Source organism: Ctenopharyngodon idella, chromosome 17 (assembly GCF_019924925.1).
Source record: "Ctenopharyngodon idella isolate HZGC_01 chromosome 17, HZGC01, whole genome shotgun sequence".
NCBI lineage: Eukaryota > Metazoa > Chordata > Actinopteri > Cypriniformes > Xenocyprididae > Ctenopharyngodon > Ctenopharyngodon idella.
In genome coordinates this window covers 7,549,854-7,838,211 of record NC_067236.1, presented here as the reverse complement: position 1 = coordinate 7,838,211, position 288,358 = coordinate 7,549,854, and the positions used below count along the sequence as shown (strand labels likewise).

Here is a 288,358-nt window from a genome sequence, read left to right as displayed (position 1 = left end):
TTGCAAACAGCATAAACGGTATTATCTGTCATCCTCTAAGGCTGGAGATAATAACTTCCAGTTTTTAAGTCTGCCTTTATTATTATTATTATAAAAGTAGATGCTGATGAATCATATTTTTAGTAATTCCCCTCAAAAGTTACATGGAACACTATATTCAAAAAAACAAGAAAAGTTCAGAGCAAAACTGGTTTCACTGGTTTTATTAGGAAGCTCTATCAAATCACAGCTTATAGAGTGATGATCACTTTGACAGGCAGACATGTAAAAATACAAAAATCACTGTTTGATATAAACTACAATGGGAAGGAGCGATCAGCTTCTGTTTTATCTCGCTCACTGGGATATTTCCCAACCACTCTTTGCACATTCCTGCAGCATGAGTTTATGTGCTTATAGGAACATGCAGAGCTGCCCAAGACAAAGAGCTTTTCACACAAAAAGAGGGGTGAAAGTCAAGAGCACCCACCCTTCAGCACTTTTTACCAAGTTATTAAAACTAATGAAGAACTGATGGTCTGTGATGATCGTCTCTGGTAAAATTATTAACCGTTTCATTTTCAGTTGCATGCAAACAAATGAACAATATAGGTCAGATTCCCTTCTGTACATGTGTCAAATTTTCCTTAAAATAAAATGGTAACACTGTACAAGATAAGATTCTGTATATTAACATTGGTAAATGCAATTATGGCTAACATGACATAAAACAGCATTTATTAATCTAGCTTATACAATATACATTTTTATCTTTTTAATTGTATAAATTAACCTTAGCTAATGTATTTTTTAAAGAAGCGTGAATTAAAAAAAATCAATGAAAGTAAATTTAAAAAAAGTTTTTCACTGTTACTTTGACCTAATGCATTAATAAATGTTAACCTTACTTTAAAGTGTTAGCAGTAAAATGTATATTGATATACAGACAATGGGATTTTCCATTGCATTAAAAAAATCAAAACCAAAAGCTATCAATTGTAGTCAGGACCATAGTGTGCTGTTTATTTTGTGTGTGTGTGTGTGTGTGTGTGTGTGTGTGTGTGTGTGTGTGTGTGTGTGTGTGTTGCCTTGGCAGCAGAAAATTCAAAGCAGAAACATGAGTTGTTTATCATGCCAAATCTGCAAAGAAACCCTAAATGTGTCTACTAAACAACATGAAAATATAGGTGCTTCAAGCAGAAAGATTGTTTCATGAAAACACTCAAGCTCTAAAACAATGGAAGAGATTTAATGGAAGAAGAAATATGAATAAGATGCTAAAAAAAAACATGCTAAAAACTTGTTTTGAACAAATTCATCTATGACTGTTCTGAGTGGAACAAATCCTTCTATTTTTGCTTTACAAAAGCATACAGTGTTGCACATCCAGATGTTTGCCAACCACAGTGAGTCACTGCTCATCCAGAGCTTACTAATATATGCCTGTTTTAGGACAAATCTGGCAACAGTAACAATTACTCTCTGATCGTGATCCAATCCATGCAGAATTGTCACTTAAAGCTGCAGTAAGCAATTTCTGAGAAACGCTGCTGATATTTGAAATCATCAAAACAAATACGCCCCTACCCAAAAGGATCTTGCCCCTATCTTGATAGCTCTGCCCCCAAATTCACGAACACACTATAGCTGTGTTCGACTTCTGCTGTGGCTGGATGTAACCGATCGGTGAGAGTTGCTGCTTGCAGTTGGGGAGAAACTGAAAACGAAGATGCCAAGTCGTTTTTTATCAGTTTAATTTTGATAAACATGACACAATATAACGTTGCGACTACATGAAAAGAGATTAAAATGTTTTATAAACTGGTTAGTTCCTGTCCTTGATTCTGATTGGTCAATAGCTGTGTTTTATTCACAATAAAACACGGCTATGACCGCTTCACTCAACGGTTCTGTGTATCACTACACAACACCCTTAGCAACCACTCTTAGCAACGTAAACTGTTTGTTCTCAATTGATATTGTTCATTGAAGCTTACTGTATTATGTGGAAGAGTATTGTGAGAAAGAGATCGATTGAACGATTTTATTACCTGCATTCAGATTTAGCATTTTCCTTCAGGTCAGTCCTATGTTCATAATAAAAAATCTATTTAAATATCCAAGTATTATCCTGTCCTTTTAACAGTTAAGGGATTTTCCCGTGACTGACAGCGCTAGTCAAAGCGTTTGTCAGTTGCGTCTTGTTCCGTGTTCACAACAATTCAGTCTTTTCAATGTAAGTCTTCGCTACTGACTGACACACTCATAAAGACAGTCTTTGCTGCCATCTGATGGCGTAATAATGTAACTTCTGTTGCTGTTCACGGTCAGGGACTATTTTTTTCCGGCAGAAGGAAGGCTTTAGTGAAAGTTTACTTTATGAAAGTTGCATTGATACATATTTTTGGCTTTAGTATTTGTATTGTGTGGTAACAGTTTTATAAAAGCAATAAGGTACTTGAGGCTAGTGCTGTATTGTGAATAAGTCATGGCTGAAGGGCGTTGTTAGGCATGACGCTTCGCGTGACTTATTCACGATATAGCACAGCCTCTCGTACCTTATTGCTTACATTAAAATACAGATTTGTGAACATTAGTGGAACTGAAGGTGTAATGATGAACACAAAACACACGTGATCGTTGTCATGCGGTGAATATAGCCAATCGTGAAACAGCTGCGTCGTCATCAGAGCCTGTGTAGCCGCTCTGAAGAAGCTGCGCTGGCTGAGTCAGCCGACTGCTCTCGAATCGCTCTCTCAGTACTTTGCTGCCATATGTCACAGTGACGTGACGCCAGCGCTGTCTCAAGTTGGACAAAATTTCTAATTCAAATCAGGCACCGATCTGTCTGCGCAGCGCTGCATGAAGTGGAACAAGCCTTATGCAACACAAGTTCCTTCCCCCTAATGAGTTTATACGCCCCTTACTGATGATTGGCTCTAACAGTGTTTTGGCGTTCGGTCCGATCCACTTTCAACAGCATTTCACAGAAATTGCTTACTGCACCTTTAAAACACACAGGTTTGGCTATGATTGTGAGGGTTTAATGTTTTTAGACTCACAAATATAGTCAAACATGCCGAAAACAGACTTTTAAGGATAAACAACTCATAAATCACCCAAATTACTAAACACATTTTTAATGTATTTAATTTTTTTTTATATATATATGGGCACGTTTTGTGTCTACTGATATTCAATAGGTTTGTGTGATGGTTAGGTTTGGGGTTTAGCAAACATCACCTCTGTATAAATAACATTGCATCTTAGAGTTGTCGTCAATAACACAGAAAAACCACCATGTGTGTATGTGTGTTTGTAGAAATGTGTTCAGTTAGCATGTTTATGTCATGACAACAAAGCTTCCAGCAAATATCAATCATCATTGTGAAGAGCTGGATTTCTCTCAACCCCCACCTGCCCGCAACACACACACACACACACACACACACACACACACACACAGACAGACACACACACACACACACCACACGCACACAGACATACGCCCTGCCCACAGGCAACTTTAACCAGCTCACAGCAGCTCTTTCTCATTTTCAACTGATCAGTGTTTCCACACAGTGTGGTCATAAAGAGTTTGGCCTGAGTTTTTAAAACCCTGAAAAGGCTAGTGGACCTGCTGTGAGTCACTTTACTTTCTCAAACTGTCCTCAATCTTTTCTCTGATCACACTGCTTTTCAGAGTCTTAGTGTTTAATAGATGTGTTTAGTGTTTGATAGATGAATCCCAAAAAAAGCCTGATATTTGTGTAATCTGAATTAAAGGGATAGTTCATCCAAAAATGAAAATTCTGTCGTTAATTACTCACCCTCATGTCGTTCCAAACCCGCAAGACTTTCGTTCATCTTCGGTACACAAATGAAGATCTTTTTGATGAAATCTGAGAGCTTTCTGTCCCTCCATAGACTGACTACGTAACTTTACAGCTATGACACTTTAATGATTCAAAAATTCATAAAGAGATTGTAAAACGAATCCAGATTAATTGAGAGGTTTAGTCTGAATTTTCTAAAGAGACACGATCGCTTTATATGATGAACAGATTTAATTTAGGCTTTTATTCACATATTTATCAGCTCGCACATCAGTTGTGGTAAACGGAAGCTCGATCATGTTTGCTTGACGTGCGAGAACCAATTAGGGTCATTCTTGTGTGTTATGAAGCAAGTTAATTGTTCCAGAAGAGGTTTGTTCTCAAGCGTGAAGCAGGTTCGGTTGCGCTTCTGTTTATGTTCATTGATTGATGTTTGTTTTTGTCTCATATTTCATAAAAAAACTCCATTTATGTTCTAAATATGAACGAAAGTCTTACGGGTTTGGAACGACATGAGGGTGAGTAAGTAATGACAGAATTTCCATTTTTGGGTGAACTATCCCTTTAACAATCACTAAGCAAATTAGATTATCAATCAATACAATTAGTTATAAATCTACATTAGATCTGCATATACTTATTTCAGAAGTGTCAGTTCATAAAATCTGATTAAGCCACAGCAGTATATAATTGTCTCTATAAATAGACAAAGTCTATATTTTGAAAATATTAGTTCTATAATGCTCTTTGTTCAGACGGCTGTGACTCTTGCCTACATAGCAGGAAATTCTTGCCAGTCCTCTTCATCTGTAGTCAGTGATAGCTTTACTTCCTTTAATATTTGCCTTTAACAAATTACACACATAATAATCTATAATCAAATCAAATTAGGCTGCTATTCTGTCTCTCTTGCATCATCTGTTATGAAAGTGGGACGATATATCACTTATATCAGCCTACTTATTGAAGATTAAATACAAAACAAACTTTCCTTTCTATTTTGTCCCAGGATTAAACTGGTTCTGTGACAAGTGCAACAGAAAAAAAAACGAAAAGTGTCTAGTCGTGTGATGTAAAGTCGTCTGTCTGACTGAACCCTTTTCTATTCCTGCAGTGATACTATTTTGCTTATTCATTATTCATTTTAACAGACTCATTGAACAGTGCCAGGTGTAGTGGAAAGTGGCATTAGCATGGAAAAGCATCTCATAAATACTATTAAATGTGCAGAAATTGTTCATTATTGACAATTATTTTTAGGTTATATGTTGTTATGCTTCCGTACATGTAATCAGGAAAGAACAGACCACAGAATTATACAGAATTATACATATTTTACTTACTAAAATAAAAGCACATGTGAGTCAATAAATCTAAAAAAGCACCCAACTTATACAGGAAGAAACCTGCTATTGAAATACAAGGATGTCTCATCCCAGTAAGCCAAAGGTGAGGGCCTAAACTAGTCAAGCAAAATCATTCCACTTGAAAAAACAGAAGCATGTTTGTCTATTTCAATTCAAACAAAGCTCCCCATCAAACGTGATTATGCAAGATGAAAATAAATCAACAGTGGGATAATGAACACTGCTGATTCTTGTTAGATTCTGCTTTTGAGTCCAAACCCTTGATTGTTCAACACAGACAAAGCCTTGCTAGAATTGTGGGAATAAAGAGTGTTTTGGCTCAGTGGAAGGCATCTAGTCTTTAGCAATTAGAAATATAGCAAATATTGAAATCACAGAGACACATGGGCTGATTAGCGCAATACAGATTCAACAGTGTTGTCAAACTGCTGACAGTGTTTTCTACTGTCCTTCCACTGTGTTATGTCATGATACAATCCTGAAATACATACAGGATGTCCTACTATTGTCTCCACTATACTACTGTACACACACTACATGGTACAGTACAGTCCACAACGTTGCCATTTTAACAGATAAACCTATGCGTAATTATCTGCATATAAATTAGACCAATGATACTTAAGTATATGATGTCAATATAGCGTAGCCTCAAAATCGAGAAAAAAAAAAAATATATATATATATATATATATATATATATATATATATACAGTCAAACCAAAATTTATTCAGACACCTTGAACATTTCATTCATTAATACAGTTTATTCACTATAGTTTAAAAAAAATTTCTGACACAGATAAACTGTGTCAGAAAAAAAAAAATCTTAATTATGTCAGATAACACTTAAGCAAAACATGGTCGGGTCAAAGTGTCTGAATAACTTTTGGTTCCAAATTTTTAAAAATTTTACTGGTAGTCCACTGTATGAAGATTTTTTTGGGTATAATATGTTCATCAGACCAGCAGGCCTTTAAGGTCATTGAATACTCTTGCTGTCGGTACCTAAGACATGCTTAAAACTTAAGGGGGATCGTGCATTTTCAGTGGCAGCACCCCGGTTGTGGAATAACTTGCTTTTGTGCTTAAGATCTGCCACTTCTGTACAAGCTTTTAAATCTTTGTTTAAGACATATCTTTTTAAAATGGCTTATGGGCTGGAGTAACTGCTGCATATGGTCTTATTTTGTGTGAATTTATTGTTGTCTACTTTTGTGAAATGTTTTATTCTGTTACTTGTTTTATTGCTAGTTTAACTCAACTTGTCTGTGCAGCACTTTGGTCGGCCCGTCATTATTAAATGCCCTATATAAATAAATGAAACAGATTTTTTTTTTTTTTAATTTAAAAAAATCTTCTTATATTCTCATAACAGTAATTATTTTTTACATCAACATAAATGAAGATAGTAGGTGCAGCCAGCATATAAAAATATATTTTTTGCAATTATTTTACAATTTCACAATGGGAATGAGACATTTTTCCATTATGAGGGAGGAGGTGCTTAATTGTCATGATTCAAAAAATGCTTCATTGATGAATAATTCTGCAGTAAGGCTTCATTATCTTTATGCAAATTTATATTTTATGCAAAATATAACTTATTTATTTTGAATTTCGGTTGAAATATGACTGTTCTTGACAGGTTTTGTGAGATTCACACAAATTAAGATATGAATACTTATGAATCAAAGTTGTATATGAATCATGACATTTCCAACTGTTTAAATTAACAAATTATCTGTTGACCATATTTGTTAATGACAATGATAAGAAAGTTACCCTAACGAAAAGTTTTACCAACTCACTACTAACATGAAATACCCCACTGAGGGAAAACAACAACAACAACAACAACAAAAAAACAGCCTTAGCTGGTTGAAGACCTGCCAGCCTGGCAAAGCTGGTGTTGAGCTTGTTTAGTTGGTACAGCTTGGTCTCCCAGTCTGACCAGTTGAAAACTGACCCAAAAACTTGCGCAAGGGTAAGTAATACCAGTGAACGTGGAGAGATGCATGATAGCATATGGTGCTCATTCAAAAATTCCCATGGCAGATATTTGTGAGAAAAGAGCATTAGAAATTATATGACAGATCACTCACCTGTGGTTGAACACAGAGTCCACTTCTCCGGAACTGCTGAGAAACTGTTTATCTTTATTCCTATTTTTGGACCTCCAGGTCGGAAAACGTTTCTTCTTCTTCTCGCTGGGGCTGGTGGGCAGTGAGTCCGGGAATGAGGTGGCATCTACAGGGTTCGACGGTAAAGTCATGGACGGACCTCTGAAACTCGCGCGCTCGTCTTCGGGTGAAGTCCCCCACAGACCCTCAGTTCTTTCAGCATCCCTGGATTCCTTACCTAAACTCTTTGACTTCCCAAACAGCTTCTTAATTCTAATGCTCATGATTAAGTATTTACGACATGTACAAAGATAAAAGTTCTCTTTAGTCTAATGTCAAAACTGAAAGTTTGAAATGCGCACGCTTCGTTTGGCGCGCGCTGGAGTTTTGGTGTTATTCACGCGCTCCTGAAGATCACAGGAGCGTGTTGGGCGGAGCGCGCAGTTCAGGTTTGAACTTCGTTGATAACATCTTTCTTTTAAAACAGAAGCTGGTCTGAGCTGTAAAATCTCACAAGAGTAGATTTTAAAAACAAACATACTGGAACTGGAATATATAAACATTTTCTGAATTACCTATTGTCAATTTACAGTGCTTATTTAATTAAATCCAATCTTCATATGCAGTGTGAAGCAACCACTGTCATTTTCTTTCGAATGGAAAAGGGTTATAGCGCCTTCTGGTGGTCTATATATATATTAAGTGAAATCTGAAACTCGCAACTTGTAATTAAATCATATTCTTCACATTGGTCACAATGAAGTTAATATATTGTAGATGTTTCTTTATTTTTAAAAACGTTCCTGCAATCCTTTAAATAAGGTTTCATTTGTCAACATGAACAGTACTTCTATAGCATTTATTAATCTTAATTAATGTTTATTTCAACATTCAAAAATACATTTTTCAAATCAAAATTTGTATGTTAACATTAGTTAATGCACTGTGAACTAGCATGACTAATGAACTATTTTTAACATTTACAAATGAATAAATACTCTAAAAAAAAGTAATGCTCATTGTTTGTTTATATTAGCTAATGTTAACAGAAGTTCACAAAGGAAAGAGTTTATTGTAAAGTGTTAGCAATGTTCTAAATAAAACTTGTTTTCTTGGGAATTTGTTTTATTTGTAAAACATTTTATTAGTCCTGTCTTCATTTTCACTTTCTTTTGTAATATCTTTTCAACAAAAAAAAAAAACCTGTAACTCAATTCCTCAATGAGCAATGGCTAAATTTAGTTCTATAATATCCATTCTGAAAGATTTCATATCTGTACTGCAGCCAAAATGTGTGGATATCCTTAACATTGGAGAGAAGGAATGAAACAGACATACTAGGTGGAAACAAAGGGGAAAAGAAATCTGTTGTGAAAGTGATATACTAAAATAACTCATACTCCAAATTTGTCATAGCTGCCAGCAGTTTATTTAATGAGAGTGCGATGGCATATGGCAAACATGCAATGTTTTTATAGTTAATGTAAAACCTGTTCCATGCACGCACACACACAGGCCCAATCAAATCTACTGAGAGCAACATTTTAACACTCAGAGATATGGGCTAAATAGTATGGAGGGAGCATCTCTCTCCAAAAAAAAAAAACCCACATTGCGGATTCCTTTAAATGCACAAAGCTGAAAACAGAATGTAAAAAGGTGGCCCTGATCCAACTTTCTAATAACGTGCCAACAATTTCCTGTAATGAACTCAAAGTGAAAAGATGGAAGGCTGGAAAAAGAATCCCTACATTTTCACTCAACCATCCACTCCATTAATGGACTGGCATAAGCAGAGGAGTGGAAAAAGGAAATGGAAAAAACACAACCTTCTTGTTTTTGTTCCCACAGGGCATCAACTTCTAACAACAGAGAAAAGTTTCAATTAAACCATTTACTCTTATCCTGTCTCTTCTGTATTTGAGTTAATGCAAATTTTATTTTTGTTTTTGCTACCTTGAGAAAATGTATAAAGCTAGAGGTGTCATTACAAGTCTATCATTCTGCTACATTCAGTTCATGAATGTATAAAAGTTGCATGTAAATCTCTGAAAACCAAAAACAGTATTTACAATTCTCTATGACATGAACTGGAAAAACATATGGCAACCAATTTCGTTCATATAACTTTCATTATTATCTTTCTCCAAATCAGAAACATCAAGTTTACATTCAACATTGTATCAACATAAATTGCAGTTTTTTACTCTGAGCCTTTAATCAAACTTGGTAATCTGGCAAGACTATAAAGCCATTTTTCTGTCTATTTAGTCATCCTTCATATCACCACATCTAAAAAACAATTCACCTTCTTTAAATGAGATGCCCCTTGTATACTTAAACCCAAAAAAATATTTTGCTACTATTTAAATTGTCAAGGACACTTCATGTGAAGTGCAAGTGATGTAGTTCTACCTCTAGAGCTACACAGGCATTTCCCTTCATGCGTTTCGTGCCATGGGATGCAGTTATGATGACGCAGCACTCTTAATGTTAAATAATGAGTCTATAGTGAATAAGGCAGATCTATAGAATCTCCTCATGTATCTAGAGTCTCTGTTAAAGAGGACTTTCCTTCATCAAAAGGCCACAGGTGCTGCGAATTTACTACATGGTATGTAAGGTGCCATTTCTGCAAACAACAGATGACTAATGTATATGATATGAACTTCATATATGAGTGTCGAGTTTTGATATCAACATAAATCAATATGCACTTCATTTAAACTTTAGTAAAGCGTCTTTTGAGACTTCTGTGTGTTCAGAGTGCTACACTGCTCTCTAAAACTCTCTGAAAATAAACACTGGAGCTTTCAACACTGTTCAAATGCGTTTAGATACAAACAAAACAAAAATGCTTCATAACTGTTCATGTTGCAAGCTTAGAAAAAGCATTGTTTTTCATATTTTAAATCCATAAAACAAAAGGCTGGTGAACCCACTCTGTTATTGCTACATAGAGTGGGTAAGAGGAATAGATATGTGTGAGCAACATACTCACACGCTGTTAGCCATCGATACACCGACAGTATCTGGCATTTCCTGCTTTAACACTTAAACTAGGACAAAAAAAAAAAAAAAAAGTAAAGTGTGGTAACAGCCTTTCGGACGCACCGAAAATTTATGATATGTCCTAAAGAGCTGTAACGGAGGAGCGAGAAATCATGCATTGGGTATTTACTCTAAATAAAAGAGAAGGAAAAAAGGAGTCCATAGCTTGTTATTTTTCTCTTTCTCGTGTGATGGAAAATAAACAGTCCCAGCGCAGGGAGGGGAGTGGAGGAGATTTTGAGCCATTATTTGACAAGCCGTTTTGCTACATCAGCGTAGGCGATCTCAATCTCCTTGTCGCTGGGGCATGTGTTGGTGAACTCCTCGCGCTTGTAGGCATTGTTCAGGTACCTCCAGATGCCTGTCATGTCTTTAGGGATCTCAAAGCCTCTGTACTTCTTTGCCACCACCTGCAAACCGAATGAGAGGAAATTAACTGGTAATTCTTTCTGCTTAGTTTGTCATGTATTATGTCACATAATAATCATATTAAAAGATCATTTGAAGGCCAACTATATTCTGAAATTGTGTTTAATCTGAAGCAGAGGTTGACCTGTTCGACTCGTTACCTTAACAATGTGAAGTTTGGGCAGCAGGTTGCAGTCAGCCAGAGTCATCTCTTCACCGTCTAAGAACCTGCGCACAGAGGCCTTCACCTCCTCCATGCTGTTGTGGTCGATCTCGTCCGGTAGAGGAGAGCACAGGTACTCATCCAACTTCTGCAAGGTCTTCAGCAGTCCCCTTTCCAATGCTATATGTCAGCAACAATTAAGAGTTAGTTAGGTAGAACATTTTTTTTTTTTTTTTTTTTTTAAAGAAAAAAAGAAAGAAAACATGCAGCATTTTAATGCCAAAGATACAGTTTGTTTTTTCACACTATTTTAATTTGTTTGCTGTTCATGAAATGTATGTGAACACACCAAAAGAAATCTAAAGCACACCAAACTATGACCATCTCAGGTGGTCCACAGTGCAGTTCACTTGTAACATGTTGTGGCAAGCAGGGCAGGGCCGAGAACCATGGGAACGGAGTGAGGCCGGTGGCACCAGTGTAACGAGGTTAAGGGAAGGAACCGGCGAACATTACCTTTTAATGACAAAATAAACAACCAACAAAAGTAAAGCGGCAGCCCCTCACGGATGACTGCCGCACAAACTTCCAAAAAAAACAAAAAAACAAATGTAAAGTCCAGGCCTTGTCCTTCACTGTCGTCATTCCTCCTTTTGTCATTCCGGAGCTCCTCTGTGGGACTCGCGCCACCAGCCTTGCTCTTTTCCCATGGCTTTTGGTCCCGCCCTGCTTGCCACACATGTATTGTGATTAATAAAAAATATAATTTAATCATATAATTCAAAATTGTTCCTCTGATTTTCACCTTGCAGACAGCCGGCCACATTAAAGATTTTTTTAATCATTGTCTGCTTTCCCAAATTGCAAAGATAACAAAAGACACAACAAAAATATCCTAATTCACAGTAAACAAACTAATTCACTTCATTTAATGACAGAGCATCGAACTATAAAAAATTAAAAGCAAGTTTAAGAAATAAAATAAAGAAGATGTCTATCAGATCAGCATATCAGAATTATTTCTGAAGGATCATGTGTCACTGAAGACTGGAGTAATGATGCTGAAAATTCAGCTTTGATCACAGGAATAAATTACATTTTAAAATATATTCAAATAGAAAACAGTTATTTTAATTTGTAATAATATTACTGTTTTTACTGTATTTTTGATTAAATAAATGCATCCTTGATGAGAATAAGAGACTTCTTTCAAAAACATAAAAAAAAAATGTAATGTTTACTAACTTTTGACAGATATAATAATACAGTATTTCACAAAATTAGAAAAAAAAAAAACTGATTACAACAAAAGGGAGTCCAAAAAAAGAAGAAAGAAAGAAAGAAAGAAAGAATAGTAATCTGTCCTCTAGAGGGAGAAAGTTACAAAACAGAATTGCAGTGTTTGGTTGCACTTCTGCATAGCTGCCACAAAAGGGCATAATTACACTGCAGTGAAAGCTGATCCTGACACTTCACATAATATCAGCATGCCACTGTTACAGGTTACCTGTTGAGCTCTACACTTTCAAAAGTGGCAAACAAATGCAAACTAGAATGCTATGGCATTTTCCGCTTTCCACGAGAGGTCTCCTAGCGATTTCTCCTGTAGACAGTGCTGTCTGCTCGCACTGAGACTATGTTGACAGACTTCAGCTGGAATAGAGAGGCTGTTATCACCCACAGTCAACATTTCACAAGGGTGGAAACTCTTGAAGTTAGTTTATGTTCAGTGTCATTGCCAAATTGTTATTGAGCTGCAGAGTCTTTGAGATTGTGCAGGTATTGCACCAAGGAAAATTCCTAGCGTATTTATCATCCTGACAAAAGTTCTACACCTTCTGATAAAAGAGCAGTCGCTGTTACTATGACCAAAACTCATATTTTATGTTAACAGTGTTTACTCTGGAAGTTGATCTAACTATGAAATTGTAGCCCTGCCTACAGCACTAAAGCATGTAAATGAGACACTGGATCCAAGCCCTGCATTATCTAAACTAGAGACAACACTGTTTACACACACAACCATAACCAGGTCTAATCTCTCAAACTAGAGCAGTAGAAAGTATTTGTGCAGTTAAACTGAGCTTATCAAATGTGTGTTCATTCCACTGAACAATGTACATTTGGTCATTTGTTTAGAGGTGAGAGACTGTGAAATCTTTCTGATTACCCTCGTTAGCATCAGGTTTGGAGTTCTTGATGAAGGCAGAGAACTTGGCAAATATATCCATCCCTGCAGTGTTGGATTCTGGGTGCCTGGCACCAAGTTTAGTGTACCTAAGTGCACAAACACACACATAAAAGTAATGTTTAAATAAAACCACCTGACTAGGTGTTGACAGACATCTGACACTTAATTACACAAACACACTCTTTCACCTACTTTGGAGGGCAGAGGACGTCCTCTAGGAACTCTTCGATCTTGTTGACATCTGTCCTGACCTCTCCATTAAAGGTGATGAAGGGAGGGTGGGTTCCTGGGGCCAGATTCTGCAGATCAGCTGGTTTTCTACAAAGAAAAACATAACATTAATATGACTATATTCACATTTACAAATCTCCATTAACCAACAGCAGCTTTTATATCCGGGTGGAGAGTGGAACATTTGAATCGTAGAAGCAGCTCATATCTGCGAAACTGAGTTACCGAAAGCACACATGAAAACCTCTAACACATGGCAGACACGAGTTTGTGTGGTGTAGAGCGGCTCTCTTGCACTGTATGACGTAACAGACAACTAGTTTTCCAGTCCGGTTCAGTTCAGTTCAGTATTCTGTTGTCGTGTGGCCTATGGGTTCTTGTAATGATGAAATGATTGATTTTCATGGAGACCTTTCAGCTCATCAACAAGTATGTTCAGTCTATAAACATAACTTTGCTCAAACAAATGTGATAAGAGACTACAGCCATAGAAACTGTAGAAATGTTTTATTACTGAACTACAACAGGAGGTCAGCATGGCAGAGCCCAAGGGCATTTAATGAATTGTTATTCTTAGAATACAAGGCGATAAGATGCTCTCGGGGGCCGCATACAGTTCACACAATACAGGGGTTTTCCAGAGCACTCAAAGCTCAACACAGAGACTTAGCTTTGTATAAAACCAGTAGTGGTAAATATTAACCCTATCCCTAAAAGAAATATTTTTGCATTTAAAAAACAAAATAAACAAAAAAAAAAAATTTCTACATGAATTGTTTTTCCTAAATGAGGACGTCCCTGGATATCCACAAAGGTAGACTGTGAAATATGAAAACACTTGAGGGTTCAGGAACAGGGGGGGGGGATATTTCCCATGAGGCCTTGCAGGCAGGAACACTCTGATCCTACCAACTACAACAACAGGAAATGACTTCACACCTCTGGCATGAGCACAAGGAGCACCCTATCCCCCGTGTTGGCACAAAAGAAAAGGGCAAGAGAGAGGAGAAAACAAGCAGAAAGAAAGGCAGAAAGAAAGAAAGAAAGGCAGAAAGAAAGAAAGAAAGGCAGAAAGAAAGAAAGAAAGAAAGATGACTCAATAGTCAGATTCAGTTGATTTCAGTCTAAGACAGGTCATAAAGATCATAAACTTTAATCTGAACAATGTCTCTTTTACAGCCTCATAAAACATGGACTGAAGATGATATGTAGAAAGTGGGGGAGAGAGAAATAGACTATAGGTGTGGAAGTCATCATAGATAGATGTGATTTCACTGATGTCACAGATTTCACAAACAAGATATAAAAAAAAAATAAAAAAAAGAAAGAAAGAAAGAAAGAAAGAAAGATAACCTTGCAATATTCTGACTGTAAAACTTAGTTAACAGTCTATATAACCTTATTTAAAGAAGCATTTAGGACTAACATATCTGCAGCACAGTGGATACTATATAATACTAATAGCAGGTTAAATTCACAACTAAAATTAGCTGACTTAACCTCATTTTCAGACAAGACAAATTATGAAGTTTCGAAATGTTATCACAGATCATCAGTGGCACACAGTTTTGCAAAATATAGTGTCTCTGCTGCCTCACTGTCACACTAGTGTTTTAAATTCCTCAGTGATATATTTTTTGAAATATAAAAAAAAAATATATATATTTTTACAAATATCTCATCTCAGACAACTGAATTTCTGAGGCTGTGAATGAAAATGTTAATTATCAGATCATTGAACATGTGACTCACCAATACACACACACACACACACACACACACACACACACACACACACTTTTACCTTTTTTTTAGCTAATTATTTACTTTTTTTATAAATAGTTTTTCCAAATGAAGACAACGCTGTATGTCCCAATGAAAGGTTTTAATCAGATTTAAGTAACTTTTGGGAAAATGTCTGTCTACAAACTACAAACACACACACACACACACACACACACACACACACACCTCTTAAGATCCACAGTGGTGACATTGAAGACCACACCCTTCAGCCACAGGATCATGAAGAGGCGCTGAGAAAATGGACAGTTGCCGATACTTTCTCCATCACTGCCCGCCTGAAAGAGAAAGAAAAATATGTTAGTCTGACCTCAGAAATGTATATGAAACAAATCATCAAAACTGTCATCATTCCAATGAGTTGCTGCACATCAGCTGAAATTCCAGCAGTGAACATTTTGCAATCACGGGGTCATTATCGTACAACCCTGTTTCAGATTATAGCCAGAGAAAACAAATAAACCGCAACAAGAAAGATATTTTAACTGTTTAACAATCAGCTCTATGTTACTGAGATTTATTTGACAAAAAAAAAAAAAAAAAACTCATTTTAAACAGGTTTCTAACACACAAAACCCCTGACTTAAAACATTTTGTCCATCTCCAGAATAAATAAATAAACCCAGTGTATAGCGAGAGCTACAACATTGTAAACTAACATGGTGCCCTTTTAATACTGAAGAGACCAACCTAAGACCTTAAAAGTTCTGAACATGTGCAGACAAACCTGACTATACACATCTATGAAGAATAGCTTTTGGCTGCTCATGTGATTTTATGTGAGGCTGTCCTATTATGTTTTATGCATTTCTTTAATTTTCTAATGAGGGAAATAACAGTGCCATTTTAAAAATTTAAAGCATGGTTATATGCATGTTAATGAATTCTTTAGCAATGCATTAACTGGCATTTATTTATCAGGCCAATAAATCAAAATCTCAAATTTTCAGATAGCATGTGTATGTGTGAACATTTTTTGAAAGACATGAATTCCACAGTGGAGATATCACCAGAGGAGCCAACCCTCCTCCTCCACATCTCTCGGCTGAATACCACACTACGTGTGAACTCCAACACACAACAGAACTTCATGTTTTCTTTCTCTCTCTCCATTTGTCCTCCGCCAATCTCCAGAAACAAGATGTATATGACTCAGAGAATAGAGATGTTCCAGTGTGCTTCAGCAATTCAGCTAATTATGCATTGAGCTGACAGTGAGAATGACCTGACCTCCTGAGAGAGAGAGAGACAGGTACAAAAACCACTTGAGTTGCCTCACAGGGAGCATTTTAAGGCATCAAGGGTGCTCAACAAAACATTCCAAAATAACCATTCCATAAATACTGTAAAATATTAATAAAATTTTAAACAACTGTTTTCTGTTTATATTTTAAAATGTAATTTATTCCTCTGATGGTGAAGCTGAATTTTTAGCATTCACATGATCCTTTAGAAATTATAAATATGCTGATTTGGTGCTCAAGTAAAACAGAAGAAACAGTGATTTGAAAAAAGAACAAAGTTCAAAAGAACAGTATTTCTTTGAAATGGAAATCTTTTGTAACATAAATGTTTTACTGTCACTCATGATCAATTTAATGTGTTTTTGCTGAATAAAAGTATTAATTTCTTTGTAAATACACACACACACCAAACTTTGGACATTAGTGTATATCCTTCATGGACTAGGCAGTCTTAGAATGCATTGCAATGTCTCAGTCAAAAATATAACTAGGATATAAATTATTCAATAACAAAACTAAAAAATATTTATTATAAATTTAATTATTATTTTTTAACAGGCTCTTTATCAAAAATTGTGTGCTAAATATATTTATGCTTTTCTATAATGTCTATATTAAAATCAATTGAGTCGAGTTTCCTGTGCATTTCATGTAAGGTGTTACTAATCAGTCATGTATGAGTTTATTACAGTTAGGCAGCTGCTTATTTAGGCAGTAATCACCGAACTAGATTTTGGAACAGACCTAGGGAGTAGTCTTGTCAAAAATATCGATATTTTGATATGTATTGATACTGAAATATCTGAAATGGTTCCAATACTCCTTTTCTGCAGTATCGATACACTTACATTAGCTGCGCGTTCTTGCTCTCTTCTCTCCAACAGCGAACTGACACACCTGCTTCCTCTCACTCACTCGTCTCATTCGCTCAGGTTGAATAGTGCTGATATTGCATGTAATTTTACTAATTCCTGCAGGTTTTGCACTCACACCAAAAGCACGTGAACCACTGATCTACTATATATAAGTGGCGTTCACATAAAGTCGCCACTCAAATAGCTTGGGAGTACCAAATTGACTTCTTTTTCGTGGCTTATTGCACTTAAATGGTCAAATACATACGCAATTAGGTCAAAATGCCCATCTTGCTGAGTATTCAGGTAAATACAGTGAGTTTTGGAACGTAAAAAGTTGAGAGAAAACGCATGCTGTGTAACAGTATATTGGATCTGTGCATAAGCTCTTAAAGTGACAGCAGCCTAATAAACCTGCTGCTAATCAAAAAACAAACAATCAAAAAACAAGACAAAAAGAAAATCTCTCTTCTCTTGACTGAATAACTTTAATTGCAAGCATTAATCTGAATTTAATTTTTACAATGAAGACTATCCAGCATTATTTTACATTTGATTACTTTAATTTCTGTAGTATTTCTTACCTGAATACTACTATTAGACCCACCTGAAAAACTTACCTGAAAAGCCATGTTTGTTTAATTTGTCTCTTTATTCAATTGTATTTATTTGTACTATCATTTGCAATTTGTTTATTTGTTCTTATTTTATTACTGACTACTTACTTTTTTTTTTTTTTTTTTTTTTTAATGTGAATTTAGTTCAACGGTTCAAATAAAGCCTCCCTGTTCTGTGTGTAAGCTATTGCAACAAAATTACCCAAATTATCAAAAAAATTATGAGATAATAAATTATCTGCATGGCTGTAAATATGGCAGTTTTCCCCATGGTATCAATAAATCAGTATTTTTTAAAGGTATCGTATTGAAGTTGGAAATTCCAGTATCGTGACAACACCAGTAGGGAGTAACAATTAGATGAAATCACCACCATTTACTGGATGAAATCCCATTCTCTACCATTTCAGGAAGGCATTACACAATCATAAATTGTCTGTTCTGGATTCTAGCACATTCTTAGTTCAATAAGCTTCACAGAGCTGCACTATATCTGAATCAGCTTTTTTTTCTTCAGCAGTGTATTGTTGTTCGCTCTCTTGTTATCTGGTTTTGCATGTTGAAAAGAATCCAGCAGTCCAATAAAGAACAGAAGACTTTGTTCCAGAGAGTTCCCTCTCTCTTTCATTCTTCCTCCATCTCTCTCCCATCCAGACACCCTGCTGGTATCTCTTGTTCATACACTTTCTCTCTCTCTCTCTGGTGAACAAAAGCTTTACTTCTGTTCAGTGCTCATTGTGGCAGGTCCTTCTCCTGTTGACTCAGGGTTCATTAAAACATGGCGATAAAGAATGAATTTCACATATATTAACTCACATACTCAAAATAAACCGTGTCATTCTGGGAAAGAAAATAGGCATTATTCAGAGAGGGGAGTAAGAGTCAGAGATTTAACGGCTCAAAATGATTCAGTGATTCATGGATTCTGCCCAATCAAAGATGTTTTAACAGGGAACAGGAAGAGTGCGTCTCATAGGGACAGGACAACAGTTTCTATAGAGACACGCAGATGTAGTGTGTCCCCTGTAGAGTTCAGCCTATCAGGGCTGACAATAGACTACACAAAACAACCTGTTACACAAATTCACAGTCAAGAACTGCAATAGTACAGAGAAAACATTTGGGTTATGAAGAAAAACATTAAAATCAAAGCATCTTTGCTGTGTGCTGCTGTGTGTGTCTGAAACCTTAAGCAGAAATGAAGTTATGATTGAAATAAAATCCTGAATGGATATAAATTTGTAGACCAGGGGTTTTCAATCTTTTAAATGCCACAGACCCTCAAATATGATCATCCTCGTGTGAGGGAACCCCATCCTAAAATTTAAAAGGCAGCTATCTTTTAGAAACACAACATAAAATTAATATTATAAATCTAAAAATTAGTTTCCAAGCTAAAATATTATATATTTTTCTACTTACTATAGTAAATGTACAGTTAAATGTACAAAAATATGTATTTATTTAATTTTAATCTAATTTAATCAATTTTTTATTAAACCTATTTTTTTTTTTTATTGTAATATTATTTCTTTTCTTCTTTTTTTTTACATTATTAATGTTGAAAACAGAACAGTAAGTTGTGCTGCTTAATATTTTTGTGGAAACTTTGATACATTTTTTCATGATGAATAGAAAGTTTGAAAGAAAAGCATTTATTTTATTATATTATATTTTTTTATTTTAAATGTGTGTTTTGATCAATTTAATGCATCCTTGATGAATAAAAGTATTAATTTCTTTAAAAAAAAAATCTTATTGAACCCAAACTTTTTATAGTGTATAAAAAAATAAGCTTCAAAATATGCCTTCCTGTGCTCTAGATATCACAGGTAAAATATCAAGGGATTCCTGTATGACGACTGTGATTCGTGATGATCATTCATCTTAAGTGATTTATTGTCTGCAAACATCAGAACATTACAGGACGGAGATCATTATGGCTATGTTTGTGTAAAGACAAAACTATTCAAATTTTAAGGAAGTCAAATAAATTCCTAAAATCAGAAAGGGTTTATCACAGAGGTCACAAACAGAGGTTTGTGTTGTTCCAATCAGTTTTCTTGTTGCAGTACCAGTAATGGCCTGCAGGTCACCACAGCTGTGGATTCCCCAGGGTGTGTTCTCTACTCATCTGCTCCATTCATCACAACAGAAAGTAAATGGTCTTTCCTCACAGAAAGGAGTTTAATAATAAGGCCAATCGTTGGTATTAATGAGGGATGCAGAGAGAAAAGCTTTCCAAAAGGACATCAGCCATTCATGTCCCTGCAGAATTTTATTTAAAAGCATCTAAATTTAATTACTCAGGGGTTATAAAACAACTCCAGGTGCTTTTGAATCTAATTTTATAAAATAAGCTTATTCACCAACTACAACACATCTTCATATATAAAAGCAACAAGACAAGACAAAAAGCATGAACAAAAGAGTAGGAGCAACAGGTGGGCTTTTAAAAACGTGGATTTGGGATTCTCTCCTGTTTAAGCGTTAAACCCCCATCTGTCTTCATTTCTCCCCTTTTTGTTTTTTTACTCCTCTTTTCTCTCACCTCCCCTTCTGTAAAGCCTCTGAGGATGGTGGGGAGGGGAGCTGAATATATTCCAGAAATGTCCGGCATGGGGTGTTGTAAGAAGGTTTTGTTTAGGTTTTGCAACGTCGGCTGAGGGCAAGCATTTCCTCTGAGACAGCTGCTCACTCATCCAGTCTTACATTGAAACACATTCTATGACTATAATAAGCAACAGCTCCACAACACACGGGAATGTCTGTGCTGCATGTTGTTAATCTGCTAGTTTTTAACAGAACTGGTGTTGTCCCGTAAAATCGGAACGGTCCAAATGACCTTTGAAAGATGCCCATGGCCAAAAATGAACAGCAGCAGTGTTTGCATTACTGTTTTCCATAGATGTTGTCCTCTATACACATCTCTCCATTCATGTCTCACTCTCTCTCCGATCCATATGGATGACTCTCCAAACACAAACAGAGCCCTTTTGTTCAACACCTCTTAAAAACACATTGGGTGCATCCAAAAGAAAAGAGGGAAAAAACAGATGGCAGTCTGAGGAAGTGAAAGACAGGCTGTGTACCTTATATGGCAACACAGAAACCTCTAAAACTGAAAGCTTATAAAAAAATAAATAAATAAACCAATCAGAGATGGATAATAAAAGACTATTTATTGCTTTTCTGTTTAAAACTTCCCAACTCTTTTTCCATTTTGCTGCTGAGGTTTGATTCCTTGCCAAAATTTAAATCAGTCTGAAACCCTGAATGTTTATGTAATGGATGTTTGCGTCTCTCAAATATGTTAAAGTCCCTGCATGTCAGATTTGTAGTAAAACGTTTTTTTCTGATTAAATAAAAAAATAATTTATACATGTACATTTTTAATAAAATATCTACATATACACTACTGTTAAAAACCTGGATTTAAAAAAAAAAAAAAAAAAAAAGTCTATTATGTTCTCCAAGGCTGAATTTATTTGATTAAAAAAGTGAAAGTAATATTGTGGATAAACTGTTCAAAAGAACAGCATTTATTTGAAACAGATTTTTTTGTAACAATATAATGTCTTTACTGTCACTTTTGATTAAATTGATTCTTACCGAATTATACAAAAATTAAATTATACTAGTCCTCTTTAAAATCCCATTTCTCAGGTATCATTAAAAGGTATCTAGATATACTTTTTCACCTATATTACCCAAAAACCTTATCACAATGTTCACTGTTATTATGCTTTCAGTTGCATTATGCCACATTCTTTCGCAGGTGGATGCGAAGTGTTGCACAGTTTATTAAGAAATACTATCATGGACAGATGAAGGATGTGAACTCCCTAAAGGAGAGGCACAGACAGCTACAGCTGTCCAGTGGAGACAGTGAGTCACGGTGCAGTCGCTGGTGAGTGTGTCACCGTCTCCATCTGATCTGCGCTCTCCATGAGTGATCTCATCTCTTCCAGCACAGCTCTAAATACATCACAGAGGACAACTCAAACTGAATGCATGAAGGTGGAGAGTCTCTCTCTCTCACACACACACACACACACACACACACACACACACACACACACACACACAGTTTGTTTCACTATATTAGTGAGGACATTGCATTGACTTCCATTGATTTCATATCAGGTTAATGATATTTTCTATCACCTAACCCAACCCCTACCCCTAAAACCTACCCATTACAGAAACATGTGCAAAATACTAGATTTAAATAAAAACAAGTTTTGGCCAATTTATAAGCCTTTTTAACTAGTGAGGACAAGTAAAATGTCCTCACTAGTCAGTCATAATATAGCATATTAGCATGTTGCTAAACCTGCACATACACCTCAACACAATCAGACACATGCTCATGGCACAGCACCCACTCCTGCCCTCTATTTCAGCCTCCCTTGTTAGGCCACACTGCAAGATTCCCACAGGACAGAAATGTATGTGTGTCTGGAGGTGGGGCTGAGGGGAAGTGCCCAGCAGACTAAATTTAGAACTTCAACGAGCCAAACTCTTCACAATCACAATGTGCTCATTCTCCAGCCCCTGTGCACGATCTGACCACGGTGTTACCTTATAAGGAAGGAGGGAAAAGGGAAGGAGAAAGAGAAAGAATAAGACATACAGAGAGAAAGAAGAATTCCCAATTTGAGAGAAACAGATTGAAACAAATGCAAGAAAGTCCAAATGATGTTCGAATCAGGAAATATATGATTTCATGTACTGATATGGATGGCATTATGGATGGTAAAAGGCACCGCTTTTAGTAATTACTAAGGTGGGAAGAAAGTCACGCTCTCTGGCGAACTTGCTATTCAACGAATCCTGGAAAAAAAAAAATTATCACGATTTTCACAAAATTATTAATCAGTGTTTTTTTAACATTGATAATAAGAAATATTTCTTGAGCACCAAATCAGCATATTAGAATGATTTATGAAAGATCATATGACACTGTACTGGAGTAATGATGCTGAAAATTCAGCTTTGCGATAATTACATTTTAAAAATATATTAAAATAGAAAACTTATTTTAATTTGTAATATTTTTTCTAAATCAATATATCAATATATCAAAACAAATGTACCTACCTTGTTCACATGAAACTATTGTAAGAAAAATCACTAAAGGTATATCCAACTTTCAACTGTCAAAATTGTCTGTGTAAAATGTAAGGGAGCTGAATGTAATACACTCTAATTGGTATCTAAAATATATTTATTGAAAAAACTAATTTTCACTTCAATAAGGAATATAATAAGGAAAACAACTGAACATTCAACAGAAAGAAAATTATTGGCATTTGAATTCTGCATGTTTCCAGATTCCACACAGGCCTCCCGAACACCACTAGTTTGTGCAAACATTCCCAGAACATTCCTCCTAACAAAAAAGCAGACCCCAGACTGATGACTCACAGCCACGCTCTCAGCCTGTCACTGGTCACCAACAGCACACACACACAGAGTCACATGCAGAGTCTCGTCTGACCTACACCACTGGTTACACAGTATTGCACCAGCTGAATAAACAAGTGTCTTTCAAATGAACATAAACATGGAGATCGCTTTGTTCAGGAGACAAGAGCCAATCATCTGTGAGATCTGACAAGACTAAACGCATGCAGATCAATGCCACAATCTAGACAAACCAAGATGACCTTACAGGCTAAACAACCACATTCACAGTCAAATCAGTCTTGCTAGAAGAACTTGGTCAAATTTGCCTACATTTAACATTTAAAATAAAATTCAAATGCTGGCAATGTTACAGATGTCTTCGTACAGTGGCAATGTCATAATGGCAATGGCACTTCCACACAATCCTCTTCATTGGCTGTGAGGAAATCAGGGAGCCAGGCAGAGCTGACACAGCTCCATATGCTACTGAACTCACACTCATATGCCCGTTACATACGGCGGCAAAAGGCTGTCACACAACAACACAAGTGTTGACCAAAAATAACTTTATTCAACAACTTCTTCTCTTCCCCGTCATGTTCCTACGCTGTTCACATAGTAAACAGTGCAGTGCTTCCAGCTTTTACGCCGGCTCAGTATTGGCCGACGCTGTTCATGTGAGCACTACGACGCATGCGTGTGATGCTGATGCAGGAGCTGGCCAATAATGAGCCAGGATTGTGACGTAGAAGCTGGAAGCGCTGCATTGTGTCTACAACTTAAACAGCGTAGAATGACAGGGAAGAGAAGTTGTTGACTATTGTTATTTTTGTTTTGTTTTTGTGCACAAAAAGTATTCTCTCCGCTTCTTAACATTAAGGTTGAACAACTGTAGTCACATGGACTATTTTAACAATGTCGTTGCTGTCTATAGGGAGGTCAGAAAGCTCTCGAATATCATCAAAAATATCTTAATTTGTGTTCCGAAGATGAATAAAAGTCTTACGGGTGTGGAACGACATGAGGGTAATTAATGACAGAAATTTCATTTTTGGGTGAACTAAACCTTTAAAAGAAAGAAATTATTTTACTTTAGCTAGGACTTTGAGACGAAAAAAAAAAATGGTTTTGACTACCGTACTAATCTGTTTGTCAAATTTAAGAGCACTATTGAAAAACATGCCCGAATTCTTCACTAGTGGTTTCACACACAAAGACAAATGGCCAAAATTTAAGCAAGGGGAGATAGCAGATCGGAGATAGCGGATTTAAAAAAATAAAAAATAAAAATAAATGAATAAATATCACACTTTTTAATCAGAAAAACTACAATTAGATTTCTTCCCTAAACTGTGTAGCCCTGGCACCGATAGCCTTGTGGGCAGCATGCCGACATATAGTGCTGTTGTGCTTCGGGTGACCCGAGTTAGAGTCTCGGCTCGTGGACCTTTCCCGATCCCGCCTCTCCCCCTCTCTCTCCAACCTCGCTTCCTGTATAATATTTAAATCAACATATGAAGATTTTATATTATTAAATATTTGATTTTTAATATATATCCACTAAGTTCCTTGTTTAATTTGAGTTTTGGGGCATTCCCAGTAACTAAATATTTTGGATCAATCATCTGTTAAACACAAACCTCCTAGTGTACTCTGACTCGCACATTCTGTCTGCTGCCATGAAGGAGGAGCGAGCGACATGACAAACTTTTCATTGGTTCGCAAATAAAAGACATGCCCACACACAGAACCAATACAAGAGGACACAATGGAGCTCCAAAAAAAGGATGAAACTTCATCATGAAGGCTCACTATCCTGAGATGACTGCAATGCAGCTTTCTGTTCAGATTTGAGCCGTCTGTGAACATGACTGGCTAAAGGACAAAAAGAGAGAGAGAAAAGAGGGGGGGAAAGAGTCTGAGCCTGTCTTTTGTCCTTCAGTAAGGACAGATCTCATGCAGTGAAAGCATTTGACTCTGGCGCAACTGGAGTAATAAAGGCCGAGAATGTGTCCATGCCTGTCTGCTCTAACAGTCCTGTATCATTGTGAGAACACCTGAAAACACACAAACTTTCTCCAATCAGTAAACAGACACACTGGTGTTTTCTCACCAACCTACTGAGGTATTTAAATATCAGTGTTTATACAAGTTCCCATCTTGGCAGCAGATAAAAGACTGAATTGCATATTGAGCAATCTGAAAAAGACTGACTACTAGTTTGGGTTCAAAATGGAAGCTCTGAGAGATGAAAGGGCACTCTGAGCTGTGCCATAATCCTTCTCTAAACGCTTGATGTTGTTTCAACAGACATGTCACTGTCTACAGCACAGTAGATCTGAGCCTATGAACTCCTCATTAATATCAAAAATGATAAAACGAAACATTTCAACTCAGACTCAGCATATCCTGTTTATTACCAACGGAGCAATTGTTCCTTTAAAAATGCATACAAAGCTATAAAAGTAAGGCCAAACGATGGCCTTGAAATTCTTAAGCAGTGATTAAACTATAACTCTGCAGTCCACAGTGAACAATCGCTAACATCAGCTTAAACAAAAATCAAACCACAGACAGTCATGACTTCACATCCAGCCTAAACAATAATTAATCTAAAGAGCCAATCAAAGCAGAGCAAGGGTTACTGTGGTTGCATCATCAGCACCTGGACTGTGTAAAGCACTTGAGTGATGGTGCCCTTCTGCAAAGTAAACATCACCACTGTCACATGGTGATTTGGCTCATATTGCAAGAGCAAACTACTCCATGTGCACACTAAGGTAGAGAATTGGAGGTAGAGAATAAATGATCTCTAAATAGTAAAGAAAATATGAACCATGAAACTCACACTGCTACATCACAATTCTAGAATGTTGTTGATTGCTTAAGATCATGTCAACATCTGTGCATTTTCATTTTAACACCGCGTTTTAAAATGAAAATGATCCTCGTCCATACTGGCATTTCCACTGCGTTTAAGAAAAAATCTCTGTCCACACTACACGACCAAAAACACATGTCTCATGACCATTCATGCACACTGGGCATGGGCGTACAAGTGTAAACAGTTGCCGATTGTTCTAATAATAGTTTGCCTCTTGCGCATGTAGGCAGCAGCAGTATTATAAAATGCAGAGTTTTACTGCACAATGGCTGCTAAAAAGGACAATAAAGTCAGCAAAGCTAGCAGCTCCATCTCCATGTTACGGTTTACATGGTCATCGAGGCCAGTCTGTTTTTGTTGTGTTTTGGTAGCATAATGGTCATACGATAGAGGCTTGACAAATCAGGGAAGGATACGCAATGATCCAGAAGACCCAATCAGGGAGCGAACGTGGGCAGCCACGCCTTCGTTTTCAAAAGTCTCAGTTTTGGTTTGTCTACATTGAAATGCAACCCCAGAGTTTTCAAACTAAAAAGGGGTCTGCAGCGTTTCCAAAAGTCTCCGTTTTTTTAAGGGCCGAAAACTCCTAGTGTTGTCAAAAGTACCAAATTCGATACCAAGTCGGTATCTGAAATTTTAAAAATGCGATACTTTGAGCGGATTACCTCTGATTGGCCATTGTGTTCACAAGCTCAACATATGTCTGTGATTAGCTACAATGATCAACCCACAGGAGCGTTTGAAAGTACATGGAAGTGTCTGAATTTGAGCGGACGGTCCGCTGATAGATGCCTGATTTCAAACGCTCCTGTGTGTATCTGTGTAAGCGCTCGGTGAAGAGCGTCATTGATGTCTATTTACAACATGTTTTTGAAGCGTTGATCATTGTAGCCAATCACAGGCATATCTGATGAGCGCGTGAACACAATGGCCAATCAGAGGGGTTTATGAATCCGCTCAACAACGCTCAAAGTGTCACGTTTTTAAAATTTCAGAACCAACTTGGTACTGAAGTCAGTACTTTTGACAACATTAGTGTAACCGTAGCGAAAGTTAAGCGTTTTAAAACGAAAACTCACTAGTGTAAAAAGGGCCTAAGTCTCTACAAAAGTCAGGTCCCAAAATAAAAGGATTTTATCGCCAGTCTGAAAATCAGTAGTTGCTTGATCTGAGCATAATTGGCATAACATTTTAATGCATTCAAAAAAAAAAAAAAAAAAAAAAAAAAAAAAAACCCTCCTTTTGAGATTTGCTCATTTAACAGTGTTTCCAAATGTTTAGTGTTTTTATAGATTAACTTAACGTAAGCGTTATGTGATGGCAAAGGTAATGCATTCCTGTTCTAAATATCTGTAATTTACCACACTTTTAGATGTTGAATGGAAGTGTTTCAGTGGAAAACCAAAATAAGTCTGACATCCAATAACCATGAGAACTGCAAATCTTCATTACTGCTGCATCATACTCTAGAGAAGTCACATCAATTTAAAAGACACTGATCCCATTAAACCTCTGATGCTGATCTCTAAATCTCAAATCCATTAGAGAACACTTACCAACTAAACCAACTAAAACCAACTAAAAAAGAAAGACAAACTAATCAGATTCAGCCACAAGAAGTGTGTTCAGAGCCCTTTTGAAATGCTTTGTATACTAACACATGCTGCAGTGTTCTGATCAAAGCAAAAATTCGAACATGCACGTGGTAAAGATGACCAGCAGGTGCGGCTGTACAAAGGGAGCAAGGAAAGGAGATGACTGCATTATCAGCTCCTTGCAGGGGCAAGGTTTGCCTGGTTTCTATGGCAACAAAGGGGATGGTCCTGCTGTGATGTTGTGCAGGAAGAAAAGGTGGAACAAAGATGCATTACATACATGCTGTTAATTATGAATGAGAGAGACAAACGACAGAAAGGGAGGGAAACAGGTCACCATTATCTATCTATTGCAGTGTGTGTGCACTTTCAAGCAAATAAAATAAAACCCTCTTAACCCAGGCGCTATAGAAACAAAACACACACAGTGCAAGTGTCACTGTAGCTCATCTGATACAAGCAGACTGTCAGAGCTGAAAGACGGTGACCTGCGGTCTCTCTTCATGCTGTTCCATATCAAAGCCACAACAGCAGAATTGTTTTATTGCTGCTCATGTGCTAATTTTGGATGCTGATTTCATATGTCATGATCACTGAACTGCAGTGGGAAACACTGCTGTGCATTCAAGCTGTGTCTAAATACATGACCAGCAGTTACAGACAATAACTTCCTGACTACCCCATTCATAAAAATCACATCACATGAGATACGTACAGTAACACTGAGAATTACATCATTTTACCAGACCGATATCAAGCACTTAATACAGTATGAAACATCACAACAAAACCTTGAACTATACTCTTAAAAGGACATGAGGAAGAGAAAAATATGGTAAATTTATATTAAAGACTCCATGAAATAAAAACTGTGGTGTTGTGACTTTAGTCCATGTGTGTTAGTGTACTCCTAAACATTGACAAAATGGATTTTTTTAAATTAAAAGCCCTCTAAAATGAGACTGTCCCTACATACATATATTATTTATTTATATATACATATAGAAAAAGCATTATTTTAAAAATATATATATTTATACAACAGTTCTTTCTGGTTCTCGAATCTGATTGGCTGAAAGGTCTTTCCAGCCATGCAATATTCTTCCAGTATCGCACGGTAACCGTTTCACCGTTTGAATCACTCCGCTGTCAGCATTCTCACAGCGAATGTCATGGCAGACGAGCAAACCCACCATATTTTTATAGATACTAATGTTATTTTGTAACGGAATGTTGTTTTAAGAGTTTTTTTTAGGCGAGAATATAGTTTGTTTAGACCTCAGATATGCGATTTATATGTAAACATAGCATCCTTTAATTAAAGGATGCCTCTGCTGTATTAAATGGACTGTAATTAATAATTTAATGAACATTACTGCAGTTTGTCATGTTAGAAGACACTTGTATAGGTCAGCTCTTATCAGAAGTTGTGAAGTGACCCTGCAAAACATTAGAACAGACTTATGTATTTTAAATATAGGCTTTGTTTTCGAACAGATTTGAAACATGAGACAAATCCAAAAATATAGTTTGATCAGTGGAGACATTACAACTACAGCAATGATGACAAGAAACTGTGATATTTTAGTGCATTTCTTTCCTTCACAGCAGGGCGCATTCTTTCATCCCTAAAAGCTCAAACTCAACGTCCAAATCAGCTAGATCAATGATTGTCATAAAATGCAGTCTACTTTTGCTAAACTACAGGATGTGTTCAATGATAAAATGAGTTATTAAAACTGCATTAAGTCGAGAAAGTGATACTGTTCCTATAGTGGTTTTCTAAGTGTGCTCCGAGACGGAGTGGAACAGACAAGCAAAAGTGAACTTTGATCTTCAGGTTTACTTTTAAAATGTTAAATACACACAGAAATGTGTCAAAATGCCAGGTTTATTGAGTATTCTCTTAAACACCGTCGGTTATTTCTTAAGTGAACATAAACAGTTGGGGAATAGTTTAACTCACTGCTCAAGTAGATTTAGTAGGATTAATCTATATTTAATTTATACAGTGAAGACTATGCAGTGTTGTTTTACATTTGATTACGTTCTGTTGATAAAGACTGTTTTGTTTTTTCTATTATTATTATTATTATTTATTTCACAGGAATGCTATATTTGTAAAGCTCTAAGCCGATCTTAATCACATCTAAGAAAGGGAATGGAATATGTTGCACATGTTGCTTGCCAATAAATAATACTCTCATGGCTTAAATTTTTTATATTTAAAATACACTGTTGTTTAGAAAAGTATTATTTTGGTGATCGGTATTGGTGATCGTATCAGCCAATACTGCTTCCAGTAATCGGCCCCGAAAATCCTGATCAGAGCACACTTATTGTTTTATGGCATTAAATAAACACGTGATTATTTAAAAAAAAAAAGATAATTCTTTAAATATTTATAGGCTTCTGGATTCGTCTCACTTGTTTCAATAGGAAATCTGTTAGAAAACAAAGCCTATATTTAAAATATACGCGTCTGTTCTAATGTTTTGCAGGGTCACTTCACAACATCCGATAAGAGCTGACCTACACAAGTGTCTTCTAACATGACAAACTGCAGTAATGTTCATTGAATTATTAATTACAGTCCATTTAATACAGCAGAGGCATCCTTTAATTAAAGCCTCAGGAATCATAAACGCCTGGTCAGCGTTTTCAAGTCTGAGATCCAAAGTCCTTAGAGCTTTAATGCACTAGTAGTTTAGTAACCATGCAGCTCAGAGAGGAGAGCTTGTGTCGCACATTTCCAAACAGACATCAGACCCCAAACATCCACCGTTAGAAGCCCCCTCCTCTTTCTGTAATTCACTCCCCTCCTCCACTTCCCTTCTCTCCCTCCTTTCAGTCTTTCAGGAGTTTTCCCGCTCTGCCGGGCAGAAGGCCTTTGGAGGGACAGAAAAGAAGAGAAAAGCAAGGGAAAGAAAGAGGACAGCAGGGTTCCCAGCAGTGGAGAGGAATTCGAATAATTCCAGTTTGATTACTCAGAGATCCAGAGGAGGACTGGATTCTTTCACTTCAGTTTATATTGGAACTAATGAAGTGTTCAGTCTTGAGAAGCAAACCAACGAGAAACAGATCCTAACATCATCTCTGGTTACGTGAAACAGATCTGACTAATTCTTGTATGTAGTTAAAATAAGGCACACTGTTATGAAGGCAAAACAATGTTGCAGCAGATAAAGAAAGGAGGGTTACATGTCTTCCATTCAAAGGGTTTTACATACAAGCACAATGCCCTTTCTTAACAGACATATCTTGAACTCTAGCACAGCATTTGGGCTCTTCTGGCTCTGTTTAATGCAAGTCTGGGTTACTCTGTATCCTGGACCGGACGGATTTCCTGCAGTCGGGATTAGCAACTGCAGATGTACATTGTTGTCGGTTTCCCATGCAACCTCTCCTCAAACCCGCGTGCTTTGTGCATTTAGCTGAGGGAGAATACTCTTATCCCTTTATTTTTGTCGCATATAACCATATAAATAAAAAAGAAACCGCACATGGTCAAATATTGAGTGATATTGAGAAAACGCCTCCACCCATATGACATTCACATGGGAACAGTGTCATCATTCACTCTTACTGTAAAACACAATGGCTGAATCATAATTCTGACATTGTTTTGGATATATTACGGGTTAGGTGATTGTGACTGATTAAAAAAAACAGAAATATGATTTTAAAAAGTATATCATTCAAATTACAACAGAAGCCTATAGTTTGGGAGGTGTAGGTTGAACGTTAGGGACTGACAGCCACGCCATTCACTTTTATCTCATCTTTTTTTCCATAATAATAAAAGTAAAGGTGACGAATCCTATCGTTCTGCCTAAAATCTCGTTAGTGTTCACAAAATAAAGTCTTTTGGAGACAAAATGTTCATTTTTGGGTGCACTGTCCCTTTAATCTTTACTTAAATGATTGGAGTTTCTCATAATCTTACCTTCACAAAAAGCTCGATGACGGGTTCGTTATCCCCCTTCACACCGTTCTGAGGTACCGAGAGAGACATTCCGAATTTTTGCCTTTATACGGACGCGTTTACAACAAACCTCGATTTCTTCACCTTGGCACAAAAAGTTTTCCTTTCACGCCTCCCTCTTTCTCGAACCGAGTTTTTCGAAAACAAATATCACTCTGCGGTTTTTCCAATGGCAACCGAAATACAGAGAGTCCGATAAAATCAGAAAATTAGCTTTTCCACGAGATTCTACTTCCTAGAAACACATCACTGAGAAAACGCGACCGAGTCCGCTATGTCTCCTCCTCAACTGCTCTCTCAGTCTCAGGATGGCGACGAAGAGGGGGAAAATCAACGGGAGTATTTAAGGCGGTGATGTCATGCGCAGTGGACTCAACGGGCGCGAGAGTGGGCCAAACACGTACGGAGCGAGCAGAATCGGTACCGTGCCGCGTGCACAAGAACTAGAGATTCGTTTTTTTCCTGCTAAATATGTATAGAAAAGTCATCTGACTTTTTTTTAATTCTCATTTATTGTAAGGTTACAAAGAAAGCTTTTAACAACATAGTTACCAAAAAAAAAAAAAAGCGTATTTCTTGTTTATTATTTTTGATTCTTCACAGCGAGTCGAATCTTTTGTTCACTTATCCGTTTAGTGACCGTTTCTATAAAATATCAATATGCCTGTAGGTGGCGACAATTAAAGTTATCAGTGAGTAATTGAGTTATAAGTTAATCAAAAACTTAAAACATCCTTATTAGTGCCTTAATTATGTCTATTATTATTTGCGTATCTACAAATCTAATGACAACAAAGTAGATCTCCCATTTTCCCTATCTGCTGCGCAAGTTTTTTTATTCATACCAAAATCAACTTTCATCAAATTACACTAAGTATTGAACAACCTCAACATTGTAGTTCACACCCTGGGTCTAAGTAACCGATGATTTTGTTCGTGAAAGAGAATGATTCATTCAAACGATTCGCTTTTGAATGAATCCGCACGTGTGGGGTGTAGAAAGCGTTAGAGAGATTTTAGATGCAGAGTAAATATAAAAAACTATTACTTAGCCTTAGATGAAACTTAATCTGTTGTCTATTAAAATCCAAACGTCTAAAATTGCAGGACACAAATGTTAAATCATTTAAGATGATCTAAATTATCTTAACAGAAGGAACCAGTTTCAATAATCAAATAAATTGAGAGGATAATTTGGTTATCCTCACAATTTGAGAAAAAAAACAAAAAAACACTAATTTAGTGTCTCAGTTTCTTGTAGATGACCCAAGACCACACTGGGACAAATAAGTATTTTTTTCCCCCCATACAATTGAAGTTAATGGTAACAGTCAGTTTGGTTTCCAGCATTTTTCAAAATATCCCGTCCTGCAGAATACATACAGGTTTGTAATGACATAAAGGTGAGTAAATGACAACAATTTTTTTTATTTTTGGGTGAACTATCGCTTTAAGATGGTCTTTATAATTAACAATGATCTTCCAGCACACTGCAGGAGAAACAGCTGTTTCAGAAACACAGCTCTCCATTACTAGAGGGACAGTGTAAAGACAGACCTCATGTTTATCTCTTAAACACCCACGTATTCCCAAAACGGCCTGTGAACAGTTAGGAAGCAGGTGGCATTATAAAATAACAGCCAGGGCATAAACATTGTTGCCTTGAGTTGTTTTGTGCAGATCAGTTCTTGTTAACCACATTATACAATAAGAACACACCGAGCTTTCATCTGTGGTAGATTTGTCTTAAGTGTTGCCAAGGTGACAAGATAACTGGTACAGCAGATTATCATGTGTCATCACCAGACCTGGGACACCACAGGCTTTCCACAGAACCTTCTAGAAACAATGAACTAGTAAACATATGTAAAATAGCCTTTCATGCAAAACAGCCTTGCATACATTACATCCAAAAAGTAATGTATTTAATGTTGTTTGAATCCAATTGTCACCATACTGGTTTAGTTTTTACAGACACTTGTTTTGAGGGAAACAAATCAAATTGAGGATATGAACATTTATGCAACTCAAAGAAAAGGATGCGAGACAAAAATATTTTCTTATATTTTAATGTGACTTTGTTCAAAGCCAGAAATTACTGCAGGGATCAACAATTTCAAACACAACTTAGGTTACAAAAAATATAAAGCAAAAAATAAAGGATGAAAACAGACTTTTCTGATTTGTTCTCATGTGCACAGTAGAGCACTCGTGCGTTGCCACAATGCTCAGATGAACAGAGAGAGCAGCCTGCTGGATCAGCTCTCTGGGTGTTTTGGTTTATGGATCATGCACACAAGAGGACAAACACACTGGGGTCTGCCGTCCATGCAAACAAAACACTCGTAAAATGTCCTGCTGAAGTGAAGCAAGAATCCACAGGCCAACTTGTACATTATTAACTCAGAACTGCAAATAAGCTTTTCATTTGTTTCATTGTGACTGTAAAAGCAACACAGGAATCATGAGGGGGACTGGGGACTAAAAAAAGTTTTTTTTTTTTTTGTTTTGTTTTGTTTTTTTGGATAAACAGTCGTCGACAGTATTTAAGGGTGGAGAAGGACAAAATCTGATCAAGCAGCTTCAGCTGGTCAATCATTTTCACATCATAAAACTCCTCAGCAATAAACATTCCTAGGAAAAAAAAAAAAAAAAATCCAAACAAAAGTCTAGGGTGAATTTTAACAATTTGTACATTCTAAAGCTGAACCAACATCAAACATTTAAAATGCAGAGTGGAAGAAAATGGGAAATGTGGGGTGTGGTAGATAATCCCTCAGGACTGAGATGATGGAGACATCTGGGCCTTCCTCATTGAGCGAAGAGCTTTCTCACGTAGGTGCTTCTCCAGATCATCCAAACTGTCTTCTACTTCACTCTCTGATTCCTTCAAAAAAGGTAGCATTAATTATGTCTGACTCAAGCATAACAACAATTATGTTTAGGTTCTCACATTATATAGAACTTCTATAAGCATGGTAAAACTGGAGATGCACTTTTATACTCCTGGACTATTTTATTTTCATTTTACTGACAGCTTTAAAAGTGTAACTTCACCTTTTTCTGGTCAGAGTCTGGCTCTGCTTCCTGTCCGTGTCCTCCTGCCGCCCCTCCACTCTTTTCCTCTCCACTCTTCTCCTTCTTCTGTTTCTTATGCTTCTTGTGTTTTTTCTCTTTCTTGTGTTTCTTCTCTTTCTTCTTTTTCTTCTTTTTACCACCTTCTGCATCTGAGTTCTACAAAACGAAGAGAAAACATTGACTCATGCAATATAAAAAGTCACATTAGCATAGCACAGTGATTTTAACACACTTTTGGCATTAATCGTAAATACTAGAGATGCTCCGATCGATCGGCCGCAGATCGGTATCGGCTGATAATCACATTCTCAATCGAGAGTCATAAAATAGGCAGATCTCACCAAACAATAGCAAATTGATGATGTCAGACTTAAGCGCCACAGTCATGTCATCACCAGTGTGGAGTTATTACGCAGCCTCAAGAAACAACTTTATACAATAGATTGCTTAAAATCAAGAAACTTTACTGTATTAACCATGAAAAACAGTGTCAGTGTCATTTCATCAGAAGTACAAATTCATTTTTTACTATAAAGCGGCTATCCAGTGTGTTCATGTCACTCGCGGACGTCTAACCTTGACTGAACAGAAGAAATGAACTGGAAAAGATTTCCACGCGAAAGAAGGCATAGCTTCTGCGCATAACCACCTATTACATAATTGCCAATGGTAGTGCAAAGGTGTTTATCAGCCGTAGCAAACTTTTCCGGAAATTTCACTTTGGCAAGCTGTTTCAAACTCCCAAAATGAACTCCAAAGAAACTTAGTTTTGGCCTGATTTTGTATGAAATGACATCACATCAGTTCGTTCTTCAATTTCGCTCGAAGTACATCGGGGCCTTTAAATCAAACAGCCTCTCATTGCTCTTAAATAAATCACTTTTGTGAAGATTATGCACTGTTTTTGTAAATTTATGTTGTGTTTCTATTTCTAGTGCTTGAAGTTTAGCGTTCGAGTGTTGATGGTGAGCGACTATTCAGTACAGCTGCATATGTTTTGGATGAAAAGAGGAATAGACTATCTCCCCAAAATGCAGAAAAGCTCAAATTTATAAAGAGAATCCTGCCTTACCTACTTAAGTAGGACATGGGAAGGAAGGACACAAATACTCAGCATGTGCTAAATAATATTCCTGATCAAGACTACTCATTTTGTTTATTTAGGAGTTGCAGTGCTTCTATTTGTTTTTGTCCTCAGTCACGTATTGGACAATGTTCAATTACACCTTATGGGTTGTAATTATGTTCAGTTTGAGTCATGTAGGCTCTTTAATATGCCAGAGTATCCCAATAAGAACTGTTTCGCATGAGCCCTGTTTTTAAAGGCCTATTAAAATGTTCATTGTAAAATTAACATTTGTTGTGCTTATTTGATTCTTAAAGCAACAATCTACAGCATTACTGTAAATAACATCCGTTTTATTACGTACCTGGAAAAAAACACTGACATTCATAGCTTAATTACTACTTATATAAAGCTTGAATAATCAGGATCGGTATCGAAAATGCAAAATTTTTGCATTTTGCAGGATGGCTGCAAAAATCCTGATAGGAGCATCCCTAGTATGCAGTAGTTTTAATAGGATCCATTTCTAAAAATGAACAACTGAAAAGTCTGGAAACTAAAAACAACCCAATACAAATTTGGTTTTTGAAGCCTCAAAGCTCTCTGAACTCAAGCAGTCTGGGGCAAGCAAGACTCAAGCTGGCAGGTGTGGCATACCTTGTTAGGTGATGGGCTCGGGGAGACACTGCTGTTCTTTTTGGCAGGTGGAGGTGGAGAACGGCTAGCAGAACGAGAGGGTGAGACTGAAGCAGGCCGCTTGTGAGCCGTGGGAGGAGGAGAAGCAGATGGTGAATGTGAAACCTGCCTCCTTACAGGCTGGGGGCTCTGAGAACCTCTACAAATGGAAAGGAACAGAGTCAGTCGGAGATTGTTTATCTGTAACACAAATAGAACAGGGGCTATAGAACAATCATACCTCTGAGATTTGCGTGGTTCTGGTGTGCGGGAAACCCTGCGAATGGGTCTGGTGCTGTGAGATGGGGATGTCTGACGTCTTTGTCTCTGTGGGGATAAACTCGAGGGCCCGTATCGAGCCGGAGGACTGGAAGGCACTCGAGTTGCATGGGCAGACGGAGAGGAGCAGGCATCTCTGCCCCGTTGGGCTGCAGGAAGATTTGGAGAGCTTCTGCGGTGGCGGGGTGGAGGCGAAACAGACGAGGGCGGAGTACCTCTTTTTCCTGGACTACTGCCACGGCTTCGTTTGGGGGATCGAGAGGAGCGACGTTTGGCCACAGGGAAGGGCGACCCTCTACGCTTCGGTACTGGCGAGAGAGATGCCCTGCACTTGGACTCAGGTGAAGGAGACCCTCTATGCTTGGACACAGATGATGGAGACCCTCTCCTCTTGGACCCAGGTGAAGGAGACCCTCTATGTTTGGATACCAGGGATGGAGTCCTTCTACGTTTGGGAGGAGACCCTGATGAGCGTCTTTTTTGAGCTGGGGTAGGGGAGGGACTGTATCTGCGCTGGATAGGAGGAGTGAAACGCCGGTGAGGTAGAGATGGAGATCTGAAAAAGAAGGGACAGAAGAAAGGGATGTATATCCAAGTAGGTCAAAGAGTCTTCACAACCCAAAAACACAAAAACTCTTCATAAACTGGACTTTACCTGTGGCGGCGAGCAAGAGAGGGTGATCGATGTCTACGGCCAGCAGGTGATGGAGAACGTCTCTTTCTGAAAGAGAGTCAAAAGGTTCTGATTGTAATAAAGCAGTTAAGAGTAAACAACAGGGCTGGGTATAGATTCTGATTCTCAAGGTCACATTTAATTCAATGTTACTCAATGTAAACCCAGTCTTTAAATTCATTAAAGGGTTTGCACACCCAAATATGAAAATTCTGTCAATTTACTCACCTTCATGATGTTCTAAAACCCTAAGACTTTTATTAATTTTTGAAACACAAAAATATTTTTTTTAATGATTAAGTGAACCAGTGAGGTTTGTTCTTGCATGTGACTCAAGCATGTTTGAGCTTCTGCAAAAAACATTGAGGTTTGTTCTAGTGTTCGGTTGAGCTGTGTTTAAATGTGAATAACAATTCGAAATAGTGTGTGCTAGAGCTGGGACAATACATTGATTTTTGATTTGCAATACAATTATTCTGTATCGATTCTGATATTGTCCGAATGTATCGATTCTGAGCATAGTTTTTAACAACAGATGGCGCTCTAGGCTAGTTTTTAACCGCATGCTTAAATGCTCACAAAGAAGAGTGCTGGACAGCGCTCATGTGTTCGGCTGAGTCATGTAAGTGGTTCAATATACTTGCACCTCAGCTCAGAATGCTTTTATGACACGAGATTAATGTAAACAGCCCACTGCGAACACCCTTGTAATTCGAACTTTATGAATGATTATTTTAGATTTAAGTGGTGTGTGTAAAAGAATTGGAAGCAGGCAGAGTACTGCTGCGTCTAAAGCACGTAGTGCCATCTGCTGTTAAAAACTAAGCTCAGAATCTGTGATACATTCTGAAAATATTAGAAAATATTAGAATTGATACAGAATAATTGTATCACGAATCAAGAATCTATGTATTGTCCCAGCCCTAGTGTGAGCACATCTAAATTTGTGCAGGTGCTCAGTCAAAAAAATAAAAATAAATAAAGATCTGGAAAAATCCATTTGCCTTCTTTTTCCTCACTTTATCCCAAAGTGAACAAAGCATCTGAGTAGTGACCTTAAGGGGGTATCACATTTCAAATGCAAATGTCATGCAAATATTGTTGATTTTCACCTTGGGGATACATCTCTGTGTCGCCTCCGTGGTGATGCAGGTGAATGGCTCCGCCGCCTTCTGATTTCTCCATTCCTGGCACCTGCCCCCCTATTCTGCCTCCTTGGTCCTTCATCTTCAGAAGAAGAGGATGAACCAGTGTCTGTAAGCAAAAAAAAAAAAAAAAAACAACTTGATTACCAGTTCTAAATCAAACATCTACTAGCATACTTTTTCCACATCCAACATGCAAGCACAGGTGTGAGAGGAAGAAAGACAGTGGAAGTGAGGACAAACGAGTGTGATGGACAAAAAAACAAAAACAAAACAGTGGTAACCTGAAGAGGACTGCTGATTCTGTCTCCGATACTGACGGCGCTGCTGGACAGAATCTGCCGTTGACCCTTTGCCCACCTTCTCCTCTTCTGTAACACAAAGCAGTGGAGTCCTTCAGTGCCCGAGAAACACCCATGTGCCCACCAACACAAACCCATGATGTGCAAAAATACACAGCCACACACACACCCATGGCATTTTTTGGAATGAACAGAAGAGACTGAAGAGAATAGTAAGACAAGAGCTGCAGAATCCAAATCATTAGTTCATGTTATTATAACAGTGTTTCCCATACATTAACTAGACTGTGGTGGCCCGCAACATTCTAATTTGTCCCGCCAGCGTCTCAAAATTAAACGGAAATTAGGCCTGTCGCAATATTTAAATAACCGATTGATAATTGCACTCTTGGCAAAAATGGGAGTTATAGAGCAAAAGAAATGGACTAGCGCCAATTAAGTTTTCGTGTTATATATTCAAAGTCATCTGAAGGCATTCCATAGCTTCATGTGAGGGAGAGAATAATATGTACATCATTAAATTTAAGTTCACGGAAACTCGTCTTCCCTCCACTGTAGCTGTCAATCATTCTCTGTTCAGCACTCAAACAGCTCATCGCGTTCGGTAATGACAGTCAGCACAGTAAAACTCATTATGATATATTCCCATTATAATACTTGATATGTAGATCAAGGGCTGTGGATTTGCATACTGTAAAATGACTTTTGCTGGAGTTTATTGCTGTTTCTGAACAATGTCATCATACTAACTACAGGTTGTCTGTTAGATCGCACAACACAGGGACTATGAATTGGCATCACACGCACAATAACTGGAATTTAAAAGTGAGAAGAAACATATGATCAATAAACTGTTAGATGCAGATATACACAGGGATTCTCTTTGTGCCGTGAACTTTTCAATGCGCAGCGCAACTGCGTGCTGTGACTCCATATTGCTTTAAGCACACCATTCTGCACCCGGGAGGCGCATAAGCGGTTTGTGCTGCTGTTTTTAAGTGTTTCATATTATCATGGTTTTACATACTGAAAGATTTTTAATAGCCTATTTTGTTCTGTCGTATCTATCATATCTTGTTGCCCCATTAAAAAGCTGCACAATAAATTTAAAATAAACATCTTTTAATCTTACATTATTATAAATACATATAATTCTTTACATTGATATATAAATCTAATATAAATATAATTTTCATTTTATAAGAATACAATTTTAAAATTTTATTAACATATTTAGATTTTATAAAATTACTGTGCAAAGTTTTTTTTTTTTTTTTTCAAGAATTAGGCTAGCATACTTTTTGCTGTCAACTTATATAGTCACCTAGATTTTTTATTTATTTATTGGTCAGCTTATGATTATATATATTTTTATTCATTTGTTATTTTTCTCTATAATCAAGTAGAGTGTTTAGTGCATTCTGGATTGTGTTTAACAAATCAGAGAGTGACCATTAGTTCCACAAACACAGATGTATAGATACAGGCCCCCACTAGAAATAAATTAATTCAACAAAGGTAACCTCTTTTGCTACATATTTTTAATGGTTTAAATGCCCCTGGTCCCCCCTATTGGGACCGAGGTCTACCCACCAGAGTCTCACAAAATCCTGTGGGAAACACTGTATAAGTATAACAAAAAGCCAGACAGACAGGGTTCTGCCTACAAGTCTTGATCTATAAACCTTTCTGATATGCTTACAAATGCATGTTTAAGAGCCAATTCTTACCAGACTCTGATGCATCGGACCGTCTGGGTTTTGGAGAAGGAGTGTCATTTCTTCCACCAGGCCTGTGCTTTACAGCTGAAATTTTCAGATGCATTACAGTCAATCATTTTACTGCTTAATATCCTACAAACAACAAGGCTCTGATAAGAAACCATTTCAGACTTACAAAAAAAATAAAATAAAAAAAATAAATAAATAAAATTAAGTTCAAATTACAGATAACAACAACAACAACAACACTTCTAGGAAACAACCTGAAGGGCTGGTTTCTGGTCCAGAAGGACTGCGGCCTCGTCTTCTGGAGGGGCTGGCGGGGTCTAAGCGCCGTGGAAGTTTTCTGGGCGGTGTAGCTGACCTACGTTTCCCTGCTCTCTTATGGGGTGACCGAGAGGAGGAGCTGCCTGAGGAGGACCGAGAGCGAGAGCGCCGCCTGCTGGCCAAACAAGATCAGGTGAACACAAAAGCTGACTAAACTTCTAGCAGTTCATTTGAGGCAGACAAAAGACAGATTTTTATAATAAAGATGAGTAAAAAGATGAAAAAGACATGAGAACATTTATAAAACTTAATGTCACACCAGTATGGCTTTAACATTCAAATATTTGGTGTTGTGTTTATTAGGGCTGTCACTAACGATTATTTTGGTATTTGAGTAAGTGGTTGATTATTTTGACGATTAATGGAGTAATCTGATAAATTTAATTTTGTGGTAATAAAAATAGACCTAAGTGAACAATAGACTTTAAAATTACTTAAAATACATATATATAGCACATATACTTATTTAAAGGGATAGTTCACCCAAAAATGAAAATTATCCCACGATTTACTCACCTTCAAGCCATCCTAGGTGTATATGACATGTGATGTATTGATGAACACGGAAGCAAAACAAAACACCGGTCACAAATTAAAAGTCTAAAAGGAGAATTTTTAAAATGTCAGAGGATTTTGAAATAAGAGAAGAGGAGCTTGAGTTTGTTGTCCAGTCCTATTTGTTTGAACCTCAAGAGGCATCTAAGCTTATGATACTCCTTACATCCTACGTCATGTCAGAGGTTACTCTTACGTTGTAAATCGATGTGTAAGGCCGTCACCCGGAAGCTAATTATTATATTAAATAACGTTTTAAATATGGATATTTTTCTTACAAAAACCCATCGCTTCATTTCAGAAGGCCTTTATTAACCCCCTGGAGCCATATGGATTATTTTTAGGATGGATGGATGCACTTTTTTGGGCTTCAAAATCAAAATTCACTACCATTATAAAGCCTGGAAGAGCCAGGATATATTTTAATATAACTGATTGTGTTAATCTGAAAAAAGATATATACACCTAGGATGGCTTGAGGGTGAGTAAATCATGGAATAATTTTAATTTATGGGCAGATGATACACAAACTACATTTCTCATCTGGATAAAGCAAACCAGCCTAAACATGGTCCTGTTTGATATCACATCTTGACTTAAGCTCTTTGCTGTTGCACTGTACATACACTATACATTGAATTCTGAAAAGCTTTTATTCTGTAATGTTTTTTTCTTTCTTTTGCATGGGTGCTTTGGTATGCATAAATTTCTGAATTATATGGCCTGCTTATATCATTTGGTTATTTGGTTTCCTTTGAGTCTCCAGGATTCCTTTTTTGGAAAAACACCTAAATTTACCTTGAAGGTTTTGTGAGAATCACCCTTCAATTGGATGGTTTACTTTGCTGGATATAGCAAATGATGACAAAATGAATGTGTTAAACAAGATAAATGGTGTATGCTTATTTTCACGACAAGTGTACAATCACAAATTTTTTTTTTTTCATTTTAATCTACTGACAGCCCTAGTTTAAATATATTGTGCAGCCTTATAAAACAGACCAAGTATTTTGCTGGTTAATTGACATGGGTGAATTGCAATTAAGGATTTCTTTTAAATCAAATACTCAAATTTAACAGAGGAATCGTGACAGCCCTACTATTTATTATTATTTTTCATGTTTTTGAAAAAGGTTTCTTATGCCCACCATGGCTGCACTTATTTGATCAAAAATACATTGTATTGTGGAATATTACAATTTACATAATACATACATAAAACATAATATTGTGGAATATTACAATTTAAAATAACTGTTTTCTATTTTAATATATTTTAAAATTTAATTTATTCATGAGATGCTGAAGCTGAACTTTTAGCAGCCATTATTTCAGTCTTCAGTGTCACAATCCTTCAGAAATCATTCTAATATGCTGACTTGGTGTTCAGGAAACATTTCTTATTAATAATGTTGAAAACAGTTGTGTTGCCTAATATTTTTATGGAAACCATCAATACATTTTTCAGGATTCTTTAATGAATAGAAAGTTCTAAAGAACAGCATTTAATTAAAATAGAAAGGTTTTGCAACACTATGAAAGTATTTACTGAAACCTTTGATAAATTTAATGCATACTTGCAGAATAAAAGTATGAATTTCTAAAATATATTAAATTTTTTTTAAAAAGGCTGACCTGCGGACAGGTGAACGGCTACGTCTATGCCTAGAGGGAGGTCGCCGTCTAGGGGGGCTCCTACGTCTTGGAGAGATTCGCCTCCTGGGACTCCTGCGGCGAGGAGAGAACGACCTGGAAGCAGAGACATTAGCTTATCCCCTAGTTCAATCACATTTGGAGGTAAGCAAAATGATTTAAGATCAGAAATCACCTGACTTCACCATCGGAGACAAAACTCACCTAGAGCGGGATCGAGGTCGTTTGCGAGAGCGAGGTGAACGAGAGCGGTGGCGTGGGCGATCTCTCCGTCCATCCTTGTCTCTGTCCCGGTCCCTGGGTTTGGGCCTGTCTTCAGATTTGGATGTTTTTTCTGGAGATGACTCTTTCACAGCCTCAGACAAGGAGTCCGGCTTCATCTCACCCACTAGATCACTGACAGGTAAATGGGGGAAAAAATTCAGTCTAAAAATCCATGATACTACAAAAAAAAGCAATTTTATGCGCTATTTTAGCAGTCACTACTTTTGGCACAAGGTGGAACTTACATTACAATTAAAATTTCAGATTCATATAGAAGTCTTTTTTTGGTCAATAGCAACTTGAAGGACTAAAATTTTAGGATTGCATAGTGCAGTCAGCTTTTCCATAGTTACCTGGTAGAGGAAGCCTCCTGAACAAGTGGCTCTGGTTTGGAGCTCTCTGATTGGTCTGGTTCTTGCTTTGGTTCTTCTTTATTATTGGGCGGACTAGAAGGCGGCGAGGCAGCCGGGCTCGGTTTTCGGCGAGGAGAACGAGAGGGACTGGATTTACGGTCACGCTTCACAGGGGAGCGGGACTTCCTCCTAGAATCATAAGTGAACAGCAGTTGAGCACATGGCCAATTTACAACATTATCCATTATTTACACTTACAAATATACTAATCTAATTCTTAAAGTCACCATGAATTTGGAATTGACAATTCTTATTTTTTATTATTATTTATCTATATACGTAATTATTTTTCTTTTGATTCAGGTGCTCTTATGATCTTTAGTCAAAAACAACAACTTACATGAAATCACCATAATTAGCAAATAACAATGATCCAAAAATCCCATCAATTCCTTTTCAAAATCAAGTGTCGCCCTACATTTTTTCATGTTTGAGAAGCCATTTAACTCAGATATGTGACACAACAGGGAAGATAAGACAATCAAAATTTCCATTTTATGCCGACTTTAAGCAAAATGAAGGCCAAAACAAACCTTTTAGGGCTTTTTGACTGAGCTCGCTCTTTGATCTCTTTCTCCCTTTTATCTTCATCTATTTTTTTCAGAGAGGCGAGTTTCTCCTGTTCGATCTAAAACAGCAAATAGAAAAACTGTTAAACACTCAACTTGCAGTTTACAATCATGTTGTACATATACCCAAGTCAATTACTACAACACAAAATGTCCAGCCATATAAAACCCAATCGCAATCAGTATGCAAGTTCGTAACTTCTCAGCTCATCATCATCACCTGTCTCTGTTTGATCTCCTCTTTCTTTTGCTCCAGGAAGGCAGACGGGATTCCGGCGATGTTCTCCTGGGCACTTAGCAACAGCGGCCAGAGGTCCTTCATGAATTCCCGAGCGTTCTTCCCGTTCAAAAACCCTGTCAAATTAATCTGCATCATCTTCCCATCTGGATTCTGCAACACAAACAGCAGGGAGGAAGAGAGAGGGGAGGAAATCATGCAGTTAATACTGACACAGAACCAGAGTGCTGAGCTCTGAAAGTCTGCCTACACCCCTTCCTGAACATCCAGTAAACAGCTGCTTTTCAACAAAAGCCCAGTACCTGTGGGCCTCAAATGTCTCTAAAACCAACTGACAATTGAATTTTATTTTTACTCATAAGCCAATTGATAAAAGGATCAAAAACACTTCTAAAATGAATAAACTCCCTTTGAGCATGCATTACATGTTTACATGTTATTATCTGAACTGAGATGTACCCTCCCAGTTCACATCCCCTCGTCAAGGAGCAATAAGACCCTCCCCCACCACTAGGGCTGTCTCTTCCTGTGCAATATCAAACTCCTGAGAGATAGAAACATTACAGTCCACAAACAGAGTGCATCAAAACCCCAAAAAGCAAGAACAGTCCAGTTGTCTTCAGTGTGAGTGGCGCAGGCTCTGTGGGCTGGGGGGGCGGAGAAAGGCGCTCCATTGGCTGGCCTCCGCCTCACTACCGCATCACACTCAATCACCTTGAGTTTAATGCTATATCATTTATCTAAATTGCAAGAGACGAACAAGCAATAATGAGTACACAAGGCATGGAAAACTCTTTATTTACAACAAAATGAAGAGGAAAATAAACCTATGAGAGCCATGTGCTAAGACAGGGATGCCGAATCATGCTCCTAAAGATGTACGTTTAGTTGTAAGATTAGGGCTGGTCTGGACCTAAATTTTGCATTTAAGTATATCTCCAAGAGCAGGACTAAGCACCCGTTGTCCTAAAATGAGTGTTAAATTAACATTTCTGGTTCGATGAAGGTTAAGCTCCATCAACAGCATCTGTGGAATAATTTAAGAGATTTACACTTTTGATGCAAGGGACCAGCAAATATGATGATTCGCTTGCCCTCTTCAGACATATTGTCATGTATATGGACCCATTTAGTTGGTGTTCAGAAAAAGCAACTTTTAGCAATTTTTTCTCTTTGTATATTTTACTGTACTTTGTATATATTACTGCACTGAAGCAATTATCTATCCAAGTAATTATTATTAGGAATATTATCTAGAAAAGATTGATGTTCATATTATATTTTGAACCACTACTAAAGTGACGTATACATTTGAAGATAAAATTTTTTTAATTATATGCATTTATATAGCAATTTTCAGTTTTAAACCTAATAAAAAAAAAGAATGTGTAAAAAATATATTTAACAAATTATTATTAATTATTAGATTAATTATTGTGATTCATTTTGAAATTCTATATTAGATAAAATTGAGGGAGGAAAAGAAATATAGGCCTGGTTTCACAAACAGGGCTTAGATTAAGCCAGGATTAGGCCTTAGTTCAATTAGGATATTTAAGAAGCTTTTATAAACATGCCTTAGAACCCCAGGAATAATCAGTTACCACTGAAAGAAACTACAGGTTTGTCCTCCTAGAACAGTAGTCCAACTGCAAAAATTATGATTTAGACAACTTTTTAGCTCAAATAACACATTTTTAAGGAATTAAAGTGCTTAAATGTATGAGCCTCACATTTCAGTTTTTAAACCCTTCGAACCCTAGCACTGTTATTAAGTGCCTTGCTGTCGCTGCAATTTTTTTTTAGGAAACAAAAAACTAAAGAAAGATTTCATTATTCTCGGAGGTAACTGACATTATTCCACAAATGCTGTAGATCAAACCTAAACTGTATTTAACCTGAAACATTCCTTTAAGTTATTGTATGGCTATGTAATCACAAAAACTGAAAGCACCTTTTTATGTCTGAGAATAAAGAAACACCTGTATGTATCATTAATAGGAGCAAATACCTCTCTGGAATCCAAGCAAAGGCTTCCTGAAAATCAAATCTTTAGAGACTAAAACAGTGACTAATAAACAGAGCTTAGCTAAATTAATGAAAACGCTAAATGTGTCTCATGTCTCTCTTTGTTATTTGTATCATTTTGTGCAAATGCACAATCAAACAAGAAACCAAAATATTTTTTTAATAACTGACAGTTGAGCTAGTCATTGAGACGGAGCATACAAATTATTGCCTAATAAATTCCCTTGGAAAAAAAATAAAAATAAATTAAAAAAATCACATCTTACCCCACCAATGTCGTACTGCATTATTTCACATGCAATGTTACATTTTTCTTTGTATTTTTTACTGGTTGTATGTTGTTTCTAAAAATGGTAATTAAATTAGGCCTTTGTGTTTGAGATGTATTGCTAAACTTTGACTTTCAAAGGCACAAATGATAAAGCTGAAATGACTCTACCACTGGCACAATGTCAAGCCCTGCTTATAACTCACCTCAAAAATTAAAGCTCATCATCAAGGGAGAGTTGGATTCAGAGAGACTTTGGGCTCAGGTGAGATCTAATTAGGAGTTGGTGCTATACTTCAGATGCAAGGAATAAGATCCATATTGGTTCAGGCCTTTTAAATCATAAATCACATCAACATTAGAACATTGCTGTTCAGAAGGAACGGTGTCACAAATCATATCTTCAGAGAGAGAGAATATCATTTTTACCCCCTTTTCTGTCTTTTTAAAGCCAGACAGACACTTAAAGACTGATGTTAGATGTTTTCTGCTGTTACATCTACACATGACAAATGTTTCAAATAACTGTCAGCGGAACTATTCACTGATCTTCAAACCTTTTCTCATCCTCCCAAAGAACAAAACACATCTAATATATAATTGCAGCATGTGTGAGAAGCGCGGGAAGAGCAGAGTGGCCGTCTACCTTTTCCTCCAGCTGGTTGAAGACAAATTCGATGACGACATCATCCTCAAATCCAAGGATCTCTGTCACACGCTGGGTGATCCAGGGCTTGATGACTTCCAGGTTGACCTTGGTCATATCCACCTTACAACACATCAGAAAACAATCATGAGCAACAGAATTTTCCATATATTTTTGGTAACTTTAGGGTCAACTTTTATTTGAATTAAAAATGATTATTAAATGGTCCTTCAGGGATCATTTAAAATGCTGGCGCCCAAAAATATTTTGAAAACAGTTGTGCTGCTTAATATTTTTGTAGAAACTGTATACATTCTTTTTCAGGATTGTTAAATAGAAGGTTCAAATGGTTCAGCATTTATTTGAAATACAAATCTTACATAAAAAAAAAAAAAAAAGGTATAAAAAAAAAAAGATTATTCTACTAACATTATGGAACATAATTTAAAATCTAATGAGCATCAATGTGCAGCATGTTTATGGTTAATATGATGCCGTGAACACATTTACACCAAAGAAAATAAGTATTTCCATATTTTCTACCTTCTTCTCCAGACATTCTGCAAACTTCAGCTGCTTCAACAGCTTCTTATGTTTGTTGCTGAAGCGGTTATCCTGCTCCGCACTGGTGCCCTATAAAAAAAAAAAAAAAAAAACGTTAATTCATAAAACATCATGTGATACAGAAAATCTTTATTTTTTTCCTGTATCTGAGGTTAATATACAATTTCCAGTATGAGGCTAATGAAAAACTGAATTAATTATACACCAAATCACACAGTCTAATAATGTACGTTATATATAAGTCAATCTGTACTTCACAAATGGAACTACGATACCTCGACCACAAATGACTTTATAACGTGATAGTGGACTTCATTTGTAATAATAAGAACGATAATATAAAAAAAAATCTTTAAATCGGTTGTTCCTGTTTAATCTGTTGAGTATTTTCAGGTTCTCTCACGCAGCCGCCATTACAGCCACACTCCAATGAACACACCAAATACAGCCTAAAAACAACCAACCAATCAACCAACTGACGAATAACAAATAGTAACAACGTATTCGACATCTATAGTGTGGTATTTGTAGAAGAATATAACACTTACGCGGAAAAACCCCGCGTCCATTTCTGTCGTGTGTCAATATGGCACGATGTCCCAAAATCCACTGCGGCGCGGCAGCTTTTCCGTCACTTCCGGAAGATGAGTGGTCATGTGCCTGAAATCTGCTGGACTGCGTCTGCAAGCTGAAAAATGCTGCCTCTGCAGGCAGTATACAGAGGTAGGAGGGCAACAAGGCACGTCCGAATCCAATGATCGTCTCCTGACTGAGATATACCTTCATCTGATAGATTTTTGAAGGCAGCATAGATGTCTCTTTCGCTGCCTTTGATATCCCACAATCTTTTAAACAATTTATTTTATTATTTAATTATTATCTCCCTTGGGACCCTTTTTTCTTTTATTTTTTATATAGTTGTTTTTCTCTTCTTTTTTTCTTCTTTGTATTGTCCATAATGGGATGTTTAATACTTGCATTTGTACAAAAATCCTGAATATATAGTTGTTTGTTAATAATGCTGCTGTTGGTTTTCCAATATTTTTAGTTCACTGCTGCAAATGATTTTAAAAATTTCTTTTAAGTAGGCTATATAAGTCCTTGAATGGTCTGGCGCCGTCCTGTCTCTCAGATCTTCTGACTGAGTGTCAGTCTAAAACACTAAGATCAACAAGTCAAAGGCTATACTACTAGTTCTGAGGTCCAGTCTAATAAAATAAAGGCAAAATCACACCTTAAAAACATATCTTTTTTATGACTTTTAACCCATGACTAACTGTTTATATGTTGTCATGTATTATTTATGTTAGTATCTTACTGTTTTTGTTTTTTGTAAGTTATGTAAAGCACATTGATTAACCTGTGTTGTTTTAATTGTTCTATAGCCAATAAATAAAATGACATTGACATTATCTCTCACTACTGAAGAAGTCAAAATGTCCACAAAAATCCAGATTTTTTTTTTTTTTTCCATATTTTACAGGATTCATTTTAAAAGCACTGAACAAATCTGTTTGCTGTATTAAAGTCATTTATTTGACATACACTGCAATTTTCCACCAGTTCTGAATGAGATTTTGAGGTTAAATGATACTTAAAATTAAGGCAGTTTCAACTATGAACACAATGTGTTTTGTCCAGAAATCACACTTGCTTTTGGAAGGGAGGTGAGTCATTCTACATATTGTCTTAGTTAAGAGTCATTTTTATTTGTCTGCACTAGGCAATACAGAAGGCAGACAGACAGGAAGAAGCTAAAGAACTCTCCCTTTCTTTTGCAAGGCATTGGGTGTTAAAAGTGTAAAAAAATATCTCTTCACAGTGTATAAATAATACATAAGCAATGCTGAGTGATTAAGTAGACTGCTTAATTCACACCACACTATACATTGTGAATCCAGAGCCCTTTGATAGCTGACTCTAAATAAATAAAGCCAGTACAGTCAATAGTGGGTTTAACAGAACCCAAAATTCAGGCAACTGTGAATTCCTCACAGATAGCAGTTGGAACAATTGCAGTATCATCTTTTGATTCACACTAGAGCTGGTAGTGATTTGAAGCCTTTTCTTCCCATGGCTGTGTTCAAACTGAGACACACAGTACATGGAGGTGTCTAATGGTCCTTACTGTATTTGTACAAAAAGAGCATCTGTGGGGTCAAAATTTAACTCTTCCCAAAAAGAATGTAAGGATTGGATAAGATAAGGACAGCAGTGTTTTAATTATAACATCAGATCATTGAAAATCTTTAAGGGGAAATAGGGCCAGAACTTTTGTCAGTGCTGACCTTGCTATTCTCATGTAGTTAAAATAAAAAAGTGTGGTGTCTCTAAAATAATTAAATTGGACTGTTTTGTCTATGATGTGTGCGATTATTATTATTATCAGCAGCATTTTATTGTTTCCTTGTTTTTCCCCTGTCCCATGACAACTTAAAAACTATGTAAGAATAGATCACAGAGTAGAAAGACAGACCCTGCATCCAAATATGCCAACTTCAATACTATATAGTAGGCAAAACTGTATGTGAACCAAGTAATATGTCCGAATTCATAAACACTAGGCTGAAAAGTACCCGAGTGACCTACTACTTCCGGCAAGATTTTGAAGTGCACATCCACTGGCAACTGACCCCGTAATTCACATGACAGTGACAACATGGCGGATGTAGTATGTCTGAATTTCATTCATACTACACACATTCTCACTATATACAACATACTTTTGTAATGGTCGCAATGCAAGTATCAATTAAAATGTAGTGCCTACAATACAGTATGTGATTTTGCACGCAGCAAGAGTCTCCTGAGCGGTGGGAGAATGTGAGTTTTCACTGTTGGTTTACATGTTTTCTTCACAAGCATACATTTGTAGAGAACTGTCTGTGTCAGCAGTTCTCTAACTGACAGAGAGTCCTGGTCTAAAAAATTTGAGATAGATGAGTTTAGAAATGTACTGGAAAGATGCTGGTGATTTCTGTTTCAGTCCCTGAGAAGACCTGCTAGCTGACAGGTAGTCCTGCATTGGTTCTCTTTTCACGGATGGAAGCCAACATGTCTGTAACCATCTCTGACAGGCCGTACGCAGGCTTCCAGCCCCAATCCTGACGTGCATTAGAGTCATCAAACCGCACAGGCCAACTGTCCGCTATGGAAGGAACATTTAATGAATATTTAGATCATTGCTTTAATGGATTGTTATCAAGGCTTATATAGCCTTTATTTGTACTTTTGGAATTTTAAAATACATGTATAAGCCTTTAATTTGATTTTTTAAAAATCGATAATTAACTATTTCAGACTTTTTTAGAATATTTTTTTCATTATTAAAGAAAAACCCATACAGTGACCAAGAGGCATTATGTCTACAATAAAACAAGAATATTAAAATATGATTACAAAATGATTTCAGACTCTTTCAAAGGGTCATTCACTCACACTGTTCTTACCAATAGTCTGCCGGATGGTATCAGGATTGTACGTGACCCTCAGGTGGGGTAGGTGTTTACGGATCTCTTCTGCCACTTCCTCAGGCGTGAAGCTCATGGCTGCGATGTTGTAAGTACGCAGTGAAAGTCGGCTTTCAGGAGCCTGCATGAACTCAACGGTGGCCCTGTGGCAGTCAGAGATGTGCATCATGGGAAGCCGAGTGTTGGAACGCAAGTAACATTCATGGTGGCCGGTGCTGAGGGCATCATGAAAGATCTGGACAGCATAATCTGAGGAAAAGAGGACATATACAACTAAGTGAAAGTAAAAAATGAAATGAAAGGCAAGTATGGAAACCCATATTCAGAATTTGTCCTCTGCATTTAAAGGATTAGTTCACCCAAAAATGAAAATTCTGTCATTAATTACTCACCCTCACGTTGTTCGAAACCCGTAAGACCTTCGTTCATCTTCGGAACACAAATTAAGATATTTTTCATTAAAAATCAGATGGCTCAGTGAGGCCTCCATTGCCAGCAAGATAATTAACACTTTCAATGCCCATAAAGCTACTAAAGACATATTTAAAACAGTTCATGTGACCACAGTGGTTCAACCGTAATGTTATGAAGTGACGAGAATACTTTTTGTGCACCAAAAAAAACAAAATAATGACTTTATTCAACAATATCTAGTGATGGGCGATTTCAAAACACTACTTCCCCAAGCTTCGAAGCTTTATGAATCTTTTGTTTCGAATCAGTGGTTCAGAGCGTGTATCAAACTGCCAAAGTCATGTCCCCCAGTGGTGAACCCTTGAAATTTCAATACACTTATGATGTAACGAAGTCTCGTTTACTGAAATCATGTGACTTTGGCAGTTTGATACACGCTCCGAACCAGATTCGAAACAAAAGATTCGTAAGTTTTAATTTTAAATTTAGTTTTTTTTTGCGCACAAAACGACATGAGGGTGAGTAATTAATGACAGAATTAACTAACTAACAGAATTAACCAATGAACTAACCCTTTAACTCATCTAAGTTAATGCACACACATTAGGAGCAGTGAGTAGTGAACACACACACACACACCCACAGCAAACCATGGACACACACACCCGGAGCAGTGGGCAGCAATTTGCTGTGGCACCCGGGGAGCAATTCGGGGTTGGTATTGAGGATGGAAGATAGCGCTGTTTATTCATTCCCCCACTTACATTTTCCTGTTGATACTGAGGATCGAACCCACAACCATCTGGTTACCAGTCTGACTCTCTAACCATTAGGCCACGACTGCCCCAAATAGGTCAGATTAGGTGTGTTGTTTATTGTAAGTAAACGACAATTCTATGAATAAGTGAATAAGTATGGAGGTGTGTGTCTTTATGTACAACTAAAGATTGTGTCTGTAAGTGAAGCTGGTTACCAGTGGTGCCTCCTCCTGGCTTGGTGTGGGCAGAAACGACTCCTGGGTATCGCAAGCATCGGAAATCCAGGCCATATTTATGGTGGAGATACTGATCCAATCAGAACACAGTTAGGATGTTAGCATTTCATAATTACATATAATGTAAGTCAGGGGTTCCCAAACTTTTTTTGTCAGTCGAACCTCTTAGACGTAATATATATACATGAAGTTAATTTATTTTAAGTTAATATTGCAATACTTTAACAACACTTGCATGTTCACAATTCTCTGATGTTGATAATAATAATAATAATTAAGAATAAATTTATTTAATTAAATTGAAGCCTTTGATATGATCATCTCACTAAGCTATACTGTGATTATTATGCAGTCCCATTTATTAATTTATTTTAATTTTACATTAGATATGATTAGTTATTAGCTTTTCATCAACTAACAAACCCCAGTTTGAGAAACCCTGATGTAAGTGAGAAATTGTTCACATTAAAGGGTTAGTTCACCCAAAACTGAAAATTCTGTCATTAATTATTCACCCTCATGTCGTTCCACATACATAAGACCTTCGTTCATCTTCGGAACACAAATAAAGATATTTTTATTGAAATCTGAGAGCTTTCTGTCCATCACGACGCATGAATTTTGTGTTCACGCGAGAGCTGACATTGTCGTGTGAACACACTTTGGATAATATTATTCTGTAAATAAAGTGGGAAATTATGTTTTTTGCACAAACAAAGCACTCACATTTCTTCATAAAATTAAGGTTAAACCACTGGAGTCACATGGAGTACTTTAATGATGTCTTTCATACCTTTCTGGACCTTGAAAGTGGTAGTTGCTTTGGATTTCTATGGAGGGACAGAAACCTCTCGGATTTTATTAAAAATATCTTCATTTGTGTTCCGAAGATGAACAAAGGTCTTACGGATGTGGAACGACATGAGGGTGAGTAATTAATGACAGAATTTTTGGGTGAACTAACCCTTTTTAAGCTTATTAAGTATATATGCATAATACACTATTTAGACATACTAATTCCTCTTACAATGAACCTTTACACAAATCATAATTTTCAATAATTATTACTTAATTAATTTTCCCAGACTAACTAGAACATAAAAAACATCAATCTTTACTTCCCCCATCAGCTCTGCATGGACTTTGGAAACTCCATAAATGGTGCGAGGTCTCTGGATGCAGAGGTCAGGGGCTGGGTCGCGGGGAGACGAGGGGCCAAATGCTCCAATGGTACTGGGTACAAACAGTCGCAAGCAGTTCTCCAGAGCCAGATCTAACACATTATGCAGACCTAAAGAAAGAGGAGTGGGTGAGGGGAAGAGAAGAGAAGATATCAGGACAGGGGCAACAGGAGAAGGACAGAATGTGGGACGTCAGGGATAGTGGAAACCTTACGTTGTAAATTAGGCAGTCATATAACATATAGCACCTAACCCTAATGCTTAAAACATGTGTGACTGAGTTTTCCCACCTGTGATATTGATGGTGCGAGCAAGAGCCATGTTAGCTTCCCCGACAGCACTGAGCAATGCGCTGTAATGCACTAGCCAGGTGATTCTGTTATTCACAACTAGCTCCCTCAGGTTTTTATAGTCCAGCACATCAGCGTACACAAATGGACCTGTGAGGTAAATCACACAACAGAGGAATATGAATGAGGCCAAGTGATTGAAATGTAAATAATGTTCAATTTGTTAACATGATTGTGAACTAACAATAAACAATATTTATCACAGCATTTAGAACATGATTCTAGGCTTGATTCATAAATCTATGTTCGTAAATCTATGTTCATTCATAAATATACTATTGCTCGTATTTAAATTCATGTTTGTTAATTTATACAAGTTGAAACGTTAAAAATACAACGTTCAAAAGTTTGGGGTCGGTACAATTTTTTAATGTTTTTGAAAAAAGTCTCTTATGCACACCAATGATGCATTTATTTGATTAAAAATACATCAAAAACAGACATAGTAATATATGTGATAATATTGTGAAATATTGTTACATTTTTAAATAACTGTTTTCTATTTTGATATATTTTAAAATGTAATTTATTCCTGTGATGGCAAAGCTGAATTTTCAGAAGCCATTACTCCAGTCTTCAAGTGATCCTTCATATTTTTTTTCAGGATTGATGATTAGAAACTTCAAAAGAACAGCATTGATCACTTTTGATCAATTTAATGCAAAAGCTGAACTGAAAACCCAAACTTTTGAATGGTAATTGATCCTATAAGATTAATAAATGCTTTAAAGATTTATTTTATTATTTCGTCTTAGCTATTGTATTATTTAAAGTTAACATATAGAGCCTTTTTGTACACTGTTACTGGAATGTATTTGGAGCGTTGAAATGTAAGAGCCACATGATAAATAAACTTATACTGTAAATTTTAACAGCCAGTTCAAGGCACCACACTGTCCATGTGGCTCTATATATATGTTGCACCTGATGCAACCGCCTGCCTACATCAGAACCGTATTGAGAGTCAACATACCCATGTTATAAACTTCAGCTGGAGGCCTCCTAATATCTGACAGGATAACGTTTTCCTTTCCATATTGCTGCCTGATGTAAATATGATTATGAAACAAAATCGACAAAAATAAAAGTGAAATTATCATTCATCATGCATTTGTAGAATTTCACAGAATCTACCTCAGAAAATGAAAAAGGGTTAAATTTGCACAGCAAATATCTATGCAAGCCAAGACAAATATCCAATCTATGCAAAGTTGTAAAAACCTGGAGTCTGGAGTCTGATTTCAATTTTCTCTCATGCTACACATCTTTCAGCTGTTCACTAACCTCAGCATTTGAGCTAGACCAACTCCAAGCTGTCCTAAGCCACCTTTTAGAAAGGAGAAAAACACATTCAACAATGAAAGGAGTTTAAACACACTTCAGCAACAAATATTTTACCACCAGAAATGTCACCAGTCACAATGCCACAAATGAGCAGCCCTCATAAAATCCGATGGCAAGCCGAATAATATCCCTAAATCTAAATATGAATTAAAAATGTCACTTTTATGTGTATTATTTTTTTAAATGAATACCCCTATACTGGAGGTGAGGTGAATGCACAATAAAAGAAAACATGATACCACACATCATGTGTGTCATACAACTCTAGTATACAACTAAAAAAATACAGTTTATACTACAGTGATTGCTTTAGACTGATGCCACATAAACTAAAGTAGTAGGATTATTGTGAAGATTTTGGTGAGTACTCAAAAGAGCGAAAAGCACACAAATGACAGTGCAGTTTCATAAAACAGGCCACAGTAATTTAAAATAGGCTCCGTGATTGTTATTGACCAGACATTTTTCAACTCCACTTTAACTGACAGCCCATTTACTCACTCTTTACACACGCTATTGCACAAGCATAAAACAGCCGCGCGCTCTATTGTGCGCACGCGGAGCGCTTTTAACACTGTTTATTCCCAACCTATTGTCATGGCGATCAATACGAGGCATGAAAAACAAACACAGAAGACGTGATGGAAGTGCTGACTTTTCCATCAAAACATTACAGTTTGTCACACGTTATTTAAGCAGCTGGGAAACAGATGGCACCTGTGATAAGGACTCGAGGACTGTCCGTCGGAGGCTCGGAGGACTCGTTGCTCGGCCATCGGTTGATTTGACGCGGAGACAAACTCATGCCACGAACCGACCAACCTTTACACAACGAGCGAACACACAACCGGACACCTGACAGCATGTCGTCTATCTGTCAGTTAATAAACATATCATGCATCAAACCGAATGGACGGTTCAGGAAGAACATAGTAGCCTAACAATTTTACATTTTTCTTCGATAAAACTGAAAGCTAAGTCGTTATTTCATCTTTAAAAGTGGGCTGATTCATACACGATTAATATGTAAATCATTAGTTCAAGAAAAAGCGCAACGTCTCACCTTGAGCTTATCAAAACTTAAAATCCGTGATGATGTAAAACACGTGTCTTTCACCAAAATCACAACATTGCTGTGGTGTAGACCTATCCGGAGGTGGAAAATTGAGTAAGTAAATAGTGCTGATAAGAGGGATTTTCATGGTATTTAACCATTAGAATTAAGAGATTACTGTCCGATTGGTTGCCGGAGGAGCGCATCGAATGACCATTGGATAAACAAGCTGCCGGAGCAGAGAATTCTGGGAAATGTAGTTTTATCGTTATGCTAGCACATACTATCGCGTGATAATGACTGTGGTGTTCATTAAAGCTACAAGAGGGCAAACTTGCTGACGGGCTGCCCACTCCGGATTTATATTGTGTGGGTGAGTTTAGCTGAGCTGGGGCTTTACCCTGAGGACTTCATTGGCCAGTGAGATGTTATTGTCTGTGTGTGTCTGTGTATGTGTGTGTGTGCGCGCGCGCGCGCGAGCGCAAATTCCCCGTTATAATTTTATAGTCAAATAATATATATTTCTAATATACTTTAATGTCAAACATGTAAAACAATAATATAGCCTAATATAATAATTTTTGAATAGAAAAAAAATGTCTGTTATACATTCAATAAAATAAAAATCAAATAAAAAAGTAAATGTATCAAAATGTTACAATACAAACACTCTGCTAGGAAACATTTTAATAATATTTATTAAAATATTTCCCTAGACGACAGTCATTATTTGAAAATATCTGAACACTGAATGCGGCAATTAACTAATCAGAATCAAGTATTCCAGAGAACTGTGCAATAATTCATTATAAACCATGTTCCACTGGCAAATGCTATTTGTAACTTCTCAAACATGTATAAAATGACCTTCTAATAGGTCTTCAAACATTCACCTGATTCAACATTCAGCTGTCTGTAACAGTGTTTACAATAAAACATCATCATTGATGCTGTCTCATATAATCACAGTAAATTCCAACAACAAACTATTCAAACACACTATAATAAACACATTTTTTCCAAAATTTGGGAACATTTATATTAGCATTTTGCTTGAAAGTGAGGCAGATGGCCTTCAATATGTCTGAACTTCACATGTAAGTATGTCTGATTACTATTCAATGATAGAACATCAGATTGTTTTCATAAATTACATAATATCTGATATATCTGATTGACAGTGATACTAATTTCATTAGTTCAATTTCATTCTTGCCAAGAAATGTACAATAGTAACAGTCTCAACAATGTCCTTTCTACCATGAGGTCACAAAATAGTCAGCTCATCCATGAGGTTCTCAAATGGGGTCAAGGTGTCACAGTGTGTACTAGGCATTTTATTGGTCCGGTCAGGTCCAGATCTCTCACGGTGCTCTTTCACAATGCTCCAAACCTCCTCTCGAGCTTCCTCCATGTTCTGAGCATACTCAGTCCACCTGAGGAACAGCCCTACCCACAAACCCATACAGAGATAATGAGGACCCTGTGAAAGTGTATGCTTTTTCTTTCAAAATCAGACTCTACATAATAATTCCAATAAACTCCAATAACATTATCACACCACAGCTGTAACTTTGTATTTATGTGTGTATTTACTGAATGATCTGGACCTAACCTGTCCATAGTTGTAAGGACTGAGGATGCACTGATGGCCAAATGGCCAAATCAGTGGGTTCATACAGTGGGTTGAGGTACTGCTCTTCAATATCAGGACTCAGTAGGGACTGAAACAAACAGTGTGTGTTCTCCTTCACTCCTGCAGCACATCTATTCCAGGCAAAAATTAAAAATAAATAAAGAAATTATACACTATACATGCACTACTGCTCAAAAGTTTGGAGTCAGTAATTTTTAAAATATTAAATATTTCTAGTTTAAATTTCTGTTCATCCATGTAATTTAAAGTAATAAAAATGTATCATGGTTTCACAAAAATATGAAGCAGCACAAAGCACAAAACTAATGTTTCTTGAGCACCAAATCAGCATGATTTCTGAAGGATCATTTGATACTGAAGGCTGGAGTGATGGCTGCTGAAAATTTTGCCATCATAGGAATAAGTTACTTTTTAAAATATACTGAAATCAAACACAGTTATTTTAAATTGTAACAATATTTCACATTATTATTTTTTACTGTATTTTTGATCAAATAAATTCAGCCTTGGTGAGCATAAGAGACATTTTTTAAAAACATTAAAAAATAATTTTAACTTTTGAATGGGGCATAATAATGTGTGTCATATAAGGATAATTTTTGCCCACCTCTCCTGCTCGTTGTTACATAGAAAGGTTCCATAGTTAGAAGCGTAAACCTCTTGTGCCAATCGGAGCAGCAGGGCCTCACTAAACTCCAATGCCAGAGGAAATTGCCGCCACACCTGCCACACACAGTCAAGCAGCAGCAGGAAGGACGGGCACTCCTGCTTCAGACGGGCATGAGAGTATGCTGAATGAGCACAGCGCTGCTGGAATGGGTGTCCAGCCTGAGAAACAACAAACAAAATTCATCAACTTTCTGACAAACAGATCTGAGACACTTATTAGATGTAGTTTTATAGTAAAGTGGCTTTGTTGGCATAATGCATCCGTAAACATTCACAAATTTCACAATCACACATGCCTGAGCACAAATGATGTCACACGAACAAACATTCACCTGTATCCAGTCCCTCTCCAGTAGGCAGAGGAAGCCAGTGAGAGTTCTAGAGGCGGGGTCTAGGATAAGTTGAGCCAATGAGCTCACCAGCAGTGTACTGTCTGTCCCTTCAGAGCCATGCACAAGCACAGAGTGACCATCCCTGCAAAAACAGACCACATGACACAACAATACATCCCAGAGCCATGCATAAGCACATGACTTAAAAATCAACAGAACTAATATACTGTACAGTCAAACCAAAATTTATTCAGACACCTTGAACATTTCATTCATTATTTCAGTTTATTCACTATAGTTTAAAAAAAATGGTAATAAAATATGACAAGATCTCAGAGTTAAACTGTGTCAGAAAAAAATAATCTTAATTATGTCAGATAACACTTAAGCAAAACATGGTCAGGTCAAAGTGTCTGAATAATTTTTGGTTCCAAATTTTTATCAACTTTACTGGTAGTCCACTGTATGAAGAATTTTTGGGTATAATATGTCACAGTTTACTTTATTTTGCTATCCTCACTTACATAAATGAACTAGTGTCCTGCACCCACTAGTAAAAATATATCAAAAATTTAAAAAATGTCTGAATAATTTTTGGTTTGACTGTGTGTATATATACTGTATATATTAACATTCAGAAATTTGTGGTTAGTAAAGTTATAATGTTACAAAAGATTTCTATTTTAAATAAATGCTGTTCTTTCAAACTTTCTGTTCATCAGAGAATCCTGAAAACATGTATCACTGTTTTCACAAAAATATTAAGCGGCACAACTGTTTTCAACATTGATAATAATGAGAAATGGTTCTTGAGCAGCAAATCAGCATGTTAAAATAATTTCTGAATATTCAGCTTTGCCATCACAAGAATAAATTACATTTTAAAATGTTTTCAAAAAAATAAATAAAAAAAAGAAACTCATCAAAAATTCATAGATATGCGGGTCAAACAAAAATGACATCAAAAGCATCAAAACATACAAATCATCTGTTAGTTACACAAAGGCAGTAAATAAAATAATAAGAGAGAGAATGTGAAAAGCAAACCACAATAATAGTTAAAGGTACACTACAGAGAATTTAATTTTTCATTGGAAATTAATTATTGAGCCAGTACATAAAAAAACTAGTGTTAAACTGTGTTATTGCCTTGTTCTGAGTCAATACAGAAAACCTACAATAATTTAATAAAACTGCAATTTTATGTTTCAAGTACAGATGGTTACAGGGAGCCTAGAATTCTGTAGTGTCCCTTTAAAACACCAAAGTAATAGATCTTCCCACCTCTCCACACACTCTACCACCAGTCCTGCAGTGGACAGCGCACTGTGAACATGAGAAAGCCATTTGGAGTTCTCCAATTTACTGAGCCATCGGTCCACACTATGAGACGGGTCACTACACGCTTCCACCAGTTTAATAAGACTCTCCTGCAGTATCTTACCCCTGTAAATACACATGATGACATGTAAAATCAAAGTCAAATGTGTCGCATAATTTCAGACAATTAAAAATGTCTTGTAATATTCCCTCTCACCTTTCATGGTGTCTATTGATTCTTTTCCAGTAGCTATAACAGGATTTAGACTCAAAACCCCCTCCTGTCATCCGGGCCTGCTGGGCTTGCTGGGCAGAACGCAGATCAATGATGTAACCCAACTCTGACCCATCAATCACAGCCTGGAGAAGGAGCTCATCCTCCTTACATCTCTTCCTATTGGCTCCTGTCAAGGGCTGGCTGCTTCGCATGATCACCTAGGGAACAGATACAAATAACTTTTCCTTTGTATAATTTATTACAAAATTTACAGTGGGTACGGAAAGTATTCAGACCCCCTTAAATTTTTCACTCATTGTTATATTGCAGCCATTTGCTAAAATCATTTAAGTTCATTTTTTTTCCTCATTAATGTACACACAGCACCCCATATTGACAGAAAAACACAGAATTGTTGACATTTTTGCAGATTTATTAAAAAAGAAAAACTGAAATATCACATGGTCCTAGACCCTTTGCTGTGACACTCATATATTTAACTCTGGTGCTGTCCATTTCTTCTGATCATCCTTGAGATGGTTCTACACCTTCATTTGAGTCCAGCTGTGTTTGATTATACTGATTGGACTTGATTAGGAAAGCCACACACCTGTCTATACAAGACCTTACAGCTCACAGTGCATGTCAGAGCAAATGAGAATCATGAGGTCAAAGGAACTGCCTGAAGAGCTCAGAGACAGAATTGTGGCAAGGCACAGATCTGGCCAAGGTTACAAAAAACTTTCTGCTGCACTTAGGGTTCCTAAGAGCACAGTGGCCTCCATAATCCTTAAATGGAAGACGTTTGGGACGACCAGAACCCTTCCTAGAGCTGGCCGTCCGGCCAAACTGAGCTATCGGGGGAGAAGAGCCTTGGTGAAAGAGGTAAAGAAGAACCCAAAGATCACTGTGGCTGAGCTCCAGAGATGCAGTCGGGAGATGGGAGAAAGTTGTAGAAAGTCAACCATCACTGCAGCCCTCCACCAGTCGGGGCTTTATGGCAGAGTGGCCCGACAGAAGCCTCTCCTCAGTGCAAGACACATGAAAGCCCGCATGGAGTTTGCTAAGATGGTGAGAAATAAGATTCTCTGGTCTGATGAGACCAAGATAGAACTTTTTGGCCTTAATTCTAAGCGGTATGTGTGGAGAAAACCAGGCACTGCTCATCACCTGTCCAATACAGTCCCAACAGTGAAGCATGGTGGTGGCAGCATCATGCTGTGGGGGTGTTTTTCAGCTGCAGGGACAGGACAACTGGTTGCAATCTAGGGAAAGATGAATGCGGCCAAGTACAGGGATATCCTGGACGAAAACCTTCTCCAGAGTGCTCAGGACCTCAGACTGGGCCGAAGGTTTACCTTCCAACAAGACAATGACCCTAAGCACACAGCTAAAATAACGAAGGAGTGGCTTCACAACAACTCCGTGACTGTTCTTGAATGACCCAGCCAGAGCCCTGACTTAAACCCAATTGAGCATCTCTGGAGAGACCTAAAAATGGCTGTCCACCAACGTTTATACCATCCAACCTGACAGAACTGGAGAGGATCTGCAAGGAGGAATGGCAGAGGATCCCCAAATCCAGGTGTGAAAAACTTGTTGCATCTTTCCCAAAAAGACTCATGGCTGTATTAGATCAAAAGGGTGCTTCTACTAAATACTGAGCAAAGGGTCTGAATACTTAGGACCATGTGATATTTCAGTTTTTCTTTTTTAATAAATCTGCAAAAATGTCAACAATTCTGTGTTTTTCTGTCAATGTGGGGTGCTGTGTGTACATTAATGAGGAAAAAAAATGAACTTAAATGATTTTAGCAAATGGCTGCAATATAACAAAGAGTGAAAAATTTAAGGGGGTCTGAATACTTTCCGTACCCACTGTATAGCAATGCTTATTAATGCTTATTAAAACTATTACAGTAATAAGTATTGTTACATGAATAATAAACAAATAAAAATAATAAAATTACCTAGCCTATAGTGAAGTATTAACAAATTGTGATGCAATAAATAAGCTCTAATTTAACGTCTGTTGACACCCCAAAACAGACAGAACAGAGAGTGTACCCAAAGTGTAGAATGGCAAAAAGGTTCTGACAAAATACCCCAGGCCTCACTAATTTTCAAACCCTGCTACGGCCATGATTTGAGATACAGGAAAACATCATACACTCACCATTCCGTTCCTAAGGTGACAGTAGGAGAGCACAGGAAATCTTCCGCCCTGTCTGAACCGGGCTGACTGGACCAGCTTCTCATCATCCACCTCGCGAGGCACAATGACCGCACGTGGATACGATGGGCATACAGAGAAATCTGAGTTTACTGTACTGACTCTCCACCTGTCCCACTGCTCACACACACATGCACATATTATGAACATACACAACCATGTTCATGTATAGTCAAATACACATACATGTATACATGTTTATTTAAACAGTTATAAATATATTCTTATAAATAATCGATTTTATATAAGATAGATACAGCATTTAAAACTGATAAAAAAGAATGACAAGTAAAAAACACTGTTATTATGAAACAAATATGATGTCGTGCCAAAAGGACAGGAAGTCAGGGGACGAGAGATAAACATCTACAGCTATGGACAGAAAAGAAGGCCCTTGAAACAGCTGTGAGATGACAATGGGTGATAATTAAAGCTATGGAAACAAACAAGGCATAGAAAAAAATAAATCACAAATATTAAAAAGAAAGATGCATATGTGTGAAAAATTAGAAACTAAGTATAGAGAAAGAGAACACACTGTTATGAATTTTAGTGTCACACGTCTCACAACTGCTTTTAGTTTCCTGTGGCAAACAAAGTGCTTCCTGTCTGACTTCCTTTCAGGAAACAAAGCAATAGCTTATATTAAGTAATGATTTTGAAGACCATTTGTTTGTGTTTGTCTATTTCATTGTGTGTTTCTCAAAGTGAGAGAAAAACAGGATGACATTAACTGTTCTGAAGCAAAGGGAAGTGAAAGTGAAAGAAAGAAAAATACAGCTCACCAGTCTTTCTGTTTGTTTGTAATATTGCTCTGTTGAGGACAGGCCCCACGGGCCATGCAGAGTAAGGTGTGACGGTCTATAGAAAAAGGGATACATCTCTGTTACACTTTCCAGAGCCGAGAGAGCCTACAGAGACAGAGACAATATCAGAATCTACTCTCATTAAAGATGAGGCAGTGCTGGTCTGAACATTCATTTTACTGCCAGTGTCTAGAGTGAAGATTGGCTTGTTCTTTCAGAATATATGCTTGATGGCATCTTTAGTCATCTTTAAAAGTCATCTTTTAAGAGAAGTTTTCCTCTTAAAAGAAAAACTTTTGTAGATATTAAAGATATTAAAGATTTTCTTAATAGATTCATTTTTAATTTAGCTGTATCGGCCAATATTGGATATTTAATTGTGCATGATAATTTTTTCCCCAATTTGTACATTTGGATAAACTCTTTGCCATCACCTAATACTAATTCAAAGCGATTCATTTAAATCACTAATAATAATAATATAATAACACTGCTAAATGCAATCTTTAGCAAATCTCAGAATGAATCTTAATTTTACATACTGCACATTATGTTATGAAGCCTAAATGCATTCAGACAAAATAGAACAGAATTTTAATATCGGGCGACACTTATCAGCCATAATATGAAAGACAGAAATGTAATATAGGTGCAACCCTAAATTTATTGTATTAGTGTATTTTATTGTATACTGTTCGTAAGTTGAATTACAAGTCCAATCAAAGTAATCCCACACCTCTCTTCAACAAACTGCTTGATTTGAGGTTTATTTTATGTCCGTAGCACAAATGGTTGGGGACAAGTTGCGTGCCAACATTTAATACTTAGGGTGAGAGGTTTGTTCAAATGTACTACCATTCAAATGTTTGGGGTCAGTAAGATTTGTTTATTTACTTACAGTATTTTTGATCAAATAAATGCAGCCTTGGTAAACTTAAGACTTTTTAAAAACACTTTAAAATCTTTAAAAAACAGACAACAGACAGTAGAGTACATATTCCTAAAAACGAGCAATATTAATCCTTGTTGCAAGTGCAAAAAGTGATAACTATATTTAGTACCTCTATAGAACTGGCTATGTTCAGACATTCCTCCATTCCAGGAATTTCCAACTGAAGAACAAGCAGGTCCTTACATTTAATGGTGATAGTACCAGAGGATCCCATAGTCCTGTTTTAGACACATACAAACACCCCCACACACATTTTTAAGAACACGCCTTGCTCACATTCTCAAATTCAATACAATCATCCCCATTGGGGCCTCAGTAGAGACAGAAGCAGGAAGCAAAAACAAGCCATGTGCGTAAGGCTAGCAGAGAGACAGTGAGATAAATTGAGAGGTATGACTGAGCTCTAAACAAAACTTTAATAGAATGTAAGCTAACAGTCCCTCTCGTTGTATTTCCATATTTGAACATTAGATTACAAACATAAATATATATTGCATATCATGTACATGAATATTGCTGCTTTGCCTGTATTCAAAACACAAAAAGCATGTCAGAGTGATATGATAGTGATATGATCTTTTACATAAATGCTCATTGCAAAGCAGAAAAGATCTTGCAAAATGCTCATTGTTCTCCTTCCTGCCATAAGCTAAGAACACATTGCCAGCGCAGCTCATTTTAGAAGTTGCCTTCTTACACTGAAATGAGATGCTGCCCACTGCCACTGCTCTCCTCATTTCTTAATATCACTGAATAAATTAACGGCAGATCCCAAATCAGAATAAAACGGCAGCTTCAATGAGCAACAGTCCACACATCAAACATAGGGCCTGCTTTAGAAGTGTACCTGGGGTATCCAAAAAGATTCTCGACACTGATACACAGGAAAAGTGATGGGTTATATTAGAGAAAGAGAGAATTAGAGTTTAATATTACAGAAGTAGGTCACTTCAGGGATCAGACACAAACAATTTTCTAACCTTATCTGGTGTAATTATGACCCAAATGTGATTCAAAGAGTAGATGGACGTATTAATGAGAATATGAGTTATGCATTTACAAAGGAAAGGTGTATTATTTTTTTCTGAACATGTTTCAGCATTGATCAACAATAAGCTACATACATGAAAAAATGCTGCTGAATCAAAAGTATGTTATATGGTAACACTAAACAATAAATAAACAAAAAACATTACTTAACATAACTGAATCAACTTATATCAAATATTATGAATCAAATATATTTGGTTACACCAACAAAACGAAACTGAAATACCAGCAAACCAATTTAGGCTGGTTTATGATGGGTTTTCCGCCCCAGCAGAAAATAATTAAACTCCAGCTGATGAGAACAGCTGTCTCTCTACCTTTTCTCAATGGCATCGATGTTCCTGAGGAGAATGAGAAGTTGCCAGGAAGCTTCATCCTTTCTGTCTGAAAACAGAAGGTGGTGGCTGGTAACGCACAGGGTTCCTCTGAGCGCTGGATGGAAAGGTCTTCTCAGGGTAACATCTTCAACATTAGCCGTCTTGATGTGCTCCGACAACTCCATTTCACAAGGACAACAACCACCATCTGGTAGCTCTCACGCTTAGTTTAGACAGCTGGTGGGCGAGCCACTACTCCGGGTCTCTGTCTTCCGCAAATGTTATAAGGTAATCCTCTACAAAACTGTGTCCACCTCTCGATGTTAAAGTACGATGTTATAAAACTTAGGCTACCGGCATCTGGCAAATATAAAATCGACTGTGCGCGAGCGGCGGGAGGTGTGTCTGCTCGTGCTTCTGTACTTTCGTTTTTGCTTCTGTACTTTCGTTTCCGTTCTTGAAGTCCCAGCCCTCTTCTCTTTTTGTGATGTTTCTGTTTATTGTTGTGGCTGTTCAACCCCCCCCAGAGTATTAGGGCAATAATTACAAAACACAGGCCTTTAGAACTTGTGAAGCAATTTGTTACAGTTTTTGGTGATCTTACAACTGAGACCCTTGAGGGTGTCTCTGCACCATGCTGATGCTGATGGTGATGATGATGATGGTGGTGGTGGTGGTAGCAGCAGGAAAAATGAAGACGGAGGGCATAAGCTACAGCCAATTAATTAAGAAAAACATGAATAAATCAAGAAAAATGTTTACAAAAATAAGTGACAAAAATGCTGAATGAAGTGTCATTGTCAACATGCAGTGACTAATGTTTACTGAACTGAACTAATACAAAGTCAGTGTAAGTTAAGTATTTTTAAAATGTAGTCTGGTTTAGACAACTAAAATAAATTAATTCAGATAATGTTGGATAGAAAAAAAAACATTTTCTTTATATTTTTTGTCAGGGTTGAACCTGTTTTACTTTTTAAAAATCAGTTAAATATTTGTTTTACATTTAATAATGTGAGTCTTCAAACATTTTGATGCCACAAACCAAACATGAAGATCAATTTATACTGTGAAAAATAGCCTATAGGCTAATATCTAGAAAATATTTACTTTCTTTTAAGTTTCTTCTTTTGCTTTTTATCTTTCAATTAATGTGTGCTTAACAGTCTTCATTATTGTTTCTGTATTAATAATATTTTCAATATTATTTTTCTAAATATTTGAATGTCTTTTTATTTATTTATTTATTTACATATTTTTTCTCTTTACTTTTTGAGGACTCCCTAGCATCCCCTTGCGGCTCTCTGGGGGTCCCGGCCGGGGCCCTGTTTGAAAACCCACTTACAGGCCTACCATTGGTTTTAGAATAGCCTAATAAATTATATCTGACTGATTCTGATGCTAGATTGTAATAGATTCTCCTTGCAATTCCTCAACATCAGCAGAAGATGGAGACATTCTGTTATACAACAGTTGCAAAGACTCACGTTGGCTATAGGCCCAGTTGGTGCAGTCGCGCTGATTTGTTGATAGATAAAAAGTGTGAGTGAGCTTTGGGCCACAAAATACATAAATATTTACCGTAATTTCTTAGTTGCCTTTGAGAAAACGTATTGTTTGATGAAAACTGTCTGTCCTGGAACTTAACATATTTTTCACTTTAGCCAACGCAATTTGTGAGGTGTGTGAGAAGCTGTTTACTATAGGTTTTTAAGGGTGTCAGTGACCCTGTGCCACTTGAATAGTTTCACATGAACACGAAATATCGCATCTGGCCGCAACATACAAGTTCAGACTGTTTAAAGTTCTCAGATTAAACTCTGATCATGTCATTTGGCTGCAGGACATGGGCGGTCACTTTTCTGTCTATATAGACATGAGCACAGCACACCTCTTGAGATTAATCACTCGTGCACATGATCAGGCACACAGTACACATGTCTGAGCAGTCACAAGTCACAGTCTCGCCCAGCTGGAATGAAAGCAGCACAGTGATGGAGTTCAGAGAGCTGGGAGCAGATGAGAGCTCTGAGGGAGATATGGAGGATCTGGACAGTGTGAAAGCCCTGACAGAGAAACTCAAACTCCTCAAACTACTTAGAATGGAAAGAGCGACTGCAGGCTCGCCCGTGGATTGATGCCACAGACAGTTCAAATGTCAGCAGCCCAGAATCTGTGGAGAAGGACACCCAGCTATCCAACGACTGGAAAGATGGGATGCCTTATAAGAATATATGCGGCTTTGATACGATAGACGACGCGTTACAGTGGCTCAGAAACTGACTGGTATTTATATTTCATAAGTTTTATATTTTTAACTTTTGTCTAGTTTAGATATAGTCATTGTCGAAAAAGGGTATAATAATTAATATGATAAACTATCTATCTATCTATCTATCTATCTATCTATCTATCTATCTATCTATCTATCTATCTATCTGTCTATCTTGTCTGTCTGTCCACATACACCATCAGTGGTTTTGGGATTTTTAAACTTTGGGTCTTTGGGTCATTTTGGGAACTAAAAGCATTTTTTTCCCAAGTTGTTCTTGAACATGCAAGAAAAAATACCATTCAAAATTTATAAAATTTATATATATATATTTTTTGGAAATATATATATATATTATTTTCCAAAAAAAATATATATACTTAGTGTATATATATATATATATATATATATATATATACTTTTATTCAGCAAGGGCACATTAATATAATCAAAAGGGACAGTAAAGACATTTATAATGTTGCAAAATATTTCTATTTCAAACAAATGCTGTTCTTTTGATCTTTCTTTTCATCAAAGAATCCTAAAGAAGATGCATGGCATCTTCAACAAAAATATTAAGACACTGGAGTAATGGCTGCTGAAAATTCAGCTTTGACATCACAGAAATAAATTAGAAAACAAATTCAAATAGAAAACAGTTATTTTAAGTTGAAATAATATTTCAGAATATTACTGTTTTTTAATCAAATAAATGCAGACTTGAGAGACTTCTTTCAAAAAATGTAAAAAAAAAAAAAAAAAAAAAAAAAAAAAATGGACTTATGGACTCCAAACATTTGAACAGTAGTGCATAAAAAGCAAAATTACTAATGTTATATATAACTAGGGTTTAGTTCAGGGTGATTGGGACACTTTTTGCCATTGAGATGAATTAGAAAAAGTATCCCAATCAACCTGAATTTACCCTATATATATATATATATATATATATATATATATATAGTCTATCTACTTTACATATAGTATAAAATTACATAATATAACAGTTAAGCAGTCAGTTTAATTTGGGTAAAGAGACAGACTGCTGTGAAGTGAGATACATGTCAACTGATGTTGAAATCTTTGGCATAGTACAACACAGGTGGCATGACTCTAGTCTCTCGGCGTATTACACTTAAATGCCACACAGCTGCAGAAACTTGAGTGGGTGTTCGACAGAAAGGTGTGGACAATTCCCTGCATGTGTGACTGCTGTTCTGAATAATTTAAACTCATTATAATTACTGCTGGTTATCAAAGTATCTGGTTTTAGCTGTAGTCCACAGAAATGTGTGAGCTATAAAATCATTCTCGCTCTCTCTTTCTCTCTCTCATTTCTCCTCAGAGGGAGATGCAGATGCAGGATAACCATCTCGCACGGCAGTTGATTCACTTACGGGGGGAGATCCACAGGCTGAAGGTGGAGCAGGTGTGTCACCGCCACAAAGAGATGCTGGATGACGCCACGTATGAGCTGGAGGAGTGCGAGGAGGAATCAGACCTACTGTGTGACATCCCCATGAAAGCCGCCTTCACTCTTTCCACAACTCTCAAACATCTTGGTCTCACCAAAATGAACCTCAATTCCAGACGATTCTCACTCTGTTGAGAGGCAGATGAAACACTCTCCCGTCGGCTTGGCTGTGATCCCGAGCAGCAGCCTCACAGGAAGTGTGAGTTTGTGTTCAGACATTTTGTCACCTTCTCTATTAAAACCTAAAAATAACCCACACTCTAAGGCTCATAGCTGCAACAAGTGAGAAGCTTTTCAGCCCACTGTCGGTGGTTGGTCTAACATACCTTTTTTGCTTGATGTTTGAGAATGTTGTGCTTGGGAAACTTTCATATACACAGTGAGGTTACTAGATTTATATATATATATATATATATATATATATATATATATGTTATTTATACTTCCACAGAACCCATTAAAGTTCAGTTTACGTAATTACAAGAACAGGAAATAGCACTGCTTTTGTGCATATATACTGTAAATGCTTATGTCAAAAGCTTCACGATAAAATCAAAACATATCAAAGAGGACCTTTATATTTTTACAAATTTTGTCTTGGGGCTGAATGTGCATTAACAATTTGTTAAAAATAGATTATGTATTAAATAAATACTTCTATTCAGCAAAGATGCATTAAACTGATTGAAAGTGAAAGAAAAGGCTTTTACATTGTTTAAAAAAAGGATCATGAGACTTGAGTAATGGCTGCTGAAAAGTTTGCTTTTCCATCACAGGCATTCATTTTAATATATATTAAAATACAAAACAGTTATTTTAAATTGTAATGATATTTCTGTTGTATATATATATTTACAATATTTACTGTATTTTTGATCAAATAAATGCAGCCTTGGTAAGAATAAGAGACTTAATTTGAAAACATTAAAAAAACTTTTGAACGGTAATGTATATAATATGTTTTTTGATTAAGCAAATGTTTGATGTACAAATATTTAGTGCACTGTTAAGGGTATAAAACATGCTTTTGCTTTCAATCAACCTGTTTACTGAAATCGAACACAATGACTGACTTTTAATCTAAAAACTAAAAAGTGCTTTAAAAGTTGCCTTCAATTGATAAAGATGCCTTAAAATTAAATTGAAGAGATATTGTATTGGATATTGTAATTCAAGAGAAAGGGGGAAAAAACATCCTTCACTGTAACTCACTTTAGTTTAGGGTCCAATTCTTACTATTAACTAGGTGCTTATTATTAGCATGCAGTAGGATATTGGCTGTTTATTAGTACTTATACATCACATATTAATGCCTTATTCTGCATGATCATATTCTACATCCCTTAATCCTACCCAATACCTAAATGTAACAGCTGCCTTACCAACTATTAATAAGCAGTAATTAAGAGTTTATTGAGGCAAAAGTCGTAGTTAATAATAAAAATTGGACCAAAATCTAGTGACCAAAAATGTATAAATCTTTTGAACATCATTATTGCTTTAAATTTGTAAATAAAGTTCTATTTGTAAATACAATCTTCAAAATGTATTCACAGTATTGTGTTGATTTATATATTTGTGTAATTATCCAAACTGTTTTGTGCAGTTCTTATCTTGCTTTAATTCTTCCATCTTGCACATCCTGACAAGAATAAACTCAGAGGGTTTTTACGCAGACAAGGCTGAATTTATCACTAAATGAGTCAAACAGTGTACCAATTGCTTTATCGATTGTAACTGCAGAGACAGGACTGGCTGACAGAAGGAGCCATGTGACTGCCAAGAAATGATCTCATGCTAGATAAATATATGGAGAGAGAGAGAGAGAGGCGTGAAAGATAAAGTTTTCTTTCTTAAAGCTGTTCTCAACACTAATATTACAAGCTTTTGTAGTTTGTATCTCATAAACCCAGTGGCATTAGGGCAATACCTTCATTGAACATCTCACATGAGGGCTGCTTTAGATTCCGCCTTTTAACAGAAACATGAACTATTTAGGTCACCTGAGAAGACACAAAAAGTGTTTAGTTGTGTTCCAGATCCAGATTTCCTCGAGGCCTAGAATAGAAAACAAACACTGTGCCATGGAAAGTGTCATTCCGCTTTGTAGAGTTTAAATGAAACCATCATGATAACCTACCTAACCTTACTTTTATTTGACGTAAATTAAAATTGTTCTGTTACATATATAGACTATTTTCATGTTACATGGGATGAATAAACATTATTTCCTGCGGGAAAAATTTTTTTATTTACATGCAATACGTTAACATATTTTTTCAGCCCAATAAGAAGTGAAATATATTTAAATTTATTTGCATATATCTTTTTGCATAGCACTATTTTTTGAATAGCAATATTTATAATAATTTATAATACAATTTTTAATAATAATAATTTTAATTTATATGTTTCCAAAGCAGCTTTACAGAAAATAGTACCGTACAATTAGTGAGACAACAATAGCAAAGAAAATCTCCCTAGAAAGAGACACAAATAAAATTCTTGAATTATTATTGAACGTGTGTTGAAAGGAAGGATAAATGAACATTTATCACATAACTATGCATATTTGTTGTTTAGCTTTTGTGTTAAAACATAAAATATTTTTAATCGTGTAAATTTTCCACAGATCTCCTAGCACCCCCTTGTGGTCCCTGGGGCTCCCAAGACCACAGTTTTAAAGTTTTTTTATAAAAAAGTTTTTTTATTATTATTGTTATTATTACTATTATTATTCACAATCTCAAATCATCAAATGAATATTTGCTCTCAGTAAGAGATGTTCCCATTCAGTCAGTCACATTCGACGTTACGTTGATACTGACGTAATGGGGTCTTGCTTGGGAGCCCAATCACATCCAAGTTGTACAAAACGAGCCAATGGGAATTGACCAGTGAGATTTACATGCCGTGCCACACCCACCCGGCACAACCAGGTATAAATAGGACCAGCATACTCACTTCCATTCTTTTGCTTTGGAGCCGAGCGGTTGTTTCATTCACTTCCTCTGCAGTCATCTCCAAAAGAAGAGTGCAAATTTCTTCTAATTGAGAAAACAGCAATTCTAATTGCTAGGAGTTCTCTCCGACAATAGTCATTTTCATTGCTTGTTTGATCTCTACAGCTCGTGGATCTCTCGGCTGGTGGGAAGGCGCATTCAGCGGTGTGTTGTTCATGTTGCTGTTGCAATCACGACTCTCCTTCTTTAATACGGAGGCCGCATGCCGCCCCAGTGCCATTCTTCCCGGAGGTGCATGAGGAGGTTCAGAAGACGTGGAAGGCACCTTTTACTGCCAGAAACCATTCTTCTGACTCCTCCACTCTCACTACCTTCAATGGTGGGGCCGCCAAGGGTTACGTGGACATTCCACAGGTGGAGCGTGCGATTGCAGTGCACTTGTGCCCGCAATCTGCTGCCACCTGGCGGAATCGTCCGCGCCTCCTGTCCAAGGCTAAGGCTTACTTTGCCGCTGGACAGGTGGCCTCTGCCTGCAGGCAGTGGCCATCTTACAGGTCCATCAGGCGAAAGCTCTGAAAGCCCTCTGGGCAACGAAAGTCACGGTGTGTGCCCTGGGTCAGACAATGTTCACCCTGGTTGTCCAGGAGCACCATCTCTGGTTGGACCTGGCCGAAATGAAGGACGCTGACAAAGTTTGCTTTCTCTACGCCCCCATTTCCCAGGCTGGCCTCTTTGGTGATACTGTCGAGGACTTTGCCCAGCAGTTCTCTGCAGTACAGAAGCAGACGGAAGCCATAAAAAACATCTTGCCCCGGCGTGATGTTGCCACCGTTCCGCCGCGGGCTGAGACGGGTGCCCCAGAGATGGAGGGGACTGCTCTATTCCAGGAGATGGTGAAGGCACCACTCCTTCCCCCGGGAGAGGGCCAGGTGGAGAATCCTGTGTTTCGTTTTATTTCTGTTCTGCCTTTTCAATAAAAGAGCCAAAATCTCTGGGTCATACTGGGTCGGTGCTGACAGTGGGCGACGCACTGCTTCCTCACTCTCAGCCACACCCTCATTTGCCAAGGGCAGGGCCATTGGCACCTCGGGGACGCACAGCTTCCCCACGCCTCCCTGCCCCGTCCCTCAGGGGACATCCGGAGCCATGTGGGTGCACCCCACTCACTGCCTCTACTTCGGGACGCTCCGCCTCCCGGGTTGGGCCTCAGTGCTCCACGCTACCCCCCCCGCGGGTACTTCGGCTGTTCGATGGTGCCACTCGTACGGAGATTAGGGGCCTGGCTGGACCTCCCCAACCCGTCCCGTTGGCTCATTCGAACAGTCAGACTCGCGATTCAATTTGCCAGGCGTTCCCCCAGGTTCCCCTGTCCTGTGGGCAGAAATTGCGGTCCTCTTGGCAAAGGACACAATAGAGTCTGTCCCTCCAGCCGAGATGAAGCAGATGTGACGCACAGTGTCTCTTTTCTCAGTGTGGAGCTGGACTCGGTCAACATGACGGCGCGTCTTACCAACGAGCGCGTACAGTCAGTGCTGAACTGCTTGAATACGTTCTTGCAGAAAACAGCGGTTCTACTGAAGCAATTACAGAGGCTCCTGGGGCATATGGCATCCACAGCTGGATAGTGGATGCCATCACCTTGGCGTACCAGTCCCATACCGAGCCGTGCCCCCCCGGGGTGAGAGCTCACTCCACTGGGGGTGTTGCTTCCTTCTGGGCATTGCCAGACATTTGCAGAGCTGCGGGCTGGGTGACACAAGCACATTCGCGAGGTTTTATAATCTCCGAGTGGACCCGGTGTCCTCCCATGTGCTGTCTACAAGTTGATAGCCATGGGTTCTCACTTGTTGTGCCATTTCCCTCTGACGAGGGAATACGAACACTTTTCTGCCCCTCAGTTAAATTTCCCAGATGGTGAACCCTGTGGAGTTCCTCCAGCATCCTGCGGAAGTCAGACTCGGCGGAGGTGTCCGACGACAGGTCCAGTACTCGTGTGCATGCTCGGTTGGTCAGCCCTTATACTGGGCTAGATGCCCATATGATGTGATTCCCTGCAGGTAATCCCATATGTGTTTTGTCCACAGTACGGTTTCCCTGACGGTAAACCCGTGTCTTTCCCTGGGCGGCTCTGCCCTGCCCTATCTCTGTACTGTAGTGTTCCTCCCTGGTTAAGTAGATCCTACCTCAGAGATTTCCATATGCGTTACTGCCCCACGGGTCAGTCCATATGTGTGTTCCACACGCCACCTCCCTTCGGACAGGGTGTGGTCTCCGTAGCGTTCCCCTCCACTTAGACTTGGAATGCTTTCCTGGCGTTTTGGTCATGGCTGAAAAAACGTGGGAATTGAGTCCCGAAACACTCTTCCCCTGGGAACAGCAGCTTCGACCATCCCCTGATTAACACCCTATCCACTCCATCCCACTGTTATGGAGGACACCCTTGGGTTAATTTCAGACGCTGGAAGGTTACGACATCTGTGGTAGCACTTGCATTGGGCACGCCACGGCTTGCCAGCATCTGCTTCCCCAACACATGTAACGTGTTTCAGTTGCCATGGCGTTTTCCTGAAGGAGGGAACCGAGACGTTACGTCCCTTTGCTATAGCCCCGAATCACCGCTGAATGGCCGTGGTACCTATCTCGGCTCCGAAGCAAAATATGCATGGAAGTGAGTATGGCGGTCCTATTTATACCCGGATGTGCCGGGTGGGTGTGGCGCAGCATGTAAAACTCACTGGCCAATTCTCATTGGCTCGTTTTGTACCACTTGGAGGTGATTGGGCTCCCAAGCGAGACCCTATTATGTCAGTATCGACGTAGTAACCACTGTTTTGAAATCGCCCATCACTAGATATTGTTGAAAAGTCATTATTTTGTTTTTGGTGCACAAAAAGTATTCTCGTCGCTTTATAATGCTAAGGTAGAACCACTGTACTCACATAAACTGTTTTAAATATGTCTTTAGTACCTTTCTGGATCTTGAGAGGTTCAGTGACATTGCTGGCAATAGAGGCCTCACTGAGCCATCGGATTTCATTAAAAATATCTTAATTTGTGTTCCGAAGATGAACGAAGGTCTTAAGGGTGTGGAACGACATGAGGGTGAGTAATAAATGACATTATTTTCATTTTTGGGTGAACTAACCCTTTAAAGGTTCATTTTTGAACCTTTTTGAAAAGGTTCTAATTGGAACCTCAAATTAAAGGTGCATTAATGACCCATTAAGGTTCCTTTTTGAACCTGTTTCTAGATAGCAATAACATTATTATTAACATTATTATTAATATAGTACTTAATCCCATTTCACAATATAGACAGAACACAATGATTGTCCATAAAACGTTTAATACATAAATATAAAATGTGAGCACAGACACCACTGGACAAACAGAGATTTGCTTGAAAAAAGGAATATTGCCTTTCATCAATCAAATAAATAAATTAATTAATTAATCTATAAATTTCTTCCAACCTTTAACAGAACGTAGCTGAATATCTATAATATTTAGAAAATAAGATAATGTTTAAAACAGGACACCACTGGGCAAATAGAGACTTACTTAAAACAAATGAATATTGTATTTCATAAAAATCCAACAACAATCAATTTTATTCAACAAGTAAAAGAATGTAACTGAATATTTATAATATTTAGAAAATAAGATAATGTTTAAAACAGGACACTCCTATTAACATCACATATTTATATACATATACATTCATTTGAACAAGAAATTAGTCATGTAGTCTAGTTTTTTTTGTAGTGAGTATACTGTGATTTTTCCCTCCAAGCCTCATACTCACCCCATAAGCACCACCACTCACTAATCTGCATATAGTATGCATCTGATCTAGGCTACATGTAATTGAGAGCATTCTGAAACAATGCTTATGTGTGTGTTATCAGCATGTCAATTTATTATAAGCAACACAAGACTTTACTAGCCAATGACATATACAGCTGGAGAGACTGGACTGATTTTCTACTGTTTAGTGTCAATCACCATCTAAATCAGCCAGTTAAGATCTACATTTAGCCTTAGATGTTATATGAATATGGTCCCTGGAGCATAAGTTGCAACTATTATTAACAATGGAAACATGAGGCTTATCAGTATGTCGCAATATCACCCTGTTTTGTTTTCTGTTTTGCACCATTTCCTGCCTGCCTGTCTGTCATCATAGTTAAGGATTTTGATTCACAAGCTTGCAATTCGAGTCAATATCAGTTGTTTTGGGTATACTGTATATCAGGTAGGCTACCTTACATGGCAAATTTTCTCAAGAAAAAAAAAATCTCTCAACTAATGCTGTAAAATATACATAGGAAACATTTGGTACTACATTAATATTGAAGGTTAAAATTAACCAATTTGTATACAAACTTAAATTACACTTAAGGAAATTTTTATAATAATAAAGTTAATAGGCCTACTAACTTTAAAATTATTTCTACTTAGACATGACATGACATGGCTTTCAGTAAGTTGTACTGTATCTTTTAACATACCTTTAGATGTTCATTCATGTTTATTTCACGCTGTAACTGATATTAAAGCGGAGTAGAGGATCAGTTCACATGCGCTTAACATTAAATGTTTTCTAATAGCATTTCTACATATCTAAAAGCAAAACATGAGCATCAGCTAATAACAAAGTAGAGTAGATATAGTTGGAACAGAAGGAGAGCTGAAACACGTAAAATAACTTGGCTGTGCATCACACCTGACCCATGATTTTTGTTCCAAAAATGCATAGTGGGGAATATTTTAAGGACGTACGCTTATCTAATCTGAAGATATTGAACGCAGTCTAGTTTTTAGGGCAAGAATTTCACTTACCCTCTCCATTTAACATTGAACGGTGTCTTGTCCATTTATGAATGTAAGACTGAACTTTGAGTCTTGTTATCTTTAATTTATGCTCTAAAAATTTACAAAAACATGGTGCCTTTTAAGGTTATCATGCAATTTATAGAAATGTGCGGGGAGGTCAGGGGGGTACAGATGGAACACTATCAACTGTAGCATACTCGCAGTAGAATCCAATCATCTTAGAAAAGGTTCATGAACGAACCTTAACTACACACAGGTTCTAATACGAACCATGTTACCACAACAAAGGTTCTAAAAAGAACTTCCAAATAACCAGTGGATCATTATAGAACCTGTTCAACTTTGAACCTTTTTGATAGTTTGTCTACATATTTGCACTTTGAAGTTCTTTATTGAACTTCAAAGGTTTAATCTCTTCTAAGAGTGACAGCTGCTCAGAGTAGTGTGCACCTGCTGAAAAAATATTAAATATCAGCTCAAACACTTCAACGAATGGAAGCTCTATCATCAGCTTGCTTTGCAGCACTGTGGTGTGCGTGTGTGTGTGTGTGTGAGTGATGCTTTGACAAATGCTGTGCTTTCGTTAATGTGGGAAGTCAAACTGTGACGTGACTTACACAACTTTAGCAGCACATGTCATTGAAACACGCCGAAGCTTTACAGATCTCATTGCTTTGTTTGTAATCTTGGTTTAGATGCATGTGGCAAAATGTGTTCTTCATAAAATATAAAGCTAACGACATGGCAATGCCTGCTGAGCTGGCCCATCACTGATATCAGCATCTTCTATCGACAGAAAAGGTGAGTTTTACTAGCAGGTTGCTACTTTTTCTTCACTTAAATCGAGGCCCAGATGAATTTTAATGAGTACTGGTTATCAGACCTGTAAAAGTATTCTCAGACAGTCTACTTATAAATAATAAATGATCTATTGGATGAGACTTTACAAGCTAAAACTAAAGCCTGAGACAGTCTGAGATAGCAGACTGATAGCAGAGAGTATAGTGAACGGATTATTCTCTCTTAAAAATCATTTCATAAGGCTTAAGAAATTAAAAAGAAAAGAAATCAAAAAGAGTTTCAAGCTGAGCTCATAATATTTGCTAAATAGAATTTTTTTTTTTTCTGAAAAAAAAAAAAAAATGCAATAGAACATTTAGTAAATTATTAATATTGTACATTTAATGCAGGCATAAAATATTACTATTGTGAAGTAGAAAAGTAAATGTAAGTGAGTTTGAACTGAAATATCTACACACTGTTGAAATCGAAATTTCTAGAACCTTATCTAGAAAACTAGAAACTAAGCGATCAAAATTCTTTACATTTTTATTTTGATTTTGGATTGAGTTTTGACACTGTTTATATTAAAACAGTAAAATAGAAAATTCTCATAGAATAAAACTGGTGGCTTTTTTTTTTTTTTTTTTTTTCTTTGAAAAGGGGGATTTTCATAAATGTTGGGGCAGTGATTATAAGAAGGAAATTCACTGCCTTAAAGGCTGTCACTTTAAATTTTCATTTACAAATTACAATCTTGCCCTATTCCTAATGCAGGTAAAACTATCATGAATTATGTGTTAAGATCATTTATTTATTTTTTTGGGGCAATTGTCAGTTATAAATAGTACACCACTTTTCTTGTGCAGGAGAACAGTTAAAACATTGAGAGGTAAAATAAAATTATATATATCAACACATCGGTATACATAAAGACAGTAAAAACCAAACCTATTTTTTGGCTTAACTTTGACTGTTTGGTGTGAATCAGTGAAGTTTATCCCTCGTGTCTGAACCTCTTGACCTCTGTTCGCTCTCCAGTATAATAATATTGAGACAGTGCACAGAGACAGTGATATTTGAAAAACGTGATTATGTCAGTGGGATTCCAGCGGCATTTGATCTCTTTGACTTCATAAAAACACATCCTATGTAACAGAAAAATCTGGAGGCCTAAATGAACACAAAACCATCTGTTATCATTTACTCACCCTCATGCCATTCATATGACCTTCTTTGTCCTGTGTAACAAAAAATATATTTTAAAAAAAATTATTTGTGTCTATATAGTAAAGCCAAAACAACAGTGGACCGCACTGACTATCCCTTTAAGTGATTAAAAAGGTCTAGGAAACACCTATGTCATACAAACATAAACTATGCTTGGTTCTCATAAAGCAATATGAACCCAAAATATGTGACCTTGCCGTGCATCTCTCGAGACTCATTTGCACTGATACTGGTCGGGTCAGGTACATGCCAGAGATCAGTGGAAAGTCTTGTCTCTGTTTAGAGATCCTGCTTTGATTTGGGCTGTTCTCCCAAACAGTCCCAGGAGCTCACAGTGTTCAGTTTGACCCTGAGGGTTGAGCTTTTCCTGACCCAACAACACAGTTTCTCATGGATCCAAACCCTAAAGAGACATACACATTGTGTTAGCACATTAACTCTGATTATTTATCTGCTTAATGGTAATGAAAATGCTTTTGGGCTTGTGTGTTTACATATGGATAAACTGCAGTACAGCGCAATCTTACATACAAACACTTTTGTACGGAGATGTTTTAATGAATGTGCTATATTCAAAAAGCAAAACAATACATTCAAGACAAGTGAAAAACACACACACACATATGGATCACTGTAATCCAAATCCCTTCAGTCGTTAAGAAAACTGAAACTTAGTGGCCTCATTTATCAATCTAACGTAGAAACGAGCACAGATCTGAACGTGGAAATCGTCTTACGACAGGGTTCACGTGTGATTTATCAAACATTCATATGCTGGCAATCCTATCGTACGATTGATCATACGTTGATAAATGTGGCGGCTGAAAACAATGGTCATTTAAATATCACGCCCCTAAAAATTCATGGTTTGGAAGCCTCGCAATTGCAAACAATTACATTAATTTATATGTATAGCCTATTTAATACCAGTAAATAAAACGAAACTTTCATAGGCCTATAGCCTAGTTCCCTCCATAACAAATCCTTTAAAGTGCCCCTATTATGCCTTTTTTTAAGGTTCCTAATATTGTTTTGGGAATCTCCTACAACAGGTTTACATGCATGCAAGATCAAAAAACACTTTCGTTTTCTCATAATATACATTTCATTTCACCCCAGTTCTCAATGATTCGTAAACGATTCGTTAGAAGCAGTTTGAAGAATCAGTCTGTCTAAACCCCTCCTTTCCGTGAGCCTACACTGCTCTGATTGGTCAGATGGCCATTGCCATAACTGAATGACAGCTATCAATTTGCAAGACATTGTATACAATGTATGGACAGAAAAGATAGCATCGATTTTACCGTATCAATTCGAGCCTGAGTCCGACAATGAAACATCTGAAGTAGTCGATCAACCAGAAACTGATTTGCAATCACGACTGGAGTAGGACGTTTCTCTATAGTAAGTGTCACCTTAGTTTGCGTTATTTATAAGATGTGATAGCAGCGTCACTGTTACACTTTATGTAGGTGCACCTGTGGGAACTGTATCAGAATGTCAAGCGAAGCTGAAAACCTCTAACATAAGATAAACATTTAGGCCAGATGTCTACACAGACTTTTTCATCATAAATATTAACAAAGAAAAATGGCTATATCATTGTTTGACATTACAAGGGGTGTTTACTGTTTACAGAGAGAATACTTCAACTAGTTAGCGCGGACTAGCGCTTTCCGGGGGAGGGGTAGGTTTTATCATAGGTTTTATCAGCTGCCAATTTTCAATGCACATTTAAGAGTGCAAGTTGCAACTGTTATTAACAATGGAAAGATGAGGCTTATCAGTATTACGCAATATCCCCCTGCTTTGTTTTCTGTTTTGCACCATTTCCTGCCACCATTTTGATTCACAAGCTTGCAATTTGAGTCAATATCAGTTATTTTGTATATCAGGTAGGCTACAATACATGGCAAATTTTCTCAAAAAAAAAAAAAAAAATTCTCTCAAATAATGCTGTAATATATACATGGGAATCAGTTGGTACTACATTAATATTGAAGGTTAAAATGAATCAATTTGTATACAAACTTAAATTACACTTAAGGAAATTTTTATAATAATAAAGTTATAATAGGCCTAATAACTTTAAAATTGTTTCTACTCCAATTCGTTTTTTGAAATATAAACATTTAAATGGTGGCTGTTAACTTTATGGATTTATTCAAACATGCATTATATAGGCTATTAAAGAACATTAAAAATTATAATTAATATGTAATATGGTGCATATATTTAGCTAAATGCTCCTCTCTAGAGTTAATTTTTCTAGCTGACAAATGAGTTTATGGTCACTGAATATGTTTGAGTTAAATGTGATGTTACGTTTGTTTGTTTACAAGCTTTATTAACGTGTTTCCGCGGTTGAAACACTGATTGAGTGATTACACATGACATGATATAGATTTCGATAAGTTGTACTGTATCTTTTAACATACCTTTAGATGTTCATTCATGTTTATTTATTATACGCTGTAACTGATATTAAAGCGGAGTAGAGGATCAGTTCACATGCGCTTCAGGGCAAGCTGCAGCTTCTCTTGAAGTGAGGCGCTACAGCGATCTGTCACGCCACATCAAAGAGTGCCAAATCCGTATCCTCGTGCTTTTTTAAGTGGGTATATGGAAATCCTTGACCTTTCCTAGTGAGTATAAGGCATATACCTAAGTATCACGTAGACTACACTACTGGGGGGATCCCCCTAGGGAGAAATCACGGGGGGCCCCCAGGCCCGCGAGGCCCCACTCAATTGCATGCTTTGCATGGTGGGTAAATGCTACTGAACACAACAAAAGATTGTAATGCTGTGGTATTGTTGAAAAACGTTGTGACGTCACAACGAAACGGCTTGGGATTCTTTTATAAACGACTCATTTAATTGACTCAGAGTCGACTCTTACTTTTGAGAGACAATAACTTAAAACTTTGCAGGATGTTTTCATTCACTTAGAGCTCTGTTACACACTACATGTAAGGTAATTTTCAAAAATCCATAATAGGGGCACTTTAAGTTTAACGGTATTCAGACCAGAACAAGAATGAAAAAGAAGCTATAAAATTATATATAAAACTATAAAATGAAATATAAATTAGATAGTCATTGTGGCATTCATTATAAACAACACAGCTAAGTCAAGCCAAAATGCATTTTAGGCTAAAGCGAAACTAATGTGCTCACCTCTCTCATTTGGCAAGAATCTAAATGTTTCTTCATTTGCATGTGATATTTTGGTTGCTAAATTATTATTCATTATGTAATCAAGGCTTTGTACTTCACTCGTGTTCCCGAATCCCGATGCACGTAAAACAGCATCCCTCACATGCGCAAAAATGTGTATGGTTGGGCGCTGGGCACGCTGATTTACAGCGGACCATTTAATTTGAGCAGTGTAAATTTTATGTTTTTTGACTGCATTTTAGTTTGATGATGAATGGCTGAAATGTCAAGTTAGAAACGCTAGAACTGGGCACGAGGCGCCTGCGTGACCACTTGGATTTAATAAAATAAAGATATGGTGGCCACAATGCGTTAGACTCAGTGTCACGAAAATGAGCAGCGGAGACGTGACGTGACTCTGGACGATCAGCGGAGACGTGACGTGACTCTGGACGATCAGCGGAGACCCCCACAGTGAAAAGAGAGCCAGTTAGCATTAGAGCAAAATCCAAAAATTCAGCAAGTGACCCTCGAGGACCATACATGATTAAATAATCTTGCAGTGGTGTGTTTAATCCATGACAGAAGAAATCAATGAGAGCAAAGTCAGGCAAGTCAGATAAATGTGCAATGTCCAGAAACTTTTAGATGTGGTCCTCGAGGGTACAATTACCTTGACATAGGCGGACAAGACGTGTTGCTGGATCCATGTTGTGGCTGGAAACGCTCATAAAAGCCGCTGGATCTTGGTGGCTGAGTATTCTGTAATGGAAGGGAACGGGACAACGGAGTGGGAGATCCACGTGCAGGCTTTATTAAAATGAGCGTAGTCATACAGGCAGAGGTCAAACACCAGCAAACAGATCCAAGAGGGCAAGGCAATAGAGTAGTCCAAAACACAGGCTATGGTCAAAGCAGGCAGAAAACGATCATCAAACAAAGAAACAGTCCAGGGTCAAAAACACAGGCTGAGGTGAGGTGAGGTCAGGAGGAAGGAAGGAAGGAAGGAAGGAAGGAAGGAAGGAAGGAAGGAAGGAAGGAAGGAAGGAAGGAAGGAAGGAAGGAAGGAAGGAAGGAAGGAAGGAAGGAAGGAAGGAAGGAAGGAAGACGGAGACGGAGACGGAGACGGAGACAAGGTCAAACATAGGCTAAACAATACTCAGCAATGAGTGTGTGTGTGAGTGCAGCTTATAAAGGGTCACTGATGGGAAACAGGTGTGAGTGCATGATTGGTTCCTAGGTGAGGGATTGTGGGAAATGTAGTCCAGAGTGAAGTGACTGTGTGTGTGTGTGTGTGTGTGTGTGTGTGTGTGTGTGTGTGTGTGTGTGTGTGTGTGCACTGAAGAAGTCTTAATGTAGAAACAGAGACCTCTGGTGGGGAGTGGAAGGAGACAGCAGTGGGCAGAAACGTGACAGGTGTGATCAATGTACCTGTCCAAAGCCTCCAGCTAGTCAGGTACGTGTCTGCTGAAGAGAATATCATGTCACAGTCAGCTACACATAGGCCTAATGCTTCTCTTTTTTTCTTTTTACATGCAAGTATATCAATAACCACAATGTTAGATTGTAAGTTAGTTAGGGTTAAACAGATGCTGGCAAGAAGAAATTGCATTACTTGGCTTGTAACCACAGCAACTGTCTTGGCTTGGATCTGTTTCAAAGCGGAAGGGGAAAAGTATCGGAAGGTATAGCGACAAAGCACACTGTGCTAAGTGCTTTCCTCATTTTCCGCTATATTATAGTTTTACACGTCACAAATATTAAAAACTATGACACATTTCCTCAGTTTTTTATTTTCGCATGTAAACGATTTAATACACACTTATAAATGACATAAAACAAATTAACGCTGCTGCGAAGGTGTTTCTAATAGGCCTACAACAGCTGAGGGATTGAATTTGACATCTTTCTCTCTTCTGATTACTATTGTTTTTCTTTCTTTTTTTTTTTTCTTTTTTTTTGGAAAGCTGTGGAAATGCTATCATGGATTTTTTTCTTTTGCATCATTAGAGTAAATGCAAATACAAAAATTATATTTGCGGTCATCTCGCATTTACCGCTATAGAAGTTTACACAACTAATGACTTCCGCTTCTGAGAACCCTGCATGTGAAAAGGTCTATTTAGTGGTTTATTTTCCTAAATGCATTTAAGATCATTTACGGTTAGCTAGCTGTTTGTAATGTAGGCTCATTACAAGATATTTCTGTAGGAACCCCCACGGATTGACAGTTTTTTTTTTTAAATTTGAAATATTGTTCCAGAATTGTGAGACGGTTAAGAACAGTTAGGTTGTAATGTGAGGCAGTGACTGAAGTCACTAAATGGAGAGACCGGAGAGAAAGGAAGTGGTGGAACCATTCTCTACACTAAAATCATGCATTACACATTTCTGTGGTTTATAAGACAAAACACAACAATGACTCACAAAGTGCTACACAAAGCTTTTCTGAAAAATGCCTATGCTTGAACTGAAATAGAATGTGTGTGTTTTCAGGTGTTTTTTAGTAGGTAAAAAATTTGGAAAATCATTTATGTTACTGATAAATGACAATCTTGGGTTTAAGAAGGGGAGAAGATGAAAATTCTATAAATTCGTAAGCAACGCCTATGTTAAAACAGACTGACAATCTCTGCAGATTATTTAAACATTATCTATTGGGTTTTGAGAAGTTGAATTGAACTAAATGTCACTTTTTTAGTTTCACTTGTTTAGATCAGAGTCAGGGTTTCCCCGTTTCAATTTTTATGTGGTTTTAAAACACTGTCCTGGTATAAACTATAATGTATGTATATATGTGTGTTTCTTAGCGATGATCCTGAATGGTACATGGCGGAGTCTCTGTTTAGCCAGGCAGAAGGGATACATACCACAGAATTTTGTAGCAAAACTGAACAGCATGGAGACAGAACCGTAAGTAATGTAACGATCGATTGCATTTGGAGCGTACACACTCATGTATACCCAAACAAATCCATAGTTTAAAGCACGATTAAATGTATGTATGCAGATCATCTGATGTGGGTTTTTGAACAGAGAAGATCAAATTAGCTTTCCCACAATGAGATTTGGGAAATGCCGCCCAAAACTGTGGCTGAAAGGTTGATTCATTCAGAGTATCTCTTGTCGCTTATGACAAATGATTTGCGTGGTGTCAGTAATGGAAAGAAAATACTTCCACAAATCACACAAGTTTCTGAGCATCACTATGCTAAACTGCTGACGCCACATTTCTGAGTATGTTCGGGTGAGACTGTCCGACCCTATAGGTCGTTTTTCAAGCACCTTTTTACGACCTATATTTACGTTTTAAAGTCATGCGCCCTCTAGCTGGCGTAAAAATAATGATAGTGTCGTGTTACGTCTGTCGTCATGAAATGATGTATGACTGTCGTTACCAATCAAAATGCGTGTTCATTTAAATGCAATGTGTGGAGTTTTTACACCATTTCTCCTATTTCCATTTCGCCAAACTCATTTTTCTAATAACAACTACACCCATCCCATCACCTACCCTTAGCGATTCATAGTGCATATACTCTTTATGAGCACATGCGTTCCCTGGGATCGGACCCACGATCACATGATTGCATACTGTTATTGCAGTGCTCTGCCAATTGAGCTACGCGAAACCCGAAATGTAACGCAGATAAAAGGGAACAATGCATTAAAACGAAAGTGTCCTGTTGTCGAGAGGGGCGTATCTTTAGCAAACGCTCCTATGGGTCGAATTTCATGAATTAAAATGAAAGTGTCCTGTTGTCAATAGGGGCGCAACTTCAGGAAACGCTCCAATGGGTCGTATTTCAGGGAAGTGACAAACGACCTATATGGTCGTATTGGTTGGAGAACATGTTGGTTCAGGTCTAAGATTTTTAAGATCTTGGGAGGAGTGAAACGCCCCAACCCTCTATTTTTAGAACAGTTTAAACCCAAAATAAACGATCCCAAATAAGATAATTAATGAGTCAAAGCCCTCATAAAATGACAATAATGTTGTGTTGCAGGTGGTTCTTTAAAAATCTCTCCAGGAATGACGCCATGAGGCAATTACTGGCCCCTGGTAACACGCAGGGCTCCTTCCTCATCAGAGAGAGTGAGACCACACCAGGTATGAAACAACGCATTGCTCTGCACACAATAGCAAAAACAAACACAAAAGCTGGGGGCCTTGAGATCGTCGTAGCCGGGCCATATCACATTACAATGCTGGATCAGAATGTTTTGCTTATAGTACCACTATATAAAAAAAAATTGAAACGTAAAAAGTAAATAATAATAATAAAAAAATCTTAATAAAAATTACAAAATTAAAATAAATAAAATGAAATAATAATTTTAGAAATATTATTAAAATAATATTTAAATACATTTTAAATAAGTTATTGTGTCAGGAAACCCTTTAGGATAATTCAAGGGTGAATTTTAGAACATTTTCTACATGTCATTCACTGTAAAATGACTCCAGTCTAGAAATTCTCAGTGTTGTGAAGGTAGATGTTTGATTGTACAGTATGTGCACTTGGCCGCCTCTGATTGTCTTCTTGTTCTGGTGCCTCAGGTAGTTTCTCCCTATCTGTGAGAGACCTTGACCACACACAGGGCGACGTCATCAAGCACTACAGTATCCGCAACCTGGACGCAGGCGGATTGTACATCACCTCCAAGATCTCCTTCAGTTCCCTCTCAGAGCTGGTCAAACATTATTCACGTATGTTTGAGTGTTCATATGTGCATTAGACAAATCGGTTTTCAGGTTATTTATAAAAGACATAAAACAAGAACAGTTCGATCAGCCTGTTTATAAGAGCTCATATCCAATGTTATGGAAGTAAACTAATGCCATATGTTTTTGAAATAAAAAGCTTGTTGATTTGCACTACTTGAAAAAAAAATGCATTGCATTAACCATGCTTGTATTTTAATACATTGTATTTTTAGGGCTTGCATTTTTATGGGATGAAATTCAACATGGTTGCAAATTTAAGCTGTGAATATTTCAATTCAAAACATTTCCCCCACATTTTCATTGTTAAAAATTCAATAATCCATATTCACCTTTCAGATTTCACTTCCAAAATATTCATTCTGTTTAAAAATACAACCTATAATATTCAGCAGGCAATTTTCGGTCCATTTTATTTCGCGTCCACAAATTCAGTGGTTTAAATTTTAACATTTCACATCCGGGAACTGCAGGAATAGCAGTAGAGTACCGAGCATAATCTCCATCTGCTGTTAGTCGACCTCACCAGCAGGTGGTGCAAGCGCGTGTTGATGAAGAGCAGAGCAACGGTTATTCATTCATTAAAACGGATTTACATTAACGGAGCAAGCGGTAAGTGTATGTGTGATGATTATCAGGGTCAGTATATATTTGCAGAAAAGCTGATAAAGACACAAAAGTTGTGTTTACATTTAATTTAATGTCTTCACTGTTACTTTTCCTGTGTAGCTTACATGTAAGCAGCTTTCTCTACAGTGAACGATATTATAGCTATTCTCTGATGCTGATGTACAGTTCAAACATTAAATCTGAGGTAGACATATAACTTTCCTTTATATCGCGGCTGTGCTGCAGACAGTAACGTTACTGGGGTTTCCCTCAATATGTCATTCTCCAGGATTCCCCTGCCGTCGGGACATATAGAGCGCTTATCTTTATGGACTAAATACAGTGATATAAAAGACCACCAAACTCGCACTTTATTGAGGATGTAGGCTATAGGCTACAGGCAAGCAGGTTGACTCAGAATATGAACGTAATACGAAAAGTTTGACGCTAAGCGTTTCCTAGTGAAATACTGGCATAAAATTGGCTTGATATTGGACGGTCGATATTCGCAAATTTAGGGACCGTCTCTAAAGTTACATACGACATTGGTGTACACATTTCTAACTTAAATATCATTTGAAGATAATGACTAACGGTCATAAACTGTAATGTGCTCGTGTAGGTGTCAAGATGATGCACACCTTTTAGATTTTTTATATTTAATAAAATAAAATAAAAATTCGAATTTTTTTACTACTGCATGAGCTTATATTTATTTTAATATCAACAATCTAAAATTATGGTATACATTTTTTATATTTAATAAAATAAACTGTCAAGTCACGTGTAATTACTATTTTTCACTGCAGTATGAGTTCATATTTATTATCAACAGTAAGTTGTGAACACTTTACAGACTGTAATTCATACTTTTCAGATACTATAGAGCTTTAAATTATGGTATATTTTTTGTATGAGCATACAGTAGGCTAAGTGAAATATATAACTATGCTTACATGACAGTTTATTCAATATCAAAAATCTAAAAGCTGTGCATCATACCTGAAACCTACATGAACACTTTACAGTTGGTTTTATGACTGAGTCATTCTCTTCATATGCTATTGAAGTTAGAAATGTCGTGTGTAACTTTAGAGACGGACCCTAAATTTGCGAAAATCGACCGTCCAATGTCAAACCTATGCCAGTATTTCACTGGGAAACGCTTAGCATCAAACATTGCGCATTACGTTCATATTTTGAGTCAACCTGCTTGCCTGTAGCCTATAGCCTACATCCTCAATAAGGTGCGAGTTTGGTGGTCTTTTATATCACTGTATTTAGTATATAAAGATAAGTTAAGCGTTCTATATGTCCCGACGGCAGGGGAGTCCTGGAGTATGATGTGTGAGGGAAACCCCAATACTGTCTTCTAACGCTTGCTCCGTTAATGTAAATCCGTTTTAACGAATTAATGACTCTCTCTGCCCATCGCTCCCTGCTGGTGAGGTCGACTAACAGCAGATGGAGATTATGCTCGGTACTCTACTGCTTTTCCTGCAGTTCCCTGATGTGAAATGTTGAAATTTGAACCACTGAATTTGTGGACGCGAATTAAAATGGACCGAAAATTGCCTGCTGAATATTATAGGTTGTATTTTTAAACAGAATGAATATTTTGGAAGTGAAATCTGAAAGGTGAATATGGATTATTGAATTTTTAACAATGAAAATGTGGGGGAAATGTTTTGAATTGAACTATTTACAGCTTAAATATACAGCCATGTTGAATTTCATCCCATAAAAATGCAAGCCCTAAAAATACAATGCATTAAAATACAAGCACAGTTAATGCAATGCATATTTTTTTTTCCAAGTAGAGCAGTTCAACATGCTTTTTGTTTCAAAAACATATGGCATTATTTTACTTCCATACAATGTGGTCAAAAAGTTACACCATTTGTTTATCTTTCTTTGCGCAGGAGAGGCTGATGGACTATGCACCCGCCTGGTGAAGCCGTGTCAGACCCGAGCCCCTCAGAAGCCCTGGTGGCAGGATGAGTGGGAAGTACCCCGTGAGTCTCTCAATCTAGAGCGCAGACTGGGGCAGGGGCAGTTTGGAGAAGTATGGATGGGTAAGAAGTGTTTTACTTCCTATTTCTCAACTGTATTACAGAAATTGACTTTACAGTGGGAATTAATAGTGAATGATTCAAAGGCACTTTCTAGATGAATAACTATAAAGCATATTTTACACACCTCCACCATCATCTCCTCTTCCATGTGAAACGACACGTCAAACACCTGTCCTACATATATGCTCTTAATGTGTGTTGTAGATAGCTCACTCTTGTCATCTGTGTATTTCAGAAAACCTGGTGGTAGCCATATACAAATATGAGCCATGCCACAGTGACGACCTTGGGTTTGAGAAAGGGGAGAAGATGAAAATCCTAAATGTGTAAGCAACACCTATGTTAAAACAGACTGACAATCTCTGCAGATTATTTAAAGATTATCTATTGGGTTTTGAGAAGTTGAATTGAACTAAATGTCACTTTTTTAGTTTCACTTGTTTAGATCAGAGTCAGGGTTTCCCTGTTTCAATTTTTATGTGGTTTTAAAACACTGTCCTGGTATGATCTATAATGTATGTATATATGTGTGTTTCTTAGCGATGATCCTGAATGGTACATGGCGGAGTCTCTGTTTACCAGGCAGAAGGGATACATACCACAGAATTTTGTAGCAAAACTGAACAGCATGGAGACAGAACCGTAAGTAATGTAACGATCAATTGCATTTGGAGCGTACACACTCATGTATACCCAAACAAATCCACAATTTAAAGCACGATTAAATGTATGTATGCAGATCATCTGATGTGGGTTTTTGAACAGAGAAGATCAAATTAGCTTCCCCACAATGAGATTTGGGAAATGCCTGAATGCCAAATGCCAAAACTGTGGCTGAAAGGTTGATTCATTCAGGTTATCTCTTGTCGCTTATGACAAATGATTTATGTGGTGTCAGTAATGGAAAGAGAAGAAGAAAAAAAATACTCCCACAAATCACACAAGTTCTGAGCATCACTATGCTAAACTGCTGTTACAAATTAGCTCAAAGGGGAAATATTAATAATTATTCATAACTCATGATTATTAATTATGATTAATTATGAATATTTGAATCAGTTAATCAGATTAACTTGATGTAGCTGCATTAAAATTACAATCAATAAACCAGTTCATCCTGTGAACACTCAGTATTGATTATTAATTAATTCTAAGAGAATGGTATTTTTTCATGGCCACAGAAAAATAATTCTTTCTTAGCATTTACAGTGCTTAGAGCTGGTAATAAGATCTGATCATTTAAGAGACAATCTATTGCAGACAGAGACTCAGAGCCAAATATGTATTATGCGCAAGTTTTATTAACTATATCACGAACACATAACTAAACTAACAAACACATACATACACACACACAAGTCACACGTACATGGGTAAAATGAGGAATGATAGAGTGAGACCAGAAGTGGGAAACATGAGGAGCTATGGGGAAAAGTCAAAAACCCGGAAAGAATCATCAGTATTCATTACAAAGCTCCTTTGTTAACAAAGGAGGTTCACAACTTTAACTAACTAGAAGCAATTTAGTATATCGTACGATACTTGCATTAGGCCTCTGCCTTTTTGAAGAGCGTCTGGATACACCGTTGCTGTAGGAAGTCCTGAGAATTCAGTCCGATGGTGCTGAGGTTGCAATCGATGTCTTCTGCGTTGAATGAAGAACTGATGACAAACTTCATGGTTAGTTTGAATCTTAATGGGGAGGAGTCCTTTTCTCTCCCAGTTAAGCACATGGCAGGGAGCAGGGCAGCAGGCCCACAGGCCTTGGCCTGAGAGGCTGCCCCCGCAGGGGTTTCTCCAGTCCGTCGAAGAAGCAAGAGAGAGAGGGAGGAGCATTGTGCGCTGGCTTTTAAGGTCCAGGAGAAGTCATTCTCCCTCTGGGTCAGTGGACCAATCATACATGAGCTCCCGACAGGAAAGTTTACGATACTTTGTCTTGAGGAGATCATGTGCATGTAACTGGATTAGTTACAGATGGAGAAGAAACTATTAAAGATTCTTGTAATACTGATATGTTGCACAGGTATCGACATATCATATACACAAGCATTTAAATCTTCAAAATACAAACTCATAGGCACCAAATTTGTTATAGGTTGGTTTACGTTAATCATTGGTTCTTATCATAAAATATGCATAAAACAGATATCATACAAACAACAGTTTGCAAAACAGTTATAATAATGTCCTGGAATGCTTGTTCATTTATAGAACAGTTTGTCTATAAATTAATGAAAGTCTGTTTTGAGGACTATGGCCACTGCTTTCCCATGTGGCTGCCTCGTTCAGAGCAGCTTGTGCATATTTGCGGGTCATAAAAAATCAGCCTTATCTGATGTCCATGGTAACTGAGGCCCTTGCACAGGCTGGTCCGTGGAGGAGGGTCCCGCAGGCCTCAGAGTGAGTTTTAAAGATTACGCGTTAAATATGACAAATGATTGTGTCTGATTTGTCTCAGTCGTTACACTGCTGACGCCACATTTCTGCGGATGCTCAGGTTTAAGATTTTTAAAATCTTGGGAGGAATGAAACGCCCCAACCCTGCATCTTTGAAACAATTTAAATTTAAAATAAATGATCCCAAGTAAGATAATTAATTAATGAGTCAAAGCCCTCATAAAATGGCAATAATGTTGTGTTGCAGGTGGTTCTTTAAAAATCTCTCCAGGAATGATGCCATGAAGCAATTACAGGCCCCTGGTAACACGCAGGGCTCCTTCCTCATCAGAGAGAGTGAGACCACACCAGGTATGAAACAACGCATTGCTCTGCAGACAACAGCAACAAAAAACACACACACAAAAGCATGATGGTACATCAGACAGTGCTACAGTCCTGTCACCAGGACACAGGACTCATAGCCAGGCCATATCACATTACAGTGCTGGATCAGAATGTTTTGCTTTTCTAGTTTCACTATAAAATTAAAAAAAAAAAAAAAAAAAAATCATAAAACATAAATAATAATAATAATAATAATAATCTTAATAAAAAATACAAAATTAAAATAAAATAAAATAATAATTTTAGAAATATTATTACATAAAAATATTTAAACACATTTTAAATAAGTTATTGTGTCAGGAAACCCTTTAGGACAATTCAAGGGTGAATTTTAAAACATTTTCTACATGTCATTCACTGTAAAATGACTCCAGTCTAGAAATTCTCAGTGTTGTGAAGGTAGATGTTTGATTGTACAGTATGTGCACTTGGCCGCCTCTGATTGTCTTCTTGTTCTGGTGCCTCAGGTAGTTTCTCCCTATCTGTGAGAGACCTTGACCACACACAGGGCGACGTCATCAAGCACTACAGTATCCGCAACCTGGACGCAGGCGGATTGTACATCACCTCCAAGATCTCCTTCAGTTCCCTCTCAGAGCTGGTCAAACATTATTCACGTATGTTTGAGTGTTCACATGTGCCTTAGACAAATCGGTTGTCAGGTTATTTATAAAAGACATAAAACAAGAAGAGTTCGATCAGGCTGTTTATAAGAGCTCATATGCAGAGTGGTCAAAAAGTTACACCATTTGTTTATCTTTCTTCGCGCAGGAGAGGCTGATGGACTATGCACCCGCCTGGTGAAGCCGTGTCAGACCCGAGCCCCTCAGAAGCCCTGGTGGCAGGATGAGTGGGAAGTACTCCGTGAGTCTCTCAATCTAGAGCGCAGACTGGGGCAGGGGCAGTTTGGAGAAGTATGGATGGGTAAGAAGTGTTTTACTTCCTATTTCTCAACTGTATTACAGAAATTGACTTTACAGTGGGAATTAATAGTGAATGATTCAAAGGCACTTTCTAGATGAATAACTATAAAGCATATTTTACACACCTCCACCATCATCTCCTCTTCGTTGGTGAGATGACACGTCAAACACCTGTCCTATATGTATGTTCTTAATTTGTATTGTAGATAGCTCACTCTTGTCATCTATGTATTCCAGAAAACCTAGTGGTAGCCATATACAAATATGAGCCATGCTACAGTGACGACCTTGGGTTTGAGAAAGGGGAGAAGATGAAAATCCTAAATGTGTAAGCAACACCTATGTTAAAACAGACTGACAATCTTTGCAGATTATCTAAACATTATCTATTTGGTTATGAGAAGTTGAATTGAACTAAATGTCACTTTTTTTAGTTTCACTTGTTTAGATCAGAGTCAGGGTTTCCCTGTTTCAATTTTTATGTGGTTTTAAAACACTGTCCTGGTATGATCTATAATGTGTGTATATATTTGTGTTTCTTAGCGATGATCCTGAATGGTACATGGCGGAGTCTCTGTTTAGCAGGCAGAAGGGATACATACCACAGAATTTTGTAGCAAAACTGAACAGCATGGAGACAGAACCGTAAGTAATGTAACGATCAATTGCATTTGGAGCGCACACACTCATGTATACCCAAACAAATCCACAATTTAAAGCACGGTTAAATTTATGTATGTATGCAGATCAGCTGATGTGGTTTTTTGAACAGAGAAGATCAAATTAGCTTTCCCACAATGAGATTTGGGAAATGCCACCCAAAACTGTGGCTGAAAGGTTGATTCATTTAGGGTATCTCCTGTCGCTTATGACAAATGATTTATGTGGTGTCAGTAATGGAAAGAGAAGAAAAAAAAAATACTCCCACAAATCACAAGTTTCTGAGCATCACTATGCTAAACTGCTGATGCCACATTTCTGTGTATGTTCAGGTCTAAAAATTTTAAGATCTTGGGAGGAGTTGAAACGCCCCAACCCTGTATCTTTAGAACAATTTAAACCCAAAATAAACGATCCCAAATAAGATAATTAATGAGTCAAAGCCCTCATAAAATGACAATAATGTTGTGTTGCAGGTGGTTCTTTAAAAATCTCTCCAGGAATGATGCCATGAGGCAATTACAATCCCCTGGTAACACGCAGGGCTCCTTCCTCATCAGAGAGAGTGAGACCACACCAGGTATGAAACAACACATTACTCCACACACAACAGCAAAAAAAAACACACACACACACACACACAAAAGCATGAGGGTACATCAGACAGTGCTACAGTCCTGTCACCAGGACACAGGACTCATAGCCAGGCCATATCACATTACAGTGCTGGATCAGAATGTTTTGCTTTTCTAGTTTCACTATAAAATTAAAAAAAAAAAAAAATTGTAAAACATAAATAATAATAATAATTATAATTTTAATAAAAACATACAAAATTAAAATAAATAAAATAATAATTTTAGAAATAGTATTAAATCAAAATATTCAAATACATTTTAAATAAGTTATTGTGTCAGGAAACCCATTGGGATAATTCAAGGGTGAATTTTAGAACATTTTCTACATGTCATTCACTGTAAAATGACTCCAGTCTAGAAATTCTCAGTGTTGTGAAGGTAGATGACATTCGATTGTACAGTATGTGCACTTGGCCGCCTCTGATTGTCTTCTTGTTCTGGTGCCTTAGGTAGTTTCTCCCTATCTGTGAGAGACCTTGACCACACACAGGGGGACGTCATCAAGCACTACAGTATCCGCAACCTGGACGCAGGCGGATTTAACATCACCTCCAAGATCTCCTTCAGTTCCCTCTCAGAGCTGGTCAAACATTATTCACGTATGTTTGAGTGTTCATATGTGCCTTAGACAAATCGGTTTTCAGGTTATTTATAAAAGACATAAAACAAGAATAGTTCGATCAGGCTATTTATAAGAGCTCATATCCAATGTGGTCAAAAAGTGACACCATTTGTTTATCTTTCATCGCACAGGAGAGGCTGATGGACTATGCACCCGCCTGGTGAAGCCGTGTCAGACCCGAGCCCCTCAGAAGCCCTGGTGGCAGGATGAGTGGGTATGGAGCGGAAAAGAGAGTAGACATGTTTAAGAGAGGCTCCTGGAAATAACCCAATTTCTCATTAAAAAGCCTTTTTTTTTTTTTTTTTTTAGATAAATCTTAGGTATTCAAAAGAATGACGAAGCCTAAACCCACAAAAAGAGTCGATAAGATGGATAAACCTGCAGAGAACCAGAAGGAGTAGCAAGACGACCAGGCCTCAAGCAGCCAGTTACCTTCAAACTTTGGAAAGACGGCTGAAGGATTCAATGTAATGCCTGCTAATCCTTCCATTGCGGATATTATGGTCGATTTTTCCAAACTCCATAAAAATGAGGATGCCAAATTTAATAATATCGCTCGAGTTACCTGTGGTAGTGGATTGTGCCCATTGATCTCTGGCCCCCAGATCTGCAGAAGGACAACATCCAAGGCCTTTAATCGTAAGGCTTCATCACTACCAGATAAAGGAACGCATCATCAGACTGGCATCACAGCAGTTTCTGCTGGAATACATGGGCTCACGTGCAGTGGCGCCTGCAGCCGTACGGCTGTACTCACTGTGCCTACCATAAGAGGGCACTAATTAATGCCGTTTTTATTTTTTACATAATTGTTAAATTGATTATTAAAATCTATCTGCGTACACTCATAACACATTTAGAAAGCAAGAGAGAATGAGAATAAATAAAGGTGTGCGTTTGTGTGTTGTAAAGTCAAATGTGTGCGTGGGGGGATACGGTTAAAAAGAAATCTGATTGGCTAGTTTAGTTTCGTTGCTTTTTCCACACATGAAAAATGACGTTACAGATAGTTACTGTTTAAAAACAGTCTCAAAATGAGTAAATGCTCTCTAAAACAGCTAAGAGTAAGGTGTGACGGTCTATAGAAAAAGGGATACATCTTTGTCACACTTTCCAGAGCCGAGAGAGCCTACAGAGACAGAAACAATATCAGAATCTACTCTCATTAATGATGAAGCAGTGCTGGTCTGAACATTCATTTTACTGCCAGTGTCTAGAGTGAAGATTGGCTTGTTCTTTCAGAATATATGCTTGATGTCATCTTTAGTCATCTTTAAAAGTCATCTTTTAAGAGATGTAATCTTTAATGACAACATGCAATGACCCATAGTATTTAGGATTTTCCAGGATGCTTTACTACTGACAGTATTTACACTAATATTAATCAGTATTGTATTAGTGTATTATTGTATAGTATTGTTCACAAGTTGAATTACAAGTCCAATCAAAGTAATCACACACCTCTCTTCAAAACACCGCTTGATTTGAGGTTTAATTTATGTCTGTAGCACAAATGGTTGGGGACAAACTGTGTGCCAACATTTAATACTTAAACTTTGGGGTTTGTTCAAATGTACTACCTGTAACCGAGCGATACCCAAAGATCACAATTGATTCCGACTACGCCACCGGGGTTTTATACCCACAGAAATAATTTAATACAGCAACACAAGTTTGTTACCAAAAGGTGGGTAGAGATATAGGCAAAGGATTACAAAGATGGGGCAACTTTATTAAAGTGTACAAAAGTTAAAAACGGTCACATTATCTCACAAGGGCTCAATATTCACAGGTCACAAAAACAACAAACAACAAAAGAAAGACACTTTACAAAAGCTACAATATGCATAAACACAATAAAATAAAGCAAGTTTAAAGGAGGGAGATGGCCTGCCATAACCCTCAATTCTCACACCACACTTAACCATAAACCAAATCACTCCAACCTATGAAGCACGGCACTCAATGTGGACACCATTAAACGAAGGGCCAAACTCCTCCCCTTTTTCTATAAAATACAAAAGGAAATAAAACAACAACACCAATAATTAGCTGGTATTGACCAGCCTCAAATAAACAGTTGACAAAAAAAGACAAAAACTAAATATATTCCAATCAATCAGTCACACTTTGTAACAAAGAAAAACTGAAATTTAGACGTGCATTCCGTCGCATAATACAGCGATGAAACCCTTGGGCATGTAAATCAACCAAGAGATGTTCACAGCGCGGTACTATGCGTGGTTGCTGATCATAACGTGCAGCTAGTTGTTCGTCGACAAACTGAAACTGGGGGCAGTCTACGCACAGCAGCATGAAGCAGGGACGGCACACCAAACATCATTCCATTCATAAATGGCGAACTCCTGTAAAGGGGCAGTACGGATGACAACGCATCCCAGGTAACCAAAGCCCTCCAATTTTATACCATGACACTCCGGTCCTGATAGGTTCACTGTTTTTACATGACATCACACAATGAACAACCGAGGGTATACTTAACACTGGTACATACCTTAGTAATATTTTTTTTTTTTTTTTTTTTTTTTTTTTGGTTGTTTCAACCAAAATTTTGGTCAAAAATGGACAACCCAACCATTGGGTTAAATTTTTTAATTAAAATTTTAACCCGATGGTTGGGTTTGTCCATATTTGACCCAATTTTAGGTTGAAACAATTGTAAAAAAATTTAAAACCCAGCAGTGTAGAGCATTCCTAAAACTGAGCAATATTAATATTAATCCTTGTCGCAAGTGCGACTAGTTTTAACTATATTTAGTACCTCTATAGAACTGGCTATGTTCAGACATTCCTCCATTCCAGGAATTTCCAACTGAAGAACAAGCAGGTCCTTACATTTAATGGTGATACTACAAGAGGATCCCATAGTCCTGTTTTAGACACATACAAACACCCCCACACACATTTTTAAGAACACGCCTTGCTCACATTCTCAAATTCAATACAATCATCCCTATTGGGGCCTCAGTAGAGACAGAAGCAGGAAGCAAAAACAAGCCATGTGCGTAAGGCTAGCAGAGAGACAGTGAGATCAATTGAGAGGTATGACTGAGCTCTAAACAAAACTTTAATAGAACGTAAACTAACAGTCCCTCTCGTTGTATTTCCATATTTGGACATTAGATTACAAACATAAATATATATTGCATATCATGTACATGAATATTGCTGCTTTGCCTGTATTCAAAACACAAAAAGTATGTCAGAGTGATATGATAGTGATATGATCTTTTACATAAATGCTCATTGCAAAGCAGAAAAGATCTTGCAAAATGCTCATTGTTCTCCTTCCTGCCATAAGCTAAGAACACATTGCCAGCGCAGCTCATTTTAGAAGTTGCCTTCTTACACTGAAATGAGATGCTTCCCACTGCCACTGCTCTCCTCATTTCTTAACACTACTGTATAAATTAACGGCAGATCCCAGATCAGAATAAAAAGGCAGGTTCAATGAGCAACAGTCCACACATCAAACATAGGGCCTGCTTTAGAAGTGTACCTGGGGTATTCGAAAAGATTTTTGACACTGATACACAGGAAAAGTGATGGGTTATATTAGAGAAAGAGAGAATTAGAGTTTAATATTACAGAAGCAGGTCACTTCAGGGATCAGACACAAACAATTTTCTAAGCTTATCTGGTGTAATTATGAACCAAATGTGATTCAAAGAGTAGATGGACAAATTAATGAGAATATGAATTATGCATTTACAAAGGAAAGGCATATTGTTTTTCTGAACATGTTTCAGCATTGATCAACAATAAGCTACATACATGCAAAAATGCTGCTGAAACAAAAGTGTGATACGGTAACACTGAACAATAAATATTACTTAACATAAATGAATCAACTTAAATATATTTGGTTACACCAACAAAACGAAACTGAAATACCAGCAAACCAATTTAGGCTGGTTTATGATGGGTTTTCTGCCCCAGCAGAGAATAATTAAACTCCAGCTGATGAGAACAGCTGTCTCTCTACCTTTTCTCAATGGCATCAATGAGAATGAGAAGTTGCCAGGAAGCTTCATCCTTACTGTCTGAAAACAGAAGGTGGTGGCTGGTAACGCATAGGGTTCCTCTGAGCGCTGGATGGAAAGGTCTTCTCAGGATAACATCTTCAACATTAGCCGTCTTGATGTGCTCCGACAACTCCATTTCATTTTCTGGTAGCTCTCACGCTGAATCTAGAGAGCTGGTGGGCAAGCCACCACTCCGGCCCAGCAAGCAATAGCCATCATTTCACCGTCTCTGTTAACTATAGACCCGATATAATCCGGCTATGAGTAACCCACTTTTAGCCAAAATAATCTTTCATTTGGTTACATGTCGTTTTTGCCAAAATAACTTGTGAGATGTATGATATTCTATCATGTAAGCGAAGTCAACAGTGATTACAAGGTGTTTGATTTCATATCTTTGGCATGTTCTATGTGTAGGCTGTGCGTAGCCAAGATTTAGCTTGTAGTCAGACCGGCTATTTGTAGCCCACCTTTAGTCAATCCTGATTTATTGTAGTTTTTGGACAGGAAGTGCAAGAGGTGGTTGATATCCCATCATGTTTGCAATGTCAATGATATCTACAAGATTTAAGTGTCATTTCATGACATGGTCTATCTGTAGTCACGATTTAGCTCTGAATTGGATAGGCTATGTGCAGTCTGCTTTTAGTCCACCCGGCGAAATCGAGGCAATCTATAGTCTATTTTTTATGGCTTGGCTATAGCCCTGATTCAGACCAGCAATGAGTGTAGCCAAAATAGTGTTAAGTAATTTTTGCCCACAAAGCTTGTGGGATGCATGATATACCATCAAATGCAAGTAAACATTTGAAACAGCATAGGCCTATTATTTTTGCTGTCACACAATCATAGATATTATATATATATATATATATACACACATATATATATATATATATATATATAGGGGTGCAACGGTTCTCGGTAAAAAAAATCGAACGGTACCGTTCTCCACTTACGGTTCGGCACGCACTTGCACCGCGGTCCATCTTGAACGACGACACATCTATAGGCTAAAGTGGTTTGTTTAAAGTAGCAACGTGGAAAACAGACAGACAGTGTTCAGATAATGTATGTTTCAGTCGATGAAAACATTCTGGCTTCCCAAAACGTTACAACAACGATAATCAAAAAGCGTGGACAAAACAGTCACTCTTTGTAAACTTTGTTCAATGCGAGTCCCGTATGCTCTAATGTCCAGTCATTTACGCCGCATGACCCTGGTGTTGATAGCGCGTGAGCGCAGGTGAGACCTGAATAGCACACGTTGCTATCTGTGTTTAAACTAAACTCATTTAAGCCTTGCTAATTTAAACATTCAAGAGCAAGACGCGAAAGAGAACTCGCGTGCGCTGTAAGAAGATTTGTGTGCGCGCTCATCCGAAGCTGAAGTTTTTGAACTTTAAACTACACACAATTTTACTTATTTTGTCTGTCAGCTCCTAGTTGTGTTAGTCGAGTCAAACATGTGTTATTTGTGACGATAAGATGAAGAGTGTGTTAATTGGCCTGCTTGTGAACTCTGAACTTCTGTTTATTTCATTTAAGACGCAACATCGATGCACTGCATTCTGATCAGCCTTTTGGTGCTGTTTGTCCCAGGTATGTGTTTTATTCAGTTTTGTCATGTTCTGTGTTAAAAATAATATTAGCCCCAGCTGAGTGTTAGCTATTAGCACACGTGCTTCTATCCTTTCGCACGTGCTGTCCTGTGTAACTGCGCCGTTTTAAGGCTGCGTTCTTCTCTCCTCATTTCATTTATACAAAAATTGTCTGTATTAGTGTTTTATTTTATTTTATTTAATGTATGTTTTATTTAGAATTGTCCACTGTATGTTCACGATCACTTTGAGAAAATGTAATCAGCAGAGTTGCATATCTTACTTCTCATGCAACATCGATGCACTGTATGCTGATCAGCCTTTTGGTGCTGTTTGTCCCAGTCTTGTCTTGTCCCAGGCCCGAGTAAAGCAACTTTGAGTGACCATCCACCTGATCTCAGCCTGAATTATTCCATCCAACACACACACACAGTCACATTGGTGCCGTGACCTGGATGGGAGTGAGGTTTAGGGGGGTGAGTGTAACAGAGGCCAGCTAATAGTTGCTGTGCAAGTAAACCTCACTCCTCTGATCTCAAGAGATGCCCTAGCGACCGAGGCTAGGGGTTGCAGCCTTTAGCCTCCTCGTTAGAGTGTCCGACTCCCACGCCAGAGACCCAGGTTGGAGGCCCGCACAGAGCAGGGCGAGTAGGACCTGGGTAGAGGGGTTACATTGGTGCCGTGACTCGTTGTTTCTTCAATCAAGATGATATCTGAAGCGGCCGAGGGTTCATCTTAAAGTTTTCACTGGAGTCAGGTGGACACAATCATTTTTTAAAAGAAGACGAGAAACTTTATTCATTTTTTTTATTCACTGAGTGACTGCCTTTGAAGAATTTGAGAATCAGAGTCATTTACAAAGGACAGTTTTTCAACAACACTTTCTAGTTTTTCCTCTATCTATATTATTCATTGTTTATGTGTACTGAAATGCACTATGAGTGGTTTTGATGACTGTAACACTCCAGTATGTGGAAGTAAAGGTAGAGGATGGGGTCTATTGAAAGTACCAAAGTCATTACAGTTCAGTGAGCCCGATGTTCAGAGTGATGCAAATGTGCTTGTAGACAGTCATGCTTCCAATTCAGATCCATTAGTTTGTGACGGGCCCGTCCACTAGTCATGAATCAGATGCTTCAGAAGAGCAACAAGGTGTGTTTTCGTCTACCCCATTCCCAAACACACAGTCTCCAAATGTAATCACTGCAATGATAGACATAATCAGCCAAGTCGGTCAGCAAATTGCTGATAGCATAGTCACCAGATTCAGCCCAACACATACAGTTGACACAAGTTCCGTCTACTTCTGATGTCCAGCAGTCTAAGTCTTTAGAAGCTTCTGCGTTAGAGCGAGTCATGAGCCTGTTGGAAAAAGTCCTGTTAAAGGAGTCCACCAGCAAAGAGCCAAGTCGACGCTCAAAGCCCAATGTAAGTCTACCTCGAATAAAAGGACTCAATGACCTGCCATGCACTGTCTGTTCGAGCCCTGATCATTCTGGCCTCACACATTGTCGTGACAAAAAGTAGTGCTTCCAGTGCTTCTGACCACTCCGTCTTCTCAAGGGCTGGGAAACTAGAAGATCTACGCTCAAGGGAGGACAGTGTAGATCATGAGAATATTCCTCCCAGTCCCAGCCAGTGTTGTATGAATGATCCTACCTCAGTTTATAGTCTTTCTAATTCTGTTGAGCCTGCAGGAAAAACTGTCATTTTTCAGAACATGCACAGAGTACAGAGAAATGATAGTCTGTTTTACACACCTGAGACAGCATCGGGCGACCTTCAACTGGAAGCTATGGTTGACAGCGGCTCCATGGCGTGCACGTTAAGTGAAGATGCTGAACGTTGCTTATTATATAGCACAAGCCCGATTTACAAAAGCTCCCTGCCAACGATGTTGTCATAATTGGCTGTGGCGGACAACGCGTTACCCCTAAAGTGATGTATGAACTTGAAGTCTCAGTTTATGCCTGTAAGATGGTTGTTCTAGTTTTAATCGTTCTAGGTCAGACCGACGATTTGATCCTGGGTAGCAATGCTATCAAGTGACTGATTCAAAAAATTAAGGAAACTGACGGATACTGGAGACTTGTGTCAAACCCAGCTAACTCTGATGGTGTTGAATGTAACCAATTCCTGTCTCTACTTTTGAATGAAGAACAATGGAAAGGAGAAGACATGCCTGATAAGGTGGGCACAGCTAAGTTGAAGGAGAAAATAACTCTAGAACCACACCATGAGCATCTTGCTTAGGCTCAGCTTCCTGAGTCAACAGCTGTTTCTGTGGGGAACACAGTCATTGTTGAGCCAACTCTGTGTAAACGGCTGCAGTGAGGGGAGTAGTGAAAAAAGCACAGGCAAGACAGACAGTTCTCTGTTCTCGTAGTGGACCAGAACCTACAAGATCAAAGGTGGATATCGCGGGATTCACACTCGTGCGCTTTGTTGCTGATAAACTGGATGTAATTTAAGTTCTGTTGCTTTTATATGAAAATAAATATAATGAACAAGACACACAAAGTACTTGTTATTTATTTCCATTCGAAAGGCATGTGTATCAATCATTTTTATTTTAATTACAGACATGTTTTTATATATTTTTATAAATATGACAACAATCACATAACCCATAGAGAGATCGCACTGTCAGAGAGTTTGGGAATATTCACACATAATTTATACACATAAAATCATGATATTAGAGTATTAAAATCAAACATTTTAAAATAGATCAATACATCACGGTTGTTTAAACCAATGAGCATTAAGTTGTTTCGTCAGCAAGTCGTTTACCATCGTGCTTTTGGTCGGTGGAGAGCAACTGCGCTCGACTGCAGAATCCGACACGTTCGCCTTGCCCTCGCGAGAGGTTTTCGACACACGTCGGCATGAGATCAGAGCAAGGCGGCCCACCCTCGGACACATTTCTAACCGGCATGCATCTTGCGGTGATCACCGTTGATCGGTTCTTCGGAGATTTTGCTCATCTCAAACAAGCCTAACCACTGTCGGAGAGCAAACAACAGCAAACGTTAAAGCAAATTCATTTCTTCTTTTGGTCTTGTAAGTATGTGTTTTTCATTTTGACATGTGTTCATTATTTATAGCCTACATTATTTGTTATCATGTGTAGGAACCGTGACATTTTATCGGGTAACAGTGCAGACTCGGAGTAAAACATGTTGTTTAGATTAACATGCGTGTACTGTATAGTGTTTCCTTGTGCCCTTAAACTCTCTATCTAAATACAAGGGATTAAACATGAAAGCCACATATATTTTTTTAATCTTTAGATAATTATGATATGAAAATATGAGTTTTGGATTTGGCAAGGCAAGTTTATTTTGTTTAGCACATTTTAACAACAAGGCAATTCAAAGTGCTTTACATAAAACATAACAGCAACATAGGTCAATATAAAAAGACAATATAAGAAGACATTTGAAAACGCTTTAAAAGAGCTAAATAAAATAAAAACAAGAAAAAACAGGAGAGTAAAAGTTACAGCGCAGTGTAATAAATTAATAATTATTCCAATTAATAAAAGGCAGTGGCAAATAGTAAAGTCTTTAGCCTTGATTTAAAAGAATTAACAGTTGCAACTAGTGCTGTTTTACTCGAGTCCGGACTCGAGACGTTTTTCTGTTGTCTCAGACTTGTCTCGGACTCGTTGGCATTTGCACTCGGACTTGTCTCGGACTTGGTCATTGGTCTCGCCAAAAGTTCTAGTTGGTCTCGACCGAGTCCAGCAGGTTAGTCTCACTTCTTTCCAATTCCGAGCAGATCCGTTGTTACCAGCGGCGCCGCACAGGCAATAACGTCAGCCGCGCGTTCTTGCTCTCTTCTCTCCTACGGTGAAGTGACACACACCCGCACGGGCGCCTCCTCTCTCTCACTCGTCTCACACCAAAAGCGCGCGCACCACTGATCTATTTTAGTGGAGCGAACAAAGCCACGCTTAGTCTCAAACAGAGACAGAAGTCAAACAGAGTCACAAGTACCAAAATGAGTGACTTACTGCGATTAAAAGGTCAAATACATCCAATATTCTTGCTGCTGTCTGTCATGACTTACCGCCACCTACTGGTGGTTTTAGTTTAATATTTAAAAGTATCACTCGTTTTAACATCGTTTATCTCTCTTTTGGACATTTTTAATTTAAAAACATTATTTATTTTATAAAGGTATTTATAAAGGTAAAAAAAAAAGCACTTTAAATGCACAATCAGTTTAAGGGGGAAAATATTGTCCCTTAATGGAAAAGGTGTGACTGCAGCAGTCTAAGTGGAAGAGAGGGCAGTGCAGAAGAATGTTAAATGCCTCAGGGGGTACGTGACTGTAAAATGTTTGGGAACCACAGCTGAAGTGAATTTAAAAACAAGCAGACAGCTAATATGCACACTTAATTATTAGTTTATTTGTCATCGTCATTGCAAAAAACCCCACTGGTTTATTGTTTTAGTTACTTTGTAGGCCTACTATGGATTCTTTAGGGCAAGTAATAAGTTCAAAAATGGGAACATGTCATTTTTTTTTTAGTGACACCTGTGTTGCTTGTTATTTTTTTTACATTTTCCATTGTAGCCCAAAATGTGATTGTTACACTATAATAAAAAAGACTGAAAATGTGAAGTTGCACTTTAGTGAAATTGCTATACCTAAAGTAAATAAAATGGCCTTATTTGATCCTACAGTGTTGCTACTCTGCACATGCTTTTTGATCATTACAAATAATAATGCAAATGATTATCTTAGAATAGAAGATATGCTGTCTCTCGCAACACATAAATTATCAATAGTTATGTACGTGGTCTTGAAGAGGATTCTTTTTTTTCTGTCTCTGTCTTGACTGTCTCATTTGGACACGAACTTGACTTGGACTGGAACCTCTTTGGACTTGGACTTAAACCTCTTTGGACTTGGACTTGACTTGGACTCTAACCTTTTTGAACTCGGACTCGGTCTCGACTCGGTCTCGACTAGTTCTGGACTTGGACTTGTCTTGGACTCGACAAAGGTGGTCTTGACTACAGCCCTAGTTGCAACAGACCTGCAGTTTTCTGGGAGATTGTTCCAGATAAAAAAAAAATCTATTCATCATAGTTTTGACTCTAGGGATAGAAAGTAGACCTGCCCCAGATGACCTAAGAGGTTTGGATGGTTCATAATGTAGCAAAAGATCAGAAATGTACTTTCATGACGCAAATCAGAAATTTAAAAAAAGATTTCCTTTACTGGTCATTTTTTTAAATGTCAGTCTTTGTCTGCAACTGTTAACCACCTTAAATTGTATTATATTTTAGGGTATTATATTATGTCAAAATTCAGTATGAAGGGGGGTGGTCATTGACCAGACAGCTTATCTCTGTTTTTAGGCTGAATGGTGATACACAATGTTTATCTTTTTTTTTTTTTTTTTTTTTTTAAGAACTGGTTGAATAAATTCTTTTAATGTGACATCAGGCTATATTGATATAAATGATATGGTCTCAATCTATATTGCTTTGAAAAATATATCCATATATTCCTAAAACTGTATTGCCCAGCCCTAGTGTGCATGCAAACAAAAGAGAATGACTCCCTTATGTCAACAATGCTTTTCTCATGCAGATGAACTTTCCAGCGGCAACAGAGTTTGAGTTAAGAATGCTATGGAAATAAAACCAACAATTAATCAGATTGATTTATAAACCAAAAAACATTGTTAACCTTTTTTATTCCTTTTTTTGTCCTTTTTTGTAAAGTTGTAAAATATTTCATATATATATATATATATTCTATTGTATTTGTAAAAATTTTATTTATTATTTTTTTTAATTTTGTATTATCTTGAGTTCTTTTTCTAAATAAAACCTTTATATTTAATTTGTTTGAATGGATTGTCATTTATGAGAACCTGTTATATTTAAGTGAAAAGAATCCTTTAGACATTTTGTTGTCTATAACATGTATATATGTAGTCATTCATTAGCTGTATATTTGATGACTAGTCTATTCTTGGGCTGCGGTTAGACGTCTATTAAATTTTCACTGACAGCCCAAATTCAGCCTTGTTTTAGCCTAGACCCGTATTCACTGTCTATTAGACATAAATATGTAGTCGTTTAATAGCGGTCTAATTGATGACTAGTCTACTCTTGGGTTATGGTTAGACGTCTTTTCACTGACAGCCCAAATTTTGCCTCGTTTTAGCCTAGACGTCAGGGCTGTGTTTTGACGGCTATTAGACGTCTTTTAGACATAAAATTGCTTGCTGGGGGGTCTCTGTCTTAAGCAAATGTTATAAGGTAATCCTCTACAAAACTGTGTCCACCTCTCGATGTTAAAGTACGATGTTATAAAACTTAGGCTACCGGCATCTGGCAAATATAAAATACCATTAATCGACTGTGCGCGAGCGGCGGGAGGTGTGTCTGCTCGTAAAAAATAAGTAAAAAATACTCCGGCCGGGGCCCTGTTTGAAAACCCACTTACTGGCCTACTGTTGGTTTTAGAATAGCCTAATAAATTATATCTGACTGATTCTGATGCTAGATTGTAATAGATTCTCCCTGCAATTCCTCAACATCAGCAGAAGATGGAGACATTCTGTTATACAACAGTTGCAAAGACTCACGTTGGCTGTAGGCCCAGTTGGTGCAGTCGCGCTGACTTGTTGATAGATAAAAAGTGTGAGTGAGCTTTGGGCCACAAAATACATACATTTTTACCGTCATTTCTTAGTTGCCTTTGAGAAACCGTATTGTTTGATGAAAACTGTCTGTCCTGGAACTTAACATATTTTTCACTTTAGCCAACGTGATTTGTGAGGTGTGTGAGAAGCTGTTTACTATAGGTTTTTAAGGGTGTCAGTGACCCTGTGCCACTTGAATAGTTTCACATGAACACGAAATATCGCATCTGGCCGCAACATACAAGTTCAGACTGTCTAAAGTTCTCAGATTAAACTCTGATCATGTCATTTGGCTGCAGGACATGGGCGGTCACTTTTCTGTCTATATAGACATGAGCACAGCACACCTCTTGAGATTAATCACTCGTGCACATGATCAGGCACACAGTGCACATGTCTGAGCAGTCACAAGTCACAGTCTCGCCCAGCTGGAATGAAAGCAGCACAGTGATGGAGTTCAGAGAGCTGGGAGCAGACGAGAGCTCTGAGGGAGATATGGAGGATCTGGACAGTGTGAAAGCCCTGACAGAGAAACTCAAACTCCAAACGCGCAGACCGTCGTACTTAGAATGGAAAGAGCGACTGCAGGCTCGCCCGTGGATTGATGCCACAGACAGTTCAAATGTCAGCAGCCCAGAATCTGTGGAGAAGGACACCCAGCTATCCGACGACTGGAAAGATGGGATGCCTTATAAGAATATATGCGGCTTTGATACGATAGACGACGCGTTACAGTGGCTCAGAAACGAACTGGTATTGTATTTATATTTCATAAGCTTTATATTTTGTTTTAACTTTTGGCTAAGTTTATATGGTCATTGTCTAATAAGTAATATAATAAATTATCTATCTATTTATCTATCTAATCAATAAAAAGCATTTTTTTTCAAGTTGTTCTTAAACATACAAGAAACAATACCATTCAAAAGTTTGGGGTCAGTATTCTTTTTATTTTTATTTTATTTCTTTATTTTTTTGGAAACAAATAAATACTTTTATTCAGCAAGGATGCATTAATATAATCAAAAGGGACAGTAAAGACATTTATAATGTTGCAAAATATTTCTATTTCAAACAAATGCTGTTCTTTTGATCTTTCTATTAATCAAAGAATCAGCTTTGACATCACATGAATATTTTAAGTTGATAATCAAATAAATGCAGACTTGGTGAGCATAAGAAACTTCTTTAAAAAAAAAAGTTAAAAATCTTATGGACTCCAAACATTTGAACAGTAGTGCATAAAAAGCCAAATTACTAATGTTAAATATAAGTTTAAATAAACAATATACTGTACATATAGTATAAAATTACATAATTGACAGTTAAGCAGTCAATTTGATTTGGCTAAAGAGGCAGACTGCTCAACTGATGTTGAAATCTTTGGCATAGTACAACACAGGTGGAATGACTCTAGTCTCTCGGCGTATTACACTTAAATGCCACACAGCTGCAGAAACTTGAGTGGGTGTTCGACAGAAAGGTGTGGACAATTCCCTGCATGTGTGACTGCTGTTCTGAATAATTTAAACTCATTATAATTACTGCTGGTTATCAAAGTATCTGGTTTTAGCTGTAGTCCACAGAAATGTGTGAGCTATAAAATCATTCTCGCTCTCTCTTTCTCTCTTTCTCATTTCTCCTCAGAGGGAGATGCAGATGCAGGATAACCATCTCGCACGGCAGTTGATTCACTTACGGGGGGAGATCCACAGGCTGAAGGTGGAGCAGGTGTGTCACCGTCACAAAGAGATGCTGGATGACGCCACGTATGAGCTGGAGGAGTGCGAGGAGGAATCAGACCTGCTGTGTGACATCCCCATGAAAGCCGCCTTCACTCTTTCCACAACTCTCAAACATCTTGGTCTCACCAAAATGAACCTCAATTCCAGACGATTCTCACTCTGTTGAGAGGCAGATGCCCCTCAAGAAAACTCCAAGCAGAACTTCTATTGTACTGACACTGGAAGCCAATTTTATTTCATTAAAATTGGACTATAATAATAAAAATGCTTCAAATCGCTTAGCCTTATTGAACTTTGTTTGACCAGACTGGTGGTCATATCTGGAAATGCAGTAACCAGCAATACAACAGCAAACCATTATCTTCACATCTATTATTAAACCACTTGTGAAAGTGGACTCACCACAGGTCTGAAAAAGTCCTGAGAGTTGGGGAAGAGTTTATATTTACATTTGAAAATATCTGAGCTAAGAATCAGGAGGAACCTGCTTCTGTGTCAAAAGGCCTGTGATTGGCACACACTCCCATCAGTGTTCCTGACTGCTCAGGAGATGAAACACTCTCCCGTCGGCTTGGCTGTGATCCTGAGCAGCAGCCTCACAGGAAGTGTGAGTTTGTTTAGACATTTTGTCACCTCCTCTATTAAAACCTAAAAATAACCCACACTATAAGGCTCAGAGCTGCAACAAGTGAGAAGCTTTTCAGCCCACTGTCGGTGGTTGGTCTAACATACCTGTTTTGCTTGATGTTTGAGAATGTTGTGCTTGGGAAACTTTCATATACACAGTGAGGTTCCTAGACTTAAATGTTTATATATATATATATATATATATATATATATGTATAATATATGTTCTTCATACTTCCACAGAACCCATTAAAGTTCAGTTTACGTAATTACAAGAACAGGAAATATAGCCCTGCTTTTGTGCATATATATACTGTAAATGCTTATGTCAAAAGCTTCACGATAAAATCAAAACATCAAAGAGGACCTTTATATTTTTACAAATTTTGTCTTGGGACTGAATGTGCATTAACAATTTGTTAAAAATAGATTATGTATGACATGAATACATCTATTCAGCAAAGATGCATTAAATTGATTAAAAGTAAAAGAAAAGGCTTTTACATTGTTTAAAAAAGGATCATGAGACACTGGAGTAATGGCTGCTGAAAAGTTGGCTTTGCCATCACAGGCACTTAATTTGAAAACATTAAAAAAATATGGATCCCAAGCGTTTGAATGGTAATGTATATAATATGTTTTTTGATTAATCAAATGTTTGATGTACAAATATTTAGTGCGCTGTTAAGGGTATAAAACATGCTTTTGCTTTCAATCAACCTGTTTACTGAAATCGAACACAATGACTGACTTTTTATCTAAAAACTAAAAAGTGCTTTAAAAGTTGCCTTAAATTAATAAAGATGCCTTAAAATTATTTTTGATATTTTATTGAATATTGTAATTGAAGAGAAAGGGGGAAAAAACATCCTTCACTGTAACTAACTTTAGTTTAGTGTCCAGTTCTTACTATTAACTAGGTGCTTATTATTAGCATGCAGTAGGATATTGGCTGTTTATTAGTACTTATACATCACATATTAATGCCTTATTCTGCATGATCATATTCTACATCCCTTAATCCTACCCAATACCTAAACGTAACAACTGCCTTACCAACTATTAATAAACCAAAATTAGAAGTTTTTTGAGGCAAAAGTCGTAGTTAATAGAAAAATTGGACCATAATCCTTTGAACATCACTGTTGCTTTAAATTTGTAAATACATTTCTATTTGTAAATACAATCTTCAAAATGTATTCACAGTATTGTGTTGATTTATGTATTTGTGTAATTATCCAAACTGTTTTGTGCAGTTCTTAACTTGCTTTAATTCTTCCATCTTGCACATCCTGACAAGAATAAACACAGAGGGCTTTTATGCAGTGTTGTCACAGGAATGAAAATAGAGGGTATTTATCAGACAAGGCTGAATTTATTACTAAATGAGTCAAACAATGGACCAATTGCTTTATCGATTGTAACTGCAGAGACAGGACTGGCTGACAGAAGGAGCCATGTGACTGCCAAGAAATGATCTCATGCTAGATAAATATATGGAGAGAGAGGGGGGGGAGAGAGAGAGAGAGAGAAAGAGAGAGAGAGAGAGAGAGACGTGAAAGATAAAGTTTTCTTTCTTTAAGCTGTTCTCAACACTAATATTACAAGCTTTTGTAGTTTATCTCATAAACAAAGTGGCATTAGGGCAAGTACCTTCAGTGAACATCTCACATGAGGGCTGCTTTAGATTCCACCTTTTAAGAGAAACATGAACTATTTAGGTCACCTGAGAAGACACAAAAAGTGTTTAGTTGTGTTCCAGATACAGATTTCCTCGAGGCCTAGAATAGAAAACAAACACTGTGCCATGGAAAGTGTCATTCTGCTTTGTAGAGTTTAAATGAAACCATCATGATAACCTACCTAACCTTACTTTTATTTGACGTACATTCAAATTATTCTGTTACATATATAGACTATTTGCATGTTACATGGGATGAATAAATATTATTTCCTGTGGGAAAAAAATTATTTACATGCAATACGTTAACATTTTTTTTTCAGCCCAATAAGAAGTGAAATATATTCAAATTTATTTTCATATATCTTTTTGCATAGCACTATTTTTTGAACAGCAATATTTATAATCATTTATAATACTTACAATATTTAAGAATAATAATACTTTTAATTCATATTTTTCCAAAGCAGCTTTACAGAAAATAGTACCGTACAATTAGTGAGACAACAATAGCAAATAAAATCTCCCTAGAAAGAGACACAAATAAAATTCTTGAATTATTATTGAACGTGTGTTGAAAGGAAGGAGAAATGAACATTTATCACATAACTATGCATATTTGTTGTTTAGTTTTTTTGTTAAAACAAAATATTTTTAATCGCGTAAATTTTCCACAGATCTCCTAGCACCCTCTTGTGGTCCCTGGGGCTCCCAAGACCACAGTTTGAAAAGTTTTGGTATGGATTCACAATCTCAAATCATCAAATAAACATTTGCTTTCACAAGAGATGTAACTGTGAATATGTAACTGCCTATTAAGATTATCTGCCCCACTCAACATCCCCCCTCCCTTCAAACCCCCCTCTTCTCAACCACAAGACCTGCCAAAGAATGGAAAAACAAGCCATTGTTTCAGTCTTTTATTCAAATTGTGAACCAAAAACTAAACAAGAAATCCAGCCAGGATTCGACATACTGTTGCAAAACTGACCCTAATGTGGCTCGTATTTTGAGGGAATCTAACTGGGTAATATACCTATATATGATAAATATTTTTACAGTGTAACACCCCCTACATCCACCCCCCACCCCCACCCCTGAAACCACAACACCTATTTCTGCTGTGATCATTGGACTCACCACATGAAAAACCTGGTCAAAAGTCACATCGGGTAACATAAATCAAAATAAATACAAAGGACATAGCAGGCTTGGGCGTTAAGTGTCTAAATTAAGATGAGTGTTCCTGCAGTAGAAGGTTAAAAAGGTACCTCATTTCCTTTGAATGTTTGGGCTGTGACTTCCTGCAAATGCATGCTCTATCTGCAGACTGATGCCACAACAAAAGTGTGTGGTCTGCTCGGAGAGAGCAAGAAACAAAGAGAGAGATAGTGAACAGGTTTAAGAGACAGATAATGAAGAGAGACATGAGATGGGATGGCATCATATCCAAGTAAAATTTACTTTAACTTAAAATTTCCATTTGCATATTAGTTTACTATTGCATATTGAATTGGGCTATTGCAAATTGCATATTAGGCCTATTCTCTCATTCTCTCATTAACATTTGATTCAAAGTGAATCAGAGGCCTGACTTTTTTCTTTTTTTCTTTTTTTTTTTGTTTGCAAATGGGCACAAATGCAGCATAGAATAGGAATGTACGTAACACTGTTAAGCATAAATATTCAAATGTGAAATTTTGTGGCTCTATTCAGTACAAGTACAAGCCAAAAACCCATGAGTGCCGTTAAAGTTTCCACTCTTTGACATCATGGCACCACAAAAACAGGTGACAAGTGGAGTCCTGACCCAGAATCCTTCACTCCAATGACACCAGCTGCTCAGAGTAGTGTGCACCTGCTGAAAAAATGTTAAATATCAGCTCAAACACTTCAACGACAGGAAGCTCTATCATCAGCTTGCTTTGCAGCACTGTGGTGTGCGTATGTGTGTGTGTGTGTGTGTGTGTGTGTGTGTGAGTGACTGATGCTTTGAGAAATGATGTGAAAGTCAAGGTGGGAAGTCAAACTGTGACGTGACTTACACAACTTTAGCAGCACATGTCATCGAAACACGTCGAAGCTTTACAGATCTCATTGCTTTGTTTGTAATCTTGGTTTAGACGCATGTGGCAAAATGTGTTCTTCATAAAATATAAAGCTAACGACATGGCAATGCCTGCTGAACTGGCCCATCACTGATATCAACATCTTCTGTCGACAGAAAAGGTGAGTTTTACTAGTGGGTTGCTACTTTTTCTTCACTTAAATCATAGCCCAGATGAATTTTAATGAGTACTGGTTATCAGACCTGTAAAAGTATTCTCAGGCAGTCTATCTATATATAATAAACGATCAATTGGATGAGACTTTACAAGCTAAAACTAAAGCCTGAGCTAGCAGACTGATAGCAGAGGGTATAGAGAGCGGATTATACTCTCATCCGCTCTCTATACCCTCTGCTATCAGTCTGCTATCTCAGACTGTCTCAGGCTTTAGAATAACTGTAGTAATACTCTCTTAAAAATCATTTCACAAGGCTTAAAAACTAAAAAGAAAAAAGGAAAAGTAATCAAAAAGAGTTTAAAGCTGAGCTCATAATATTTGCTAAATAGAAAAAATGTCAAGCTTTTATTTTCTGGGGGGAAAAATGCAATAGAACATTCAGTAAATTATTAATAATGTACATTTTAAATGCAGGCGTAAAATATTGCTATTGTGAAGTAGAAAGGTAGACGTGAGTGTGTTCGGATTTAAATAATATCTATGCACTGTCTGTTTAAATCGAAATTTCTAGAACCCTATTACGTTGTCGGCTCCTAAGTGATCAAAATTCGTTAAATTTTTTATTTTTATTTTGGATTGAGTTTTGACACTTTTAATATTAAAACAGTAAAATAGAAAATCTTCATAGATTAAAACTGGTGGCTTTTTTTTTTTTTTTTTTTTGAAAAGGGGGATTTTCATAAATGTTGGGGCAGTGATTATAAGAAGGAAATTCCCTGCCTTAAAGGCTGTCACTTTAAACTTTCATTTACAAATTACAATCTTGCCCTATTCCTATCATGCAAATCATACTATCATGATGTATGTCTTTCTTAAGATCATTTATTTATTTAATTATTTATTTGGGTAATTGTCAGTCATAAATAGTACACTTTTCTTGTGCAGGAGAACAGCTAAAACACTGAGGTAAATTAAAATAACATAGAACACAACAGCTCTGTATATAATAAAGACAGTAAAAGCCAAACCGATTTTTTTGGCTTAACTTTGACTGTTTGGTGTGAATCAGTGAAGTTTATCCCTCGTGTCTGAACCTCTTGACCTCTGTTCGCTCTCCAGTATAATATTGAGACAGTGATATATAAAAAAACATGTGATTGTGTCAGTGGGATTCCAGAGGAATTTGATCTCTTTGACTTCATTTCAAACCTATAAAAACACATCCTATGTAACAGAAAAATCTGGAGGCCTAAATGAACACAAAACCATCCGTCATCATTTATTCATCCTAATGTCGTTCATATGACTTTGTGCTGCGTAACACAAAAGATATTTTGAAAAAAATGTCTTAGTATTTTTTGTCCGTATAGTAAAGCCAAAACAACAATGGACCGCACTGACTATCCCTTTAAGTGATTAAAAAGGTCTAGGAAACACCTATGTCATATAAACTATGCATATAAACTCATATTAACTATGCTTGGTTCTTCATAAAGCAATATGAACTCAAAATATGTGACCTTGCCATACATCTCTCGAGACTCATTTGCACTGATACTGGTCGGGTCAGGTACATGCCAGAGATCAGTGGAAAGTCTTGACTCTGTTTAGAGATCCTGCTTTGATTTGGGCTGTTCTCCCAAACAATCCCAGGAGCTCACAGTGTTCAGTTTGACCCTGAGGGTTGAGCTTTTCCTGACCCAACAACACAGTTTCTCACGGGTCCAAACCCCAAAGTGACATATACATTGTGTTAGCACATTAACTCTGATTATTTCTCTGTTTAATGGTAATGAAAATGCTTTTGGGCTTGTGTGTTTACATATGGATAAACTGCAGTACAGCGCAATCTTACATACAAACACTTATATACAGAGATTTTTTTAATGAATGTGCTATATTCAAAAAGCAAAAAAAAAAAAAAAACCACACACACACACGGATATGGATCACTGTAATCCAAATCCCTTCGTTTGTTAAGAAAACTGTCTGAAACTTAGAGTGTGAGTTGGAAAAAGTGTGTCTAAAATTCATAAAGAGGATTAACCTCCTTTACAGATCTAGTCCAGAACTGTTTTTGTTTTGTTTTGTTTTGTTTTACAGACAGAACAGTTTGTCTTACCCTACGGAGACAAATTGTTAAATATATAAACTGAATATTTTCGTCTTTTTTCTCTGATAAAATAGTAAATACACTCTCTATTAACTCCCTCTTTGTTTGCCAGGAGCTAGATCGATGCATGTATTGCACTTGAATATATCCATGAATTTATTGTCAGAATTATTACAGTTGTCACTGTTTTCTCTCATTCTTAGTAAATATGGGGAACTGCGGCTCTTATGATCCTGATGATGAATTCTCCTACCATCCAGACGAATGGTGTGATCAATGTAACTGTCCAAAGCCTCCAGCCAGTCAGGTACGTGTCTGCTGAAGAGAATATCATGTCAAAGTTAGCTACACATAATAGCCTACTTCTTTTTTTTTTCTTTTTACATGCATGTATATCAGTCACCACAAAGTTAGATTGTAAGTTAGTTAGGGTTAAACAGACGCTCGCAAGAATAAATTGCATTATTTGGCTTGTAACCATAGCAACTGTATCTTGCTCATTCCGAAGGGCCTGTTTTAAAGTGGAAGGGAAAAAGTATCGGAAGGTATAGCGTCAAAGCATACCATGCTAAGTGCTTTTCTTATTTTCCACTATATTATAGATTTACACATCACAAATATATATTAAAAACTATGACATGTTTCAACAGTTATCAACATCGCAAATTTAATAAAGTTTTTAATATTTTCATATGTAAACAATTTAATATACATTTATAATGCTAAACTTTGTGTTATAGTACCATGGCAGTAAATGACATAAAACAAATAAATGTTACTGCGAAGGTGTTTCTAAAAGGCCTAGAACAGCTTAGGGTAGCTCTTCTGACTACTATTGTTTTCCTTCTTTTGGAAAGCTGTGGAAATGCTATCGTTGATTTTTTCTTTTGCTTTTAGAGCACATGCAAATACAAAAATTATATTTGCTGTCATCTCTCATTCACCACTATAGAAGTTTACCCAACTATGACTACTGCTTCTGAGAACCCTGAAAAGGGCTTATTTAGTGTTATTTCCCCCCCTAAACGTATTTAAGATCGTTTACGGTTAGCTAGCTGTGCTAGGCTCATTACAAGATATTCGGGTTAAAGAACAACGATCTTTACACCCTAAAAAATTCCTGTAGGAACCCCCATGGAAGTCAGTGAATAACTCACACTGAGTGTTAGAAAATGTGCTAGTTTTATATATTCATTTAATATATTGTTCTAGAATTGTGAGACGGTTAAGAACAGGCAGCCTGTAACGTGAGACAGCCTGAAGTCACTAAATATGTAGGGAGACAAGATAGAAAGGAAGTGGTAGAGCCATTCTCTACACTAAAGTCATGCATTACAAATTTCTGTGGTTTATAACATAAGACAAAACACAACGTCTCACAAAGAGCTACACAAAGCATTTTTAAAAAAATACCTAGCTGAAACTGAAATAGAATTTGTGTGTTTTCAGGTGATCTTTCCAAACGAAATTGCATGATGTTTAATTTAGTTTAATTTAGCAAAAATGTGGAATATCATTTATGATACTGATAAATGACGATCTTGGGTTTGAGAAGGGGAGACAATGAAAATCCTGAATGTGTAAACAACACCTATATTAAAACAGACAATCTCAGTAGATCTTCTAAACACGGTTGAATATGGTTGACCACTGACCCCACACTCTTAAAAATGATTTGATAAAAATAACAGCCAATGAAGCCTATTATCCCCTCTTAATACAGGAAGTGTTTAGATCTTTTACACACTAATGCGTCATCTAAGCCATTTTAATTACGAGGACTCAGGAAATGTCATCATAAACCATGTTTATGTTGTACTACCAGTGTCATACCCATGTCATTATAGAAATATTTGTCCTCATGAATCATATAAACAAGCACACACAAGCACACACACACACACACACACACACACAATGTTTTTGAAAAATGATTAGCCTAGCTGATATAGCTGAAATGGAATATGTGTGTTTTCAGGGGATGTCTTAATCCGAAATTGCACAATGTTTAATTTAGTTTAGTTAAAAAAAAACTGTGGAAAATGATTTATGAATTTAATTTTCTGATTAAATTAGGCTCAAATACGCATTCTTTCTGGTTAAAACATGTATTAATTAATTTAATCTGTTCCTACTGTGATCCTTCTGCGTTAATGTGACTCATTCTTCTGACGGATCAGCCCACTTAGGGTTACATAATTTGAGGGAAATGAGCCTTTGTGTTGGTAATCAATTGGAGACTAAAACGTCTAGCTAAATTTACGGCACATTTCCTCGTGATTTGTTTTTATTGAAGTAGATTAAAGAGAACAACACATGTTGTTATTGCATAATGAGAATGATGGAATGTTTACTTTTACAGTGGTAGTTGTTTCATATAGGCTGTGAGAGAAGAAAATAAGAACAGTTCCACCCTGTTTAGGGAAGTGGCTTTGTGTGTTTTATGACATTAATAAATTATTGGCATAGATTAAAGGATCCAGATATTGAGGTTTTGATATCATAAAGAGCTCATTAGGGAAACTGCTAATCAAATAATTAAAACTGCTATCCTTCAGACAATTTCTAAAATCTTATTTGTTATTTGTGTGCTTTTAGAATTTTAATCATTTTAATGGCCATTACTGCTCACTGTTTTCTAGCTATTGCCATCTTTTTGTTGTTGTTTTTTAGGTTTTTATTCATACTGGATTTTGACATTGTTTTCTCTCCTCTCTCTCACACAGAACTTTGATCCTCTGATTCCATATCCATCCCAGTACACACCTCCACCATCATCACCTCTTCCAGGTGAGGTGACACGTCAAACACCTGTCCTACATATATGCTCTTAATGTGTGTTGTAGATAGCTCACTCTTGTCATCTGTGTATTCCAGAAAACTTGGTGGTAGCCATATACAAATATGAGCCATGCCACAGTGACGACCTTGGGTTTGAAAAAGGGGAGAAGATGAAAATCCTAAATGCGTAAGCAACGCCTAAAACAGACTGACACTCTCTGCAGATTATCTAAACATAGTTGACTTGTGGGTTTTGAGAAGATGAATTAAACTAAGTGTCCCTTATAGGTTTAGATCAGAGTCAGGGTTTCCCCATTTAAATTTTTGTCTGGTTTTAAAACACTGTCGTGGTATGAACTATAATGTATGTATATATTTGTGTTTCTTAGCGATGATCCTGAATGGTACATGGCGGAGTCTCTGTTTACTGGGCAAAAGGGATACATACCACAGAATTTTGTAGCAAAACTGAACAGCATGGAGACAGAACCGTAAGTAATGTTAACGGTCGATTGCATTCAGAGCGCACAGACACACTCATGTATACCCAAACAAATCCACAATTAAATGTATTAAATGTATGTATGCAGATCAGCTGGTTTTTGAAAAGAGAAGATCAAATTAGCTTCCCCACAAGAGGTTTGGGAAATGCCGCCCAAAACTGTGGCTGAAAGTTTGATTCATTCAGGGTATCCCTTGTCGCTTATGACAAATGATTTGCGTGGTGTCAGTAATGGAAAGAGAAGAAAAAAAAATACTCCCACAAATCACACAAGTTTCTGAGCATCACTATGCTAAACTGCTGACACCACATTTCTGCGTATGTTCAGGTCTAAGATTTTTAAGATCTTGGGAGGAGTGAAACGCCCCAACCCTCTATTTTTAGAACAGTTTAAACCCAAAATAAACGATCCCAAATAAGATAATTAATGAGTCAAAGCCCTCATAAAATGACAATAATGTTGTGTTGCAGGTGGTTCTTTAAAAATCTCTCCAGGAATGACGCCATGAGGCAATTACTGGCCCCTGGTAACACGCAGGGCTCCTTCCTCATCAGAGAGAGTGAGACCACACCAGGTATGAAACAACGCATTGCTCTGCACACAATAGCAAAAACAAACACAAAAGCTGGAGGCCTTGAGATCGTCGTAGCCGGGCCATATCACATTACAATGCTGGATCAGAATGTATTGCTTATAGTACCACTATATAAAAAAAAATTGAAATGTAAAAAGTAAATAATAATAATAAAAAAATCTTAATAAAAATTACAAAATTCAAATAAATAAAATATAATTATAAATAATTTTAGAAATATTATTAAAATAATATTTAAATACATTTTAAATAAGTTATTGTGTCAGGAAACCCATTGGGATAATTCAAGGGTGAATTTTAGAACATTTTCTACATGTCATTCACTGTAAAATGACTCCAGTCTAGAAATTCTCAGTGTTGTGAAGGTAGATGTGTGACTGTACAGTATGTGCACTTGGCCGCCTCTGATTGTCTTCTTGTTCTGGTGCCTCAGGTAGTTTCTCCCTATCTGTGAGAGACCTTGACCACACACAGGGCGACGTCATCAAGCACTACAGAATCCGCAACCTGGACGCAGGCGGATTCTACATCACCACCAAGATCTCCTTCAGTTCCCTCTCAGAGCTGGTCAAACATTATTCACGTATGTTTGAGTGTTCATATGTGCCTTAGACAAATCGGTTGTCAGGTTATTTATAAAAGACATAAAACAAGAACAGTTCGATCAGGCTGTTTATAAGAGCTCAAATGTAGTGTGGATGAAAAGTTACACCATTTGTTTATCTTTCTTCGCGCAGGAGAGGCTGATGGTCTATGCACCCGCCTGGTGAAGCCGTGTCAGACCCGAGCCCCTCAGAAGCCCTGGTGGCAGGATGAGTGGGAAGTACCCCGTGAGTCTCTCAATCTAGAGCGCAGACTGGGGCAGGGGCAGTTTGGAGAAGTATGGATGGGTAAGAAGTGTTTTACTTCCTATTTCTCAACTGTATTACAGAATTTAGTCTATTTTTACAGTGGGGATTAATGGTGGAACGATTTCTAGATGAGTAACTGTAAAGCATATTTTCACATATTTTTTTATGGATATCGAGACCATGTCAGACCACATGGAACACCAATATAAGAATAAATAAACCACAAAAAAAAAAAAAAAATTCATTTCAGCATCCAGGTGTTGTGCCTGGCCAGGTCTGTCTGTGCTTGTCTGGAAATGTTTGCAAGTGAGCAAACATTGTGAATTGGACCATCATAAAAGGGTATAGATAAACATGCATCTACAGGCTAGTGTGTATGTGCTGCTCTTACCAGTTTTATGAGTGTGTCTGGCATGTCAGAACTGTAAATACAGTAAGATTGTTGGAATGTTTGACAAATGTTTAGCACTGAAGACGGTCAGAGCACTGTAAATTAACACATTCAGCATTTGGTCTCACTCATCCTGCGATTTAAGACACTCATACACATGGGTGTGCGCTTAAACTCACTCTTACACTCACAACACAACTAACAATTTTTAAAGCTGAATTTTGGGTGAAATGAACACATTTGTGGTAGCTATTGTATTATCTATCTAGACCAGTGGTTCTCAACCTTTTAGACTGTTGTTGTCCAACACAAAATTCAAAGCTCTGCCGAGATATTTTTGCTATTTCTGCTGTAATTATGACAAAAACACTTGTTTTAGAACAGAACTGGTAGTATTAATATGTTATAGTCATCATAAAACGAAAGTTAGTTGAAAACGAGTCTTTTCTTGCTAACTGTGACGTATATCTGAGTAAAACAGCTTCTTGAACAAGGAAAAATGTAGAGCGGAACTTGATTTTGTCCACTGAGCATTGATTGGTTTGTTGTGGTTTGCTATAGTGGTGATCTTATGTGAGTGACAAGCTGTCTTGGGCCAGTTGCATAAACATAGCAACTAAGTTAAGATTGTGCCTTAAGAACTAGTCTGATGAACTAGCAGTTAGTTAAAGCTAATCAGTCTTTCTTTTTGGAATCAAATTAGACCAATCTACCTTTTCGTGTAACTGACTTAAAAAAGTTATGATCAGTCCTGAAGAGAAAATGAGATGACTAACTTGTAAGACTAGTCTAAGCAGTTTATGCAACCAGCCCCTGTGCTAACGCCGAAAAACACGTCATCAGAGAAGAGAAGAGAAGAGAAGAGAAGAGAAGAGAAGAGAAGAGAAGAGAAGAGAAGTCAGGAGGGAAAGTTATTTTGATTTTTTTTTTTTTTTTTTTAATTGATGTGCAGGGATAAATTATTTATAATAAATACCACAATATTCCATAAAAAAAAAGAAAAAGAAAAAAAAAGAATTGTCAATATTGATATCATGGTGACTTTATATTAACCAATTAATTTTGTGATTACAGAAGTTTTAAGAACTGTATGTATACTTCAATAAGAACAAAAGTTTTTGAGGGGGGACAACAGAAATATGATTTCAATTTATAGCTTGATTTTATTTGTTTTTTTAAGCATTTTAATTTAGATTGGTCGAGAGTGGTTTTCAACCCCTTGATATAGAATAAAAGTATATTAATTATGATATATATTTTTGTTTAGTTACCAACAGGATGCCACAGTTTGTGTTTACAGTAGCATCATGATATATGGCCTACACTCATGTGTTATATGTTCATATGTTTAGAAGATTTAAATGTGTCCAGTTTTCAAACAAACCAACTTCAAAGTGAAATCATGCTTGTCTTGTGTATACCCTAAAAATAGAACTATAGAAGTCACATCAATGCTTTACATTTACCACTTCCTGTCCCTGGTTGCCATAGCAACTGACTTGTCAGCTCCGTGACCGTAAGAGCCTGTATCATAGCTGCCATTTTGTTTGGTTTTTTGCAGTGAATATCTTTCTTTATTCAAATGAAAGAACCATTCCATGTAATGGATCATTCTGTTCATTAAACCTCAGTCATTTTCATTTGTGAGATAACATCACACAAATCAACACCATAGAAATAAAGTCAACCGGTTATCAAGCAGTCAGACAATGTGAAGCCAAAGAAACTCAATGAAGGAGAACATTGTGAATTTCTCACATAGTAAACTCTTTAAAAACACCCTTATAAAAAAAAAAAAAATTCTGATAAGGATTCTGATAAGGAAGTAGATAAGCAGTAGTTTGGCCACTTATTTCTAAACATGTGATCCAAACTGAAAGATTAAATTCAGACCTTAATGAAATAGTTCGGTGTCAAGTAAATCATTCTTGGTGAATTTTCGAAAATCAGAATATTGAGCCTAAAATGTATAGCTAAAAAACACAAAAAAATACAATTCTATTATCATTTACTCACCCTTATGTTCCAAAACAGTATGACTTTGTTCTTCTGTGGAAAACAAAAGAAGATATTTTAAGAAATGTCTCAGTGTTTTGTTTTGTTTTTTTTCTCTTCATACAATGGAGATCAATGGGCAACAATACTGTTTGGTTAGCAGCATTCTTCTTTTATGTCATACAGATTTGTATCAATATGAGAAATTTGATGACAGAATTTTCATATGGCTGAACTACACCTTTAAATTAAAAGGTTAGTTCACCCAAAAATGAAAATTCTGTCATTTATTACTCACCCTCATGTCGTTCCACACCCTTAAGACCTTCATTAATCTTCGGAACACAAATTAAGATATTTTTGTTGAAATCCGATGGCTCAGTGAGGCCTCCATAGCCAGCAATGACATTTCCTCTCTCAAGATCCATTAATGTACTAAAAACATATTTAAATCAGTTCATGTGAGTACAGTGGTTCAATATTAATATTATAAAGCGACGAGAATATTTTGGTGTGCCAAAAAAACAAAATAAAGACATATAGTGATGGCCGATTTCAAAACACTGCTTCAGGAAGCTTCGGAGCGTAATGAATCAGCGTGTCGAATCATGATTCGTATCGCGTGTCAAACCGCCAAACTGCTGAAATCACGTGACTTTGGCGCTCCGAACCGCTGATTCGACACACTGATTCATGATGCTCCGAAGCTTCATGAAGCAGTGTTTTGAAATCGGCCATCATTATAGAAGTCGTTATTTTGTTTTTTTGGCGCACCAAAAATATTCTCGTCGCTTTATAATATTAATATTGAGCCACTGTACTCACATGAACTGATTTAAATATGTTTTTAGTACCTTTATGGATCTTGAGAGAGGAAATGTCATTGCTGGCTATAGAGGCCTCACTGAGCCATTGGATTTCAACAAAAATATCTTAATTTGCGTTCTGAAGATTAACAAAGGTCTTACGGGTGTGGAATGGCATGAGGGTGAGTAATAAATTACATTATTTTCAGTTTTGGGTGAACTAACCCTTTAAGACATTATTCTCTAAGGCATTATTAATAAATTATTCTCTCTCTCCATGTATAGGGCTGTATAACAACAACCGTAGAGTGGCTATCAAGAGTCTCAAGCCAGGTACCATGTCCATCAGTGCTTTCCTGGCTGAAGCAAACCTGATGAAGACCCTGCAGCACCCTCGACTTGTGCGACTTTTCGCTGTGGTTACACAGGAGCCCATTTATATCATCACAGAGTACATGGAGAACGGTGAGACAAGCAAATGCACCTATACACTCGTGCAAACAAGGTGCAAAAAAGGAGGGGAGAGTTCTATGAAATGACAAAGCCTTCATAGTACTAAATGATTCATTCATGCATTTCACCTGAACTATCTTTACACAGATCCTCTCATTGAGTAAATTTCCATTTAAACTTTCATCGGGGTTTCATGATCTAACAGGTCTGAGTAGTATCAGGACAGTGAGCACTGTCTGAGTGTTGTTTGTGTGTGTTATGCCCACAGCACTTCCACAGTGGTGTCCGCTCTATGAAAACAAAGCTTTCTCATGGCTTTGAACATAATGAAGGCATCTCAAAATGCATCCCTCATTCACCTGAATGATTCTCAGCAGAGCAATATCAAACAGCCTCTTTGATTGTGCAATATTTTGAAGGCCAACTTTTTTCAGTCTCTTTCATTGACCACAGTGTTTTTACATTTATAGACATTTGGTCTGCCTCTTTTATATATACGAATGCACAGCTATGAACATTTTAAGTTTAACTATGATTATACATGCATCTTTGTAAACGTACAACACTTACATTACCCAGTTTATTCATAAAATGGAGATTTAGCAAAAACATACACTACCAAGGCTGCATTTATTTGATCAAAAACACAGTAAAAACTGTAATATTGTGAAATATTATAACAATTAAAAAAAACTCTTTTGCATTTTAATATATAATTTATTTCTATAATGGCAAAGCTAAATTTTCAGCATAATTACTCCAGTCTTCAAGGGTTATGCTCACCCCAAAATGAAAATTCTGTCATTAATTACTCACTCTCATGTCGTTCCAAACCTGTAAGACTTTCGTTCATCTTCGGAACACAAATGAAGATCTTTTTGATAAAATCTGAGAGATCTGAGTCTGTCTCTCCATAGACTGCCTTTGCAAATTGATCTTTGTTGCTTCAATGAGTTTATAAAGAGATCGGAAAACTAACCCATATGAATCGATAGATTCAGTCCAAATTTTCTGAAGAGACTCGATCGCTTTTTATGACGAGCAGATTTAATTTAGGCTTTTACTCACATATAAACCTTGATCAGTGAACATAAACAGATGCTCAACCAAACCTGAATGATGCACGAGAACAAACCTCTTTCGAAAGCTAAAACGTGCTGTGTAATGAGGTTCATTCTCGTGTGTTATGAAGCATGTTTGAACTTCTGGAAGAGGTTTGTTCTCACGCATAATGAGTAATTAATGACAGAATTTTTATTTTAGGGTGAACTAACCCTTAAAGTGTCACATGATCCTTCAGAAATCATTCTAATATGCTGATTTGGTGTTCAAGAAATATTTATTATTATCACAGTTAAAAACAGTTTTTTGAGAAACTGTAATTTTTTAGATTATTTGATTATTGACAGAAAGTTCAAAATGACAAAATTACATTTAATTCGATCCTTGCTAAAAAAAAAAAAACTAAAAAAAACAAAGCATACATTTGACCCCCAAACATTTGAATGGTAGTGTGAATTTTCAATACAAAGGAGGGACCAAATGCAGTACATTGCCCAACCACTAAACTGAATATTTGAGGGGATTTCTATGGTAGTTACGGCCCTGGGCCCGTATTTATCAAGCCTCTGAGAATTACTCACAAGAACACTCCTAAGAACTGACTTAAGAGTAAAAAAAATTCTTGGCTCAAAGCTGTGCTTAAAAGTTAGTTATCAAGCACCTCAGTCGTACTTTAAATGAAGTGTAGGACTGAATCTTAAGTGTCAGTCTTAGAGATGATTCACGACACTTTGCTGTGCCACAAACGGAATTTTGGATGATGAAATAGGCATGGACCAATCACTGAATAGATTTCATTATTTAAGAATATTCTCAGATATATTACATTGAATGGTGAAATTCCTAAGAGGAGTTTACATTCAACACACATTTGACATGAAGAATTTTCAAGAGAATGCATTATGATATACGCATTGGAAATGAAAGATAAACACGCTTTCCACCTTGTTTTAATTGCAAATTTTAAACCAGTGTGCTGCCTATACATAGCCTAGATTTTATGATATAATCAGCCACCATGGAATTCAAAAGAAAACCGAATTGGCGGGAGGAACAAGCGCTGCTGCTTGCTGAATTAGTCGAACAAGTTCAGCCCAACATTAACCAGCGCTGACAAAGATGATGCCTGCTCTGTTCAAACTATACCGTTTGATTAACTGCTCGTCATTAAACATTTTCAAAAACATTCTTCCTCTCCTGAAAAATTTGCGCACGTCTCTGTCTCCTCAGTGCCATCACAAGCCCCTATTGGCAACTCCTAACCACTTGAGAGACCTCTCGAGCTGTCTTAAATAACTGGGAGAGTAAGAGTGATTCTTAGCTTTAAGAAATTTGATAACTTGCTTTTATAGTTAAGTTTGAAAGTAGGAGTAAATTTCATGAATTCTCAGCACTTAAGACTAAAATGGCACTTTAAGAAACTTGATAAATACGGCCCCTGATGTTTATTCCTTCATAATGGCTGGTGTTTAATCAAACATATTACATAACGTGCTTGTCATTGTTCACTAAGCGGTTCTGACGTCTCTCATAACCCTCTTGTAAATGGCATGCAGAACTTGTGTTTCATATCTGGCATTCCCTCCTCGAGTGTTCTAGAACATAAAATGACCCACTTTAGTTTAGTAGAACACATTAAGTCCTTGTGTTTTGTGTCACATCACATTCTCAGAATGTTCTTGTCATTGTAATACTCGGGTCAGATGAACATTTCAGAAGTCCTTTTTTTTTTTAAACAATTTTCCATCTGTTACCACTCCTTTCCTCCTAAGTATTAGTTCACCCAAAATGTAAATTCTGTCATCGTTTACTCACCCTCATGTTGTTCATAAATCATATGACTTTCTTTCTACTGTAGAACAACAAAGATGTTTACCAGGGTGTATAAAGCCGCTCAGAGTAAAATTTTAGTCTTAAGTGTGTCAAAATTCTAAGAATTATGTAATCTTAGTCTTATTCCTAGACTTAAGAATAAGTATGATTCATAAAGGCTCCTAAGTGTCAAGACTAGGTCTTAGCTCCTAAATATTTAGGAGAGCTGGAGAGGTCTCCTAACCTAGTTAGGAGTAACAAGATGGCAGCAAAGAAGAGGGGACACACGCTTTCCAATGACGATATGATGTATTGGAGTTATATGATGACATAGAGTTGATAAAACAATATAAACTTGATTGACAATTCTTTTTGTAACTGACCTAATAATAAATGTAATAACTTTAAATAAATGTAATACATTTAATAAATATTACTTAAACCAGGGGTTCCCAACCACGTTCCTGGAGGCCCCCCCAACACTGCCTGTTTTCCATGTCTCCTTAATCAAACACATTTGATTCAGATCATCAGCTCATTAGACCTGCAAGACCTGAAATGGTTGTGTCAGACAAAGGAGAGATACAAAATATGCAGTGTTGGGGGGGCCTCCAGGAACGCGGTTGGAAACCACTGACTTAAACAATAATTAATACTTTTAATGCATTTTAATACATTTAATGACTTTGAATAAACTTTTTATAACTTTATATGTAACTACTTCTCCCACTCTACAAATCAATGCTCTGACTGTAGAAATTAAATGGTAATTACCTTTTTTTTCCCTTTTTTTTTTAAATGACCCTACCATCAAAATATGAGGAAAATATTATTATTTTTATGTTTATATTATTTAAATGTTTTAAAATATGAAGGAAGAACACACTAAACTAAGCAAAGGTATTTATCTGACAACATTTTTGGCAAAAAAAAAAAAAAAAATTAAAAAAAGGAAAACTACAGCTACAGGTTTCAGAAAAACAAAAAAGCTCAGAAGAAAGCACACATTGACTACAACATAATTAGTTTTTAATATTTCATTGGTCCTCTTGTTTTTGCATGTGTTCATAATTTCTTTGTATGACAGCCTGGCCAAAAATAATTTTTTTAAATAATTTGAAATTTCATTTCATTATCACACATGAAACAATTGACTCCCAGCGATATGCTTACATCTTTTAACACATTTAAAAAAATATTTGAATTAAGGTTGAAGATGTCAATTTTCATATGGCTGGACATCACATTTGGCCACTACTCTATGGCAGTTCATTGACTTTCCAACTGACCATCAAACCATGCGGCAAAAGCAAGCCACTTTTATGTTGACAGTGGGCTTCCCTGGAGTTGTTGGAGCCATTGATAGAACTTCTGTTCACATCATTGCTCCAATTGTAAATGAAGAGACATATATCAATTGAAAAAGATTCCACTCCATCAGTACTAATTAGTGATAATTTTGCACAATGCAAAGCTATTTTTAAAAATAAATTTAAATATTAAAACATTTCAGTGTCTTTTTAAATTATTTTTTTTAATAATAACATTAAATTATTGGTGTTGTGCTGCTGTGACTTCACCCTTGCAAGCTCGCTATTGGCTGATTCCGAGGTTGAGGGCGGCCATTTTGAGTTGACATCATTGTAGTCCTTAGTTCACAACTCTTAAGTCAGCACTTAAGAATCAGTCTTAGACTTTACTAAAAATTGCTTTTAGCTTCTTTATAAAAGTCTCCTACTCTTAGAAAAGTCCTACTTTTTACTACAAATTTTTTGACACTTAAGTCAAAACTTAAGACTATACTTAAGAGCATTTCTGAGAAGTTTTGTACATACGGGCCCAGAATGTTTATGCTGCTTTTTTCTATGAGATCACAAAATGACTTCAAATGAAAAGGAAAATGTTGCACAAGTCCTAAGGACTACATTTATGGTGCTTTTAGAATGTCATTTTTGGAGCTTGACAGCAGTTGGTATCCATTCACTTTCACTGTATTGAAAAGTGCAGCGTGAACCTTTCTCAAATGGTCTCCTTCATAGAGAAAAATGTGTTTCACTGATAAAAGAAAACCATGCAGGTTGAAAGCACCATGATGACAGATTTAATTCTAGGTGAACTATTCCTTTAAAAGCTTGAGATGCTATAATATTGTTTGGTTCCCTTTTATTTTGTGATGTTATCCTGAGAAACCTTTAATCCTGAGAAGCAAATGCGCCCTTACAGCAGTTAAAGATCTTTATAGCTGCGGCTCTGTTGCTCTGTGTTTATCTAACTACTAATGCATAATAAAACCCTCATACATACTCCGCATCTCACTGCAAACTTCTTGAACAATGCACAGGAACGTCCAAAGCAGACTTCAAATAGAAGGCAGGCTCAGAGTTAAAGCATGAATTCCATCACATTAAAAAGAGACCGAGTGAAGCAGAAAGCATACAGAGAAAGTGAGAGAGAAAGGAAATGGCAGATACAATGTGAGGTATAAAAAGAGAGTCTTTGTTCCATAGGCTGGTATCGGGAATGCTTTCTAATTTAGAGCCAACCACCCAGAAACTCACTACAACAAATCAGACTCATAAATGGTCACCATGGTCACAGGTGTTCACAGAAAAGACATCCACACCCTATCTTTTCTCTTTTTAACGCAACAATAGCACTTTGGGTCGTCATCGCAGGTGTATTCCGATGCACGTTATTCCATGTGTAACCCAGTATGGATTGTTTGTTGCTCTCATTGCCCCTTGAGAGGATTGCTGGGCCTCCAGAATGTCATATTGACGCCGACAGTAACAAAAGACTCTAAGAGGAGCAGCCACGTTACTACAACGTCAGCGTGCTGGTGGCGCAGCTTGTGAATGGTCCCGCTTTGTGTTCCCTCTTTAAGGAAGCTAATGGAACACTACACTCAGCTTGTAAATCTTCCAATTCTTTGTTTAGGAAAAGTACAATTGTTGTCTGTGTTGTTATTTTAAAGAAGAGGTTGATGTGCCCTTTTTCCACCCCTCTGTCATTTTAACAATGGAGACAATGACAGAATGATTCAAAACATTGGAACTTCATCTAAACTTAACCCACGACCTTGAATTTTACACCCTGATGCGATCTGAGATCAAAGGAATATATATGCCACTTGTTATTAGAGTTCCTAACGGGGCATTTTCCGCTGCACCTTTGTGGGAATTTCCTTCAGGGTCAGTCAGTTCTTTTTCCAACACAGCCTGTTGTCTCAAAAGCAACAACTTTGGCCTTTAACACCAAATGTCTTAGCGGCTGATCCAAACTGGCTGCACTAATTTCCTGCAGTTGTTATGTTCTAGTTCTTGGAACTAATCTGAGTGCCGTTGTTTGCGCTTCTAGCAAACTTTGAGAAGAGCTTACAGTACGTTTTAAGTACAAAAATAACAACATTCATCTATCTGCTGTTTCCTTTTGCCTTTGAACTAAAATGACTGATGGAGAGAGCGTTCTTCCGGTAACATTCAGTTGTGGTAAAAGAATGTTCATAAAAAGGCTGTTGAAGACAAGACAGAAGACTTATGAACTATAATTAAAATGTAAAAAAAAAAAAAAAATGTACTGTATGATTTTCTATTCAGTCTATTGCAGAGCATGCTGGGAGTGGAAAATACCCTGGTCAATCTCACTAGTGCTAACTAGTGACGTTTCATAGCCAGCTTAGTTCTTTGAGCATATTTAACATTTTATGGTTTGCGGTGAAACATTAATAAATTCTGTCATAGATTGTTTTGCTGTATATAAAATATATGTTAAAATGTCATGTTGACTCTGGTTTTAGGCAGCCTGGTGGATTTTTTGAAGACTCCAGAAGGATCTAATTTAACCATCAGTACTCTGATCGACATGTCTGCCCAGGTAGGCTGCATGTGACCCTATCATATGTTTTTTTTTTTTTACTGCATTCAAAACCTCAGGGGTTAGACACAGGAAACAAAAAACTGACCCAAATTTGTACTTGTTACAAGCTCAAGTCTACATTTCAGCCCCTTTCTGTTTATCACTCATTCCTCTATTTGACCACTGTCTCTAAGCTGGTGACGTCAGCTTTACTCAGCTGCTGTTCTGCTTCCTAATCTCATGGTTAACAATGAGCACGACTGTGTGTGCTGGAAAGAGTCTAGACACCTTAATACAACAACAACTACCCAAGCCAATCTAGAAACAGGCTAGATGAACAAACAATATACATGTGTTTACATATACTGTACAAAATAAACTATTCCTTAAATTACATTGGTTAAAATGTATAAATCAACTTTGCCATCACAAGAATAACATTAGGTTTTTATGTTTTATTGGGACATTCCATAGATATAATGTTTTTTATACTGTACAAACTGTATGTTCTATGCCCCTACACTAACCTTACCCCTAAACCTACCCAGAATCACAGAAAACCTCCTGCTATTTTCGATTTTCAAAAAAGATCATTCTGTATGATTCATAGATTTAAGCTTGTTTCCTCATGGGGACCACAATATGTCCCCTCAAGGTCAGAATTTACTGGTATTACTATACTTGTGGGGACCAATCAGCAACAGGGGGCGTATGACGGTCGAGGAGAGAGAATGAGCAAGAGGGACATTTGAAAATAAGAAAAAGAAAGAAAATACTGCAGAACCAGAAATGGGACACAATACAAACAGCTCAAAAGAATATCACTGGAATGAAGCGCTTTAGGGCCCGGTTATATTAGAAAAGCTTTCCAGCGCTGGAGAGAGCTAAGAGGGAAGGCCTGAAAACTGCTTTGATCCCGCTTCTCATGTGAGTACACTGGGTTTTGATTGTCTGGAGCTGCTGTGCTGTTTGCGACTAACAACGAATACTTTGTATTTACTCGTGTGTACTGTATGTTCATTTTGTGTGCTTCCTTGTCGTTTGTTCATCAACTGCGCTTTATTTTTCGTGAAGCATTTTGTTGTGCGTCAGCTGTGATAAACAGACATCCGCTCGCATTGCGTGTGTAACAGCGGCCAGACAGTGAGAGTTCTGCAGTTGAACCACTGCATACTGACGACCGCTAGAGAATGCGGTGCTTAGCGTCATTGGTAGTGCATTCGCCTCGCATACCAGTAGCGGTTCGAGCCCGACTCAGAGCAGAGTGGTTAGAATTGGAGTGTGAGTTTTAGAGGCGGAGCAATGAAGAAAGGGGTGTGCTTGTTTGGGTTGATTTCAAATATCAACAATGTCCAACAGCGTAGTTCAAATACCACTTACTGCACCTTTATTTAAAGAACATCTAATTATTATGGGAACAGTCAGTGTAGAATCCATGAACTATTCACAAGCAGACAGTAATTTCTGAGTAGAGAGTTTGTGCTTTGATTTAGCTCTAGGTTTTCTCCTAGAATCGACTGATCGGGTTTAAAATTAGGCTGTCAGATGGTCTTGATAACTCATGGTATGAAAGTCTTTAATAGTGAGAGTGTCTCATGCGCTCAGTGTGCGAGTGATTGGAGTGTGAAGATGAGAAAACACTGATGTTTTTGAGCAGTGTTTCAGGTCAGAGGTTCACAGGGATTGTGTGACATGGGATAGATGTAAGGAGGTGGTCTTTCTTTCTCGTGGTAATGTGAAGAAACGATGATATCGTTTTTCAGCAAGATATTCAATGAAATGTTGGTGGTGAAAGGATAAGAGGGAAGGTGAGAGACAGAATGTTTTGAAGTGGCATTAAAAAGAGATGTTTTGCTTTAGGGATCAGCTTAGATGTTGTGTGATATTTTTCAGCTATTCTTCTCCATAAAGTGAATGAGATCATTCAGGGCTTTTAAAAGGTCTCGGCAAAATTACTACTTACATGCCTCTTATCACGCACACACACAAATTAGATGCATGCCTGCACATTTATGCAAACCTGTCAACTCTGAAGCAAAACTGTCAGGCACTTTCACATCAAACGGACACGTTTTTGACTGTTTGCTTAAGCGTAACACTTCCTTGAACAAACATGCACATGGTGTCATAGTGCAACATCCTCTATAAAAATCGGACGGCGTTGCAACAAATGAAAATCACACTATCATGCATCACCCATAATGCATCTGCACACACACATTGAAATCATGATAGTATATGGCCTCAATCACAGATCACAGTCTAATTTCATGTGAAAAGGAAAATGCTCCTTCCCTCTCATTCTGACTGCGGTCCTGGGTCAGAAATAGCAGACCTCTGAGAAGTTCAGCAGCCATCACTGTTCTGAGATCAGTCAAAACTGGAGCTAGCTCAAACATGGGGAAAATATGAAAGATGATGCATCAGACATCAGGAAGTATACCAGCAAGCCAACCTTCTGTATGAAACCTATGGTTTTGTGCTGGGTGGAGTGGAGCAGTGGAGGTTAAAAGTCAAATCAAAGGAAGCAAAAAGCAAGGCCCTCCCTATCTCAGGAACTGACCTCTGTCTGTGTTTGTAATGTGTTATGCTTGGAATGAAATATTAGCCTACTGCGTACTGTTTTGTAAAAATAGTATGTGAAACTTTTATGCAACAATAAACTGTTATAGTATGCTATATTGTTGTCACATGACTTCATGTTGTTGTACATTCCATTATTTAAAAAAAAAAAAATAATTATTTTATTAAACTGATCAAAAGTGACAGTAAAGACACTTATAATGTTACAAAAGATTTCCATTGCAAATAAATCATGTTCTATTGAACTTTTTGTTCATCGAAGAATCCTGTATCACAGATTATAAATATTTAAAAAGAAAACAGTTGTTTTGAATTGTAATAATGTATCACATTATTACTGATTTTATTGTATTTTTTGACCTCAAATTTTTTAACTGTAATTAGAATAAATTGTGTTTGACAGTCATTTGACAGCTTGATTAAATAATGATTTGAAGAGGAAATATGATGGGCGGTTTTTTTAGCAAATATTACTTGCAGTTTATTTTTTTACGCTGGTAATAAAAGGTCAATTAAGGTCAAACAAGTACCGCTTTGTGAGATACAGTATCTAGCACAGTATTCTCTATTATATACACCAAATGTCATATGTCATCTCAGTATTTTTAATGAATACTTTGCATGGTATACATATTAAATACTGCAGAAATAATAGCATAGTAGTATTCTATTCTGAACATAGCCATGAGCACACACAGCCTTGTTATTAACACTTTACTGCCCCCCGCAGGTCGCAGAGGGAATGGCTTACATTGAGCAGAAGAACTACATCCATAGAGATCTGAGAGCTGCCAACATTTTAGTGTCTGATGAGCTCATTTGCAAGATTGCTGACTTCGGCCTCGCCCGCCTCATCGAAAATAACGAATACACTGCCAGAGAGGGTAAGGTAGCATCAATTGCATCATGCTCTGTTCTATCCTGTCAATTTAACAATAGCATTAGGCTACATCACCAAAGAATCTCATTTTATGCAAGAAAGTCTGGCTGCAACACTTTAAAGGAGACCTAAAAAGATGCCTTTTGCTTTAAATCACACAGGTGCAAAGTTTCCTATCAAATGGACGGCACCTGAGGCCATAAACTATGGCACCTTTTCGATCAAATCAGATGTCTGGTCGTTTGGAGTACTGCTGACAGAGATTGTTACCTATGGAAGAATCCCATATCCAGGTAACAAAGAAGCTCAATGTGCTTCCTGTTTGACCTCATTTTGAAATGCATTGTGAAGTCATTTTGTCATTTCTCAGAATTTTACACACTGTTACTCCTGATCTTTCAGGGATGACAAACCCAGAGGTGATCGCAAACCTTGAGAGAGGGTACCGCATGCCTTGCCCCGATAACTGCCCTGAGGCTCTCTATATGGTCATGAAACACTGCTGGACAGAGAACCCAGACAACCGGCCCACCTTTGAGTACCTGCGCAGTGTTCTAGAGGACTTTTTCACCGCCACAGAAAGACAGTACCAGGAGCAGCCCTGCTGAAAAGATTCCTCTTACGAACAACAGAATTGGAAAAAAATGACAGCCCACGGGGTCACATTAAAGACTTGTATTGGAAACTATTTCAAAATACAGTTCAAGTGTAGTTAAAAGAAGAAAAAAAACTGAGATTTTATGCCTTATTCTATTCGAAAAGTCTAGTGATTAACAGTTTAAACATTGATTTTGTCCAGGCTTTGTCCACAGAATCTATTATGTATAAACCAGGTGCATGCATAGTTTTTTAGTAGTTGGGAAAATCTGTATATTTTTAAATGGCAAACCAAACAGGAAAAACTGCCTACAATTCATCAGTTCTGAGTGTGCTCTCAATGCATGAGTGAAAGCCCTGCTTTGTGTTCTCCCTTTGAGCTTTTAGTATTTCTGCTTTCTGTGCATTCTGCTCTTTTATTTGCCTTTTTATTTTTTATAAATATCTGCATCCTGAACTACTAAACCAGTAAAACAGTCCAAGAGAAAAACTGGCCTCATTCTGTCTCATTTCAGCTATTTAGACAACTCTTTTACAGATCAGAATCAGAAAGAGCTTTATTCGCCAATTGTACACAAACACACAAGGAATTTGTTGTGGTTTCCAGGAGCTCTGGGTCCGTCCGTCCATCCATCCATCCATCCATCCATCCATCCATCCATCCATCCATCCATCCAAGTGTCTTGGAACGCGCAGCATTATTCAATGTGTTGATGTAATTTCAACTGAAACAGGAAGACAGGGCGATATATCAAACAGCCCTGCCCCTTTTTTAAAATAGCCAAAAGCGTTTCATTTATATCACAGCTTGGCCAGAGTCACTGAGCTTGGTAAAGCTTTGGTTTCCTTCTAATCTCTAACCGTTTCTCCTAATCTCCTCTATATCACTTTAAAATACAGCATTCTGTGCAGAATTTAAATGGGTCCAATATGTTTTGTGATCTGCGCCACCTCGCGTATATGACCCGCTCTGTGCTCTCATGTCTCTGGACCAGAGCAGACTGTTCTCGCGCTGCGGCGGTTCACGTGACAATCGGACTTCATTCGCGTCAATGGAAAGCATAATTACATTGTCTGAATCATTCCCTATTCTCTATATAGTGCACTATGTGCCATTCACCATGTAGAAACTAGTAAATGTGTGAACAAGTGACTGATTTCAGCCGCAGCTTCAGAGTCTGTTTCATAGTGTAGAAGGGGTGGGACTTCAGATTCTAGAGAGCATTTGATTGGACAGAAGATTTGATGAGAAACTGAAGTGCGCGGTGATGTCATGAAAATCTGTGATCCATTTTAGTGGAAGTGAGAGATTGTAAGTTTTGAATGCTTATATTTCCTAAATGTGAATTTTGTCATTGTTTTAGTACACACCAGCTTTTTCATAACCTTAAGGCTAACATATTCATACTAAAAGCTAAAAAACTTAAATTTTGATTGCAGGGGGACTTTAATAAATGTTTATTGTTTAATTATTATTCACTAAACTTATTAATAAATCATTTAATAAATGTTAATTTCCAACATACTTTGAGGTAATTTTAAGCAAGCAATACAGTAATTTTTAAACAATAGTTGAATTAAATAAAACTACCCAGCAGGTTGGGCAAACATTTAACCTCGCTGGGTTTGTCCATTTTCAACCCAACTTGGGTTGAAATCCAACATCCATCCATCCATCCATCCATAACAAAAGAGGATAGAACGAACAATTAAATAAGATTAATAAAAAAAAATAATAATAAATTTAAAAAAATAAAGTAATATACATCTAGATTCTAGATCAAAAGACAAAAGGTACAGATATACAACTGTATAAATAAAAATATGTACTGTTTATATGCCTAGATGTTCTAGTGCACACTGTAAATTCAAATAGTATTTCTTACTATAAAAACACTAGTATGTTTACTTAACCAAAATGTTGACTTTACAACAAATTTTTAATTGTTGCTGAAATATTAGAACAGATAGTTCCCATAACTAACTTAATTGGAGTAAAATTACAAAAATTGTTCAAGACATGCTGCTGCGCATGCATACTGGATGACAATTCCCCCTCCCCCCACACAGCGCAGCAGCACACGGACTGAGGACTCTTTTCCCAAAAGTCATATGTAATTTTTAATTGTAAATACAACTGAATAATTTGAGAAAACATCACATAAGCTGAATTCATAAATTGATGTTGATTTTCCTAAAAAGTTTTTTTTTTTTTTTTCAACTTACCATTATGGTGATTCATGTTCCCTTTGGTTGGGCACTTTGAACTTTGTTTATGTTTTTGTAGTTCTCTTCATTTTGGTGCAGCCATGCATCAAGAAATCACAGTTTGTGATTTCAAAGGAAGAGAAGTAATAAATCGATGACTTCTAAAAGGTGATCTGATTTCTAACTGAACATTGTTTAGTTAAATGTTTAATTTTCATAGTCAATAATGATGTTTTAAAATTTTTGTTTTAACACTGATGTTACAAACAGCTTGTGAAATTTTTAATTGGGTATTTGTAACAGTATCTTGCAGCTGACAGCGCTTGAGTCACAGATTTCAACATTCAGCATGCAAACCACAACAATGGTAACAATAAAATTTTATTTAAAGTAAATTAAGTACTCTCTACAGTTCTTTTTTTAGATACTATAAATCTCATGTAAGTGAACTTACAGAGATACTTGGGTTGCTATCGTGGGTGTGCCCCTTTCCCAGGGTCCTTCATCTAAACTACCTCCTGTTCCCCAACAAGGTGCCAACTGCCTAGGTCTGTGACCCTAGTCAATGCAAATTCTGACTGTAAGTTCATGCCCCACATTGGGGAATGTTTTGTCTTGGTCTGAGTATTTAAAGACATGTTGCAAAAGGCTCGGGGCGATTCTCTTGTCAGATCAGCCCACATTGCTGAGTGTCCAGGACACTCAGCAATGTGCATTTTTCTAATGTCAGGTATGCATCTTTTACTCTATTTCTGAGCATTTGATGTTTTTTATTGATCATCTTTGAATTGATTATGTAATTGACATGATACGTTTACCTGACTAATAAATTGTTACATTTGATTTTATTCTGACTTACTCTGAAATTATTGACTCCAGTAGATTACGATGTATCCATTGTTACCGCAAATCTGCGTCAGGTTAGTAACGGACTAAAGTCCAGTTTTGAGTGCAGCATTGGGGCATGCCAACTGAGATTTTAGAGCTCCGGCTAACGCTTGGCATTAGTTCAAGTGTACTTAGACTGTGAAGGCTAATAAAGGGAATTTCCGTTTAGGGCAACAGAATGTTGACTGACCAAAAAGAATCGCTACATTTCCCAAAAAGAATCGTTACTTTCTTTGAAAAGAATCACTACATTTCCAAGAAGAATCACTGCTTTCATAAAAAGAATTGCTAGTTTCTTCAAACAGAATAGCTACATTTAAAAAAAGAATCGCTACTTTTTCAAAAAGATTCACTACATTTTCAAAAAAGAATTGCCACTTTTTTCAAAAAGATTCGCTACTTTCATAAAAAAGAATCGCTACATTTCCCAAAAAGAATTGTTACTTTCTTCAAAAAGAATCGCTACATTTCCAAGAAGAATCACTACTTTTCCCCAAAAAAAAGAAAAGAAAAAGAATTGTTACTTTCATATAAACAGAATCGCTACATTTCCCAAAAAGAATCGCTACTTTCATAAAAAGAATCGATACATTTCCAAAAAGAATCGCTACATTTTCAAAAAGAATCGCTACTTTCCAAAAAAAGGAACGGATTTCCACAGCTGTATATTTACCATCGAATTCTGTGGCCCCCACCATGAGTTTCTAATATTTATCAAATTGGATCAGTCTCACACTTTCCGATGGCTTTGTGGACAGTGCGCTGACCTCTGGTGCAGCTGCGTACAAAGAATCCTAGGTTCGAGTCCAGGCTCGTGAAATTTTACGGATACTCAAAAAGAATCGCTACATTTTTCAAAAAGATTCGCTACTTTCATAAAAAGAATAGCCACTTCCCTAAAAAAAAGAATTGCTACATTTCCAAAAAGAATCGCTACATTTTCAAAAAGAATCGCTACTTTCATAAATAAGAATCGCTACTTTTCCCCAAAAAGAATTGCTACATTTTCAAAAAGAATCGCTAAATTTTCAAAAAGAATCGCTACTTTCACAAAAGGAATCGCTACTTTCCTAAAAAAAAAAGAAAAGGAAAAAAAAATCGCTACCTTTCCCAAAAAGAATAGCTACTTTCATAAAAAAGAATCGCTACATTTCCCAAAAAGAATCGCTACTTTCAGAAACAAAAAGAATCGCTACTTTCAAAAAAGGAATCGCTACATTTTCAAAAAGAATTGCTACTTTTTTCAAAAAGATTCGCTACTTTCAAAAAAGGAATCGCTACTTTCCTAAAAAAAAAAAGAAAAAGAAGAAAAAAAAAAATCACTACTTTTCCCCAAAAAGAGTCGCTACCTTTCCCAAAAAAGAATAGCTACTTTCATAAAAAAGAATAGCTACATTTCCCAAAAAGAATTGCTACTTTCATAAAAAAGAATCGCTACTTTCATAAAAAAGAATCGCTACTTTTCCCAAAAAGAATCGCTACTTTCATAAAAAAGAATCGCTACTTTTCCAAAAAAGAATCACTACTTTCCCCCAAAAGAATCGCTACATTCATAAAAAGAATCGCTACATTTCCCAAAAGAATCGCTACTTTCCCCAAAAAGAATCGACACTTTCCCCAAAAAGAATCGATACTTTTTATAAAAAAGAATTGCTACATTTCCCAAAAAGAATCGCTACTTTCATAAAAAAAAAGAATCGCTACTTTCCCCAAAAAGAATCGACACTTTCCCCAAAAAGAATCGATACTTTTTATAAAAAAGAATTGCTACATTTCCCAAAAAGAATCGCTACTTCCATAAAAAAAAGAATCGCTACATTTCCCAAAAAGAATCGCTACTTTTCCCAAAAAGAATCGCTACTTTTATAAAAAAGAATCACTACATTTCCCAAAAAGAATCGCTACTTTTCCCAAAAAAGAATCGCTACTTTTATAAAAAAGAATCGCCACATTTCCCAAAAAGAATCACTACATTCCCCCCAAAGAAAAGCTACTTTCATAAAAAGAATCGCTACATTTCCCAAAAAGAATTGCTACTTTCCCCAAAAAGAATCGCTACTTTTCCCAAAAAGAATAGCTACTTTCATAAAAAAGAATCGCTACATTTCCCCAAAAGAATCGCTACTTTCATAAAAAGAATCGCTACATTTCCCAAAAAGAATCGCTACTTTCCCCAAAAAGAATCGCTACTTTTCCCAAAAAGAATAGCTACTTTCATAAAAAGAATCGCTACATTTCCCAAAAAGAATCGCTACTTTCCCCAAAAAGAATCGCTACTTTCATAAAAAAAAAGAATTGCTACATTTCCCAAAAAGAATCACTACTTTTCCCAAAAAGAATCGCTACTTTTCCCAAAAAGAATAGCTACTTTCATAAAAAAGAATCGCTACATTTCCCAAAAAGAATAGCTACATTTCCCAAAAAGAATCGCTACTTTCCCCAAAAAGAATCGCTACTTTCATAAAAAAAAAAGAATTGCTACATTTCCCAAAAAGAATCACTACTTTTCCCAAAAAGAATCACTACTTTTCCCCAAAAAGAATCACTACTTTTCCCAAAAAGAATCACTACTTTTCCCAAAAAGAATAGCTACTTTCATAAAAAAGAATCGCTACATTTCCCAAAAAGAATAGCTACTTTCATAAAAAAGAATTGCTACATTTCCCAAAAAGAATCACTACATTTCCCAAAAAGAATAGCTACTTTCATAAAAAAGAATGGCTACATTTCCCAAAAAGAATCGCTACATTTCCCAAAAAGAATCGCTACATTTCGCAAAAAGAATCACTACTTTTCCCAAAAAGATTCACTACTTTTCCCCAAAAAGAATCACTACTTTTCCCAAAAAGAATAGCTACTTTCATAAAAAAGAATCGCTACATTTCGCAAAAAGAATCGTTACATTTCCCAAAAAGAATCGCTACATTTCGCAAAAAGAATCACTACTTTTCCCAAAAAGAATCACTACTTTTCCCCAAAAAGAATCACTACATTTCCCAAAAAGAATCGCTACTTTTCGCAAAAAGAATCGTTACATTTCCCAAAAAGAATCGCTACTTTCATAAAAAAGAATTGCTACATTTCCCAAAAAGAATAACTACTTTCATAAAAAAGAATCGCTACATTTCCCAAAAAAAATCGCTACTTTCATAAAAGAGAATTGCTACATTTCCCAAAAAGAATCACTACATTTTCCCAAAAAGTATCGCTACATTTCCCAAAAATAATTGATACTTTCATTAAAAGAATCGCTACATTTCCCAAAAAGAATCGCTATATTTCCCAAAAAGAATCGCTACTTTTCCCAAAAAGAATAGCTACTTTCATAAAAAGAATCGCTACATTTCCCAAAAAGAATCGCTACTTTCCCCAAAAAGAATCGCTACTTTCATAAAAAAAAAGAATTGCTACATTTCCCAAAAAGAATCACTACTTTTCCCAAAAAGAATCGCTACTTTTCCCAAAAAGAATAGCTACTTTCATAAAAAAGAATCGCTACATTTCCCAAAAAGAATAGCTACATTTCCCAAAAAGAATCGCTACTTTCCCCAAAAAGAATCGCTACTTTCATAAAAAAAAAAGAATTGCTACATTTCCCAAAAAGAATCACTACTTTTCCCAAAAAGAATCACTACTTTTCCCCAAAAAGAATCACTACTTTTCCCAAAAAGAATCACTACTTTTCCCAAAAAGAATAGCTACTTTCATAAAAAAGAATCGCTACATTTCCCAAAAAGAATAGCTACTTTCATAAAAAAGAATTGCTACATTTCCCAAAAAGAATCACTACATTTCCCAAAAAGAATAGCTACTTTCATAAAAAAGAATGGCTACATTTCCCAAAAAGAATCGCTACATTTCCCAAAAAGAATCGCTACATTTCGCAAAAAGAATCACTACTTTTCCCAAAAAGATTCACTACTTTTCCCCAAAAAGAATCACTACTTTTCCCAAAAAGAATAGCTACTTTCATAAAAAAGAATCGCTACATTTCGCAAAAAGAATCGTTACATTTCCCAAAAAGAATCGCTACATTTCGCAAAAAGAATCACTACTTTTCCCAAAAAGAATCACTACTTTTCCCCAAAAAGAATCACTACATTTCCCAAAAAGAATCGCTACTTTTCGCAAAAAGAATCGTTACATTTCCCAAAAAGAATCGCTACTTTCATAAAAAAGAATTGCTACATTTCCCAAAAAGAATAACTACTTTCATAAAAAAGAATCGCTACATTTCCCAAAAAAAATCGCTACTTTCATAAAAGAGAATTGCTACATTTCCCAAAAAGAATCACTACATTTTCCCAAAAAGTATCGCTACATTTCCCAAAAATAATTGATACTTTCATTAAAAGAATCGCTACATTTCCCAAAAAGAATCACATTTTCCAAAAAGAATGGCTAATTTCATAAAAAAGAATCGCTACATTTCCAAAAAAGAATCGCTACTTTTCCCAAAAAGAATCACTACTTTTCCCCAAAAAGAATCGCTACTTTCATTAAAAAAGAATCGCTACATTTCCCAAAAAGAATTGCTATATTTCCCAAAAAGAATCACTACATTTCCCAAAAAGAATCGCTACATTTCCCAAAAAGAATAGCTACTTTCATAAAAAAAGAATCGCTACATTTCCCAAAAAGAATCACTACTTTTTCCAAAAAGAATCACTACTTTTCCCCAAAAAGAATCACTACTTTTCCCAAAAAGAATAGTTACTTTCATAAAAAAGAATCGCTACATTTCCCAAAAAGAATCACTACATTTCCCAAAAAGAATAGCTAATTTCATAAAAAAGAATCGATACTTTCATAAAAAGAATCGCTACATTTCCCAAAAAGAATCACTACATTTCCCAAAAAGAATAGCTACTTTCATAAAAAAAGAATCGCTACATTTCCCAAAAAGAATCACTACTTTTCCCAAAAAGAATCACTACTATTCCCCAAAAAGAATCGCTACTTTCATAAAAAAGAATCGCTACATTTCCCAAAAGAATCGCTACTTTCATAAAAAAGAATAGCTACATTTCCCAAAAAGAATCGCTACTTTCCCCCAAAAAGAATCGTTACTTCCCCCCCCCAAAAAAACAACAAAAAAGAATCGTTACTTTCATAAAAAAGAATCGCTACATTTCCCAAAAAGAATCGATACTTTCCCCAAAAAGAATCGCTACTTTCATAAAAAAAGAATCACTATATTTCCCAAAAAGAATAGCTACTTTCATAAAAAGAATCGCTACATTTCCCAAAAAGAATCGCTACATTTCCCAAAAAGAATCGCTACATTTCCCAAAAAGAATCACTACATTTCCCCCAAAAAATCACTACATTTCCCAAAAAGAATCGCTACTTTTCCCAAAAAAGAATCGATACTTTCATAAAAAGAATTACTACATTTCCCAAAAAGAATCACTACATTTCCCAAAAAGAATCACTACATTTCCCAAAAAGAATCGCTACATTTCCCAAAAAGAATAGCTACTTTCATAAAAAAGAATCGCTACATTTCCCAAAAAGAATCACTACATTTCCCAAAAAGAATCACTACATTTCCAAAAAAGAATCGCTACATTTCCCAAAAAGAATCACTACATTTCCCAAAAAGAATAGCTACTTTCATAAAAAAGAATCGCTACTTTTCCCAAAAAGAATCGCTACATTTCCCAAAAAGAATTGCTACTTTCATAAAAAAAGAGTCGCTACATTTTCCAAAAAGAATCACTACTTTTCCCAAAAAGAATCGCTACTTTTCCCCAAAAGAATCGCTACTTTCATAAAAAGAATCGCTACATTTCCCAAAAAGAATCGCTACATTTCCCAAAAACAATAGCTACTTTCATAAAAAAGAATCGCTACTTTTCCCAAAAAAGAATCGATACTTTCATTAAAAAAAAGAATCGATACTTTCATAAAAAAGAAAAAAAAGAAAAAAAAGAATCGATACATTTCCCAAAAAGAATCGCTACATTTCCCAAAAAGAATCGCTACATTTCCCAAAAAGAATAGCTACTTTCATAAATGATAACACTCACCTGCCTGTAGCTTTCAAATAATCTTAAAGATATTGTTGATTCAGGTGTGTTTGATTGTAGCTACGACCTTCCAGTACCGAGTTTGCCCATCCCTGTTTTTGAGATAAAAACTGCCCATAACAACTGGTCAGCTTTCTCAGTACTAATAGCATATTGATGAAACATAGGCTATTTGGCTCATGATCCAGTGCGTATCTGTGTTTGTGCTCTAAGGAACGGCAAAGGTTTCTATTGACAAAGTGTTTTGCAGCATTGAGCAGTGTAGCCAACTACAAACAGGTGTTTAAAGGGATAGTTCCCCCAAAAATGAAAATTCTGTCGCATCAGTTACACTTTTTCTGTAAGGCTCGGATGCATCAGGATATTTATTAATATTTCTCCGATTGTGTTCATCAGAAAGAAGAAAGTCATATACACCTAGGATGGTTTCAGGGTGAATAAAGCTTGGGCTAATTTTCATTTGAAAGTGAACTAATCCTTTAAGTTAGAACTAAAACATTTTGAGCGGTGAGTGGATTCTGAGTTCTGCACACTCGCAAATCCTTTCATTATAACAAGCAATTATGTAAATAAGAGATTTGTTGCGCATTCAGCTTCCCTGATTATAACAGAACTTTGTGAGATTCTGACTAATTGAGATAAGTGACAGCTTTTTAGTGATTATAAAGCAATCACGTCAACATGCCGGTGAGCTTTAGCATATCATTAACTGACTGCGCAAGAGTCTCAAAAGAAGGTTATCCCGGTATATATATATTTGTTTTGCTGATATGAAAAATCGGGTAGATTTAGCAATATGGCGGGTGTATGATGCTTATTACGATGTTATGATGAACTATATGCCTTTCTCCACTGACGTTAAGGTGTTCAAAGCGTTTGTAAGGATACTGATTGTTAGAAGGCAGCTGTCTGACTCGCGAACGGGAACATGGTTTGTGTAACATTAGCAACACATTATTAGCTGTTTGATAACGTAGTCAAGCAAAAGGCTAATCATATTAATTACCGTTATGTGTCCGACGTTGTGAAAAGCGATACCATTGTGCAGCGTTTACCCCAGTAAGTTTACCGAGTGTATCTCGTCTGAGCTTACGCGAGTGAGTGAAGGCGGGGCTAATTATCATATTCATAGATCCTTGTGTATTAAATAAGGCAAGGGTGTAGAGTTACATTCAAGCTATTCTAAGGCATTAAAAAAAAATTCACAGGAAAAAAAAAAAAATTTAAATATGTAATTTTGGTGATTAAAGATGAGTTTTAAAGGATAAAATTATTAACTACAGGGGGACTTTAAATTAAAGCATAAATGGGGACAGCGCCATCTGTCTGCTGCGTGAAATAGGGACCACAGCACGCAGAGATAAGGAGAAATGCTGTGGCTAACTTGCATGTTTTGAGCAGTAGGAGAATTATCAGTTAAAAGTGTTCAAAATAACTGCTTTATTGTGGATATGTCCTGCAATGAACTTGTTAGGGAACTGTTGATATGTGTTTGACGTCGAATGTGTTATTCTATATCGAGTTATTTTGACTTTGTATTACGAGGCCCAATCGTAATTAATTTGTGCATTTTATGATCATTTATTTATTTTATTTATTCTCCATGCAGTTTCCATTATTTCCACGTTTTCATTGTGCAGGTATGTTGTAAGATATGTTGTTTTAAAGTGTTTAATGGATTAATTATTTGTTCGAATTGAATTGCACATGTTCACCGCTAGATGGGGATGTTTCCCCTCACATTGAATTTAATTGAATTTCAGTATTTCATTGATTTGTGATTAATTAATTGAAAATGTCTATTATAATTGTCAATCTTCAAAATTGTACACACTTATACGAGAAGAAAGTACTGATTTAAATAAACAGAAGCAGAGATAACGAGACATGCTGTGGAAGTGCTTTATTCTCCATGCAGTTTCCCTTATTTCCACGTTTTCTATCTCCATTGTGCAGCTCCACTCGGCAGAAAGACCGCCCAGACAAGACCGTCACACTGGGAGCGTTTATGCTGGGATGTGTAGGTTATGCAGCGACACTTAACTTTAAACTGTTTCATGGAAGTCTATTTAAATGTGTTTTTAAAGGGGAAGCGCATCTACTTAATCTTACCCCGGAGTTGCTTTACGCTCCAACTAATGTGTGTATGTAATGATAAATGATAAACTGTAAACGTTGAATAATCTATGAAGTGATTTAGAATGAAACATCTGCAAAAATAATGCATGTAGATGCAACCCCAAATGTAGCCTATTAAACAGGAAGGAAGAGGGACTGGAAGGGCAGGGTGTTTAGTGGATGGGTGGTAAGGGATTACTGTAGGCCTAATTCATTTTTGATGCAGATGTTCTGTGTGCTAATCGCAAATTATAGCTAATCCCAATAAACAACATATCAGACAGAATTACTGCCTGCATCCTCTGCTGTGGACTACGCTTCACTGGTGTGTGAGTTACATGTTATGGTTGAAAATAATCTGCTTTTGTTTTCGTATTTTTGTGTCCATCTTTCATATCACTTGTTTGCCATGTCTGTTCAGAGATACTTTCATGTAATATATGTTACTAATACAAGATCATTGTTCCCTTGGAGTAATTTTTTTTTTTTTTTTTTTTTGAATATTCACCAGAATTCCTAAATTGTGTACTAATCGGCTCAGTAATAAATTCATTTATTTCATTACTTGTTTTATTATATTATATTATATATTTTTAATATACATCCTCAGATTATAAAGCAAAGGTTAAACTGTTTTTTTATTATTATTTATTTATTGCAGTTGGGCTTGAGGCCTTCTTTCATATGACCAATAGATGGTAGCACTACACGTTCAAAACAATTTCGTTATTGCATTGTAGTCCTTTATAGACATTTTGCATCTCATTGGCTTTAAATTCTTAATATATAAATAATATGTCTGTCACCACCCAATGATCGCAAAAACAAACTATTATTAGTGTGTTTATTTACCAGTTGATATGGGCATGCTCAGATGATGCTGTCTGATAGAGAACCTTTAGCAGCTAAATCACGAAAATTGCAACATGGCTTTCTTTCATCAGGAAAACGCTGAACCAAATCAGCTTTGTTCAGATATGTGATTCCACAGGGCTTGCCAAAGGACTGCTGTGTGCCAAATGCACATCTGTATGTTTAGAGCTCTTTGTGCTACTAAGCTACTTACAAATTAGCAGTGGACATAATATTTTCTATTCATCATTTTCATAAACATCACAGCTTTGATCTCTGCCAATCCCTTCAGCGTTCTCTCTCCCTTACACACGTGCACATACAGAAAGTACAACAAACATGGCTAATTTTTACAGCTAGTGCTTGGCTCTGAAGCGTCTGAAAATCTCCTGTTTGAGGTTGTTAAGCCTATTACCAGAGTAGACGCTGTATTGGGAATTTATTTATTTTATCTTGTGGATGTTTTGAGTCACGCGGCCTTGATTGCATTTGTTGAATCGCGACATTCAGCTGTCTGATATTTCGCCATTGTTCAGCAACGCTGTGTGTATGAAATGTTGGAACTACTATCAGAAAACGAAAATAATAACCTTGTCATAAGTCACACTGTGCTTACAGGTGTTTATGTAACTCTTCTTTGATAGCTATGTCCTAAAATCAGGTTATTTAATTTTGTTTTTCATTAATGGCCATTTCCAACAATAGGCAGGATTATCTTTCTGTCTAACCCTGTGCATAATAGTTTAAAAAGGACCCATCATCTATAATTGTTATTTTGTTAAGGGCAGTTGGCACGAAAGATTATTGGGATCAACAGTGATTGATAATATTTTAATAGATTTAATTCCTAGGTCCTGAGCTTGTCTCAGGCTGAAGTGTTTTTAATCTCTGTTTTCATGCCCCTCTCCTCTGCTAATCTGTTTTTCTATTATTCTCTTTAAAGCTCTAACAAAACAATTACTTTCCTAATGTCATATTATTGCTATCAAATTGTTTATATAGCCATTATAAATGATAGTAAATTTCATATAAACTTTATACTAACATGCCAATTCAAATAATAATGATAATCATTACTATGATCTTTATTGTTATTGTTTTTGTTAATATTAAAGCAAAGACATTTGTGTTATGTATTTGTGTGATCTGATAGAATATGAATTATGATGATGATGATTATGCTATGGCGTTAGAGCTAAACCTTTTAAACAACTGGATATATTTATGAACAATGATAAACTAAATATAATAATATAACAAAACACTGGGTTTATCCATTTTATATTGACCATAATGTGACTGTAAATAAAATCAGTCCTCAGAGATAGAATAAAAAAAAATAAAAAATTAACATGATTTTGTTGAAGTGGATCTGCACTTCTGTTGCAAGATGATGTGTTTGGTTTGGAATGGCTATTTAACACATCTGCAGAGGAGTAGAGCCTTTGTTGAGGTTGTTTAAATACAAATATCTGGACAAAGCTCATAAAAGCAGGCTGACATGAATTAAAGATGATCGGGCTATTGAATAGTCTGACAGTTTCTGGGAAACAAACTGCTTAACCTAGTTGTTGTTTGGCTTAAATGTATCCTAATTTTTTTTTTTACCCCAGATTTTAGGGGTGTAACAGACCATTTAACGGGTCAGAGCATCCATACTGGAAACCTTCTTTATGTCTTTCTCATCTCTCTCTTTGACAGCAAGAGGACCGACCCCAGTGATGAAATGAGCCAATTCCTTAATTTCTTATCCTTCCATGTAGCAAGTCAAGGTAATTCTCTATGACATATTTTTATTTTTGGTCCACTGAAACAATAAAAAAAAAAACAGAAAGCATGAGTCAAAAGCATAAAATGTTTAATTATTTTTTTTTGTCATGATCTGGATTTGTTTTTGCTGGTATTATATTGCTCTGTTGATGACATTGATCAATGCAAAACATTCATCATCACAGCAGGTAAAGTGCTTTAGAATCCTTTCTAGGAACTTTCTGTTCCCCAGACACATGCCATATTACAACAGGGAAATATTTTGACATTCACAATAGTGGTGCTGAACAAGTGGTCACCCTGAAGCGACTGATTTTTTGACAGAACAAGAAAGAAATGTTTAAGATTTATGAATAATGCCCATGGACGTAACATAAAACATGTAATTTAACTCTTTTTACATTAATCATTTTTACACATCAAAGATAAAAATAATTCAGAATAAAACAGTCTCTAGTATTCAAATATTTGATAAACAAAACAAAAAAAACACAGGAGTGCTGACAAACAAAACCATTGTCAAAAGGTGAGACTTTGTAAACTGATAGTCCTTGTATGTGCTCTTCAAAATTGTCCATATTTGTTTGCATGTTTAACTCTCATTTTCAGAATCACTGCTGTCTTCTGTTCGAGGTGGTGATCTTTTCAAAGTGCTTTTACTCTCTTGTTTCGAAGTGCTGGACAAGTCTATTGCCATGTCTTCTGAGTCATCTGCTCCATTGGCTCCACTTGACCATGTCATGTCGCTGTCTTTCCCCTTGTGTTCCTCTGAATACGAATCCGAGTGCGTCGATTCAGGTGTGCCTGGAGCTTTCTTCGCTATTTCCAGAGACTTTTTGTGCATTCCTAAAAAAATAAAATGCAGACACGATCAAATATTGATCTTAAGCTGCTGAATACTTACAGCTCTTCATTTAATTGCAATTACAAGAGGAATTTTAAGTCAGGCCAAGGGCCTGTTTAAGCCTAATTTACATATATTTAAGTCTATACATTCAAGTATGGACAACATCAGACAGACATTCACAAGACACCTCAGCTATGTATTCAAGTGATCAAATACATATTTGAGTCTTTGAGTACTAAATAGGAAAACCACCTGCTGGCTCACCTAGAAGCCAGGGAGCGCATGAGCCCATCATTCCATTCTTGGCCGAGTTGATAATGGATTCTGGAAGTGGAATCGAGTGACGGACCATGGCACCATACAGCCCATATTCTGCCATGACACTGCTGCGGCCCCAGCACTTCTCCCTTTTCCTCCACTTAGCACGGCGGTTTTGAAACCATACCTAGCAAAAACAAACCTGGGAATTAGCTATTTGAGAGAGAAAGATCAAGATAGGAAAAAAACTGTGAAAGTCATCCTACCTGTATCCTGTCCTCTGGTAGCTCTGTTTTCATGGCCAGCATTTCTCTTGCATAAACATCTGGATAGTGCGCTTCATGGAAGGCTTTCTCCAGCTCCTCAAGCTGATGCGAGGTGAAAACTGTCCTAAAAATCAAAACGAAATGCGTGGTTGAAACAATGAATCACCAGATCCTTACAGAATAAACATTTAATAGGACATTTCATTTCATTACATACCTGTGCCTACGTTTCTTCCTCTTTTGAGAGTTTCCTGAGTTTTTTCCATCATTGTGATCCCCGGAAAGACAATCATCATCTGTAATGAAATTTGTTTTTTTGTTAATAAAAATAAATTAACATATGTTGGGCAAAGGACAAAGATGCATTAAATTAATTAATTAATTAATTAATTAAATGTACACTTTTAAGTAACAAGAATGTGCTTTGTGTTATTCAAATAAATATTTAATATTACTGAATCTAGCTGCCTACATTTGGCTACATAAACATGACTATTTTTAAGTTATGGCAAGCAGAAATCTGTTAAAGGTTACCAGTTTTCAAAGCGTATTAATTAAAAAAAATGTAATTCCATTAAATAAGTAAAAGTTAATAAAAAAAAAAAAATCCACTGCAAGTAAAGAAACGTCAATTTCAGGGCCAGTTTCAGCACCAGTTTCTGCGAACAGCTCTTTGGCTCATTCATAACCAAATAAAGTGATTTGTACCGGAATAGGCGTCCCGTTGCTGTTCCATATTCTGCATGAAGTGGCTCTCTGTCCGTGACTGCAGGAGCGGGATGTGGCTCGGGAGAAAACACGGGGTTCCAGGAGGTTGTTGTGCCGCCAAACTACAGAGAAAACCCAAGCCGAGCGGCAAAGAGCCTCCCGGGAAGGCAAATCCTCCGACCGCCGCGCTCTGCCCCTCTCCATTAGCCCCTGCGCCAGGACCGGACTGATGCGGCTGAAGTTCCGACTCCAGACCGAGCAGGTCTGTGATTGCGAAACCTTTGGACCTGAATCCAGATCCATTGAGGCGTGATTTGTCGATTCCGAATGAGGGATACAGTTTAACCTTAGGTTTTTCGTCTATAGCCTCTTCCCTTCCCGTCATGGTGGCAGTTTGTTTAATTCACTTTCTCTCTGAGGAGGTCAGGCTGGTGGGACGGTTAAGCGCTCTGGCGGGACCATTTATCCTTCTGTCCAATCCAGAAGATCATCTCACTGTCCAATCAGATCCAACGTAAGATATGTCTTCCATGAGGAGGCGTTTCCCTTTTTCAATCACAAAGGATTAATTGCCACCAATTTTCCCTTTAATCCGATAAGGATTTTCCTCCGCTCTCTGAATTGGTCGTAAGTAGTTTTTCCCTTTAGATGGAAGATTTCACTCATGTGCGCAGCCTCCCGTTATTGAAAATGTTTAATATGTGGAATTTCAGTTGGAGTCCGAATGTAAAATTATTAGAAATGAGAAACCAGAGCAAGATCAATATTCAACATTTTAGTGGCTAACTATGTTTGACTCTAGCCTATAGTTTCGTGACATTTAGTGATGTTTATAGCCGTAATCTAATTTCAAATAATGTCTAATGGGTAAATTACTTTGTAGACAGAAACAAACTAAAAATGAAAAAAAAAAAAAAAAAAAGAAAGTTAAGAAAAACTTAAATCTCATCGCTCATTAAATCTCACTACAAGCTTGCACTGAACTAGACATTTAGTTTGATTATGAATACAATTTTATGGTCTTCTTCACACGTTTTTGCTTTTTGAAGAAATGATTTCGTTGCCATAAACATTTTCTAAAAGAATGGGTCCTTTATAGCGTTTAACGTCTGGGCAAAACAATAACAACAATGGCAACATTACTAAATACCATGAAATTATGTTGGTGAATAATAGCTTAATAATAATAAAGTATTATTATTATTATTATTATATAGCTTAATAATAATGAAGTATTATTATACAATAGCTTAATAATAATAATAAAAATAAAGTATTATTATTTTTTATTATATTTACTATAGGATAACCGTTTTATAAATTATTTTAGATGTAGCGTAGGGACTATACGATTTATAATTAATATGATTTATACTAGTTTATAAACTAGTCTTAATGTGCATTTATTTATTTATTTTTCACAATAAAATGTTCTGGCCATTAGTCCTATTGCTTGTTTTTTATATTCGCAACATGATTGACAGTCCTCACGAAGATACTTTCGCTCCACCAAACCAGTCTCCATTCGTAGGCTAGTTATATCTAATAATTCCATCTTCCACCTATTTTCCTGTCTGGACAGATATTGGAATAAAAATAAAAAAATATGATCTTGACATTGTCAAAGAATCTGCTTTATTTCCCTCATTGTAATATTGCGTCAGCAATGAGGCTCCATATGAGTAAAGGATTTTGGGAAATGAGGTCAAAGTTACGGTGATGCTGTCAGGTCGAGATGATGCGGCAGAGGCCATCCCAGGTGTTTCAATAACAGCAGGCAAAAACGGTCAACATCTCAGCCAGTCTGTTTCAAAAAGAAGCAATTAGAGAAATCGTCTTACACAAGATAATTAAATGAAGTACATTAAATTCGTTTACAACACTAATCTGTCATATAAAGAGCTCGACTCTGTAAAATCTGCTTTTAGGGCCCGTTTCCACCAGGACGACCTCCAGCATTTTAACTGGCATTTAACAGAGCCAGCTGCAGTAATCCTCATAACTGTAGCCTAACACAACGTTAACTAAAACTGAATGCGATCATACGAGAGAAAAGGAGGGAGAGATCATTAGTGATCATGCTGGAGAATAATATTTAGGCATATTACTATTTTTATTATCATTATTATGTTTTAATAACTAATAATAATAAATAGCCTAGTGCAACAGAAACAATACCAACGAATAATAATTTATAATCATTATTATTATTATTAGGTTATATCATACTGTGTTGTAGGCCTAATTATTTTTATTATAACGGCTACAACTAATTACACATAACACATAACGAAGAATTTATTTTCTCATCTTATTAAGCTATTTCTTAGATCAACAAAATAAAAAAAAAGTCCTTAAAACGGATTTTAATGAAGTATTTATTTATTTATTTATTTGTAGAAATTATTTACCATATTTTGAAATAACGAAAATTGCCATCACAAAAATTCATTAACTATTTCTCATTTTAAACGCAATTTTTAAAAAAATATAATAATATTTGTGTGTTTAATTTAGCTTATTGATTATACATTCTGATTCCTTAATAGGCTACTCGTATTTGCTGACCAACAGGTTGCAATTTAACACTGCAACAGCCTTGTAAATTGTCAAGCAAAATAGTCAATTAGCCTAACAATTTTTGTTAAATAATTCTGAAAACATTTCCATATCGCATCTTTCAGAGTAAACACAAAACTTGACCGTTGATTTCTGGTCCTTCTGTTGTTTTTAAGCAGACTGGAACAAACACATCTCAATGGAAACGGACAAATAAAACAAATCCTGTAAATAATTCATGGCGCTAAGTAACTGAATCGAACAACACACTTAAACTGCGCTCACTGTAAAGCGAGGAAATAAATTATGTTATTTTAAGGGCCAGATTACAAGGCTGGGTTTCATGGTGTCATCAGATAGGATAATCCTGGATTAAACTAATCAGTAAATGTTTCTCCGCTCATTATTTTCCAGAGAAGATTTCCAACCGATTCTCCACCGCCAAGATTATTAATCTCTTAAAGAGCGTAACATCAAAAAATCGCTCTTTGCTCTAATTTCCTCTGGCCGTGGCGCACGGCACATGGAGGTTGTTTGACTAATAGACATGCCACGTGCCCTAATTCTGAGTAGGATCCCGCCACTGGGAATCGCAGCAGCCCCGCACGCGCGCGCGACCCTCACCTACCCCACCCACCTCTGAGAAACTGTCCACTGCCGCCAGCAGAATGGCTATTAAGCAATAGGATTTCATACAGATTTTACATTTGATATGATGGGGAAATGTACATTTTATAACTCAAACAAGGTGAACAAATGTATTATATACTCTTTATAAGGACCACACAACTGGAATGTTTTCTTAATGGTTTTAGGGGAACAAGATCCCTCAAAAACTTAATCATGGATTCCCCTTGTCACTGATGCTTTTTGTCACTTTACAACATTGGGCAGATGTTCAAATCTAAATCCTCGATTCTTGGGTAGTTGTGTGTGTCTGTTCTTAAGGGTCAGAGGTCTTACGCGTTTGTTGTGCAAACATCTGGGCCCTTAGATCTCCAGATGTTTCACCCAATCTATTAAGATCCCAGCTGATTTGTAATCATCACAACACACCGCCATTTAAACTGAGTCTGACCAATGGTCAGAGAGCATATCACAACGACTTCCAATCACTCTGGCACTCATTGCTTTTCAACAACACTGGATGATCCCTCCAGACAACTTGTTTAATGTTCCACAAATACATCACGAGGATCACTTAGTAGTCTAAGAAATTCAGTCAGAAGAAAGCTGCACTGTCAAGGTCAGCTGCTGTCTGCTGCACATAAGCTTCATCCTGAAACAGCAAACAAGCTGTAACCCTGCATCCTATTTGTCCTAAATCAGGACAAAATAAAGCGTATATTAATTGTAAGCAAAATGAAAAGCCCTTATCCCAACCCTATATAATCTTTTATATAATAATAATAATAATGAAAAACCGATGCAGATGTCCATTCGGCTGCTTTCAAACATGGAAAGGGAGACCAGCCAGATAATCATTTTGCTGTATTAGAGGAGAACAGGCTTAACAGCATTTGAGCACAAAATTTCGAACTTACTGAGGGCAACGATTTGCGTTTTGACGGGGTAATATTTTGTAAGCTGCTGATCGTTTTTTTGGAACGTATGCCACATTAATGCCGTGAATTGTAATCACACCAGTGAAGTATTCATCCTCGAGTGGTAAATAATTTATGTTGAGATTAGGTTTTTGCATTCTTAGCTCTGCTGGCAGCTTATCTGTCGAAGCACAAATCTATGAGATTTAGTAATTCATTTTCTCTGTTTTCAAAATTGGTTTGCCTTTTGTTGCCTCACTGTCTTTACATTTACTCTAATGAATGTTCGTCGGTGCCCAACTTTATTTCCATTGGATCTTTTGGAAGTCCAGGAATAAATAAAGTCTCAATGATATGAGCTTCCAAACAATAAATATGTGTTTCATTTTGTATCAGTAAACATCTTTGTAGAGGTTTAATTCAAGCACTAGTTCATCCAAAAATGAACATTCTGTAATCATTTACTCCCCTTCATGCTGTTACAAACCTGTATGACTTTCTTTTTGCTGCAGAACCCAAAAGAAGATATTTAAAGGGTTAGTTCACACAAAAATGAAAATTCTGTCATTAATTACTCATGTCGTTCCAAACTTCGGAACACAAATTAAGATATTTTTGATGAAATCCGAGAGCTTTCTGACCCCCATAGACTGCAACGTTATTACCACTTTCAAGGCCCAGAAAAGTAGTAAAGACATCGTTAAAAAAGTCCATGTGACTACAGTGGTTCAACCCTAATGTTATAAAATGACGAAAATACATTTTTTGCGCAAAAAAACTAAAATAACGACTTTATTCAACAATTTCTTCTCCTCCGTGTGAGTCTTTGAAGCTGTTCACGTGAGCACCATGATGCATGCCTGTGATACTGACGCAGGAGCCGGCCAATACTGAGTTGGCGTTCTGACGTAGAAGCGTTGCACTGTATTTACAATGTGAACAGCATCAGAGACTGACATCTTTGTTTCGTTTTTTTGCGCGCAAAAAGTATTCTCATCGCTTCATGACATTAAAAGGTTAGTTCACCCAAAAATGAAAATAATGTAATTTATTACTCACCCTCATGCTGTTCCACACCCGTAAGACCTTCGTTAATCTTCGGAACGCAAATTAAGATATTTTTGACATTTCCTCTCTCAGGATCCATTAATGTACTAAAAACATATTTAAATCAGTTCATGTGAGTACAGTGGTTCAATATTAATATTATAAAGCGATGAGAATATTTTTGGTGTGCCAAAAAAACAAAATAACGACTTATATAGTGATGGCTGATTTCAAAACACTGCTTCAGGAAGTTTTGGAGCCTTATGAATCAGCGTGTCGAATCAGCGGTTCGGAGCGCCAAAGTCACATTATTTCAGCAGTTTGGCGGTTTGACACGCGATCCGAATCATGATTCAACACGCTGATTCATTACGCTCCGAAGCTTCCTGAAGCAGTGTTTTGAAATCGCCCATCACTATATAAGTCGTTTTTTTTTTTTTATTTGGCGCACCAAAAATATTCTCGTCGCTTTATAATATTAATATTGAACCACTGTACTCACATGAACTGTTTTAAATATGTTTTTAGTACATTAATGGATCTTGAGAGAGGAAATGTCATTGCTGGCTATGGAGGCCTCACGGAGCCATCGGATTTCAACAAAAATATCTTAATTTGTGTTCTGAAGATTAACAAAGGTCTTACAGGTGTGGAACGGCATGAGGTTGAGTAATTAATGACATTATTTTCATTTTTGGGTGAACTAACCCTTTAAGGTTGAACCACTGTAGTCACATGGACTATTTTAACAATGTCTTTACTACCTTTCTGGGCCTTGAAAGTGGTAATAACGTTGCAGTCTACGGGAGGGTCAGAAAGCTCTCAGATTTCATCAAAAATATCTTAATTTGTGTTCTGAAGATGAATGAAGATCTTATGGGTTTGGAATGATATGAGGGTGAGTAATTAATGTCAGAATTTTCATTTTTGTGTGAACTAACCCTTTAAACATCATCAAACACTATTGACTTACATTGTATGGACCATAAAACAAAACAAAACAAAACACATTTTTCAAAATATCTTTCTTAACTTCCACAGAAGACAAAAAAGCTGTTATACGGGTTTAGAACGACACAAAGGTGAGTAACTGATGACAGAATTTTCTGTTTTAGGTGGACTCTCTTTAAATTTGTATTACAAGTTAATGCCATGGACTGAGTTGTGGGGTACTAAATACTTGATGACTTGTTGATCACTATTAAATGAGTTTCCTGATATAAACAAAAATCTTTAGAATCTGTTACCAACCACTGAGAGCAATGAAAGCAAAAAACAAATGCACACCCACTCACACTCTCAAATAGACACATTGTGCAAGGACGTGTGCTACAGAGAGCGTGTGAGGCGTTGGGACGCGGTTTTCTCCCTCTGGGGAATAAGTACAAAAGGACGGAAGAGCCCACCTGGGACTAAGAGAGCAGGGTTAATTAAAAATCTTCTGCACCCACACACTCATATTCACACACAGACACAGAAGGACATCAGAGGTCATCTGATCAGTTACACTCAAAAGCAAAGAGAAATTGGCTAGTCAGTTAGAGCTGTGAATCACTTATACTGTGAATCTGCCCCTAGGGAAGACACTCCAAATTGAGCTGAAATGCTGCTTTAAAATTGATTTTTTTGCACCCATGCTGGAGAATACTAGAACGCAGATTAGTAATGTCTAATGTAACTAGTTTTATAATGTGCTGCAGACTTTAGGTTTTTTAGTAAATTGTGAGTAAATGAATCTTTTTGGTGAACTACACTTTTAAAGGGATAGTTTACCCAAAAATTAAAATTCTGTCATTTACTCACCCTCATGTTATTCCAATTCTGGGATGCATTTCCTGTCCAATGACAACTCACTGTTTAACCACCACGCATCGTTGTAGAAACTAACTAGCTAGTCACAACTGTTTTACCGCAACCAGTCACCTCTGTCACTTTAAACCATGTTAGTTCAATAATATAGGACAGGTGGTGGAGTAATAACTTCTGCTAATTAATTGATTTGATAATATTATAGTTAATTTATATGAACAACAGAAAGTTGTTCATTTTTAATCACGTTAACACGCAGTAGCCTATTTGACGTTCACTTTACTCCCATATAAATGCGGTTCATTCAGTAAGAAGTTTTTTCTACAACATAATGTTGCTGTAATGAACATGCCACCTGAGGACTAATGAGGTTTTGTTCCTTGTTATTTTGTTTTATTTTATGTTTGTTTCTTCACAGGTTTCCTCTTACATCATACTCTGGGCTTATCCACATTCTTCAAAAAATGGCGCTGATTGGTAACCAACATTCTTCAAAATATTATGTTCCACAGAAGAAAGAAAATCATACAGGTTTGTAATGACATGAGGGTGAGCAAATAATGACAGAATTTTCATTTTTGTATGGACTATACCTTTAGGTATATCATTACACATAGCAAGATAATTTATAATTACATTTATTAAAATATCCTTCAAAAGAATCAACAAAAGCTTTTTTTTTTTGTTTAAAGACAAGGCAATTTGGCAGATGGTAAAGGAACTGTTTCATAATGTGGACCTTGCATGTTTGCGTGGCACGTTGTAAATGATAGCAGTAATTGCTATAATTCTATATCCAGACAGTGATTATGTCCTGGGTCATCTTCAACAATGCCCTATAAACACCAGACCCAACTGAGTTTGTTTTTAATTGTTTAGCTGGTCCATTGTTTATGCTAGATAAGGGGGCAACAATAGTCTGGCCACGCGTCACCCCCGCCAATCACACCCCATTCACTGCCTCTGGCCCACTAATTATTCAAAAATGCACATTTATGCAAATAGCCCTCCTTGTAGATTAACCTAATTCAGTGATGTAAACAACGGGTAGTCGTGGGATTAAAGTTTTGTAAATTAGTCAAGGCCACTAATGATCTCTGATGTCTGTAAGTCTGGGGTTTTGGTCTCCTTAGAGCTTTATAGTCTCGTGGTAATCTCACGTCTGAAGTGAGGTCACGCCACGCAGCACAAGACACGTTAAAAATCTGTCAAAAACAAAAACAATATAACTGCACTCGCCGTTATGCGAAACAGTTCAGGATTAAAAATTACTGGAGGATGCACAGGGTCAGAGGCATTTTATAAACATTGTTAAACCTCTATTAGCCTTCCTTTGTAATTGCTGTATGTGCAGGGGTTTTTTTATGCAAATAAGCCACGTGCCATCCTTATATACACAGCTTGATTCTAGGAAGAGGCTAGTTTTGAAAGTTAAAAGGATAGTCCACCTAAAAAGAAATTTAAATAATCATTTACTCAATCTCATGTCATTCCAAACCTGTATGACTTCCTTTCTTCTGTGAAACACACACACAAATGCTAAAACATTAAAAAAAAAAAAAAAAAATTTACAAAATGTATATATATATATATATATATATATAAATAAATATACGTATATACTTTTTTTGCAAAGTATTCAAACATAAGTCAGACTCGCAGGTTAATCAAGGAGTAGTTCTGATTGAGTCTTTAATCCTCTAGGTCCATTGCTTAAGTATCCCGTCTTCAACACTTTCGCTAAAGCTGACCATCACAGCTTGGGTCATCCTGAGTCACGCATGATTAGCAAAGTTTTGTGACCCTGATATAATGCACACGTTCAATAATGGAAAGTTTTCTTTTCTGCAAATATTCATATTACAGAAATAAGGGCTGAAATAGTGGTTTTAAAATAAGTAACTTACTTTAGCTTGTCAAGCTACAAGCTGATCATAATTGAAAATGATTAAATTACAGTTAAACTGCCCTATTGAAGAATTTGTTAGCTACAAACTACTAACAAAAAGCACCTAACAAAACTGAGACTAGACTACCGTACTGATTTTTAGATGTTTTTGAAAGCTCTTATGCTCAACAAGGATGCATTTATTTGATCAAAATATATTCTTCAGTGTCACATGATCCTACAGAAATCTTTCTAATACACTGATTTGGTGCTCAAGAAACAATTGTTATTATAAATGTTGAATGACAGTTGTGCTGTTTAATATTTATGTGGAAATATTTTTGTAGAAAGTTTTTAAAGCATTGAAAGCATTTATTTGAAATAAATCGTTAATAACATTATAAAGGTCTTAATATCTATAACTGTCACTTTTGATCAATTTAATGCAGACCCCATATATATATATATATATACTCTTAAATACATTTAACTGTAAATAAATAAAAATAAACTACATTTATCTTTATCATTTACCTTCATTTTTTTCCAATGACAAAGATAAATGTAGTGTATTTATTTTTATTTATTTACTTATTTATTCTCAAGAGGAAATTTGTTTCCACCGTGGTGCGTACATAACACAAACAAAACACAAAACATTATCAACTTATACAATCAAAACAATCATAGACTAACAAAAAAAAGCGAGAGCATAAGATGACTTATGGATGATTTCCTATGTATTTAAAGTTTTGTATAGCTACAGGAACAAAACACTTACTATAGCTGGCCTTAGTAGTGACATCACTGCCTTTATCTAGTTACAACACTGGTTAGTATTTATTAAACACAGAGACTAGACATAGAAAATGCTGTGGGGGAGGAAAAGCAAGAAGATCAGACAGAAGAAGGGAAAATATGAGCACTAGTTTGTGTAACGAGTAAGCCTGTCCACTATAATGACCTTAGTGCGTCCTGTTCAGTTAGCCTTGCTAACAAAGACACTATTCACACGCCATCACAGGCCTGTCTGACTCACTTAACCTATTAGACAGTGATCACTCTCTTTTTCTTTCTCCCAGTCCCACTCCTTTCCTCTCCCCCTCACTCCTATCTCGCTCTCTCTTACTTTCTTTCTCTTTTCTCTCTCCACTTCCTTAAAGTGTGCTAATTAATAGGAATCAGGTCAATTATAAGATGGGGACTCATTATGAGGCAGTGATCAGGGACACATTGTGCTGTCCAGACAACCAACCGTCATTGTGCCTCACCATGGAGAAAAAGAGCCAATGCACTCTTTACCTAAATGAGGCATAAAAAGAGCTTCTGTGTCAACTATCTGGTCTAATACAATAATATTAATTCAAAAAATAAATAATTTTAAAATCAACTCAAATCAGTATTCCTTACTTACACTTACCTTGAGTGAGTATCCTTTCATCAAATCTTTCATTCATATACTAGATTAAAAAAAAAAATGAATACCTTTATTCAGCAAAAACACAATAAATTGTTTAAAAGTGAGAGTAAAGACATTTATAATGTTACAAAATATTTCTATTTCAAATAAATGCTCTTCTTTTGAACTTTCTATTCATCAAAGAATCCAGAAAAAAGAATCAGTTTCCACAAAAATATTTAGCAGCACAACTGTTTTCAACACTGATAATAATACTAATGTTTCTTGAGCAGCAAATCAGCATATTAGAATGATTTCTGAAGTATCATGTGACACTAAAGACTGGAGTAGTGATGCTGAAAATTCAGCTTTCCAACAAATTACATTTTAAAATATATTAAAATAGAAAATTATTTTAAATTCTGATAATATTTCACAATAGTTTTGCTTCTACTGTATTTTTATCAAATAAATGCAGACTTGATGAGCTTAAGAGACTTCTATAATAAAAAAAAAAATCTTACAAACTTTTGAGTGGTGTATTTATGCAAATTTACTTACACTGCATACATTTTACCAGTATATCTTCCCTGGAAATCAAACCAATGACCTTAGTGGAGCCAGCTGCATTTTTCGAATAAAAATACTTCTTTGCTCTTCACCAGTTACAGTATGAGGTATATTTTAGAGGAACAAACTTGAAACAGACAGACCTTTGGTATGATTTAAAATTTTGCAATGCAAGACCTTATGAACTAAATATAGCAAAGACAGATGTAGATTGAAATTGCGTTTCACCATATTTGAAATTTGGAAAAGCTGAACTTAATTCGACCCAGTGCACCCCTGTCCTCAATAGGAGGAGAGGAGGGGTTTAGCTTTAACTGGCAGAGGACTTTTCTGAAAGTGATAGGGAGAAATCATAAGAGTCTTATAAAAGAACAATGAAAACAAAATCTGCCTGTGATTTGAATAATAGTTGTGATATTAAATCGGTCGAAGGGATTATTAAAAGAGTGGAGCGACTATTGTCCTTTTTTATGTCCATCTTAAAAATAATCACATATGTTATGAGGCATATGGTTCATATCTGAGTGCAGAGGAAAGGAAAGAGCAATCTAGAACATGGATTACCAACTTATATCTATAAGTATCTTTTCTCACAACGATGTGATTATAGTTCAACATCCACTAACTATCTAAATATTTCAGTCTCATACAGAGAGTTAACAAATATTTTCACATTTATATTTATATAAATAGATAATATATTTTTTAAAATAATAATATAAAATCACCTGTCTGAGGGCAGAGGTAGAGATACTTTGCATGATATGAGAAAACTTAAGGAATGAAAAAAAAAAAATCACATTAACTCCATTAATTAGGGGAACACGGCGCTTGATGAAGTGTCCTAAGCCCTATGGCGTTTGGTGCTGAGTGGCAGATGTCATGTGCTAACATTCAATAACTAACCTTGAGGAGTGGGACAGCCTTGCAAGTTCCTATCCCTTCTCAGAACGTCTCCCAATCTGGCTCCAATCTGTCACATACGCAGAAGTGGGGCTCCATGAGTGCACAGGCTTCCCTTTCCCCAAGGCCATCTCATCCACCTCATTCTCATACTGTAAGCCCTAAAGACCAGCTGTATAAGATTTAAATCATCTTTTCTCCAAGAATGACAAGATAACTAAATTATTTTGGACTCTGGATTGAGATTCTACAGCCTCAAAATTCACTTAAACTGCCTTTTCAGAGCAAATATGGAAGGGCCTTGAAGCGATGATACTTTTAAAATAAATATTATCTGAATAGTAAATATGTCTCACATCAAACTTCAACATTCTCGCACTTAAACCAACCACAACCTGTATATATGAGGGCATGTACGACACATTCAGCTCATTTTCTCAGCTAAGTGCCATTACCCATAATCCACCATAAGCACTGGAGAGCGCCTATCGCCATGGCCATCTGAGTCCCTCTCACCCTGCGTTACCACCATCCACTCACCCGCTGCAGCCACCCCACCCTCTGCGGTGGTAGGATTAGGCCAAATGAGGCTAAGAACAGATTGAAAAAAAAGGAGGAAAAGGAAAATAAGAAGAAAATCGGTTTTAAAAAATGCAAACACTGATTCACAATAAATGACAAATGAATCATCCCTTCCGCTCATTTAGAGATCAAAAGCTCAGCGTACTGTAAACGAACACAAGTTTAGGTGAAAATTAAGACATTGCTTATTCTACAGACTTCAAACTACATTTAGTTGTGTGTGTGTGTGTGTGTTTGTTTGTTTGTTTTACTAAATTTGTACAAAGAAGGGTTAAAGTTGTGTTGTCAAGGTCAAATGAAGGATGATTAATTAAACTGGGAGTAAACATCACAAGACAAGTTGGAAAAGTTGCTCTATACCCTGCTATACAGTCTGATTTGAAACATTTTACATATTAAAATTGTTGTATGTATATGTACTGTTATATAACAATATATTTGATTAAGTCGATTAAAATATCTAATCACAATTAATTACAATTTTCAGAGTTAATCGAAGAGAATGCTTTTGTGGCAAAAAAAAAAAAAAGTGCTTCTCTTTTCAACTTTAAAAAGTGCAAAGTAGCCTACTTTATTATTATTTATACGAAAACCTACCGTTAAAAGGTCCTTCATCCATAACTCATTCACTGACTCAAAATCGCTGTTGTCGTGTGTTTACGGTGCTTAATACGTGTACGTGTTTATGGTGTGTGTCACTGTAATAAACGGTGTTGTTAAACTTACGACAAAAAACGAATTTAAAGTCAAAATTGGTAAGCTAAATGCGTTAAACCCAATTTTAAAAAACGCGTAAAATTAAGCATGTGTATCAGTGCGGCAATTATGATAGCTCTAAATTAATATATAAAAGTGATCGCAGAATAGATCATGGTTCCTCTTCATGTTTCCAGTGAGGCAGTACTAGTTGTGACACTCGTCAGACTGCATGTCTGTGGTGCGGTCTGCAAGGTTGGCATGAGGATGCAGTGGGGCATGCAGTTATGGCAGCGTTAGAGACCCGTCTGTCTCCCTCCCTGGGGTGAGACAGGCACTCTGTGGCTAATTTTGCGCATATGCTCGATGACAGGCAGCCGGCGTCCTCTGCAGCTGCCAGGACAGAGAGATGGTGATCAGGCAATTTATGATTTTTTTTTTTTCTTGAAGGACATTCTGCTGGCTTGAGAATAATTTTTTAAATCTGAAATAAGCCATGCAAGATATGGCTTCAAAACAAAAGAAATGCACATATGGTGTAGTATGGGTGTTTGTGAAACATTTTCTTGTGCTACTATTCAGAAGTTTTTGAAAGAAATTAGACGTTTTTGTTTAGCATGAATACATTAAATTGATCAGAAGTGTTACAAAAAAAAAGCCAATTTCAAATAAATGTGGTTTTGTTATTCATCAAACTTTCTATTCATCAAAGCATCCTGGAGGAAATGTAGGCTATCATTGTTTCAACAAAAATATTAAGCAGCAGCAGCACAACTGTTTTCAACATTGATAATAATAAGAAATGTTTCTTGAGCACCAAATCAGCATATCAGAGTGATTTCTGAAGGATCATGTGACACTGAAGACTGGAGTAATAGAGTACCTCAGGGATGATGTGTTTTTGTAGGCCAACCCTGAAGTTAGCGGTGCACGGGTTCCCTCGATCGAAAGCCTATGCATTTTTACCATAGACTTTTAGAAAATCGCAAAAAATAAGCTCTGTGTTTAACAAAGGGTTATGACACTTACACGTTTTGTCTCTCAAGATAATCTTTACAAGTTAACACAACATTTATACATTTTGAAGCCTAAATAAAGTCGTCAGATATAAAAAGCTAACAGTAGGCTATCAACATCACCACCACCAAGCTTCCTCAAACTTTATTTAAAAAACGACTTTATTTAAAAACATGCTCGCTGATTATGATCTGCGCTGTGCATGTACTTATCCACTTTTTCATGAGAAAAGCTGTCCAAATGTCCTGTTTGTCATGATGACGTCTAAAGTCCCCGCCAAAGGAAATAGTCCCTTTTAGCAATTTGTTAGCAACCACCGTTTTAAGACACAATAAAGGTTTAAAAAATCACAAGCGGGTTATAACTGGTGTGTTTTATGTCATAGATCAAAACGTGAAAATATTTAGAGGCTTTGTTGACCACAGACCTTATTTCAGACCTTATTTCAGGCGATTTAGCAAAAACCCTTTCAAAAAACCCAATGACTTCGGGGCGATGGAACCGGAAGTCCTGAAATGCTAACTCGCTTCCGGGTTTTGCCTACAAAAACACGTCATCCCTGAGGAACTGAAATGATGCTGAAAATTGAGCTTTACCATCAAAGGGATAAAGTGTCTAAACATTTTTAGGGCCACAGTATGTGTGTAAGCAAACTCAAAATCTAAAGCCCATTTTGTTCAAAAGAATATACATTGTTCATGATATGTGTATAGTTACAAAAATGAAAGCATAAATGAAAACATGCATTCCCAATTCCCATTGGATAGACTAAAAGCCTGTGCCTCAGCAGATTCTTTCATCATGTGCATCAAATGCTTGCAAAGCTGAAATGTCAGCGATATTTATAAATATCATTTAATGACAAATGATAAAGAGTATCTTATTGATGGAATATCGCTTAATTTTGTAGCTTATCTCATTGCAGGCCAGAAATCCAAGTTAACACGGATTAAAATGTCACAGGAAAGACATCAGGAGGCAGACATCTCTATGAGTTAATCTTCTCACCCACTAATGAGTCTTCTACTGGATTGCTTAAATTAAAAGCAAATGTGAAGAGTGATTTGGCTGGCTTGCTGAGAGCCTGCCTCACTCCGTAACGCATTAAGTGATTTGATTTCGCTCTCATTACTGTAATAATGCCCTGTTAGGACTAAACAATGAAATGACCAGGTTATCCGGATATTAAACTGTTCCTGTTCAGAGCTCAATCAGGGTTAATGACAATAGGGTTGCAAAGCTGAACAAAAGAATGAAGACTTTGGGAGAGGGATATGAGATTTAAGGGTTGAGTACTACTTGAGCTGCTTGATATTATTTCATATTTATTGACTTTGAATAGCAATTCAAATTATTTTAAAAGATTTGGGGAAAATGGAAAAAAAATGAGTAAAAGAGTAAACATTCCATCCAAAACAGAAGGTCTCCTTCCACTGCAGCAAGTCAGCTAAACTGTACAATGTCTTTAACAAAATCTGAATGCAATTTCTCTCAAATCTGATTGGAACAGCTTTTTGCTGTTGCCGGTTGCTCTTAATATTAAAAAAATAAAAATAAAAAATGACACACAGTGACAGGCTATAAGGGTTAGGGATCCTTATTTAAGGCCTACAATGATAAAGCAAAAATATGCTTTTGTTATACTTCTGATTAAAGATCATAGATTGCTGCTTCAGCACTGATCTTTGTCTGCCGGCTGGCTTCCTTGTGCATGTGAAGGGGATTTTACACAGTGACAGTTATCATCCCCTTTATCACTGTCCTTTCATTTTAGAACAAAGAACAACTAATCCTCATAATTTTTATTGCTAATACCAAAGCACTGCCCCCCCCCCCCCTTTTTTTTTTCTCTTGTTGTAAAGCATGAAATTGGTAGAAAAAGAGATGTTAAAGTGGACAGACAATCAAATCTATTTTATAAATACCAGATTGTCCCTGAAATGCACGGATACATGCACTGCAATGGAAAATTTAGGCAAAGGAAAGTAATGATATTACCAAAATTTTAAATTACAGAATAGATTAACTAAATGGGTATGTAAAATATTGATTCATTATGGCAAAAGCTAATAAATTAATTTTAATTATGCATACTATTTCCGTTTTATTTCAGTTCATCAAGTTCATATTTAATACATTTAATTTGAACTCAATTGGCAATACATAAGAATACTATTATTGTTTGATCCTATCAACCTACAGCATAAGATCCATTGCACCCAATGTACAGAGGTCAGAAAAGATGGGCTAAATTCATCTTTGACCTCTGCACAATTATGCTTCATGTGGGTTTCCTCAGTGTTATCACATGCTAAACTTAACACATCTTTCAATGTTTCAGGCTTTTAGTGTGTTTTGGTGGTAGAACAGATAATGTAGCTGTAGTCTTATCCAAATGAACTAAAGTGATTGGTGGTGAGAGAGTCAGAGAGGATTTGCTTTTAGTTGGGATTCTCCCTGTTTTTGTGATTTACGGAACGTTTCCTTCAGATTAGCCAGCCCACGCAGAGCACATTAACTAAAGTAAATTTATTTAAATTATTCCATTATTATTATTATAATTTCCCTTGTCTGCTCTCAGAAAAAACATTATATAATGAATCAAAAAGGCATTAGCTGCTTTATCCTTTTATTTTCCATCTATAAAAGGTAGTATGTTGGTGGATGAGAATTGGATTTGAACAGGCTAATGCCATCCATAACAAATGAGAGTCTGGATGAGGTTTTAACGTACAGCAGAGGATCATGGGAAATTTCAGAGCTGTTACCTTCACTAAGGACAAAGGATATCTTTTTCTTTTTCTTTTTTTTTTTTTTTTAAATCGAAAACCATATCATGGTGGTATACTCCAAAATGATTGTTTGATCAAATAAATAATTCTGAAAAATGTGATTGCTGATTGAGGTTTGGAACACAAGTTAATGCATCTTGATACAGCTTGAATTATAATTTTTTTGAGTCGAACCACAAGCATAGAAAGGTTGGATAAATGTATGGTTTTCAGTCATTGCAACTGCATATTATAAATTCAGCCAATATATTTTCTTAAAATAAGTAAACATGTTACATTTTAAAAAGCCATTTATTTTTTATTTTGCCTTTATTTTTTTAAGTTTTACGAACACCTCATTATTTACAGTGTAAGACTTTTATAAGTCTTCTTTGACTTTTAGACATAAAAGTTTTAACCTTTTTACATAATGGTGGTTATAGGTAATAATCTCTCTGCCATTTTAAATACATCTATAAATACTTTGCCTTAATCAGAAAATACTGGAAGACGGGCTATTCCATGTGACCCCCCCCACTCTCTTCATGTACACTCTTTCACATACATGTAATACACGTGATGCTGTAAGGAGGATTATTAGGAAGGATTTAGAGCAGGATTTCATTCAAAATAAGTATATTAGAATAATTGTTAATCGATGACTCCTATTACATCTCTTAAATCCTCAGTTTGAGAACATCTGGACAGCGAGAAATGTCTAATTTCTTCAATTCATCCTGCAGTTATATATGTTATATGTCATATATATGTATGTTGTCCATGCAAGACATATACACAATATTATTAAATGTGACTAAGCCTGTTTCCCACGTGGTTGTACAGTTTGGTTGTAATTGCTTGTGTGCCATTTGTCTCTGCTCATTCTGTTACATAGAGAGCAACAGTGTTAGACCGTTTCTTAAGAGCCTAAAATGAAAGTATTTGAAAGGACAAAAAAAAAAAAAAAACATGACCTAATCCCATTGGATTATTTACGCTGCCTTCTACACGATTAAACTACAAAAATGAAATTAAAATGTGTGTTCAATGGGATTTTCAGGGAATTTCCTGCGATGTTGCTTGAAAAAAAAAAAAAAAACTGATAATAAGGAACAATAACTAATTCTGTTAAAGTAGATCTAATGTTATTTCAGCCCACCCCCTCTAAACATGTGCACATTACAGCATCAGTCTTGTATTCTCAGATTAACCAATGAGAGCAGGATTAGACTATTGTTTCATTCTAGGAAGATCTTAGATAATGTCTTATTTTTTTTGTGTGCATTAAAGCTGTGAAAAAAAGTAATCTACGCTATAGTCTGTAATAAAGAAATGCATTCAAAAGACTTGTACACGGACAAGGGGTTTAAACATCAGGATTAAGTACAGGTTTACACGGAAGTGATCACATTACTACATGTACATAATCTATTGAATGGCATTTAATTAGGAGAAAAATATGTTTTCATAGTTTAAATATGCAAATGTGTGATTTAAATATGCAGCATGCACATTCATTGATTTAAATTTAACAAATTTAGACTGGTAAATCCATCTGGATTATGGGAACTTGTTTACTTGTTTTGAAGTTATTAAACAACTTCATATGAGTCACTGTTTCACTTTCAAAAACTTTTTGCTCAAAAAAGTACAAGGCAGATTAACGTTCATGGGTGTATCCGTGTGTCACATCTGTTTTGGGTTTTTTTCATGTTCATGGTTCATGTCTTTTATTTGACTTCTTTGTTTCCTGGTGTTGTCATGTGATTCCCATATCCTGTTATGTGATCCTGTCATGTGCTTCCCTGGTCTCAAGTGTCATGTTCTGATTGGTTACCTTGTTTTATGTGTCACATTCTTATTGGTTCTTTGCTTAATTGTGTTCAGGTGTTTCTTTTTAAGTCATTAGTCCATGTATATTTTAGGGGAGTTAAAATTAATCGTTTCTACGATGCATTGCTATGCGGAGTGCGGACGTGGACAATTATGCATTGATGCAGTAACAGACCATAATCAATTATAGCCTACTGACGTTTCTCTGATGTGACATTCATCACATACGTGCTTCTCGCGCTAGCGTAAAATGGTGGAGGGAGGCGAAACACAAAAGCAGGGTAATAAACAATGCACCCACTATTTTAACATTTACAGCATGCGGGCGTGTGTAAGCGAGTGTGTGCGAGTGAGCGTGTGTGTGTGTGCACAAGTGTATGTGAGCGTTATTGTAACTTAAGTACACTACTACTGTTTATTCCTTCTAAAAGTCATATGCTGTGTTCAGACTTGTTTTGTTTGATGTTTGCTACATTCAGGAAGTGTACTTTCTTGGAGCAGATGAAATAAAAAGGGGTTCATATATCTTACTGCTTGTATTTATTGACTAAAAACGTAGCCATGTGCAGTAATATTGAAAATTGAGGATACAACGCATCGTGATGCATTGTGGAATCGAATCAAACTGTTGACATGATAATTGTTATCGAATTGAATTGTGAGACCTGTGACAATTCACACCCCTAGTACATTTAAGCCCTCTTGTTTGCATAGTTACATTGTCATGTTTTGTTAGTGTCTACCTGCTGTTGGTGAGTCTCATATTTCTTTGTCAAGTCAAGTTAAGTCTTTGTTCACATTTGGACTGAATAAAACTGCACATGGGTTCTTCAACTCGCTTACAGTGGACGTTTGTGACAAAATACACGACCAATAACAATGAACCCAGCAGTTGCCCTCCTGTGTCTACGTCAGGGGGATTGTCCCCTAAGCTTATGTTTAGGACTTTTGTGGACTGTGTTATGAAGTGGGCTTTAACGAAGTTGCCCTTAAAGGCATCTTTTGCAATGGTCTTAAGGACCTTTTGAATTACTTGATGCCTGAGAGTGATGATTTGGGGAATACATCAACTATGCCTTGTTGTTGAGTGGCTCATCATCATAATTTACTCTCGGAGATGCAGATGAGGAAAGCTGCAATTCCACAGCACCCACCACGCCATGCCATGACCGCCATGTCAGGATTTCTTCACGTCAAAACCCCCACACTCCACGTCATGGCCACCATGCCAGAGCCTCTTCACGTCATGGCCGCCAAAGTCCTCCCACATCATGCCCCCCATGCCAGAGCCTCCCAAAGAAATTATTTTGGGGGGGGTGGGGGTGGTATTATGCTCCCGGCCACAGAGGCTGGTTCCATGTCGACTGTGGCCCACGCACCAATGCTCCCAAGTCCAGTGGTTCCAAGTCCGGTGGTCCTGGAAATTATCCCTCTGTCCATGGCGCATCTCTGAAACATCTGCCTGCCCTGGCCCGCCACTGCTCCATAGTCCAGGCCCACCAATCCAGGCCCTGTTCCCCTTCACAGGCCTTGCCCTCCATCCCTCCCCCTGGACCGCCTTTGCTCCACCACCCTCCTGGACTTTTGCGTTCTGGTTTGTTCGGTGAGTGTATCTGGATTCATGTGATTCCCTTATCCCGTCGTGCTTCCCTAGTCTCATATGTCATGTTCTGATTGGTTCCCTTGTTTGTGTCATGTTCACATTGGTTCTTTTGCTTATTTGTGTTCAGGTGTTTCTTGTAAGTCTTTAGTCCATGTGTATTTAAGCCCTCTTGTTTGCATAGTTACATTGTTGTGTATTGTTCGTGTTTACTTGCTGTTGGTGAGTCTCATGTTTCTTTGCCAAGCTATGTCAGGTGTTTGTATTTGTTCATGTCTGGATTGCATAAAACTGCACATGGGTTGTTCAACTTGCCTACAGTGGACGTTTGTGACACGGTGAAGATCTGTTTATTTCGACTAATTTTACATCAGTTGGGTCCAAGTGAACTGGATTAGTGGTCTTATTATAGAGAGTGGCTCTTAATAATGTGACGTAATTGCTATGAATTTGCTTTGAATGTTTATGCAGACCACATCACTAATGGTCTAATCATTATTGTTAAAAATGTGAGCGAGAGATTAAGGGACCATTAAACATTAAATTGCTAAAAGCTATTAAGAGCTTACATGCTAAATTACATATACACTCTGATACTGTATAGAGGAATTTGAGTAAGAGTGGAAGTTTGTTTAACCCGTTAACTGTCCCTTCAGTTTAAGAGTAGTTTGTTTAACCTGTTAGCTGAAGTTGATTTCACAAAAATTTAGCCTGCTAAAAGGTTTTTAAAGTACTGTTTCCAAGATAATGCAATGTCCAATTTCAAAATGTTTTTACAGGATGAATTTTGAATGTTTAAGCTTTTGAATGATACCTAATGTGTGATGATTATGTAAAAAAGCACACCATATGTCCTGCTACCAGGACACTGACAGTTAACAGGCTAAACAAACACTGTTATTGGAAGATGAATTAATAAATCTTGTGGTGGAGAATATGCAGCTAAATATCTTTTCAGCTAAATGAAGAAAATGAACAGCAGAAGCTTTGTGAAAACACCTTTTATTACTAATACATTTGTTGATCTTCCCTCCCTTTTTTCTCCATTCTTCACAATCCATGTGCAGTATGCAAACTGCTACTCAGCCCATTATTGGGGAGTAAAAAGACAGAGATCAGGTCATTTATTAAGGGCTGAGGGGAGACAAGGAGGGGCGTTTTTGCTTTCTGCTGCAACTGTTGAGATACATCTGTAATGACTGCTTAAGATATAATGGAGGAAGTCATGTATGCATCGCTCTTTGAGGGGGGCGGTCAGAGTGCAACAGTTTGGAGGGATGGCCATCGTCCCCTTCCCCCTCAAAAAGTCCGCCCACATTGATTTTTGATAAGTGAGAATGGTCTTATATTAGGCGGTCCGTTGCTCCTCACCCCCTGCTGGACCTTGTGTCCTAGATAGATGCGCGCACACACATACACGCATGTAAAATGAGAGCATATGGTCCTTTCAAGCTTGCACTGTGCTCGCAGACACACTCAATGGAAAGCGTCAAATGAATATCATCAAAACCATCTCCATCCCCCTCACAGGGACCTCTCATTATAGGTCACTCATTGGCTGAAATTCACGCTCAGATGGGAGTGTCGCATGTTGCATGAGAAAGTGTAGGAGGCAACCACAGATTGGCCCATATAGCAGGCCTAATGATGGTTAATTAAGGTAATGAATGGAGATGCGCCACAGGTCATGTAGCTGCCACAGCCTGGTAAACTTTAACAAAACTCACAGGGCCTCGGTGGAGAGACCAGCTGGTGCCATATTGAAAACAGCACAATGAAAGTGTAATTGTCTCTCTGGGTCTCAGGAGGTTAAGAGGGAAGCATTAGACAGTGGAAATGGGGCTTGAAAATGGCAAAGGTAACTTTAAAGAACTTGTGCTGAAACTGTTGCTCTTATAACACAAAAAAACAAGCACACATTTCAAGCAAAAAAAAAAAAAAGAAAAAAAAATCATAAATAGAAGATTGTTTGGCTGTCAATTACAAAGCAATAGATGTACTGTTTAAAAGACTAATGGCATAATTTGTTTGCAGATGCTACTTGGTTTGATATTATGTTTTCTAATGCAATGAAAATTCAAACATTTTAAATGTAGCTTAAGCTCAATTCAGATGGATTCAGCTCAAATGAAATGAATCAAAGAATTCAAATTTTCGGCAAAACCACTATATGCGAGTAGAACATTTTTGGATACTGCAATTCAAAACCAATTAGCCTACTTTCCTTGGGATTTAATTTCAGTATATATTGCATCCTGTAATTTCTTTATACCCAAAAACAAATGGGCTGAAAAGGGAATCATAAAGAAATAGTACAGTATAAATAAAAAATGTATTTGCTTAAACGGAAACTAAACTATTAAAACGAACATTATGTTCGTTTTATGCGTGTCATCATAGAAAAAAAGCAAAGTAACAAAAACATTTAAGCCGATTTAACAACTAGCTACATAAATGGATTTCTCTAGCAAAAGGATTTGAACGTAACAAAAAAATATCTGAGGAATATGTATTGTCTTTTCATAAGCAGTAGGCATTTCATTTGTAATGCATTATAAACATTGCTGCAAGTGCTGTGCTGTGCTGTGCTGTGCTGTGTGGTTGAGGTTGAGCGAGGTCGAGTCTGTCTTCGGAACGCCTGACGTACATGTTCGCGCCACGTCACCTCCACGTTTCAAGTTACTGACGTAATCAAAACGAGACCAGAAGAGTTTTGACAATTTTTCATAAGGAGTAACATGTCAAAATCTCTTCATGGCTATTCATCGATACAGAAAACACGACTCGCATATGAAGGAATATGATCTTGCTACAGAGAACTAGGTATAACGATCTCAAATATTATAAACACGGAAAATATTGTTGTTTCATAACAATGAGATTTATCTATTCTCACATTCTTGTGAGACAAAATTAAAATAAAGTACAAGTGTTTATATAAATTTAGATTAATATGCTCACCATGTTACAAAGTGTGTTTTGGTGTATCTCTCGTTAGTATTTTCCCACTCATTTAAATGAATAACTTAAATAGCTCAATCTATTGAACTGTCATCACAGCCATAGTTGTGGCAGAAAATATAAGGACATTTTGTTATGTGTGAATTTTATGTATTGTTTGGAGTGATAACACGTATAAATACTGCATGTCTTGGCTTTGTTAAACGTGCAAATCTTTGTTAGCTTGGTTAGTCATAACTTCTCATTAAAATGTACACAAATGACTTTGTATTCATTTGGGTCATTGATATTTCATACTTCTTTATCTCATTGCAAATTAAAACTCCTTTTTTACATGATGTTTTTCTGTAGGTAGTGGAGAGAACTGTTGAGACTGCTGCATTGGGAAAATAATTTCACATCATGTACCTCTGGCTGCCATTATGAGGTTCCCAAAGCTAGCTTTCTTCTTTATGTTTGTGGGATGCCTGGTGGTCTACCTCACCTACGTCAAACGTCATTATTATGACTCCAAGCCACTGGTATCTGACCAGCTGCCCCAATATAGGATGGATACCCAAAAACATCCGACCTCAGCTCATGTGGTCAGTGAAAATTTCCAGTATGGTATTATGTTTGATGCTGGAAGCACTGGAACCAGGATCCACATCTTCAAATTTCAGATGGAACCAAATGGTATGTTAAAATTTAAGAGATATTTGAGTCCACTCAAAGACTAATAATCGAAAGTTCAAATTAGGGACGTTAAGGGTTTTTGAAAGGGTCGAAGCAACACGCTGCAAATAAGACCACATTTCCAGCCTATTCAACATAACAAAAGTTTTTCATAACAACTTCAGAATTTTTTTGTCTGTAAATGTAGTCTTCAAATATTTATGTAGTACAACAGACTTGCTAGCAGTGTTGTTTTTGTCAGTTGATAGACAGCTTTAATAAAATAAAATAATAAATATTAGATGAAACAACTTAAACTTAAAAAGCTTTGGTAGCTAACTGAAATTGAAGTTGATAATAAAATTAATTATAGCTAAATTAAGACATAAAAACGAAAAATATAAAAATAAAAGGTAATTCAAAAAGTTAATAAATACTGTAATAGTTTATAAATAAATAAATAATACTAAAATAACACTGTGGTGAACATTTCCCACCAAAATACTATAGTTACTAAGGTTATTGATAGTTATTCATAAAAAAAGATATATTACAATAAATCTAATAAAGCATAACAAATATTAATTCACTGTGATTTTGTAATAGTGCCAATAATTATGGCTATTGTGTTTTGAAAATTATGGTAACTGGTAATTTTTTAAAGGGCTGGTTAGATCACTTTAACTATTTAGAGAAAAGCCTACACATAATTAAAAACTGCCAAGCACTGTAATGCATTCTTACCTAATTATTTATTTATTTTAAATCGACAACCTTACTGGCAAAATACCATACTGTTACTAAAGTAAAACAAGGAGTATGTTGACCGTGTGGGTGTTATCCACAGATATTAGGTTTACTGCCTAGCGCAGCGCTGATCGTCCAATGGCTCAGTTATCGCATCCCAATTCTTAGCTAAATCAGTTAAGTGCTGCTTTAGCCTTTATTGTTAAATCTATGATTGTCATATTATAATGGACATCAAGTAGTCTGCGCTATCAGGCGTACACACACATGCATGTACACATCCCAGCTAAGCCTGATGGGTCAAAGGTCACACTGAAGAGTATATGGTCAAATTAACAACATTAATTTGAAATTTTTGTAACAATGTAAAATTATTTACTGTCACTTGATCAATTTAATACATCCATGCTGAATAAAAGTATTAATTTCTTTAAAAAAAATTTACTGACCCCAAAAATGGTAGTGTGTAAATATATTTTTTAAATCAATTTTATGATATTTCACTGTTTTACATGCTAACAGTTGTCTTTGTGTGTTAACAGAAGCTCCAAAGTTAGCCCACGAGACATTTAGAGCTATAAAACCTGGACTGTCTGCATATGCTGATGACCCAGAAAAGGTAACCAATAAAATGTGATTAATTTTTATAGTTTTGAACCCTTCACAAATACCTTTGCAAAAGTGTTGTTATAGTTTTTTTTTTCCGTCTGCGGTTTGATGGTTATGTTAATGTAGCCGATGTTTTACAGAGTAAAGAAGGGCTGTTGACACTGTTAAAGATTGCTAAAGAGACAGTTCCTGAAACGTTGTGGAGTTCTTCCCCCCTCATGCTCAGAGCCACAGCAGGGCTCAGACTGCTGCCTGGTGAGAAGGCCACCATCCTGCTGGACAAGGTCAGAGAACAAACTTTCACTGTATAGAGTGGTACAGGGATTACCACAGACCTTATTTCACTCCCCATAGGATAATCTTAGTCTTCCGGGTTTTGACGTCATGTCGTCATCCTTGCACCACTCTATAACCTCTTATAGCTTGTACTATATCTTAAAAGTTTCAGAGTTTCATTTACATTTGTTAATCTAGCTTTTTTTGCAAAGCAGTTTACAAATGAGGAATACTACAACATAATTTTTTGGGGACAGTGATATTAGACATGCAATACAGAGCTACTGTAAAGGGTGGAGTAAAAGTTTTTTTTGTTTGTTTTGTTAATACACTAAAGGCTTAGTTAGGTTGTAGAGATGAGAGCTGTGTCTTCAGGCATTTCTTGTCCAGCCTGTTCTCTTGTATTTCCAGTATTTCCTGACCATGTCTTTCCACATAAACCTAAAATATTTCTGCTGCAGGTGAGGGAGGTGTTTAGCGAATCCTTGTTCTTCTATAGACCAGAGAGTGTGTCAATCATGGATGGCACAGATGAAGGTACTATGTCAATTTCTCCTTTGTCCTACTTAATAATGTCAGATTTGTAATAAACAAGAGTGTTAATTTTCAAATTATAATAGAATATACTACAACTTTTAAGCATTGTGTAAACTACCATATACCAGACCTTAAATTCACAACATCATAACATCACAATAATAACACTGCAATAATGATTCAATCATAGACTCTTACGACTTTTTTTGCCGGGCAGTGTATATTAGCCATGAAGTCGAAAACATGACTTTACAGTCTAAGCTAACAAGTCAACTGGGTTTTGTATGACAAACTACTTTGAACATTTTAGGGTTATTATTTTAATATTAGGAATAGGAATACTGAGGAAGCACATCCTGTAAGTTCAAACAAATGACAAAGGTTTTTGCTGAGCTATGATTCATGCAGAAGTCTGTCAGGAATGTGAAACCGGCAGATGTTAACTCAGCTCGTCAAAAGCTTCTGGTCACCGCGGTCAAGCATTTGCGCTTCTAGCATATAAGTTGTAAATTGAAATTTTCTTCAGTAATAGCCTGAGCTGTGTGTATATTAACGATAGATAATGTGTATATGGGACTTTAATCCAATCCTTTAAAATAGTTCACACAAGTAATAATGAGCCCAGAGGATAATGTCCCGTGTGCACTATAATCTCAGCAAACAGATTAGCGGCCATTAATTTGCTAGGCAGTAAATTCCTTTTAAAGAAACAAAAACTAGCATGGGCAAACTGAGTGTTTAACAAAAGCCAGATTAATACTGCTTTTTTGTTGATATACAACTTGTCTTTGCTTAATGGGTAGCAATTTGTGTTTGAGATTTTGTTGTAAAATTAATGTTTAAACTCTGTAGGTCCCATAACCAGATAATCTCAGTCTCATTATCAGCGTGAATCTAAACTCTCCTGGACGCACAAGCTTACCCAACCAGATTAGTCCATCACAGCAAATCATACAGACTTATTGTTAATGCTGTGCCTAAGTGGTATATGTGAGGGAATGGGATGGAGGGGTGGAGTTTATAGATACTAAGTGAGTTTGGTTATTTCTGAGAGCTAAAGCCCCTTACTTTGTTAAGAAGCAACCTACTTTCAAAACAAACATACAGTTTATAAGAGTTTTAGCAAAAAGATCCAATGATGCACTCACACGCCGGAGTCTTAGTGATCTAGACGGACCATGACTATATATTAATGCTAAACTCTTTAAATGCATGGAATCCACCAGAATACAATGTACACTACTGTTCAAAGGTTTGGGGTCAGTACTTTCTTTTTTTTTTTTTTTAAAGGAATTTTTTTTTTCAGCATGAACACATTAAATTAGACTGTTTTAAATAAAGCTGTTCTTTTGTACATTCAATTCATCAAAGAATCCTGAAAAAGTATACATCACAGTTTCTACAAAAAAGCCAAGTAGCACTGGTTTTCAACTGTATCAACATTGATAATAAGAACATTTTCTTAAAGGGATAGTTCACCCAAAAATGAAAATTTGATGTTTATCTGCTTACCCCCAGGGCACCCAAGATGTAGGTGACTTTGTTTCTTCAGTAGAACACAAATGATGATTTTTAACTCCAACCGTTGCGGTCTGTCAGTCATATAATGCTTGTCAATGGTAACTCCATCTATAAGAGTAAAAAAAAAACATGCACAGACAAATCCAAATTAAACCCTGCGGCTTGTGACGACACATTGATGTCCTAAGACACGAAACGATCAGTTTGTGCGAGAAACCGAACAGTATTTATATCATTTTTTACCTCTAAAACACCACTATGTCCAACTGCCTTGCGCATCCGGTTGGTGAGGACTAAAAACGCGTTCTGATGACGGAAGTGATGTCTCGCGCTTATACTTCAATGAGTGCGAGACATCACTTCCGTTGTCAGAGCGCGTTCAGACCTCACCAACCGGATGCGCGAGGCAGTTGGACATAGTGGTGTTTTAGAGGTAAAAAATGATAAAAAATACTGTTCGGTTTCTCACACTAACCAATCTTTTTGTGTCTTAGGACATCAATGTGTCGTCACGAGCCGCAGGGTTTAATTTGGATTTGTCTGTGCATGTTTTTTTTACTCTTATAGATGGAGTTACCATTGACAAGCATTATACGACTGACAGACTGCAACGGTTGGAGTTAAAAATCATCATTTGTGTTCTACTGAAGAAACAAAGTCACCTACATCTTGGATGCCCTGGGGGTAAGCAGATAAACATCAAATTTTCATTTTTGGGTGAACTATCCCTTTAAGGATCAAATAAGCATATTAATGCTTTCTTAAGGATCATGAAAACTTGATTTTTGGCTGCTGAAAATTCAGATCTTGTTAAATAAAATCTGCTAGTTTCTGATGTTGGGATCTGTCGGATGGATCTGCATACCTGCAGGTGCTACACACAATCAGGAGTTTATTCTTATTATCTTTATTCCATAGTTTATTCTTAAGGCCAGTTCACACCGCACAGACAGACGCTAACAAACACTGACAGACACGTTCATCGGGATTTGTCGGATTAGTGTGTTACCCCTGTTGGCATTTTTTGGCGTTGGTCAAAGTTTGTTTTCACCCGTATGAACATGTTCAATCAGCATTTGTTGGGTCTTGGAATGTCTGAACAGTGTGATATGATTTTACAACAAACGCCAACAAACTCTGGCGTACTCTAATGTAAACATCTTTTATTGATATGAAAATACTCCAAACCTCATGAAAATAACACACAAATCGTATACTATCCTAATCGTGTGTTTATTAGCTTCATGTTTCATGCGTAGAAACATTTCTCTGGGAAGTGAAAATGCAAACAGATAGCGCAGGAAGCCACCAATGGTCATCAGATCGCACAAATCAGTGGGTAATGAATAGAAATGGTGATTCTGTCTAATAAATATTAAACTAGCTTGTGTAAATATATCAATATTTCTCTAAGTATGCTCACTTTTAGACTAAAAGCCCTGATGGATGCTGTTCAGTGCAGCTGTGTGAACACAAATAAACCACAGCAGATGTGACTGAATATGAATGCGTTTTAAAATATAAGTTACCAATTGATTATTTTGCACCTCTGACATAAATGAAGAAATTACTGTCACTGCAACCAAATTTGATCATAAACAGTGAAAAAATATATAAGCTGGAGTATTTAATCTTTCTAATAGTTTGTCCAGATCAACTGCAGTTCTCTGCATAAATTCAACTATGTCTTTCCCCTCGCAGCAACCATGGCTTCACCCACAACCTCTTTCGTTTTGTACGCCCTCTTTTCAGGCGAAAAATGACATGAAAAGACATTCTGACTTTAAGTTTGTCGGTGTCTGTCGGGGCATTGTGAACATGACAGTTATTTCTCATAAAATTCTAAATCCAGCGGCCAACTTGATTGTCTGTGTTTATTGGCGTCTGTCTGTGTAGTGTAAATTGGCCTTTAGAAGTAGCTCTTTTTGTGTTAGAAATAATAGTATTGATCCATCTTTCTCTGTATTATATTACTGTCACTGGCCATAAATGTGTAAGTGTGGGCAGTTAAGTATTATTGTATTTTTCTGCCTGACATGAAAACATTGCAGAAGTTCAGAACAAAATGTTTTTGCAGTTTAGATGTTCATTTTGGACTTCAAGAAAGTAGTATGTTTTTGTAGTACAATGAAGTAAAATAATTTAAGGAAAATGTAATTATTGTGCTAACAATGAATGTACATTTGTATTTACACAGGCATGTCAGCTTGGATTACCATAAACTTTTTAATAGGTAAGCAATTTTATTAGTTACGTTATATGTCACGACAATTTAGTCAATGAACATCAACAGAACAATAACAAAGATTAATCTGGACTCAAATATATGATTATATTATACATTTCAATAGTCACCCTGCCCACTTGCAAACATATTTTTCTTTACATTTACTTGAAAATGTTTGGTTTGTTCTTTGAATGATAAGTCAAAGTGATTTAAAAAGTCTCTCCTTCACAGGTGCTCTTCATGGTACTGAGACTCGTACAGTAGGCATGATGGATTTAGGAGGAGGCTCAACCCAGATCACCTTTGCACTACAGGATGAAGTGAGCCATGTATATTCATATATACACAGATAGCCGTATACCCATGTTAATGAAGTCATGTCTCTCTTAACAAACTACCGTCCTATCCTATGCATTAATCTGCAAATGTCCTGTTAATCCCATAGGCCTTGTAAACGAGGGTTGTTGTACATTGGGCTGAGAGAGTTAGAGAGATTCTTTCTCTTGAACTAGGTCAGGTCCTGTACAGGCGGTTTTGGATTGAGGACCAATTTATTATGTCATTACACAGTTTCTCCGAGAGCTCTAGTTCCTCTCTGAGCTCATTTTTGAAACTGCTCTACAGATTACAGCTTACTTGTAGTTGCTGACAGATGTTGTGTTAAATACATAGTCTGAACTTACAACTGCAAGACTAGGCAGTTGCTGACTAATATTGTATTAAAAAAGTATTCTGGACAAGAAACTTGCCAACGTAGGCAGTGATGAGACTAGTACAAACTAGAATGGTAATATTTGTCATTCTACCAGATTCCTGCTTAAGAAGATAAGAATGCAACCTTTATGCATCAATATTTGCTTGTTTGTGTTTTGTTCCTGTACAGAAAACCATCCAGACCTCACCTATTGATTATGTGACATCGTTTCAGATGTTCAACATCAGTCATGCCCTCTACTCACACAGGTAAAGTGGGCGGGGCATAAGTTGACATCAGAATGTGTGGTAAAGAAAGTAACAAATAAAGCAATATCATGCTGTTTAATTCTGTAGAAGAGATACTTCTGTAAAAACTTTTAACACGTAAAAAATAATGGCATTTTCTTTATTTTTAACATGTACACATGCTCTCACTGAGCAATCGGAGAAAAATTATATTTTCTGGCTGGAAATTTTAAAATTCTATACTATTTTGTCAAAATAAATAAAAAATGAAAGATTAAAGACAGATCAATTATTTTAAATGCTACAAGTTAACTCAGGCAGCACAACATTATAATGTACAGCATAAAAATGGATATTTTTAGATTTGTTGAAGATTACATTTTTTTTACATTAATTTGTTGAACTGTTTTCAAAGATTAATGTTAAGTTGGTAAACTAAATGTAAAAATATAGAAAATGAGCACAAACAATTAAATATCCCATATTGACTGATACCAATAAAATAAAGAGAATCTCTTTATATTTGCAGATAACCGATACAGTACATCCATTTTACGAATCCTCAACACTCAGAAATACAGTATCTCTACACTACTCCATCTGTTCAAACACTTCAGCTTCCTCAGCGGCCCAACAGTGACGTTACATGACTTGCCCAGTGTTTAACACCACCACTCGTTGGTTCCTGTGCTTGGTCAGGGGTATCAAGGGCTTATGTTAGCGCAATGATTAGTGTCGACGGTACAAGTATTTATGAGGCAGTGTGTATTCGTCTCGCCTCGCTCTCCTGATTAGAGTGTAATCACACAAGCCTCCAATTACAATCCCATCGCGGGACTCATCTCCAGATTACTAGAATTACTAGTTATTCATGGCAGGAGATTTGACACCACAAACCATCCAGCAGGGACCAACTAAGCAAAGTCTCTACGCTTTGACGTTTCAAAGTCAAGATAGTGTTGAGGAATCACTTATGGTGTAGGACAGTTGCTTAATAGCCTCCAAAATGTGCAATTCTCATATCTCTTACATTCATATGAAAGACTGAAATATTTGTGATTTATCCATTCTTCAGAAATCATTCTAATACGCTGATTTGGTGCTCAAGAAACATTTTTGATAAAAACTGTTAAAAACAGTCGAGCTGCTTAATATTTTTGTGGAAACCATGATACATTTTTGTCAGGATTCTTTGATGAATATAATGTTCAAAAGAGGAGCACTTATTTAAAAAAGTGTTTATTTCTTTAAAAAATCTCTCCTTTTTGACCACTAAACTTTTGATCGGTAGTGTATTGTATTTTTATATCTTGTATATTAATTTCTTTAATGTCTCTTCTTTTTCTCTGTAGTTACCTTGGCCTGGGTTTGATGTCAGCCAGACTTGCTGTGTTGGGAGGGATTGAAGGACAGCCTTGTATGTGGTCTACAATCTCTCTTCATCTTTGGCTTTTAAAGACCTCATTCACTCGATAAATAAGCCATTATCTAATCTCTTAATAACACACTGAAGATTAATTCCTTGGTGGCCAGCTGTTGCACTGATTTAGTTGAGTCCAGAGAGAGAAACTGCCATCAGTGCAATAGCTTCTGCATGCAGTTTATTATGAGATTTACATTTAGAACACTACAAATGTAATCAGATTTCTTTGTTTATAGTTTTGTCCATTGTAGGAGCCTATCCCGCTTCTCTCTGAGTGGGTTTTAAGGTTATTATGAGCAAAGACATGCATGTGTTTGTGTAAACGTGCTCTTGTATTTTGGCCCCCAGGTGGCACTGCAGAGCTCATGTTTGGATTTGTCTTCCCCAGCAGTGTCACAGTTACTCCACATAGTGGCAGTAAAAATGCTGATATGTATAAATCATTTGGTTGCTTTTTTCCCCAGTACCAGGACCCCAAGAGCTGATTAGTCCATGTCTAGCCTCAGATTACTCTGGACAGTGGGAGCATGCTGAAGTAATGTATACTGTTAAAGGCCAAAAAGCAGGTATGAAATACATTGTCTGTCTGGGTTAGGTTTGTGTATTTACTGTTAATTACTCCCCAGAATTTTATCATTTTATATATATATATATATATATATATATATATATATATATATATAAACATATTTAACATTTAACACACACATACACACAAACACACACACACATATACACATATATATGTATGTATTAGGGGTGAAATGGTTCTCGGTAAAAAACAGAACTGTACCGTTCTGCACACTCGGTTCGGCACGCACTTGCACCGCGGTATATATCATATCTGACGACGTTCAATTTTTATATTAAAAAATCACATTACAAACATAAGTGCACCATTTCATTTAAGTTGACTTTCATTTAAATTCTTTAATTCATCAAGGACACATTAGGCTTAAATTGATCAAAAGTGACAGTTGACATTTATAATTTTACAAAAGATTCTATTTCAAATAAATACTGTTGTTTTGAACTTTCTATTCATCAAAGAATCATGACAAATAAAATATATCACAGTTTCCACAAAAATATGAACATTGATAATAATCAGAAATGTTTCTTGAGCAGTATATCAGCATATTAGAATGATTTCTGAAGAATCACGTGACACTGAAGACTGGAGTAATGATGCTGAAAATTCAGCTTTAAACACAGGAATAAATTACATTTGACTATTTATTCACATAGAAAACAGATATTTTAGTTTTATGGCCAGAGGTTTTTGCTTGGCAGTGGCATCTGGTAAAATGGATTGAAATAGTTATAAATAAATAAACAATAAATGACTAATAAATGCATAATTACCAAAAACTGTGGTCCTCAGTGATTCATATAATGGAAGTCAATGGGTGCCGTCACAGTTACATGCTCTAAATAATTTTGTTTTACATTTTTCTCATATTGTACAATACAAACATAAACTGTCTGAAATATTTTTATAAAATGACCCAAATTGCATAAAAATCTATTCCAAATGATACTAAAATAAATCAATTGAATATAAAAGCACAAAAACTGCCAATCTAGGACATATATCTACAACCCCAAATCAGAAAAAGTTGGGACAGTATGGAAAACACAAATAAAAAAAAGAAAGTAGTGATTTCTAAATTTACTTTGACTTGTATTTCATTGCAGACAATGTGAACACAAAATATTTCATGTTTTGTCTGGTCAGCTTAATTTCATTTGTAAATATACATCCTTTCTTGTCATTCAGACCTGCAACACATTCCAAAAAAGGTTGGGACAGGAGCAATTTAGGGCTAGTAATCAGGTAAATTGGTTAAATAATGATGTGATTTGAAACAGGTGATGTCAACAGGTGATTGTAATTATGATTTGGTACAAAAGCAGCATCCAAGAAAGGTCTAGTCCTTTAGGAGCAAAGATGGGTCGAGGATCGCCAGTTTGCCAACAAATACGTGAGAAAATTATTGAAATGTTTAAAAACAATGTTCCTCAAAGAAAGATAGGAAGACATTTGCTTATTTCACCTTCAACAGTGCATAACATAATTAAAAGATTCAAGGAATGTGGAGGAAGTTCAGTGCGTAAAGGACAAAGGCGCAAGCCTAAGCTGAACAACTGTGATCTCCGATCCCTCAGGCGGCACTGCATGAAGAATCGTCATTCATCTATAAGCGATATCACCACATGGGCTCAGGACTACTTTGGCAAACCTTTGTCAAGTACCACAATACGTAGTTACATCCACAAAATATAAAAACTGTACTGTGCCAAACGGAAGCCCTATGTTAACGGTGTCCAGAAGCGCCATCGACTTCTCTGGGCTCAGAGGCATCTGGGATGGACCATCACACAGTGGAAACGTGTACTGTGGTCAGATGAATCAGTATTTCAGGTATTTTTGGGGAGAAATGGACGCCGTGTGCTCCGGACCAAAGAAGAAAAGGATCATCCAGACTGTTACCAGCAACGAGTCCAAAAGCCAGGGTCTGTCATGGTATGGGGTTGTGTCAGTGCCCTTGGCAAAGGTAACTTGCACTTCTGTGATGGCACCATTAATGCTGAAAAGTACATAGAGATTTTGGAGCACAATATGCTGCCTTCAAGAAGACATCTTTTCCAGGGACGTCCATGCATATTTCAACAAGATAATGCAAAACCACATTCTGCACACATTACAAAGTCCTGGCTGCAGAGGAAGAGGATACAGGTACTTGACTGGCCTGCCTGCAGTCCCGACCTGTCTCTAATAGAGAATGTGTGGCGCATTTTGAAGCGCAAAATGCGACAACGAAGACCCCGTACTGTTGCCCACCTTAAGACTTGTTTGCAGCAAGAATGGGACAAAATTATCACTTGGTGTCTTCAGTCCCTAAACGTCTTAAGTGTTGTGAAAAGGAATGGCAACATTACAAAGTGGTAAATGCTTTACTGTTCCAACTTTTTTTTTTTTAAATGTGTTGCAAGAACCAAAATGGGAATTTTGTTTTTTTGAAGAAAAAAACAATAAAAATCATGAGGAACACATTAAATAATGTGCTGTTGTATTGTCTGCAATGAAATGCAAGTCAAAGTAAATTTAGAAATCACTACTTTCTTTCTTTTATTTGTGTTTTCCATACTGTCCCAACTTTTTCTGATTTGGGGTTGTATCATGGAAAACACTCTGCAGTGGTTGCACCACATGATATTTTCGAATTTAGTCAAAATTTACAGGCACAGAATTGGCAACCTAAACAAAACAAGCTAGCTTCCCACAAAAAGTCACTGAAATTTGTAATAAAAGTATATATTTGTAGAAATAACTCATGTCAACTTCATTGTTTTTTGAGGTTATACCACATGATATCCAAATGTGGGAACTACATACCAGCCGTTAAAAAGATATATATATATATTTTTTTTTTCCAAATTTAAGACAGAGCTACAAACCTGCTCACTGCTTCCATGGGTGCTTTGCAAATTGGTATATGATGCAACTTCCTGTCTTTGACTGGATTTCAACATGAAAGTTCCAAAGTGGTCGTTTTTTGATATTTCTACTACATGAACTACATGATATTTCAGAAAATGGACATCATCGGACAAAGTTTGTTTGTATATTATGATGGAAATATAAATACGAATGCTTTGCAGTTTTGTACAGGATTACAAAATGTTGGAAATCATGCCAATTAGTGCAGAATATGAATTTGAATAAATTTAGAGTCATTTCAAAGACATTTCCAAAACAGAAGTTATGGCCGGACGGTCGCACCACATGATATTTCAACACTTTAAATAACAGAAAATTACAAATAACCAATGTTTTTTGAAAAGTTAGTGAGTACATGCACAGGAGAGGTACTACATATATATGGTATCTTCTTATGCATTTAAACCAAATTTTAACTGAAAAAAATGCAAAAATGTAGGTGTCACGTCATTGACCCATATATATATATATATATATATATATATGTGTGTGTGTGTATGTATAAATGTATGTATGTATGTATGTGTGTATATATATATATATATATATATATATACATATATACATTCTTGTGTCAGTCATCCAGCATAAAATAAACTGGGACTTTTAAGAACATAGTTACACAAATTACTTTGATACACAGTCCTGTTTATCAATGTACAGTGACCCTGTTTGTGTTTTATTGAATCACTTATGTACGTATTCTGTTCCAGGGGAGCCCATCTATGAGTCTTGCCTTAGAAAAGTGGAAAAGATGATCTACAAACGGGTGAGAAAAACAGAAGAAGTAAAAGACATGGACTTCTATGCATTCTCCTACTATTACGACAGGGCTGTGGATCTGAGCCTCATTGGTGAGAGATTAGTCTGATTGCTGTCATTTGATCTGATTCAGACATGGTCTTTTTTTCTTTCTTCACTCATTTTGAAACACTTTGTGACTGTCTCAGATGAAATCACAGGGGGAACTGTCAGAGTCCGTGATTACATTGAAGGTGCCAAAAAAGGTAAGTGTTTTTGTAATTGAAAGTGGTTGTATTTGTAGTATATATTTTGTGCAAGTAACTCTTAAATACACTAAATTGATCAAAACGGACTGTAAAGACTTTGTTACAAAAGATTTCTATTTCAAATAAATGCTGTTCTTTTGAACTTTCTATTTATTAAAGAATCCTGTCTTTTGTATCTCCTGTTAAAGTTAATAAAATTGATTTTAAAGTGCAGACCTTTTGCATAGTTGTATCAAAGAATCCTGAAAAATGTATCCACGTCTCCACAAAAATATTTTTCAAAACCAGTAAAGACTGCAGTAATGGCTGCTGAAAATTCAGCTTGCCATCACAGGAATAAATTGCATTTTAAAATGTATTAAAATAGAAAAAAAACTAGTTTAAATTGTAATAATATTTCACAATATTACTGTTTTTACTGTAGTTTTGATCAAATAAATGCAGCTTTAGTGAGCACTAAAGTCTTCTTTCAAAAACATTAAAAAAAAAAAAATCTTACCGACCCCAAACTTTTGAACAGTAGTGTAAAATTACCAGTATTGTGGCAATAATAAGATTGATACTATAATATTAGATTTTAAAAATAACAACAAAAAACATCCATTCTCTTCTTTGTGGTACAGTGTGCAATAACATGACAGCCGGAGGGATAAAGGAGACCCCATTCCTGTGTTTAGATCTGACCTACATCTCAGTACTTCTTCAGGAGCTTGACTTCCCGCCTGATAAAGAGCTGAAGGTGTGCTACTCTTGATTTATAATCCCTGACTTAATAGAACTTTGAAATAGTTACTTTGTGGTGACTTTTGGACACCTATTGCAACACATGACATGTATATGTTCAGTTACAGCAGTATGTGATTTATCTGTAATATTTTGATGAAAAAATGTCATGGATGACCCTGTGATTTACTTTAACTGTATCATTCTGTTTAAATTTCAGCTGGCAAGACAAATAAATAACGTGGAGACTAGCTGGGCCCTTGGTGCCACTTTCCAGTGCATAGAGTCACTCCGTAAGCACGGAACGTGCTGAAAACACAGACACTCGCAACGTTTGTACCGCTCCACAACCCAGTAAAGCACTGACTGTTTTTTTTGCTCTGGGAAAAATATCTACATTGATTGTATTTGCCATTTTGTCATTAATCTTTATCGAAAAATGTGAGTTTTTAAACATACCTCTGACTTTCTGAATGTTTTCTTACTAGGATGTTTAGCTACATGTAAAGGTAAAATATATGTACTGGTCTGGGTGTTTACAGCATGTCAGAATCGTATTAGTCAGGGTTAACTTCATAAAACTGATAAACACTTGATTGCCTCTAGCTCTAAGCTCAAGTTATTTCATTTATATTTTATATTAAATTATTTTGTAGCTTGTAGATCAGTTTAATATATTGCATATGTTTAAACAAATCATTTACTTATTAAACATCTACTCTCAGAGACAAGAAAAATCCTCATGTTGGTAAGAACAGACCCGAGTTGTCAATGTCATGCAAATGTACTTTTCTTAAATGCAGTTATAAATTTGCTGTTTGATGTGGCTGTATTCTTTTGTATTATTAAGTGTATGAAATATGTTTATATGAAATGCCATTTAAATATAAGCTAAGAATATTGGAAACTTTGCTTCGTGTGAAGTATTGAGAAACTGCAGTTACACAAATTTCACAAGAAGGTCATAAAGTGAGACTGCAGGATGTGGTCTGGCTTGTGTTCGCTCCTGTCACGTCTTTCAACTGTTCAAACATGTTAATGTTCTTTCTTGTCACAACACTAAGGCCTGCATGGGGTTGGGCAGCCCGAATATCACAATATATTTACTCGTAGGATGTTGTATTGAGGTTTTTAGAAAGGGCACTTCATTTCCTAATCTGTAGCATTTACAAAATTTGAGTTTCCTTTTCCTTGTCTGTGAACATAACTTTCTGAGTAACTTGCCTATCTTTGAGAGCAGTAGAGGAAAATGATGGTTATCTCAGCAAGGCAGTGGAAGCCATTATTGAAGTATGAAATAGTGTCTTGTGCCTGAGAGCACAGCAACTTGCATTCCTATTTGAACCCCATAAAACAGGAGTTTTCAAATGGGTCCAAGGACCACCAGGGGCTACAAAGGAGTGCTGAGGATGTGTAAAAGTAAAAAAAAAAAAAAAAAAAATTAAATGACTTGAATCAAATAAATTGATTTATATAAATAATATAATACATCTACAGTAATGCAACATAATAAAAACACAATGCCTTTTAAATTCTAGGATGGGAGACCTTTGGCTTTGCACTATGATGATCATATCTGGGGGTCCATAGCATCTAAGTTAAGTTAGGTATAATTATATAAACGTTTGAAAATAGCTTTAGATCAAGTATAGTCTGTCATGCTGCTGTCACTGCATGTCAACTAACCTTACCCACATACATACATGCAGAATTCAACCTTCACTTCTAAATCCGACTCCTCCCTCTTCTAAATGTTTTCTATTGGATGCTTGAAGGCTCCATATACGGACAAATTCTGGATCTAAATCAATCCGGAACTGTATCAATCAGTAAAAAGTCTGTATAATAATGGAAATTCGGCTCGTATGAAACGCAAGGATATGACTTCAAGACTTTCATGAGCCATCTTTACTAGAACTGAAGCCGGCAATGTTACAAAATGTTATATAATAGTTGCTGGCCAAATACAGATGTTTATGCATTAAAACAGCGAATTGGCTCAAACTCAGGGGACAGAATTCATCCAAGGTCTGAATACATTAGTAAACCTGTAGCTAGTTAGCGATGAATAGATGATTGACATCTCACCCAACCTATAGGAACGCAATTACGATAGTGTCACTGGCCAATAAACAGGCAGACTATAAGCCCGCCCACCTCCTTCTCCAGTTGACATAGGGGTGTGTCTCAAACGGAACAGTGCGTGTAAAGTCCTTACACACCGCACCAACCTGTGCACAACAAGGGTCCAATCTTTCATTCTTTGTTTTTTAAACGCATTGGCAACATGTCCAAACCTCTAACCGACCAGGAAAAGCGCAAGCAGATCAGTGTTCGTGGTATAGCTGGACTGGGGGATGTTGCCGAAATAAAAAAAAGCTTCAACAGGCATCTTCACTTCACCCTAGTGAAGGACCGCAATGTGGCTACCCCGCGGGATTATTACTTCGCCCTGGCTCACACGGTGAGGGATCACCTGGTCGGCCGCTGGATCCGCACTCAGCAGTATTACTATGAGAAAGACCCGAAGGTACGGATCTCTTCCTCCTCTTGCAGCCAGGAAGTGGCATGTTTGTGCAATAGTGGAATCTGGGATACATACAAAAGCATTTAATATGGAATTAATATTTACGTATTAGTACATTTGTTTATGTATTTGGCAAGTTTGGGCCTCCATAATTGCATAACTGCAGAATTGAACACGGATGTATGACCCAAGTGAATTTAGTTAAAATTAAATGCATAAACCATAATCATATTCGTAGTGCATTGTAAATCTTAGTGAATATTCATAGTGAATATATCCTTGACAGTCATTTCCGTCGTTTTCTGGGGAGAGTTAAAGGCCTGTATTTGTTTCCTCACCTTGGTGTTCGTTGCATTGGCCATCCATTGACATGTGGTCAACTGTTAAAGTGATCTGATCCTTGTCATATTAGGTCATCATTAGTTATGAAGTATTTTGCAACCACTTGATTCTCTGTGCTAACTAGAGCAAGCAGGCAAGATAATAGGCCTAAATGCACAAATCCTCTGACATGGTCCTTGTGCAGAATCGCTTGTGGCTATTATTAGACACCCATTACCTGGGTGCTTAATGAGTTGGGAGGTCATGATGGTTTTTTGGAGTAATTATGAGAAAGTGCTTTTTTTTTTTTTTTTTTTTTTTTCCTTCCCTCCAGTCTTTTGTGGCTCCACTGATGTGGCTGTGAAGCTTGATGTGACTTGTTTGTTGATGAACATGAAAACTAACATATTTATGAATTTAAGCAGCATTACATGGTAATTTTCTGTACTTAAGGTCTTTTGGGAATTAATTAATTATATATTTATTTATCTTAATTTGTATTTATTTGATATCCTATTCTGTTCTTTTTATTTATTTATTTTAAAAATCGAGCACAAGAATGTTCCTGTTCTGGTCTGAACTGCTTTCCAGAGATATGTGTGCTTAATTTCAGCAGTCATTTGAGTCAGTAAAAAAGCCTGTTTTTCCTCCTGTCTAGATATCACTGAATGTTACCAGATAGCTTTATATGGTTGAGCACATCAACATGTGAATCATTTCCAGGAACTTCACACTTGTCAAGCCTTACACTTGAAGTTCAGACCCTTGGAAAAACAGTAAAACACTGTCACTTTATTTAAACCATCTCAGCATGTTAAACTGAAGCATGCATTTATTTATTACTGTGGTATTCAGATGTTGTGTGGATTTGAGGCCTTCAGCAGGCTGTAAATTCTCCTAGTGCATACATATGATGAATGAACTCTTATGAAAAATTGATCCCAGGCCAAAGATATCAAATTATGTATGTTGTACTTCAGCAACCTGGAAGAGACATGACCAGAGTACAAGTAGGCAGAAGACCATATAAAAAGTGTCACAATACAAGCTTACACTGATTAGAAGATGTGCAGTTTTACTGTCTAATAAAATTGCTCTCCTAAGATTACAATTAACCAGTATTTGAACTGTAAAGAAAATTAGAGAAAACTGTTCTCTAGTATATTATTATTATTATTATTTTTTTTTTTTTTTTTACAAATATTTGAAAACAGGACAGGAAATGCAAATTAATAATGACACATTAACATAACAGCACATTAATATAATAACATAATAAATAGGGAGAGTGTGTTACTGTGTCATTAATTTGTGATTGTATGACACATTTATTGATCAGTCTGAAGTGTAACTGTAACAGTCAGTTTTTAGAGCTCAGTGTTTTACTCCCCTGATATGCTTTGGAAATTTTTTAGGCTGATTAACAAGGCTGATTAACTCAGACTCTGTCAACAGCTTTGTCTGTAGGCAGTGCACATTTCCTGTTTTCAAATGTTTTTTATAAAATATTTAAATATTAGTATATTGGCGTAGGTGACATAATATAGTATAATATAATATAATATAATATAATATAATATAATCAGCCACTTTGGGGGGGAAAAAAACACATTGGTTGACCATTAGTTTTTTTTTTTTTTCCAGTTTAAATGCTGATTAATTGTAATGTTAGAGAGATTTTATCTCTGTGCTTGTGCAGTGAGATTTAGGTGTGTGTTTTCTGTTGCAGCGCGTCCACTATCTGTCTCTGGAGTTCTACATGGGCAGAACTCTACAGAACACCATGATAAATCTTGGGCTGCAGAATACCTGTGATGAGGCCATCTACCAGGTAAAGTGCATCACTATGACATGGCAAACTTAATACATTTGTAGAGCATTTGTTACTGAATTGCAGAACTGGCCCAGAGCTTTATTACTTAAACATCCTGAAACTTTAGAAACAGCTGTTGTTTTTCCCCTGCTCACCCACAGAGCTACATCATGGGGGATGTAGACCAGTTGCCACAGGCTTGCAAAACTGTTAATCTAAACCCTTCCTTGTTTAAATAAGAGAACGCGGAAGTTGCTGAAACATTAAACTATGTGAAGTTTGCATAATCAGTTTAAATTGTTGCCCAATGTGAACATTTGTGTTATATGTGTGTATATGTGATTTTGATTTTTAGATCATCTGAGTGAGGGCAAAGAGAGTAAAGTGATGACATTTTGGCTGATCCTCACTTTCTGAGACCCCTTTAAAGGTTATAATTAGGTTAAGGGTTCAGGTTAGTCACTGAGTTGACATGGGTAGGGTTTGGGGAAGGAGCTAAAGATTGCATTGTGTCAATGAATGTCCTTAAAGATAGATGTACAAGTGTGCGTGTGTTTTAAACATGATCCATTCTGTCATGTACTGATCTTCAGCTTGGACTGGATTTGGAAGAACTGGAGGAGATTGAGGAGGATGCAGGACTGGGAAACGGAGGGCTTGGTCGTCTTGCAGGTACAAAAAAAAAAAAAAGTGTAAAACTCCCTACACCTTCCAATATAGTACATGACCACATCATATTGGACGTTTGATGTCTTCTTTCTCTCTCAGCTTGTTTCCTGGACTCAATGGCATCTCTAGGTTTGGCGGCGTATGGTTATGGCATTCGTTATGAATTTGGGATCTTCAATCAGAAGATCGCCAATGGCTGGCAGGTAAACCAAAACTGAAAAATACGATTGATAATGTTAATTTACCGTATATGCTTACAATTGCATGTCTTTTATTTAGTTAGTAGGACAAAAGATCAAATATCAAAAGCATTTAAAGGTTCACCCAAAACTGAAAATTGTCATTTACTCACCGTCAAGTTGTTCCAAACCTGTATGAGTTTCTTTCTTCTGTTGAACACAGAAGAAGATATTTTAAAGAATGTTGATGGTGGCCATTGACTTCCATAGTAGGGGGCGGGGGAAAATACTATGAATATGGAAGTCTGTGGGGTCCATCAACTGTTCGGTTACCCATATTCTTCAAAATATCTCCTTTTGAGTTCAGAAGAAGGAAAAACTCAAACAGGTTTGGTAGAACTTGAGGATGAGTAAATGATGAGAGAAGTGAAATTCAAGAAATGAAAATATCTTCTTTTTTTTTTATTTTTTAATTTTTTATTTTTATATAAAATAGGTTGAGGAAGCTGACGATTGGCTTCGTTATGGTAACCCTTGGGAGAAGGCCCGTCCCGAGTACATGCTGCCTGTGCATTTCTATGGCCGAGTGGAGCAAACACATGAGGGACCAAAGTGGGTTGACACCCAGGTCAGTCAGTGATGATCTCTCAGCTAGTACTTGTACTAGGTTGTACTAGTACTAGGTTGTGATGCTAAAATTATTCTATTCTGATTGGATATCAGGGGAAAACTGCTAAAAAAACAACAACAACAAAAATAATATTATTCTCCTGGACATCCTGTAATATTAATACTAAATATTATTTAAAATAATAATATTTAATAATATTATTACTAAATATTATTATTATTATTATTATTATTATTATTATTATTATTAAAGTGTTTTTTTTTTTAATAATAAAATGATTATAATTAAATAACTGTTTTCTATTTTAATACATTTTAAAATTATTCCTGTGATGACAAAGCTGAATTTTCAGCATCATTACTCTAGTCCTCAGTGTCACGTGATCCTTCAGATATCGTTCTAATATGATGAATTGGACCTCAAGAAACATTTATTATTATCAATGTTAAAAACCATTTTGCTGCCTAATATTGTTGTGGAAACTGATACATGTTTTTTCAATAGGAAGTTAAAACGAATATCATTTATTTGTAATAGAAATCTTTTGTAACACTAAATTAATGCATCCTTGCTGAATAAAAAATATTTCTTTTAACAGCAAATTGTAGATGATGGCAAAATTATGTTTATCGTTTAATTTAAATATTTTTTTTTATTTAATTTGAGTTCAGCTTAATTTGTCAGTTCATGTCTGTATATTTACTGTACCCCTCTCTTTTCTTTGGTAGGTGGTGCTTGCAATGCCTTACGACACTCCTGTGCCTGGTTATAAAAACAACACTGTGAATACTATGAGACTGTGGTCTGCCAAAGCTCCTAATGATTTCAACCTGAAAGAATGTGAGTCCAAACAATGATCATAATCAGCTCACATTTGTTTGACCAGACACTCACCAGTCTGAGCTCCAGTATAACACATGCATTTCTTCATTTGGTACTACTTTTGGCTGTATTGCTGAAACTAAGTGAGCCTCTTGGTCCTGGTTTGTTTGGACAATTCCAGATTAACTTTGTGTGAGCTTAGATTATTACATGCTTAATTTCCTATTGCTTTCAGTATCATTAAACTAATATTTTATATTACTGTTAGTTTGATTGAGTTACTTTGATCTAAACTTACCTTCTCAGTTGAGTTTTTATAAAAGTGAACTTGTTTCCTGGGAGAATGGTTTCTGCGTAGAATACTAAATATAGGCCTCTTCTCCAGTGCAATGCATCAGCAGCACAGAAACAGGAGAGCAGCTGGCAACAGGCCAGCGTTACCCATAGATACGCCTGCTTTTGAGAAGGTCCTTCATGACTGTAGGGCCTCTGAGCTGTACAGCCAATGTCTCATTCTGGTCAATAGCTGTGTTTTATTCACGATAAAACATGGCTATGACTGCTTCACTCAACGGTTGTGTGTATCACTACACAACGCCCTTAGCAACCACTCTTAGCAACGTAAACTGTATGTTCTCAATTGATGTTGTTCATTGAAGCTTACTGTATTATATAGAAGAATATTGTGAGAAAGAGATCGAGTGAGCAAGTTTGTTACCTGCATTCAGATTTAGCATTTTTCTTCAGGTCATTCATATGTTCATAATAAAAAATCTGTTTAAATGTCTGATGTATTATCCTGTCCTTTTAACAGTTAAGGGGTTTTCCCGTGACTGACAGCGCTAGTCAAAGCATTTGTCAATTGCGTCTTGTTCCGTTTTCACAACAATTCAGTCTTTTCAATGTAAAAGTCTTCGCTACTGACTGACACACTCATAAAGACAGTCTTTGCCACTGTCTAATGGCGTAATGATGTGACTTGATGTTGCTGTTCACGGTCAGGGACTATTTTTTTATTTTTATTTTTTCTGGCGGAAGGAAGGCTTTTAGTGAAAGTTTACTTCATGAAAGTTGCATTGGTACATATTTTTGCCTTTAATATTTGTATTGTGTGGTAACCATTTTATAAAAGCAATAAGGTACTTGAGGCTAGTGCTGTATCATGAATAAGTCATGATACTTATTCATGATACAGCACAGCCTCTCTTACTTTATTGCTTACACACACACACACACACACACACATTTTTCTGTCGGTTGTATCGTTGATTTTAATTGATGTATGTATCATATATTTATAATATAATATGATTATAATTAAATACTTTCTCTCTCTTAATTATAGTTAATGTAGGCGATTACATCCAGGCAGTTTTGGACCGAAACCTGGCAGAGAACATATCCCGGGTGCTCTATCCCAATGACAATGTAAGTACACTCACTTTTCAGTGCTATAAATCTCTTGCTGAGGAGTCTGATGGACAGAATGTACACACATGGAGAGAACGGGAGCAAGAATTTGAATGTGGTATGTGTTTGTTACAAAAATAACACACATTGACAATCATATGTGTGTATATTTAGACTATGTAGATGCTGGTATGCAAAATATGCTTTAGTTGACTGGCATAAGCAGATTGCAGCAGAGAAGACTCTTATCTCATGCAACAGTGCCACTGATATGTGTAATACATTGAGGATGTATGACAATGTGAGCCTAATTCAGTATGTTCTGAGCAACAGTGGGTCTATGTGTCATGATACAGTGATGTGTGATAATTCATTCACACTACTATTGTAAATGCTTGGTTATTCTGTCAGGAAAAACTGACTATTTTGCTGTTTGTAAAGCTGTCAGTGTGTATGCATTTAATACGAATTCATTTCTTTGTATGTGCATGTGTTAGTTTTTCGAAGGGAAGGAGCTCCGTTTAAAGCAGGAGTACTTTGTGGTGGCTGCTACTCTTCAGGACATCATCAGACGCTTTAAATCTTCAAAGTTTGGCTGCAGGGATCCTGTGCGCACTTCTTTTGAGGCTTTCCCTGAAAAGGTGATATTACATTAAATACATTCAATTGGCTGCTCTTTATAAATTTGTGACAGAAAATTTGCTTTGCTCTCACAAAGTATAACGGTTTCAAAACAACTCTCTCAGGTGGCGATCCAGTTGAATGATACTCATCCAGCTCTGGCGATTCCTGAACTCATGAGAATCCTGGTGGATATCGAGCGGCTGGACTGGGAAAAGGTGTGATGTTCAGGCTATCAAACTATGTGTTAAGATAATTCCTTGTACTTCCTTCACAGCTGTTTTGTTCTGCATTTGTATTTTTCTGCCTAGTCATGTTGACAGTTATAGACATAGTATTGCTAATATAATGAAAAGTATTGTTCATTCATCCAGCCAACTTTTCTTTATTATCAAATTTTCTTTGAAATTTCTTGAATTATTATTATTTTTTTATTACTTTTTTTTTTTTTTTTTTTTTTTTTTTTTGAATAGATCTTTCCAAAATTAGCATTAAAGTGTGCTCCTGTGTATGTAGGCATGGGAGATCACCACAAAGACGTGTGCGTACACAAACCACACGGTGTTACCCGAGGCTCTGGAGCGCTGGCCTGTCTACATGTTTGAGAAGCTTCTGCCTCGACACCTGCAGATCGTCTATGAGATCAACCACCGACATCTAGATGTGAGGATACGCACAAACTAACTTAAGATCTCAAGATTATTTCTGGTTTGTCTGATGGGCTCTCTCTTGTAGAGAATTGCTGAGCTCTATCCAGGCGACCTTGATCGTTTGCGCAGGATGTCTCTGGTCGAGGAGGGCGATCCAAAGAGGATTAACATGGCTCACCTTTGTGTGGTCGGGTCACACGCCGTCAATGGAGTTGCGCGGATTCACTCAGACATTGTCAAAACCACTGTGTGAGTAGAGTGCATCAGTCTATATACAAAAATATTTGACAGCGTAATGATGCAATTAACCATTCAGAATGAATTATTTTCTGGGAGCCATCGAAGCGTGTTTTTTTTTTTTTTTTTTTTTTTTTTTTAAATACTATTTTGGTCTTTGTATATGTAATATTGTATATTGACATTATGTTCCTTTTGATATTATAACTTACACAAATTTGAATTTAATATATATATATATATATATATATATATATATATATATATATATATATATATATATATATATATATATATATATATTTTTTTTTTTTTTTTTTTTTTTAACTGGTTTAAGATTTAAGGACTTTTGTGACATTGAGCCGGAGAAGTTTCAGAACAAGACAAATGGGATCACACCTCGTCGCTGGCTGCTGCTCTGCAACCCTGGCCTGGCTGACATCATCGCTGAGGTAGCCTTCTTAACTTATTATTGATGCAGTTGGTATAAAGTTGTGTATTATTTTATTCAATTTTTTTATTTTATTATTTATTTATTTTTCCAGCTCTCACTCTTTCCCTACAAGTTTTTTTTTTTCCTGTCCTTTAGTTTCTTGTGCTTGTTTCCATTTCAGAAAATTGGTGAGGACTTCCTGACGGATCTGTTCCAACTAAGAAAACTTTTGGACTTCATCAATGATGAAATGTTCATTCGGGATGTGGCTAAAGTGAAACAGGTCTACATTTAAATTATTATTATTATTATTATTATTATTATTATTAGGAAAAAAAAGAAATCATCTTTGGTATTTATAATGTACGGAAGTCTTTGTCAATTTAATATGACAGAAGATGTTCAAAAAAGAAGAGAATTCTTGACCTCATGTTTAAAGGTTGTTGGGTTTTTTTTTTTTTTTTTTTTTTTTTTTTTTTTTTAGGAGAACAAGCTGAAGTTTGCAGCATATCTGGAGGATGAGTACAAAGTAAAGATAAACCCTGAGTCCATCTTTGACATCCACGTCAAAAGAATCCATGAGTACAAGAGACAACTGCTCAACTGCCTTCATGTCATCACTTTATACAACAGTAAGAAAATACACAAAGAACAACACAGGAATGTATTCAAGATAGGAGATCAGTGCTTGAACACTGCCACCTGTCTGAGCACTTTCTAATACTGGTTTGTCTTTTACTGATATTGTTTTTATTATTTCAATTGGATGTATAGCTGTCTTCAGTGGCTGTTTTCTTTTGCTGACTATCTGGAGTTTAATCATTATTAATTAGAACATTCTTTTTAAAATAACTCATATTAAAGGACTAGTTCATTTTAAAATGAAAATTACCCAATGATTTACTCACTCTCAAGCAATCCTAGGTGTATATGACTATCTTCTTTCAGACGAACACAATATACACTGAACAAAATTATAAACACAACACTTTTGTTTTTGCCCCCATTTTTCATGAGCTGAACTCAAAGATGTAAGACTTTTTCTATGTACACAAGGCCTATTTCTCTCAAATATTGTTCACAAATCTGTGTTAGTGAGCACTTCTCCTTTGCTGAGATGATCCATCCACCTCACAGGTGTGGTATATCAAGATGCTGATTAGACAGCATGATTATTGCCTTAGGCTGGCCATAATAAAAGGCCACTCTAAAATGTGCAGTTTTATCACACAGCACAATGCCACAGATGTCGCAAGTTTTGAGGGAGTGTGCAATTGACATGCTGACTGCAGGAATGTCCACCAGAGCTGTTGCCCGTGAATTGAATGTTCATTTCTCTACCATAAGCCGCCTCCAAAGGCGTTTCAGAGAATTTTAGCAGTACATCCAACCGGCCTCACAACCGCAAACCACGTGTAACCGTAAAGGCCTTCTGAAGCGAAGCAATGTGTTTCTGTAAGAAAAATATCCATATTTAACATGTTATAAAGTAAAAAGGGTAATTTTCAACTAGCTTCTGCCAGACTGCCTTCAGTATTCAACTTACAAAAAACTTAAACTTGTTTCATAACTTTCTTCGTAAGTTGAATACGGAAGGCGGTCTGGCGGAAGCTAGTTATTTTACTTTATAATGTTAAATATGGATATTTTTCTTAAAAGATTTAATGAGTGATTTTATAAATGATTAATAAATTATTTCATTCTGTACTTTTCTAGGGATCAAGAAAGAACCAAACAAGAAGTTTGTTCCGAGGACAGTAATGATTGGAGGAAAGGTATGTGAATTCAGTTGCTTTCCATTAGAAATAAGTACTTTTTTTTTTTTTTAAATTTATTATATAAATTATATATAATTTAAGGTATTCTGAATAATATTAGTATGTGATGACTGTCATTACTGCATTTTTGTGTACTTTTTAGATTGTCATGTTTTAAAGCAGTTGTCCTCAAAAAGGGGATCTTTTACTTCTAGGGGGGGCTGCAGGATGACTTAAAATGATTTAAATTAAGATACATTATTATTAAATTAATCAAACTTAATTAAAATGCTTAATTAAAATTAAAATCAAGGTGTAAAACTAAATATTCCAACCCTCCCAGCACTCAACAACTATTGTTTTATTAAAAAACATACTGTTATTGAAGCTTCTGGAATCAGTAAAATACTTGTGCTTAATAATCTAATATATTGATAATAATATAGGGGCCTTCAAGTCAAAAAAATGTAACCACTGTTTAAGAGTCCACTAAAATAAGTGCTAAAAGCTTTTTTTTTTTTTTTTCTTTTTTTTTTTTTTTTTTTCCCTCCTTATCCTGCACTGCCTCCTGCAGGCAGCACCAGGCTATCACATGGCAAAGATGATCATTAAACTGATCACCTCAGTGGGGGAGGTGGTCAACCATGATCCTGTGGTGGGGGATAAACTGAAGGTCATTTTCCTGGAGAACTATAGAGTCTCATTAGCTGAGAAGGGTGAGTAAACACATTAACAACTGTTGATGGATAGCCATAAAAATATCAGATCAGATTTATTAGATATTTGTCAAGATAACGTGCCTTATGATTGAATATTGCTATAGTTGCATCATAGTTATTTTATTTTTTTATTTTATTTTAATTTCTTTTTTGGATGTTGTAGATTATGATGGGATTTGAATGTGTCATGTGTTTTACTCTTCAGTGATCCCTGCTGCCGACCTGTCTGAGCAGATCTCCACAGCAGGTACTGAAGCCTCTGGTACGGGAAACATGAAGTTCATGCTTAACGGTGCTCTGACCATTGGCACCATGGATGGTGCCAACGTGGAGATGGCAGAAGAAGCTGGAGAGGAAAACCTGTTCATCTTTGGCATGCGGGTCGAGGATGTGGAGGCCATGGACAAAAAGGGGTGAGAAAGAGTGAACAAAGATAAAATGGATAAGAGAGAGAACAAAGGTATAGATGGGAGGACTGATAAAGTCAAACATAGAAACATAAAAACATAGAGTAATATTTTACTAGAAAGTTCCATTAGTTAATGCATTATCTAAAATAAATTAACAATAAGCACTTCATTTGTTTATAGTATGTATTCATCTTTGAAATAAAGCTGAACTAAAATAAAATATTTTAATTGACATTAGCAATGACCAAAAAACAACTATTAATAGTTTTAGTCTACAATAACAACACTGTTTGTAATCTAGGTACAATGCCAGGGAATACTACGAGCGTCTGCCTGAACTCAAACAGGTTATGGATCAAATCAGCACTGGATTCTTCAGCCCCAAAGAGCCTGAACTCTTCAAAGACATCGTCAACATGCTCATGAATCATGACCGGTGGGTGGAAAAGAGTGCAGTTGTCTGAATATAATCTGTTGCTTTTTTTAATAGTTTGCATTTTCTGGTGTCTTACAGGTATATCTAATTTTATGTGTATATATAGTATTTACCACAAAATACTATTTTCCATTTTAAAAATTTTCCATAATATCCTGATGTGTATAAAATATATGGGCATTTTATGAAACAATTACCCATTATCACATTTATTTATTTTTACGTTTGTAAGCAGTGTCTGACTTCTGTTGTTCTTCTGTTGTCTCTCTCAGGTTCAAGGTGTTTGCAGACTATGAATCCTATATCAGCAGTCAAGAAAAAGTTAATGAACTCTACAGGGTGAGTTAAGATGGTTTGGATATTCATTAGTTGTTTGCCAAAATGGGTTTTCCAATGAGACCAGGGTGTCCAATGGCTTTTTGATAATTGAACATTGAAATATTTGTTTCTTATCTATATTAAACCTATAATTATAGTTTATAATATATAATTAAAAATGCAGTTTAAAAATATATAATATGTAATAGCTTTTTAAAGCTTTGTTCAAATTTGACCCTTTCATTTATATATAAAAATTCCCCACTCTTTTCTTCAGAACCCAAAAGAATGGACCAAAAAGGTCATCAGGAACATAGCTGCTTCTGGAAAGTTCTCCAGTGACCGCACCATCACGGAGTATGCCCGTGAGATCTGGGGAGTGGAGCCATCTGACGTCAAGATCCCGCCACCTAATGAACCTCGTGAATGAGGGAGCGGGAAAATTATAGTTTGTCCCCTGGGTCTGATTGCCAGTTCCTCAACCTTTCCCGGTGTGTTGGTGTGCCTTGCCTGGCTTTGCCTGATTCAGGTTTCTCTCACTATGCATAACACCATGTGGAACCTCTTTAAATTTTATTACTGTAGTGTACCCTCTATATACCAAAAAACCTAACTACTCCATGTGCACTTACACTGTAGTACATCTAAAATCACTCTTACTTTCATTTGCTTATACTCCGTTATCATGGTTTTGATTAAGCAATTTCAATTTGTTGGTCATCTGAGAGTAATTTATTGAAGCTTCATAGTTAGAGCTTAGTCTAGCTTCACTTTACAGATGTATTTATGCATGTGTAAATTCTCAGTTTTGGTGCATTCATCTTATCATTTTTAAGGGAGGCTATTCTGACTGATTATAACCGAGATGGCACTTTAAGGACACCACTAACACCATTTGAGAATAGTAAAATTGAACTAGAACCTTGGCTAAGTGTGTTAGGAAGTGAAATCAGCAACTGGAGAAATATAATTTGCAAAAAATGTTATATAACAAGTCAGAAACAACAGCTTTAAAAGTGGCAAACAGCATTAATGTAATGACTCCAGAACACATGTAAAGCAGTATGTGATGTGATTCAGTGTCCAAATTTTTATTCAAGCTTTCTGACACCGGTTAAAGGGTGCATTGTGTGCATACTGTGCAATATTAACAACAATAATGTAAATATTTCCTTAAACAATGAGAATAGAGGATATATGGCAGCTGGCTAATGTAAACTCATGGGAATCCATCATGTGTGTCCTTTACATAGTACATATATATATATAATTTTTTTTTTTTTTTTTTTTTTTTTGTCAGGGTCAAAGCTGATGTCAGTTTGTGCTCTGTTTCGCATAGTATTACCAAGTGATGATATTTTTGTGCTAATGTATCTAAGTTTGACAGAGTAGCTTGAACTTTGACCCTTTCCATTAAGCAAACTCTGACTTTTTTTCAACTTAACAAGCATTTCAGATTCCAGGCTGTCATTTCAAAGTATGCTTTTGGATGTCACCGTTGAATGTTCACACTTGTACTGAGGCTTTGAGTTCTTGCTGTATTTTACACAAGTACTGTATGGACATTTTACCATGTTAACAAATAATAAAATAAATAAAAACCATATGCTGTTGACTTGAACAACTAAACAAGGCAATTCCAACTGCAAGGAGAATCTGTTCATTGTTGTAAAGATTGAATGCTGTTGTCTTGTCATTCATATCATTCAGTATAGTAATGAATGACTTGAACAGGTGTGGTGAAAGTGAACACATGACTGAGGTATCGTTTAAACCTGATATATAAAAAGCAAAAAACAAACAAGCCTATTAGCACGTTAATCCAGTGAAACTACCCCAAGTTTCCGATACGTGCTTCCCTGCACTGCAACCAGTTCAACTGGATCTGATGTTTGTCCCTGCCTAGTAATATGGCTCCCATTATGGTTTGTGTATACATTATATGTAGTCAACTACATGAAAAAAGTGAGGTACTTAAAATGAATGCCCTCCTGGGATTCAGTATAAAAGTCTTAAAAATACTAGATATCAGAAAGCGATATTTCTTTTCCAGTCCTTTATTGTTTACAAACAAACATACTGTACTTACATCTGTGCATGTGTCCAGTAAGGTTTAGCAGCTTAGAAGAAAACAAACATTGTAAACCACTCATGATATAGTCTGCAAAAAGTAACAGTTGCTGTGTAAATAACTGGGCAGTATTTCTTTTCATTACAAAAAATAATTTTAAAATATAAGTGTTGAATTCAAATATGCAAAATTTGGTCAACATCAACAAAGACGGCAGAATAAAATCTGTTCAGAGCTGTGACATACTGTGGTCCATTTTTACATTGTAACACAACATAATATAGTATTTTAGCGGCTTTGTTTAGATATATATAGTTTGTTTTTGGTCTTACATATGGTTGTCCTTCAGCTTTAGATAAGATTATTGCACTTCTCTAGGACCTGGTGGGTCTTGCTAAAAACTTGATCATTTCTACATCGTCCTCTGCAAACAAAAAGATTTTGGTTGTTTTTCTTTCAGTGTTTCAGTCCATCATGAGCCCACACTGGTAGAAGAAAACGAAAAATATTGTGATTTCTTTCTGAGAATAACGTTGACAGTGTACAAACAGCCTTAAGACGATTCAGACAGGAGAGCTGTCTAGATCTACGATTGAAGCTTGCATGCACACATGAACTTGCTATCATTATCAGACCAAAAAAAGTCTTAGACAAATATAACCTGACACAGAGCAACAATGCAGCAGATCTCAATTTCAAAGGGCCTGTATTAAAGTTAGAATTACTTGTATTTGCAGATAAGAATTATCAGATGGTCAGTGCAGTCAATAAAATATATTCATCATATATACGTAAGACATCAGAGCAAATCATAGATGTGTCATTATTGCTCAAAATTTCATAGAGTCATGGATCTTGGTGTCCAACTAAGTCCTTGACTTGAGTATTGCCTCATTTACTTATACATCCACAATATTAAAACCTACAACAAATACTCAGCCAAATTAGAGAACACAATTTTAAAACTTTGGAAGATACACTAAAAGTGAAGTTTGGGTCAGAAAGGACTTGTTAGAAAAACATAATTTAAAAAAAAAATGTATACTACTGTTCAAAAGTTTTGGTTCAGTATTTTTTTTTTTTAAGTTAAGTCAGCAAACCAGCATTAAATTGATCAAAAGCTACAGCATTTATTATGCTGTTTGTTTTAGCTTGCCATTAATCAAAAAATCTTGGTTTCCACAAAAATATTAAGCAGCGCAACTGTTTTAAAACATTGAGAATAATAAGAAATACAGCAAATCATATTAGAATGATTTCTGAAGGATCATGTGACACTGAAGACTGGAGTAATGATGCTGAAAATTCAGCCATCACAGGTATAAATTACTTTTTAAAATAGATTAAAATAAAACTGTTTTTAAAATTAATTTTAAAATTTTAATATTTCACAATATTACTATTTTTACTGTATTTTTGATCAAATAAATGTAGCCTTGGTGCACATGAAACATTTTTCCAAAACATTTGGGGGGAAAAGAAAAAAAAAAATTTACTGTCCCCAAACTTTTGAACAGTAGTGTACCATCAGTGAGATGCTTATTTATATAAAACAATTTTGTTTTTTTTGGCTCTATATTAAAGGCGAGGGCACAAATTTTAATGTAATATTAATAAAAAAAAAAAAAAGTTATCAAGATTTGTCACTAAGGTTTTTGATTTGAGTATCCAACGTATTCTGATAATAATATAGAAAAATATTAAATAATTACTTATTTTTTGGAATGTGCAAAGTGAGAGTATAAAGACCAAAGAAAATACATAACCTACATAAAGAAAAGAAAATGATTTTGCATACAGTTTTCTGTTCTCTTTTGACAGTGCAACAATCTTTTTTTTCCAGTAACAGGCATGCAAACTAGTATAGATCAACCAAATGCATGAAAATAATGAAACAATAGTAGATTTGGGGGGAGACGTGTCAAAAGCTCATTCAGTTCTGATTGCAGTTGAGTTGCATATGTACCAAGCAAACACTACAGCATAAACACAATACATCCCATAAAAAAGACACAGAGTTTTAATGCCAAGGCAGCACAAAAATCTGCACTTTAAATCATTCAGGAGACAAATTATTTAAATGGGAAGAAAGAAAAAAAAAAAAAAAAAAGACATTTTATTGTACATAATTCAAGTTCAACCTAAAACAACTCGCTGTTCACATTGAGTGGATTTCAGGTCCATGATATTGTTAAGATTGTTACTGTATGTTCGTAAAAAACAAACAAAACAAACAAAAAAAAACAGTGTATCGCAGTCAGCAAGCACTGATGGTGACATCATTATAGCATGTTGTCCTGCTTCGTCCCTTTGACCTTGATCCTTGTGTGGTCTTCTCAGTGCAATCGTTAAAACTTCATCTGTACTTCTTTGCTTTGAAGTGGCTCGTTGACTTAAGCATTAATTTCAGTGCATATTTGCATTTTATTTTGCATACTTTGTGTTCCTGCTGCCCCTTCAGATCTGTTACCATGACAACAGGAGACGGTGAAACAAATCGCCCAGTCCTGTCACTCTCTCCCTCCGTAGCTTTCGAGTTAACAAAGGAATGCAAAAAGAACCGGTGCATCTTCAATCCATGCTCATGTGTGCGCATATACACATGATGTACACGGTGCAGATCATGTACATTGTGTGTGTGTGTGTGTGTGTGTGTGTGTGTGTGTGTGTGTGTGTGTGTGTGTGTGTGTGTGTGTGTGTGTGTGTGTGTGTGTGTGTGTGTGTGTTTAACTGACAGTGTGAGAGAGAGGGCAGTCAGGTGAAATGATCTTGACTACATGTGAGGAAGCGTCGCACTGAGAAAATCACTGAGACAGAGAGACAAAAAGAACAAAAATATATTAGTTTTCTACAAACTGAATAGAAATAAAACTAGGTTTCCTGACCGGGGTTTGCAATATGTGTAGAAATGCTAATGTTGAATTGAACTAAATATGCTAAATATTATATATATATATATATATATATTTTATATAAAAATATAAAAATTAGCAAAAAAATCTATAAAAATATATAAGGATTCTGATGCTTTCGCCAAACGTCAGTGTCACATATTAAAGATAAAAAAAAACATTTTTAATGTTTTCAATTATAAAATCATAGATATACAGTTCAGAAGACAAATATGTCTAATTTGGCCAGAAATCATAAACTTGGGACTAGTTGTTTAAAAGTAATTGAAAAAAAAAAGTCAGAGAAAGGTAGTTAGTTTTTGGAAAAAGTCTTTTTTAAGAGGTGTCTCAGTGTCCAAATATATTTAGGTCTATTTAATATATAATTATTATTTTAAAAAAAGTGAACAAATTAAAATACCACTTTACTCTGACCTATACAGAGTAAAATTTCAGGCTTCTTCAGATAAATAATTTTGATCAAAGCAGTTCAGTTGACAAAATTTTTAAGAACCCCGCCTCTAGCGTTTACTAAAGAAATGTAAAGGTCTGTCTCCCTAAAAAATCATTACCAACAACCCCATCTCAAATAAAACCAGATCTCAGTGTTCAGACAGGGTTGTTGGTTCAGTACAGACCAGTGATTTCAGTCTGAATTACTATCGCTACGGCTGGTGGTCAGGGACCTGGAGCAGAATGTCAAAATTACACCACCTGGCACAATCCTAAAATATCTTGTATTCGCACCCAAAGAATAAAAAAAAAGAATGCTGGCTGAACTGTTTTGTCAGCACTGAGGAGAACTACAGATGGCAGCAGTTTGTAAAGCGTACACACCTGAGAATATTTGGTAGCTGTGGGCTCTTGTAGATGAACTTGTGTCTGTATCCCAGAGAGCTGGGGAACGGGATGAACTGAACCTTATGACCGTTCAGACTCTTACTCTGAGCAGCCAAATCATACAGCTGTGGATGAACGGAGAAAAGAGCATCTTAAAACGTATCTATTAGCAGGTACCATTTTATATTATTACTGTTGTTGTGAGTAATAATAATAATAATAATAATAATAATAATAATAATAATAATAATAATAATAATTATGATTATATATAATATATATTAATAAATTATTATTGTTATTATTATTATGACAGAACAGACCATCTTTAAAACAAATGTATTAGCAGCTACCATAATATATTATTATAGGTGCATAACTATATATTATTATTATTACTACTATTATTATTAACCAGTGTTATTTTAGTATCACTATGATTGTAATTTTGTTGTGCGTTTTGACATTTTTATGTGCTTTTAAAAAGCAGGTTTTATTAAGTATAATAAGCATAGCTCATCCAATCAAATTTAGAGTCTGAGCTATCTATACAGTTTTAAATGAATCCGGTCATTGTCTGACATTGATGCTTTACCTTCTTTCCCAGCTGGAAGGGTACGACCGTGTCATCTTCTGCATGCAGGATCAGAACCGGACAGGATATATGCTTGATACTAAGAGACAGACAGACATTTTGGGGGTTTGAAATACTCCAAATTTTAAAGAGGTACAGCCTTATAGGGATTCAGGACATAGGTCTTGTGGGAACTTGCACTGGAGGTCTGTGTAATGAATTACATGATCACGTCATCTATGTCTGAAGAATCAACAGCGACATGGGGCTGAATACTAAGAAAATACGATTTCTAAAACAAGTTCTGAGAGAAAGATGAAGCCTCCGGCATGTGAAACGCTGCAGAACAGAGAGTTGAGATTATTATCTCAACACAGCTGTAAGGCCACATTTCTGTGTAAACACTCGACAGTTTCACTAGGTGGACACAGAGTAAACAATCACAAATAAACTTACAGAGAAACAAACAAAATCGAAGACAAGAAGAACCTACTTCTCATCACTGGCAAATCGAATATCGTTTGCAGTTATAGAATCCAGGAAGAACCAGTCAAAGCCTGGTAGATATCTGTAAACCTGTTCAAATTAATATACATGTCCAGGGTCAGTTACGTTTTTATTCGTGGCACAAAGCTGATACCATGAGAGTGAAAAGGAACTTGATTTCTCACCATAGAGAAGGGATGGCTCTTGGCTTCCTCTCTGATATTGGTAAAGGGCGACTCTAAAATCAGCGAGTCAGGGGGCGTTCCTGTAAACACAGAGGAAGGAAGTCTGCATCATTCCTTCATGTTTCAAACACTGACTCAACTACAGGCTTATGTAACTTGAAGACTTGAGTATTAGAAGTGTTTGCCAATTACATGAGTTCACTCTTAATCTAGTCAGTGCCTATTAAAGCTTGTCTATTTCTGAAACGTCAAATCACTCGCAGATTCCTTACTGACAAAAAATAAAGAACTTATATTCCTAAACTCGCAATCAATGTGATCTAATTATAATTATTATTAACTACTATTTATTCCTTGTGTAATTTCTTATGCAATTCATTCAATATTTTCGATGGGGACAACAAGAGTGTTAGGCTTTTCTTCTGGGGAGCTTGGTTCAACCGGCTGCAACCGGCAGTCTGAAGTTTCATGCTTGGTCACAAATTGTAGTTTTACGCTGCTGGCTACTTTTTGTCCTCAGTTGCAACAACCCTGCCCATAAGTATACACAAACTAATGATCACGTACCCCTGTCACACAGCCGTCTCACTAGGTTAGTGGCAACTCTGGAAAAACAGGAATGTACAGCATCAGCAGCAGTTCAAATATGCCACAGGGAATTACAAAATCAATTGCTTTATGTAAAATGAATGCTAAAATGTTATTCCAATAAATAGAAGTTCCACATCTAGAGAAAAGAACACCATCCTCAGAGCTCTCAGAGATGGCTCTGGCGAGTTCATCTCACCCTGTGCCGAGTGAGTGACCCCAGATGTACAGGGGCTTCTGGCCAATCCGCTGCTTTATCCACTGATAAAGGAAGAGGGCGTCTGACGTCATCCCTTTCTCTGAAGGGCTGCCCTCAGAGTCACCCCAACCTGCACAAACAAACAAAACCACATGGTTCTTCAATTTGGAACTGGGAATAGGATTCTGACTTGCATGATAGGATAATGCTTTAAAAATGACACCCAACATACCTCTATAATCAAATGTGACTACATGGTAGCCTAATGAACTAAGAACCTGCAGAGACAGGAAGAGAAAATGTCTGACATTACTCAAATAGACAAACGGACAAAAAAAAAAAAAAAAAACATAGGGTTCCTACACATTGTCCATTTCAAAATTCCATACTTTTCCAGAGTCAAATTTCCAGTCTTCTCTGTAGATTTTTCAGACTATACTTAAAATCTGATAAATGGTTTCAAAAGAAAAAATGAAAATTTCCTGATCACATACTCACTCCAATGCCATCCAAGATGTATATGACTTTCTTTCACAGAGCTGGAAAGAGGTGAGCATTTGTAGTTAAAAATTATATAATTTTTTCATTTGTTTCTAAAAATGACTGATTGTTTTGCTAGAGAACACCCTTATTTGTCAGTTGGGGTTGTGCGGAGCCCTCTGAAGCTGCCTAAATATGGATTTTGGACCATCAAAAATGGTTTACACTGGCCAACTTTCACTTGCATTAGATGAAAGTTATCCTGGAATATTTTCATCCAAAACCTTAATTTGTCTTCAGCTGAGGGAAGAAGTTCATACATCTTGGATGGCATTGGAGTGAGTAAATAACCAGGAAATTTTATTTTTTGGATGAACTATTCCTTTAAAATCCAACTGTTGACATGTATGTTACATTCTGAGTCAGAATCTCTGACTATTGTATGCTATTATGCTGTTAAATAATTGCCCCGAAGTTTGTAACTACTGTAGTTCAAACAAATCAATTAACACCAAACCCAGACAAGTTTAATACACTGCATTTTATTAAAACGGCAATGCTAAAACAGTGCAATGTTATTCATTATTGTCATGTAAATTTAAAAACTGTAACTGTAAACCTTCAATCCCTACTGCAACAGAAGAAATGTTCATGTCCACTGACTTTCCTTCATTGGCTGTTAGACAAAGCATAAAAATACTTGTAAACACTGTTTAACAAATAATTACACTTCACTGCATTAACTTTGTAATGACCAATCACAGCAGAGAGTCCCTCCAGCAGATCCAGTCTATCTTTTGGCAGCTGGCTCCAAACGCCATGAGAAAAAAAAAGAAAAGAAAAGAAAAAAAAAAAACCTCTGCTTGTATGATAAATTTATTTTTAGAAATTCTTAATTTTATATTTTAGAAAACTGAATAGGGGCAATAGTCTGGAAACACAAATATTTTTCCATACATACTCTGTTTTCTTAAATTAGTCAAATCAAATTCCATACTTTTCCAAACTGTGTAGGAACCCTGCAGACAGGGCTTTTAAATCTTAAATATACACCACCATTCAAAAGTTTGGTGTTGGTAAAAATTGTTTTTAATGTTTTTCAAAGAAGTGTCTCACCAAGGCTGCATTTATTCAATCAAAAATACAGTAAAACAGTAACAATGTGAAATGCGAAATTTGATACTCAAGAAACTTTTCTTATTATTAATGTTGAAAACTTATTCCTGGAAACCCATGATAATGTTTTTTTAATTTATTATTATTATTATTATTATTATTATTTCATTGATAAATAGAACATTCAAATGAACAGCATTTATTTCAAATAGCAGTCTTTTGTAACGTTACTGCTAGTATTTTCAATTTAATGCGTCTTTGCTGAACAAAAGAATTTATTTCTTTTAAACTTGCTGAGTGCAAACTTTTCAACGGTGGTAAAAATTAAGCGATTGCCCTTGTTTTTCTTTCTTTTTTTTTTTTTTTACCTTGTAGAGCTGAACTCTGTGATCCCCTCCTCTGAAACACACACACAAACATAATCAGGTAAAGTGACCAAACAACTGCATCAGATGAACTGCATTTGACAGAATCCTTATAAAGCCTGGAATACACTACATGACTTTTCAAATTTGAACAGATTTTGAAAACACTAGGCATCTGATATTTGCCAACTGTGTAAATGGTTACAGAGAAAAATGGGCAACATACTATCATATCACATCATGTTCTGAACACAACAAACTCTCCTAACAACAAGGTGCATGACAAATGAAAACAATATGTTTGATATCCTCCGCATGGATGGAATCATAGTCTGAATCTTAAAAATCTAAGTCTGTGCCCATCATACACTGTGATTTTCTGTGAAATCTGTCAACTCAAATCTGCAGAATGGCTCTGACTTTTGGCCTCTAGAATCGACTCCTCCAGACTGTAAATTGTGAGAAAAATCGGGGCAAAAGCTGTGTAGAGTATTCCAACCTTAAGGCCAATTCACATTGCACTGACAAATGCCGAACAACTTGGAAAATCCACAAATTACAGAACATCAATTCTCAAACATGTTCAATCACCAAAAACAATGGCAACGTAACACACGGATCTGACAAAACCCAAAAAACTGTTGGTGCAGTGTGAATTGGCCTTTAACGGACACTCAATCATTTTGGGCTTTAGAAATGTGGGAAATTTAGACATTTATTTTAATGATTTGATTTGATTTGATTTAGAAATTATCGAGCAGGCTTTAGAAAGCGGTGTTGATCACATGTTCCTGAGTGTTTATGTACCTTGTTCCAGCATTACCATGGAGATACAGGATGACAGGATGACTAGACTGGAAGCTTTTTTCATACCATTCAGCATCTTTTGCCTGAGCCTCCCTCCACATTGCTGCAGGTACTGTGTGCCTGAGAGAGAGAAATGGAACAAGAGATGACAGGATATACAAAAGAGATATACAGCTGTTACAACACCGCTTCCTGCACTTGAAATAATGAAAAAGATTAAAGGGTTGACGCAGTAAACGCAGTGCAGAGCTTCCGAGTTTAAATCCGAGCGCTTGCTTAGTATTGGCCAACGCTGTTCACGTGAGCACAACGATGAATGCATGTGATGCTGACGCAGGAGCCGGCCAATACTGAGCCGCCGTTCTGATGTAGAACATGGAAGCTCTGCACTGCATTCACTGCATTCACTGCATCAACTGCGTAGGAGACTGACAGAGGAGGAAGAGGAAAAACTGTGGAATAAAGTCGTTATTTTTGTTTTGTTTTTGCGCACAAAAAGCATTCTCGTCACTTCATAACATTAAGGTTGAACCACTGTAGTCATGTTGACTATTTTAACAATGTCTTTACTACTTCTCTGGACCTTGAAAGTGGTCATTTTGTTGCTTTCTATGGGAGATAAAAAAATGGAAGGAAGAATGAAGGTCTTACGGCTTTGGAACAACATGAGGGTGAGTATTTAATGACAGAAATGTCATTTTTGGGTGAACTAACTCTTTAATATACAGTGCTCAGTGTAAATGAGTACACCCCCTTTGAAAAGTAACATTTTAAACAACATAACAGTCACCTGTGTAATGAATAATTAGACTCACCAGTGGTTGAATTCTTGTTAAATTAGACATTTGTAGTCTAAAATTTCACTTTGCTCCAGAGACTTTCAGTGGGGTGTACTCATTTTTGCATCACCCTAATTTGAGTAAAACTGAAAAATGTGTAATCTAAGTTATAATATTAACCTTACTTTCATATTATAAGTTAAACAGATGTTATATAAAACTTAGTCTCGTCAACGTTTTGGAAATTATTTTTGTGTTCATTGAGATATTGTTTAAAATGTTACTTTTCAAAGGGGGTGTACTCATTTATGCTGAGCACTGTACTAAGTAGACATGTGCTTGCGTTCAAAAGTTTAGGGTCAGTCATATTCTCTTATGTTCACTGAGGCTGATTTTATCTGATCAAAAATACAGTAAAAAATACAGAAAAAGTAATACAGTAAAAGTAATTTATTCCTGTAATGGCAAAGCTGAATTTTCAGCATCATTACTCCAGTCTTCAGTGTCACATGCTCCTAATATGCTGATGGACCATATTCACAAACTGTTATGACACATTTTAACGGTCATCATCATCATAAGTCCTGCAAAGTTTTTTAGATTTTAATTTTTTTTTTAAATGTATGTATATTTAACACTATTTTTTTGTATTATATTACCTTTGCATCAAATTACACTAAACTAGTTAATGCTGCTGTGAGGGTGTTTCTAATTCAGCGGCAATGGGAGTGACTGTAAAATCTTTCTCTCTTCTGACTGCCGTTGTCAATCTCTCTCTATTTTTTCCCTCTTTTTGAAAGTTGTGAAAACACTATTGTGGAGTTTTTCTTTTGCTATTTGAGCAAATGGGAAAAAATATATATATAATATAAACTCAAAAAAAAAAAAAAAATGAACTGTTGGATTTGCTTAAAAAAAAAAAAAGTGTCAAGTGGTTCCACGCAACTATATTGAGTAATTTGTACAAATAACAATTTAGTTGTATGAACAAAAGAAATTCAAGTAAAGCTGACACAATTTCTTTGAGTAAATACAACTCATTTGAATTTGTCAGTTACATATGTGCAGTTTACTTAATAATGTTATGTTTATTATGCAAGGTGAACACATTTATTGATTTAATTTACTTAAAGTAACTATTTGCTCTACAAAATGCACTCAAAAATTAACTCATTGAACAAACTCAATTGAATTGAGAGCAGGAATTCCATCCTATAAACATGCATATATGAGGCTCACAGCCTAAACACAGGCGCCACTTTTTTGCATAACGGTAACCACAAAATTCAAAAACAGTTTGTTTTTGAACAAAATTCAAAAACAGAAACTCCTCTAAATGTCCAACATAACTGAACATTAATCACTAACATAAACTAACATCATCTTTCCCTTTACTGAAAAACATAAAATAACACTTTAATCCATAAATTTACTCTCCTAATGCAGTCCCTCGCAAAGCATGCTGGGAACTACGGATCAACTGCCCAGTTAGTTATGGCAACATTTATTTGTGCATTTCACATTTAACTTAACATTCAGCAATGTTAAGTTGATTGAACAAACACTTAAGTAAAGCTAAAAAAAAAAAAAAAAAAAAATTTAGTAGAAACAACTCAGTTAAATTAAGTATAGTAGTTACATGAGTTTTTTAAGTAATGTGAACAAGGATGGTTTGAGTGAAACTAACAACAGTGAAAGTTCATTGTTTAGTCTCTCATTCACCACTATATAAGAGTTCCCAACTATAATGACTTCCGCTTCGGAGAAACCCGGAAGGGTCTATTTGCTGCTCAAGAAACTATTACTATAATTATCAATGTTGAAATAAGTTGTGCTACTTAACTTTTGTGGAAAATGTGATTTTTTTTCTTTTTCTTTCAGGATTCTTTGATGAACAGAAAGTTCAAAAGAACAGCAATTACTTGAAAAAGAATCTTTTGTAACATTATAAATGTCTTTACTGTCTTTATTTTGATCAATTTATTGCATCCCTGTTGAATAAAAGTATTAATTTCTTTCAAAAAGGAAAAATCTTACTGACTCAAACATAGTACTGTACTCTTTTAGGACTTAAAACATCCTGTCCACTTCACCAAGAATTTATTATTAAAAGACTTTCCTATTCAATACTGAATCTGAGCAGTGCACAGACGGACTTATTTATGCAGAGAGAACTACAGCATCAGCGGCAGGAGGCTTATATGGCCCTCCCCACTGTTAGTGAAAGTCAAACACACACATACACAGTCACACCCAATGGCCAGCATCCACGGGCCCGTGCAGTCCTCTGTCACTACGGATTTACAGACTTTGGGCCACAGGCTGCGTTTCAATAAGTGCGGGAGTTTTTCCACGCCCTTCAGAAAGGCAGCCATGGCCATAGGCGAGAGAGAGGGACAGAAACTGCAGGGTAGAGAATGTAAGGACAGAGAGACAGAGAGAGAGAGAGATAGCGAGTGGAGGTAAGCCAGGCTGTGTCTGTATTTTAGCCGTTGTCTGTGTCTGTGCTCTCACCACACTCCAATGTTGATTCCCTCCTCTGGCTGCAGGTAGAAGTTGTGAGTGTGATTCAAGCCCTGATCCTGTGGTCTCTTCAGATCTATAAAATACGGCACTCGCACTGAAAGAGAGAGAAACGGAGAGAAATCAGTCAATGTGAAGCAGAATCTGATGCATTTCTGAGTTAAACAGGATTTTCTATTGCAAAAGAAAGTAGGTCAGGACTTGATTTTTGTCCATCGGGAATTGATGGGATCTTGAAAAGTCGGCATCAGATACCAGAATGGAATCGTCAGTTGAAATAAGTTTTAGAGGTAGATAAAGTTATATTTTATACATTTTGATTATGAACTATTATGAATTTAATAGAAAGTAACTAATTTTTATTTCATGTTGCCTTTAACATATGACCACCGAGATTTGAACATCAATGTTACCAAGAAACTTCCCTATGACTATGACAAATTTTGCTGATAATTTGTGCACAGCTATTTTAATTTATTATTAATTTATCCAATAGACATCAGTACATATAGATTATCCAAACGTAATGTGCACATACTGCTTAACAGTTTGGGGTTAGATTTTTTTTCAAGAATTTAATACTCACATTCAGCAAGGATACATTAAAATCGATCAAAAGTGACATTAAAGACATTTATAATGTTACAAAAGATTTCAAATAAATGCAGTTTTTTTTTAATCTTTTTTATTTATCAAAGAATCCTGGTATCCACAAAAATATTAAGCAGCAAAACTGTTTTCAGCATTGAAAATTGTAAGATATAAGCATATTAGAATGATTTCTGAAGGATCACGTGACACTGATGACTGGAGTAATGACAAAAAAAAAATAATAAAATAAAATAAAATGAAAAAAATTATAATAATGTTTCACAATATTACTGTTTTTCTGTATATTTGATCAAATAAAAGCAGCCTTGGTGAGCATAAGAGACTTCTTTCAAAAACACTAAACTTTTGATCATTAGTGTTGTACTTACAGGAGTCTTAAAAGTACAGAAGCAAAAAAAGATTGTTTAATTCTAGTTCAACTCTAACGTAATTACAAATTTTATTTTCCATACAAAGAATGTGTCACTCTGTACATGCCAAAAAGTGTAAAGCTGTTCTGTATAGCTTCAGTAAACTGATGAGATTTAAGATGGCGATGAGTTTTAATTTGACACACTTCAATAAAGATACATGAAATAATAAATCATTATTGAACATTTACAAATGAAGTAATCATGCTAGTAAATAATTTCATACAAAGGTTTTTGGAATTCTGCAAGTCTGGTCTGGAAAACAGTCACGTGAACCTATATAATGACTGTCTTTGCTGATGGAAACTATGAATAACAAAGTTTGCCTTTTAAGAACTGAAAGTGTGCCACAAGCTTTCTCAGGAGACTGATGACTAGACTAAGTTCACAGACCTTTCAGATTTCTCTCTGAGTAAAGCAGAAACATGGATGCTAACAGTCTCACTTTTACACAGATTCTCTCCATTATTAGCTAAGACTGCAAACAGAAGCAGAACATAGTGTGGAAACACACATCAGCTGACAGAAGCAGCATGACACTGCTGACAATGCTAATGCTAACATCAGCCCAAAACACCACAGAACATGACTAATATAAAAAAACAAATGAAACTATGATGTGACAACATATGAATAATCTGATAAGACCGAGAGACATGTGTGAGAGGCTGTTGAAGTGAAACAGGATCTCAGAGGCAAACAGAGTGGGCATTTAACTAGATTGATGGATGAATGACGGCTTTGTTTGGTCGTTACAACAAAATACCCAAACCCCAAACCAAAACCAACTGTCTGCAACTGTATCTGCAACATTTGTATCTGTTAGAAATGTCTTGTTAATGTCATGATGTCCAGCAGAGTCTGTTCTGTAATGGACACTACTTTAATATACCAAAAGACATTATGTTGCAAAACATGTGCTGAGGCTTTAGTAAATAAGAGGACACAGTGGAGATTATGCATTACTGAACACTAAACAGAAACACTACCATTCAAAAGTTTTTGATGCCAGTAGGATTTTTGAAGGAAATTAATAATTTTATTCAGCATTATATTGATTAAAAGTGACAGAAATCTTTTGTAACAATTTAAAAGTTTTTACTATTTCAAATAAATGCTGTTCTTTTAAACTTTGTATTCCATTAACTCTTTCCTCACCAGCGTTTAAAAAAAAAAAAAAAAAAAAAAAAAAAAAAGTTGCCAGCCACCACCAGCATTTTTGATCATTTTTGATAAAACAGTGGTCATATGTTAAAAAAGCTTTATGCATTATTTTTTATCAACACTTGAATGTGGGTATGTTTCATCTAAAAAAGCAACATTTTGAACAAAATTCTGAGAAAATTACGTTTTTGTCAAGGACTACAACATGTGCATGATTCTATTGCTTGTTTCTGCTGCTTCTTCACCTGTGTTTTGATCCTGAAATTCGTATTAGCACCCCTACCGTTTAACATTGAAAACATGTATTGCCGGCAAATTTTGTGAATGGTGGGGAAGCGATGCGTCATGAATGACAGAAAATTCCATCAATGGCAGGGAAATAGTTAAAGAATCCTAAAAAAATTATTTATCACGGTTTCCACAAACATATTAAAGCCAGTAATTGATCAAACTTAACACTATCTACTTTGTTAGTGCACATTACTAGCCTTAGGGTGAACAATTAACCAGTGGAAGTTTAAAAAAAAAAAAGTGTGTAGTTATTATTTCTTGACTCCGAGATGCATCCAGATGCACTATGCTGTTTTTATTTGATGACTTTAAGTGTGCGTGATTTAATGTGTCTTAAGGGTTGTTCCGAGCACGCTGAATATTTCACAGGGGAAAATGCAGCATAACAATCTCCTTGGATACTACAATTCCCTTGAGGTGAAATGCCCTAAGCCTGTCCTTGCAGCAGCAGAAAATAATGGAAACTGACCCATCAAGGTACTGAATTAAAATTAGACATCATCAGAAACTGATGCAGCAACCAAAATAATGCAGCTTACATGGAAGTTTTGCTTGAATAACAAAATGCAAATGCAAAATGACTGATCTAAACACAAAGGGTTAAAGAGGTTGGTTTAAAAAGACACCCCACCCGTATTGTCATTTTTGTGGACCTGGATGCCTGGACACTTTGATACATATGCTTTGAGACTGTCCAGATGTGCAAAAATTCTGGGATATGGTGCTTGACGTTTTGTACATGGCTACTAGATACTAGTTCAACACTAGTAGTAATACTAGTGGCCCTCATACCAACATTTATATACAGTATAGTAGGGCTGGGCGATGTTTCCGATTTTTTCGATTAATTCGAATTTAATGTTTTGCCTCGATTTTATTATTTTTGAAATTGACAAATCGCGATTTTGAATAAAAATGTTAGCAAGCGTTACAAATGGACATGTTGACACTACAGCAATGATAACCGCATTAGGAGAAGAAAATGATCCGACCTCATGATGGCGCCGGCGCGCCTGATTAACCGCTCTTATGTGATGCTCTATGAACGTAGAACACATCACTATTCTTTCATTCAGAAATGCTTTATTGCGTTATAAAAATGAGACGCAGGCAGTGGAATGAGAAAAAAAAGCAGAGTTATTAAACGCGAGTTGAGCTGCTGCTTCTTCTTTTTTTTTTAACTTGACCGCCGTGTTTTTAGAATGCCGTTTCATGGGCGAGACGCTGCAAAAGACGCGAGACACAAGTGCAACACCTAAACATGTCCGCCAAACATAAAAACAATTGGACAAATAGCGCAATGGAATGCAAAAACCTGTAAACCTGTTTGACATTTCATGTTTGCATGATGGTGACAGGCTGAAAGCTGCTGTTGTTTTCTGTTTTTACAAAGCATTTGCTGTTAATAATAGCCTATTACTGGTGTTATTTATTGCTATTACTTTTTGGCTAAGAAATATTTAGCATTTTCTTATTTTATATTATTTCTGAGTATACAGGGTGTGTTTAAGATAAGTTTGTACAACATTTGCCTTCATATTTCAGGCATATTCTACAAAGATATTTAACAAATTGTTTTACATTTACACCATGTTGATCACTTCAAGTGTGGTGCACTTGGAACTTTTTTTAACCATATTGTTAATAAAGAGAATGTTACTTAAATCATATTGTAGTTAGGTTTTTAAGTTGACTAGTTAAACAGTAAAAAAAAAAAAAATATATCGAAATTTTATTTTTTTTGCCATATCGCCCAGCCCTACAGTATAGTTCGGCCAAGTTAAAAAGATTAGTCAAAAATACTCACCAAAGTTTAAAAATACTAATTTTGCTTGTATTGATGGACAGAGTTTTATAATAACAGGAATGGCGATGTAGATTCCCAACACCCAGATCAGTATCTTCCTCAGCCTCCACATCAGACCACCCCTGCAGACAGAGAGAGAAGTGATTACATAAAACAGATTCCTTTAACATACATAAATATAAGCCTTAATGTACAGAATAACAAAAAAGGACTGTAAAATTAAATTGTACCACACACCAAGTTCTATTTTGTCAAATTCAACAAGACCTGCAATGATTGGTTAAGAACAACATTCCCTCAAAATTGATTGGCTGAAACACTTCAAGCTAGTTAAAGAATATATTATGGAAATATTAAAGCATTTTTTGTAATAAAAATCACATGGAAGGTTTACCATGTGTAAGTACAAGATCTGAACAAAAGTGTCGGTTCGGCAAAGAGTTAATGGTCCTCATAATGCGGCCTGTCCTCTCACGATCTCCCTCACACTCAGAGGTCAAACAGTGTGCATCTTTGCGGCCAGCGGTGACCTCTAAATTGTGCCGGGGAGTATAAAGTGTCATGATTTAAATTAGAGAGAAAGCAGGAGATCACTTAAAGGAACAAACTCACCCTGTCTGACTTACTGCCCTGAGCTCTACTGTAAGGTCTGTGTGTATATGCGTTTATGTCTGGCTGATACACAAATTAAAGAGTGACTTTACAATGCTAAGGGGTTTGTGGTGAAAAGCTGCTGTATTGAACTTGTTTCATTTCCTCCTTTACAACTTGAACGGTGACTGGAATTTTCCTTCCTAACTCATGACCAGTGGATTACTTAAACAATCAAATACTAACACACGCATGCACACACGCACGCACACACACCATATATGTAAAACTGTATCAAAAATTACACAAAAATATTAAAGCGACAGTTCACCCAAAAATGAAAATTCTGTCATCATTTACTCACCCTCAAGTAGTTCCAAACCTGTATGAATTTCTTTGTTCTGCTGAACGCAAAGGAAGATATCTGGAAGAATGTCAGTAACCAAACAGATCTCGCCCCCCATTGACTACCATAGTAGGAAAAATAAATACTATGGTAGTCAATGGGGGGTGAGATCTGTTTGGTTACAGACATTCTTCCAAATATCTTCCTTTGTATTTATACAGGTTTGTGTTCATACAGGTTTGGAACTACTCAAGGGTGAGTAGATGAAAGAATATTCATTTTTGGGTGGACTATCCCTTTAAGCAGCACAACTGTTTATAACATTGATAATAATGAATGTTTCTTGAGCTCCAAAGCGTATTAGAATGATTTCTGAAGAATCATGTGAGACTAGGGTAATAGCTGTTAAAAAAATAGCTTTGCCATCACAGGAAAAAAAAAAATTACATTTCAACATTTAAACTGTAATAATACAGTATTTTACAATATTATGTTTTTACTGTATGTTTAATCAAATAAATGCAGCCTTAATAGGCATAATAGACTTCTTACAAAACAATAACAAATCATACTAACACCAAAATTTTGAACATTCGTGTATATATACACACTTTAGTTTCTTTGCAGTAAATGAGAGAGAGAGAGAGAGAGAGAGAGCATCCCAGACAGGGTGAAAGAAGAGTAAAGGAAATAATCCAGGAAGCAAAAAAGAGCTGAGCATCCGGTTTGATCCGGCTGATCCTGGATCAGTTCCCCAGCAACATTTAAGCATTCCTACGACCTTTCCTCAGCCTCCTTCAGAACACACCTGCTAACTTTGATCAAATAGTATTGTAATTGACTACTATGAAGAACTAAAGGTTCAAAGTAAATAAATGGGAACAAACTGAATAATAGAATCGATTACTTTTTTACTCCGACATTTATGGAAAGGGGTAGTTAGAGAGAAGACAGGAAATGATGTGGAGTTCTCCACCCTCATCTTCTATCTCAATGTGTCAGCATGCCAATAACCAATAAGCCACAGCACTGACTGCGTTATATACTTGTATACTTTTTCCAGGTGATTAATGCAGCAGGCAGCTGATCTCGAGCTCCCTGCAGAGATAAGACTTTTGGTCACCTGGCAGTGAGTCACAGAAGGTCTGAACTGAGTGTGTGTGTTCGTGTCCATGTGGTCGGTTTGAGAGTTTTTGCTTGTGTTTGAGAGTGCAAGGTGATTTTGATAAAGAGAGAGAGCAAGACTATTGTGTAACAGCAGAGCTAAATACAGCACACACAGGCTGCACTGAGACTCATTACCGTACAGTGCTCACATAGATACTGCCACTGAGCTGTTTATGTGTGTGTATGACCTTTCAGGATGCTACTGATTATATACACATTAGTGTCTAGTAGAACTAGCCATTTTTTTTGTCTATGTGGCTTAACTAGATTACAGTGTATTTACTGGTTAGATTAGAAGATAAGATAAGATGTGCAATTCAGGGTTTGTACACGCTGTTTTTGCAGGTACACGTCCACACAGAGCATCCTAACCAGAGCTTTAAACCTTCAGGGTAACACTAATATGTTAAGCCATGCTGATCCAATGCCATATGGGCATTATTACGGCTGTCTGGGCATCAGGAGTCCAGACTGCACTGGGACAAAGAGTTTATGACTAGTGCACTGAGCAAAAATATGGGAAGGAATGAGAGATGCACCAAAATTTCAGCTGAAAAAAACAAAATATATAAAAAAAATAAAAATAAAAACTTGGAGAGTCTATTCAGTTTACCATGACACCTTACAGCATCACACAATGAATCATTTTTCAGTGCTGATTGCTGTTTAACTGTAATTTGACAGTTTTGGTCCTGCTTTATAGCACCATCTTGGCAATTTAGCTCTATTTGTGTGTATGCGTGTGTGTGTGTGTCAGTCTCTGCATTTGACAGGATGCAAGTCTCTAAAAATGATCACCTCCAACACGCTACTCCCACACACCCAAACACTTATACACGGTAAAAGTTCACACTCAGAAATCACCAAGTCAATTGTATACATTTTAAAATAAAAATGAGATTTTAAAAACCACTAATGAGTTTATTCAGACATCTACAGAGTGGCAGCAGTCGGCCGTCTTAATACCATATGTATGAGGACATCAATCTCTGAAAAGAATATCATCATAGTTATTCAATAACCCATTAATAATCATTGGCTATTAATTATAAAAAGAGAATACCTCCACATTTCATTGATCAGTCTAAACATAAGCAATGCTCAAATGATAAAACTATGCAGTTGTTTGCCATTTTAGTGTAATTATATATACCTAGCATTAACCATGCAGGAAAAGTGAAACCCTAAATGCACATCTGATTGTACATGAATAAATGATTGGGTCATTTTCAGGTCAATGTCTTTGGCAGAGTCCAGATGCATGATTCTGTGTATTACCAGTCAGACAGGCAATAAGATCCTGCTGTACTAAACAATAAGCCTACTTTAGGATTAACTTTAGAACTGAATTACACAATGACACTGAAGTATGCAAGAAACAAACTGAGCAACATTTCATACCCATACTACAATACAACACCATAAGAGAAGCACACAAAAGATATTTTGAAGAATGCTACCGTCCAAACACTGGATCGACTGGATCGACAAACACTTGCATACTTCAGTGTTTTTTTTTTTTGTTTTTTTGTTTTTTTCAAAATAACTTCTTTTGTGTTCCACAAAAAAAAAAGAAAAGAAAGAAAGTCAGGCTAAGCTCTGCGTATTTGACCTGTTCTTGACAGATATCATAGGTTTTAGATTCAAAGGCATCTTCTAAATCCAAACAAAACCAGTGTATCCCCTCTGCCAACGTCAAACTGTGAGCTTTTACTTCTTGAAAGCCACAGTTAGATCACTTCCACCCAATTCTAAGAAGCCAGATTCAAAACGTCTCAGGAAAACTTTGTCTCTTCCTTCTCTTTCTGTCGGACGCCAAAGGCTTGTCTCGTGTCTGCGGGTACCAGACAACAGCTCCTAAGTGGCAGCCGTTGGCATAGGATATGCTTTTAGAGCTCTCAGCTGCAGCTACCCAAATCAATGTCCTAAAAATCCTGGTCTGGATGTAGACCACTAAATGCCAAATACTAGCTCTATCAGTGACCATGATCAATGGTCCTGAATGACAAACAACGTCTAGAGTGACTTAAGAACACGTATACTTTTTACATTATACTGCATAATGCTAATAGATCAGTAGTTAAAATATTAAACAAATAGTTTGAAAAGTTATTTTCACATCTGAATGTACCTGAACTATGGATCTGCCGTTTCATATAATGATTGGTAGTAAAAGTTATTATACATTTTTGTTCATGTTTAAAAGTTTAGGGTCGGCACACTCTTAAAAACAAAGGTTCCAAAAAGAAGTTTTTAAGAGTGAAGTTGTTTTTGAAAGAAGTCTCTTAGTCTGCTTTTACACTGGCACAAAAAAGAAAGAGAGTTTTATTTATGTCTGACATAGATTGCATGTTGTTGCAAACATGATGTTGCAAACACCGATCTGTTCTGAGCCATTTTCAAATTCAGTAAATCATATCCAATACATGGACATCTGATCTACGTCTAAACACGTATATCCGATTTCAATTTGAATTGTAAGCAACCAGAAGGTGAGGGTTACACATTTTCACAAAGATAGCTTTTCTTAACGGCAGGGTCGTTTTTCAGAAACACTTTTTGTTATATTGGTTGAAACTCTCAAAAACATAGTGAAATTGTGAAATATTGTTACAATATAAAAGTACTATTTTCTATTTTAATATATTTTGAAAATGTAATTCATTCCTGTGATGGCAAAGTTGAATGTAAAAGTCTTCACTGCCATTTTTGATCTAAAAGATTTTTTAAGAAATTCTGACTTGATTTCAAAAGACTCAGATTTTCGGAACAGTAATCTAAAAACAAAACTAGACATGAGACAAAGACAGGCTTGCAATTGAAGGTTAAACTGTAAAGAATGAAGATGGATGGAAGAAGAAGCAGTAGAAATAGAGAAAAGTGGAGCTCTTTCACAGCTACATGTAATAGATTATGACAGGTCTGAGGGACCGGACTCTCTGAGAGCCCTATAAGGTGACACTGAGACCACAGTTTTTGTGGTAGGAAGAGACTAATGCCTTCATGCTTTTAACAACATCATCTGGTAACATTATACAGGAAGTGAACTGTTAGCTACTCCTATCAGACAAAATGAAATGGTATCTATAAAACATTTAACTTCTGTAATATAATGTACTTAGGTGGAAACTAGCTTTATGGTGGTGATTTCCCTCTTATTCAGCACTTTGTTTCTTGGAATAAATTAATCATGGCTGACTGTGTATTGGGCATTTCTTGTTCACAACTCACAAACAAGATAAATGACATTTCTTAAGGAAGTAAAAAAGGTCTGTTTTGATTTCCTGTTGCTTTTAAACAACAGCTGATGGAATTGCATAGCACACATTCTGCCCTGGCATTGAACTATGCAATGATAATGCAAATGGCCTGAGATCAGCCAGGACGGGCATGTGAAGGATATGTGAAACTGTAGACACTGCACTCCTAAGGATGAGGGGGAAAAAAGACACGTGCTACATTACAGGCTCTCTACTTCCTCCCTCTCTCCTTTCTTCCTCCATTTCACTCACCCTAATGAGTGTCTCTAGCCACTCAGCGGAGGTTGGAAGAGCAGTTTTGACAGAGATGGCAGAGTTAGTTACTGCTTGGTTTAACCCAAGATTAGTCTCCTTCAAAAGACCTCAAGAAGAACTACCACCGCTATTTTACCAACCCAGTTTGGGCAGGTACAAAACAACATATACTCAGTATCAACAAATCGGTGGGTTGCCTGAATGACTAGTCAACCTTAAAGAAGCCTGTAAAGGCTGGTTTTGAGTCACTTGTTTTTGTGCTAGACAAAGTGAATGGAATGGAACAGAATAGAGGGATCTTAAAAAGCAGTTTTTAACTATTTTAAACTTTTTGACGGGCAAAAAAAAGTGTGCTAATGCCAAAAACATCCAACTAAATGTGTATGGCTGGAGAAGTGAAGATAAATATTCTTTGAGAGGGTGCAAATGGTGTAACAGCACACTGTTATCATGCTAACTAAAGGAAAAACTAAATGAACTAGTGGCTATTAATGACTAGTTGTTGACCATTGTAACCCATTTCATTCACAGCAAGTTCTCCTACACTTCACTACATTAACTCTTTCCCTGCCATTGATGAAGTTTTCCATCATTCATGACATAACGCTTCCCCACTAATAACGGAATTTTCCAGCAATCCATGTTTTCACTGTTATCTGGTAGTGGCCTATTACGCATCTCTAAAATAGTACAGAATCTCCGGATCAAAACACAGGTGAAAATGAAGCAGAAACAAGCGATACAACATGTGCATAAGCAATGCTTCTAGTCTTCGACAAAATGCGATTTTATCGGCTTTTTGTTCAAAATGTTGCTTTTTTATTAAACTTACCCACATTCAAGTGTTGATAAAGAATAAATGAAGCTAGAATAAAAGTTTTAGAATAAAACCTTTTTTTGTTGTTTGTTTAAAAGCAGAGGCTCTGTTCTTTCTTTTAATATATTGCATGCTCAGATATTCATACAACAATATATTCCGGGGGCCATGAAAATTTTGTGAAAATGAAAAAAAAAAAAAAAAATGCAGTTGGTGGCTGGCAGTTTTCTTTAAAAAAACCTGACGGGGAAAGTTAACACATTCTTAGCATGTATATCAGATAAGTCACTGTCAAAATCTGTTATTAGTCTTCCTGAAATCTAAAAAAAGATTTCAGAAGATGCCTTGTCAAGACTTCTTTTTCCCAATCAAACCTGACATACTTTCACAAGAAGAGCTAAAATAAGATACCAAATTGTCACAATTAGGATGTCTCTTGGGTCTATGTTTGATCCAGAGCTCCTGATCCCAGGATGCAAGAAAAGACCAGAATTTCAGGTTGAAATGTGCAGAGCGAATAACTGACATGGCTTTGAGGTATTATTTAGCCTGAAGGCTAGTCCTCCCCTCCTTGAAATGGATGTCTTTAAGAACAAGAGAATGCAACCAAACAACCTATTGGAAGGTTTTTTTCTATGCCTTTTAGCTTTAGTCATGCTGTAAACAGAAGTAGCAACAGATCTTTTCTTCCATATTGTGATGTACATCCAAATGAAATGGTTCTATGCATTCGTAGTTGATAGGATGGAGGCAGATCTGAATCCGAGCAGTCGACTATAAGAAAGGGGAAGCGGACAAAATGATTAAAGTCCGGCATGCATCACAGAGAAAAGTCTGTCGTTCGATAGAGTTATGATATATTAAAAATTACTAGTTAAAAGAAAATTGTAGAAACGAAAAATATACATGGATGAATAGTTGGCAATAAGATCAATAACATGCATTTAGAAAATAAATAAGAGTAATCTAAATGCTAGTAAAAACATGACAGATATATGTATGTAAATGTACGATTTTCTCTACCAGGAAAAAAAGACCAAAATATTACCAACCATCCTGTTTCAATAAAAAATGTCAAGGTTTATCCTCAAGCAATATAATGGGGTCTTTAACTTCTGTGTCTAAAATTTTACATGGGACTTCAGCTAATTTAATTTCAGGTCCTGTGAATTAAAGCTGAACTGACCCTGTTAACCTTGAACCGGCCAGCCACACAAAGGTCACTGCAACCAGACTAACCAGTGGCAGCTCCTGTATCAGACACAAGACCGTCTCCAGCACCCAATACCCCAGACCCATACAGCACCGGAGGAGAGTCCGATTACTGCAGCATCAGATACAGTGCAATAGTAGAGTAGCATTTCAGCTCAAATGAGATGTGATGGTAGACCTTTACCATACTGTTTCCTGCTAGAGTTTCCTGCTAATATAACGAACAACATCTTTTATAACAGGACATTTTACAGGTTCGTTACAATCTTTCAATGGAATCTTTCATAACAGCTCAGTTGAAACTAATTGCAATATTTTGTAACATTGTAGTTAAGAGCTGTAAGTGTTTCCTCATAAAGTTAAATCCCACTATATACAGTTGCAAGAAAAAGTATGTGAACCACTTGCAGAATCTGTGAAAATGTGAATAATTTTAACAAAATAAAGGAGATAATACAAAATGTATTTTGTTATTTTTGTTATTTTAAATGTTATTTTTTATTTAGTACCAACTCTCAATGCATCGTGTTTTCTTCTGGAGCATCAGTGAATGTTTGAACCTTTTTTAATAGTTGTGTTTGAGTACCTCAGTTGTCCTCAGTGTGAAAAGACGGATCTCAAAGTCATTCAGTCACTGCTGAAAAGGGTTCAGATATGCAAAAGATGATGGAAAACTGAAGAATCTGCAGGACCTGGAGAATTTTTCTGAAGAACAGAGCTCAGTTTAACTGCTCAGAGCAAACAAGGGACTCATGAAGAACCATCACAAAACAAACAAACAGTTGTAGATCATCCAGGTAACCACAAACAGTATTGAGAATCAGTGGTTCACATACTTATGAATGGGGTTATTTTAATAAATTCAGCTATTTTTTTGTCTTGTGGATTATATGTAAACATCTTTTATGTAAAATATCTTACTCGGGAGAGTACTAAATAAAAAATAACATGCATTTTGTATGATCTCCTTTATTTTGTTAAAATTATTCACATTTTCACAGATTCTGCAAGTGGTTCACATACTTTTTCTTGCAACTGTATCATATAAATCAGAACATATAAGAGCGCTAGCATATTTTTAATAGCCACTATCCATATACACTAGCGTTTAAAAGTTTGTGGTCGGTAAGATTTTTTAAATGTTTTTGAAAAGAGTCTCATGCTCACCAAAGCTGCATTTATTTGAACAAAAATAAAGTAAAACAGTAATATTAAACAAGTATAAAACAACTTTTTCTAAACATATTTTAAAATGTAATTTATTCCTGTGATGACAAAGCTTAATTTTCAGCATCATTACTCCAGTCTTCAGTCTCATGATCCCTCAGAAATCCCTCAAGAAACATTTCTTAATATTTTTAATGTTGAAAACAGTTGTGCTGCTTAATATTTTAGTGAAAACTGTGATACATTTTGATATAAGAGTAGAAAGTAAAAAAAAAAAAAAAATTATCTAAAATAGAAATGTTTTGTAACATTATAAATGTTTTTACTGTCACTTTTGATCAATTTAGTGCATCCTTGTTTAGTGAAAGTATTTATTTCTTTTAAAAATAAATAAATAAATAAATAAATCTTACTGACCCCAAACATTTGAATGGTAGTGCAACATTAAGCAAACATAAGCAAACATGAGGCATAGGTCTCTAGCTGACCTCCTGGATCAAAGGTCACAGGCAATTCACTCAAAACCAGTTTGTATTTCCACGTGATGTGGCAACCATGAAACCTAATACAATCCTCTCATCTTAAAAGTATTTTGGAGTTGTGACCCATCAGCAAAGGAGCACTGATCAGTGGGAACTCCTCCAGGTTCCCAATCGGCAATATGTCCTGGCAGTACTCATTGTTTCTTTGCTGGATGTCCAATGTTTTAACACCATATTAACACCATACCACACCTTCCCCCCACTTTGATCTGCAGAGCAAGTCCTGGCTGAGAAGAATGACATCACTACATGCACCTTCACTTTTTTTCTTACTGCTTAAACTCTTTCAAATCAACCCAGCCATGACATGGCCATGACTGTTTTTATGGCAAACAATCAGTATAGAAATTTCTAGAACCTTTGCACTTAAGGCCTAATATTGTCCCTTATAATCAGAGCAGGGATATGCCTGGACAACAGCAGAACACGACTATTCCCACCATGCATCTTACAGTGATGCAATCTTATATTATTTTAAATGTAGCAGTAAAAACATGAACTGTATGACTCAGCTCTGCTTTAAGAGTGTCTACAGATGATATAACCTTGCTGCCACTGAAGCATTTAACCATGCATGAGAAAACTAACTCTCTTTTGCATGTAAGGGATCTCCAATGAAATCTGGCTTTAAGAATTTTCCACTCGACTCACACAGAAATGCTCTAGCTACTATGTACAAGATCAGGGCAATTATAAAACGGTAAAGACTGTACACAAAACAGAAATTACTTCCTAAAAACCACAATACTTTGACAATTGTGTCTCCAATATCTAAACAATGGAAGTGTAAAACAACATGTTAGGGTTTGTGGAGTCTGAACTGGAATTTGAGTTACAGTGAACAATAATAAAATGCTACATGATTCTTGAGGTGCTTGTGCACTTCCTGCAAACAGATCAGACATCATGAAAGTCTGCATTCTTGTGGTGACACTTCCTACTGAAACAGGATGTTTAGATGAGATATTGATGGTCTTGTGTCTTATTAAATAAATAAATAACCCAATTTGATTGGCCAAAAATCTGTGAAGTGCAGGATGAATCATCAATATTTTTGGATTTCTTATGAATTTTAAATGTGTATATCGGTGTATTTTGTGTAACAAGTGTATTTTGTCAACATTCACGGATACACTAACATGTGGTGAGCCTCAAAGCTAAAATATGTAGACTAATAGCAGCATTGACTTCACAAGCTTTGCACAAATTTCCCAAACTTACAATCACTTCACACTCCACCCAGAAGTTGCTGATCTAGTTTTGCAATGGGACAGCCTAAATAGTCCTTTGAGTCTCAAGAGAGTCACATGGGACTGTGATTCAATCATAGAGAATAATCTATGTGGCTTCATGCCTCAAAAGAGTTTAAAACCACAAGGATCTCAGAGGAATGACAATAATGCATGTAATATCACATTAACAAGCATCAAATGGGACTCTATATGCTGAAAATATAATGCTGAAAACATAACATAAAAACAACTTTGAGTCAGGGTTTCCAACCAGGGGTCATCATATTGGGGTAATTTGTATATAAAACAGTTTCATGTTATTTTTAATTATTAACTGATTCCTAGCTAAATACATAATTGGTAATGTTCTTGATTAAAAAAAGTTATTATACAGCAACATTTGTAAATACTACGGTTCCCTGGGTCTGACTGTTTAAGTAAACGCAAAGACAAGTCTTGAGCAAGCTTTCCAGAAAGTTATACTGGAAAAACTGACATACAGTCAGCCACAGACCATCAGTGCCACATGTGTAAGATCAGCTGCCAGTCTCACCTTCTGCAGCGTCTTCCCATCGCTGTTCCTCCTGGATCAGAAGCAGCGTCTGTCTTTTTGTGGCACTGCTTTAGATCGGAGCCGTCCAGTAGTGTACCAGTAAACGAGCTGTCATTGTCTTCTTTAGCGTTTCGCTTTCGCATCACTGAAATGTGAAACAGCAAAGGTAAACAGTAACAGTGATGAGACTGGAGATGTTATACAGTCCTGCGCGTTTCCTCACTGAATCAGGCGGAAAGGCCGGTGAAAATCTTGCAACCGTGCTGGATCCGGTCGCTCATTAACGGTGTGTGTGTGTGTGATCCGGTGTTTCTCCTCCCGGCGATTGTGACATTCAGCACTTTTTCTCCCTACATTGTTTTGTAGGAGTCAGATATCTGCAGAGACCAGCTGATCAGTTCAGCCTTTCCCCCTCCGTCCCTCCACTCGGCCAATCACACACAGCCGCTCAGCCCACTCCATCGCTTCAACAGCCAACCACACACCGCTCTGTTCCACCGACAGCAAATCACACAGAGCTGTAGCGCCCCCTCTTGTTCAGCTAAATCGTGAAGTGTAGGGTTGCCATATCAGTGTAATGTAGTGTTTTTGTGTAAATTTTATGCACGTATACAGGAAGATTTAACTGCTTTGCATTCTAGCTCTAGAGGGCGCTGCACGCTCTTTTTAATGTAAAAATATGTTACATTATTACAAAGCAAATACTGATTTTATTTTAAAAGATCTGGCAACATCCCCTTTGTCCTATAGAGACTTCCGTACAGACCAAACCTGATCATCCTGCTTTACTAGGTGACTTAAAACATGTCAGTCTTTGTGTAATTACAGACAATAAGTGGTCTTGTTACCTTTTTAAGAAACAAGTCTTAAATTTCGCCTGTTTCAGTGTAATTTAGTAACTTAGCCGATTCGCTACATATTTTAACTATTTTAACTATCGAGCAAAACCGTCACACGCGGGTCCATATTAAAATAAAGTAATGCACTCTGTACATGTACTGTTCGACAGTATGCAGTAAACTGCATTTTAAAACTCTAAATATAAATCCATTAGAGAATAGTTATTTCCAAAACAGCCGTAAGCGCATTAACGTTAAAGCACGAGGATAAAACAATTATGCATGTATAAAAACGTAAGTGTAAACATCCAAGTACATGCATATGAAGCTGTAGTCATGAATTCTGTAATTATATAAATCATAAAAACTAACCTGGTCATTCCCACTGATGGTATTTCATTGTAGATGTGTTTTGACACGACGCGTGCAGTAGTAAGTTTTCCAGTGAGTTTCCTCTCACGTGACCACAACAAACAATTCAGCGGAAGGAACATGCAAGCTCTTTCTTTCCACACTGCTATTAATGTAGTGGCAGACAAAATATTCGAATTTTAAGTGGTTGACTATTAGTACTAATTGACATTTTATATAAAATGACAGGCATGTTTTATATATATATATATATATATATATATATATATATATATATATATATATATGTTGGGTTAAATATGGACAAACCCAGCGGTTGGGGTAAATGTTTGACCTAACCTGCTGGGCAATTTTATTCAACTCAAGTATAGTTTAATTATCACTATATGGCTGGCTTAAAATGAACCCAAAATCAGACACATAATTACTAGAAGCAACAGTAATAATCAAAAGGTGAACATTTATTAATAAGCAATTTAATGTTTATAATTTAATCATTATTATGAAATGTATTAATAAATGTTTGTTTATTAAACATATTAGTAAATGTTCATCTCCAACCTATTTTGGGTTCATTTTAAGCGAGCAATATAGTAATTTTTAAACAATAGTTGAGTTTAATAAAACTACCCAGCAGGTTGGGCAAGCATTTAACTCAACTTGCGTTATTTTTAACCCAGCACTTTTTAGAGTATATATTGTTCATTGACGAATAAGGTCTTAAAAGTGTAAAAATAAATAAATAATGGAGATATAATTAATTTTGAAGTTTTATTAAGTGGTAACAATGAGATTATGTGGTTTTTATAATCAGTTAAAACTGCTTTTGTCATTTTTTACAAGATGGGCCAAAATTGTGACCAAAAAAGTCATTTGGTTTAACCAAAATTTCAGTTTTACCGAATGACGATATTTTCAAACAATGCTAACAGGCTGATATCTAGCTAGCTGACCTGATGTTTCGGGACATGCGTATGAGCAAGTGAAAACATGAATTTTTCAAATAGTTAAAAGAGTTAGTTACTTTGCTTCACGACCATGTGGTCCTTTGCAGGTGTCTGAATGATGTCACATGATACTGACTGCATGACTTGATACAAAATGGTCCCTTTATATTGGTTATTCTGAATGACATCAATGAAATTATTTTTTCCGGACATTCTTTCTCATAACAAAGCAATGACTTGTACACTGTGTTGATATATGATGTTATAAAATCATGCCAGAATAAAAAATATATATATTATATTTTAAGATAGACCTATTTTAATCACAAATGAAGTGGCTGTATTGGCCTTTGGACGGTTAAACCGAATGACCTTTTGACACTTCAAAATCTTTAAAATACCTTTATATGTATCAACATATAATTAAAACCTTTTGGATTCAATAAAAGAGATCTAATTGTACTACCTTTGATATTTTGGATATCATATCTTTGTTTTTTATTATTATTAAGGCCTTTCTACAAAAATTGACCCATATATATATATATATATATATATAATGAATTTAATGAATTTGTGAGATTCCATGTTGTATTTTCTCTCTATTTTACATTTGTTGACATAATTAAAAATAAATAAATAAATAAATAAACAACAAGGAAAATGTTCTATCCATGTGGTAACTAAACTTCTGGCAGGTCATCTTGAGCAGGTCAATTTTCACACCTCTCAGTAGCCTCACGTTGGGTTTTGAGATGTTTTGGGCAAAAGGTGGCAGTATACCATCACTTTGTGCTGTCTGGAGTTTCACTGTAGAGCAATTTCACCCAACCCCTTTCACCAAAAAAACAACAACAACAACAACAAAAAAACACTAAAAGGGTGGCTTTTAACATGGACAACAAGACACACATCTTCTGTACCTTTTTACATACCAGTGGCCCACCTGCCAGGCTTGATTTGGTTTAATGTCCCACATTTAAAAAAGTCTGTCATATAATCTGTCAAATGTACAAGATCATATGGCAAACATATTCACACTGAGCTACTTTTACTTATTGCTACAATTGGTTTCTGAACAAAAAAAAAAAAAAATGTTTTGTTTGTGATTTCACAAACCCTGACAGAGCACACAGTTAAATAAAGAGTCCGAATGAATACACACTGAATGATTTTATGATTTATAGGGTCATATAATACTCAGTCAATATAGAAAAGTGACATATGTCTCCCATCCATTAGCTCTAGTGCTTTTCTCTCCTGAAGCCATTCTTCTCATTGAGACTGTTTTAACACCCAAATTAAAAGCAGTTACTGTTGTTCATCTGAACACTGCTGTATGTGACATGTGGGTGTATGAGCCATCCATGTCCATTGAAGCCTCTGTTCCTCTGTCTGCGCGATAGGGTTGAAGTGACTCGCGAAACGTCTCTCCGTATTGATGCTGACAGAATTTCTGTTGCTTTTGTGCAAACAGCAGTCAGATTGGGCTCTAAATTACATGTTAACGGTCCTCTGATCCTTTTCACATCTCCGCTCAAAGTGCAAGCCCTCTTTTAATATGTCACACGCATGAGTGTCATTTCTAAAGGCTGCTTGAGTGGGTATGTGTGTGACGCACTCTCATTAATCTGTCCCATGCTGCTCTCTGCTTTATGAAGTCCTGATTGCCTGCTCATTGTTTTCTCATTCACTTGTTTGAATACCCAACCTATAATCAGAGCTGTAAAAATAAGGCATTAAAAAGGCATGCTGCCATTTTCATGGTGACACTAACAAAGTACATTTGCATTTACACTGACTTTTTACTCATTTAAGCCATCAAAACTCACAATACCCATCAGAACAATCTGCAGGCTTCAGCTCCCAGTAAAACTGCATTATGGTGTTAGAATCTGAATTAAACCGTGGCAAGTGAAGAGGAGGGGTTCAATGCCCTCAAATACACACTCATCTCTCTCTCTCTCTCTGTCACTCTTTCTCTCCATCTTTTCTTATTTCTTCATTGCGCACAAAGCTAATGATAACACAGATCTCTGATTCCAGTAATTACAGTGGCTTATCAGAAGAAATATCCAGATGACAGCATCTATGTTTCACTGCTCCCATGATGGAAAGCAAAATGGAAAGTTTGAAAACAAGCTTCTGGCCGATTTGTCCAGGCTTTGCCACAGTTTTAGTATTTAGTAAAACTTAACAGTCTGTGGTCAAAAGCTGCATCCACGCTTTAGCCACACTTGAAGAATGAATGCATATCATTGCATTCAAATCTGAAATATCAAAAGCAAACAAGCACGCTTTTCAAGTAAAACATTTCACAAAAATGACAATAGTCTTTCTAAATGTAAAAATATATTACATATCAAAACAAATTGCATTATTGATGTGTACAACAAAAAAATTGACACTTTCTAGTGAAAGTTTATTGATATACGTGATATATCCACTGAAACTACCTGAACAAATTTAATGACTGAAGTTACTGTACAGAAGTTACTGTAGTTTTGATAAAATAATTTGTGTACATATGCCACTTGGTTTGATATTTTATATCTGCATTGAAATTCATTCATTTTAAATGTGACTTAAGTGTCCAAATACTTATTGGGGTCACTGTATATTTAAAGTAGGCCTATATATACATACACTACCTTTCAAAAGTTTAAAGTTTTTGAAAGTCTCGCTCACTGAGACTGCATTTATTTGATCAAAAATACAGTACAGCACCATACTAAACAGTATATTGTGAAATATTATTACAGTGTTGTTACTCCAGTCTTCAGTGTCACACATGATCCATAAAGGTGGGGTATGTATTTTTTCAACAACGCTGTTGGACATTGTTGATATTTGAAATCAACCCAAACAAACCCACCCCTCTCTTCATTGCTCCACCTCCAAAACTCACCCTCCAATCCTAACCACCCTGCTCCGAGTCAGTCTTGAAGCTTGATCGCTACTGGCAGGCGAGGCGAGTGCACTGACAATGACGCTAAGCACCGTCAGTGCGCAGTGGTTTACCTGTTCAACTCTCACTATCTGGCCTCTGTTACACACGCAGTGCGAGAGTGGATGTCTGTTTATCACAGCTGACGCGCAACAAAATGCTTCACGAAAAATAAAGCGCAGATGATGAACGAACGACAAGGAAGCACAAAAAATGAACGTACAGTACACAAGATTAAATACAAACAAGTGTTCGTTGGTAGCCGCCAACAACACAGCAGTCCCAGACAATCAATGACACTCAAACCCAGTCTTACTCACATGAGAAGTGGAATCAAAGCAGCCTCTGCGTCTGTTTTCAGGCCTTCCCGCTTAGCTCTCTCCAGCGCTGGAAAGATTTTCTAATATTAACGCTTGTCCTAAAGTGCTTGCCCTGTCATAAACCTTCATTCCAGTGATATTCTTTTGAGCAGTTTTGTATTGTGTCTCATCATCTCTCTTTCTGTGTTTTTTTTTTTTGTCTTTCTTTTTTTTCAAATCTCCCGCTTGCTCGTTCTGTCTCCACGACCATCATACGCCCCCTAATGCTGATTGATTAGACGTTTGTTGTTGGTGTCGGGCAGAACAAATTCCAAACAGTGTTGTTGAAAAAATACATACCCCACCTTTAAGTTAATACTCACCCTGTTGTTCCAAACTGTTTCAAAATGTTCCAAGTTGTATGAGTTTCTTTCTTCTGTCAAACACAAAAGAAGATATTTTGAAGAATGTTGGTAATCAAACAGTTGACGGTAGCCATTGACCTCCATAGTAGGAAAAAAATACTATGGAGATCAAAGGCTACCGTCAACTGGTTACCAACATTCTTCAAAATATCTTATTTTGTGTTTGACAGAAGAAAGAAACTCATACAGGTTTGGAACAACTTGAGGGTGAGTAAATAGTGACAGAAATTTCATTTTTGGGTGAACTATCCCTTTAAGAAATCTTTCTAATTTAGTGCTCAAGAAACATTTCTATTTATTATCAATGATGAGAACTGTGATGCTTAATATTGTTGTGGAAGTCGTGACACTTATTTTCAGGATTATTTGATGAATAGAAAGTTCAAAAGAACAGCATTTATTTGAAACAGAAATCATTTATAACAACATTAAAGTCTTTTCTGTCTTTTTTAAATCACTTTAATGTGCCCTGCTGAATAAAACCACAATATCATGATGTAATGAACAACATGATATCCAGCTCAGTTCTGACAGTGTGCTCACTAGACATATACAGTAGGCCTATATACATTTTAATGATGTGTAGCTTGACTTCTGATATGCCCTGTTAAATCATTTCAGCCCTCATCTCAGTTTTCAAGGCCCTTTTATCGGTTAGTTGTGGGTGTTTCTGTTAAATAAACAAATAATCAGACAATAAAATAATTACAGGATTACCTGATAGAAGGGCGAGGAACATGTGATTGAGAATGCTAAAAATGTGTCAAGCGGCCACTTTTGCGGATCATGATTCTGTTGCTGACAGAGCCGTATGTGGGCGGTACCTCTGAAGGGGCATTTTCAGAGAAATACAGTACCCTCTCACAATCACCCTAGCAACCAGCCTAATTCTGACTGATGTGCCGTCCTGATGATCTCACCTCTTTGGTAAGCTTCCTAAATCTCTCTCACACACATACACACAGCGAGACCCTGTCCTGTTTGAAGTTGAGTGGTCCTCCACTCCCTCCTCTGTTAAAATAACACATACACCCCTGCCGCTTGTACAAATTGAATCAGAAGTGCTTTGCGTTTAGACTCATATTCAGATGGGGTGGGATTTTGGACGAGGATGCTTGAGTCTAACTATAATTGCTGGGTTTTCATAATAAAATCCTTTTATTAATACTTACCTGCCGCGTATGGGCGGGGACTAGTGAGGATGATGTTTAAGTGGCAAGTAAAGTACTTTCAGCCCTGGAAAAAGGACCCACAAATGGACAGTGAATGATATTAAACTGCCTCACACACCCGGTTCTTTTGTTCTGTATACTCCTGAAATGTCAGTTAACGATAGCATTTTGTTTTAAGATTGAAAGAAAAAATATAAATTATAATTTATAATTATAACTTGCTATTTCTATTATATTATTATAGCTAATATATATATATTAAAAAAAAAAAAAAAAAAAACTAATTTTAATTTTTCTAATAATGCCGAAGTAGCCTACTGGCGAGTCACGCGTCTGCACATATAAAAGACACTAGGGGGCAGTGTTGACTCTTTAAAAATTCTCCTTGCCTTAATAGTCAAATGTGAATTAGCTTCTCGTATCATCAGGTTTTATTTGACGAATGGCATGAATTACGTCTATGCAGAAATGAGTTTTAATAAATACAGAAGCTGAGTAATTACTTAAAGGTAGGCCAAAGTTTAATTTAATTCATAAATGCACATTGTATCTAGTGTGAGGGGATTTGAATAGAGGGTGATATATTTGTTTTTCTCTCAGGCCAGAGGAGCCTAAACCATGCTGGTCGATATATTGATTTTGCTGTCATTTAATATTTTGCTTAATCAAAATAATTGTACAATAAGTGTGTAAGTCACAGCAGACCTGTCACTCTTAACACTGACAACTGCTCTTTTGCACCACAGATCATGATCGTTCTATGGACAAATATGGCTTTTCTCTCTAAAATGTGTCTCTTGATACTGTCTTTTTGGATTCTTGTGTCGCCATATTGTAGTCACAAAGCCAGGCAATGTCATATACTGAGAGTCTCAAGTGTGTTTTAAGTCCCTGAGATCTTGAAGAGTTTTAATTGTTCAAAAGGTGTACAGTCAAATATCAGTCAACCCAGTCTATAGAGGACCAAGATGTCCTTGAATTCAAATAATCCAGCAATTATATGTTCTTGCTGAAACAATAAAACAGTAGCATTTCTCTTTTGAACTGAATCAGTCATTCTTTGCAGGACACAGGAGTTAAGTGGCCACTTCTGAATATAAAAACCTTCCTGAATGGAACAGGTTACAGTTCAATGTCTCATATATTATAGCTCATTGCTGAAGGACCTAAAATGTACTTTGTGAAAACAAACCAAAAAAGGACCCTTTTCCCTCTATAAACAAAAGCATATACTCTTGACGGATCCATAGAAAATTAATAATGGCTTCTAAACTCTTAAAATATGGTGCCATTATGTACTTTAAGTTGATGTGTCAGTGAACTAAATTAAAGTCTGTGAGAATATTGCTTTTATTTGTGTATAGAATGGTAGAATTTACAGATGGCAAATAAAGCTTTGCAAATAAATGACTCTTTTCAAATAGGAACAGTGGATGTACATGACTGAAGTAACGCTGCCATGATGAATTCCTTCTGGAAGAGATCTGCTAAGTCAAGGTCTCAGTCTAAATCCACCTGTAGATGTTTCAGGAGGTTAGCAAAAATCTACATTCTTTCTTTTTACCATTCAGAAATAGCTTTGAACAGGGAATAGGGGATGTAAAGTGTGTCAGAGTTCAAACAAGCATATTAATAACACACCCAGGCAAAGTGCAGTACAACCCCTATACTTTATATGGAGAAATCTGAAAAAACATTTTTCAAAATGATCTTTTTTTGCTTACATAAAAATTCATATCTAGAAAAAAATCTGACAAAAATGGTATCATGAATTGTGCTGCGTAAGCTTAAATTATGACCACACTCATGGCAATTTGTAACTATTTTACATTTTGTGAAATGGTAACAAAAAATTTGTACGATCTCATTCGGATGCTTTGCTCACGCCCCACTGATGGTTAGGTTTAGGGGTGGACCCTAAAGTCGGCATGCAATGGAATTTGCAATAGTCTTTTCTTCCTATATTGTGACATATCCAAAGGAAATGGCTTCAGGGGTGGGACTTGATTTCATGGGATATTGATTGGATGGTTGTGGTTTGCTATTGCTGTGATCTCATGTGAGTGACAGGTTGTCCCACCCTCGCACCAGTAAACACATCATCAGAGGGAGGGGAAGTTATTTTGATTATGAGGGGACATGAATTATAATAAAATAATGATGTGCATGGATAAATCATTTACATACATTTATGTACAAATCTCATCGTACATCAACATGATATTGCCATCTTGAAAAATTGTTACATGAAATTGGGTTAAAATTATTCATAAAATGCCAATACGGAAGCCCCGTTACTGCGCAGGTGATTTACAAGTGGGATTTCCATTCCTGTAGCCACTATAATGAGTGTTTTCTTCCATTTATAAATGGAATTTATGCATTCACTATGCCTTTATAGTTTCTGACAGATTTTAGGCTTTATTTATAACTAAGAAAAATTAAATACAAGGTTCACGAAATATGACATTTTTTTTTACTCTTAAGAATCACAGTGAAGAATTAGCGTCTCTCATATTTAAAAGAGAAGAATATTTTAGCACAAGGTCACTCGTTTCATACACAATGAACACAACTCAGCCTCTTTTTGAAATACACATACTTTTTATTGGGTGACATTTTGGCTGTTAGTACTTGGCATTGATTGGAATACAGCTGCAAATCTTTTTTTGATGTGCATATGGCAAGAGCAGTGACACTTTATCCAATAATTAAAAACAACTCATTACTGTAGGTATAGTTTGTGAGTGAAAGTCTACATCAGCTCTAGGGATGAGCAGCCGTCTTGGATCTAAGTGAATGACTAGGTGACTTTCAAAGCACAGAATCTAGCAAACAGTGAAATTCCTTTGTTTTTTCATGCCCTATGACCTGGTACATTTTTTTTAGCTAAACCCAGTTAAATAAAGTAATATTAAAAAACCATTCAAAATCAAATTCACAGTGAATTATTAGCAAACGTCACCCCAACAGGGATAAGCAGTTTAATACTTCAGACAGAGTGATCAAAAGGAAACTGAAAAACCAAAGAACAAAATGATAGTGCTTTTTATGTGATTTTACAAGCTTATCATAGCAATAACTACATTTCATAAAGAGGCTATACATTGTGTTATTAATAAAAAAATAAAATAAAAAAATAGCAAAGCTGCCTATGAACCAGTATGGTGCAAAACAAGTTAAGAACAAAAGCAACACTACTAAACCAGGGGAACAAGATTTTATTTTTTAACATTCACCCTATATAATACTCTCAGAGCAAAAAAGGTGTGCTTACTCCACAAATCTGCACATGTTTGTTTGGTGTATTTCTATATGTACATCTATCACATGTGATGACATCCCTTCTACTGCCTTGTACAGCCAATGATGAGAGAGTGATGTGTGGTAGCATGGGTTTTATTATCCAGAGATCTATTTAGTTTAAAATAGAATATTTAAATGAACCTAACCAAAAAATACTTGTCATTTTTGGTCACTCATGCGAATCGTGCAGAGCATATGCAATTATTTGCAATAACAATCACATGAGCAGCAAATCCAGATTACATTTAGAGAAGCTTTAGCGTTTTATCCTGTGTGTAGCTTGCTATTTTTTCCATTTTCAATGATATTACATTGTTTGATGATATTTTATTCATAATCTATAGTCACACTGGCAGATGCTCGGTATGATTTGAGAAATACTTTTAATCCATCATGTTTTTGATCCAGGATCTGTGCTATTATCACAAATTTTAAATTGTCCTGTGCAAGAACGATTTGGCGCTTCTTGTCTTACATTGCAATGCAAATCCATTGAAAAGCAATTGGCTGACGTATATTTTTCCAAGAACGGCAAAAATAAATGTTACATCGATCCACATGCTGACTTTCAAAGGACATGTGATAAAATGATAAAAATATTCAGTTATCATCACCTCAATGATCTAAAAATGTTGATTAATACATTTTCATAGCAACATTACAGTTTTGCAGCTGAAGCTTTGACACACGGACTTCACACTGGCAGAATAGCATGATGGAGCATGTGGGAATAACACGTGGAACGTCACATTGCAATAAATTTATTGCTTTTATTTTTTAGCGTTATCTCAGTATCTTCCAAACCAAAAGCACAACTATTGCCTGTGATTTGTTATATCATCTACAGAATAAGATTTGACCACATACACACCATAAACTATCAGTCACCTCATTTCCCCAAACCAAAATACACCATGTTACATGTCTTATTTCAAATGATAACTGCGAGTAAAGTTGTTAAGGTCAAAGGTTTTCAAGTCTTGTGATACTAAAAATAGAGCAACAAAGGCAATTCACACAACCACATCTAAGATTGGGAAATGGGAACTACAAGTTTGGAATTAGAGGTTTGTATGGGGTTAAGATAAAAAGTAAGTGGGATTGTTTTGCTCTAAATATGGGTTTAGGTTGGGGTTATGGTTTTGGGAATGTAGTTTCAGTTTTTGTGGTTATGTTTGGGTTTAGTTTAGGGTAATATTCGAGTTTAGTATCCATGTGAAGGCTGGTGAGAGTGGAAGAAAGAATGTGTGCTCTTAAGGCCTGCATACACACACTGCTCATAAAGCCGCTAATGCTAAAACAATGCTAAAAATCTGTACAATATCTTTAAATACTGTATATACAGAAATAAACATTTTCATTTGTCACATATTCTCCAAAATAATCTCCTAAATAAAAGTAAAAAATAAAAACAGAAGAAAAAAATCAGTGGCTTCTCTTTCTATAAGAGCAGGATTAAAGGCAACTAGCATATAGCGATGGCTATCCTTTCAAATCATGATGTAAATGCAGCTAGTGGCTTCTCTGTCACTGCCACTTCAAATGATGATTAAAATTCACATTCTAGGATTTATGCTTTCTCATTCCGCTTAGAGTGACATACTGACCAACAATATGAAAAGATATGCTGAATTTTGGGACAAACGAAATGGCACCCTCAACGTCAGCTAAGTGGAGTCAATGTAAGTGTTCAGAACTCCTAAAATGCCTTGACATGCAAAAAAAGAAACACAAAAAGTCAAGATAACGAAACGTAAGAACAATAAAAAGCTGAGATTTTTATTGTGTTTTGCCACGTAGCACTAGTGTGAAAAACCGACAGTAATTGTGTCACGGGCATCAGCACCTTTGTGATCTGTAGCTCAGGTTTGATCGGTGATTCTGAACGGTACCGTTCTTAAAGTTAGTCCTAACATATTGAGTTTCTGTTTCAGACTAACAAATTGGTCTCCAGTCAGTCCAGCAGCCAAAACCATCTGCTTTACCTCCTCATTGTAACCTAAATGAATGAACGAACTAGTTCTGGACTGAGCTTTGAAGATAATAGGCCAGAGTTTCAGAGCAAAGTAGTACATTTCGTAGGAGAACGATGTTATATTTCTGCCATGATGTGTAAATAAGACTGATGTAACTGCCTTAACCTGAACTTGACTTACTAAGTTAATACAAGGTGCTATCGCAAATTGCACTACTAGCAGTACAAAGCTGTATTGTGGCTCTATCCATGCAGAGTGTGCATCTCTGTGCAGAAAATAGCCATAGCCAGACTATACAAATAGACTATAATAGAAGCATACAGAGAAGAACGGACTGAGTCTAGATGAAGTAAGCAATGGTAAAAATGAGTGAAATGAACTCAACTTTGGCCAAATATGAGAGATTCATTTCTTTCTTAAGTTGAGTCCAGTTGTGTATTTGGAAACTAAAATAACCAAATAAAATAACATGAATGGCAGAGTTATTCAAGCAAATGTCACATGGAAGGTCGGCAAACATGGATGTATTAGTTGAGACTCCAAACCTACAAACTTCATTTCTCGCTCCATCTCTTTTTAGTTTTCTCTTTCTTTTCTCTATCCTTCTACACTGCAAAAAATATTTTGTGTCAGTATTTTGTCATATTTTCCAGTCAAAATATCTAAACATCCTTTAAACAATAAATATTAACTTGAGAAGCAAAACTGCATGATATATTATTTTTTAAATATATTTTAAAAGTAATTTATTCCTGTGATAGCAAAGCTGAATTTTCAGCATCATTACTCCAGTCTTTAGTGTCACATGATTCTTCAGAAATCATTCTAAATGCTGATTTGGTGCTCAAGTAACATTTCTTGAAAACAGTTGTTCTGCTTAATCTTTCGTAACATTATAAATGTCTTTACTGTCACTTCTGATCAACTTATGCATAAGCAATTTTAAAAAACAAAACAAATGTATCTTGTTTTAAGGATGTCGGGATATTTTACTGGAAAACATGACTAAAACACTGAGTTTCTGCAGTGTCGTTTACTCATTTCTCATCTTCTTTTACTGGCTAAGGAAATCGATGCTAGCTTTGACACTGCGAGAGGTTGCCACGTCGATAGCCATGGCTCTTATCTCAGTGTCTCCGAACTGCATGAGCGTCTGGATCTCTCTTCGTGTCGCTGGACTCTCGGTACCGCTCACATCCAGCTTCAACGTACCGCACTTCCTCACACCTGGGTCCGAGATGAAACTGACCGACTCTTTTTCTGAGCAGTATACATGGATTACAATCACCTGTTGTGATGGCTTTGCCGGTGTGTAGCTGCGTTTTACCGTTTCACCCAGCGCCACTGACTGATCGGCAGAGATGAACGTATCGAAAACGTCGGTGCACCAGCGTGTACCGTCCTTCACAAGCATCTTCTCCGGCGGGTGCTTCCCTTCTATAAAACGGTTAAGGACGCCAACGCCGTAAGTGAGTGGAGAGCGCCGCACCTTTATGACGCTGGGATCCAGGCCGAACAACACCGCACCTTTGAGGATGGTCAACCCCACATCATGCGGAATGATAATTCGACTGCGGCCCTGAAGCATCTTCTGAACCGCCTGCTGCAGTAGTGGAGACTCTGCGAATCCACCCACCAGGAAAAGGAACTTGATGTCGGTCACCTCCGGTCTTTCGAATAACTCAGCTGGAGAACATATAGAATGAAAGGAGGAAGAGAAAGAGAAACAGGACCTTGATAAAAATGTCATTACAAGATTTACTACAAGACAATTTATCATATGTGAATTCCACCAAAGCATGTTACGCATTTCTCGGGCTTTCATCAAAATGGCAAAATGCACTTCATTGGCAGTGGTGTTTCTGCTTGTAGTTTTTGTTTGAACAGATCTCAGCTGTGCTCAACCAACATGAGAGCAGTGGGACTGAGTTTTGACCCAGTTCTGTGTGTGTATTTTGGGCAGATGGTTGAGACTCCTCTGACTGGGCCAACACTTGCCCTAATTGTGCTTCCCAGCAGCTCATTAGTTTATACAGTTTTACAGATTCTACTAAAGGCTGGAATACACTACACAACTTTTGCCCAGATTTTTGCCCTGATTTGCAGTCAGGAGTCGTTGACGCTAGCTGCCGAATATCATAGCCAATCTGCAGATATTGGGCAGAATAAATTAATGTAGTGTATGATAGGCACAGACTACAGGCCAATACAACATAACATAACATAACATAACATAAAACATAAAACATAACATAACATATATGGAATTCAATGCAGCACATATTTATGTAATGTTATGATATTATGTACAGCGATGTTATTGTTAACTAAAATTAAAACTATTGAAAATTATTTTTGGTTATTGAACGTACTTAAATTTAAAAGAAAAGTTTCGCTTTCATTTTAAATAAAATTAGTTTAGGCTTGCCATTTATAACAAATGAGGTTTAACATAATTTATGTTTGTTTTATGTATTTTTCATTCCTGTTCTATGCAGAATGCTATTAAATTTAAAGTATTTGATGTGGAGTGAGGGGAAATAAAATACATGTTTATAGCATTCATGTTTGTAAAAGTTTCATTTTATTTCCTGGTATTTTACATTATTTCTGAATGTAATAATAAATTGTGACTTGTACATGGATGCAACATATCTGTTTTTTTTCTCTCAACAATTCACTTTTGACCCAACGTGACAGGTGAGGTGCGACTTTTTCTGGAAAATACAATAAGTATTGCTGCCATTTCATCTAATATAAATCAGTAAGCAGTCCAATCACCATTAATGAAATTCTTTAATTAAATACAATCTATTAAATATTATATAATTAAATATATAAGTAAAATATAAATATATAAGTCTTGTTTATTTCAGTGGGTTTCATGACGCATGTATCCAGAGAAAATGACCTTCCATTAACACCCAAATCTGGACAACAATCTGGACAACTCCCATCTCACTAAAAACTCCAGAGATCTTAATCCTGTCTGAATCGGTACATTAAATGACAGGCATTGTATGTCAATAATTACTCATATAGCACACTGTTTCAGTAGAACAGGGTGAGTACTCACTCAGGTGCTGTATAATGTGATCTATAGTTGGTTTGAACAGTGCGTTCATCGCATCTGGACTCATTCTCAGCATGCCCTGTGAAGACCACTTCACAAAGTCCACACTGTAGAAGAGAGACAAAAAGAGAAACAGCAAGAGTTATAGACTGAAATAAATAATAACAGAGTATCCTCATTTGGCCTCATTTGGTGCAGTTTAAAAGCTTTCTTCATATATGGAAGACTACTGAGAAACCTGATATTATTGAGTTTACGTTATTAGGTTTTACACTGCTATAAATGTCAGCAGATGTGTGCTAATAGCTGTGGTTTCCAGTAAACAGATCCACATATTCCCATATCGCTGCACAGTGCAGTGTGATGCAGGGCTGAATGAGTGCTCAGAGATGCCTGACTCGCCTGCTTTTTGGAAAAACTGTCCCCTGTGAGACATAAGAGCTCAAAATCTATAACATGCAAGTTAGAGTAGTCTTGCTCATAGCTCTCAAATGATTACCTCATTACTGTGTTAGGAAAGAATACAAAATTTAACTCTTAAATAATATAACAGGATCACATTTTTGAAAAAATACTAGAAAGATAAAACTAGATTCTGGTTTTAGAAGACTAATATTTAAAATCATTTTCTGAAAATCTTTTTGCTTGGCTGTGATGCAAAGAAATTGTAGTTGGATGCATAAAATGATAACTTTAAGACCAGACAGAAGCATCTGTAAGCAATAATCTAATGTGATAAGTGCCCCCTCTCTCCTTTTTTTTTTTTAGATTGTTGCCCTTGATTATGAGTGCTTAGCACATAGTCAGCAATCACACACACACACACAAACATGGTATTCATTTAGCTGACTTGGCCATCTTTATACAGGGCGAGATGGCTTATTGAATGCCCGTGTGTACGGTATTGACAGCAGTCATGAATAGACAGATTAACTCTCCAGGGGCTGTAGGTCACACATGCCCGACCTCAAAAGAGACAGACAACAATTACCACAAAGGCGGAGAGTCAGCAGGAAACAGTCACCAGTTTATGGCAATGGAGGAAAAACTATAAATGAGTCAAATCCTGACCTTAATTGTAATTATATATATATATACACTAATATATATATTAGTGCTGTCGAACGATTAATCACGATTAATCGGTAACACTTTACAATAAGGTTCATTAGTTAACATTAGCTAACTTCATTAGTTAACATGAACTAATAATGAACTGCACTTATACAGCATTTATTAATCTTTGTTAATGATAATTTCAACATTTACTAATACATTATTAAAATCTTGTTAACATTAGTTAATGCACTTTGAACTAACATGAAATACAGTAGATACAGTAACATATGTATTGCTAATGGTTAGTTCATGTTAGTTAATACATTAACTAATGAACCTTATTGTAATCATATCCAAATAATATGTGTATAAATATACACACATACATGTATATATTTAAGAAATATTTACATGTATACATGTATATGTACACATATATATATATATATATATATATATATATATATATATATATATATATATATATATATAGAGAGAGAGAGAGAGAGAGAGAGGGAGAGAAATATATATATTATGTATATATATTTATATAATTTATATAAAAATGTAAATATTTTATATATAAATATATTTTTGTTAAATATATACATGCATGTGTGTGTATTTAAATATACATAAATATACACAGGACACACACATATTATGTAAACTTTTTTTGTATGTGTGTGTATATATATATGATATATTGCTGATTATGTTTAAAACAAACTGAACATGAAAAGTGGATAGATAATGACAAAACTGCCTGTAAATAATCTGCACAACTCGACTGGACTATGATAATGGATGATTTGCACCACATTTCGACACTCACTTGCTCTTCCTCAGTGCATGCTCCACGCTGTGTCCTCTGAATTTCTTGTAGTAGTCGATGAAAGAGAAGGGCAGGTTAATATTTAGTGGGTTGCTTCGGTCAGGAGTCGCGGCCCTCTTACGAGACTCAAACGCGATCATCAGATCCACCCAGGCGGCCGGACGCTTGATCTTAAACTGGTCGATGAAATCTTGACCGAATATCTTACACAGGAGCTTCTCAAATTCATAATCTATACCGATAGAGCCGTAAGGGCCTCCTATGGAGAAGATGGAAAGTTGAAAATGATTTTAGATGATTAGAACTAATAAATTTTCAGAATAACTGTTTACTTTTCATAGGAAATAAAAGCTTTTCTAAGCTAAATGTTAATCTCAAGCCGCCGGTCATTTGAGTTGTGTCTCGTACCTGAAGCTTTGTAAAGCTCCTTCAAGTGCCCTTCCGGCAGCCGGATCTGATGCACGGTGAGATCCACTGTCCCTCCTCCACAATCCACCACCACATAACGGTCACCTAGAGACCAGCAGAAACAACATTTGAGGCTCACCAGGAAAAAGAAATAAGATCTGTATCTTGTCTGGTGACATTTTCCAGATACTTTTCCACGAACTCTCTGCAGATGTTGGATGTGAGTGACTCTGAAATGTCCGGCAAGTGCTTTTGCAAGGTGTCAAGGGAACGGTGACCTATATTTAAGGTTCACTGGTTGGGATTTCAAATAGAAGCTTTTGGAACTAAAGTTTTATGTAGGTTTTGTTGTATATTATTTGCAAACTGCATGATATTACTGTAAAGAGACAGATCACCCAAAAATGGGGGGACATTTTTTTATTTAAACTTTAATGATGGTTATTCCAGCAGTGATGAATAGGCAAAGTGTGCTGAGGCAATACCGATGGTTGAGCAGCTGCTAATTTAAAGAGCAGAATAAGTCAGTGCTCACCAGAGCAGGTATTTCAAACTAAGCATCTTCCATATGGAAGGGTGCATCTAGTCTCAGTTGGCACATCCAAAGACCACCCTCACTGACTGCTTAATGCATATTACACACAGAAATGCCAAGTTCCTATCTGATTGACCGGATGCAACTTAATCTGTAAAATTATAATTATTATTAAATTATTACTGTTGAACAGACTAAAATTCTAAACTTTTTAACATGTTCTCTGTACATCCATGCATAAAAACAAACCATACTGTTATCAGTCAAGTTACATGTCAGTCAGACAGTCTCTTCCTATCTGATTGGGTGGTTCTTAGCCAGAATAAGCTGCATTGAGGTCATTTTTGTTGAAAGGTCTAGCTATTTGAGACTAGTGTGCATCCTTCTTAAGAGCTTCAGGCTTTAGGGTTTGTTTACTTATGACAGCAGCATTAGAAACAGCAGGAGCAAAATACTAAAAGAAAAATGTGTGAGAAGACACAGACTCTACCTTCAGTGAGTTCAGACCAGAGCTCTCCTATGACATTCTCCACCAGAAATGTGCGGCTCTGTCGGTTACGGCGCACATGCTCCTTGGCTGGTTATTGACAGAGAGAGACAGGAAGTGTGTGTGAGAGGGAAGCAGCGTGAAGCTGTTTGTTTGTGTCTGTGTGTGTATGTGGCAGTTCTATAGGCAAGGCGACAGGATGAGAAAGGAACATGGGCTGCATGTGATTTCTTTAAGCAGTGGGATGCTGCTGGAAAAAAAAGTAGACTCCTTTATTTTCAGGGAAATTCATGAAATTTAAAGAAAAGCAGTTAAATGGCTGTCATTTTTATGTTGTTGTTTGTGTTTTTACTTATTTGAAACTTACATGTTAAGGGATGCACGATATTAAAATTCCAGTTGAAACTGATAAGCTGATCATTATTTTCTTGTTGCGGCCGATAATAAAATTCTATTTAATTTTGTCCAAATAAATTACAACTAAAACACTAATAACTAAAATCAATCATTTTAAAAGGAACACTCCACTTTTTTTTGAAAATAGGTTCATTTTCCAACTCCCTTAGAGTTAAACAGTTGAGTTTTACCGTTTTCGAATCCATTCAGCTGATCTCCGGGTCTGGTGGTACCACTTTTATCATAGCTTAGCATAGTTCATTGAATCTGATTAGACCGTTAGCATCTCCTTAAAAAATGACCAAAGAGTTTCAATATTTTTCCTATTTAAAACTTGACTCTTCTGTAGTTACATCGTGTATTAAGACAGAAGGAAAATTAAAAATTAGGAAAAATACTGAAACTCTTTGGTCATTTTTGAGTGAGATGCTAACGGTCTAATCAGATTCAATGAACTATGCTAAGCTATGCTAAAAGTTCAAAAAAAGTGGAGTGTTCCTTTAAAGGCTACAAGATGTTGGATGACAGTAAAGGTAATTTATGTAAAAATGTAAATAAAAAAGAATCAAAGAAATGAGCATGCACAATTAAATCTAGAATTAACTTATACCATTAAATGAAAAATGTTCAGTGTATATTGCACAACACTAGAAATTTTCAAACATGCAACTTGAAAAAACAACAACAACAACAAAATTTTCATATTCCTGTAATACACACACTATTAATTAAACCTGCACTAAATCCTCTGATTTAATTAATCATGCATTAAATTATTAACCCCATATTGCCTAGCCATTTCATGTTTACAAATATGCAAAATTGGAACTAAAACTTGATCTCCGTAGGATAATATCTGAATACTGCGGTTAAGCAAGTGAGACTTTTCAGACTTTCTACAATTATTTCAATGAAAGACTTCCTTCTCTTTTTCACTTTCGTGAACTTCCTGACTGGAACCGGAATGCAAAAGTCTCAGTTCATTTACTGCAGACGGGGAGATTGTCCTGGTCTGATAAAGTGCATTTAGTCTGATGACAGAGGATAATGGCCACCCTGACAGTTGTAAACATTCCCAAACAGGAAGTGTTAGCTCTAAGGGAGAGTGACCGCATGGAGACTGATGTCAGACTGACATTTCCTTCAACCCACAGAAAACAATGAAATGGACCAGCAAACTTTTTTTTTTTTCTTCAGTACAAGGCAGGTTCTGATGGTGCGTGGGAGACCTAACCCCTCTTCCTAACAGTGTTTTCACCACACAACAGACCCACGTCTGAAATTCCTGCACCACCCTGATAACAAATTCACAACTCATGAGCTGCACTCACAGGGAACCACGGCTTATTTTAGACTACCTAAATATCAAGGCATTGAACTACATACATTGACAACATGATGCAACAAGAAACCATAAACAAACTTCTTTGGTTTTGAGGAAAACTTTGTGAGAACATAATTTACTTAAGACGAATATCTCCACTGATTCCTAAATTATTACATTTGGACTGCTCTGATAATCATTTTCATTTGTTAATATTAGTTAAAGACATTAGTTAAAATGAACAAACAATAAACAATTTTAGTCAATGCACTGTTACATGAATATGAACATTTTTATTAAGTATCATTAACAAATATTAATAAAAGCTGTAAAAATACATTTACTCATTGTTAGTTCATGTTAGTTAATGCATTAACTAATGTTAACAAATGGGACCTTATCGTAAAATGACAGCAAAGACATTTATTGTAATGTTACAAAAATAAATGCTGTTTTTTGAACTCTCTATTCATCAAAGAATCTTGAAGAAACAACTGTTTTCAACATTGCTAGCAAGGCATTGTGCTTTCACACTTGTTTGTCACGCACAGCTGAACCACGCCTGCAAATACAGACAAGTATTGTCTATTGTGCGACCTTATTCAGGTGTTCTCTTCCCACCACCGTCTGTCGCGTGCTTTGATTTATGCCGGGCAGCATACTCTGCTGCGATGCGGCCATGTTCCGCTCCTACTGTCCCAAATATAACATGCTGTATAGCCTATATGTAGTTTACATGATAAATCTTAAGTAATCTTAGAGTTAAGATATACCTCTAGTTGTAATCATTTAAACAGGCCTTTGAAGTTTGGGTAAAAGCAGTGCAATGATGTGTTTTCCTGTATTTTTTTTTTTTTTTTTTTTTTACAGCGCTGAATGTCATATGGTGACAGTGAAACAGGGAACACTTCACTTATATGACTTATTTAAAAAAAAAAATGTTATTTTTCGTGTCAACTCGGATGCATTTTGACCAAGAAAATGCTCCGTGGCTTTAATTCAACGTAAGCGCTGCAGCAAAAAGAGATTTTGCCTCAGTGTGCAGTGTGAATGCTCTATTCCAGGGGTGGTGAACTCTGGTCCTGGGGAGCCACAGTCCTGCCGAGTTCAGCTCCAACCCCGATAAAAACTCACCTGTAGCTTCCTAGTAACACTTCTGATCTTGATTAGCTTGTTCATGTGTGTTTGATTACGGTTGAATCAAAACTCTGCAGGACTGTGGCTCGCCAGGACCGACATTCGCCACCCCTGCTCTAGTCTGTTAAAGGGGACCTATAATGTCCCTTTTATAAGATGTAATATAAGTCTCTGGTGTCCCAAGAATGTGTCTGTGAAGTTTCAGCTCAAAATACCCCACAGATCATTTATTATAGCTTGTCAAATTTGCCCCTATTTGGATGTGACTGACAACACTCTGTTTTTGTGTGTCTCTTTAAATGCAAATGAGCTGCTGCTCCCGGCTCGCTTTCCAAAAGAGGGCGGAGCTTTAACAGCTTGCGCTTTGGTTGCTCAACAACAAAGCTGGAGAATCTCACGCAGCCAAAATGACAATTTTAAGTAATGGTGTTCAGCCTTACATTGTTCAAACCGAAGTCGGACACTGATGGAGAGACTCAGGAAGAAGTTACAACTTTTAAAATGCAACTGGACGTTTCTGAACAGTTAGTGGATAAATTTATATAGTTGCTGTAGAGTTGATTCAACCCATCAACTAGCATGTGCCGTCATGTTAATCTTTTGTGCAAATCCAGCGTTGAATTGACCCTCGTTTGTGAAGCAGTCCGCCGTAAAATGACGGCATGACAACAACACTCTACTACAACAACTCTTCCTCTTCTCTAAAGCAGCCCAACATGGCCTCACCACCTTTTTTGCGTGTTCTCGGGGGCAGGGTTTATGTAAATTTTAGGGTTAGTGATGTCACTAGCCCAGGAAGAAGCTCGTTTTAGTCCCTACCAGCCGTTTGTTGTAGTCCTTAAAGCTGCTGTCCGTAACTTTTTTTGGTTAAAAATTATCCAAAATCAATTTGAGCATGTACATAACCAGCCAGTGTTCAAAACTATCTTCTTACCTTAGCCCGATTCACAACGGTAAGCTTGTAATAATGTTTTATAATTCGGGTGGTACTGGTGGGTTTCCGCAGGAAATTCAAGCATGTCTTTGTGTCATTGCGTCACGTCTGTATACATAAAGAACGAGTCCTGGCTAGTACACTTCGTTGCATGTGAGGAGGATCATTTATAGCCTTTTCTCACAGCAGCTGCAATAATTAAACTTATCATTTTGATGGCAAATTGTATGGTATGACAAATTAATGTTAGAGATTAGATCTATAGGTAATGCTAATACACACTAAATAGCCTACACATAGTCACACAATGCTGATGTTGTTAACATTAACAATTTGAGAAAGTATAACAATAATAATAATTTGCACAGTTTGACGAGATCCGAGCTAAGCGATCATTAGATTTAATCACCATTGGCAGCGCGAAAATTTTTATGTTGGTCATATTTCAAGACTACAATCTGTGATTCCAAAGTACAATATCCACACTGGTGTAGTGATTGACAGCAAACATTAGATTCATCCGCGCTGAGGAGCCGTGCCGAGGCACAATGCACGTATTTCGCAAACAACTGCAATTGCAGGTTTTAAACAGAGATGGCGACAAAGAGGCAAAACTACGGACTGCAGCTTTAAACAGAGGATTCTTTAAAAGAAAATATTTCCCTTTGCATTGAACTTTGAGCGTTGTAACTTTGCAGATGTTGTTTATGCTCTAATAGCAACATTACACACTAACTAAAGTTAAAAAAGTGAAATCATAATCAACCACCCCTTTAACATGCTTACACGACCACTGTGAAACAGGCGTAATAATAAGTGTTTCTTAAAGGGTTAGTTCACCCAAAAATGAAAATAATGTCATTTATTACTCACCCTCATGCCGTTCCACACCCGTAAGACCTTCATTCATCTTCGGACCACAAATTAAGATATTTTTGTTGAAATCCGATGGCTCAGTGAGGCCTGCATAGCCAGCAATAACATTTCCTCTATCAAGATCCATTAATGTACTAAAAACATATTTAAATCAGTTCATGTGAGTACAGTGGTTCAATATTAATATTATTGTTACGGTTTGGTTGTGGTAGAGATGAAGCATAAACGGACTTCTATAAAGATGGGTTTATTTCCAAGGAGAATAGCACAACTAAACACATATGCAAACAATAGAACAGACGAGGAGTGAAGGGAGTGAGTCCATTATAAAGGGAGTGCAGATGATCAGGAGCAGGTGCAGGTAATCCGTGATGATGGGGAGATGACGAGGTGAGTGAGTGCAGGTGTGGAAACAAGGAGGATGATGGGATATGGAGTCCAGAACGGAAGGGAACTGTGACAATTATAAAGCGACGAGAATATTTTTGGTGCACCAAAAAAACAAAATAATGACTTATATAGTGATGGCCGATTTCAAAACACTGCTTCATTAAGCTTCGGAGCATGATTCGGGTAGCATGTCAAACAGCCAAACTGCTGAAATCACGTGACTTTGGCGCTCCGAACCGCTTATTCGACACGCTGATTCATAACGCTCCGAAGCTTCAGAAAGCAGTGTTTTGAAATCGGCCATCACTATAGAAGTCGTTATTTTGTTTTTTTGGCGCACCAAAAATATTCTCGTCGCTTTATAATATTAATATTGAACCACTGTACTCACATGAGCTGATTTAAATATGTTTTTAGTACATTAATGGATCTTGAGAGAGGAAACGTCATTGCTGGCTATGCAGGCCTCACTGAGCCATCGGATTTCAACAAAAATATCTTAATTTGAGTTCCGAAGATTGACGAAGGCCTTACGGGTGTGGAACGGCATGAGGGTGAGTAATAAATGACATTATTTTCATTTTTGGGTGAACTAACCCTTTAACCACCAAATCAGGATCATGTGACACAGAAGACTGGAGTAATGGCTGCTGAAAATTCAGCTTTGCCATCACAGGAATAAATTACATTTTAAAATTAATTAAAAAAGAAAACAGTTCTTTTAAATTGTTTAAATCGTATTTCACAGTATTACTGTATTTTTGATCAAATAAATGCAGCCTTTGTGAATATAAGAGACAAACATTAAAACTTACCGACCCCAAACTTTTGAACATCTTCAATAAATTAAAAAAAAAAAAAATCCAGTAAATTCTACGAGACATCCCTTAGAGGGACACATTATCTCCTGCCTGGAGTAGATCTATGGCCGTCAGACAGACAGCCCCTTTGTGCTGCTCACTTTTGCCCTGCTCCATAACGGGTCGCCAAACACACAATTTCTTCCTGTCTTAGGCTTTCCTAAAATTGACCATGTTCAAATACACAGACTATCAGAGAGCACAACTTCTACTGCTGCTAAAATAATCAATAAACACTACTCCTTTGTCCATTCCATTTCTCTTTCTCTCACTTTCTATCTATAGAACAGCATATGCAAAGAGGACACGTGTTTAGACTTTCTTTTATATGCATCATAATAATATAGTCGTTTTTTTCACCACTGCATCATCACTTCAACAATTGCTGTTATTTTCATCTTAAAAGCACAAAATCCATCTGATCAAATTCTTTCTGTCACTCCTTTTTGTAAGCGCAGAGGTTTAGAGTTACACATGAGCTTGCTGATGACTGCAGAGCTACTGATGTCATCAGACTGAGGTCACTGATGTCACATGTCTCCTGATGTAGTTTTTTACAGAAATGATAGTTCTGCTTTAGCTGTTTCAGACACAGTAAAATGGACCAAATAGCATTCTTATCATTCTTAAATGCTGACAAACATTCTCAAAAAAAGAATCTGAGATTCTTAAAATGTTGACATCAACCAATAATAATTAAACTCTCAACAATTGTGGTTAGTTGTGCAAATGGTTCAGAAACAGATTAAGAAACATTGTTAACATTTTTTGGTATAATTAAAATCGTTTTCTTTCCAAGGGAATGCAAGGCATGAACTCAAACAATTACGTGCATGCAAACTTCAATAGAAAGAGAGAGAAAGACATTTATGAGGCAGGGGAAGTGTGAATTTGCCAAAGCTGTTTCTCATGCTGGCATCACCATTCAGCAGTGGTCCAAATGACTGTCACCTTCTGAATGCACTTGAAAAATGACTTTTCATTGTCATTTCTAAAATCACAGACCACTGAAATGCTATGTGCTCAAGTGAAAATGCTTTTTTAATACAAAGCCCACTGTGTATATGCATGCGCTGTCAGTCTGTAACAAGGACATGAGCAGGGCAAAGGAGGTGAACTGGAATGGACTGGAAGGGGGAAAGAGAAGATGATGCACTGCTTCTATACAAAAACACCTTTTCATCTGAGGTTTGAATTTGATTATATTACATTGTACTTTGGTGTGAGACATAAATGGTTACGACATACCACATCCTGATTTACTGTGGAATGTAATGAGGTGTTTCTTCAACTATGGGCACTTCTGACCTTGTGGACCCCTTATTTAAGATTAAATTTTGATTGTGGATGCCTATATATATATATATATATATTTATTTATATTTTTTAAGTAAATAAATTAAATGACACAAAATACAAGATAAAGGCATGGGTAAAAAACAGTAATTGAATTATAAAATTTAAACATTAACCCCAGGGAAAGTAAAAGTGCCCATAGTTTAATATTCACAAAATGGCATCTGTGTTCATGTATGGTAGTAAATACACTACTGTTTTGGGGTCTGTAAGAATATATTTTTTTAATGTTTCTTATGCTCACCAAGGCTGCATTTATTTGATTAAAATCACAGTAAAACAGTTTATATTTTTTCATATTTTAAAATTTTATTTATTCCTGTGATGGCAAAGTTGATTTTTTTTTGTTGTTGTTGTTGCTCAGATACATTTCTTATTATTATCATCAATGTTGAAAACAGTTGTGATGCTCAATATTTTTGTGGAAACCATGATACACTGTTTTCAGGATTCTTTAATGAATAAAAAGTTCAAAAGAACATTTATTTTAAAATTGTAGCATTATAAATGTCTTCATTGTCACTTTTGAATAATTTAATGTGTTCTTGCTGAATAATTTCTTAAAAAAAAAAAAAAATCTTACTGATCCCAAACTTTTGAACTGTAGTGTATATGCAATATATTTAACACATGCACAAGCAAAGGCCAAACAAAGATATATTAGACATCTATAATGAGCTTAAATTAAAAGCTATTAATCTCTCCCTTCCTCACTCCTACTGTTTTCTGATTGCATCATCACTTTTTCTCCCTCAATGCGGTGAGAGTTTAATAGGCATTCTGGACTGCAGGAGTCCTGCAGCTCTAGCTTAGAAGTTATGTACATTTCAGTGCTAGTTTAAGTTGAATGATTTCCATTTCAACTTATAGCAATGTTTTAGGAAAGAATGGATGTTGTAAAAATGTTGAAGAATGGAACATCTTTTAAGTTCACTACTTTGCTAAACATAGTAAAAAAAAAAAAAGTATCTTTCTGGTCTTTCTCACTCTCAAAAAGAAGACACACCTACACCATGACTAGCCTAACAACTGAATTTTCAACCATACCTAATAACTAGCCTCAAAAGCATTCCTACAGTTTGTTCACTCACTATCTAAACTTTCTTGATCTGCCAAGCTCTAATTTGACTGGCATACTTTACACAGTTTCTGGGAAACTCTTGCCTTTTGAGGAAGAACTAATCACCGGTCAAAGGTTAGTGGCATCAAAACACATGGACAACATTATCCTGAACAAACATTTAAGTACTGTAGCATAAACTTGAGCATAACTGGAACAGTATGAGTGTGATTTGGTTTATCTTCATGGCAGAATACTTGTGCTGCATCTGCTATATGGTAAAAGACTGGAAGGATGGCTTACCCTGGGCCGTTCCCACCCCAATGTTCTCCGTTGGGCTGTAACCGTTCAGGGCTGTTTTGGTGCCCAAATCAACCATTTGGTGGAGGCGGAGCTTCCTGCAGTAAATGGATGCAGCCTCTGGTTCCAGAGCAATGATCAGCTGATCAGGATTGTCACGAGAAACCAGACCAGCCTAGATGAGTACAGAACACCAAATGGCAAGACATTAACACAAGGAATCTGAAACCCAGAGGCTCATCTTTACTAAAAACATGTGAATAAAGATAAATAAAAGCTAATATGAACATTAACTCAACTTAACTATAGTATTTATTTAAGACTCCAATAAATTCACATTTACTGCAATTTATAAATAAATTTTCTTCTCACAGACCTTATAGTTATTATTGTTAACTAAAGCTAAAACAATTTTTTTGTTAATTGAAAAACATTTTTGATAAATGAAATAAAGCTGAAAGAAATATGAGATAAAAAAAAAAAAAAACTACACAACAACAACAAAAAAATAAATTAAAAAAATGGAAATGTTGCTTTGGAAACTACTTAAGTTAAAGCATTACATTACTAACTGGAAATAAATAAAAACCAAAACTGAAATACAATAATAATAATAATACAAAAAAAACCTAACCCTAACCCCAAACTACAATAGTATATAAAAACAGTAAAATAACATTGCTCGCACACAAGCATATTTCAGTCTATAATATTATAGAATGGCCTAACAAGAATTTCTGTAGTCAATTTAAAATATTTCATAAATATTTTCTAAGAAAACTATTTCAAAAGTTCCAAAATATTTTGGCTAACGGCTGACTATGTAAATACTAATATATAGTAATGATTATATATATATATATATATATATATATATATATATATAAATGAATAAAAATAAAATAAATAAATGTATTGTATTGTATTGACAAATATTGTATTTGAAGTGTAGCATGTCACACTGCATGACACTGCTGTTATTGCTTGAAGTCAACTACCTGTGACTCTAAAACAGTTATTGCAGCACAACCCTAAACATCCTGACCTAAATTTTAACTGTCATGACTCATTTACTGGTTAATAGACTATGTAAATAATGCAAATGGATGGACAGATACAGCAAGATCATATTACCTCACTTGTATGAGGGAGTGTAAAAATGTAAAGAAACACCACACACACTCTTACTGTGCTGAGTGGCACTGTTTGCTCTGAGTGTGCTGCAGGATTTGGTGAGTTATGGGGTGCCAGTGTGAGCAAAAAGGGATGAAGAGAGCAAGAGAGACAGAGGTAAGGGTGAATGCAGTGTCCTTTCTTTCAATTCTTCTGATCCAGCAGACGGAGAGCTGAGTCACTGCACACACACACACATACACACACGCTCCTGAGGCAAGCTTTGCAGGAATTCCCACTGCAGATATCAAGTGTTGCAGACTCTCCCTTCTTCTCTCTTTTTCCAGCTGTTCTCTCTCTTTTCTCCCAGGCTCATTTCTTCTTTGCTCTGGATTGAGATGAGAGAAGCCGAGGCCACACCCTGCTCTTCCTCCCTTTCTGTGTCTCTCTCTTCAGTGCGAGAGAATTCACCCATCTGTTTACTACTGTACTGTAATTATTATAATTTACATGCATGTTATATAAACTAAAGAAAATAATGTATTTACTGTTTGTTTAAAAAATGAATTAAGTAATTACACTTAACCTAAGTATGTTTTATATATTTCATACATGGAATAAGCAGCAATAATAGTTTAATAGCGTTTCTGGTTCATTCTTTTTCACTAGGTTTTGTTTCTCAACCTCTCACTCTCTTTCCTTTTGACTCCATGACTACTGCCTTCATTTACACCTGCATCCACCTCAGGCGATCAGATCACAAGTGTTCTGCACTAGATAAACCTGTAAATGTAGACCATTTGTTGAAAACACTTGTGACCACATCATATTTGTAGTGGAGTCTGTCCTTATGCGTCCTGCACAACACTGAAGCATCACTTACTTACATTTCAATCAATCACTTCACTACAACAAGGCTTTAAACTTTGCCAGTTACAGAACATTGCAAAAAGAAAATAAACAAACCTAAATCATTCTTCACAGAACATCTTCAGTATGAATAATACCAATGATAAACAGTGTCTTAAGATCTGACCCACCTATCAAATTAGGCCATTCTACATTTTCTCTAACTGATTTAAAAAAAATAAAATAAATTGATGTCTAACTTATAAGACTAGTCTTAGCAGTTTATGCAACCGGCCCCAAGTGTAAACAGAGAACTGTGTCACCTGACCACTTGTAATCAGGTCACCCTTAATGGATGTTAAAACCAGGTAGAAATACCTCATTAATGAAGTTCATATGCATACTGTACACACAAACACAGGCCACATGTCTAATCAACTACAGATCCACACACAATGAGGCCAACAGTGACAGACAAACAGCGAATCATTGATACAGTACCACATGTATGGGGTCTCAATAGTTGGTCCAGAGACGGTGAAAACAGACAAACAGAGGCTGTATCTAAGGGATGAGATAAGTGTCTTTCCTTTTTCCTTTTCCGTTAATCTCTGCCTTTCCTCTCTTCCCATTTACATCCGGTATTTCTGTATATCTCATTTCTTTTCTATTTTAGATGGCCAGCAAAACAGTGCTCTTTTATCTTCTTCTCTCTTTCACTAATGGCAGGGGAAGTTAATAGCTCAACTCAGTGTTGCAGTACCTTAAAACATCCACCAGAGATTTGTACAACCCATATTTCAAACTTGTGTGAAAATTCTTAAGTCATTACATTAATTGAAAGCACATTAAGCACATTACACACAGACTTCTCTCCAATTTCAAAGTAGGTAGTTTATCAAAGCGAGACGTGCATTTTTGAGACGAGCAAATGCGGCTGTGAGAAAGAAACGTTATACCTTATACGCTGCCTCTCTCATAAACTGCTTGGCCGGCATCTTCCAGATGGCCGGTACAGTGATGACCCATCTGACATCAGCATTATCAAAATCCGCCCCTGCTTGGTCGCTCAGCTCCTGTTTCCAATGACAAAAATCCATTGTGAGGTCAGTAAATGTATACTTTCATTCAGCAAGGATGCATTAAATTGATCAAAAGTAACAGTAAAAACATTTATAATGTTACAAAAGATTAAATGCTGTTCTTTTGAACTTTCTATTCATCAAAGAAATATCCTGAAATAAAATGTTTTATAATAACAAGAAATGTGATAATAACAAGAAATGTTTCTTGAGTGCCAGATATGCAAATTAGAATGATTCCTGAAGGATCATGTGACACTAAAGACTGGAGTATTAATGATGCTTTGTTTTTACATTTTAAAATATATTAAAATAGAAAACAGTTACTTTAATTTGCAATAATATTTCACAATATTACTGTTTTTACTGCATTTTTGATTTAACAAAATTAATGCAGCCTTGATGAGCATACAAGACTTTCAAAAAAACATTAAAAATATTTACAGACCTTAAACTTTTGAACAGTAGAGTATGTTATAATAATTTTAATTGACTAGGTTTAATGCAACATTCTGTACATTCTGTATGGAACTAATACATACCTTAAGAGCCTGCTCCTTAAAAAAGGCCAGGGCATAAGCAAAAATATCCAGAGCTTTCACCTTTTTCCCATTGGCCGCATGTAAATCTGTATCAATGGATAGATTCTGAAGGATAAAATTACAATAACGCCTCTCAGAAACACGAAAGAGCATGACATGTCAATCAAAGTGTATTTGTACTTCATTAGACTTATCACATCATTCATAATGAGGGAAATATACTGTATAACAGTTCAGAGATTTCATTTAGATTTAATAAACTAGGCAACTCATTAACAGCATTGCTTCAGTGGCTTGAAGCTTTGATAGGTTAACCTGTTAATAATGAGTTTGCTTGCATTACTTGTTATGCAGTAGCCAGTAATTTATGAATATATCTCTGCAGCATCAGGCAGAAGACCATGTCCTCACATTTATGATCAATATTTCCCTCAATGCATATTTGTGCTGGAACACCAAGTCAACACTAAAAAAAAAAATCAATACTGTAGGAGTGTGTTCTTACTGCAGTGGTGTGAAGTTTCATTTTAAACTTCTCCAGGTAGAGCCATTGCTTAGACTCGGCCGGATCCAGGTCGTGGTAAAAATCTCGGGCTGCATATCCAAAACTGTGGAACTTCTTGTCTGGGGTCAGTAGAATGGTGGTGGGCGTCTTTTGATTGGACACACCTGGGTCTCCACCCTCCCAGCGCCTAGCAACAAAGGGAAATCAACCAATGGGAGAGTGAATTTAACAGAGATCTGATGGGATCAGGAAATCATTCAGTGGACAGAAGCTTTTAGCTTTTCACCTCTTCTCCTAATTAGGAGAGAACTGATCTAAGATGGCCTACAATATCACTTAACCCGAGCATGCATCATACAGATGATTTACCATCTTCATTATCCATATCAAGGCAGTCATAAAACCAGCTCAAGCATCATACAGAGACAGAGGGATTTAAAATATTCATGGGCTTTTACTTTCAGGACGAAGAACCTCAGTGCAAAACAGAACATGCAGCTTGGCTACAGACTGTCTGAGCTGGCAGAGAGAATTACATATGCTAAAATTATCACAATAGAGAACTGATTACATGCACCCTATAATAATGAAGTGATTTCATAGCTCCACTTAAACTATACTGAGACCAACTGGTAAAAATTATTGCAAAAATGACAATGTAGCTCCTCAAAAAATGGAAAAAAGTTAATTCTGAGAAAGGGTTATCATGTGTTTGCTGGTTTGTTTGATATTGTGTTATGAAAAATTATAGATATTATATATATATTTTAAACTTAGTAATTGTAAGTCAATTGGCAATTATATTATTGTAATAGTCCATAAGGTTTCAGCTTATCAGAGTTCATAATTTGGATCTGTAAACAAACTAAAAAATGACTCGGATTCTGTGTAATTAGGACAGACTTGAAGGCGATCCTTTCATCTCCTGTTAACCAACTCAAAGCAGCTGTATTCTTTGTATATAAACAGATTTAGTAAATTCATTTTTTTTTTTTTTTTTTTTTTTTTTTTGAGTTTTTACAAGGTAAGCTGAGTTTATGTAAAGGTTTAGGGACTAGACTATCAGTCCAACTCAAATAATCTCAGAGGCCTTGGGCTGTTTGTGCTTGTAAATCTGTAGCAGCAGTCAAAACACAATTCGAATTAACCAGATTGAAGGAATGCACTGGTGTTTTAAAAGAAGAGCAGTCTCAATTTAAGCAGTCTCATTGCCCACTCTGATGTGTTTTCCACATTTTACACAGCTAAGATCCTATATGAACACTATAGCGGTGCACAATGGAATTCCAAGAGTGTTTGTCAAACAAAGCTAAATATATCTATATGTAATGGCCTTCATGATTTAATAGAAAGCACTCTTTACATTTTTTCATGCCTCCATTCACGCTCATATTCAAACCATCTTTTAATCATGTATGTGAATATATATATAGTGAGCGCACCCTCTATAGCTGTACTTGTGCTGTTTAACAAGTACAATCCTATTTCTAACTTTCATATTGAGTCTGATGCCTAAAATTAAACCCACATGCCCGTTTGGGCGGGAAACACATGGCTGACTCTGCCCAGCAGGTACTCTGGAGAACTGACCTTAGAGTCAAAGGTCACATGACCAAGAAGGTCAGGTCAGGATTACAGAGCAGCTGTGGGTTTACCTTCATAAACAACACACACACACACACACACACACACAAACACAAACACACACACACACACACACACTGTTACGTGGTTTGGACCATTATACACGCAGTGGGACTGTATATATTTAATGAGTTTTAATGGGGCATCTAAGTGCCCAGAGAGAAAGACACCTGTAAGTTTGACTGAAATAGAGACATGACCTTCTAATGGAAGGACAATCATATTAATGTCTATACAGAAGAGATGAACTACACATACAGGAGCATATAGTTGAGCACAGGTTTTTTGAATGCTCTGTTTAAAACATATAATTTACTCAAAACTATACTAAAAAATCTACTTGCTACATAAAATTATCTGTTACTCCAGCAAAAAAAAAAAAAAACTAGAGTAATATAAAAAACAACTTTTATATTATTTTATATTTATATCATTTTATAATTATTATTAAATTATATAAATGCATACATAATTAATAATATATAAACTTTAAAGGAATTTTTTTTTTCTTTTTCTTCTTTTTTCTACATTTTGCCCAAAATAATCACATTAATTAAAAAAAATGTCTGCAGATTCCTCATTTGAGCTTTTCTTCCACATATCCAATCCTACTTTCTCTCTCTCTGCCTCTTTTGTCTCACCTCATAGTGTGAATACACTCTGGTTCTTTAGTGAAGGCATATGCGTAGCCACTGGAGGTGGTGCCAAAGTCGATGGCCACCACCACCACGTAGGGGTGCCTCGTAGGCTCATTCTCTTCTGAGTCCTTCTGTAGAAAGTGAAAAGGGAAAAGAAGCAGAGGGAAAGCGAGAGATATGAAAAGAGGTAGAGAGATATTGTCAAGTATATGTCAAGCATTAAATTGTTGCATGTAATTGCAGCTCATTGTAAATAAGACGATCCATTAAGGGCACGTTTGTACACCGGACGTTTCCTTCATGTAAAGGGTGATGTCATACTGGCAATAAAAACCAAAGCTCACCAGTACATGTGTGGGGGAAAGTGGCGTGATGCCTGGGTCGCCCATACTCTTGGCTGGAGATGGAGTAGCCATTGCATCTGCAAAGTGAAGAAAGAAAGAAAGATTAACATTCAAACCACTAAGACAAGCCTGTAGTCATGTTAATAATGTACTGCATTGATGGGCTTATACAGATAATGATAATATGAATAAATTTAAATGTTTTAAGGATATTTTTGTTTGCCTTTGTAACATTTTTGTTACTGTTTGGTTGTCAGTTGAGAAACACTGTATTAAGGTGAAGCTGTTTTAAGGTGCCATTTGCGAAATTTCTGCAAACTTTAGCGAGCAAAAACTGTCTATCGTTAATAGTGTAGCAATGTATGAAGCACAGCTCACACCAGTCATTTTCAAACCAAGCAGATTTCTGTTGCTCTACCTGTGAATCGACATTACCAACTTAAACCCATGGCGAAATCTTTCAACCTCACAAGCATTTGGGATCGTGTGGATACCAATTGAAATTACTGGATTTTGCTCGTGAAAATTCGCCAAACAATAAGTCAAAATGACCGAACCTTGGTTCTCGATTTGAATGTTTTTTCTGAACATATGGATGTTTCTCTGTTTATATTGGGTCATTTGGACATTTTTGAAATTCTTGAAGATAACCAAAAACTTTATTTTCTTTTGGGTTGGGTTCTTTTGGGTTGCCTTAAAGAAACTATAGTTACTATTGTACATTTTTGTAAATGAACACCTCAGCAGTGCCTACTGAACTTCTAAAACACTCTCAAAATACATTTAAACGGCATTCGGAATATCAGGAAGCACTCTAAGGCTCAGTTTCGTGATCACAGATAGAGACCAGGACTAAATGGCACCATTGCTGGTGATTTTTCACTGGAAATTATTTACAGTGGGAACGAGACTTAAAAGCCTCAATTAATGTTCAGCGAATTTGTCTGAAAGACCATTCATTTGGACATACTTTTTTTTTATAACATCATTTATGTCTAACATTTTACATTATTCGGTCATAAAATCATCAAATCCTTTAAGAGCTTACACCACTACAGAAACAGCTGCTCCCCTCCACACTGACATTTGAATCGAATTAGAGGTTGTATTTGTCCATTCCCGTTGTCCTCATTAGCCGGGCCTAATAGCTTCGCTAAAACACTCGGATGCTGAGCACCCTGAACACTAAACGAGCGCTTGGGTTCCTCGCTCCGCGGGACGCCACGTTTTTCTGAGCGTTCATCCTTTTTTCTTGCCTTTACCCCATACTGAGCGGCAGAGTGAACAGAATAAGCGTGGCGCTCTTCAGCGAGTAATTACGGGTTGAGTGACTGGCTACCTGCAGCTCGCACTTCATTTCAACCACTCACCACATACACAAGCTCCAGCTACCGAGATTGATTTTAAAATGTGACAATGGAACGTCAAAATCAATACTGAAGGAGTAAAATGATTGTCTATAATGATAAATGCCTATAAGTGAAGCGTTATTCAGAAACACACACTTGACCGTCTTTTTATACTTTTCCACGAATGGATTTGCGGGTTAAAGGAACTTAAGTTTGTTTACATGGCAACACGACTCACTGTACAGGGACTTCATTATAACACATTAAAGTTGCGCGAGTGTAATTACACAACGTCAATTGCGACCGTTTTCCTGGCGGCTGATTGAGAGCTACTTGATTAGGGCTGTGATTGTGTTTTCTATGTGTGTGTGTGTGTGTGTGTGTGAGTATAATATATCTTTTCAATAAGGCTCTTTAAGTCACAACAGAGAATCCAATCATGTGTGGGAACTGGAAAGCCGAAAATGAGCATAAACGGTGGGAAATTACTTGCATTATGACCAGAGTGTGAAACGGACCAATTCTTTTGATTTTCCAGCTGTTTTAAAGACTTATTTACACATAAGCATGACAACGAATTTATCTACAGACTGGCCTGACCTGAATAGATGTACCTTGAATTGTCAACAAGAAAAAAAAATCTAAATCAATTCTTTTACTCAGGATTGGCTGACATAATGAGCTGTTTTAACACAAAACTTACACAATAAACAAAATCAAATACAAAAGAAAAAAAAGTGTTTTCACTTCAAATTGTTGGCCATTTAGGTGCATTATTATTATTATTATTGAGCAAAATTTTGAATGTTTACTCAGCAGGTTTTTGCAAAAGTTCAAATCCAACTCACATCTAAAGTTTCTGAAAACACAGAACACAACACAAAAGGACTCTTTCAATGAAGCGATCATATATACTAGAACCATTACACATCCGTTGATCCAAGCAAAAATAAACATAAATGAGAGAGAGGACAGAGAGATGGTGAGAAAAAAGTAGAGTATCCTGTTTTCACCCCTCCTCTTGTCCACATGAGAAAGGCAGTGAATAAACGGGGTGTTCAAGCTCTGTTCTGGAATGTTATACAAAATTCTGACAGGAAGCAGGAGGAGTCAGAGGTCATACCTCCTCTGTGGAATTACAAATTCGGAAGAATTCCAAGCAGCCCAGTACACAGAAATAATAGAGTTCAGAGACATATGGACCACTGACATGCACAGACAAAAGTGGTCTTAGGTCTGGAATCTATTATCTATAAAATATGCAACATTGTGATATAGTTGAGTCAAAGAGAAGATTGACAATCAGAGATCGGAGATATTTTTAAATGTGAAGAAAAGGTTGAACAATCAACTCAAAATGTCAGTCATAAATGTCACTTTCCTGTTTATTTATTTATTTATTTTTTAATTGAAAATTAGATATCAATAGAAAAAAAATGTTATATGACTTTGTTTTTTCTCTGCCATTCTCAAAAAGCATTCCTCTTCCCCCCACTCCTCACTGAGGAACTTTTACTTACTTTGAGGTCACATGCCTCATTTCGCCAGACAAAAGAGAATTAGAAAGAAAACACAAATATTTGCAAGACTGTTCTCTTTTATCGAATGGTTTTCCAAACACTGAAAATGCAGGACAAATGTTTGGACAATATTCATGGCACCATTATTTTCTTACTCAAGGCAAAAGTCAGGACTGAAGCAGACCAAAGGGAATTTGGCAAGATTGGAGAGGGGGGGGAAAGCCATTAACAGATTGCAAAATTAAGTGAAAACTAATTCCTAATCATAACTTCATTTAACTCCACATCATATTAAGAAGACTCTACAGTAGCTTAGCTTTATGTTGAGTTTATGTTCATATTCATCAGTTCTTTAACACATCAACACTGGAACAACTGGGCTTAGAGCTGCACGATTCTCCCACGATTCTGAATATACAGCCAAACAAAATAACATGTAATTTACTAGAGGTTCTGACAAAATATAAATTGCTGACTCTAAATGCTGGAAAATGTTTGAATGAATTATTTAAAAAATGGTTTTGAATGAATTCAATGATTCATTAATAAATACTTGTTTTATTGCAGGATGAATCAGTGTTTTTGAACAAATCTTTTGAATGAACGATTCAATGACAAATACATTTTTTAACAGTCAGTTGTCGCCACCTAGTGGAATTAGATGTAATTGATACAACCGTTATTTGACGTGCCAAGTTCGTTTCAAAAGGTAGTTTGCTCTATTTTGATGGCTATCGTAGACATTGGTGTTTAAATACTAACTTAAAGCTTATATCTCAGTACTTCTGTGATAATGTGAATATTTGTAACACAGAAATAACTAATGTGTGATTCAAAACCAAGCGGCAACCTCCCCCAGTTTCTCTTGAAGCCAATACGGAAGTGACTTAAACTGCAATTCATCGACTGGCCGCTAGGGACAGGCTCCAAAAGAGAGCAGAATCTCATTGAGTCCCATGTTAAAATGGCCAACTTTACAGCAGGAAAAAACATGTTTACAGCCTGGATCAAATTGTGGTTTTGGTCTATACAGCTAATTTTGCCCTTCATGACAACTCTGAGGGGTGTGAATTATTTTATAACTCGTCCGTTTAAATTTTATTAAGCTTTAAAGTTCTGCAGACATATGTGCGTCTGTGTACATGTGCACACATGCGGAAGATAAACAGAACACACGTTGTTGGATCGTGGCATTGGCTAAAAGTTTTGTTCCTGAGATTTACTACAATGACAATGGCAGGAGAATATAAAACTCCGACAGCACGCCTGGATATTATAACAAAAACTGCTGCATTTTGAAAAATTATACTTTGGGCGCGGGCTCATTTGTTTGTGAGATATATACGATCATGCAGTTTTACAACATAAACGCTGCTCAGGTTGCATAATTTCTTGAAGAACAATGATGGAGAGCAGATCATTCAAAAGAAATGTGATGCAAACAATGGATAATATATCAATATTTCATGGATTTAATGCTTTTGTGGACAAAAAGTACTGTTTTTTGTTTTTCAATGGACATTCATGGACATTTTACCCAAGTGCCACGGATTGGATTCATCTAAAGATCGCTATTTCATTATAAAGGTATGAAGTCCCGTTTGATTTTTCATGTTGTTATTTGCACACCTGACACAAATTGCAATTACTGGTGCTGGAGCATCTATGTCATAAAAAAGACACTGTAGATTGACAGTAAACCTTTAGAATTTTCAAATGATATAACTTGTTAACTTTATTAATATTTTAGATAGTATCTTAGATAGATAGCTCCTTTGCCTGCTAACATGATCACGTCGAGCTAGGCGGGCGTGGTTTCAGTAACCAGGCACCTCAGCTCCAACCGCATCCCGCCTCTTTGCCCATTTTCAGTTATCCGGGAGTGACCTGCGGTGACGCGCTGCTAAGATGGCAGCGGCCTCATTTTCGCTTCAAAAATGCTCTTCAGAAATCTTTGGGTGACGTCACGGACGCTACGTCCATATTTTTTTACAGTCTATGTTCAAAACGGCTCTCTCTGGCTCTGGCAGCATGAACACAGATTTGAACGTTCCGGTATGATTTTGTCAAAGGTTTAATAGACGCGGGAGAATTGTTGTCATTAATAAAGTAGGATTGCGTGGGTGCTTGAATCGAGATTGCGATCTTTTTACGATTAATCGTGCAGCTCTAACTGGGCTACTTGTATTTTGACCTTTCAAAGAGACAAAATAGCTTCAAGTGCCTTCAATCTGGTTAATGATTTTATTCCATGGCTAGCACACTCAGACAGAGACATCTGTAAAATATTACAACTCTGGATAACACACTACAGTTTTGATCCATTATGAATTATACAAAAAAATTTTTTACAGTTTAAATCAAATCTCAACATGTGTGATATATCATAAATGGCTGCTTACTCTGTAACTTTTGGTTTGAAAATTTTCCAAAAATAATAACCAAATGCAGAGATACAGAAAAGCGAATCCATCATCATGTCAAGTTGAAAATTCCCTGGTAAGTGAAACCAGATTATTAAAAGGGTAAATGCAAAAAGTATGCATATCTCAAGTGTTTTTTATAAACATTATTAGACTGTATTACTCAATAGAACTTTCCAATGAATTTTGTGTGAACAGTACAGTTTACGGCTGATTTTTTAGGCCCGAAAGCTAAACACACTAAGCTCAGTTATATACTCTCCAGCTAAACAAGCCGCAAACAGCTACCAAGTCAAGCCGTCTCAAAGAGAGGCCATTGACAGGGCAGGGCTGCTCCAGTTCACGTGTATGTGAAGGTCCATTCAGAGACGCAGCACTATTAATGCCAAAAACACAGCCGGCCGTCCTCTAGCTCACACTAACTGTGTCCAGCTGGCCCTATTCACTCACAAACACATACTCATACACATACACACAAATAAACACTCACATTCATACACAAACACTCCTCCCACACACAGTGGGCGAGAGAAGCCATGCAACAGCTGTGACTGCTGCAATCTTATTAGTCTCTCTCTGGCTGTTAGGGTTGCCAGTAGGGATGCTAATGATTAATCGACGATCGGTCGATTGTTGATGATAATTTAATCGATAAAACTTATCGATGGTCAATTAAGCAAAGTCATAATTAGAGTAAGTAGTTTTGAGGCTCATGAGGATTCAGTGTGGCTAATTTGCAAAACACATTCAGCAGATACACTGGAAGAATGAAGCAAGCACACTTAGTTACATGTTCTAAATGTATTAATGTCTTCAAGCCATGCAATGGATTAGGTAGGATAGCTGTTTTTACTGAACATGAACATAAGAACTACTTTCAAATGGCGTAGGAAAACACTGCGTCATGATCGTGATCCTAGAAGTCCACATTGTCTTATGTTGTGTTTGGGTTTGTTCAAGACCACCTGATCTAAATAAAGATATGCGATCTACTATGGTTTACTAATTATTTATATAAGCTGCTAACCAAAACATGGCACAAAAGTATCATGTGTACACTGTTTACACATGGGTCGGCTGCAATTTTTCATACAAATAGTTGGTACAGTTTGGTCTCGAACTGAAACAAACATGCTTGTTGTAGTCTGCTAGTTGAGACCTTTTCAACAATATACTGTATGACACAAATCTATCTGTTATGTACTATGATTTTACATTTTCATGTAAAGCAGAACACGAGTTCACACTTAAAAATGATTAGACAGAGTAAAATAATATGTGTATTTGGCGTGCTGTCCGGAGGAGGGCTTTGAGCTCAGAATGTGGGCCGAACCCAAAGTACTCCCCTGTATCTCTGGTTAGGATAATAACTAGGCGGAGTGTGCGGAGATGGGTTGGTGAGGGATGCAGAAAAAAAGCTGTCGAGGAACATAGGCGAGTCAGCTACATAGGCCTTCTCTTATGTTGATTGAGTAGATCATTTGAACGTGCTCCTCCCAAACTTTGTTAATAAAACATAATTTATTTTTATCATATCATTATTAAAATATGTCAGCAAATTTAAAAGCACTTGTTAAGTGATGGTTATATTCCCTATATTCACCGTAAAGCCAAGCTTCTAGCTTTAAAATAACACCTGTTTGGTTAAGTAACATGATAACTGGGTACTTTTTCAAGGAAAATGCATTACACCCAACACTGGTGACAACTGACCAAAATGCACAATTGCAATGCCTACAGTTTTTAAAAACAAGGATTATTCACTGAATTAAGCACTAAAATGCATTTGATATGCAAATCACTTTGATTTTGGCTCACTGATATGGCATCATTGCATCTGTTAATGTCATATTAAAGACAAGTCCCACAATAACACCAATATTAAAATTCTGGCTGATAACAATAAATTGATAAATTCATGTTATGGCCACTGAAGGTAGGGTAGGCCATTTCTGAGAGGCTAGCAATAGCTTGCAAAAATTTGAGTCTGAGGACGTGAACAGCTCCGGGTAGAACGTCACAGGTTGCCATCTTGTAATTACGGCTATGACATCGCGTAAACGCAGCATAAGCTCGTTGTTTTGATTAAGGAGGAACTGTAAAAGGTGACTGTCTGTCTACAACTCTGCATAGCCTTACGGAACGCGCTGATGACGTGTGATGTTGCATTTGGAACGAATGTAATGATTGGACAAACATTTTTTGGTCCTGAGACTTCCACAGAAGATCTATGTACATTTTTTTTTATATTCAGACCACTTCTATTATTGATTGCTATCATGATGTGAAGAGAGATTCAACTAGTATAACAAAGAGTATTTATAAAAATATTGCCGACCCCAACCTTAATTAGCCTACCAAATGATAAAAAAAAATTCTTTACTATTTTGTCTAAATAAGTTAAAAAATATAATTTTTAATGCTACATGTGAATTTAGACATCAAATCTATATAGCTTTTACCCAGGAAAATTATAACACTGATATCATAGGCCTAGGCTTTAAGATGCTAAAATACAAGACAAATTTCCTATATGGATTTAATACAGAACATAATTCTGTTAGCTTGTTAGCCGTTAGCTGATGATTCTGTTTAGTGTTTAATATTGGATGCTTAGTAACATAATGAACATATCTTGAGAGTTTTAGACTCAGCTAAGCTGGATATGAAAGTATGCGTCTGTAGGATTTCCTCTCATCTCATAATGCTGGAATGTGAAGTTTGGAGAAAAATTAGAGGGTTTGAAAAGAGCAGAAAACTTCCATTACATTACGAAAGACAGAGCGGATGAGTGTTTCGTCATCTGCATCTACATCTCCGTCACCCCCCTAAACCTCAAGCCATAACTCATAAATAGCATTACAAACACTTTTTAGACTGTTTAGACTAGAGGGGCGTACAACGCACATCATCTCATCCCAGCAGTCTCCTCCCAAATCAACGCCAGTACCCCATTACCTCAGAGAAACATGATACATACTGAGAGAAGGAGCAGAAAGAGAGAGAATTGATTTTTGCAGTGCTGAATAGAGCTGTAACCAGCAGTCATGCAAACAACAGAGCAGCTTTCCTTTTGCGACGTTATACCAGAATAGTTGAGAGATCAGAGTCACCTGTGAACTCAGCAAGATCCAGCAGCTGTGTCAGTCAAATGGAGCTGTGTAAGCTCTGTGGGATCAATGATACTGCAAAACTGCCATCAGTTCACTAGGTGGGTTCAAATGGAAGATATAAGGATTCATTCATTCATTCAACTAAAGAAACTGATGAAATCAAGTTGTTCTGGATTCCAAAACCTGTATGATACTGATTCAAATAATGATACGATTAAATCATGATCTGATACTAATGCAAAGATGTAATAGTATTTCACAATATTATTGTTTTCTCAGTATTTATTCATGATCAAATACATGCAGCCTTGGTGAGCATTAGAGAAGTCTTTAAAAAAAAATCTAACCTTACCAATTTATTATCTGCATGTCAGATGGAATTTAAAAAAAAAACGTATTAAGATCAAATCTAACGTTGAAAACTAAGAGACAATTAGGGTTTCCTTGAAAAAGAATGAAGGTATATCTATTCGCCCAATTTACCCTGGGATTGAGAACATGGACATTTTAGATCTAAACTGTCAGAGGTGCACAGACTCCTCCAGAACAATAAAGAGAGTCTTTTGAAAGAGAGGAAAAAGTTGAAAGTCTCTGTATTTGTATGTGTATTTGTGTGCTTGTTGTGTCTACACAAGGAAATTCTAAAAATGGCCTCTTGGAGTTACAATAGTCTTCCTTCCTGTGCATCTGGTTTTGGACAGCCTGATTACAGCTGCTACACAAAGCGTAAAGAAAACCTCTCAAACTCAAACAATCACAAATGACACAATCCACAGTAAATGGTAAATCAGCAACTTGCAATAGACCGTGCGTTTTTCTTGACAAACATTTAGTTCAACGAATGTTCTACATTCAAAACATTATCTGTGACATTCTACCAGTTACCAAGAAAATCTTTTTTTAAGTTAAGTTAGTGTGGTAAAATTGCTTACTAATCATGTTGGTGCAAAGTTATTCAATACTAATCCAATCTTGTGTGCAACATAAAAGAAGATAATTTGAGAAATGTGTGTTTTTTGTTTGTACGACAATGCTAACCAAAACATGAGGTTACCAATATTCTTTAAAATATCTTCTTCCACAGAAGAAAATCATACAAGTTTTGAACAACATGAAGGCAAGTAAAACAGAACTTTCATTTTCAATTGAACTATGCCTCCAATTTCTGCATAACAGAGACTAAATAGATCTTAAATTAGGCCTATTTCCACCTCCAAATCTAAATTCCGCATAAATAGTCTAGATTCCTGCAGTCACGCTTTGAAGGTCAGGCTAAACTCTGTGTAGCACCCTTGAAGTGCAAGCTTCCTTGTAATGCCACTGTATAAGCTACTGAGTATATATATATCCATGCATCCCCCCTATTGCTCCTAAGACTGAAGGCCAGACACAGCTTGACTGGATTATTGGCATTTCTCTTCACGCTGGTAGGGTTGGTTTCCTCACATAGTGCAGTCAAGCCCACCGGGAATACACTACAAGGAATCAAGGCTTCCTGTCGGCCTCTAGCTAAATGCTTCTTTTCACACCCACCATTTGCAGAAAGCTACAAAAATAAGACCACAATTTTATATTAAAGGCATCTGAGGCAGCTCAAATGTGTCAATGACAATGATTTAGCAAATTACATCAGTATCAACCTGAAGATGAATTTGTCTCCAAACTATGTGTAAAATCTGTGTGGCTGGCTGGTCACGGTGTCTCTCTTGATACTACCAAAAGGGGTATCTGAATTATTCAAACATATGTGAAATTATTTAAACCCTCTCCAACGCAAGCATAGTGCGTGACAGACCCAGTAACTCTAGGTACTCTGTGAGTAATAGTCTAGATTTGGGTCAGAACTGAGTTAGGTCATACAAACCAAATTTGTTCTCACACACATATACATACTCACACAGCAAACATATTGGACATCTGCGTCGACTATCTGCTATGTTATTCTCAGGTGTGAGAAGGTTTTATGGGTTACTGCGTTTGTGTTTTTTTTTTTGTTTTTTTTTAATAATTCTGGCCAAAACCTTTCTGTACTTCATAGCACAAAATACACACTTAATAATGCCTGATTTAAAAAAGAAAAAAGAAAAAAAAAAGCCAAAAAATGCCATAGTTATTTCAAATGTGAAGGGCAAAATTCCTCTTTTGTGACTTTATTGAATATTTAACATTACTGTATCCTAGACCTAGGCCTATCAAGTAATGGGTTTAGCATACACATCTGCAGTGACCATTCAGACAGAGTTTTTATTACGTTATGATATCTTACACAGCTACTTTTGTATTTGAACTGAAGTTTGGTTTAAATTTAAATATAAGAGCAATAATAGTTCAGACTTAGAATTTGAATTAAATCAATAAAACGTGTGCTTTTAAATACACTACTGTTCAAAGGTTTTGGTTCAGTAAGATTTTTTAAAAGAAATGTTAAAGAAATTAATAATTTTATCCAGCAAGGATGCATTGTTAGGTAGAAAATTCTATTCCAAATAAATTCTATTCTTTTGAACTTCCTATTCATCAAAGAACGCTGAAAAAAGTATGACTAATACAGCCCCAAATATGGTTCAACTACACAGCCTCTTACAACCCGAATTCCGGAAAAGTTGGGATGTTTTTTAAATTTGAATAAAATGAAAACTAAAAGAATTTCAAATCACATGAGCCAATATTTTATTCACAATAGAACATAGATAACATAACAAATGTTTAAACTGAGAAATTTTTACAATTTTATGCACAAAATGAGCTCATTTCAAAGTTGATGCCTGCTACAGGTCTCAAAAAAGTTGGCACAGGGGCAACAAATGGCTGAAAAAGCAAGAAATTTTGAAAAGATTTAGATGGGAGAACATCTAGCAACTAATTAAGTTAATTGATATCAGGTCTGTAACATGATTAGCTATAAAAGGGATGTCTTAGAGAGGCAGAGTCTCTCAGAAGTAAAGATGGGTAGAGGCTCTCCAATCTGTGAAAGGGTGCGTAAAAAGATTGTGGAAAACAATGTTCCTCAATGTCAAATTGCAAAGGCTTTGCAAATCTCATCAATTCAGATTCAGAGAAACTGGAGAAATCTCTGTGCGAAAGGGACAAGGCCGAAGACCTTTATTGGATGCCCGTGGTCTTGGGGCCCTCAGACGACACTGCATTACTCATCGGCATGATTGTGTCAATGACATTACTAAATGGGCCCAGGAATACTTCCAGAAGCCACTGTCGGTAAACACAATCCGCCGTGCCATCTGCAGATGCCAACTAAAGCTCTAGCATGCAAAAAGTAAGCCATATGTGAACATGGTCCAGAAGCGCTGTCGTGTCCTGTGGGCCAAGGCTCATTTAAAATGGACTGTTTCAAAGTGGAAAAGTGTTCTATGGTCAGACAAGTCCAAATTTGACATTCTTGTTGGAAATCACGGACGCTGTGTCCTCCGGGCTAAAGAGGAGGGAGACCTTCCAGCGTGTTATCAGCGTTCAGTTCAAAAGCCAGCATCTCTGATGGTATGGGGGTAAATAAGTGCATACGGTATGGGCAGCTTGAATGTTTTGGAATGCACTATGAATGCTGAAAGGTATATAAAGGTTTTAGAGCAACATATGCTCCCCTCCAGACAACGTCTATTTCAGGGAAGGCTTTGTCTATTTCAGCAGGACAATGCAAAACCACATACTGCAGCTATTACAAAAGAATGGCTTTGTCAATTGTTGGTCTGCCTGCAGTCCAGATCTTTCACCTATAGAGAACATTTGGTGCATCATTAAATGAAAAATACATCAAAGACAACCATGAACTCTTCAGCAGCTGGAAACCTATATCAGGCAAGAATGGGACCAAATTCCAACACCAAAACTCCAGAAACTCATAACCTCGATGCCCAGACCTCTTCAAACTGTTTTGAATAGAAGAAGAGGAGATGCTACACCATGGTAAACATGCCCCCGTCCCAACTATTTTGAGACCTGTAGCAGGGATCAAATTTGAAATTAGCTCATTTTGTGCATAAAATTGTAAAATTTCTCAGTTTAAACATTTGTTATGTTATCTATGTTCTATGGTGAATACAATATTGGCTCAAGTGATTTGAAAGTCTTTTAGTTTTCATTTTATTTAAATTTAAAAAACATCCCAACTTTTCTGGAATTCGGGCTGTAATAAAGAAGTTAATTTGTGAAACTGCCTAGATGCACATGATTTACTGAGCTGACAGTCACAGATATCACGGATGTACAGCATAAGAACATACGTGCTGGGTGGAGTCTGCTTGGCCTGAATGGCTGTCTCTTGGCAGGCATGTATTGTAAATAAAAGCTTGACTTTGTGTATAAAGCGTGCTAAAAAGTGATATATTTTCAGATGTGAGGACTCATATGGGTTTTTAATGGAACAACCCAAAGGCGTAACATTCTCATTATCACGTAGATGGTTTGTTGACACTAAAGACGACCCTGCTCCCCCCTTCTACAACTTCTCTCTCCTTCCCTTTGGGAACCGAGGCAACCGCAGCTAATACCTATACCATGACGTAATGCCAGAATGGAATTTTTGGGCTTTTGTGAGTGTCGTAGCCGGTTTCCAAACGTCTACATAATTCACAGCAAGTTTTTCAATTAGAAAAAAAGACCTTCTCATCTGCGACTTTTTAAGTCATCAAGATTTGTATTTTAGCTTCAAATTAATTACATTCAAAGCTGGAGATTTGTCTTATATAAACATGACTTTCAAGTTGCCATTAAGGCCTAAAAACATCTAAACTTTTAACATAAAAGTCTAAGTCTAAACCATAAGGGATATAATAAACAGATTTTGGAGATCAAAACCTTATTCTAGCTCTGACTGTTATTATAGAAGAACTCTGAGGAAGAGAAACAGCGAATGAGAGAGAACGAGAGTGAGTCTGACCTACACAGATGCTGACACAGACAGCACTCATCAAATTAAGACGTTCTAAGCGAACATGCATGTGTGAAGCTAAAAGGCATTGAGCTGACCTCAAACAGAGACGCTAATGGCTCCGCTTTAAATTACATTACCTTGTCGTCCTACCTCTCCAAACACACCCCAGACACCCCCTGCCAGCTGAGCATCTCCTAGACTGCAAGGACAAGAATTTACTCGCAAAGCACGTGATGAAATGCAGAAAATATTGCACTGGTTAATAAAACGCCCAATGCATTTTTTAGATCCACCAAAATTTACTTTCGCATTTTTGTGCATGTGAAGCGAGTGATTGATTTATTTGCTCATTTCCCACTACACATTCTCTCCTCAGCCATGTGTCTGGACCGTGGCTATTTAAACAGATGTGGTTCCACATCACGTCTTGTGGCCACACCCTGACAGTGGACATTATCTCTGCTCTCTCGGTCACGTCATACTGCTGAGCCCAGAGTTACAGGCATCTGGGCGTGCATGTGTTAATTTGTGCATGTTTGTTTGTCACACATATGGGTATTTGCTGTTAGCTGGTCACAGTTTACGTGCACGAATGCTGCAGACAGGCATGAATACCCCCATCTCATCCATGCTGACTAAGCAGTCCTGCCCCAGCCACGTGCATCAGACTGTTTAAATGCACCAAGCAGTCCACTGCAACCATGTTCACCATTGCAGTCAGCGCCGCTGAACTCCAAGAAAGAGATGCTGTTGTGTGTTTAATGGTCACAAACCCATAAAGGTTTAGCAAACACAGATTCAAATAGGCTACTTCTTTTTCTAAACCAAATACATAAAATGCAATCATATGCAAACATCAGTGCAACCATCTCCATCAATATTTTATATGCAACAAACATCAATTATCAAATACTATTATTTATAATAAAATTATATTATTTATTGTATTATTATTTGTACTGCTCAGAAGCCAGATGCAAGGCATCAAAAAGAAGGATACATCAAATAGAGCTTTATGTGAACATTTATAGGCAGACTAGTGAAAATATTAACTTTTTTGAAAAAAAATATTCATAAAATAGCATTAAATAAACAAGCAAACAGCAAATTACCATCAGGAAAGATTTGCAGTGAAAACGCATGACGAAATGTATCTAAAAGTCAGAAAGCCATATTTGTTTACATAAGGCCTCCACATGCAACACACACGACTACCCATCTAATAAACCATTTCTGGGTCTAGTCTTCTCTTCTGTACCCGCCTCCATGTGCTACCTATGAGGCCTTCTCCCCTTGACTCAAACAATGACTCCTTTATACTCGAGGCCCGAAGTGGCACCGTGGGAATGTGCTGGGGGGCGGAATGTTTTTATTCTGCTATTGGCACCCTGACCAGAGGCTGGCGACGCAAAGGTTAAAACAGTTACACACAAACACTCAAGGCAGAAGGTGTGGACAAGTTGTCAATTTAAGGGCATTATGGAGTTCATTTGCACATTTCAACAGCCAAATGGTCCAAAAAACATTTGGCAGCAAGTTCAATGTTCTTATGCAAATTTCCCAGCACGTTGCAATTAGCAGGCCAGTGTCAGATCCTCAACATCCTGGTCTATTTAAAACGTTTACAGTACGACTCATTTCAGCGAATCGATTCTTTAGGAGAGTTTTCTTTAAAGAACCGTTAAAAAAGAGTCAGTTTTTTTTAGCGCTACGACATAACTGCGTCATCGCGTGGTCTCTGATATATAACGTGCCATAAATGCGTATGAAAGCACATTGGTGTTCATTTCAGCTCATAAAAACAAAGTCATAAAGAACCAAAATATCGTTTGTATTTACATTTCATGGTTGTTTTTGCGCTTTTGAATAAAATGCTAGTTATTTTAAAATACAACTTCAGAATACGTGTTAATAACTAATACAAGCAAGTCATAAACATATATTTATTACGTTTTATTTGTAACTTTGCCGCTATCAAAAATAACTTTTCGATCCATTAGCTCACACTCATCAGTTTTTGCTTCATATCGAATCGGTTCTCTGTTCAACGAGTCAGTGATCCGCTCGGACCGAATTTGAGAATGAATCATCCAGACTGGGTTTGTGAACCGGTTCAACCGATCTGCTGAAAGATCCGGTACAAAAGAACGATTCATTCACGATTTGTTTGAAAAGACGGCAATGTCGTAAAGATTTTACGCATCTCTCCACCAAATATCACCTTGGTGCTGTCTAATGATGTCTACTACATAAACAGTCTCTGGGAATCATACTCATGATGACTATAACACAGATGCTCTTGCTGTGTCAGAGATGCGCCCCTCCTGAATCATATTACATCACATCAGCAGTCAAACTGGCGTCCTTCCTAAAGGACAGACAACAGCAGTTCATGTGCTCATTTACCTCCCAATGCGCAAAACTGTCAGAAACATGCCAAACCTTGAAACAAGCAAAATATACATACGCGCTACTGTATGAAATGTTGTTTTGATACCAGAGCCATGCTGTAAACGGTCGCATCATTTCTCAACATTGCGATTATTCCGTATCAAAACGAGCACTGAACCGTTTTAAAATGCGTTATGAAGGTATATTCAAGCTCTATGGTATGTTTGGGTCGGTGGTTGAGGAGCCCTACCTCGTTCCGGCTTCACCTGGGATGATGATGATGGAGCGTGCAGACTTTTGCTGCATTGACTCAAAGCTCCCAGGAGCGAGATCACGTGACCCAACTCTGCACCGCTACTATCTCAGTCACCCAAGTCTACACTGCGCTTTTAAAGTCAGATGCAGTTTTTTTTCCTGGCGATGGCATTATGCCATAAAGAGTCGTGCAGGGATACAAATCTCCTAAAAGATATACTAGAGGTGGAATATTATGTTTACATCCAATGCAATATAGATTGCCAAGCAGCGTGCAGCAGACTAAATTGTGCTTTCCAGGAATACACTGTAGAAAATGTTTAGCCTACTGTAAAAGCTGCCAGCTTGCCAGTACAGTACCGTAAAATACTGAGACGACATTAAATGTGTCATTAAATCATATAGCTAACGTCCTATTTGAACTTTTGAAATATGTTTGTTACTGTTAAGTGCTTGGGAATAACACAGGTAGGCTAAGTGAAGACAACACGTTGACTTACAGGAACAAAAATGTACAAAAATAATACATTAGCCCACATCTAAATAAATATGTGACACTTGAGCGCAAAACCAGTCATAAGGGTAAATTAAAAAAAAAAAAAAGAGAGAGATTTATACATCGTCTGAAAGCTGAATAAATAAGCATCCCATAGGACAATATTTGGCCGAGATACAACTATTTGAAAATCTGGAATCTGAGGGTACAAAAATAAATAAATAAATAAATAAAAATATTGAGAAAATCGCCTTTAAAGTTGTCCAAATGAAGTCCTTAGCAACGCATATTACTAATGAAGGGAAACACCACTGATTTACACCATTGATTTACCACAACTAAACCTTTATACACACAGAATTTCATAAAAATATTTCACCAGGAACATGACATTTATTAATAGACGATAAATTAATACTTTGAACATTGTATACCATTGTCACCATTTTAACAATAATATGCCATGAAAGTAGTTGTAAAAAACAAACAAAACAAAAAACAGATTTTTTTTTAAAATATTATTTTATAGCCTAATTTTAGGCCTACTGTAAACTTTCATAGGCCTATTGTCTTTTAAAATATAATTTTACCGTAAGCTAGGTCTATATGGTTACCAATTAGCCTACTTACAGTAGCCTACAACCAATTATTAGTTTAGCCTACTAGTATTATTAGGCTATTTCCCGTTTAAATTAATGTCACATTTTTAGTGTCACAAAATAAAGCTAACCCATTGTAGATAAGTACAAACGTACTATGATTAAAAAGCGGTGTGTGGATTTGTCTCAGAAGGCGTTTGTGAATATAATTACTCTTGCAGTAATGATATCATGTGTGCTCTGACACTGTGGGCGTTGATAACGGGTTGCGTGGAATAGACTGCTCACTGCTTAAACTTTCTTAAATGCGATTTATCTTACCTGTTATGATGTCGTCAATCACCAACTCTTTCTCAGTCATTGTTTAAATCTTCAGGTTTTCTTATTCCCGTAAAGATCCCACTTAATGTCTAACTTTTTGCGCGGTTCATTAGATTCTTTACAGAAAGCTCCCTACTTTCCAATCCCGTCCCGTTACTACGCTCTTACTCCCACCAAACTTCCAACCCTAAACTAGTCAAGACTAACGCTTTGGAGCGCATTTAAAATAAAGTATCTCGAATTTGACCTACAGTTGAGTTTTTCTCAGACTGTCTGACATCCAGAGAAAGGAAGTGTACTGATCCCGACTTACGTCTGTTGGCCCGCCATCCCGCCCCGCCCTTCGCTCGACTCCATGTGCAATACTAATGAATACAGTAACAGAGTAAACATAGGCCTACTCAACTAAAGTGACACGTAATTAATTCTTTAATCTAGCAATTCTTATATTTATATGTATACTGAGAAGATATAGTCAAATAATTGTGTATATAGTTTGTTTATATCTATCCGTCTTTAATTAAGTCGGAATGTTTATGGGGAGTAGCCTAGATGAAACATTGATCTATGGAATGTTATCAAATATCAAACCATATTGCCTGGAAATTGCACATGGTGAAATAATACTGCATCACGGCATGTAGCCTATAGTATTGCATGGAAAACATTGTGCATGGTCTTAAAGTACTATAGGTTCTCTATGGTTCCTTGAAGAACCATACAGGCTTCCATGGAACCTTTCCATCGCACAAAAGGTTCTTTAGATTTTTTAAATATTCTTTATAATGATGTTTCTTTTAAGAACTGTTCACTGAAAGGTTCTTTGGGGGTGGGGGCAAGGATTACATTGATTGATTGATCGACTGGAATGGTATTGCATACTGCAATATGCATATTCAAAACTATATAAATAAAAAAAAAGCTGGATTATTTGTTGACTCTCAGAAGGTGGTTCCTCCAGGCCCAAGCAGCATGGGTTTGATCTCAACCAGGGTGGAGTTTACTTGACATTTAAAGTCACTACAAACAGTGGGATTTTCATGATATCAGAATACCACAGAACACACTCATCACTGCAGTAGACACTTTCACTTTCAACAAAATTGAGCAGAATTTTTTTGTGAAACACAGACAAACACTTCACCTTCACATTTCACTCAAAAATAAAGAGGTTATTTTCAGTCACTCACAGGCAGAAAAAAAGTGTAATTCAACATTCTAAAGTTTCATTACATATTAGAAATATTTCTTTATAGCCTACATACAATATGTGATCACAATTTTCTAAATTAATTAGTAAACCCAACTTCAGACTTCAGGATATCAAATGGCAGTTAGAAGAGAAAGTCAGTGGCCAGTGTTGGCCACCTCCCCTGGCATTGCTACAGTAGGTTATAAAAAGGCTCAATGCCCCATCTAGTGGTCAATATGAATTTGACCCAAAAGACCCTGAACCTGCCAATCAAACCCCAAACAGGCATTGCATTTACATACCTAATTTGAAGTATTTAAAATGTTCAAAGCTTCCCTTAACATAAACATTCATATTTTCTCCGTATCCATATGTGCATCAAAAAACGTGCATGTTTAAAAAATGCATGCTTTGTAAAAAAGTAGTCCTATTGTTGGTGGTTTTCTATTTCCTGAAGATTTCTTGCTGTTTTTTCCTCCCAAGGATACTTTTGATACTTTACTAAGCATCCTGTTTACTCATTTATCACAAAAACATTAATTGATATTGCATCAATACTATGTTTCAAAATCTAAGATCAGATTGCTGCCCCATTACTGCCAATGCTGGAATTTAAAAAGTCCCTGAATTAGACATGTCAAACTGCACAGTAAATTGTGACTAGTATATTAACCTTGTATTTTAAATTGGTTATTTGACAGCTTTAGCCATGTTAGCCAGTTCAATCCACTCTCTATAAAAACAGGTTGGAAGTCCGTATTCATAGTTTGTTGCAAAGACTGGTTCTTTTGTTATTAACCATAATATTAGAGAGGTTTACATTCATCCATTGCCCAGGATATGGAGGTGTCAAGGTTCTGGTTAGGTTTTCCTGTCTTTCAAAATGTGCCAACATTTACAATTCACACATTAATGCAATTAATGCAAAAGTATATGAAATTCCACCACTCATTAAGACTGAATACAATTTACTTGCCTCACTGCAGAATTATGACATCCTATCTTCGAGACCTATTCTGGATTCAGCATAATTATGTTTGGGTGACTTCCCATAGTCCCTGTTTCTAGATAGCCTAATCACTGTGTGAAGTTATTTAGTTGTGAGACTGTTAATTGACTAAAGTTTGAATTTTGTACAAAGCAAAAAAAAGGAATGCAACATACACATCACTCATGTGGCTCATGATGTTTTACATGCATGATGACTTGTTTGGTCTAGGTGTTAGACACGCCTAATAATCAACATAATGAAAACAATAAATAATTATAAAAGAAACAACTAATCACCCTCAACATAGTTTAAAAACACAAACAAGCTTTGACAACTGTTCAGTTATAATGTGACAAAGGGTGTTTGCTGCACAAGACTTAACACCAGTTTAAATGTTATAGGAACAGGTTATTGTTAAATTTAATAGGCTATAAGCATAAGTAGCTTGTGAAAATTATGTGTTGCGGCATAAATCGTTTCTTAAAAGATTTCTTTAAAACAAACAAACAACAACTCACAAAACCTTGACGTTAGGAAAACATACCCTCAAGTCCACAAGGGGGGAGTGTTCATACAGAACTTTGTACAGTTTAGGTAGCTTCCAACTAAACAAACCGATATAAGAGCACCACTTTTACTCTTATTTACAATGACAAATGCACAAGAACTAAAATTAACTAAGAGTTGCGACAAATCTTTCTGGTAATGAAGGAATTTATTTAAGCCTAGCCTTGATGAACAGCAAGAATATCAATGGAAAGCTACATTAAATCATATTGTCTGTGCAGGTAAAATAATATTTCAAGGTAATGAACAAATTACGATTCCCTGTTCCGTTTAAAGAACAGGTGTAGTCGTCAAGGACTGGCTGAACATTCCCTCTCTCTCAATCGATTGGCTGGTTCAATACTACTCCTTGCCCATATCGTGGGCAAAACAGAACTGCAAACACAGCTGTTATTTCACTATTATTTTTTTTTCTTCGACCAATACCTGCAGTAACATGCTGAACTGTTCAAGCCACAGACAACATATGCCTACCGCATACCCTTGAACACACACACAAAAGCTCTTTTGGTGCCAAATAAATACTCGCGTAGTGTTACGCAATATGCGTGGATACGTAATTGTCTATCGCCACGCTCATTTCCAGATTTATTTACGTTAGACTAGAGAAGTCTAGTTGTTTATATTTAGCCTACTTGTGGGCGGAGTGTAAGTGGAAGAGGCATTTTTTATTTTACACTATTGTTAGGAAATGCTGGCTCTGTGGATTTTGTATATATTAGGCCTACCTTAAAATGTTAATCGTATAAGTGTTAATATAGGCTACAACCTGAATGGCTATATGACTGGGCTATTTATTTATTTCCCAAACTTTGCACTTCGCCAGTCGCCACCATATGCTTTAATTCAACCTTTAACAGTTTAATGTCACTTGCATGACACTTCTTGATGCGAGAGACCCTGTAACCTAACGCTAAATTTACAAACTAGCCTACATTTATATAGCCTACATTGATTAAAAAAAAGAAAAAAAGAAAGAAAGTCGACAAATTGTTGAATGTGTAGGCCAGTTCATGCTTTCTTTTTTGTTGCCAGGACGGTTTATTTAAAATAAATAAATAAATAAATAAACGAATATTTATTATAAAGTTTCTGATATCCTTGCCAAATTAAATGGGTTTAAATAGCCTAGTCCAGAAAACTCTTCTTTAGTAGGCTAGACTAAACTTCGCAGTTAACACTAAGTTAATAAAAACACACAACGCAATAATGCCAAGCTTGTTTTTAAAGATTCTGTAAGTGACTACTCCTGCGTGTACATCTTCCAGCGCTTTACGCTTTTTTGTCCCCAGCTCTCATTGTGCACGCAGCAGGGTTAAATATCACTTGTCTCTTATTTTCCCAGGAAGAAAATGCATACTCATACGGGTACATGTGAAGGTTAAGGGTTTGAGCTTACTTATGTTTTGCCAGATGGCAGCAAGCAAAGAAAGAAGCGAATAATTCA

At 36.4% G+C, this 288,358-nt stretch overlaps 12 protein-coding genes and 1 pseudogene across 29 annotated transcripts in view; 5 read left to right on the top strand and 8 right to left on the bottom strand.

Moving 5' to 3' along the window:
- The window catches only part of crybg1a (crystallin beta-gamma domain containing 1a), a 44,573-nt gene extending 36,857 nt beyond the window's left edge, over window positions 1-7,716 (bottom strand). The window contains exon 1 of the mRNA XM_051868914.1: window positions 7,288-7,716. Coding sequence (XP_051724874.1) covers window positions 7,288-7,589 — 302 coding nt within the window. The 5' untranslated portion in view covers window positions 7,590-7,716. The remainder of the gene's footprint in view (window positions 1-7,287) is intronic.
- Window positions 7,717-8,711: 995 nt separating this feature from the next.
- On the bottom strand, window positions 8,712-32,074 carry clic4 (chloride intracellular channel 4). Its single transcript, XM_051868920.1, has 6 exons — window positions 31,705-32,074; window positions 15,321-15,430; window positions 13,311-13,436; window positions 13,098-13,204; window positions 10,926-11,107; window positions 8,712-10,766 (listed from the first exon to the last, which is right to left on the bottom strand). Exons 1-6 carry the CDS (start codon window positions 31,771-31,773, stop codon window positions 10,602-10,604), a joined length of 759 nt encoding a protein of 252 aa, XP_051724880.1. The 5' UTR covers window positions 31,774-32,074; the 3' UTR covers window positions 8,712-10,601.
- A 1,722-nt stretch (window positions 32,075-33,796) lies between these two features.
- srrm1 (serine/arginine repetitive matrix 1) lies at window positions 33,797-48,909 on the bottom strand. 5 transcript variants are annotated; one of them, XM_051869071.1, is made up of 17 exons: window positions 48,756-48,909; window positions 48,187-48,276; window positions 47,644-47,766; window positions 44,684-44,854; window positions 44,428-44,522; window positions 43,835-44,023; window positions 43,422-43,613; window positions 43,200-43,313; window positions 40,946-41,124; window positions 40,692-40,766; window positions 38,944-39,030; window positions 38,627-38,768; window positions 37,497-37,562; window positions 36,804-37,397; window positions 36,545-36,722; window positions 34,801-34,977; window positions 33,797-34,623 (listed from the first exon to the last, which is right to left on the bottom strand). In XM_051869071.1, exons 1-17 carry the CDS (start codon window positions 48,774-48,776, stop codon window positions 34,612-34,614), a joined length of 2,505 nt encoding a protein of 834 aa, XP_051725031.1. In that variant the 5' UTR covers window positions 48,777-48,909; the 3' UTR covers window positions 33,797-34,611. The 5 variants fall into 5 exon arrangements, with proteins under 5 accessions (XP_051725031.1, XP_051725028.1, XP_051725029.1 ...); XM_051869068.1 differs by having other exon boundaries at window positions 33,797-34,630; window positions 48,756-48,908; XM_051869069.1 differs by having other exon boundaries at window positions 33,797-34,630; window positions 40,946-41,121; window positions 48,756-48,907.
- A 2,000-nt stretch (window positions 48,910-50,909) lies between these two features.
- tdh2 (L-threonine dehydrogenase 2) lies at window positions 50,910-57,553 on the bottom strand. Of its 2 annotated transcripts, XM_051869080.1 has the most exons (9): window positions 57,024-57,553; window positions 56,678-56,834; window positions 55,901-55,943; window positions 55,590-55,660; window positions 54,557-54,706; window positions 54,204-54,376; window positions 53,065-53,155; window positions 51,657-51,926; window positions 50,910-51,355 (listed from the first exon to the last, which is right to left on the bottom strand). In XM_051869080.1, the coding sequence occupies exons 2-9, from the start codon at window positions 56,823-56,825 to the stop codon at window positions 51,210-51,212; spliced, it is 1,092 nt and encodes a 363-aa protein (XP_051725040.1). In that variant the 5' UTR covers window positions 56,826-56,834; window positions 57,024-57,553; the 3' UTR covers window positions 50,910-51,209. The 2 variants fall into 2 exon arrangements, with proteins under 2 accessions (XP_051725040.1, XP_051725041.1); XM_051869081.1 differs by lacking the exon at window positions 56,678-56,834 and having other exon boundaries at window positions 57,024-57,498.
- Window positions 57,554-57,694: 141 nt separating this feature from the next.
- zgc:154055 (uncharacterized protein LOC556036 homolog) lies at window positions 57,695-99,199 on the bottom strand. Of its 4 annotated transcripts, XM_051869073.1 has the most exons (11): window positions 66,568-67,007; window positions 66,048-66,074; window positions 65,310-65,418; window positions 64,228-64,353; window positions 63,386-63,559; window positions 61,210-61,427; window positions 60,957-61,118; window positions 59,673-59,814; window positions 59,279-59,499; window positions 58,630-58,781; window positions 57,695-58,463 (listed from the first exon to the last, which is right to left on the bottom strand). In XM_051869073.1, the coding sequence occupies exons 1-11, from the start codon at window positions 66,750-66,752 to the stop codon at window positions 58,282-58,284; spliced, it is 1,698 nt and encodes a 565-aa protein (XP_051725033.1). In that variant the 5' UTR covers window positions 66,753-67,007; the 3' UTR covers window positions 57,695-58,281. The 4 variants fall into 4 exon arrangements, with proteins under 4 accessions (XP_051725033.1, XP_051725034.1, XP_051725035.1 ...); XM_051869074.1 differs by lacking the exon at window positions 66,048-66,074; XM_051869075.1 differs by lacking the exon at window positions 66,568-67,007 and having other exon boundaries at window positions 65,898-66,539.
- On the top strand, window positions 84,817-97,215 carry LOC127499018 (uncharacterized; annotated as a pseudogene).
- A 9,731-nt stretch (window positions 99,200-108,930) lies between the features above and the next one.
- On the top strand, window positions 108,931-111,826 carry fam167b (family with sequence similarity 167 member B). The gene is made up of 2 exons (XM_051869082.1): window positions 108,931-109,390; window positions 110,285-111,826. The coding sequence occupies exons 1-2, from the start codon at window positions 109,010-109,012 to the stop codon at window positions 110,546-110,548; spliced, it is 645 nt and encodes a 214-aa protein (XP_051725042.1). The 5' UTR covers window positions 108,931-109,009; the 3' UTR covers window positions 110,549-111,826.
- Window positions 110,813-136,683, top strand: lck (LCK proto-oncogene, Src family tyrosine kinase). 2 transcript variants are annotated; one of them, XM_051869079.1, is made up of 13 exons: window positions 110,813-110,989; window positions 117,233-117,336; window positions 119,756-119,819; window positions 119,907-119,997; window positions 120,200-120,301; window positions 120,784-120,887; window positions 121,342-121,491; window positions 121,646-121,798; window positions 125,237-125,416; window positions 132,075-132,151; window positions 135,447-135,600; window positions 135,758-135,889; window positions 135,999-136,683. In XM_051869079.1, the coding sequence occupies exons 2-13, from the start codon at window positions 117,238-117,240 to the stop codon at window positions 136,202-136,204; spliced, it is 1,512 nt and encodes a 503-aa protein (XP_051725039.1). In that variant the 5' UTR covers window positions 110,813-110,989; window positions 117,233-117,237; the 3' UTR covers window positions 136,205-136,683. The 2 variants fall into 2 exon arrangements, with proteins under 2 accessions (XP_051725039.1, XP_051725038.1); XM_051869078.1 differs by lacking the exon at window positions 110,813-110,989 and adding an exon at window positions 114,625-114,919.
- Window positions 136,684-150,132: 13,449 nt separating this feature from the next.
- Window positions 150,133-165,740, bottom strand: vsx1 (visual system homeobox 1 homolog, chx10-like). Of its 4 annotated transcripts, none has more exons than XM_051869218.1 (8): window positions 165,039-165,740; window positions 164,315-164,449; window positions 163,863-164,020; window positions 152,141-153,944; window positions 151,650-151,728; window positions 151,433-151,556; window positions 151,161-151,353; window positions 150,133-150,907 (listed from the first exon to the last, which is right to left on the bottom strand). In XM_051869218.1, exons 4-8 carry the CDS (start codon window positions 152,523-152,525, stop codon window positions 150,654-150,656), a joined length of 1,035 nt encoding a protein of 344 aa, XP_051725178.1. In that variant the 5' UTR covers window positions 152,526-153,944; window positions 163,863-164,020; window positions 164,315-164,449; window positions 165,039-165,740; the 3' UTR covers window positions 150,133-150,653. The 4 variants fall into 4 exon arrangements, with proteins under 4 accessions (XP_051725178.1, XP_051725181.1, XP_051725179.1 ...); XM_051869221.1 differs by having other exon boundaries at window positions 151,173-151,353; XM_051869219.1 differs by having other exon boundaries at window positions 163,863-163,929.
- A 9,267-nt stretch (window positions 165,741-175,007) lies between these two features.
- On the top strand, window positions 175,008-190,400 carry entpd6 (ectonucleoside triphosphate diphosphohydrolase 6). The gene is made up of 14 exons (XM_051867152.1): window positions 175,008-175,181; window positions 175,671-175,994; window positions 177,263-177,339; window positions 177,470-177,613; window positions 178,067-178,142; window positions 181,861-181,896; window positions 182,122-182,210; window positions 182,774-182,853; window positions 184,185-184,249; window positions 184,720-184,821; window positions 188,474-188,614; window positions 188,711-188,767; window positions 189,394-189,509; window positions 189,714-190,400. The coding sequence occupies exons 2-14, from the start codon at window positions 175,742-175,744 to the stop codon at window positions 189,804-189,806; spliced, it is 1,329 nt and encodes a 442-aa protein (XP_051723112.1). The 5' UTR covers window positions 175,008-175,181; window positions 175,671-175,741; the 3' UTR covers window positions 189,807-190,400.
- A 1,253-nt stretch (window positions 190,401-191,653) lies between these two features.
- Window positions 191,654-205,050, top strand: pygb (phosphorylase, glycogen; brain). The gene is made up of 20 exons (XM_051867151.1): window positions 191,654-192,023; window positions 194,071-194,172; window positions 194,748-194,826; window positions 194,923-195,026; window positions 195,499-195,630; window positions 196,362-196,473; window positions 197,801-197,883; window positions 198,363-198,506; window positions 198,612-198,704; window positions 199,003-199,149; window positions 199,222-199,385; window positions 199,711-199,825; window positions 199,988-200,089; window positions 200,291-200,438; window positions 201,523-201,581; window positions 202,138-202,279; window positions 202,488-202,695; window positions 202,994-203,128; window positions 203,401-203,467; window positions 203,724-205,050. The coding sequence occupies exons 1-20, from the start codon at window positions 191,781-191,783 to the stop codon at window positions 203,874-203,876; spliced, it is 2,532 nt and encodes an 843-aa protein (XP_051723111.1). The 5' UTR covers window positions 191,654-191,780; the 3' UTR covers window positions 203,877-205,050.
- On the bottom strand, window positions 204,746-234,144 carry abhd12 (abhydrolase domain containing 12, lysophospholipase). Of its 4 annotated transcripts, none has more exons than XM_051867154.1 (14): window positions 233,988-234,144; window positions 232,777-232,921; window positions 221,635-221,756; window positions 217,342-217,447; window positions 214,049-214,168; window positions 213,245-213,275; window positions 211,513-211,558; window positions 211,281-211,410; window positions 211,061-211,098; window positions 210,494-210,573; window positions 210,316-210,398; window positions 209,844-209,922; window positions 209,246-209,373; window positions 204,746-208,324 (listed from the first exon to the last, which is right to left on the bottom strand). In XM_051867154.1, exons 2-14 carry the CDS (start codon window positions 232,917-232,919, stop codon window positions 208,291-208,293), a joined length of 1,140 nt encoding a protein of 379 aa, XP_051723114.1. In that variant the 5' UTR covers window positions 232,920-232,921; window positions 233,988-234,144; the 3' UTR covers window positions 204,746-208,290. The 4 variants fall into 4 exon arrangements, with proteins under 4 accessions (XP_051723114.1, XP_051723113.1, XP_051723116.1 ...); XM_051867153.1 differs by lacking the exon at window positions 233,988-234,144 and adding an exon at window positions 233,000-233,187; XM_051867156.1 differs by lacking the exons at window positions 232,777-232,921; window positions 233,988-234,144 and adding an exon at window positions 222,247-222,325.
- Window positions 234,145-242,358: 8,214 nt separating this feature from the next.
- Window positions 242,359-284,450, bottom strand: hspa12a (heat shock protein 12A). 3 transcript variants are annotated; one of them, XM_051868582.1, is made up of 12 exons: window positions 284,162-284,450; window positions 266,807-266,883; window positions 266,466-266,593; window positions 264,181-264,367; window positions 263,676-263,780; window positions 263,011-263,127; window positions 260,093-260,264; window positions 251,460-251,546; window positions 250,435-250,539; window positions 250,027-250,285; window positions 248,136-248,239; window positions 242,359-246,745 (listed from the first exon to the last, which is right to left on the bottom strand). In XM_051868582.1, the coding sequence occupies exons 1-12, from the start codon at window positions 284,199-284,201 to the stop codon at window positions 246,114-246,116; spliced, it is 2,013 nt and encodes a 670-aa protein (XP_051724542.1). In that variant the 5' UTR covers window positions 284,202-284,450; the 3' UTR covers window positions 242,359-246,113. The 3 variants fall into 3 exon arrangements, with proteins under 3 accessions (XP_051724542.1, XP_051724543.1, XP_051724544.1); XM_051868583.1 differs by lacking the exon at window positions 284,162-284,450 and adding an exon at window positions 282,741-282,880; XM_051868584.1 differs by lacking the exon at window positions 251,460-251,546.
- Window positions 284,451-288,358: the final 3,908 nt, after the last annotated feature.

What these genes read in the sequence shown, in the direction of transcription:
- srrm1 (XM_051869068.1), bottom strand. Translation starts at nt 48,776, where the DNA reads ATGGACGCGGGGTTTTTCCGC. An exon ending in CGAGCCCATCACCTAACAAG is followed by an intron (nt 34,978 to 36,544) that starts GTATGCCACACC and finishes TTCGTTTTGTAG; the next exon opens with AACTCAGATGCAGAAGGTGG. An exon ending in CAGACTCTGACCAGAAAAAG is followed by an intron (nt 34,631 to 34,800) that starts GTGAAGTTACAC and finishes CCTTTTTTGAAG; the next exon opens with GAATCAGAGAGTGAAGTAGA.
- vsx1 (XM_051869218.1), bottom strand. Translation starts at nt 152,525, where the DNA reads ATGACGGGAAGGGAAGAGGCTATAGACGAAAAACCTAAGGTTAAACTG. An exon ending in GCAACGGGACGCCTATTCCG is followed by an intron (nt 151,729 to 152,140) that starts GTACAAATCACT and finishes ATTTCATTACAG; the next exon opens with ATGATGATTGTCTTTCCGGG. An exon ending in TACCAGAGGACAGGATACAG is followed by an intron (nt 151,354 to 151,432) that starts GTAGGATGACTT and finishes TGTTTTTGCTAG; the next exon opens with GTATGGTTTCAAAACCGCCG.
- lck (XM_051869079.1), top strand. Translation starts at nt 117,238, where the DNA reads ATGGGGAACTGCGGCTCTTATGATCCTGATGATGAATTCTCCTACCAT. An exon ending in AACAGCATGGAGACAGAACC is followed by an intron (nt 120,302 to 120,783) that starts GTAAGTAATGTT and finishes GTTGTGTTGCAG; the next exon opens with GTGGTTCTTTAAAAATCTCT. An exon ending in CGAATACACTGCCAGAGAGG is followed by an intron (nt 135,601 to 135,757) that starts GTAAGGTAGCAT and finishes TAAATCACACAG; the next exon opens with GTGCAAAGTTTCCTATCAAA.
- zgc:154055 (XM_051869073.1), bottom strand. Translation starts at nt 66,752, where the DNA reads ATGGAGTTGTCGGAGCACATCAAGACGGCTAATGTTGAAGATGTTACC. An exon ending in AATCTTTTTGGATACCCCAG is followed by an intron (nt 65,419 to 66,047) that starts GTACACTTCTAA and finishes TGTCTAAAACAG; the next exon opens with GACTATGGGATCCTCTGGTA. An exon ending in ATCAATAGACACCATGAAAG is followed by an intron (nt 61,119 to 61,209) that starts GTGAGAGGGAAT and finishes GTGTATTTACAG; the next exon opens with GGGTAAGATACTGCAGGAGA.
- fam167b (XM_051869082.1), top strand. Translation starts at nt 109,010, where the DNA reads ATGATCAGGCACACAGTGCACATGTCTGAGCAGTCACAAGTCACAGTC. An exon ending in AGTGGCTCAGAAACGAACTG is followed by an intron (nt 109,391 to 110,284) that starts GTATTGTATTTA and finishes ATTTCTCCTCAG; the next exon opens with AGGGAGATGCAGATGCAGGA.
- clic4 (XM_051868920.1), bottom strand. Translation starts at nt 31,773, where the DNA reads ATGTCTCTCTCGGTACCTCAGAACGGTGTGAAGGGGGATAACGAACCC. An exon ending in CAAACCTGATGCTAACGAGG is followed by an intron (nt 11,108 to 13,097) that starts GTAATCAGAAAG and finishes GCTGACATATAG; the next exon opens with CATTGGAAAGGGGACTGCTG. An exon ending in CCAAACTTCACATTGTTAAG is followed by an intron (nt 10,767 to 10,925) that starts GTAACGAGTCGA and finishes TTCGGTTTGCAG; the next exon opens with GTGGTGGCAAAGAAGTACAG.
- entpd6 (XM_051867152.1), top strand. Translation starts at nt 175,742, where the DNA reads ATGAGGTTCCCAAAGCTAGCTTTCTTCTTTATGTTTGTGGGATGCCTG. An exon ending in CATTGAAGGTGCCAAAAAAG is followed by an intron (nt 188,768 to 189,393) that starts GTAAGTGTTTTT and finishes TTTGTGGTACAG; the next exon opens with TGTGCAATAACATGACAGCC. An exon ending in CGCCTGATAAAGAGCTGAAG is followed by an intron (nt 189,510 to 189,713) that starts GTGTGCTACTCT and finishes TTTAAATTTCAG; the next exon opens with CTGGCAAGACAAATAAATAA.
- hspa12a (XM_051868582.1), bottom strand. Translation starts at nt 284,201, where the DNA reads ATGACTGAGAAAGAGTTGGTGATTGACGACATCATAACAG. An exon ending in TGAAACTTCACACCACTGCA is followed by an intron (nt 263,781 to 264,180) that starts GTAAGAACACAC and finishes TTTATCCTTCAG; the next exon opens with AATCTATCCATTGATACAGA. An exon ending in CATGCACTGAGGAAGAGCAA is followed by an intron (nt 248,240 to 250,026) that starts GTGAGTGTCGAA and finishes TCTCTTCTACAG; the next exon opens with TGTGGACTTTGTGAAGTGGT.
- pygb (XM_051867151.1), top strand. Translation starts at nt 191,781, where the DNA reads ATGTCCAAACCTCTAACCGACCAGGAAAAGCGCAAGCAGATCAGTGTT. An exon ending in GACATTGTCAAAACCACTGT is followed by an intron (nt 199,386 to 199,710) that starts GTGAGTAGAGTG and finishes AACTGGTTTAAG; the next exon opens with ATTTAAGGACTTTTGTGACA. An exon ending in TGGCTGACATCATCGCTGAG is followed by an intron (nt 199,826 to 199,987) that starts GTAGCCTTCTTA and finishes TTTCCATTTCAG; the next exon opens with AAAATTGGTGAGGACTTCCT.
- abhd12 (XM_051867153.1), bottom strand. An exon ending in CCTTCCAGCTGGGAAAGAAG is followed by an intron (nt 209,374 to 209,843) that starts GTAAAGCATCAA and finishes GTTCATCCACAG; the next exon opens with CTGTATGATTTGGCTGCTCA. An exon ending in CAGCTACCAAATATTCTCAG is followed by an intron (nt 208,325 to 209,245) that starts GTGTGTACGCTT and finishes TCTCTGTCTCAG; the next exon opens with TGATTTTCTCAGTGCGACGC.
- tdh2 (XM_051869080.1), bottom strand. Translation starts at nt 56,825, where the DNA reads ATGCTGTCAGGTGTCCGGTTGTGTGTTCGCTCGTTGTGTAAAGGTTGG. An exon ending in AGCTGAAGTTTATAACATGG is followed by an intron (nt 54,707 to 55,589) that starts GTATGTTGACTC and finishes TTTACCTCACAG; the next exon opens with GTCCATTTGTGTACGCTGAT. An exon ending in ATGCAGAGCTGATGGGGGAA is followed by an intron (nt 53,156 to 54,203) that starts GTAAAGATTGAT and finishes TGATTGGATCAG; the next exon opens with TATCTCCACCATAAATATGG.